General features: G+C 39.6%; 2 protein-coding genes and 1 long non-coding RNA gene across 8 annotated transcripts; 1 reads left to right on the top strand and 2 right to left on the bottom strand.

Annotated features, from left to right (window-relative positions):
* Nucleotides 1-13,899: 13,899 nt before the first annotated feature.
* LOC116992784 lies at nucleotides 13,900-18,291 on the bottom strand. The gene is made up of 3 exons (XR_004417107.1): nucleotides 17,893-18,291; nucleotides 16,394-16,517; nucleotides 13,900-14,412 (listed from the first exon to the last, which is right to left on the bottom strand). It is a non-coding gene; the product is annotated as an uncharacterized LOC116992784 (long non-coding RNA).
* Nucleotides 18,292-19,320: 1,029 nt separating this feature from the next.
* Nucleotides 19,321-21,108, top strand: KLHL34 (kelch like family member 34). Its single transcript, XM_033053448.1, has one exon. It carries the CDS (start codon nucleotides 19,321-19,323, stop codon nucleotides 21,106-21,108), a length of 1,788 nt encoding a protein of 595 aa, XP_032909339.1.
* A 2,227-nt stretch (nucleotides 21,109-23,335) lies between these two features.
* CNKSR2 (connector enhancer of kinase suppressor of Ras 2) lies at nucleotides 23,336-232,227 on the bottom strand. 6 transcript variants are annotated; one of them, XM_033053293.2, is made up of 22 exons: nucleotides 231,937-232,227; nucleotides 196,411-196,574; nucleotides 183,475-183,677; nucleotides 172,346-172,433; nucleotides 157,147-157,188; nucleotides 147,237-147,356; nucleotides 140,620-140,679; nucleotides 135,955-136,023; nucleotides 120,258-120,404; nucleotides 109,390-109,523; nucleotides 105,444-105,655; nucleotides 101,518-101,607; nucleotides 98,770-98,984; nucleotides 80,955-81,003; nucleotides 79,927-80,099; nucleotides 77,752-77,825; nucleotides 75,279-75,350; nucleotides 69,642-69,709; nucleotides 64,999-65,099; nucleotides 62,694-63,231; nucleotides 28,077-28,273; nucleotides 23,336-25,112 (listed from the first exon to the last, which is right to left on the bottom strand). In XM_033053293.2, exons 1-22 carry the CDS (start codon nucleotides 231,998-232,000, stop codon nucleotides 24,897-24,899), a joined length of 3,096 nt encoding a protein of 1,031 aa, XP_032909184.1. In that variant the 5' UTR covers nucleotides 232,001-232,227; the 3' UTR covers nucleotides 23,336-24,896. The 6 variants fall into 6 exon arrangements, with proteins under 6 accessions (XP_032909184.1, XP_032909185.1, XP_032909180.1 ...); XM_033053294.2 differs by lacking the exon at nucleotides 120,258-120,404; XM_033053289.2 differs by lacking the exons at nucleotides 23,336-25,112; nucleotides 28,077-28,273 and adding an exon at nucleotides 37,252-40,168 and having other exon boundaries at nucleotides 231,937-232,225.
* Nucleotides 232,228-254,686: the final 22,459 nt, after the last annotated feature.

Genomic DNA, 254,686 nt, shown 5'->3' with positions numbered 1-254,686 from the left:
TCATCCTTACATGCTCTGGTTTCCCTTAATGCATTTCTTGGAGGTGAACATCCCTGAAGGACAGGTTGAAATGGAAATGTCAAGAGATGGAATGAATCAGGAGCACCTTTCATTTACATCCCAGTGAGATTAACATGTCTGTTCAATCGAAAATGAACAATTTTCCCCAACACTGCATTATCAGTCACTGATATTGGACTGCATTGTTCCTACCAGTCTGGAGATGATAAAAAGGAGAAAACACAAAATCCCTTGATCCAAAAGCATGCTGAAGGTGAGATGAGTCAGGGCCTTGGCTTTTGTTTTCTTTACTCACTAAAAATACTAATTTCAGAGAACTGGAGAAAGGTAAAACTTCATTTCACCCCCTCCTTTTATAGTTAGGAAACTTCACAGTGGAAATTCCAGGGGATGGAGAGAGTTGGGGCCACATCCCAGTCTTCACACCTGAATGTGTAGCTGAAGGATAAAATCCCATCCCTGACAGAGAAGTGTGGTTCTTTTACCAGATTTTGAATCCTTGCTTCCAAATGGAGGGGTACCACCAGGGGTAACTGAAACATCTTCAGAGTGGAGAGGAACCAGTCAGAGACAAAGAACACTTTTTTCTGGGCTTTGTTTTTATTTTACATGAAAACTTTTACATTCCCTTGAGACTGACAGCTAATGGGGAGTGGGGATCAGTGAGAACCCCCAGTTAAGTCTTAGGAGTACAAGAAATCCCTAATAAAACATGAAATTAACAACCAAGTACTGGGAAAAAAAGGAGGCTGTGAAGATTCTGTGTTTCAGCTAGCAAACAGTTTAATACTGGTCTGAACCATCCTGAGCTAGTGAGGTTGTCTTTCATCTGAGCCATATTAAAGGATCTGACTGTAGGGGACACACAGGACAATGAAAGATGCCCCAAACAACTCTGCAGCCTAACACTTCTGGTATGGGAAACACTGTCCACCAGATGTTAGATTTTGGCACGAATTTAGGGAAGGATTGAGGTCTTACAAAGAAATACACAATAACAGACCGTGCTAAAATCATGCCCATTTCCTGTGGTCACATGGGAGTCTTTGTGGCTATGAGCCAAACTCACCAACAGATGAGCATTAAGAGCTCCCTAATGACCACCCCTGGAGAGGGGCAGTGGAATGGCTGCACCAAAGCAAACAGCTGGATTTCAGTGTCATCCCTGTGCCCTGGTCTCTACAGTGCTGGGTGAGAGTAAATCAAAGGGACAGTACTGCCCCTGTGTCACCAACACTGGGCATGAAAGGTTGGGGGGAGAACTTCCTTTGTTAACTCCCTACCTGCTCTGCACTGTTTCTTTTCTTTTTTTTGTCCTAATTGCAAAAAAAGAGATTTTTTTCATCTGAGATAAATTGCTCAACAGCGTTGGGGCAACATGTTCTCTTAGAAGAAAACAGAAATAAGCATCATGCAGTGCCCACAGAAAAAGGGTTTAGTCTAATGAGACAGCAGGTCCCCAACACATTTGGGAAAAGGGTTTTAATCACTGGCCAGTGAACAAAATCACACTCCAAGGATTTTTCTGATTATTACACATTTATAACACATTTAGTTTAGAGGCAAAGATAGAGGTAAAATAATAATAATAACTGCTGTTACCTAAAAATTTTGGGGAGTTTGAATGAATCCAGTTAAAAGATTATATGGCTTCTGCATTTCTGAGGCAAATAGTGCTATTTGTTTTAAAACTCTGGAGGCTTTGATTTATGCATTAATTTGAATTATAGAACTAAAATAGTAGTTTTGTCTTTTCTGTGATGGTGTAAGCTAGTAATAAAAGCATGTAATTAAAAAAAAAAAGCAGTAAAAGCAAGGCCCCACTGTACTGCTTTACATACTGTATCAGTAAAATATCTGTAATTACATGCAATTGTGTTTATGGATGTGAGTTCCCCAAATCAAGGCCTGGAGGCACAGTTCACTGACTTCAATGGCATCTCACCAGGACCATGCTCAGTGTACTCACAAGGGTGATAAAGAAGGTCCATTTATTTATTTCTTCATTTATGCAGTCTGTAAATTATTTATGAGAAGGCATGAAAAAAATCTGGCACTTTGGCCATTTTTTTTTTCTAAAAAATTGATGTTGAGAGAAGAGAATCACAGAAGATGGTCCGAGGAAAATAGTTGTATCTTTTCTTTAGCTTTAGGGGCAAAATATTGAAACAATTTTCTTTTGCCCTTGTGACTAAGTCCCAGTTTCTCTAATGTGTGCATATTTAATTTGAATGAGTTTTTGCTGATTAAATAATGCATTTGGAAGAAAGATCCTATTTTGGTATATGGGCTGCCAAGTACTATTGCTGCATGAATAAATACAAAGAAAACTTCCCCTAAAGCCAGTTTTTCAGTCCTCAAAAAATACTGCAACCCCAAGATAAAATATTCTGTAGAGACAAAAAACTGAGGGTTGGACATAAGATCAGTCAAACCTGGTAAAATCCAGTTTTCCCATGTCTTTGAAAGAAGTTCAAAGCCATTTATAAAATAAGCACACCTATCCATACATTATATTTACTTCCCAGTGCACTACTTTGCAGTAATCTATGAGGAGGGTGCTTTCAAAGCTTCCTCCAGGAGACTGACTGCAAGTGCAGGTAAAGTGAGAGGGCTCTGGCCCTGATACCAACCGTGGGCTTCTTAAGCTCTGGTGGAAGCTAAATCTTGTCTGGTAACTACAGTAATTTCACAATTATAAGCCGCACCATTTTCACTAAAATTTTGGTCAGAACCCGAAGTGCGGCTTATAATCAGGTGCAGCTTATATATGGACAAAGAATGAAAAGTTGCTGTTTTAGTTTGGAGGACAGGTGTCTGCTGAGAAAGGCAGGAGCCTCTCTTTGAAATGGAGAATGTAAATCCCCTCCCTCCAAATTATTATCATTTTGAAATCAAGGGGCTTTCAGGCAAAGATATGGGAATTAGGAATAACAGTTCTTTACTAGGGAAATTAAAATAGAAATACAGTACTACAAAGAAACAAACTCCAAACCCTGACAAAGTCAGAGTACAACCTGACACCCTGTCAGGCAGGGTGTTGGCAGCAGTCCCATTCCATGGTGGCTGCATCCTCCTGCAGTGACAGATGTGATTCAGTTGAAGCAGTGCTCCTGCAGAAGGTGCAGTTTCCCTCCGGAGGTCCAGTGGTGATGTGGAGAAATCCGGTTTTCCTCTGGAGTCCAGAGAAAAGGGGCTCTGTCCTCTGGAGAAAGGAGCTACCTTAGTGTCCCAAAACCTCTGTTTTTATCTTGGTAAGAAATGTTGGGCTCTTCCCCCTGGCTGGAGCAACTTCCAATGGGATGCAGTAATTTTATCAGTCCCACAGTGGGACTCAATGGCCATGAGCAGAAAATGACTCGCTGGAGGAAGGATGGGTTGTGAAAAGATAAAGAACAATGTCCTGCCTGGTTTCAATGGATGGCCCATTAGCAGAATATCTGCCATTGAGATAAGGATCACTGCCCCCACCCTCAACAGATGGTGATAGAACAGATACCTTTTATCACACTCTGTATTGTAACCCAAGACAGTTGCTGACACCCGGACGTGCAGCTTATAATCAGGTGTGCCTTATAATAGTGAAATTACTGCAATTAAATTTGATTCTGTCTGGATTGCATACTGTGGAAAGTGATTTAATCCTTTGCTGTATCTTTAGCGAAACTGGAATTAAATTCGTCTTTCTTATGATGCTGCTTCCATAGTGAATGTTTTTTGCAGGTACTGCAATAGATTCTGTTGAGACTAATCTTCATCTGATACGGTGATTCTTCATTTCCATCCAATGCTTTCCTAGCTCAGTAATTGCAGGGTCCATAACACATCTCTCTTCCAACAGGAGACTGACAATCCAAGCCCTGGCATGAGCAGAAACGCAGAAGTCAGCGTGCAGCTGAACTGAACATTGTGATGATGCAGTACATTATCTTCTGTCCTTAACTCATAGGTGTTCACCATGTGAGGCACATTTGGACCCAAGGGGCAGGATTCACACATTGTTTTGGGCATGAGGAGGATCCACATGAGTAGATGTCAGGGGTTGACATTTGCCAGCTTCCAGGCTGCCCACTCACTCTCCTCTGGAGCACCTCCTGCCCCTCCTGCACTGACTTTAGAATCTGCAGAGCTGTTCCTCTCACATGTTCTCAGTCCTCTGGCTGAAGATTACAACTGTGCCACAGTTTCTATTGATTTCTTCTTAAATGTGTTATCACAGAGGTGTTACCACCATCTCTAATTCATTTTGCCAGTGGCCCTTCAGGTTTGGAGCCACCAGGGATTGGCTCTGCCAGACACAGTGGAAGCTTCCAGCAGCTTCTCACAGGAGCCATCTCTGTGTCCTCCCTGCTACCAAAAGCCAGGCCATGCAAACCCAATACAGTAAATCAACTCATCAAATGCAAGTGAATGGTGCCAGTGGGATGAACTCATAGAAAATGAGATGTGGAAGGTGGGGCTGAGAGGCAGAAGACAGACTAGGTGTGGGTTTCTGCTTTGAGAAATAGGTTGGGAAGAAGAGTGATTTCAGGTCTCCCATAAGGCAGATGAAATATTCTTACAAGCGGCTGGGAAAAATTTCACAATGTCACAAAAGACTGGCCCTTTTTCTCATGGGGGCTTTCAACTTTCCAGTTGTCTGCTGGAAATACACCACAGCAGAGAGGAAGAGTCCAGGAGGTTCCTGGAATATGCAGAAGATGAGCTGACAAAGCTGGTGACTGAGCTACCCAGGAGATGCCCTCATGGATCTGTTGCTTGTGGACAGAGGACTCGTGGGTGATGTGATGGTTGGAGGGTGTCTCAGGCAAAGCCATTGAGAAACAATAAAATTTTTTGATTCTTGGAGAAGGAGGGGGACCAGAACTGTCACCAAGGGGTCACAAGGGGTAACCAAGGGCTCAGTTTGGGGGTTGTTTCATATCTTTATCAACTCAGTCATTTTGCAGATGACATCAAGCTGGGTGGGAGTGTTGATCTGCTGGAGGAGAGAAAGTTTCTACAGAGGGATCTGGACAGGTTGGATTGATGGGCTGAGGCCAATTGTATGAGGTTTCAGTAAGGGGAATTGCCAGTTCTTTCAACAACCCAAAGCAACACTCCAGACTTGGAGAAAAAATGGATGGAAAGCTGTGCAGTGTAAAAGGGTCAGTCTGGGAGGGCTGGTCAACAGCTGGAAATGAACCAGCATCCATCCAGGGGGCCAAGAAGGCCAATGGCACCTGGCCTGTGTCAGCAATAGTGTGCAGCAGGACCAGGGCAGTGACTGTCCCCTGCACTTGGCACTGGTGAGTAAAGTGTTAATCCTGTGTCCAGTTCTGGGCCCCTCACTACAAGGTGGACATGGGGAGGCTGAAGCAAGTCCAGAGAAGTGGACACTGTTCAGCGGTGAAATCCGCAGTGCTGGGTTAAAGGTTGGGCTTGGTGATCCTGTCTTTTCCAAATTAAATTAGTTTGGTTTGGAACAGACAGGATCCCCAAACTAGAATCTATGATTCTGAAATCCCTGCTGCCATACCACTTCTTTCTTCCCAAATTTTCGAACAGACAGCTCAGCAGGTTCACCCGGGCAGGTCCAGCAGGTTGGTGAAAGATTTGTGCTGGACTGAACCATGAGAGAGAAATGCTTAGAGGAGGCCAAAGACTTGAGGAAAAATGGTAAGGCCCTTTGGCCAGTTGTTGTTACTAAACTTAGGAAAACCATCTTTCTCCTTGCTTCCCCCCAACAGTCCCTGTGTGTGCTGAGGTGCTGATTTGGGAACGCTGCTGAGCAATAGAAGAAACAGCAGGGTTTGAATAAATAGGGCTCTACTTCTCAGTGTTGCTGCTTGCTGTCACCATTGCTGACAAGTCTGGCCCTGGCCTGGTGACTTAGAATTATATAAGGGTCAGGAGAATATATCCAGATTTGTGTTTCCCTACAGAAACTAGGTAAAAAGCACAAATACTTCCACGTCTTATGGCACAGACAGCTAGCAAATGCACAAACACAGAATAAAATAAAGCAAATAAAGTCCTGTGCCCTGTGAAGCACACAGTGTCCTCCTCCTCCTCCCTCTTTCCATGACAGACAGGTGTCACTGGAGCTGGGGTATGGCTCAGCAGCCCTCTGGCCTGCACAATGTTCTGGGCGCTTCTCACACACTGCCTGCATGCACATCCGCTCGCTCATCCTCTGGTTTTGTTGCTGAAGGTTATCGAGGGTCAATGAAGGCCTCCAATGCCACTTTCTATGGCCAACTTAGATCTCTCAGATAATCTCCTGTGAGGTCACCCACCTCTTCTAAATGTCATGCACGCATGTGATCTGAAGGCCTTCACAGTCTGTCCTCATGCCTGAATGACATCCCAGTGACTCAGCCACTAACACCTCTGAATGAGGCCACCCCTTAATTCCCTGCTATGGTTGGTTCTCCAATAAAATGTTACTGAGCATCCTCACCCTAAGAGGAGGCAGTGTGAGGGGTAGGATGTCTGCAGAGACTGGGAAAATGACACTGGACGGCACCACATAGTTGAGAAAACTCGTTTGACATTGAGTTTATATAGTCATGACTCAAAGGGGACATGTGGCTCTTCCCTAGCCCTTGAAAGGAGAGGAACGTGCTCTACCTATGAAACACATCCAGCAAGGCAGCTGAAATCAGCTTTGTTCTGCCCTAAATCCAAAGTCGTCAGCTGCAGGTGTAAGTGGGGCTCTGCTGGTGTGCACCATGGATTTATCACCAGCCTCCACCGGGAAAGAGCCCCAGCAGACCATGAGCTCTGGAGGAGCCTGATTCACAAAGACTTGAGGTGGGACCACAGCCCCCAAACCCCTTCCTGATGGGGTGGAGCCAGGCCAGGGAGGCTCCTCTCCTTCCCTCCAGCAATTCCCAGGTCTGCTAGCCTGGTCTCTCCTGGGATTGCACCCATCTCGCCTGCTTGGCTGAGGCTTCCTGCCCTGCTGTCCTTCAGGGAGCTCCTCACAGCTGTGGGGGAAAAGCCCTGTGCCCAGGATTTCTACTCCTTCCCCACAAAGCTGGGACTATCTCATCCCTCTGTGAGCTTCTGTAGTGTGACTGTGTTGTCCTCTGTGAAGTCATTCTGCCCTGCTGGAGCAGCAAGTGAGCCAGCACACTGGGGAAGGGATTTTGCACTGCAGGGTTTCAGGAAACACAATGTGGAGGCATAATTCCTCCAGAATTTGTGCTGTTGTATCCCAGCAGTCTCACTGGTGTTGCATTGTCTGGCAAACCTTTACCAAACCTTTACCTTTTCCAGTTCTTCAAGGGGGTCTCTCTTCTGCACCTCTTTCAACTTGGCATGGTACAGCATTAATCAGATAGAAGAATGCTGTTAGTCTTGCTTATTGGAGGTTTAGTGATATTTTGCACACCTTGCTCCTTCTCTTCAAGAAAAGAGAGAAGAAAGTGACATCTGGAAATGCAAATTACTAATATCCAGAAGAAAAATATTTCTCCTCTACCAATCTCAAAAAAAAACCCCAAAAACAACCCCTGTTTTATTTGTCTTTATATCATGTAGGAGAAAAGACAAGAAAAAACACCTCTGACATCAGTGGTGGTGAAGTTCATTTCCACAGTACTGCATTCAGTTGTCAAAAATGCATTTTTTATGGCTCTGTCTCAGCAGAAGTTCTCAAGCCATGACACCTCTGGGGAGCAGTTTTATAAAGAGCAGTGGTGTTGGGCACTGACCATCCAATGGCTCTTCCTGTGAAGAGGCAGTGCTTTCAGGCACACACTTTGCATGCCCTTTGTCCTGTACATTTTCATCTTGCGGACATGCTTAGTAAATTTTGCAAACAGCAATTATGATGTCTCCAAAGCATCACACACCAGCATGCATCCCAGGCTTTCTCCTATTTAAAGCTTTTGTTTTTCAGTAAAGCGTCTCTATTTAGAAAATCGCTTGTGTGAATCACCAAGGCCTGAGGACTTTGTGACTGAACACTTATTAGAAGCAGAAGATCTTTAAGTACAGCCCTCAGAGGGATTCAAAATGCCATCTAACCCATCTCCTTGCCTCCAGGCAGATTTGTGAGGAATATATTCTTTACAGCACCCTTTAAAGATGATGTCTTGCATGGTGGCCACCTCACAACCTCCCTAGGCAACTTGTCCTAGCCTTTTTACTGCTAGAAACTGTTTCCTAATTTGAAGCTGTTATTATTGGCCTGCATATATAAAACATGTATCTGTGATATTGCATGTTATGCCTCTGCAGGAAACATACAACACTCAGTAGAGCTTTTATGACAAACATATCAGTTTCCATCCCAGAGGTGAGAAAGCAAACCCTGTATTTCCCAAGACATGATTGACCTACATGCAAGAGGGAACCTTGGTCTCTTGTGATTTTTCTAGGTCAGATGACAAAAATAATGAGTCTTAAAGGAAAGTGAGCTGGCTCTTGCTGAACCCAAGCAAGAAGGATTGCACTCAGATCTAGTGGTTCCCCCTCCTGGGAGGCTCCATCTTCTCTAATGCCACTAGAGAACAGACCAAAACCAAAACAAGGAATAAAAGGAAGAGGATAGATGACTAAAGTTTAAAAGTCAAACCCCAAACTGCTTCTCAACGCAGCAGGTGTAGCTCAGAACACATTTTATTATCTCCACAAATGAGGAGACCAAATGAGTATGCAGTGATTGGTATAATTAGAAATTATGCCATTCAAAAGTAAAGAGTCAGCATGAAAAGCATCAAGGCACAAAGTTGAATTATAGCTTCCCCAGCAATTCTCCTGGTTGGAATTTGTGGTCATGATGAGATGAAAGGTAGGTATAAGAAATACTGATAGAGATCATTTCATGTCTCAATAGTCTTAGGAAGTTGAGACTAGTAGCTGAGTTGAAGCTTTTCTGGAGCTACATTTCCCACATATAGTTGTGTGGGGGACATAAAAGGACTAAAGTTGTTGTGGAAAACATGAACCTTTTTTAAATTTTTAATACAAACTTCTGCCACTGATAACAATCACAAGAAAATCCTTTTCTCTTCCCTCCATCCACATTTTTAAAATGAGAAAGTAATTCTAATTTCCTGACATACCATTAGCATCCAACACATCAAACCCATCCAAAAGGATAAGCAGAATGAAGATGTCTATTTTCATCCCTGAACACATAAGCTTTTAAAAATAACGTGCTGAAATGGGCCAAGGGGAGAAGAACTTTACCCTCCATCCTTGCACATACGTCCCATAGTGATGCCTGCTTTTATGGCAGTGCAGGCTGCCACAGGAAGCCAAGGTTAAATAGTTTAAGGCTGAATAGCCTGGCTCCCCTTGGAGCTAGCATTTGTGACCTTTAGAAGACTGTGCAAACCAGAAGCTGGTAAATATTTGTTTCTAAGAGAAACCCAAACAATTAAGAACAATAAGATTTATTGACTGCAGTGACTTACAGCAGTGGCCTCGTGGGAGGGCAGTTTCCAGCACTTTCTGAGTGTTTCAAAAGTGCCCACTGCACACAGCACTGTCCTGAACAAAGTGACATTTTGGTGTCACCTGGGTAGCAGAGCCACTGCATTTTAGTAAGCAGGAAGGACATTGTCATGAGGAGCAATGGCCACTAGGATTGTTTAGCTGTCTGGCAGGACCTTGGCCTCTAACTGCTCTTTCTGCCTTTGAAAGTGACCTAATACTTTTGTTTCTGATGTTTTAGCTATACCTATTTATCCTCTTGTTAGTCTTTTTAGTTGTGAATTTCAGTACATGAGAAACCACAAATGGCCTATAGGAACTGAAGTTCTCTGCAGTACTTTTTTTCTGGACTTATGGCAATCTGTTGCAATTCCAAAAACTGTAGAAATGCAGTATTTCCTTCAGTAACTCCTTCCTGAAAATATGAGGAAAATCAGGGCAATGCCTGATCTGACTAGCAGGGAAAATTTTTTTTTAAATCTACCTTTTTTTATCATTTAATTAAACATTTCCAGAAGTTGATGGAGTAGGAAAAAATATTGCTCCTGAAGTAACCCAGGTGAAATCAGCAGGAGCACCCACATAACACTGTGTCTGAGGACTCTACTCCCTAAAGCATCAGTGAAGGCTGCAGAATGGGGACATCCTAGCTGAGATTTTTGCTGCCCTTCCCCATCCTTACTCACCAGGGTCTGCTCACTCCATACAAGCCTCTGATAATCTCTACCCAGCAAGAGTTAACCCATTAAAAATGAAGTGCTGTAGGCAGAAACTCAGCAGACTCTTCTACAGCAGATAAGGGGCTCAGTTGTAAAGGGTATGATCTTTAAAATGACCTTTATTCTAACAGGACCATTGGGAGTTGATTATACCCTGCATATCAGGTGAGAAAGCCACCATGTAAGGTTGAAAAATAAAGCTGAGACAGCCTCCCAAGCTTCTCTGTGCTAAGAAAGTTGTGTTTCTGCTTGTTCCAGAGCTGATGGGAAAATTTCTATTGGCTTTGAAGGAAACAAAACCAGTCTCTGTTTCCATATAACGCTGTAAACTTTGGACTGAAAAATACTTATTCGACCACAAAGTTCATTTGAAGAAAATTGCAAAATATAGCTCCCTACAGAAGATCTGTTAGACTTCTAACAGCAATTTTATATCATCAAAGGGAAATAAACCTGCTTGGGGAAAAACAGGCAGGTGATTTGTATGGTGACTGCTTTCAAATTCTGTTTATAATTTCAACTTGCAGCCTCTAAACCACAGCCAGGAGTAGTAGAAATATCAGGGTGTGCAGTTTGTGTGCACAGACTGTTTATTTTACATGCACAGCTGGTGTGTGTCAGAAGTGAGTGGATATGGCTATTTCAAGGTAGGTCCTGAACTTGAGTGTTTTCTTTATAGACAGTGTAATCTTCAAACCTTGGAAATTATGTTAGGGGGCTGATGTTGGGAAGTATGGAACAATTTATTTATTACAATCCATTTTTTTAGAAGTTTTGACTTAGCTGGTATAAAGAAATGCTATACCAGCAGTGCACAGTATCTGCCTGCATAATGATGGGCTAAAAGTCTGCCTCCAGTCTAGTCTGTGAAGGTAATAATTTGACTTTTGGTGTTTTTTTGTTTTTGGTTTGGCTTGGCTTGGTTTTTTTGCCAGGACTGTAGGCAGATTCATATGTTACTGTGAGCTAAATGAAGGCACAGGCAGATAGATTATCTACTGCTCTACATATATAAACCTAATTACTTTTTGAAATGAGGTTTCCTCTGACCACATTTGTCATTTTCACAGTGCAAATTCAGGAAATTCTCTTTGTGGTAACTTGCTTGTTGGACCATAGTCCAGCAAAGAGGAAGACTGGAAGAAGATGGAAGGTAAGGAAACCACAGTTGCACTCTTTCAGGATGGTCAGGTTGACCTAAACTACTGTATTGCTGTCCTTGAAGGATGTCCAGAGAATATTAATTATGTAATCACTTGTAATTTTTTAAAAATTGAGGCATACACATTTTTTTTTAATTATCTTCCTCCTTTCATTGCCAGGATATCCAATTGACACAATTGTGTGGCAGTTCCATTTAACCACATTTCTCACTGAACTTCAGCTCTCATTAGCTCAGGTCTCATCCTCCCCTTGGACATGACTCTGTTGGGATCAGAGGAGGTTCCTTGACACCAGCACTGCTTTCTTAAATGGAGGAGGAAGGTGCAACTGTAGTGGGTTTTTTGTGTGTGAGGACTAAGAATTTTCTGGTGGAACCTGGCATCCTGCTGAACTGTATTCCCCCCTGTCACCCCCAAAGCCACTGTCTCTTTACTGCAGGAGGAGTTTGCCAGTCCAGCCCAGCCCACACCTGCGGCTGAGCTGCATTCCTGAGCTTGCCCCAGGTGCACTGCTGGGTGCCTGGGCAAGGCTGGAGTGGTGCATCCAAGGGCTGCTCACTTAGAGTGTCAGACAAGTCCCACGGTCCTGCTGAGAGACTGAGAGATACCACCTGCTCTGGAGAGATGGGCCAATGGACAGGTAAGGTTTTGCAGTATTGGGAAGGTGATTTGTTTTTAGACATTTCAAAGTTTGTGTTTCCCCCCAAAGAATTTCAGGTCTATCTGTCTTCTTCACTTGCTTTTTCTTCACTTATCTACAGTTTCCTTTCTTTTGTGTGGCAGAAGAGCTAATTTAGACCAATGACTTTCTTACTTCAGGCAAAATGCAAAGGTCCCCTGAAAACTCTGCTATTGTACCAGGAGGATGCTGCTGCACTGTCGTGCCAGGTGACACTGCTGGGGCTCAGGCCATGAGTGGTCACTCCCTTCAAGAGTCACTTATGTCAATCCTTATCCTAGACAGATGAGACCTGGCGGAATATAAAACAACCTTTCAAGCTGTTTTGGGCATGCTATGCATTTTTTCTGTGCAGGCAAACCTTTGCACTGCCATGACAGAGTCAATATTTGCATGGTTCCTGTCATAAGAACTCTAAACTAAAATTAATAAAGGTGATCTCATAGTACATTAGTTCTTGGAGAGTGCCTCGGAGATGAGGGGTTTGGCTCACTGCTGTCCACAGTTTATGTTCATGCCCAGTTGGCATCCAGATCATACCAGGGAAAGAAGGGAGATAACTGAAATCCTGCATGGTCTGCTAGGACTCTGGCCTGGGGAAGAAAATTTGGCATACACAGTTTCTGTAACTACCCTAGGAATTTCTTTCAGGAGTGGAATTTAGAGACTATGTTGGTGGGGAGGGAGCTGACTCTCTCCCTGTTTGGTAATCAGGGCCTCCAGTACCTTATGCCACTATGGAGTGGCTCTGAGATCAGCCTGACAATTGATCAGAGAGGCTTGCTAGTCACACACCAGTCAGTAACTCATGAAGATTAGGGGAAAAATGACACACATTCCATCAAAGCCTTTGTCACACTCCAGTATGGCTTTATTCAGTCAGGAGTCATTGAGTGGAAAAAGCCCTCTAGACACCTGGTGGTTTGTCATCCATCCTTCATCCTTTGGCATGTGCAATTAACTCCAGCTGCACTTCACCCATAGGTGCTCTCCCACTCTCAAACCTGAGAGCTTGTGAGTAAGTGAAAAAGGATCAGCATGTGCATGTGCAATCCTTTCAGTCCCGAGGATAAACCTGAGTCTTACATGGCATGGAGGGACCAGGTCCCAGTCACCAGGGAATGTGGTGCTGCTGACAGTGATCACAACAATGGCAGCAGTGTACAGCCTCTAGGAACACTTGTAGTGAACAGCTGAGTGTAGACATTGGGATCTCATTATCCCATGCAGTAACAGCAGCTGATTGCACTGTAACCTTTACTTTGCTCACCAACAGTCCATGTCTTGGAGAGCATTTGCTGGAATGTGAATTATGAAATTGAAGAGGATGGTAGAGCTGAATCCTTACAGCTTATGTGAAAAGCACCTTGGTTTCAGAGACATGCAGCTGTACTTCAGCACTGCAGCTTTACTTCATCTCTGTGGTGTCTCAATACAGGGAAATGTCATTCTTCTCTTCTGTGGTCTCAGCACTGGTTGTTCCTTCATCTCTATCCCTATGAAAACTCATCCTCGCTCTGAGTAAATGCATTCAAAGAGCCCTGAACCGTGGGAGGCTAGTCCCCATTTCCTTACCTTTTCTCAGACTGGGGTGTGTACCCCAGTCCCAGGGGTTTGTGCTGGACACCCATGCCCTGTGCAGACCAGGTCAGGTGCAGGGGCAGCGCTGGGAGCTGCTGGGTGAGTGTGTCCAGCCAGGGCAGGAGGGACAGCCCAGCTCTCCTGCCAGCAGTGCCACACAGCCCAAAGCTGCAGCTGTTGCCACATGTACCCGAGCCAATTAAGGTTGGGAACCCAGTTCAACCAGTCCCAAAGTCTTTGGGTGGCAGGAATGCCACATGAGGGTCAGAAATGTTCCTTTTATAGCAGGGGGGCTTCCATACTTGCAGAAGGGACCCATGAGTAGAGCAGCTTCAGCTCGGGCTGTCCATACCCATACTGTGCACAGTCAGCAGCCAGAGATGTCTGTGAGCATCCCTGAGCTGGATGCAGAGGGAAGATGCCCCCAGGCAGGGGCTGCAGGTCCCTCTCTGCCCCAACTACAGCACAAGCAGCACTGCTTGCCCAGGGTGAAAGCCAGGGCTCAGTGCAGAGCATCTCTGGTGCCACCTGGCCACCACAGGAACAGATGAACCCTGAGCAGCGCCCCACTCTCAGCTGTGAGATGCTGTGAAAGCTATTAGTGCATCTGCTCTGAAATGGGCTCATTAAAATACACATTCTCCTTCATTATCCTGTGGCTGCAGTGCCTGACTCATCCCACTGCAGTTGCTCTGGAATGGGAACCCAAGTTAAACATTTTCCAATTTGTTTTTTATTCACCAGGGAAGCTCATGTCTAACCCACTGAGATGGCAGTGGAAGCTGGAACAACATCTGTCTTCATGGGAGGCAAACGAAACCTGAAAAAACAGGGAGAGGAAATTAATGAGGCACTGTCTGATTAAAAGTCTGTTATTTCATGCTGCCTTGCACAATTTGACACGAGATTCTTTCTTGCACAGGTGCAGTTAGTGCTGGAGTAACCCAACTGGGACATGGCCACTCCCAGCCCAGGTGTGCCAGTGGTATTTCCTCCTTTCCTCCTCCTTTCCCCCAGACCCACAGAAGAGTCCCACAGAGATCTTGCAGCAAGCTTTGGCTGGGTCCCTGCTCTGGCTCCGGACCACACTAAACCTCCCTTCTCCTCAGAGGCACTCAAAGTTTGTGCTGCCAGCACTGTGCCCAGACACAGAGCTCTCTGAGGTGGCACAAGGCTGGGAACAGGGTGCTGAGGGTTTGCAGAACCTCTCTGACAGCTGGGGCAGGCTCTGCCTTGTGCTGCCTTCCTGCTCCCCCAGCTCACAGGGACAGGGTCCTGTGGGCACCACTCTCACAGTGCTTAAAGCCACAGGCAACCCAGCCTCCCCCTGCCTAAATGGAAACCTCACAGCCTAAACCCAGCCCGTGCAAGCTGGGGACCTCCTCTTTTGCTTTTATACACAGACATGATCTCACCACACATTGCTTTTAGCTACAAGAAAATTCCTCCCTCTTACTGTTTTGCTCTTAAGGACTGCTTTGCTGGGCTAAGCATCCTTTGCTTTAAATAGATGTGCTGACCCAAATACTACTGTGAATGATTATTCAAGGATGAACAGACTGTAGTGCAAAGATTTTTACAAGACAAATCAATACAGTCTTTCTGATTAGCACTTCTAGGAAACCTGTATGGCTATACTCATTACTTGGCTCATTTTGCTGTTATTTGTTCATGTGGTACATTATCAAGCATCTGAAATATTTACTCCATTGTCCACTGGAATGCACTGATTTCATTTGGAACAAAAAAAGCCTGGTAATCCTCTGCAGTGGATTTTTGTAATGAGTATTTTACAGTAAGCCACTTGTTAGTAATGAGGCTAATATCACTTGTACAAGTCTTTATAATTTTTACTCTTAAAAAATAATTTGCAAAATTTAAAATGGTAATTCCATTGTTTACTGGCCAACATCGACCAATGGCCTCCTTGCAATATTAAACTGAACATGGCATTGCAACTTGGGCCATTTTTCAATTTTGTACAGGAAAAAAAACTTCTGCATGTGTAGAAGCCAACATCTTTCATAGCACACATCTGAATGGTTTTTTCATTTCAGATTGCCTACTGTAGTAGAGCAATCACTTCAACATAAAATATACTGAAAACCTGAAATCTAAATCTAATTTAGTGTCTAAATGATGCACATGATTAGAAATGTATTATCTATTCCCAACAAATCAGCATCATTGAAGCACTAATATTTCCCTAATTTTAAGCACCATCTAGTGAGTCAAACATTAGATCTGATCTTCCAAATTACACCTGAGGAAAATAAGATCCTGGTTTGACTGCATCCCACTCAGTGCTAGGTCTCGTGCTGAGATTTGTAAGTTAGCTGTTTAGTCACTGTCTGTTCTCTTACTAATGGACATTAAATATTCTTCCAAAGGTGCTGGAGACCTGAGCTGCTGCATGAAGATAATTTGTTTGTTGACAAAGGAGGGTCTTGGCTGAGCAGGCTCCCTAGTTAGACAAGGCTAACTGCCTGGAAGTGAAGCAGGGAAAAACCTCATTTTGGTAATGACTTTTTTTTTTTTTCCCACTCCAGAGCAGGGGACTGGAAAGAATGTAGTTTTATTTCAATTATGAGCCAAAAAAAAAAAAAAAAAAACAAAAAAACTCCAGGCAAATAAACAGCTTTATAAGGATCATGATTCTTACTACTCCTATTAACTGGCTTGCCATGAAGATGAAGTAGGTCTGAGAGGGAATAGCACAGCAAATCTGCATACAATTATAGGACCTGCTTACCTGGCACTGGTGTTAGATCAGTTCAGTTAAAGCAGTGCCAGCAACTGACCTGTATAAACAGCCACCTACGGATGGAATTCATTTGGAAAGCAAGGGGTGCACAACCTCTTGGGTTCACATGGAATCACTCAGGGCACAGGCAGGGGGGCTCAGACTGGGCCTCCTTTGGCCTCCTGAAATGACAGAAATGATAGAAGTGACAGTGGCTGGAGCTGTGCTGGTGCTGTGCACGTGCCAGCCAGACTGGAGCAGGACTGGGCAGTGCCTGGGCTGGCCTTGCTGGGGTGAGGAGAGGGCACACTGCCTTTGACTGGGAGTGCATCACTGGGAGGCAGGAGTGCCATGTGGGGGTCAGGAATATTCCCTGGCTGCTGCTGGCAGCACCCTCAGTTGGCCAAGCCACGCATTTGACCTCTCTCTGGTACATCTGGATCTGGGGGAAGCAGGATTTATTTATGTGTGCTGGGTCCCATTCAGCAGTGCCCTGGGGCTGGTGGCAGCCCAGCCCAGTTCTGTGCACAGGGTGTCTCTCCTGGTGCTGCAGCCCCAGCCCAGCCAGGCTGAGCTCTGCTGTGCTCTGTCTGCTCGGGAGGTCACACAGGGAGGGAGGCTGGCCTGGCCCACAGACACCACCTCTCTGCTGCTCTGTTCTTGGCTTTTCCCCGTTTCTCCCTGTGCATCACTTCTGGCTGTGTCAGAGCAGTTGTGGCAGCACAGGCTAAGGGCTGCTGGAGGACAAGGACTGCAGGTGAGGAGGTGATGCCAGGAGATTCATGTGCCAGAACTGCTGCAAGAACTCTCCTCAGACTCAGCCCAGGTGCAGCAGGCACAGCTCCTGTGCTCTCCTGTCTCACACCTCAGGCTCCCAGGGAAATTGTGATGGACAGTGCCCAGCTGCTATTTCAGAACAGGGGAGGTTTGTCTGCACCTCGTGGTACAGAAGTCTGGTACCTGATGGGGTTAAACTGGGAAAGCAGTGTCTCTTGGAGTGGGAGCATTTATGGCCTGGTCCCTCGTCACCAGCACTCATGAGTGCTGAGAGGTGACAGAGGTACCTGGCCTTTGGTCTCTACTTCCAAAAAGTATCAGAACTGAACCTTGGAATCAACTGCACAACTTTATTAACGCATGAAATACCTCAGAGTTGTCCCAACTTGGATGTAAGCAAAACCTCTAGGAAAAAGAAACAAACATCCCTTTTCTCCATCATCCCTACTGCCCATACTTGTGTTGCTAGCAAAGAGCAAGATCTTTTAGCAAGATTGATTTATAGTCTATAATGTCCTGATAGAAATGGATTCACCAGGAAATCAATTTTCAGAGCTACACAGCAACAAAAAAATGATGTTTTTGGAGTCCTTCCCCACAAATAGAGCAGAGCAGGTGTAGGTATCAGCCTGTTTAGCAAGACAGTTTAAGCTCACTGGAACAGTCACACAGCATGCAGAGTCCATATTAGGATCCAGTCAGCTCCAAACACTGCTCAGCTACAGGGGCAAGCCAGAATTTCATGACATCACATAAACAAATACAATAAAAAGGCTTTACCTTGGGCTTAAGCAAAAAGTGAAATTTTCCAGTCCTGTAGGATCCTTCTCTGCTCCCAAGTCTGCTGGCTCACAGTGCAGCAAAATGATCAGGCATTTATCAACCCTGGCAAGGTCTGCAAGTCCTGAGGGTTTGCTTTGAAAGAAAGGTATCAGAAGGAGATTCCTGAACACCTCCACCCAGAGTTATGCAGGGAAGAAAAAGAAGAAATAAAAACAAGCTTTAAGAGGTCAGAATGGGTAGCCTTGCCAGAGCTGCTATTTCTGGTAGAAATTAGACCCTGAAGTGCCCAGGTGAAAATCAGGGATAATCCCTGTATAAGTGCTTCTAATTGGGACAACCTGAAAGTGAGAAAGTTGGGCAAGACAGCTCTGGCCCATCCCTGGGGGCTCAGGGTTTGTTCCCAGCTGGTAACTGAGAGCACAATTATGCAAAGCCTCCTCTATAAACAGAATTTGGTTTATTATGGCTGAACTGGGGGAATCTATTTTTGTCGCCACTTTGTGCGAATGTGTTACCCTTGTGATTTCCAGCCAGGTCATTCCAAGTCAGCTGCTTTGGCTGTGGCTGTCACTGGAAGCTCCTGTCTGCCCATCCCTGGCCCCGTTTCTCTCTGGTTGGCTCCCAGGCGAGGGGGACGAGGGATGAGCCTGTGGCTATTCTGGTAGCTGTGAGCTATGGAGGTGTCACGTGAAGCAAAGAGCCAGAAATGCATGTCAAATCGAACCAGTGACTAATCATGGTATTTTGGTTGTCTTAGTGGCTGCCGGGGAAAGATTTATGGGCTCAGAAAATCTTCCCGTAATAATCCCTGGGCGCTGATTTGATCTGCAGCTGAAGCTTCCCAAGACTGTGCGGAAGGAGGACAGAAAGGGGGCTGCTGTCCCAGGGTGGTGACGTGCAAACTGACTGGAGTTCAAACTGCAAACCAGAGGAGAAAAGTCAGCGCTCTCTCCTCACCTGTGTCCGTCAGAGCCACGCACTGGCAGCCAGAGGGGATCCCTTGGATCTGCCTGTGGAGCGAGGAGGGCTGGGGGCGACGGCGGAGCAGACACGAAGGGCCATTTACTGGGATTGTCATCTAGCTCCCTCATCTGTCACCTGATGGGCAGCCAAGCAAGTGCTCGCCACAACTGTGGACTCTTCATCCTTGTGCAACTTGTGGAGGCAAGAAAAGTAAGCATCCTACAGCTGATATGACAATAACTATTTGTTCTATAAAGGAATGAATTGAATTCACTACAAATCTACTAACTGTCCCCCTATGCCAGGCAAGAGACTGACTTGGTTTTTTCGGGTTGGGCTTTTCTCTAACAGCTGGAGGTCTGCTGGGTATTCAAGCAATGGCTGTTGAGTAAGGCAGCTGTTTCAATATCTAATTCCATTTTAGCACTAATAGCTCAAGGGGAAAGCATTGCATTGTCTGCCATGAGCTACTTCCTGTCCTACTGCAAAGCACACTGCACCGCCGTGCTCGCCCAATACCAGAGCCTGAGATCAGAGGGCTTTCTCTGTGACATTTTGCTGAAAGTGAAAGAAAACGAGTTTCCTGCACACAAGTCCTTGTTGGCATGCTCCAGCGACTACTTCCGAGCCATGTTCAAAAGCTATACCCAAGAGTCTAAAGCCAGTGTCATTCACCTACAAGTTGTCTCACCCACCGGGCTCCAGCACATCCTGGATTTCATTTACACATCCTTGCTGCCCCTTTCCTTTGAAAGCCTGGAGGATACCTTGGAAGCTGCAAGCTACTTACAAGTGACTGATGCTATCGGCTTGTGCAATCAGTACTTAGTTAACAATCTTGCCTTGGAAAACTGCTGCTTCTCTGCCAACGTGGCCAGGAAGTTCTACCTGCCAGATGCCCTAGCAGCCACAGAAAAATACATTATCAAAAATATCTGGAAGCTGCTGGACTTGGATTTGCCAGGACTTCTCGAGCTGAACTTCAGGTCTTTGCTAGCCGTGATTCAATCACCAGATCTCCCCATGGTGGAAGAATGCCGCCTGTTGAATCTTGTTCTGCTGTGGTTGAAGCACGATAAATCCAGGCTGGATCATGCAAGCAGCCTTTTAGAGCACATAAGATATGGTCTCATCCCAGTGGAAGAGCTGAGAAAAACCTACACTCAGTCAGAAGTGTCCCTCTCACCAGGTATTAAGTGCTCGATCATAAAAGCAATAAATTATCACACATCTGTATTCAAACAGCCTGTCCTGCAGGATAAGTCCACCACACTGAGGAACCAGAAAACTCGGATTATTCTGCTGGGGGGAGGCACAGCAAGCGAGGGGCTCATCACCGACGTGGTGGCCTTCGATGTTTACAATCACAAATGGAGAACCCTCACACAGCTGCAGGACAGAGTGCAGAACCACAGTGTGTGTGTGGTGGGGAACTTCCTCTACGTCCTGGGTGGGGAAATACAAAGTGGTGCCCCGGGAGATGCTAAAATTGGACAGACCTTATTGGTTACAAACAAGGTCCATCGGTATGATCCAAGATTTAACACATGGACCCAAATCACAGGCATGCTGGAAAAGAGATGCCAGTTTTCTTGCTGTGTCCTAGGCAAGGATATCTTTGCCATTGGTGGAAGGGGCGAGGACGGATCGCTGCATTCATCTGTGGAAGTCTATGACATCAGCAGGGATAGATGGACGAAGGCCAGGGAATTGCCATGCAGGATACATGGCCATGCCAGTGCTGTTTGCAAGAACACCATATACATCTCTGGGGGCAAGTACTCGGCCCCAGCCAGCACAAGCAATGACGTTTATTCTCTGAGCTCACTTGAAGGGCAGTGGGTGAAACGTGCCCCAATGAGCATTGCTCGGTTTGGGCATCAGATGGCAACAATCAGGGGATCCATATTCACCTTTCTGGGACTGTATGAACCTTTCTCTGAAATAGAAAGGTATGACCCCGATCAAAACCAATGGACTCGGTTAAGACCACTGGTCTACGATCGATTCTCCTACGGCCTGGCAGTGGTAGAGGAAACAGCTCTTCTTATTGGGGGGAAGAAATGGCAAAACTCGCTGGAGGTGTCCACGCAAGACGTGGTTGGCTATGACATTGACAATGATGGCTGGGAAGAGATCTGCAAGGCCCCTCTGCCGTGGTGTGGGCTGCAGTGCGCCGTGCTCCAGCTCTCTGAGGTGCCCGAAGAGCAGGACAGTGACAGCCAGCACAAGAAGCTGCCCAGTTGCTGAGCTGCCATGCTGGGAACAGCCCTGCCAGGAGATGAACTGCCATGCTGGGAACAGCCATGCCAGGAGATGGACTGCCGTGCTGGGAACAGCCCTGCCAGGAGATCAACTGCCATGCTGGGAACAGCCATGCCAGGAGATGGACTGCCATGCTGGGAACAGCCATGCCAGGAGATGGACTGCCATGCTGGGAACAGCTATGCCAGGAGGTGAGCTGCCATGCTGGGAACAGCCATGCCAGGAGATCAACTGCCATGCTGGGAACAGCCCTGCCAGGAGATGGACTGCCATGCTGGGAACAGCCATGCCAGGAGATGAGCTGCCGTGCTGGGAACAGCCATCCCAGGAGATGAGCCAGCAGGGCAGACCTGGAGAAAAAGGAAATTTCACTGGCACTGAATGTGAGAGTGGAAGTTTTGCTTGGATAAGCCAAATACTTGGTGGAAACAGGCAAGAAAATCTGGCTCCAGCACAGGAAACACATCTAGGATTTATAAAGCTGGAAGCTGATCTCACTGAGCAAGGATGTAGGAAGTAGCACTTTTAGAGTGAGAACTGTAATCCTTGACTTTTGGATAATACCTAGATAGCAATTAGTAGGTGTTGCAAGTTGGATTTTTCAAATATTAAAAAATTTAATCCATCTTTTCTGCTTTCTTAATCAGAGGTAATTCTCCCAGCTGGTAAGTGCTACTGAGTTTTTATGCTATGGCTAAGCAAAAGGAAAGAGAGCTGTATAAAGACTAGAAAATTCATGCCTAGAAGAATTAGTAGCAAGTATTGCCAAGGAAAAGGTATTATTTGATATACTAGGCAAGAATGTCTTAGCTAACCAGCATGAAATTACTGCACAGAAGACATGGACTTTTCACTCCATAGACTCAGCTACAGCTGAAAGTTAAAACAGTGTTGGTTTGATAGAAGGCATTTCTCTCTCATGGCCTTTGTTGTCGAACACTTCCAGATGTTTGTTTTAAAGATGCACACTACTGGTGGTGCACATTTCTTTTGTATCCAGACCCTGTGTTAGCTTAGATGAATGGGCACCCTTATATTTAGCCTCCAAGCAGCTTCTTACAGGAGTGACAAGCTGTTCCTGATGCCTTGGCATTTACCTTGGCACCATTCCCTGTTTTATCACACCTTTTCATATGGGTAAAACGCTTTGGTGCTGTTGAATTGCTACATGAGAGAACCCTGCAGTCAACAAAGGCTTACTTCCATCAAAGAGTGCAAAAGGAAGGGAGGTAATTGAAGGTTTTCAGAAGTCTTTACTCAGTGCCTGCCTACATACAAATCAGCAATAGTGTCACTCCCTGTTGGCCAGTGTTTAAGTCATGCAGGGGTACTTTAAGATATATGGATATGTGAAATGCAGACAAAATGGTCAGATGCCACAGAATCAATCTGGTATGGTAAAGTGAATCTTGAGCCATAAATGTTCATTTAAAAGCTAAATTTATTGTACTTTATTTTACAGTGTTCCCTTTCTAGGCTGAAGTTAATACAATAAAAATATATATAGAAGAACATTTAATAGTCTTAAAAGAAGGCAGCACAATGGAGAGGACACATGTTCTTTGTCACTAGACTAGCTTAAAAAACTGTAATGTTTAATTTTCACCTTTAAAGCAATCAAGCTAACTTTACTAATGTAAAGTGCAGGCAGAATGGCTGTTGCATAGCAACAGATCTAAGTCTTCTGAACTGCCTTGGTTTTGACAAGGAATCAACTACACAGTGTGCATATACATCCATCAGATATAAAGAGTTTTTCATATGAATATATTTACTTTTGGTCCAGTAAAACAATAGCAAGAGAATCTAAATGCTTGGAACAATAGCACAATCCATTTCAAGTCAAGCATTTTTAAAGAGAAATTTACAAAAACCTCACAAATTTAATATACAAGTCAGTACCCATGCAGTAAATAAATGTCCAGTTTATACAAACAATATTCCTCTAATAGTACAAATCTTACACTGGATCCAGAATTCTATACAAACGTTAGTACATGATTTGTCATCCATACAACTTGAATATAGGATTACTGAAAATGGGCTACAGAAAGGCCACTCTTCTGTACAGTTGTGCAAAATCTGCAGAACATTTGCAATCCAAATGCAATAACAAGATAGAAAATGAGGGGTAGAAAGAGGAAAAGAAAGAAAAAGAGAAAGGGAAATGAGAGAAAAAGGGGAGAAAGAAAGAAAGAGAGAGAGAGAAATAAAGAAGGAAGAAAGAAAGAGAAAGAAAGAGAGAGAGAAAGAAAGAAAGGAAGGAATAAGGAGAGAAAATAAATCTGTCCATTCTTTCCTTCATCCCTTCATGGATATAACTGCCAGGCAATATCAGAGTTCATAAAGTTTAAAGTACATTCACTGAGCTGTACAGGCAATAGTCTCAAGCTGGTTAAGAGTACAACTCACTAAAGTATAAAGGAGGCTTTTCCTTTCCACATGAGCATTATTAAATCATGTCATGAGTCCTAACTTACCAGCAAAATGCTGAAGAGGAGCAGAAATATTTTGTCATGCTCTTGACATTTTCCAAAACCAAGCCCATAAAAAGTAAATAAATGATTTAATAATTCCCTCCCACTATTATTTCAGGCATGTGCCTAACTCTAAGGAGCTATTTCCCTTCATATTCACGGGGTTGTCTTCAGCAGATAACAAATATTATGGAAGTTTAAAACATTTTAATTGGCTTGTGAACTCAGCAGAACCCAGAGACATCCCTTCCCCTTCAAAAGCAAACCAGAGGCTTTTTTACTCCTCAGTTATTTTTCAGGTTCTGTGCTCAGCTCTGCTCTCATCACACATTATCCCTGCATACAATACAGCCAAACTTCACAGCTCAGAAAACACATAGGAAACGACTTGAAAAATCCTATTCACTCCTTTTCTATTGTGGGAATCTTCAAAGCATCTCAGATTTGAAGCATTTCACTGGAAACCTTTTCCACTGTTGCTTTTCTAGACTAAAGAAAAGCTGCTACCAAGGTAAAGGCTACATTTTCTCTTTTGCAAAATCTGCACATTATACTGATATCTTCAGTGCAAAAGCATCATCAATCACAGTACCATGACTAATTTTTTTTTTAATCAACCTAATGTGATTAAGAGACAACACACAATTTGCTCTTAATTACAATACAAGCCAGCATCCCTTTCCTCTGGTGGTAAACCTTAGCAACAGGCTTTAAAAAAGCACAATGAAATAAGACCTAACCTTTTGACACTTAAATTCACATTAGTCATTTTTTTGTCTGCCGATTTTCACCCTTTTATGTGTTTGACAAAACTAAAACACAACCACTGCATTAAACTTTTTCCCTGTTATTTAAGAAAACTTATCGAGTTTCTCATGAAATATAAAAATTGGTTTTCTCTCACCACCAAAATAGTACCTGCACTCCAGAAATGCAATGCAATACTGGAATTATATAATATAAAATATCATTGTAAAACTGACCTTTGATAACAAAAGCTTCAGCATGTGGAACTTCCCGCATGAAGGCCAAAGTCTTCCAAAAATGCTTTTAAATCCTTTTCTTCAATAGCTAAAGATCATGTTTTTTAATTCACAGAAGGTAAACACAAGCAGAGCATTGGTAGCATACAAAATATACAAATCCTCATTAAAGTATCGTTGATCATTGAAGGTTTCACACAGCTGAGTAACATTAAAATATAATTTACTAGAGCTCTCACATATTGATATAAAAACTACTTTATGCACTTAAGTAAAGGGCTGGAGTGTAGCAAATGGACAGAAAGAGAGACTTTCATACATGTGTTTCTATGTAAGAGTGAGTGTGTGCTAACGAGGCTAGAAGTGCTTCAACCTCAGACGAGCCACTGACAGAGTCCCTCCGGGGGCTGCTTTCATAGATGTTCATGAAGAGATCAAGGTACATTTGTTTCCATTCTTGAAAGTCTCTAGACGTCAAAGCTGGATTATCCAGAACTTTATCTATAATGGCTACTTCTCCTTCCCTGGCCTGTGAGAGAAAAGGAACAAGCAAAGAGTTAATGCAAGTGATGGGTCACCGGCAAAATCAAGAAGGAGACAATGGGGGGTACAAACTCAAGCCTCAGAGCCCTTGAAAGCACAGGGACTATCTGCTCTATGAGCACTCACAAAAGAGCCCTTTCTACACGGTGTCACAGATTCCCCTGTGGCACCTGGGCTTCCCTCGCCTTGTCCAGAGCCCTCAGTAAGAGTCCCTATTCCCCCACCTGCCCTCTTGCTCAGCCCCAGAAAAAGCAAGCCCTATACTATTAGCTGCTTGCATTTCTCAGGATGGATTTCACACAACAAAGTGCCATCTGTTTGCTCTTGATCAGCACCAGAGATGCTGCGTGGGTGTGGGGACACAGACACACACACGGCCTCTTCAGCAGGCTTGGCATGGGGACACCTGGGCATGGGGACACCTGAGCTCTGCACTGCAAAGCCTTCTGCAAGGAGTCCCATGGCAATGACAACTCATCTTCACTACAGATCAGCTGCATGCATGGGCTGGCTGGCTGCTACCTCTCCTACCACCAGTGTGGCAAGAAGGCAGAAAAGGGAAAATGTAACGTAGCTGCTGGTACCTCCTCATGCCATCGAGGCAGGGAAGTGCCTGTACCATAACCCCTCCCTGGAGATTGGTTCATGGAGCTGAGGGTCACAGTAAGCCTCAGATGTACCCACAGCCACTCATGGTTTTGAAGGTGGCAGAGGCTGGATGCCACAGCCATAATCCTTGGAAGCACAGCTAACACACGGGATTGCAGCACTGCTCCTCAGCACCACCAGCAAGCTCCTGCGAGATGGGTTTCACACTCACGGCTAACTCACATTTTCCATGGCCATAGTATGGGTATGCTAAATCCTTCTCAGTAGCATGGCAAGGGGAAAAATCAAGCTGTGTATGATGGGACACACCAGAAGGGTCAGAGTTATCATCCATAGGCAGTGCTTTCATTGCTGTGCAAACAATAGCAAATAAACACTATCTGCTAGAATACTCATTTCCAGAAAGAGAGGGCAAGCTGAGAATAAGCTATGGAAAAGAAACCATGGGAATTCCTGATCACCAGATCTCTGCTTGAGCTACCATAACTTACTTCTCACAGAATGTGGCTGGTCCCTGCACTACCAGCCAGGCAGTTCATACTCAATGACAGGATAATCATTTTGTGTTTTCACAGGAAAGAGAGCACAGGGATCTTTCATTAATGACTTAGAAGATAGGACACCAAGAGCTAGAAGCAGTTCGGGGGACTGTCTCTGGATATTGTTGTGTAGGATAAAATTCAAGGAGAGTTCAGAATATCAGTGCCAACAGGCCAGAGCAATTGGCTGCATTCAGGAAGGAGAAATCAAAGGCACTGATAAAAAGAAGACTAATTGATTAGGTAATAGCAGTAGCTACTGGTTGCTAACAGTTGCCAATAGCGTGGCAGAGGTGGAGCTCTGTAATGCAGCCAGTCACAAGGTACCATGATGTCCCTGCAAACCAAGCACGTCTCTACATGCTGCTCCATGACAAAACAGTTATTTGTCTTTGCTCCTTGCTGCCATTGCATTTTCCATTACTGGTCTCATGTACATACATTTACACCAATCACAGGCCAAACAAGAGTGCTGACAGGCTTAGAAAATATGGCTCACGGACAGAGAACCAAAAAATTGTGTTTGCTTGGTCCAAAGGAAAGACGTTCCAGAGAAGCACAAAAACAGGCACCTGCTGGATCAAGCAGCTGTGCTGTTTTTGGACTTCCCTGAAGGAAAGCAATTTCATTTGCAGGAAGCCATTGGTATAAAATATCTCAGGTATCAATAACCACTAACAAGAGACAATTCAGCATGGCAGCAGGCTGCTGATGCTGAACCACACCTGTGGGGTGTGACCCCACTGTGGTACAAAACCACAACTTGGCGTGAACATCCTGCCACCCTGATGTGTGTGAGAGCACTGTGATTTTGTTCCAGTTTCTCATGCTTGCAGAAGTCATGGACAGCTGTGAATGTTGCCCTTTTTTGCCACCCTTCAATTCTGCAAAGACTTGCATACCAAGATAATAATGCAGGTTGCCTTCAAGAAGATGATACAGTACAGGAAGTTCAGCACATGTAGGATTTTTTTTTCCAGGATGGGAGCCCCACAACATGAAAATAATATTGTTTAAATGCTTCTCTAGGTGATAGAAAACTAAATTAATTAATGTTGATAAAGCCCTCTTTGATGAAAGCTGTTACAAAATGCACTGTACAATTATCTGGTGACCTAAAATGTGGTAATTTAATATAGTTAACAGGGTCCCTGAGGAAATACAGCATATTGTTTGCTGAAATCTCTATCAGGACAGAACTGAAACTGCTGCATCAAACAAAGGAAGCCAACAAGGAGGCTAAATGAGCTGTGGTACGTTTAAATTACCATTAAAATTTTCAAATCTATCATTAACACTACTTATTTAATCAATCTTACTGATTAAAGATAATGATCCTATCAGTTTACACAGAAAGCAAGCACACAATTTCCTCCTGGACCAGCTCATCAATTAGAAAACAATCAAGTGTTGCAAGAGATACTGCTCCCTTCTGAAGGCTGGCTTTGCTTGACTTTAGACTTTGGCAATTACAAAATGAATGTGTTTTGGTAAATCAAAATGTTCAGGGACAAAAAAAGGGATTAAGGTTTCCTCCAATAATTTGGTGTCAACTTCAATTAAATTAGCTAGAGGAGGAGTAGCTGATTGAAATTTAATACAAGAAAATAATCAAAACTGATCCCTTCACTTTGACTGCTCTCCCAGGCAAATTTTTCTCTGCTTTTCAAGCAGTGCTCCCCCAAGTCTCCCTTGTTTGCACACTGGCTCAGCCTGGACTCCAGCTGCACACAAAAATCTCTGATTACAACACAGCCCCATCCAACCCTGGGGCAGGATTTTCTCTCCCTGTTTTATCTCACCTTTAAAGTGCTTTTCAGAATTCGCAGCTGGTGCAGTTTCTCATTGACTACTGGATCGCTACATCTCTTTATAAAAGATTTCTTATATTCCAGCTTAGTGGAAATCCGGTGTTCTCCTAAAGGAGACAGGCTGGCCTGCTCCAAGGCTCTGTACAAATCTTGCAAGGAGTCTGCTGTTTTTTCCTCTATAGTTTCAACTGTAATGAGACAAAGGGGAAAACAAAAAAAGGAGGAAAAAATAGAGAAAGCACAGTGTATCATTAATGTGATTGCATGAAGACCTATCAAAAACCTTTGCAAAATGCTTTAACAGATTTAACTAGACCATAAAGAGAATATTTCACACTTCCTAAGTTCCACAAAAGAGTGCTGTTCCTTCTTGCTATTGCCTTCAGAAGAAAGGGAGAAAAACTTTCAAGAATGTAAATCTTGACATGCAGAGGAAGAGGGAAAAAAGAGAAACAGTGCAAGATGCAGTAATATCAGAGTGACTTACTACCAGAAATCAGATTTCTGGTATTGCAGTTACATAGTTCTGGTGACTTCCTGGTTACAAGGAGAGGAAGCCCTGGAAGCATCCTGCTACGGAACCCATCAGGGATCACATCTGGGACTGAAAGCGCTGATGGCAGCACTCAAGAATGATGGTGGCCCTGGAATGACATGTCCTTTTCCCTCCTAGGAAAGTCCACTTATTTTTGTCTCTTATTTTTGATACTCAGCTGTACTTCAATAGTCAGCAATGCTGTCACTTATGCTAGTCTGTTACTTTACTATTATCTAAAGGTTTAGCAGCTGACTAGAGACTTAATATAAGAGCACAACCATGGCAGCATGGCAAATGAAAAATTAGCTGTTTGCACTCTAGTTTGGTTTTAAAAAACTAATATTTATTATATATTGTATCAAAATACATAAATATGACAAGTATTTATTTATTATAGGTTGAAAATATTTGTTCTAACTAGTAATGAAAGCATTTAAAAAGAAAAAAATAAAAAATATAAAGGTTTTGTTTCTTTAAAAACAAAACCAAGCAAAAGCTGGGGATGAAGTGTTACTCTGATATGAGCATTTGAAATGCTTCATTTAGAAAACATCAAACCACTTCAACCTTTCACACAATGTTTCCCAGAGGAAACTCTTTGGACTCCCTACAAGCTTTGCAAGCACCAGTGCAGTCAGGATCAGCAGCGTGGGGATCAGGATTAGGCAGGGCAGCGCTTGGGACAGTGCTAGCTGTGTCCCTTAGCTCTGTCCCTGCTGTCCCTTGCACACTGACACACACACACACACACGTTCCTGCAGCAGCCAGACACTGCCTGTGGTTGCTTGCAGAGCCCTTGGGATCCCCCAGCCAGTCTGGGTTTCCCAGTGGTGCCTGTTTTCCTGGTTCAAGGTGCCTGTGTCCTCAAGAGCCTTTCCTAGAAGCTCTTGTAGGAAGGCTGCTTGGTGCCAAGCATTAGCTTTACCCTGTGACTGACCCTGCTCCAAGACAGTCACTTCCACTGGCTCAAAGTTTACCACATTTAAAGTAGCCTTAAGAAAAGAACCTCAGTGTCCTCAGTGATTAGAGGGATTTTTATCAGTCACCAAGAGAGAAGACAGTTTGTGTTTAGAAGTGACATTTTTAGTCCATCAAGAGCTACCTGAGGCCACATCCCATCTGAGCCCATACTATGCAGTAGGGCAGCAGCTCTCCTCAGGCTCAGGCAAGAACTCCAGAAACACAAATCTCCTCACCCCATCACAAAAAGTGTTTGCATTTGTACAGACCTTTCTACCATACAAGAATTTTACAATTGGCAACTAATCTAGCTTCATCTCTCCTCAGTTTATTCCTTTGCCCTTTTAGAGGACAGCTGTTTTTACAGCACACTTTTAAATTTTTTTTAAAGAGACATGCAAGTGAAGAAGGGTTGGAGACTTTATCAATGGAAGTATTTTGAGTCTGCATAGAGCTCCCTAAATCATCCCATCCTGTGCTACCCTGCTTGGTGAGCTGGGTTCATCACTTCAATGGTGGCCAGGACTGAAATAAAAATTAGATGCTTTTCTCTTTCTTGTAATTTTCTTTCTTATTAAAACATCTAATGGGCTAAAAGACAAAACTTTCAGTAGCTGAATAATTACAATGGTTAAAATATTTTGTGGTCTTGATTTTATACTTTCTTAAGAAGCCTATGCAGCAATGAGATCAGAAGTTTGGGATCTCTGTCAGTTCCTGTTGCTGAATGCTGATGCCCACCAGTCTGACAGCTGTGGAAGGGGGTGATTTGCTAAGGGACAAAGGGAAAGCTCCCTCCTGGTCTGACACAGGAGTATTTGACACCTGTTTCTCTCTCTCTCTCTATCTCTCTTTCCTCCTCATCTCTTGCTATGCAAGACAAAAGGGATCTTCCCTCAGGTATCTCTTCCCCAGCAGCATTGCCAAGGTTGCACTGAGGGGATCAGGACAGGGATGGCTTGCTGAAGAAGCAGGCCAGCACTTCGACTCCACACCATCTACGTTTACTTTGCCAGAGTGATCTAGAGCCTGGATTGGCAACCAGCCACCACATCCAGGCTTGCCCATGGCTTCCTAACACACAGAAACTCCCCACCAAAGCAAAATACAGCATTTGAGTTCAACCTAAGGCTCAATACTGAATGACAAGTGCCTCTAATGAACCTGGACAGCAGCATGGCCTCTGTGAGTACAAACCCTGTGCCAGGGGGCTTGTCCTGCCCTCCCCCCCACACTGCTGGCCTGGGATCTGCATGGCTGGTGCTCCTCAGGGCTCATCCCCTGGGACAGCACCCACTGCTCAGTCTGACACCAGACTGCTACCCTGAATGGGAACAGCTCTGGGACTGCCCAGGAGAGGCACAGCACTGTGGGGCAGCACTCAGGCTGGGTTGGGCAGCACAACACTGACAGAAGCTCCCGGGAACACATCAGCCTTCACCTCCACATGGCTGGGGCTGCCTCCCCCACACCCTGCCACTGACTCGGTGATGTCACCAGGAGCAGCACGACAAAAAGGGGACAGGATTTCCCAAAGAGGAAAGATGAGGGAAGAAAAACAAGTCCCTTAAATGCCTTGCTGCTGCTGAGGCTGGGAAAGCTCTAAAGAGGGCAAGGTGCCTTGTTCACCCATGGTGGGGGAGAGGGCAGTGGGCGTCACACAAACACATCCCAAGCCCTTAATATTTTCCAGAGAAATGCTGAAGGTGGTGCTGCTGCTCTCAATGGCTCTCAGTAGGCGGGAATGAGATTACACACACATCTCCCCTCCCTCAGCCTTCTGCTAGAGCCTTTGATTGATTTCCTGTAGGTGTTGGTGAAACCCTTGGCACCATAAAGCATCTGAGGTATTCTGTTAGATACAGAGCTGAGCTTAACACATATTTTCTTTTTTAAAGTTGGTGGATTTGTATGCAAGTCATGCTGTTACAACATGGCTGTCTCGTTAAGGAAGAATAAAACCTCTGGTAATGCTTTGTTTAAGTAGAAAATGTGGTCTAATAGGATTTGCAGGTGACCTCAGACCAGCAGCCAACACAAGTTGTTTTTCACACTCATTCAGCTGCAGAATTGCAGGGTGCATCTTTCCTGTTTCTCTGAATGCCCTGCCAGATTGCAGTTTCCACATACTGCTGAAAAGCAGGATCTCTTCTCTGAAGCTGTAATTTTGTCCCCTGCCCCACACAAGCCTGAAAAACTCTATAACTCAGGAGCAGAAATAAAACTGCACAAACTGCAACACATGGGATCTAAATCTGGTGAGAACCCTATCTTCCAAATGCAAGAATATATAGGCACTGAATTTTGTAACAAAGAAGCTCCTTCTGTCTTGAAGTGATTGCAAAGCTATTTGCATTCAATACTGGAGATATTGAATTCATCTGTCTAGTAAATGTTGTGTTAATATTTTTCACTATTCTGCTTTCCATAGGAAGTTTCTGAACTTTATGTACTTTGTCCTCAGTTCTTAGAATGCAGTAAATATATGTCACTACTTTTACATTTTCTCAGGAGAGAGAGAGATGAAGATTGCAGCTGAGTAGGTGAAACTCCAACAGGTCAGAACTGTTTGGGTTCTTGGCATTCAGGAAAAATTGGTGGGATTTCCTATACTGTGTTGTCTCTCGTTGAAAAGAGCATGCACCAAGCTCTGTGATGTACTTAGTGTAATCACCTCCTGGCTCTGTTAGGCAATTCATCCTTCCATTATTTCCCCTCTTATAAACCCAGATCATAAGAGCATAAGGTACTTATGTGAAAAGTGACCAGAGAGAAAGTTACCATTGGTATTTGCACGGATCAAGAGATGATTGGTCTGTGTAAACTGATGATTCAGGAAGATGGTACTGAATTAGAGCCCTGTAGAAGGTCACCACTGCAGCCCAGCTGGCTAACACATTGCTCTCTGGACACAGAGAATCTCTAGGCACACACTTCTCATAAATCTGCTCTAAATATATGGAATAACCTCCAGCAGTTTTTAGTGGAGGTCCCTGAACTTCTGTGATTCACCTTTCTGCTAAAACTCAAGCTGCCAAAATCTTGCATGGTTTTTGTCTTTCAGGGAGGTACCAGAGGAGCCCATGATTTCATGAGGGGCTATGAGTGAACAGAATTGCCTATGTAAGGACAGTTAATAAATTTTGTCACCTACCCTGCTGACAAGGCCATAATTTTCAAGGATCAAAGCTCTTCACGGGGACCCTCTGGTCTTTGCCAGTGCCTCCAGACACCTCCCAGGCTCAACCCCGTTGCCTTTAGACTTCTTTTCATTCTGACTGATGGGCACCACTGCCACCCTGATGGAATTCTCCACTTTCCCACTATCCCCTTTTCTGTTTGCCACCTTTATTGCTTAGTGACGCATTTTCCTTCACTGTGCAACTCCTCTCACATACACCCACTCCTCTCCCTGCAATCAGCCCTGCATTTGAACAGAAGTACCACCCTCTGCAAATCCCCAGAAAGCCAAGCTGCTGCCAAGTCTGTGATAGGAAGTGAACAAGGCACAGTCAGACTGAAATCTTCAGGCTCCACTGAAATTTAAACTCCCATTTTCACTCCTTTTGGTGAGCTCACTCCCTCTGTCAGAATCAGCTAACCTCAGCTTTCTCAGAGTATTAAGGAGGCAATTTTGTTAGAATACATCACTAATTACATTATTACATATTACAGCTGCCACGTTATTTTCTCCCTCCAAATCCCAAAGATTTGCTTACAATTTGAGAGTTACACCTTTTTGCTTCACCTTTTGTGCAGGGGACTCATTTACCTCAAGTGTCCCAGAGACTTTCTGTGAGTGACAGTAAATGCAGTAAATACTCCCCCAAAACAAGAAGCCTCCCAGGCCTCTGGGTGCTTTTTTTCTCCTTTGCCTTCCTGACCCTGTTGTGTCTATGCTGGGAACAGACACCCTGGTCTGCCACAGGCTAACTAATAACTGATATAATCCCTAGCAAAAAGCATTTGTAATCTTCTATGGCACAGCAGGATCTCTCTGCCATGTCCAACAACAGGGGCTATCAAACCCTGCCAGGGTTTCACTGACAGGGAGGTAGAGCAGCACACAGATCCCTGCTCAGGCTGTGCCAACAGCACACAGGGGCTGCGGCCACAGCGTGAAACAGCCTGGCTGGGCTTGTAAACCCCAGCAAACAGCAGAGAGACTGAAGGCATCTCCCCACATACAAGGTGAAAAAGCAGAAGGATGAAAGGAGAGTGGAGGTGGATTCTAGCAGTGTTGCAGTGGAAAGGAGAAAAGAAATCCTCTGAAGAAGCAGTTGGTTTCTCAGCGAGAGGCCTAAATCCATCTTTGCTGCTGTTCAGGTTAATCATTAAGAGTCCAAACTGCCCAAGAATGAGACATACCCAAATGCTTCTAATACAAAAATTCAGAAATTAATAATTTTAACACTATTTAGATGTCTGTCTGGCAGACTAAGTTATGTATTTCCTTTCTCCCATCACCTACAAGCTACAAGGAAAAAAAGTGGTGAAATCAATGTAAGGCTTAAAGGAGATGGTGTCTGCATAGCTGTGGTTGTGCATGACCTCACTCCTGCACAGGTATGGGGACAGCCACAATGACATGGAAAGTCAGCTCCTGGTAGGAAAATGTTACAAGTCACATCCATAATTACTGAGAAAAGGAAGAAGCAACACAGTGTTTAAGCCTGGCAAGGTACAGCTGGCAGGAGGTGAAATAAAGTGCAGGTCTACAGGGAAACAGCTGCTAATAATCTGCTCTGGGTAAGATAGAAGCAGATTTCCCTGTTAAAGTAGACACCTGTGTTATGTCCTATGCCACTTCAAAATCAAGGCCTGACTGGATATGTGAACACACACACACACACACAGATTTATATATATATGTCTATACACACACACACATGAGTATTTTAATGTTTTCTACAAGTGAAGGAAAGTTTAAGCAAGCTGGATTAAAACTAAATTAAAAGCAAAACAGGGGCTTCCTGTGCAATACCCAGTCTTTGCAACCCTTGTCTCTAATATTTCTTCCCTTTCCCTGTGTTCTTCTGATTCATGTAATTCTCTGTCCTTTCTGTCCCTGTGTTTGTGAAAATGCAGGATTTTCCCAGAAGTCTTGAATCAAGGAAGGGAGAAGCACTGTTTAAAAACAAGCGTTGATCCATGTGTTGAGTGAAATATTAGTAGCTGGAGGATCATTAAATTTTATATTTATTGCATTTATTATTTTGTATTTATTCAATACATGTATTAAATCTGGATTTTACACCATCATTTCCTCTAAAGTGGAAGTATTTTTGGGTTACTGGGATAGTTGTACACAGTTTCTATTCTCTCCTATTACATAAACCTGCAGATAAAGAAAAGATACTCCCTAGAGAGGGTGCTCACTGACAGCACCAACACCAGAGTTCAGCACTTGCTGGAGTTTCACACCCAATGGTAAGAGCCTGCTTCTCCTCTCACATGCATGAGCATGAATTGGGTTTCTTGAAATAAAGTGAGCTGTGCAGGCAAGTGGAAGACTCATCTCCCAAACAACAGATTTCTGAAGGTATTTCAGGCACTTTCCACTACAGTCAAGTTCACTATCAGAATCAGGTAGGTACCATCTTTTAAAAGATCTAGCCCTAGCCTCTGTAAGGCCTGACAGATGCCAAGGCTTTACTTTTTTGTGAACTACTCATGGCACTAGCAGGTTTCCTTTTGGGTCAGCAGACCCCTGTGAATCCCTTCCCTGCTGCAGTCCCCTTTCTGGGGATGTGTGCTGCCTGCACCCTGCCGTGGCTCTGCAGCTCCAGCGCCCGGCTGGCTGCAGTGTCAGCTGGCAGGATGGAGCACGTTCACCTGTTCCACCTCCAGCTTCCACGGGACACTTGAGCTGGTCTTGCTCTGAGCCTCACACACACCTCAGCCTCATCTCTTCAGCCTTCCATGCAACTGGAACTGCTCACTAAACATAGCTGACACTAAACTGAGCATAAGGAGAAACCCTCGATGCCTCTCCCTGCAGATCTGAGCTGACAGTAACATTCAGCCATTCCTGACATCCACTGGGCAGGGAAGTACAGGTGTCAGTGAATGGGTTACTGTGTTGGTGAGAAGGGGACACACAGAGGGAATAATCAGCTTTTTCTGCCGTGCTGCCTCTTGACAGCTCTTGCACACCTCAAATGAACATCTGTAGCTCCCTCTTTGCTCACAATCCTGCTGTTTCATGAGGTTATATTGGTGGGCTGTGATTTCAGAGAAGACATAAGAAAGAAGTCACTCCAAAGCTTCCCAAAGTCACGAAATTCAGATCAGTGGCAGAACTTTTCTGGAGCAGGGTTATAGTTGCCTCCTTTCTTGGTTTTGTATATAGTGCTCTACTCGTTAAGCTGCCTATGCTGCTTTTAGTGACTCTGGGAGAATTTTACACAATGAAATAGGATGTCCTAACATTTTTCTGTGCCACACACCAATATAAGTGCTGTTTAATTTTACCACAAGCTATCAATGCTGAAGTGAAATAAACAGGCCAATCACATTTTGATGGAACACCTCCCCTTGGGCCCTGGGAAAAAAACAATAGAAAATTTGTATTTATGAGGAAAGCCAGGAGCTGGGGCAAACTGGGCAAAATTGCTAGACACGTGGGGATTCTGTAACTTTTAAAAAGGATGAGGAATTCCCGACAAATAATAACTCCCAAGTAAGCAGAAGCAGTTACTCCTGGAGGAAAACACTGTTTTTACAAACCTAAGCTGTTGCAGCACTCAGAGCTGTGAAAGGTTAAGTGACAAACGATACGGACCCAGCGACGTTACTCACCAGTCAGAATCGAGCCACAGTCACGCTCGCACAACAGCAGTGCCTGTCAAGGTTTATGAGATTGATACCTGAAAGCAAGCCTGAACAGATGGGGGACATGTTCCTGGTGAGCAACACCCACCCAGAAAACAGCCAGGCTACATCCCAAGCTGCTAATTTGTATGAAAATGTAGCACCGAGAGTGAAATTTTCCAAAACACATCGGTAAGGAATTGCAATCCTGCTTTCAGCACGGGAGAAACATCAGTGTGGGCAGGGCCAGGTTAATTGAATCTCTGCCTCAGTTACCTCTGTAACTCACTGTGGTCTGCACCTCTGAGGCACTTCTGAAAGGGGCCTGAAATACTTCCCAAAATGTTATCCCAGAAGATGTCATATTTATTCAAATATTCAGATTTATTATTGGATTCATAACTGCACATTATGATAGCTGCACTGATTAGATTCCAACCTAATTAAGCTGCACCCTGATTTACATCTTATTTATGCAGGGCACAACACTGCCAAGTATTGGGCACCCCCCATCAGCTGCTGAATGCCCATATCCCCCCATGGTCTGTAAGCACCACACAGAGGTCAAAGTACCTTTCAGAACAAAAGCTATTGCTGTGAGGAGTGAAACACAATAATTCCACGTGGCTTTTCTAGCCATCACTCATGCCAACAGATGTCAGAATGAACTTGCAAACGCGTATGAACCTCAGTGAACAGTGCTCTCAAAAGTGGCATGAGAGTGGTCACAGCAGAAAGGTCCATTCCTCCATTCCCCACCCACTGAGCAGAATGTGTTTGCCACAAAAGGAACAAGAGAAAGGAACTGAACAGCAGCCCTGACAGACGATGGTTATGCAAAAGCAAGACAGAAAATTTGCTGGCTTATTTCCTTTATTAAGCCCAAAATAACACCTTTAAAAAATCCTGACTTAATGAATAAATCAAATGCCTTCATTAAAGAAACATTTACTGCCATTTTCTATACTTTATTTTAAGGCATACAGAAAAATATTTAACAAATGTGTATGCAATTAAATGCCAGGGACTGCTAATTACAGCCCTTCTGAATGCCTCTGCAAAACAAAGATACTCAATACAATATGTTAGAAAGGGTGGGGAAAAGAAAGAGAGGAAGCTGAAGACAATCTAATAGGCATTAGTGCAGATAAATGCTGGCCTTTGGCTACGAGCAGCAAATAAGCCATCAGTGTAACCCCAAATGGCAGCCAAAGGACATTTTAAGAGTCACATCCTTGCTTCTGCTTCTCTAATTCATTTCCAAAACATTTCACCTCTAACTAATTATGGAATTTAATGACAATGTAAAGGACTGGCTGGGGTTGCAGGCCATTCCAGCACGGCTTTAATCACATATCCTTCAGGTTGCAGAATCTTTATGTACTTAGCAGTGATTTATCATTCCTGGCAGAGGCAGGTACTTCAAAGGCAACCTCATATAAAAAATAAATTCTGCCTTTGCCAAGCATTGGAAAGAGCACTGAATTAAATTTTAAAATCAATTCCTACAGACAAACTCAGTGGGTTTGTCTATCTGGCCAACAGGCAAAAATTTATGACAGTACAGTTTTGTAATCAATAATAGCAATACAGTGCATGTTTCTGATTAGAAAAAAATTAAAGATGCCAAAACAACATTGCTAAATATCTAGGCTGTTTTGTGACAGTCCCATTGAGCAAAAACATAAAACATGCATTTTGATGAATTTCCAACTAGTTTATGTCATACTATATTTTTTATTTTTCAAAAAAGAATATTAAAACTATTGTAAGCTTTGTCACCTGCTGTAAGGCAGAATGATGTAATTTTATTCACTGCACATTTCCTGTTTGTGAGGCAAAAAAGCATAATTTAATTCTTTATAAAAGGGAAATATATATATAACTATATATATATATAATTTTATTGGTATTAACATAATGCAATACCATACATTGAGCAAACAGAAAGAAAACATTTCAAAATACATTTTTTAAAAGTATCTCCCCGTAAGATAGTATGAAATATCAAGTAATTAGCATTAACATTATTACAATACACCCTTAGCCAAATATATTAAGGAAAATCCACATTCTAATCACAGAGATAGAGGCAAACATCAACCCATAGGGGACTCAGAACATAATGATAAATACAATATCTGAATCTACTTCGAGTGACATCCAGACAAATACTGGCCCCAAAACAGCCCTCTGGAGTCTGGGTGTTACACAGAGAATACTTTGTGCCTGCTTGGCCAGGCAGCATCACTCACATGTTTTAGTCCTAGAAGATAAAGAGGAACCGAAGACTTTAACTGCAGAGTCTAATAAATCTCAGCGTGAGGTATCTTCTCCATCATTATCCAAACGAGTGCCAGTGTACCCTTTGGGAATTCATTACAAACCATTGGATAAATGCAAGTCTCTGAAAGGTCTGTACATACCTCCACTTGACAGAATACACTTAGTTTAGCATGACACAGTAAGGAAACTTCCTTCGCTAATGTGAAGCACGCTTAAATGACACGACTCTGTCTGGTTGGCCTGAATGGGTTCACTGGAGTTCAGTACAAGCAATGGGAAATTACAGTTACCATGGCTGAATCCCTCTTTAATTCCTCGAGGTGTGCAGAACAAAACTGAGTGACATCAAAGCCCTTCCCCTGCCAAGACCCTCTTCCCCTTCCGTTCTCCCGTGCGGGGGGCAGTATTTTCTGCAAATGTGCTCCGTGTAGACTGGATCTGACTTTGTGCCTAGTCCCATTGTGGAAAGGGTGCATTCTTCAAAAGACTGGCCATGCCCTTTGACACCTTCCTGGAGGCCTCATATTCAGGCATGTGGTTGTCTATGATTTAACAGGTCTGTTTTCTGTTATAAACATCAAAGTTATTCAAGAAGAACTGACTTTCTGAACGGAGGCCATTAGGTTGCTTGCAAGAGGCTGAAGTTGAGTCTCCGTCGTGCCAATTCTCTAATGATAAGTTTATCAACCTTTGAGTCCAATCGGTTCAGTGCCAAGAGATGTGGTTCCCATTTGACATGGAGAGGTGCTATCAACTCTCGCAGTGTATTAGCCTAATATGATAAAGCAGTGATACAATATGTTGAAAGATCGGTGATGTGCCATTATTTCCATATCATATTAGTAAATTAGAAATACTATCATGCAAACAAGAGCAAATAGCAAATCTGGCATACAGTAGCAGCACTACAGAGCCTTTCTAATCTGCATGCAGCTATGCTCGTGAGGACAGAGACATGGCACTGTTCTGCTATTACACCTCACTCCATTAAAATATCCATCCCTGATGCAAAAGAGGTATTTAGGGCAGAAAGTTATATATTCTCTTTTTGTAGATATGTTTTTAAAAAGAACAGAACAAAGACCAATAAAAAAACCCCCAAACAACCCACAAATAAAACAAGAGAACAATACACATCCTAACCAACTTGGTTGGTTTTCTCCATGTTGAAGACACATTAGCTCATTTGGAAGCACTGGGAAAGGGTCACATGAATGAGGAGAATGGAAGCAAAGAATGTGCCCCAAATCCACCAAACGTGCTACAAACACAGAAAAATATCCTGGTGGCAACTTATGCGTGAACTAGAAAAAGAGGTGGCACAACACAATCTGGCTCCTCTCGTTCTCCTAGCTGACAGTCCAGCGTTGTGCAATGTTGGGTGAAGGATAAGATACAGAGCTAGGAGATCGTGTGATTTTGCAACCACACTGACATTACACACTTCCATAAGCTAGGGCTTGAGAACTCGAGAATCTTTGTGGACCTGTGTTAGCAAAGAAAAGAGAAAGAGAGAGGTGGAATAAACAGCATACAGCTAAATTGTTTACTTAGAGTTTCTGTGTGGATATGCAGTCTCTGCACAGGCAGTTTCAAAAGCCTGGCTGCTCTCAGTGCATTCCCTGTTCTATTGCCTACTACACTAAACTGTAATAAAAATTGAAACTCCATGGATCTTTACATTCATTGTCATTTAAAATCCCAGATATGAAAAGCTGGGGGATGTTTTGTTGTTAAAAAGAAAAAAACAAACCGCTTTAAGAAAGAGTTCAACTGTGCATAATGTAAAGACATACGAACTCATTCCAATTTAACTGGTGAGATTTGTTTAACCTCGTTAAAGAGATTTTTTTTTTCCAAAAGACAGGATGGGAAGGAAGGAAAATATAAAGTATTGCCATTTTTATTCTTGAACATATCACAAAATGTCTGGAAAGCAGACAAGAAATGTTGTCTCAGGGACAGAAAACACAAGGTAGAAAGAATCCCAGATGGAAACATTGGTGCCATTTACTCCATACACGGCAGTAATTGGAAAACGAGTTTCAGAGAGGCAGAGGGTGAGCAATGCTACACAGAACTCAAACCCAGTTCAGCCTCTTCTCTGTTCCTGATATTTCCTGGGACTCTGTGCGTCAACAAGGAGAGGAGGAAGAAGAAGTGTGAGGAAAACAGTTTATATAACTAAATTCTAAGTATAGCAGTCAAGAGAAACTTTTACATAACCTATTGTTTAAAATAAAAAACATTTCATTTCACAACCAAAACGAAAAAAACCCATTCCCAACCCCCAAAACCAAACACCAAACCCCTGACAAACAAAAGGCCAAACCAGCACATTTCACGACTCATGGGGTTGAGGAAAGGGAGACTTTGTAGAGTACAAAGGGGAATATTTTTCAGATTTCATCCCGTTTTATACTACAAACAGCTGTAGCATTGAAAATAAGAGTCTTGGATTGATTTGGAAAAAGGCACTAAGTGAAAGAGGATACTGCTGCCTTGTAGGTGCCACTTCTGCAGCTCCAGGAGATCCTGTCATCTTACGGCTGTTGTTCATACAACTCATTCACTAAGAATTCAGAAAGTTTGTTTCAAAGGTCAGTCTTTGGCAAAAGAAAGTTCCCTTTTTGTGAAACAAGGTGGCTGTGAAATAAAGGAGGGTTACTGAGTTAAGGCAAGGGCATTGTCTGGCAGATGTCTATACCCAGCTCTTCCTCATGCCCAGCTGAGTCTGGCTGGGACTCGTCCTCTGTCTGTGGAAGAACTGTGCTGCCTTCAATACATGGTGGGACAGGACTTGTGTTATGTACATAAAATTCAACTAAATTTTTAACTAAAAAACTATTTCTGAAATAAACCTGCTAGTAGGACACACTTTTGCAAAGACTATTCAGTAATATTGCTAAGGTTTGATTACTGTATAAACTATATAAATGATCAAATACTGGTAATTTTTCACTATCCCAGTTTGTATTAGTCACTGTGCATGAGGAGCCTTTCATTAACCTCTTAAGGTAAGTGGTAGCATATGCTGTCCTATTTATCTTAATATCATCATCAGGCACTAGGGGGCTTTTTGAAATAGATTTTCAATATCACTTACTGATAGTAACTAAGTGTTTAGAAAATCTGTTTTTTAGTAGTAAAATTATTTTTCCTTATCCTTACAAACCCCACATTATTCTTTCTGTATCACTAACATTAGTAAAATAATTTATATAAAAAAAACTCCAGCATAGGGTTTTGTCTCTAGATAAGGGTTTTAAAATTTGTTTTAAAGGAGAACAAATACAAATAACAAAGAACGAGTAACGTGCTTTTGGACGGATACTTATTGACACTACAACTTACAAAACTCATGAGACTTGCAAACATTTTGAAAAATAAACTGCCATTCACATACAAAAATGAATGTGACCCTGTGAATACAGCAAAGTGAACTTAGTGAATTTATCAACCAAATTATGTCTGCATTATGAGAAGAGTTTTATGGCAAATGACCTCCCCAGAGTGGTTACAGACACAAAACTGTCTGCTGTAAATCTCTGCCTATTTCTTCAGCTGATGTGGTCATGTGGGATGTGAGGAATCTTGTATCTGAGCAAACCTGCAGCAGCAGGAGGTACTTTACCCATCTAAAGTGGTAGAGACAGAATGCACCTGGGCTGGGATCAACCCACCAAGCAGGAGCAAAGGGATGCTCTGCACGCTTTTCTAGGCCAGGTGTCAAAAGCCAATAAAAATGTAAGCAAAGGGAAGCAGAAATTTCTCATAAGAGAAATATTTTAGAGTCAGAATCAATAAGGTCTCAAAATGGCTCTCACACAAGAAGTCCTATGTAAGGAAAGGGGCACAGAAGGTGATACAACTCTTTCTCTTTGAGACTGATTAATAAATAAATTTTTAAGGAACATCAGCAGTCACTAATGAGAAGGTATAAAGTTAGGGTTTTCACTTTGATGTGTTTTTTCATAATAAAAAGCACAAGATTTTACCAGTGCCACTTAAGAGTACATTTTGTTATCAATCTTCACATTATATATTTTGCCTAAACAGACTACAAGATACCTGGTTATCAAATGTTATGTTTATGACAACTTTTCTTTTCAAAGAAGGGTTAGGTTGAATAATAGCAGGTTAATAAACATTTTTAAATACATACTTAAGTTTTAGAAAATTTCAGACTTCTCATCTATAGTTACCATCAGTAAACCTGTATCTGCCTTTGGAAGATCTACCCTTTCCTTAGTTTTTATCCTATTTTGTGTGCATATTTCTACATCTGTCTACACATTCAGGAGAGAAGAACTTTGACTAGAAGCCCTTACCTACTATCTAGTCCCATAATAGCATATCTAGTTACACATTTTCCCCTAAAGATAAATACTTTGCATGAGTGATCAGGCTCTGAACGAGAACGAATGTAAAGAACGACAGGGAAGAGAAAACCTTCCCCATGTGCCACACACTGTGTGTGACCTGGCTGCTTCTGCTAGAAATCCAGTGGCAGATACATCTTCCTCCTTACTAGGGAAGTGGCTCAAGGCTCTCTGACACAGAGTCCTGGGGAGGACCACTGGCAGATCTGCAAACTGTCTATTGCTCAATGGTGGGAAGCTCCCACCATCTCCAGGTCTCAGATGCCATTGCAGAGATGAAAAGGAGCTGGGAGAGAGCCTGGCAGTGAGACTGCTTGAGGAAGGAGGGTTTGGTGACACATCTGATATGACACATTGGTGTGTCCCAACACTGTACTCCAAAGCAGCACCTCCACACATTATCCTGTGGGAAGGCAGTTAGGTATGGAAGCAATAGCAGGACTCACTCAGCACTCTTCTGGAGACTTCAGTAAAGGGCACTGAATCAAACAATTATAATACAGGAGTGTGCTATTTGCAAATAGCAAGTTTCAGCTTTTCCAACATCACAATATAAACTTCAGTGTCCATGTCCTGACTGAGGAATGCCAAGAGCACAGATGTTCTGTGGGGAACACCAAGGTGAGGAACAGGCACAGGGAGGACAGATGTTGGTGTCAGCCCATGAACAACCCCCAGTGCCTGCTCCTCTGCCAGTGCTGCACTCGCTCCCATGAGAGCAGGGCAGTGGAAATTACAGAGCTCTGAGTGGCAGGCATTTTTCCTCCCACTTAGCACAGGATTTCTAAACTGCAAATGTAACCCAGCTCTCCTATGCACTTCATGTACTACAGCTACAGCTAAACAACCCTCTGTCTACCCAGTACTAAAGAAATAAATAAACTAAAATGCAACACATTAAATTGCCAAATGACTAACTCTTACTATATTATTACAGTGTATTATATTATATTATTCCTAATTCTGCCCCTATTTTGTCTCTCCATATTAGATATATCTCATGGTTATTCTTATGCTGTTCAGATATCTCTCCAATATCTGCAAAACTCTCTCCTTCAGCTCATTACCAGGGTCTTACTGGAGTGACACAGGGAAGTTGACAGCTTCAAGATGGAGCAGTTTGAGTGTGGTTATGTCAGAAAATAATGTTATTTTCCCAGAGTAGCTAATTTTGTAACCATTGCAAAATAATACAAAGAGCTGCTCCCAGACAAAGGAAGCCCTCTAAGTTGGGACATAAACAGTGAGACACAGTTGAATAACCATGTTCAAGAAAAAAAAGAAAGAGCAGCTGGCCGAACTTTTCATAGTTTTATATACATTTAGAGTGCGTAGGCTGTAATCACAACTTTAGCATCCCACAGGGTAGTTTATGAATTCTGATAATGATATTAAAATTTCTGCATATTGGCACTCAAATTGCTGGATTACAGGGAGACTTAAGTTACACAAGCCTATGGGACAAGCTTCACCCAGGAGAAGTCTATGTTACAACCCAGAGACAAGCATATGAGGCACATATCTAATGGTGAGATTCCTTTCAATACGATTCTTAGTACTACTGTAAGCTAAAATCAGCCAGGCTCTGATTGCAATGGCATATAAAGCTCAGTTTAATCAACCAAATCTCCTGCATTGTTTATTTTGAGAACTACTTGAAAAGCCATGTCTTTTTTCCCTGATCATAAAGCAGGAACTGTAGTTCCAGTCTATCACCCCATGAAAGAGTTAATGTACAACACAAAAATGGGAGCTGTGTTTCCCAACCAATGTTTTGGACATCAACCCTGAAAAAAAGTAGTGTAATAATTTTTTGCATTGTTATCAACAAATTTAATAAGGAGTATTTAAGGAGATTTGGTCTTATTATTGTGACAAACTATTCTCCTTATTACTTTTTAAATTACTTTTTCAAGCAGTGTATTTCTGGAAATTTTTTTACATTAACTTACTCAGGGCTTTAAAATCAGTCAAATACCCATGGCATTAATTATAGCATACCAAATTTAAATTTACTCAAACAATTTTTTAACTTCAAGCACTAGAAGTCTCTTTGGTAAGAGAAGGCTTACAGCTCATCATCAAGTAACATAATTGCTTTTTCTGGTGGTGCATTCCTTACTGAAAACAAAAACACCAATACACTGACAAAATCCCTGGTGTGACTAAATAACATCCAGCCAGACTGTCATGTTCCCACTGCCAGGAAACATCCAAGGGCAGATAGAGATGCTGCCCCTGCCACAGCTGAAACAACCTGGGATCCCTTCTCTGACTGGGTCAAGAAAGAGCCACAGATCACCTGAACACTGTAAGTTACTGATATGATACCATGTGGTTAAGGTAAAATGAACAGACTGAGAAAAAAGTGTTATCTTCTTTGTGCCACATTCAGCTGAGGTCTTCCAGCAGCTTTTGCTAAAACTTCCAATGGAAATGATGTCAAAACATACTCAGATGGGGAAAACTGGGGGGCAGATTATTATTGTTGTTATATTAATACTGAGCACGTTGAGATATTTTAACTTAATTTGGAGCTCACTGGAGGGACACACACACAAAACATGGACTCCACTATGACTCTTGTGGCAAGGGCAACAAGTGAAATGTTGGCACCCCTCCTGGCTAGTTGTGCTATGTTTAACAAATATTCCCTTTTCCTCTCCTCATGTTCTAGCATGTGTTTCATCTGTCAATCCAACTTGCCTTGACTGTTCCCAGGCAAGTATTACCATTCTGCTCCAACTCTATTTTTGACTCAGCCAGGTCTTTTTCAGGTTTGAGGAGGACCATATTTAGCAACAAAAGTCCCATCAGACCTGAAACCCTCCCTCACAACAACAACCTGAAATATACTGCACAAAACTAGCATATAAATAAATTGCTTTTAGAAGCCTTGCCTTTAGTTAGTTTGGCTCCCATAAAAATAAGACAGGAATCACCTTTCTTATTCTAAACCAATGATTGAGCTGCTTTCTTGGTTATTTATGGTATTTATAAAAGTCCATCAGACCAACATCAGACCTTCTTGTTTTCCTGAAGGAAATTCCTTTACCTATTTCAGAGTATAAAATGAAGAATTACTGATTAAATGTTTCACACCTGTTGGATGCTGAAGGCATGTACTTTCATCTCATAAATATAATTATTTTATGAGAATAATTATCTCTATATAAAAAACTGGCACTGAAAGATTTTATGCAAGGTACTCTTCTGACAAGCCAAACATTGCTATGTTGTTTGTTAAGAATTGCTTGCATATTTTTAATGTGCAAGAGCTGTTTTCAGAGGGGATCCAATTTTTTCATAAAAAGTGTATCTTAAACCTGTCATATTCTAAACAATGCTATCACTAGTGTAATAAAAGAAAATCAGGTTTGCACAGGGATTTCATTACACTAAAACTTCCTGTTACAGGAGTCAAATGCTGAAAACATCAGAAGCTCCTGACTGTATTTTAACTGTAAAGATAGCAACAAATGGCAAATTTTACATTATTTCAAATCTCGAACATGCTAGACTGGATGAGATATAGCATGGATAGTATCTCTTGAAGCCTGCTAAGACAGTATTTCTCTATGCCCTTTAGTGGGGGAAAACTAGCAAACTAATCAAGGGAATATCTTGTCATATCACCTTATGTGTTTAAGCTCCTGGTTAAATATTCTTTCCAAAAACCACAAGGCTGCCATTCATGAAAATGCATGGCAAAAGGGATTTATCAGAATGAAGGATGCCCTGCCGGGGTTTCATGATGCTGTGATGCCCAGCCATGCAGGAGTCCTTAGCCCTCCTTCCCAGCCCTTTCTGAAATTCAGGCATCCACCAAAGACTCTCTTGGCAAGAGGACATGGTGCACCCAGTGGTTTTCAAAGAAAGATCCTGATAAATTTCTTGGTGAACTGGTGATAATCAGTAAGGAGGTACATCTACAGTCCCATCAATTCCTCCTCTTCCACCAGTTCCTCCAGCAATTCAGGAGGTTTTTACCCTCAATGACCTTTGTACAAAGGTACAAAGACATCAGTATGAAAATTGTTTCTCTTTAGCCTCTTCCTTCCTAATTCATCCTCAAGCATCTCCAAAACATACAAACTGCCCCTGCCACACACTGTGTAGCTGCCATACTTCTGTATGATGCATTGTTTCACAGAAAAAAAAATTCCTGTACTCAATATATTACAGCATCAATATATGATTCAAGCCCAGTTCTCTTCTCCTGCACATCTGACCCCTTCCTAGTGTGGAAGGGCAGAGCCTGGGGGAGACCTGCTGTCCTCCTGGAGTGATGGAGCAGTGCACACCAGGGACCAATCTCCCCATTCCTAAAGTCAAGCTCCTCTACTGGCAGAAACCACTGGAGTTGTGTTGGAGATGGGAATTTCTCAAAGCCTTTTGAGTTGTTAAAAGTGCTTTTCTTTTCAGGAGAATGAAAACAGGATGTCTGCAGCTTTCAGCTGGAAATGAGAGTGCCATTATCTCAGAACGTGCATGACTATTTGCTGGCTTCTGCTACCTCATCCAGGTCTTTTGATCACAAGGGAAAAATACCTTTAGTTTCCTCAAAGTTAACAATATGCAGGAAAAGAGAAGTCTTATGAAAGTGAGGGCAGCTGTTCCCCAAAGGGCTGCCCCAGCTCTGGGGGCAGCAGGGGAACAGCTGGTGTGAGATGGTGGCTGATCAGGCTGAGGCAAGGAAGAGGACTTGGAGAAAGGTGGGTGCTGGGTGGGAGGGAGCACCCACTGCAGCTCCTCCCCTGACACCTGGCCCTGGCATTGCTGCAGCAATCCTGGGAGATGGGAACACATTTCAGACATAACTAGTTTTACAAGAAACCTCTTGATCTGGGTGATGATGTGAAGGGCTCAGCCTGCTCCACTGGCAGCCTCCAGCACCCCAGAGCTGCTGAGCACTCAGCCCTTGGTCAGCCAACAGTGGCAGAAAGGGCACTGAGAGGCTCCAAGAGAAAACCCCTCACTATCACTATAACTGGTGACTGCTGTATGCAAGGGAATCCAAATGGACCAAAACACCCTGAGATGCTGGGGGAAGGGTTACCTGTAAAAACAGCCACCTTTTGAAAATGGCAGGTAAGAGTGTCCTTCTCTCAGGGGATAGTAAGCCAAAGGATGCTTGTAAGGAGGAGTTTCTGCTGTCCAGACCAGTCACATGCATGAGCAAGGTTGCCCTGGACAAGCTGTAACATGACCCAGAGCTGCTATGCAGGGATTATGCAGCAATTTGCTATGCCCTCCTGCTTTGGTATGCTTAAGTGCTTTCCACCAAAATACCACCAATAAACAAAGAAAATACTATCATCTCCACAGCCTGAAAAACACTATCATGGAGCTGAGCTCTGTTCTTATCCTGTAGCAGCAACTTCCCTCCTATCCATTTCTCAAGCTGCTAAGCTATTGTCCTCTGCTTTTTTCTTCAGAAGCTACATTGTCTTTTTTACTTTCCTCTCCTCTGCAGTCTAGTACATGAGAAAGCATTACATGTCTCCTTTCATGCATCACCAACATCAAAACCAAACCTTTTTCTTTTTTCCCTATCAGGCAGAAACATCTTATACCAAACAGCTCCCTTTAATTCTCTTCTTGGATTGCACTCGTTAAAATTGTCAAATCAGCTTCTACAAAAACAGAGAACTAGGGAGGTTGGATTCTACCTACATATAAATCCAGGAAGTAGTGTAGATAAAGCAGAAACATAAAAAAAAAAACTTCTTTGTGACATGTCACCTCAAAAAGCAGTACTGAAAAAGGCAGAAAAGGCCTGATAGGATTATTGTTATACAAAAGGTTTTTCCTCCAAGGAATGCGTGTGTAGGGCTAATCAAGACTTCTTCCCTCTAAACATGGGGGATGGAACAGAAACCTGTATAATTTTAAGGACATAAATGCAGAGAAAAGGTTGATAATGGCCTCTTCAAGTAACAGAAACATCTGAAAGTTTGTGTGCTAGGTTTAAAACCAACTAGAAGAAATGCTTGTCCTTCTAGCCTGGAGTTAAAATGTGCAACTCCTTATTGCCACATGACAGAACTCAAAGTACACCTGAGTTCCAAATCCGTAAAACTATTTTGTGGAAGAATGATCCATCAAGGGTTACAAGCAAGATACCTTTAACTCTCCCTAGAAATATGGTTTTAGGCATGGTTCAAGGCAGGCTAACCAGGTTAGCTAGGATATGGGACTCACCTCTCTCTGGTACAATCACTTGTTCTTGCAGGTGACTTTTAAAAAACCTAACTCAGAGTCTGAGATCTGATACAGAACTAGACAAATCAACATTTCAGACAATTTTTGCTAAGCTCACATATGCTGTGCAGAATGGAAATGTTAGATTGCAAGATTAAACAGTAAAAATAACAGGCTCAGTGAATTTTTAATTTTGCAAGGATTTTTTTTTCAGAAGAATGTAGACAAACCTCTTAAAGAAGTTGTGTATCTAGTGTCACTAAGTGCATTAATTTTCTACTATAATGCCAGGTCTTGTCATCAGTACAACTGGCTATTCCAAAGAGTTACAGAGTAGCCAAAAAGTTCAGTGTATATTATATGATATATCTATTCAACACTTCTGTGGAAAAATAAGAATTTTTACACTTTCTATGAAAAAGTACATGAGAAGGTAGAAACAGGCAAGAATTTATCTGTTCTGGTTGTGTATCTGGTAACAAAATAGCTGGTGATGAAAAAGTGTTGGTGACCATGATTTCCACACTTCTTTGTAAACTACAAAATACAGCAAGAGCATAGTCAGCTTAAGCTGAAGATGTTTAAAACAACCCCTTAGCAGTTGTAAGTTCTGCCACTTACTGTGCAGAAACCTTGGAGGGATTTCAGAAATGGAAATCCACAGTTAGCAGTCTAAGTGCAGAGAACAATCTCCACTGCTCAACTCGGAACTACCATAACCACTGGCCTTGGAAGAAGGAAGCAGATGTTAGGAAAACCCAGGAGGACCAGAGATGAAGATTTGGCTGTATACTTTTGGTCATTAATAACTAAAGATGAGCAACACCAGACTAGAGAAATGCAAAACGTACAAAGACAAAATAAAGAAACAGCCTAATGAATTTGTCTTTAAAAACATTTACTCTATTTCTATACAGTAAAACTGAGTAAGTCATCTGAAGAAAAAGTCTAAGCTAGTACTTTCAGAAGACAAGAGCTATGGGGTCAAAAACAACTGTTGCCCCAAACAATTACATTGATATTACAGGGTTTTCAGCTTAATAATGAGGTTGTGCCAGAGTCCTCTCCTTGGAAGACAACTTGGGCTGAGAAATATTTCAATGCACTGGCATGATCAATGCACAGAACATGGTTCCAGCATAAAATCCATCCACATGGCTCACCTTGGCTCAAAATGCTAAAATAAATAAAGGCTAAACTAGCATAGGTGCATTTAAAGTAAGAGAATGTTACAGTGCATGCTCTAAGAGAAATGTGACACTGTGGAAACAAAATACTTTTAAAACAGTTTTTTCTAACTGGGGAAAGGTTTATAACACCATCATCCTCATTTGTGGCACAGAGAATTAGAGGCGGATGGGATTTTAATTTCAAAAACCAATCACAACTTAATTAAACTCGTTCCATAGCTTATCCTCACCATAACAGATTTATGCCCTATTTCTAGTCTTCTTCTTTTTTTCTTCCACCTCACCCCACTCAATTTTGCAATCTCCTCCCCAGCTACCCTGATGTTTCCAATTCCCAAGTACTACAGATAGACTGCACAAACTGTTTCTTTTGTTTTTCAAGAAAAGGGGTAAATTAAGCCTCCACCACCTTGGGGGTGTGTGCTTTCCTTTGTTCACTGGGTTACTCTCAGCAACCTCCTACTCCCCATCATTCCAAGGAGCACTGATACTCAAAAATGCACACAGCCTTCTGACAGCCTTGGCAGCAAAGCCAAATCCATGCAGAATATAAAACCTTGCCCCTCCATGTCTGTTTTCCTCCAAGAAGAAACTACAGGGCATGGCTACTGGCTGCTCAGGGCCATCCACCCATACCCTCATCCTTCCACATTCAACCGCCACTAAATTTTAGGAATAATGAAATCCATAAAGATCCAAGTGCTATTTTCAAATCTGAATAGTCTAATTTTTATTTCAAGTGACTTTTATACTATAAATCCCATAGTCTTGTTTAGCCACAGCACACACAAGCTTAGGAAAATTGCCTTTTGGGATGGGACAGGCCAAGAAGAAGGCGGCTGACACAGTTCTGAGTTGCATTAACTATAAAAGCCATTTCCAAACTGTGAGTCTTCAAGGCAATCATTTTTTTAACTTTATGAAAACACTCATACTTCCTTCCTTCTAACAACAGTTCAGAAATAATTGTACCAAAAATTTCAGCCATCCTTTAAACAAGTATTCCCAGGAAAGCTAACACACATCTTTTTTTCCCTCTTCTTTTACTATGGAGACATTTTACAGATATTTTATAGACTGTGCAAGGCTTTCATAAAATGAATTTTCTCAGCTTCTTAGAGTTTGCATAGACACAAGGATAGCCTGTTTATGCTGTAAGATTCATGACAACCACTAAAGGATGTCCTAATCTGCTGGCAGAATTTGTGAACTCAATGTGAAAACAAAAAGTAAGCAGAGAACTTGGAAACTATTGATTTATTAATCTGCAATGCACTAACGTCTAAAGTGAATTTGTGTTTCTTGGGTCTTTTTTTAAATTTTATTTTTATTCCACAGTCTCATCATTTCATAAACCATGTTAAATTTTCAGTGTCTTGGTATAAAAATTTTTTGTATGGTTAAATTAGTCTAGTTCATTAGTAACTATTTCTAGGTCCTAAAATAATCACATGAAACTTTTGAGGATACCTGAAGAAACAGGACATTAAATACCAAGAACATACAGTGGCACTGAAGAAGGTAAGCAGAACAATGTTTAAAAAAAATAATTTAGTCTTGGATAGTTTTAGTTTGGAGTGTAAAATATAAATGGAATTTTCCCCAGGCTCTTTACACAGCCGGAAGTAAATAAATAAAAATACCCTCTTCCGTCTTCTAAAGCAATGGAAACCAGCAACTCCAGTCATCTTTAAAGCTATTACAATGAATTTAGAAATATAAATGTTTTGCTATAAAATTATGTACATGTACTTAGCTTGATTAAAAAAAATGTCTTGAGAATAACTTTTTTTTTTAATTATAAGTTTTAAATAAATGGCAGGATGAATTCTAGCAGGGATGGAAAAAAAAGAAGTCTCAGAATAATCAGCTTCAAGCCTTTTATAGATTCAGTATGATTTTTAGATTGGATTTCAAGTGTGCACATTAGTACAGCAAAAAAATCTCACTGCCAAGTGTAGAAGCTATTGACATACTGTTATATGAATTCTAAACCAGATTTTTTTACTACAGGCAAACACTCTCTAATTCTCTGTGTCTCATATTCACCATCTCTCAAGTATTCCATAAAGACACTTTGCACATGTAGGAAGCCCCACTAACAGGGGATTCTGGCATCACCAAGCCCCTGGGTACCATGCCAGGAGCTGTTCCTGTTCCAAGCCATCCCTTCTCACTCGAAATCTGAGCTCCTTTTAACCTGGAACTAAAAGCACAAGGATCCCCAGCTGAGTTTTCTTACTTACTCTCATTAGTGGTGCTGGGTAAAGTGATGAGGGCAAGCTTCCTGCCCTTGCCACTGCCTGATATCTGTCCACCCTCGAATTTACAACCAGGAGAAACCTCCTAAGTGAGGCTTCCTTAATTTTGCTTCCTGCTTGAGGCCTGTAAATCATCCCATGAATAAATGAACATTTCAAAAACTAGCTGAAAGATGGTTTAAATTAAATTTTTTTGGCAGCTTCTCTCTCCATCTCTGATGGTGATAACAACTGAAATACTTTTAAAGAAACCAGTGGTGATATTTTATATTCCAACAGCCCGAAGTTTACCCCTCTGGAATCCAGAAGAGAAGAAATAATTAGCTAGTATTATTTTGTGCCAGCAGTACTCAAAACGTGAAGCCAGCAAGCAAAAATCCTACTTAAAATGCAGACATTTTTTTCATGTAACTCAGTAAGATCCTGCTTGTTTCATGCTTTGTTCATAAAATCATGGTATTTAATAGCTCCCCACTAGTACAAGGATGCTGGACTGATAACCATCACCAACAGATTCCAAGATTCACAAAGTTGGGGCACAAAAGGAGACAAAAAATATTTATCTTCCTGTTTTTGAACCATGTGTTTTAAAAACAAATCTAGGGACCTATTTTATCAATAATGAATGAGAACATGAGAACTGCAAGACTGCCTGATTACAGAGCTTTTTCTGTTTGTTTGTTAATACTGCATTATCACATTTGTTTAAAAGAAAACCAAAAGAAGATCTTACTAATTAAATACACATGGCTACTATAAACCCTAAGAATTATACACTTTTGAGGGACAGATGGAATCCCAAGTGACAAAAGAATGACCAGAAGTGCTCCCCACTTATCTCCAGGGAGCATCTTCCTTGGCTATTTAGATGCAGAAGGTCTGTGACACAGGGAACCATCTTTTCCTTCTAGAAGTTCAGCTCTCACAAGTGAACATCATCAGCCACCTTCCCAATCCCAGGTGTCCTCTGATAGCAGAAGCCAAGCCCAGATGGAGGAGACTCCAGAGGTCACTGTTAAAGGGAGGGGCTGCATGTGTGGGGCTCCCCTGAGGCTGCTCTGCATCCAGAAACTGTCCCAGATGGCATTAATAGCCTGAACAGTGCAAGAGAATAAACTTATTAAAATCCACAGGCACCAAAGTGTGAGGAAACATCTCCCAGACTGCTGGAGGACAGTCTCAGAGCTGGAATGATCTGGAGGGATGAAATCCCTTGCCAAGTTTTATATAACAATATGGTAAATGCTGTGCTAATAGACACAGAGCCAGGTAAACACCAGGTCAGTCTGAAGGGCTTTTTTTTTTTTACCTAGTCAGGTTGTTAGTTTTACAAAATGTCATATATGTTTGTTGGTTAGTTTTAGCCCAATTAATTTGACATTTTAATTGAGCTGAGGCTTTTATTAACATGAGCTACTTAATGTGGATAGGTTAGAGGGCCAGAAAAAAAACAACTACAATTAGAAAAACAACCATTAAGCAGAAAAGCATCTGGGACACTGTACAGCCCCAAGTGAATTATGAAGTACAGTATGGTTTCCAAACAGATGCTTATCACAACATAGAGCATAAAACAGCCAGAGCAGAGCAACCTTCCTGGTCTCAACCAGATACACTGCACCCAGCTTGGACATTGCCACGGCAGAAGAGATGGGAGTCAGCCTGGAAAACCCAGGGAAGCTCAGCAAGAGGAGTTAAAGGCCCAGCAAACACTAAGTATAGGAAAAACTAAACCAACCTCCACAACAACCTTTCAGCTCAGAAGGGCTGCTGTAATGGAGCAGTGTTTGCTGTGCCATAAGGGAATGGAAATGCTGGGCTTAAATTGCAGAGGGAACAATTCAATAACCATAAGGAAAAAAAAATAAAATTAGTCCTTCTCAAAACAGAAAAGAGGAACAGCACTGTCTGGAGGGAATGAAAAATGCCCACCACAGGGGTGTTTAGGATTTGGAAAGTACAGCAGCTCCAGATTCAGATGACAGAGCTACAATGGATAATCTTCCAAATCATTTCCAACTCCCTGGCTCTGAGACAGGCACATCACACAGCTTTGCCAGGGTCTCTGCAGGGACCAAGATTTTAACCTATATACACTGCCCTCCTGCACTAGAAAGGTTTAGGAAACCAGTAAGGAGATTGAGATGCCAAAAAAAAAAGCATCTAGTGCCATTTTAGCTGTCCAGGGGTATCCAAGGAAGCTGCATGGGGCTGGCAGGTCAGACACCAGATCTGTGACCCTCTGGAGCAGCAGCTAGTGACTGCAAGGAAGGGCAGCCAGAAAGCCAGGCTAGCATGTTAGGACAATTCACAAAAAATCGTCCTACAATGTTGATTGCACAGACCTCCATGAAAATACTCATCTTAAATCCAAAAATTCTGAGGACTTCTTCTAAAAATAGATTAAACTGAACTGCTTTGTAACAAATGTGGCTCTTCTAGGGTTTTCTGTCCAGCAAAAAGAATTTTGGCAGGACGCTGACTGTAGCACTGAAGTCTTTAATATTCCATCCTACTTCTCATGATGAACATTAATTAAACAGGAATGTGTGTTTACATGGTGAGCCTCCAGACATCCAGCATGGTAGTAGTTTAATAAAATTAAATCCTTCCCATGTCCTTTCAAGCACTACTGACTCGAGCTCATGCTTGTTTTAATGACTGCCTGGAAAGAACATGAGAGCCACACACAACAGATGGCACCACCTGGAAATGTAATGACTACATTCTGAAAAGACTCCTCTGCTCCCCTAGTCCTACTGGTACTATGCCATCATCTTCTGACTCAATTTGACATTGATTATAGAATGAGCTTCATCTTCTTTAGCTTTAGAAATTTAAAATTGTACATTTCAAAAGAACATTCTCATGTAGGTAGCTAATTTTTTTTTGTAGATTTCTGTTTCCTTTGCATTTAGAAACCTTCAGCAGCCAAGTCCCTGCTTTATCTCAAAGAGGAACTATCCCAGTTCTGCAAAAATCCCAGTAAGAAATGGCTTTGTCACGGAAAAATTCCAATTACATTCCAGTAGTCAAATCTAAGAATGTCTTTAAAACAACTTTTAGTAGGCTTCAGTGAGAAAGTTTATATGATCTATGATTTAAAAATGACATGTTTTTCATGTTTGAAATCAAAATGAATGTAAGTTTAAATTCTAGGACAGGAAAACCCTCTTTTCAATGAAAAATTATGAGTTAATGAAAAGAAAAAAGATGGATTTCCTTTTCATCCATAAAATAATTTCAAAAAAGCTACATATCTTCATCTCAGAATTTTGACTATAGCTTCAGAATTGAAAGCACATTTAGAATTGAGGGAGTGGAAACAGCAAGTACAAAAAAAGGCTTTTTTAATATTGTTAGCAAAACTTTTCAGACCAACGAACTGGGAAGGAACAGCAGTGGGGTAAACAGAGAGCCCTAGAGGACTTGGACTGTCTTCTCTCTGCTGCTTTTGAAGTGTTTTACCATTCATGAGTGACCTTTTCCCAAGGAGAGCCTCTCTGCAGCCAGACTCAGACAGGCCAGCAGCAGAGACAGAGCTTGCTGACACCATGAAGTGGAAAAATCAAACATAAAGTAGACTGGTTACACAACACCTGGCAAGAGAATTAATGCAGAATATAAAAAGTCCCACCAGAAATATATTCTCACATGAATAAATTCCTTGTTTCACCATCCAGCCCGAAGGGGTCTCTGGTAGGGAGCAGCACAGCTCCATTGACAGTCCCCAACTTAGTAACTGAATTGAGGAAACTTGGCAAGAAAAGTAATTTGGAAGAATGGCCATGTAAGAAATTCTCTTGTGAACTTCTTTTGCATATAAAAAGACAATTTAATCCATATATTTCAGGCAGAAGCAGATGACCTTTATTGGCAATGACACCCAAAGCTATTAAAACCAAAAGAAAAGCAGGAATTCATCTCTCCTTTGCATTTTTAGCAGCACGGGCAATGGAAATCAAATAAAATTTTAAATGTGGCAACAAGATATTTGTGGGCAAAATGCATCTTTATGTATAAACACTAACAAGCATAAAGTTAAAACTATTCTTATTTTTGTTGACAGCCCATATTGCTTTCTGAATTGCTACTCAGTAAATAATGCAATACTTGGCTTTTAAACACTGCAGGCAATTTTTTCTCCTTGAACTGAAATTTAAAATTAGGATATAGAGATTTTGTATCCCATCATTTTTGTTTACAATACAAACTCACTTCTGCAGTGGAGTTGCTTTTGCATATGAGAATTGAAAAAGCTTTATTTAATGCATTTTAAATTTTAATTAAAGAACATGCTCAGAAATGAACACACATACTCCCAGTTGTTTATCTAAGGTAGTCATATTTTTGAACATAATTAGGCAGCATTTTTAGGTACGCTCAATCTGAGCTAACAGCAAAAACAGTGCCTTGGAGGCAACAGGACAAGCAGACAAGGCATAAAATGCTGCTGGTTTTCAGCCTACAGGAGGGCAAACACCCAGTCAGGTGCCATGGGAAGGCTCAAATGGGAATTTGGAATGAAAAATCAGATCACAAAAACAAAGCTCAGTAAAAGCAGACGTTTCATTAACCTGCTCCAGTGTCTGAGCATGCATGGGCTGTGTTCCCCAGAAGGATGTCAGGCAAAAAAAACAACAACCCCCCAACCTGGTAAAAGCTCTTGATTGCACTAGACTGATAGTGGATGCAGTGAGTTTCAATAACACCCTTCTTAGCAACCCAGAAGGTGCTGCACTTTGTACTATTCACCAGTTTCATATGGAATACTGCTAATGTGAAACATTACCTCAGTTTCTTATAGCTCTGCTTATTTAACACATTCCTGGGCACTAATCCCAGAGGGGAAGATACAGTATCCTAACACTTCCTCCCTTGCCTCTCAGTGATCATAAAACTAGGTGGTCAGACAGGACATCACTAATGATGTCCTCTCTAGAAAGAGGCTGTAAGAAAAACAAACTGCTCTATTAATTTCAGCCACACATCCTCATCAACCCAGTGTGTGCAGTCCAGGCATTTGTCCTGACTCCCACCTTTCACTGCTGCCTAAAACCTGCCAAAGTGAAGACACTCTACCTAAAATGCAGAGAAGCAAAACCTCGAAGTGTACACAGGGTACCACTTCATAACAGTGTTTAATTAGCAAACATTGATCCTTCTGAGACATACCATTTGCACAGTGCATTACAGCCCCCTCATTAAAAAGAGGGAAGCCTCCCCAGACCTCTATTTTAGAATCTGAAATACCTGACCTTATTCAGAGTTTATTTTTCACTAACACTAACTCCTTCTTGAAGGCAAATGCTGCCTAGGATGTCCCATGGATACACCTTGGGCACAGGGAATGATACTAGCATGAGTTACCAGTCATGGGAGTCCTTAGCTCCTCTGTTCTATTTTGTAAAAGCACTGCCACCTTGAATTTCATTTCTGCAACAGGAAAGTCACAACCTGAGAGGAATTGTTCTCAATTTCCTGTATTCTCTTGCTGGTTTCTAGTTTTTTATAGGGAAAAAAAAGAAGAAAAGCTCTCACCCTTGGTACCTCAACACAGTCATTTGATACCTCCTTCAGTGACCAGCCCTCCCTGACATAAAGGTGAGCTTTCCTGACACCCTTCACAGGGACTGGACATCTCTCTGAGCTGCAAAATGCTAACATTAGCTCCTGCTCTGGCCTTTGACAAGTGTTTTCAGTAGTTTAGGGTCAAAAGGCAAGTTTCAGAGACTGGAGCATTGAGGCTATTGTGTTCCTCTGAGGCAGCATTCACAAGACTGTGTGGCACTAAGAATGGGAAGCCAGGAGATGCTGCAAACCTCCACAAGAGCTTGTGGTGATGGAGCAAAATGCCAGGGAATACCTGTGAGTTTGCCCAGCACTGTGAAATCTTTTAAAGGTGACACAAGTCACATGAGGATGATTGTAGCATCTTGTAAACACTCTGGAGGGTGAAACCAATGCAGCAAACAAGCAGCTCCCAGCCATTAATTGGCCCAGAATGGCAGCCATTAATTTATCAAAATTTATATAAAACTTCATTACAGTTGTCTAAAATTACAGGTACTCCAAAATTACAGTGATGGGGTAGCAACAAGAAAATCCTTGAACACATGTCAGGAAGAACTATAGTACTTAAGAATTCAGAAAAAGGACAGAAAAGCTGCAGACCAAAGAGGCAAGAAACAACACAGAAGGAAATGAGGTTTAACACTGCAAAGACAACCTACGTAATTTCTTCCTGCTGCAAATGCCTTTTCAAACTGAAACACAGACATCAATACTTTTCTATCCATGTTCCCTGCACAGTGGAAACTCCCTTGCACACTGTGGCAGGTCCCAGGTGTGAATTCCCTGGAAAGTGTGCCAGTATTGCCCCAGCCAGTCCTGCAGCACATGGAGGCAGCAGCAGAGCTCCTGTCACATTACAGCACCGGAGACTCCCACAGACACTGCTGTTCTCCAAAGATTTTTTCACGGAGGATGCAAAAAAGGTGCAGGTTTTTCTGCAACTGAGTTGATGGGATCAACAGCCAGCTACACTCTGCAGAGAGCTAGTTATGTATTTCTTTTAGATGCTGAAACCCCGGTAACGCACAAACCAGAAAAGTCTTTGAAAATGAAGCAACCGCCACCAAAGATAATTTCAAAAAATAAAGGAAAAAATGAAACAAGCTTTCCTGGGACAAAACCTGGAAGTAGTCTCTCTAGAAGCATTCTTTGCATTAAGTAGCAAAATTTGCCAAAACACAGAGTGCAGACAGAGGTGGGGCCAGAGGGGAAGGGGGTGATGGCACCATGATACGCTGCTGTCTCCTTCTATTACCTCCCACTAGCAGAAAACAAACCTGAAAAGGCCCAGCTTTCCCTTCACAACTGAATCACAGAAATGCAAACACTGTGCCACAGCCTCCAACCTGCTCTGTGTGTGCAGGCTGCCACTGAACAGCACAGCAAGGGGCACGTTTGGTGCCACAGGTCTGAACGTGGTTTGCCATTTGCATAGTCAGGAGAAAACACATGCTCAAATATCCTTTAAGAGAATCCTCTTTGATTACAAAGCAAGAGACATTACAAGATGATGTCAGTATGGAACATCTAAATGATTTACACAAAAGTCATTTGGAAATAAAACAACCCATTAAGGAATAGCAGTGCCAGGTTAATGTGATAGGACAAAAAGAAGCAACTGAACACACAACAAAGTTAGGTCCTGATGGATAAACATAGGAAAGGACAACTCATATTTTCAATTTACCATATATACCTAGGTATTGTAGCAGAGTTGATACATAGAACTATTTGCAGAGTCAGTAAAGTCTTGCAATATCTATTTAAGACATAAAGTGGTGACTGCCAGAGAATATGTTTAGTTGCTGCAAATCAGCATAGCTTTAATAAAAACTATAGAACTATGTTCAATTATAGTAGCTGGGGACAGTATCTGAAAAAAGTGTGGAGCTCCTGATTTGTGGTGCAGTTATTTGAAAACAATTCTGCAACAGAAGTTGGAAGAAACAGGACTGTGTTTAACTATTTAATTTAAATTCATGTGGTTTTAAAAGTGAGAATGTAAAAACAGAAAGCTGAGAAAACAAACTTTTGGCAATGACATCTGGCAACAGCAAAGGAGCTGCATTCTTGTCCCGCACAAATAGCAATAAGAATGATTAAGCTTTAAAACACACACATGTACACACAAAAACACACATGATCATCCAAGAGCCCAGAACTATGCCAGGATCACAACTGTGTAAGACAAATAAATATATTTAAAAGATTCTGATACCACATGAGGGAACATTCATTGTGAGGTTAAAACATTTCTGAAAGAGAGAGGATTTCCTTTCTCCAGCCAGTTGCAATATTTCATTTTCCCAGAGCAATGGAAGTGAAGAAGGCAGTGAGGTAGCACACAGGTCACCCATCCTGTTAGTGACTTAGCAGATGTAAGCAAATCTCTCAACTCAGAAATTGGATTTTAAGAACATCACTTGCAGGAAATCCTCCTGCCTTTTACTGTTAAGCGCATGGAAAAAGTCAGCATTGCAAACAGAACATTGCAGTCATACCAACAAGCAATTCAACACTTAAACTTTTCAACAGACAAGACAGTATTTTACTTCTGGTTTTATAATGCCAAGGTCAACAACTCATCATGAGCACTTGACTTGTCTAGGTGGTCATCAGTGTCTGAAAAATAATCTTCTATTAAAGCCTCAACCAAGGAAACCTCCTCACTCAAATAGAAATATGTGGGAGACATATTTTTCAAGGGAGACCACTTGAAAAATAACATCTTTGTTCTCCTTTTCTGGAAGTTAGTAGAGAAGGATGGAGAAAAGCCCAAGTCCATTAAACCAAACACTAGCTTTTTACTAGCAATTAGCATGCCATAAAATGCTACAATCAGGTACACAAAATCATTGAAACTGAGATTTACAACACCTAAAACCTTAGGTATCTGTAAGTAGTGCCCAAACAGCACAGCAAAGCCAGTGGAAAGTCTCCTTGACCCTTTCTATTTTCAGTAAGGACTTTAAAAAAATATATTTTCATATTGCTATCAGTAAAAACCCATTTGAAAACCAAAACTGAAGACTAAAAATAAGACAAAATGTTCTGCATGGTTGATGAAATTTTTTAACCCTGTTAATTACACAACTTCATTTCATACTCAGTAAGAATCTAATACTACCCTAATAAATATATCAGTTTTTTGCAAAGTGTCATGCATTAACACAACTAAAATAGTGCCCTTTTAAGCTTTTAATGCCATCAAAATTAATATTAGTTTTCTCAAAGCAGCAGAAGAAAGTAAAGAACTGGAGATGTTCTGAAGGTAATGCCTAAAGCATACAGGCAATGGAAAACTTTTCCAAGTATACTAAAAAACATCCCCATGAATTTTAATGTTCAACAAAGGTGCTAACTTTAATGAATGAACTTAGGCAGGTAATCATACCAAGCTTTCATTACCCTTTCCTCTCTCTTAAAACATTTTTGTACTTCTTTACTGCAGTGAAAAAGCTGAATTTGAAGGAACAGATAGCAGAGACCCTTGGAGAGCTTCAAGGGCTATCCTGCCTTCTTTGCCACTTCAGGTAACTTAATTGCAGTGTAACACCACAAATCATGAGTGCAGGCTTCCCTGACTGACCCTACAACCTGGGTGTGGACTCAACTTTGCAGCACATGCGGAGAAGCTCCACAAATGACAGTGAAGGACAGAGCATGAAACAGACACAAAAATGTGTTTACATGATTCGGGAAGGGCAAGGACCTTCTCTAATCCCTGGTTATTTGGATTATATTTGATAAGTAGCACTAATCTCTATGGAGTTTATGTGCCATGTAACTGATAGTTACTCAGCATTATGGGTTTTTTTAAGCCTCGCTGGTCACAGTTGTTCTCTATAGTTTTGTTTGTTTGAAATGCTTTTAAAATTTCTTTCTTTATAAATCACAATGAGAGGAACTGGGGGAAATACCTTCTCTTTTACAACTTCTTACAGGTGTTGGGATGTCTTGTGACCTGCCTGCCTGGATACTACACAATCACAGCCTGACTCTGCACTCCAGGATTTACCAAGAGGCTCAGATGGGGTTGGTTGGAAATCTTGCTAAGTATGTTCCTGAAACACTCCTTTGTCAGTGGAGGAGGATACTGTGCAAGTGTAAGCATGAAGAAAGCACGGAAGCAAAATCCATTTAAACTAAGAATTACTAGTAGAAGGTGATTGGTGACCAGCCTACAGGGAAATGTCTGGTGATGGTGAGAAGTCATGCAGCACTCTGGTTATTAGGTCTCACACATAAGGCAGACCAAAGAGGTGTGCAACAAAGGGGACCTGGTAAAACATGGGGGATGCTGAAAGACCGTTGGGGATTTTTGATAGGAAAAAGGAAAAACAACCTCTACATTACACAAACAGGACACTTGAAAAGTCACAGAAATATCCCATACTTACTTTTATCTTCCTGGTTTTCTTCTGCTGCTTTGCCTTCCTCTTCCTCCTCCTCCTCAACCTCCTTCTGCTGTGCTTCTTCGTGGTGGTCGGCAGCACCGACCGAGAGGCTCTGGCAGCAGTGGTTGAAGCCACTGTCCCGGGGCAGGGTGAAACTTCGGGGCTTGCCCCCATTCCCGTTCAGCGCTTGCATCCGCTCCCCCTCCACCAGGGGGAAGGGGCCGTAGTGGTCTTGCAGGTGGCACTTCTGGGTGGGCAAGGTCGACTGCCGCCGGTGCTCGGGGGACACCACGGCCACCTCGGAGAACACGGAGTCCTCCAGCGGCAGCGTCTGCAGGTAGTGCAGTCCCGAGCTGGTGAGTGGAGTCTCGATGAGGTCCTGCCAGGAGCGCCGCTGGCTCGCTGTCTTGCGCACCGGGGACTCGGTGGCGCTCCCGGCCACCTCCGCGCGGAACTCCTCGTGCGACGACTGCGACTGCGACGTCTCCGTGGACGACAGGCGGCTGTGCTTGGGCTCCACGTAGGGGCTTGTGCAGCTCATCTGCAATGCCAACAATGAGCAGCCTTCACATCAATGCACACTGAGACCCACTGCTAATAATAAATAACCTGTCCCTCTGCAGCATCAGCAATTGTCAGCTGGTCCATTACTGAGCTGCAAACTTAACTAATTAACCTGTCCTGATCCTAATTTTAATGAATGCCCATGTCTGTGTATGTCACACCTGCAGGTCAGATACTGATAGTTATTCATAATAATGTGATAATAGATAAAAGAGTCGTGTTAATCATAAAAGTATTGGGGTTGATATAAACCAAAATACAAAAGCACGAAGGTCTGAAGTGAACCATGGACACTTGATAGAGGAAAATGTGATTAAATCATTTGGTTTTAAGACCCCCTGTTATGAACATTATGCTTTCTAAATAATTTTTATCTACTACCAGTTTGTAAAATCAGACTTTCAAATAGTCCAATAGATTTTGCAAAATCAGACTTCCTGCCTTTGTTTTATCAATGACTGCCTATGTACAAAGACCAGAACTTCCCAATTTCTGCTGGTTTTATCTACCAAGACCAGATGATTATCTACGAGACTGACTCCCAGAGACTTTCACATGGATGTTTATTTCGGCGACCACTGCTTGCCTGGCAAAATTATGACAGTAAAAAACCAAAAATTATTGATTACAATGAGAGACCATGGTATAAGAAGGGGCTGCAAACCAAGGTTCGACGGAGCATGGAGTGGCAGTGACCCCTCATGCCTCCCCAGTGCTGCTTTGCTCTGTCTGTATAAAATAAAACAATCTAAATTTGGCTGAATATTGAGACTTTATGTTTCTTATTTATAACAATAAGTATCTTTACTATGACACTAAATCAAAATCAATAAAATACACAAAGAAAATTTGTTGAAAACTTTGCAAAATGTGGCACTATGGAAGACTTAGAGATGTACCTGATTCATTCAAAATCTTAAAAATATTATCCAAATGCCTGTTGTTATCCTATCTTGCTTTTCTTTGGAATCATGCTTGCAGTGCTTCACTACTGTCATTCAAAGATATATAATTCTGTAAAATAAAGTACTACCTCCAAATTAAACATCATGAATGCTGTCTTTCCCCTAAATTTCCCAGATGGTCCATCCAAAACCAAATCCAAGTTAGATGCATTAGTTAACACTGATGCAGAAATGAAAGTTAAAATTTACAGTGGGAAGTAAGTTAGAGGTCTATAATATAGTTTTATATCAACAACTGCTTCAAGAAAAAAGAAAAGAAAACCCAAATCCCCCTTTTTTCTAGTTTGTATTTCTCGATGAGAGAAACCTAGTTTTTACAATTATAGAACACCTGGTATCGTTGTTTGCAATACAGAACATTTTTATGTTGGCATTTCTCTGGAAATTCAAGTGTAATTTGTTACTGTAAAGCTTCACAGCACAACTGCTGGAGCCTTAGAGAAGAGCCTGTGTTGTTCCTGAGGTAATAACATTTTCTCAGCAAGTTAAGAGGGTGGTGAGGGATTGCATGGATGAGTAGCTGTCCATCACGAATGAAGAACATAAAGAAAGAATTCTGTAACTGCAGCAAGTGGGATTATAAATCCTCATTCTCTACAAACCAGTGGAAACAGCAATGATGGCCATTGAAGTCTGCTTGACAAATGCCTTAAATCAAGCACTGACTCAAAAAACACAGAGTTGAGCACCATCCTGGGTGCATGCCTGTGCGCCTGGGCAGGAGAGAGGCAGAGGTGGCACTCTGGGCACACATTTGGGGACAGCTGCAGGTGACTCACCGAAGGTGGCCGTGGGTACGTGTCGTACGGGGGTGGGGGGCTGTCCTGCTTCGGTGTTGATGGAGTGTCAGCTTCCTCCTTGTCACTCTCGCTCCAGTAATCTACAATTTACATAAGGATCAGGTCAAAAATTCCCAACACATTTCCATTTTGTATCAGAGAATTGCTTTCACAAAAGCAACTGCAAATTCCTCCTTTGGTATTCTTGGCAGTGAAATACCAGAATGCTGATGCTGTCAGCGTTAGCTGCTGCAACTTGGAATTGTCTTAATCTGAAGAGGGAAAATTCTAAACATTATGGGGTATGCTAAACCAAATGTCCCATTACAGAGCTATTGGACAACAACCTGAAAATGAGCCACAAATTTAACTCTTGTGCACACCTTATAAAGGCAACAGGCATATAGAATACTCTTAATACAAGTATCAGACTTTCAAATATTCATACAGCCACAAAAATAATTATGACTGGATATGATTGTATTGGCTGAAAAATACTGAAATATTTTTTGAACAGAAATGATTAAAAATATAGCTTTGCTCAAGTGTTGTTGACTGCAAATAACATCAACAAATGTATTCAACCAATTGGCAAATCAAACAGGTAGGGGTTATTGCACACATGCATAATCAGTGCTACTTTTCTACCCATTTTCTTCATTATATTCTACCAGTTAGACATGTTTTTAAATTCAATTTCTAATAACAAACAACTGTATTTAAGGCAAAACGGAAAAACTTTATGTCACATATCTGCTTCATAAAACAGCTGCTGCCCTGTTACCCATGCAAGAACATAAAGGTGATATGCTAAGAAAAAATATGACAATGACATTTAAGAACAGAGTTCAAAAACAAGGATGAGAAAGTATAAAGGACATAGATTTTGTGAGCTAAGTTTAATGGGCTACAGCATTTCATTTTTGCAAGAAATCAAGTCTTGGCCAAGCTTATTCCAAAGGGGAAAACACATAGAAGAATATACCACATGGGAATTTATATTTATTCTGTTACAAACAAAGCAAAACAGCATCTAACTAAAAGGACACTGAACCTTAATATTCCTTACAAAAAAACCCTATACATAACTCAGTTCAAGACAGACAACTCTTAACATTTTTGCAGGTTGTAAGACTTATGCAAACATTTCTGCTGTCACTTTGTTTCAGACTGTATTACCTTCCAGTATTTGGGTAAATCATTGTACAACAGGACACTACAGCTCAGATTACTCACAGATCAATCACAGGCAATTTTCACTTCACCTCAAGTGCTCAAAGAAGCGCATCATTTACAACTCTCTCTTTAATAAATAAGGAAAAAAAGACTGATTGCTGCTTCTCAAATGATCTAAACTAAAATTTCAAGCTGGTACAACACGCAATTTTATCTTTAATTTTTTTTTGGTTATGATTACTGTATCGTATGATCAATGATCTACTTATTTAATCTTATTCAATACTTAAAACATAAACTCACCTTTAAATGATATCATCTTGAAAAAGAAATCTCTATAGTTTGGTATTTTTTTAGATTTTAGTATTGGTGTGGACAGCCTTATTTATCTATTTAATTTTTCCACACAATAGCAATTCAATTTTTACTCTGAGCCTTTTGATTTGCTTCCTGCAAACTTACAGCTGAGACATTATCTTTAAATAGTATAATAAATAAGTTGCATAAATAAGGATTTTATGACTACAAAATATATATTAAAAAAAATCCTAACAGTTATGTCTCTAGACATCTGCAAATAATTAATTTCTGGTGAATGAAAGACTAAATCAGTGAAAAATTTTTTTCTAAATAAATCCTAGTTTTGAGAAAACTTGTTTTCAGCAAGTTAAAACACTTGAAAATATTGGCATGTAGGCATGTTTATTCCTACTGCAGCAAAGCCTAATGGTGCAATGTGTGGTGAGAGACCTGTCAGAACTGCATTGTTCAGTGACATTTCTGCAGACTTGGAGCTCAACTTATCTTATTCTGAAAGCAAAATTCAGCAGCGTCAGTGCGGGTTCCAATTTTAGCTGAAAATATGAAGGTGTTCTTGCTGTCAAATCCACATACAAGCAAACACTGTACGATGATGCTTTTGCACACCTTATCTCAGACAGTGAATTCTGTTGGCAGCCTATGGCTTGCCTTAAAAATTTCTGCAGTAGCAGGGGTCCATTTTCAGAAAAAATGTATGAAAAATGGCCTCCCACAAATTTTTATAAATGCTCTGCTTTTGGCAACTGACTCATTAGAGTCCATATAAAACACGTATGATGCTATGAAACAGTTGCTGTATTTCTCTTTGTAGATTTGTCCAATTCAGTGATAGACAAGCTCTACACATCAGGCATATCTTGAAAGTTTTCTCAATGACTAATAGTCTTTATATTATATATAAACCAACACTGCCATGCCATTTCCTGAATAAATACACTCTATTTACATAAACTAGGGAATTTTTCTCTCTGATTTATATGACTGGAAAGTATATAACTTCTCCATCCAAGGAAGTCCCTTGATGTATTGCTAACATGCATTGTATTTCATATGAAAAGTTGAAGGTATTGTTACAAAACTGTTCTGTACAGAACGTAACATTTTATTCAGCAGTACACCCACAATTTGGTGATTCGTGCATCTCTGAAGCTCTTGAAATATATTTATGCACTTTACATTCAGAACCATTCAAGTCTTAATTGAGACAGATTTGACAAATCCTGTTGAATTGTTTCAGAGGTATTATAAAGCTTTGCTGCAAAGGGCTGAACTGCACCGAAATAAAAGACCTTTTGTCAAATTAAATATGCAGATGACAAGTGGTAGTCACTGAGTACAGAAAATTCCAGCTTCACAGTTTCTATAACTGCAAAAATGCTTGAAGTGATAGAGAGGTATTACTTTGCTAACTTGATGCATCTGCTAATTAGGGACACTACTGAGCTGTGTAACAGCCCTTGTGCTGGGAGCCAAGGAAAATCACCAAAGGCATTAAAACTGTACAGCAGTGAGGGGGGAATGTGATACTGCTTCCCACACTAAGCAACACCAAGAGGGTACGGTTCTACCTACCTGCCTATAACAACTCAACATGAGTGAATGGTGTTAGAGTGGTAATAGAGAACTCTCAGTGCCTGGGACACAGTTTGCATAGTCAGTGGGGTTTCACTATTTTCAATAGGAAGACATTTTAATAATAAGCTACATGAGGCCTGAATGGACATCATCTCATGTCTAGCTGGATCATCTGCCATTCTTAGTAGCAAAAATATTTCTCCACGTCCATCGGGATTTTGAAAGGTGTATCATGTGTGTAATTGTGCACTTGGACAGCATTAGCATAACATACACCTTTTCACATACTGTTCCTCGTGGCATTGTAATTCTAGAGCCAACCTACTGTCAATAAAAATTGCAATTTGGCTTTGAATACTAAAACTAAAAGGATTAAAGGATACTAAAACTTTGAGGATTTCCTCAAAGACTCTGAGATTCAGAGTTTGTTCATAGCCTCTTCAAGCAGTGACAACAGATGGTACACAGGTTCTTTCAAGCAGGTTACTGTAGTGCTGCTTAGGAAATAAGGATTCCCAAAGTGATTTCCAGGTCTGGTGAGGCACATGACTAAAGAAAAGTGAGCATGGTGCTGCTACCCTGGGCTGTGTGAATGCAGAGGGCCTGGTGTCAAAAATGACATGGTATTTTTGGGCCAAACAGCAAAATCTTTCTGACGAAGGTTTCAGAGCCACAGAATTAAAAACTGAGGTTTTGACTGGGGGGGAAGTAGGCAGACAGGCATCTGGATAAGCTCTGGATTGTCACAACCATGACAATTTTCTGGTGCCTGCTGCTGGGTACATATGTTAAAAAGAGCATAAATTCAGAAGCTATCTGCTTGCCAAAGCAGATACTTGGATAGTGCACATTCTGTGCACCCATGTCACTGGCAATTCTAAGGAACAACCTCCAAAACATAATTGGACTGACCCTTTACTTTTTCTGTCTGCAAACACAATTTCTACTGCAACAGTTCAAAGCAAAGTACTACATCATTTTATATATGCTGCTTTTTAGACTCATGAAATATTAGGCATAAAAAATAAACATAAATTCTGTAACCCTACAAATCCAAGTGAAATGCCAACTGGGCTGCAATATAGTAAAACCACTGGAAATCACAAAATTTAAGCAGCCTTAAAATTAGTCCTTAGAGTAAATCCAATTATCTCAACAGGCTTTAGAAAAATGGTTTTGTTCCCATGACCAATTTCATGCACTTCTGCCCTGTGCGAATTCAAACACCAAATGCAATGTTTAAAATATTTTTTTTAGCCTCCAGATTCTTAAGTTTCTTCTGATAAGGAACACAGATTCCTTTGTGCCACATAGTGGAGCTTACTGGTATATCTGCTTTCTTAGCTATCTTTTGCAGCCTTCTCAGAAATAATCCAGTGTCTGCAGATCAGAGTCTGAAGGAGTTAAACAGAACCTTGACAGGGAAGAAATTCTCTAAAGCAATAACAGCGATACCCATATGAGATTTGCTTTCAGATGATGAGAATGAGGCCTGATACACAGCAGGGAAAAGAGAAGAGATGAACTTGTGATAAGAGCTGACAGAAGAAACCAAAATAACAACACATTACCTTGCTCTTGTTTGATCCTCTCCCTTTCTGCATAGCCAGCAGCAAGCATGTTAATTCTGTTGAGCCATCTGAAATAATATTAAAAAAAGCAGTGATACCAATCCAGCCTCTTAATTTTTGCATGCATTTCTAGCAAAAACAAAGCTAGAAGCATCTGAAGGAGATTAAGGACAATGTTATTTTTCATATCAGACAGCTGTTCTCTTTGATACTCTTATTCAGGGAGTCTCCAAAGATCTATGATTTTGCTGTTGAACAAACTGTCTTCACAGCAAGGATTTTATTTCAAATGGAAAACCATGAATGATGTCAAACATCCAAACATCTGTAAAATAAAGGATTTAGAGATAATCAAAGAGCTGTTAAGTCTGCTGCTCACAGATATGCCATCACACAAATACTCCTGCTGTTCTGATTTCTTAGGAATAAATACCACTTTTCAGAGATTTAAGCAATATTTTAAGGTCTGAATTGGCAACTTAGCAGAGGAACAGAGCAGAAAACAGCAGTAAAAAGAACAGGTTCACTCCCAAACAGACATTGTGGTTTAATTATGCCATTATGTTTTAGAGCTTACCTACAGTGCCATGTACAAAGAAGGAGGCATATAAGAATTCCCTTTTGTGTTTGTGCCAGAGAAGTGCAGGGAGAAAGATAGCTGCTTCAATGCAATTCACATCTAAGGCTTTAATTTAGCCTTGAAAAAGTGCTTCCATAAACTGCACAAATTAAAAAAAAAAAACAAACCAACCCAAACAAAACCATACAAAAACCCCCAGCACCCAAACACAAACAAAACCCAAAAACCCAAACCAAAAAGCAAACGAGGTATTACTGCTCTCTTCTAGTAGGGCTGTCATTGCCAAGCATACACTGAACTGTCTGTAGCAGGGCAGTTTCAACCTGTGCTCTTCCCCCATGGGGCTCTCAGTGTATTCCTTAGCCAAATGCTTACACTGAATCAGGTCCTTCATCACGGCAATCTCCCGTGTTGTCCATTCCATGGTAAACCTGGAATTACTTGCTCCAGTCATCCCATAGTCAGGATTTGACAGCCTGGTTTGCCAACCTACTGGCTTGCAATATAACTGCTAGGGTATACAGAAAGACAACTCCAGTCAGGTTTGCGTTTTCTTCAGGAATGGGAAACCCTCATTTCAGAAACCTGTGCCTGATGGGTTTTGTTTGCATACTGCATGCACAGAAACAGGATGTTTGTCTCAGCAGAGGACACACCTTTGTAATGACTCCTGCATGCCTGTCTACAAGACACTGCAGTGCAGGGCAAGCATCAAATCATAAAGTACAGTTGCTTTCCTAGAAATTAACTTCTGTCATTATGGAGTCAGAGAACTACAGAATGCATTAGCCTGGAAGGATCTTAACAATCTTCTAGTTAAAAATCCCCCTGGCATGGGCAGGGACACTTTCCACTGCCACTGTCCTTCCATGAACAGTGACCACATTTTTGAACTGTAAACTATGTTTTTAAATCATTGCACATTGGGAAGAAAGCTAGAGATTCAGTCCTAAAATGACTGCAGAATACTTCACATTACCACACAATCAAAATTTCTGCCAGAAGAATAGGGAAGCTGAAGAAGACACTAAAATTTGAGTTGTAATTGTTAGGAAGTGCCATGCACTTGTGAAAACAAGCAGCACAAAGGAACAGAAATCCAACAAACTTCATCTCAGACAATGATTTTACATCTTCAAAGCCAAAAGATGACCCACTTCAAAGCTATCTTTTAGGCTCACTTTCTTGATATGTGAAGACCTCCTTTGGGGAAAAAGCTCAGCTGCCAGCTGAGCCAGCTCAAATCAGAGGCACAGAGGCAGAGACCTCACCCAAAGCACTCCCTGCTTGCAGAGGGACGAGCAGACAGTGGGGATGGTGCTTTGCTTGCCTCTCACCTATTCAGGATTTCATGTTCCCAGTTCAGCTCTTGGTTTACCACCCTCACCTGCACTGCCAGCAGGGAACAGCCACCCATGAGCCCCATTAGGTAGGGCTGATGATCACCAATCATTAGACAATACAGCTATAAAGGTTCTCTTGTCCTTCATTCTGTCCTAAACATGGGATAGCATTTCCAGGTAAATGTGTTTATTAGTGTGGTAACCAATTAAATTAATGAACACTTAAAACTGACAGTCAAGAGATGCTGCTTACAGATGCAGATGGATGACTGTTTCTAGAAAAGTATAATCTAATGAGAGCCCAGGAAATGTGTACCATTCTCCCACTCTTGAGAGAGAGAGAGAGCAGACTGACTTCACCTTTAATGAATTTCTGCAGGTCATGATCTGTGTTGAGGTTTGGACTATGCAGTGCCTGTGGGGTGAATTAGAAGGTACTGATGTGGTTGTAAACTGTGAAAAACCACAGCTTTTGAGCAGTTTGCCAGTTTGGAAACTAAATGAATGGTATTGACTTCGGCATATTTTCTGATATGTGACTGCTAAATCTTCTTCACATATGGTTGGAGAATTAATATTATTTTAATGAAGCATGGTCAGAGTTCCGTTTCATTGAAGTTAGAATTGTATGAGAAATCCAACAAACTGGACTTGTATCAAAAGGGAAATGTAAAGACCTCCTGCAGAATGGAAGATGAGTAATACAAGCCTGGATTACAATGCACTGGGGACAAAAGTTACAGTCATACAGCTATACAAATGTTTCCTAATATGCATATTAATAGATACAAAGCCCTAGGACGTGGGAAGATTTATATCTTTCTTCCCTTCAGTGTGTGTGTCCTGACAAGCACTGTAACCTTTGGAGGGCAAGAGGCCAAGAAAATATGGCTTCTTTATAGCAAATGCAGCTTCAATTTTCTTCTGAGAATTATAATATCTGTTTTCTAGGTATGACAAGGAATACAGTGTCACTGTAGTAGTCATTCAGGCTTCCTAGTTTTTTTCTTTTTAAGAACAGCACATACATTTCTTGTCAGTATTTAATTACAGCAGTTTTATGACATAGAACAGGATTAAAACCCCCTGACTCTCTGCAGACCTGCAATTTCTTTAAGGAAGAATTCACAGTATTCTCACATCTCAAGAAGATGTAATACTTTTAGTCAAAGCAGGGTGTCAAATTTTCATTTATCATAAAACCCAAGGCTATAGGATGAACTTGCTGTATGGGAATACAGATACCTTAGAATGTCTGTGAGTACCTGAATGCAGTTTAACCAGAGTGATGAAAATATGAATTTCCAAGCAACAGATTTCCATGACCATACCATACACTAAACACTAGAAAATAGTACTTTGCACCTATAAAGGATAGTCTGTCCTTCTTCTCACATGGAAAAAGCATGCTAATAGGTAAAAAGAACATTTTGCTGGCATGACTATATGGACTAAACCAGACACCACAGCAATAAAAGTTCAGTGATTATAGCTCTCCAGACTCCTTACCAGCACAATGGTGTGGCACAGTCATAAAAGTAGTAAGAAAATTTAAACAGTGACAGAGTTACCTGAGATTAAAATACCCATTTTATATGAGTAGATACACACAAACAAAAACTCCATAGCTGGCAAATTTTTTTTAATAGAAACTACTGAATCATTTAATACAAGGGATGAAGGAATTGAACCATTCTGAACTTTCAGTCATTCTATGTATTAGCAGTTTTCTACTGTTGTTTCTTATGCTTCAAGTATAAATAAAACTGAAATGACTGCCTGATACATAACTACAATCTATGTCAGAAACATAATGAAGAAAGAATATAAAATGATCAAAAGAGTATTAATTTGACTTCATAATTTCATTCTGTGTTTTACTTCAGCTAGGCATTGAACTACTTTACGATAGGAATTATTTTATTATCCCCGCATTTGAAAGACTTTTTTTCAGTCCCTTTTTTCCAATCTATTAAGTTGATTGATATTTGCCAAAGTGAAATAATAAAATTCTTGGGTGAGACTCTGATGGCAATTTAAATATAAGAGTTTCAAGTAATTCCACAGACCTTGACAGAGTTTGAATTTACATGTGTATAACTCAGATCAAAATTCTGTCAAGCTAATTCTAAAGGAATTAATAAACACTAATTTCAAAATATGATGAAAAGACTATCTGTAGCAGGAAGACAAATATATTTTAATTCCTGGGTTTTACAGTGCACAATATATTTTTAAAATATTGCTACGTATTTGCTGCTGCTTTCTCATTACTGAACAAATACAGAAATTTCTATCCTTAAAAAGAAGGTGCCTTGTTATACTGAGTGAGGACCTACTGACAGAAATTATTTAGCTACTGCTGTTGTTCAGGATATCTTGTATATAGACCATGTCATTATTCTCTTTGCTGTGCAGCAGACTGCCTTTTGAGTGACTGGCTTGACAGAATTATCAAGAAAAGGCAAGCCTAAAATTTCACAAACAAATAAAAAGGTTTTAAGTTTTCTAACTGAGAGGAGACTTTTGAAATGAGCCTCAGTCATGCACACTTCTGAAAAAATGTTAACAGGCAGCTATTTCTAAATCAAGGCAAGCGCAGTACAGTGTTTGCATGCTTTTCCAGCCAAATATTATCAATAATGAACTGGCAGTACCCTGAAGGTGCTCTGCCAGGTAGTTGAATCTAGTACACACAGGAGAGATTAAACCTGATTATAGGACTTACTAAGTTTTATTGATTCAGTTTTAGCTCCTTTTTCCTCTGCTTTAAAAACAACTTTGGTCACAAGGATATCAACAGACATTATGTAAGATAGAACAATTCCCAGGTTGCAATAACAGATTTTTGTTTGTGTCCTCTGTCATTTGATGAAAATGGCATATTATTTTGAACTGAATTAATTTCAGTTTATATTGTGAAAACAAATGAAATAAACCCCCTAATATTTGAATAAACATGGGATTCATGTTCTAATTTACCATTCAAATGAATTAAGAGGAATTGTGTTTATTTTGTGCTGAAGTCTCAATCATTTTTCTAAAAATTGCACAAGTGGCCAAGAATAGATACAGTAAAATTCAATACTCAAAGAAGTAAGACTTAGGTCCTTTTTCTTTTTCCAAGTGTTGAAATTTTCCTTATTAAATCCAATACAATCAAAATTTCACTTTGAAATTCATGGAAGTAGAGAGAATCTGCAAAATTCATTACTTGTAACTCCCACTCCTTTTTCAAGACTGGCATTAAAAAAATAGTGACTGCTTTAAATCTATCTCCAACTTCTTATTCCCTCCAGGGCAAGAAACAGAAGGACTCCCAGAGGAAGCATTATATGTATTTGGGAGCATGTAAGGCAGCAGAGCTGGAGATACCTCACCTTTGCAAGTGCCACACAGTCAATTCCAGAAACCTGGAATTCTGAAATTGTGTTTGGATATTGTTTCACACACTGTATTTATTTTTTTTAGAAACATGGAACCATGTTTCTAAAGATTTCAAACCTTTGTATCAAAAAAGAGATAATTTTTGCATGAACTGAATAATTAACATATGAAGCCAGTCAGAAACAATGTTACTCTGCACCTATTTTCTCAGCAATTAAACTTATCATTTTAAACTGACAAGTAATATATTATACCTGTGTTATTTAGTACCTTCAAGAACTGTCACATTTAAGGAATGAGTCCTTGAACTTTGCTAGATTTCCTTACCTGTTCATATCATCTAGATGTTCAGCAGCAAAATAAAAACTTTTGATCTTAGGATGGCAGGCTTTGAATGCACTGTAGAGGAAAAACATAATTAAGAAATGTAATGGCACAACTCTTTTTTTGTAAGATCACATGGTCACCAAGGAATGAGATGAATGCACATTTCTGAGTTGTTCCATGCCCCCAAACAGTATATGAACATACAACTTTTAGGATTGTGCCAGGTTTCACCAAGTAAAGTGCTCTTCAGCTACCCTTCTAAATAATCCTTGATTCATATATGCATAAATAATTGTTCAACCATCACCTGCAGTGTACTATTTGTGGATGAAGTTCATCAGTTAAGGTAAAATTTAATGTATCAGGTAATTTTGCTGGCATACATACAGCTGCCAATTTTTTCTGAACAGAAAACTGACTAAACAATTAATTCAATACAACAGCAAAATTCTCAGTCCTTGTGATTTCTCATGTCCCAATGACTTTGACATTACCTTTAGTTCTAATGACTGCATTTCAAGCAGGAAAATGTGATGTGCTGATTGACTTCTGAAAAGCTGTCATAAATCAACAGTGTGTTCATGAGGTCCTAAGCAATGGGCAATTACATCTCATTTTTCCTTTACACCAAAGTAATCAACATGACTGGGCTGAGGGAATTACATAATATGAAATAAATTACTAGAAAGAATATTTTAACTATGTTGGACAAAGATTTATGGTGAAGTACCTGAAGACCCAGCAAAAGCATTTAAAATAATGAATAATTTACAGTAGAGAAGAGTAATTTTGAGAATAATCTGAAGGTGTCTCTTAAGAACAAAAAATTAACAGTCCCAAAGAAAAGAAGCAAAGCTGTAAACATGATACATGACAAGCACCATTTTTCAGAGATATAATGGATTTTATATACACACACACATATATGTAATATAATTCTCACTCTCTAATCAATTGTGTCTCAAAAAATGGCAATGACGTTCTTCATGCTTATCATGCTTGCAATTTTCAGTATACATGTCTGTGTGCACACAGATGTACACACATCTATGTTTTAGTAATCAGACAAATGAAATTGATAATAGCAAAGTTACTGCTAGAGAAGGCAACATAACATTGAGACTAAACAGATTCCTCTAACACATGACAGCATAACAGTCTTATGCAAGTCAAAGCAGATGTAGAGACATCTGCTCAGTTTAGAAATACATCATCAAGTTACTGAGACCTAAAACTGGACTTCTTAAAACTGTTACAGCATCTGTCATCTGGATTCTTAAAGGGTTTTTTCCCTTTATCTACCACTCAATCAAAGAATCTTAATAACCACATTTTATGTGCTGCTATTCAGTAGACACTAAATCAAGTAAAACCAAACCAAAACAATTTAAGCAGGGTGCAGTTCTGAAAAATGAGTTGACTTTATGCTGCTGCCCCAAAAAAAAAGAAACAAGGAAGCACTTCAGCTGTGTTGCCCAAGGACAGCGGACAACAGGCTCGAGCTAATGTATCTTTTTTTTTTTTAAATGCAAGTTTAAACTTCTGCCTTTTGAAACCACCTTGAAGTGTAGAGTTCATCCTAAAGAGATATATAGATCAACTGATACAAGGTTGGTGCTTTCTATAGAACTGTAGCTACTACAAATCATACCATTTTACATTTGAAAATGTTTTGCACAAATTTCAGCAATTCCAGTCCTGTTTAAAAAACTGTACAAATCATTAGAAGGCGAGGCAAAAAATTTTTGAACAATAATGACTTGAAAAATATCTCTGTGGGAGCATGCACCTGTCACATTGCTACATAAGCTTGAATTTATCTAAATAATTAATGGATTTGTGCAATGGCACAAATCTGGATAGCAGCATAAACAGGTGAGAAGAAATGTTCTTTGAGACCTTTAGGTCATATAACAAAAATACAACAAATCCCTGTCACTCTCTTTTTTTTCACTCTGCCTCAGGACTGAAATAATACCTTGGCAAACTTTGAGATGATGCTCACTAATTTGGAGTTACATTAAATATTGATGCCTGGGCATGAACTTGGGGACTTTCTTATTTGAATGATCTCTGTATAATGCTTAAAGCTCTTTATTGACTATAAGGCACATAAACACTCTCCAACTCCCAACAAACAAATAAAAAAATAGCAACCCCAAAAAGAAAGGAAAAAAAAAAAGAAAGGAAAACTAGAAAATAAAGGGACAGAAGCAGCCAAGCAGTCTTCTTGCTCATAATTCATTTTGGTCTAGTTAAGCACTGTGGTTCATGGTAAAGTGAAAAAATAGCCTTCTTTGGGCAAGATGGCACACACAACAAAAAAATTAATTTGCTTTTTTTCATATGAGCTTATTCTGGGACACAACCTCATGACAATTGTAACCAAGTCCATTATCTCCCTGTTTTAGAGAAAACCTTGTCCTTTGCACTTTATTTACTGTACCGCTGCATTATTTTTAAGCATGCTTACTATTTCTTGCGGCATTCACTGGCTCTGTCAATTTTAAATTCAGGTAGACTGATGAATCCTTCTGCTTTTTCATCCTGCAAAGATAGTTCCAGATATTACTGTAGCTAAAATGTCAGTAAAAAAGCCCCACCATGCTGAAAACTTTCAAATATTTTCACTTGCCTGCTTCTTACAAAAGGAATACTAATGTCTGCTCTGCTCTGGCAAACCTTGCACAGAACTCACCGAGACTTTTGCAGAAGTAGCAAGACAGATCCCTTGGTGAAAAATGCAATTTTAAATACCCAGTTTTCCGAAACAATTTCACAGCTGAACCAACATGTGAAAATATACAAAATGACCAAATGTATTCAGTCAATTAGTTATTGTAATTAGTTAATTTTTGAGGAAAATGGACTAATTAGTAAGGAGAAATGCAGCCTAGTGGAAAAAACAGAGAAAAAAAGCAATTTCAATGGGTGTTGTTTATCATTTTTATGTATCACAGCTAAGAGACATGATAGCTCTTCAGCTACTTTCATCTCTCTACAACATTCAGAATATATCTGACCTTCCTCCCCTCTCTTCTGAAGATTTTACACAGTTTTTTTTATCAGCTACACAATTCTCCCTTGACTTTTCACAGTTTGAAAGCATTATTTATATTAAGCTACTATTACATCAATAACACAGATTCCCTTATTTAACTGCTCATAACTTTGCATGCAAAATTAATACAGGATCATAGAAATTAAACTGGAAAACACACAAAGCTATGTGAAGGAATTAGATGACTATTCCTCTTTTCCTAAGAGTTTAAATGGCTATTTACACCACATATGCAGTCCATATGCCTTCTTAAAAATAAGTAAAAGGCACAAATCGTCATATAAAACTGGAGCCATTATGTGGAAGGTACAGGGTTGTAACTGGTTCTGCATTAGCAGATATTTTAAAATAAAAAAAGACATGGTTTCAAATAATCTAGCTATTTCTTTTTTGAATGGTTGCCTAGAGAAATAGAGTTTTGGCAAGAGCAGTGTTGGCTTGTCTGTCCACCTGCCACTGAGGCACCCCCTACCAGCCTTTGAGTCTACTGGTGATGACAGATGCTGTACTGAGGGAGCTGAGGTCTCAAAAATAACCAGAACTCAGAAAATCTCGGGGAAATTTGGGATAGGGTGGGAGATGGAGGTTCTGAGAGCACTGCCCTCCTCATGGGGAAGGATGGCACAACTCTGAGGTTCCAGCTGCTCCTTGGACCCCGCTGCTGACCACTAACTGCACTTGTAGGCATCAATTACTGCCCTGATGAAAACCTTGTGGTAGCCAACGGAGAGAGAATGCAGAGGAGGGAGGGTTACTGCTCTGAAGCTGAGATCAAGGCACAAATGGAATGAGTCTGATAAAACAGGCTTCAAGAACTCAGGCCATGGAACAACTTGTTTTCTGTTTACTCAGGGAGAACTTGGGGATTACTTTGAAAAGGTACAAATGCTTGCTGTGATTAAAAGAACAAGTCCAGGGCAGAGTGCATGCAGATGTTAACAATGGTTTTATCTCGGCATATTTACTAATGAGTCTAATAGGATTAAAAATCAAGGTATCCTAACACTGGTAAAAAGCTTTGCAGCTAAAGCTGATATAATAAATGTGTACCAATGCAGAAAATGTTGCATAATCAAAGCTGTACACAATTCAGCTGGGATGCTCCTGCGGTTTTAAGTTCAGCATATATGAACACTGAAATCTTATCAAAAGCTACAAAGAAAAAACAACAGAAGAACAGAATTGAGAAAACAGAGCTATCTTCCTTAATTGCCTAGCAGAGATAAACAAGGAACACCAGGCAGCACAACATTAAAGTTTACAGTTCCATGACTAAGCTTGAATGACAGGATTAAGTAATTACCTTTTCGCTTTCAAGGGTTCGAGGATAAATTTTTTCTAAACTGGTGTCATGAGGACACAGAAAACTGTGTTATTTCTCCATGTACTAAAACATGCATTGCAAAAAACAAATATCTCAAAACCTTCATTGTAATTTTTTCAGCCAGTTAATATTAATTTTGGCATGATTATTTGTGTGAATAAAGTTATTAACATATATAAGCACTGAAAGAATTGTTTCCCCACTAGATCCTGACTACAGCACTACACAAAGTATTCACTGAGACCATGAGTGTAGATGGTTACCTCTTCATTGATATACCAATACAGAGATGTATCCTTCAGGACAAACCAGTACTTTTTCCATTTTTGGGAGAAATAACTCTTGGCATCTTTCTTTTTCCAAAGCCAGCCTTCACAGTCCCCTCGACCAAGATCTTTACATGAGATCCGTCTTTTGCTTTTACCAGGAATAGGAGCTGAAAATGACAACAAGGTGATGTGAAAGCATTTGATTTGTCCACTAAATCAACAAGACACCTAGCCAGAAAGCACTCTATATCTGTTTAAGAAAATTAATTGAAAGTTTCAACCTCAAATTGCCATGAAAAAATATTACAAGCATTCTATTTTGACTACAAAGCAAAGCTTATGCACACCACCATAAGTTAAAAGCCAAAGCAAACCAAACCAAACCATGTTCAGCATCTCAGAGCTCATATTCTATGGATAAGATCAAAATAAAAAAAGCAACACAGAAAGGGAAGACAGAAGAAAGGCAAGATATTTAAAAATAAGATAAATGATTATATATAATTTTCAACAGATTAATATTTCACATTAGAATAAAGCATACAACATATAAATTCATATACTTTCAACTTGGTTACCAAATACAACTATTTAAGTACTTCACAGGTGTTCACAAACCTCTCTTTGCAGCTCTTTTGAAACTGAACAGTTCCTAAGGCCTTTGTACTTCAAAATCAAAGGAGGAAAATTTACTATGATATAAATTACCTGAGAGCGTAGGTAATGAGCAAGTGCTGCAGTGAGGCATTACCTGAACACAGCTGGAAAAACCAACCCTGGCCCCAAAGAGGCTAGAGTCTAAGTATTCAAAAAAAAAAAAGATAAAAGCAGATACATGAAGATAGAGGAGCATTAGGAAACTATGAGACATCAGTAATGGACTAATACATTCTCCACATGATCAACTGAACTGAACATTTAATTGGAGCTAACAAGTTAGAGCTCCTCACATACTGCAATACCACACAATTAATCTTGGCAATTCCCTTCCTACCCATATATGAAAACAAAGTTATTTTTACCTTTGTTCTTCTTTTTACTTTTCTGTTGTAGAGAAGACTGCTGAAATGTCTACAAGAAAATCAAAATGGAAGAAATTAATATACAATGTTTATATTCAACCACATACTTCTAATAAGAGAAATGTTACATGAAGTCATATCAGGTAACACCAGCCAAGAGACTTCTAGGCCTAAGAAAAAGGTAATTTTGGTTCATCTGTCCATAAGGCTGTAAAGCAAAAGCACGCTGTGAAACATCTCAAAACAAATCAACAGTTAGATTGCCAAACCAACTGTAGTTTCTGTCCAAAACGGTCACTTTCCTCTTGTTGTGTTAGTAAAAAAGGAATTTATCTCTCTGGGCTACACAGCCCATGTATTTCTAATTTATATACTAAATTCTTGACATCTATATGTAAATATGCAACATAACACACTGCCTAATGCATCAGACCATCAGACAATTTTCTCAGAACCAGGCCTTCTGAAAGACACCAGTAAATTCTGTTAAATCACAACTGGAGAAAAGTCTCCCAAATAATCGGGACTAGTGGAACTAGTCTGAACCTTTTCACCAGGTTTTGAGTGGAAACATTTGTCCCCAGCTGATCCATTCCCACAAACTAACCCACTCCCTTGACAAAGACACAGGATGGAAACTGCTCCTTTATTTAAGATCTTAGCCTATTAATAATATCAATAAATATTAATACACTTTATAACCATTTCTGTTTAAAAACTTGGACTCAGATAAGCACAATCCACAGTGAACTAAAAAGAAAAAAAAAAAATCATGAATTAATTAGCCAAAATTTAAAGATGTGATTTCACTTGTTTTGAATTTTAGTTTTCTAGGAAGGCAGACAAATGTATCGCTATTAAAACTAAGAAAAGGCTACATTAGCGTGTCTGAGTATTAAAACTTGCTATTTCAGCTTGCCAGGAATCAATACAGAAATCAGTACTTTCGTACCACTTCGTAAAAATATATAAGTAAAAGCACTGACAGTTCTGAAATCCCACATCCCGTTCCTAGTGGGTAAGACAAACCCTCAGCCTAGTTTACAGGACTAGGTTCAATTCAAAGAGCAGCTTTGGTTTTGCACACAGCACTTAGTGCTATGGCTTAATTGACAAAACATCGTTTGGTCAAATGTTGGACTTGATAATCTTGGAGTTCTTTCCCAACCTTAATGACTCCATTCTAATTTTCTCCCCCCTGCTTCCCACACCCATGAGCTCACGTGCAGCAGACTCAGCTTCAAAGGGATCTCTTGCCTCACAGCTGAGAGATTTTGATGCAGCAAAAACTAACATGCCCATGGGGAAAAATTACCAGCAAGACAATAATTAAGTGTAATTAAAAAATTTAACTGACTTGCTAGATGTGCTGATCCCTTAGAGACAAAAACTACACCACTATATTGCTACCTCAGAGGGTCAAAGTAAGTCTCCACTGGGAAGTAAAAAAGGATCCCACTTTTTTTCATTCCCTGGCTCTTGTCCTTTTTCTTCTGCTACTGGTACCAATTAAATCAGCACCACCTCTCAACAAACCACAACAGCAACACCATCCCAGTTACATCACATGAAGTATTTCAACCTTCGAGAGACTAAAAGAGATCTTAATGACCCAGGAATTACAGAGTGGCTGAGCTGAAGTGTGTAAATAACTCCCTCTGAAAATCTTACTTAATTCAAAGTGGATGAAAAAAACACACACACATGCAAATCCAAAACTTCAGTGCTTCTCAGTTCACAACTCAGACAATTTCATTCTGCTGTTTGACTTCTCTGCACTATTATTTTCACAGTGTCAAAACAGAAAAGGAAAATCTCTGCTCCATTTTCTCCCAAATGATTCGGAAAGCAGGTGAGAACAATATGAAAAGCCTTCTCTTTAGATGTTTTGTCTGTAAATTGAACCTTCAAACCTCAGTTCACACCTCTTAACTTCTGAGTCAGTTTTTGGGAAGAAAGGGTAATGAAGGGGTATCTGTTTTTAACAGGAAGAAAGTGTGTAATTTACATGTCTAACCATTTTCCCATACATTATGTTATATTGCAAAATAGAAAGGTTTTATTAAATTCAGTTATTATGCTAAATTAGCTCACTGAATTAAATAATAATTAAGGGCAAATTCTACAACTGAGTGAAGTTCCTGGGAACTATTTCAACTGCAGTGATTTTAACTACCACTTTAGATTATTTTACATAGACTTCAAGTTAGTTGACCCTTTGCAGAAAACAACGCCATCTTTTCCTCTTAACTCAGAAAAGGTATATGCAATATAAAATAGGTAATTAGAAAATAACACAACAAAACCAAAAAACTGAGGATGAAATCTAAAAATGCTTCTTTTGCTGCTTCTTCAGGAACTCATTGAATGCAATCTACGGCTTCTAACCAGTTTTAAGGTAAGGTTTAGTGCCATTTTCTCAGTGCTGTCAGGAGGTCATGTCCTTCCTCCTGATCAGAGCAAGATTTGCTTTGAACCAACAGTGGATCCTGTTCTGCTGGATAATCTCTAGCACAGACAAACTATCTCCAAAGAGGTAAATTCCAGAGCTTCTTCAAGCAACCAATCCTCATGTTGGCCACCATGATGTTTTTCCTTTTACAGCTTAATTCTGTGATAAGGAAAACACACAGAAATAATATAACTACTATTTCTAAATTACATGAACCCAAAACCATGGATTTACACCAAAGCAAGAAGTTTAGTACCAGTGCAAACTTGCTATAAGATACTGTTTAATCACTTGCCCACAAAGACAGATTCAATGTATGTTCACTGCATTTTGATTCTGATACACCTTGAGCCTTGAGCAATTGCTCTCATAAACATGTTGTCCCAGTTTCCAAGAATCCATCTCTTCTACTAATTCTGACAGCAAGCATGAAATTAAATAGAAAGCAGTGTTCCATATTAAAGTTGTTAGTAACTCAAAACAATGAGTAAAATGGGAACAAGATGGACACCAAAAAGATTAGATAGATGAGTACTCTAAGACAAGAGGCAACTGGCACTCCTGAAGAAAATTTGAAACTGTTTAATCATATTCTGAATTATATACTTTCCAGTCATCCAAAATACAACTACAAAAATTTTCCATTACCCAAAAGCAAGGAGTTACTTGATGTTTAACATACATCAAAACCCCTTTGAATACACTGAGACTCAGTGAGTTTTTTAGGCACAATGATTTTCTCCTGTAATACGTGATCTTTCAGCTTGTTCTATTTAATAATACACCTCAACTAAGCCCTTTGACAAATGCATCTCTAAGGAGAATATAAAAGAAACATTTAACTTATGTATATATGTCTGCCTTTCCTATTAGCAGCCTCAAAGGACATGTATCTTAAGAGGAATAAAACACCTTTTATTAAAGGGATTTTTCTATGATTTTGGTTTGATGTTTTGGGTTTTGTGGGGCTTTTTGGTGTTGTTTTTTTTTTTTTTGTCTGTTTAGTTTTTCTTACAAAGGTTCTAGTATGCTTCTAGCCCTACTTTTCTAAGGTCTGAGCTGCAAATTCCAAGAGCCAATGGAGATTTCATTGCGCAGGGAAGAGCCAGAACAGCTCCTCTCTTCCTGCAACTGTTCATTACCAGATTTCCTGTGTGGGTTGTATTTAGTTTAACAGTCTTCAAATTGATTGACAGAGTTCCAAAAGGCCAGCAGACTGCACACCTGTAAAGAGCAACCTGCCCCAGGGCAAGCCTTTAAGGATTATAGCACAGCAATGCAGCTACAGAGTAAAAATCTTGCAGGTGGAGGCTCATACCAACCAAAGAGATCCATTGGCCTGTAATTGTACTTGCTCTTTGGCAAGAAAATAATCCTGTATAGGTGGTGTAATCAGTACTATCTTCATGCACAAAACCCCACATCAGCATCTTCAGATGTATAACACAATATTTTCAAGAAATGAGACTATCATGTTTTTGTCTCAATCTCAAAGTTATCCAGATTTCCCTTCTAGGAGACAGTATTTATTATTGGTTAGTCCTGTGACTGGTCTATTTTGCTCTGAAGGGAAACAAGATTGAAAGTTAACCATTAATGTTCAAAAGCCTGACAATGCATTTATTATTAACTTAATTAGTAGTAATCTCATAGCTCTCTATTTGGAAAAATGTATTTAAATGAAAGCATGAAATTAAATTTCAATTAATTTATTTGTTTCATGCCAAGTAGAAAATTTATTAAACTGATCTTTCAATACTAATTTTAAATTGGAGTGAAACTGCTATGAGAAGAGGACAATGTTTGTTGAAATAGTTACAATGGAAGTTAGAAAACTTCTATTCCATTTGATAGCTCAAAAAAGAATAGAAAACAAATAGACTGTTTATCAAAATGATACATTTGAGAAGAACTGTTATTTTGACAAACTTCAATAGTCTGAGGAAGATGTCTAAAGATTTGAAGTCAAGCTGTTCCTTAGAGCTTCTCTAAGATGTAATATAAATTAGATAGGTGTGAGCAATAGAACGTTACATCCATGTCCAAAAATAAATATATTCTAATAGTTATATAGACTTCTTTGTGGTTACAGAATCTGTAGGTCTACCCAAAAAACACCACAATTGAAAATTCTCTGAAGGAATAGATTGGCCATAGCAACTAGTACTAAATTGGACAGCTCCTAGAAGTCTCATTCAAGGGTTTTTTTGTTTCTCCACTATTCTTCAAAGATTTTCACTCACTCATTTTAAAAAAAGCTAGAATAAAGAACCAGGTTATGGAAAAAATAATATCCAATTCTTCTACCAAAATCTGAGCTCAGTATGACTGGAAGGGAAAAGGGCACATATCTTTATACCTTTATTTGGAGTTCGAGTCAAATCCAATTTTTCTCAAGCTGCAAGTTTAGACACTCAGGAACTGTTTACAGGCAGGCATTTTCCCTCTGTCACTGTAAGAGAGCCTTCTCTAGTTTCAGCAGGGTAGCTTGTAACACATCTGATTACTGGAACTTTCTGCTACAGATGGAAAAGCCAGTATCTGGGAACAAAATGAAAGCTGGTTCTGCCAATTATATCATTGATCTCTCACTTTGAGAGATAGTTCTCAGCACTTAGAGAACACTGGCAATGTTCTATTTTCACAGCTATGATATACCACGTACATATTCCTCTGCATTTGGTGTGTTGAGATCCAACATTTCAGAGCAAAAAAGACTGAAAAGGAGGAAAACACAAACCTATTGAGGTACATCTCGCTCTACATCACTATTAACATCTCGTGCTTAAGGGTACTCGCAACACAGGATTTTGCCAAAATCTTTTTTTGTTTATCATCTTGTTTAGTCTTCATTAAGAGCTTATAGCAGACAGAACTAATTATTTTCATGGATGTCTGTGGAAAATAAATTTTCAAGGACTGTGTTACAAAGACATGATGAGGGAAGACCTCTGTCAGATCAGAAAGTCTGAAACCTCCTGACAACCAGCAGCAGATTTTCATTCTTGCATTTTGTTAATGAGCACAAGGAGAAAGAAACAGTATGTATGTGCCTTAAGAGATTTTAACTGAAAAAAGGCAGGCTGAGATCTTGAAGTTGCCAGCTTTTTATCTGCCTCTGACGTGAGCAATGGCTATGTGAGCTGTGCAGGAGGGTCTCCTTATCACACAGTCTACAAGGGTTGATAATATCAAATATGTCTATTCTTTTCATCCAACTGCTCCTATGTCTGCTTATCCAAGAAGAATAGGCTAGCTAAGGGCAGAACTACAATTGTGTGAAATAGCAAGCACAGTTTTTCTGCTCAGGGATTCTTATTCATTCTCCCATTTCTAAATGTTTGCTTATCATTTGAGGTGGGGCTCTGTGGCAGAAGTTACAGTAGCTGGATACAACATAGCAGTTGCAGAAGCTAGTGCAAATATTTTGTGCAAAGTTGTTACATAATGAATGCAAAAATAAAATGTTTTTTTAAATCTTCAGGCTATTTGGAAAAATAATATACAGTGGTGCTGCTTTCCACCACCAGGGAAAGATTTTCCTACTTAGCCATTAAGCCACAGGGCTCTTTAACTAAAATACCATAGCAGTAAAACTCCTGGACAACATTAACTTTAAATGAGAGGTCTCATATTCCCCCAGTCTTTTTGACTGACATAACAAGGACTGCAGCAATGTCACAGTTGCCTGAAGCAAATGAGAATAAAAAGTTAAACCAGACAAGTGCTGCTCATTAGAATAATTTATTCTGAGATCATTCCTCTGCTCTACATCTACTTTGAAACATGTAATTTTGGTACCTCCCACACTACTTTTTATTGGCAGTAAGAAATCTAGGAGAGAAAGGGAGGATTCAAAAACTCTATGTATCCTTTAATGGCAAAAGTCCAAGATGCATCAGTTGTTCCATCACTGTGTGTTTCAAGTGCACCCATGTAAGAAGGAAAACAGAAAGTAACCTATCACCTGTTGCAAAACAGTATTTAACCCTGTATTTTGATTTCTGCTCCCCATCACTTTCCAGTTTAACCTCTTACTGAGGAGAATGGACCAGTCAGAAAAACTACAAAACAACTGAGGCAGGAAGTCAGCCCTGGAGATATTTTTTCAGCCTTGTTACTCAAAGCAGACTCAAGTCAGGGCTGTGACCAGTTGGGTTTTAGTGTGTCCAAGATGGAGACTCCATAAACTCCATGGGCAACCTGTTCCAGGTAAACCCTCTTCACAGTAAACATATCTTCTTCTTATGTTTATATGGAATTCCCTGTATTCCAATTTTCGTCCACAGTCTTTTGTCCTTTCACAGTTGTCTGAGACAAGTCACCCCAAAAGCATTTCAGAAGCCTCGTGGATACTTGTGCCCTGCTGCTATGCCCCTCCAGCAGATACCAAATTTTGCAATTTTCTCCAGGAAAAATCTTGGTTGGCTTAGAAAATTTATGTGTTATTCATAGGGAAGGCAGATTTTCCTTGTATGCTTATCTAAACATTAAAACAAGAAGACCATCCAAGCAGATTTAAGAAACTTATTCTTGATTTATTACTGGATTAGAGAGCTGGTTCAGTGGCTCAACATGGAGCCAATCTTGGACATTCTCAAAAGAAAAACTGCTGTACAACAGAAGTCACCCCCAGGGCATTAACAACATCTTACACCAAGCCCATGGTCTTTGAAGAGGAAAAAATCATTAGTCTAGAATTAAAGTCCCTTGCCCCCTTACAACACCTTGGTGCTTGCTTATGGCAACGAGCACATACACCTCCTCCTGAAGGAGAGAGCAACACTTCTGATTGTGCCCCTCAGCATGATCTCTTTCATACTGCACTCTGTGTGACAGAAAAAAGTGCAGAGGATGTAGGTGCTCTGAGAAAAGAGATTTGTGCTTTAAGGAAGATTCCAACTTATTCTCTGTTAGCACTTGGACATAATATGCTTTGGTGAAAGAAACAGGAAACTCCTTCTGGTTTTCAACAGAGGGGAAGTTTTCAGGGGGGAAAAAAAGGAAAGAGTTTCTGTACATCAGGAATTATACATTCTGTTAAAATTCATACCAAATACTTCCACTGCCCTTATGAATTAAGGCAAAAAAAGAACAGTTCATTCCAGGATAAAAGTCTCATTACTTGCTGGAATTCAGTTAAATTTCCTCTAAGCATAAGATGAAGTAGCCCTTTGCAGAAGGTGGGGAAAGATAACATTAGGTCTTTTTAATTCTGAGCTGGCCATGGTAACCTTATGGGTACAAACCAGCTTACAAGAAGTTTTACACATCATTCTAAAGACAGAATTCTGTAGTGTTGGAAATACTATCTACTTAGGTTAATCTGAAAGCAAAGGGATAAGTGGACAAAAAGCAGTTATTGCTTCATGAAAAATACCAGGTTGCTTTTTCCTCCCCAGCACAGTAGCAGAGATGGATTGGCTGACTCAGGGATCAGGTGCTAAGCAACAAGCACTTGTCTCCAGTGAAACAGAAACACCTAATAAAGCAGCTTCAGTTCAGGAGCTGCAGTCTGCAAAGAGCCATTTTCCTCCCAGGTGGAACCACACAATCTCCCACATTGTGTGCTAGCAACAGGCTCAAGGGGCCACCACTGTGTAAGTGGGGCAGAGGAATGGGGCAGAGACTCCTGTGGAGTCAAAACCACTACTTGGAAAAAATCCCTTATTCAGAAACAATGGAGCTCTTTGTCAAAGCATTTTGATAAAATGGCACTCTGAAACAGGCATATGTGCTCCATTAATTCAAACACTTCCATCACTCAGTACAAGTTTTTTAGAATGCCAAATTTCATGACACATGCCAACCAGTGTCCTTGGTTAAATGCTTTCATGGTCCTGGTATCTCCCCTTCCCTTGTGCAGAAAGGAGAACAGACAAGACCCAGGAAAGAAGTCAGGCCCTAGATTGAAGTTCTCCTAGATGTGATACTCCCCATCATAATGCAGTGGTAACTCATGCTAAGTCCCCTCTGTGCAATACCTGACAATTCTCTGCTAAAATGTGCTGCCCTTAATCTCTTCTTTATCAGAGGGGAATAACTGAGGGACTAAATCACTTATTCTACAATAATAAAAAATAAAACTGTGCTATTGTGATTGTACCAGCTACAGGTAATGTAGCTCACTGATGTACAAACAATGCTAATACCTACAAAGGCAGTAGTTCTCTATCAGCTAATAAAAGCAGGATACAATTAGGAATGATTCTACGAAACAAAAAACAGAAAAAACCAGAATGGGGATGTGAAAGGTAATTAGGAAATGTTCTTAGCTGAGAGATTTATTAGTGTACAGATCTACATCTCTAGACCATATAAAATTACACTTTCAGACCATTATGTTCTATGCAGTAAGGAATAAATCTAGACTGGAAGAGCTAGACTAGATGACCTTTACAGTAACTCTCTCATTTTTAAAGAATTCCCCAGCTTTGTCATGGAAAGAAATTACGACAGGTAATTTTTTTCCCCTCATGGTCACAATGCAAAAGAAGGTAATAGAGAAAGTTTAAACAAAAAATTTCCACAAAAGACTCCCACTGTGCTTCATGATGGTCCATAAACCAATCTTACCTCATCTCTAGAGGATTTTGCTTTGCTGCAATAATTAACTCTGAATTTTAGTAAAGATCAGACAGTATATAGAATTAGATGTAGAATATTCCATATTCAATACCTTCAAATTTCATTTGGGCAACCACTTCCCCAAAAAGAGCAAATTAATGGTATTACCTATTTCTTTCAAAGAGAAACAATACAGAAGTGAAAATATTCTCCAATCTGTGACAGGAATACTATACCTCAAGAACAATGCAGACATTATTCCATATAATTAAAAGAACTTAGCACTCCCTCCTAAGGAGAGTATTACTGTTCAACAAAATATATGTTTAAACAGAACTCAAATATAAAAGCTGCATATGCACATCTACTCTCTCCAGTCTTGAGTTCAAAGGACTGAGAGTCTAGAACTGAGAAATGTGGGATTACTGAGGCACATTCCCAAGATGATTTTAGCTAAGCAGCAATGAAACAACAGGAACTATGCCTTAAATCCAGGCAAGCTGCTATCCTCTCAGCTACTGCCAAAATACCTGGCTTGCTGTTCATCTCCAACTTTTCTGCCATGGGGACAGACAAGCAGTGCTGCAGGTTGACTGACAGTTCATCCAGTCTCCATCTCAGGAGGTGATCAACATCCAGCTGGGCAAAACCCTGAGGAGCCTTGTCTGACCTCAGAGCTAGTCCTGCTTTGAGCCAAAGACCAGAGCACAGAACCTCCTGAGGTTTCTCCCAGACTGAATTATCCTATTATCCTATGCAGTTTATGCTGGTTTCTGAGGCATCTGGGTTTTGTTTTTCTGTAGTAAATTCATTAGATGTCTTTCTCTTGCTGGCATCTTTCCTCCCCTCTGTCCAACATTTTACCTGGAATTGTGACAACTGGCTACCCAGTCACCCAGTTTATCACCTTTTACTGGTCCCATCATTACTAACAGCAATTCATACCATATTTGAATGTGGAATTTAATACAGATTTGAATAGGATTAAGTGAAAGAGATTAACTGCAATAGCAGTGGACTAGACTCAGGAGACCACTCTATTCCTCTATGTTGATTGCACTAGTCTAAAAATAATATAAAGCCATATTCCATTAGCAATGAATTTACATGCTGTTTCTCTCTTGCTTTTTCTCTCAAAAATGTAGATTTATTTTGAACTAAATTTTTACCAAACTCAGACAGAATAGCAAAAATGACCTTTGACCCAATAATCTTATGGCTATGCCAATCATTTTCCAATTGTTACAAGAAAGGCATATTTTGCTTACTGGAGAACTGCTTTACTGCATTGTTTGTTTTATATGCTAGACAGTTCACTTATGACCTAGATGAAGCTCCTACACATTTTAACAACATGAATACTATTTTATCCCTTATTTTGTGTCTGCTACATTTGTGAAATGCTGCATTCAAATGAAAGGGTACATACAATATTGTTTAGATGGTTTCTTTTGGGTGTGTAGAAGCTGACCAAGTCCTGGAACCACAATTCCAACTTTAGAATGTGAGACATGCTGCTCTCTTGTCTGAATCAGACATACAAACCCACAAGTATCCAGCTGAAAGAAACCCCACATATGCCAATGTGTAGGCATTCAGAGCTGCCCATGGCCAACGTGGCTGTGAGACATGATGGTGTTCCAGATTCATGAAGGCAATAGATAAAAATGTCCCATTATGTTCATTTGCCTTATCCTACTTTTCCCTTACTTAATTTTTAAGCGTTGTTTTTCTAAATGTCTCTCAGAGCCAAGGGCTATCTATACCTGAACCATAGCAGATTAGGCTGATGAGAAATGGCTACAAGCTCACAATGCCTTCATAGCACAACTGCATTTGCTTCTCTGCATTGCATTATATGAAACTTTTTACTAGTACTTTTGCCTTTGAATAGACTTTGAGGCTTTTAAAATAACTCCAAATCAGATTATTCTATAACATTGTAAGCCTCTTCAGCTCAGTTTCTACTGCAATGCAGTGAGTTTCTTCAATTTCCACACATGTGGACCTAGTTACCATCACAGCCTTATTTCCTCATTACATCCTCACTGATGGAAAAGGCAGAAAAGAGTTAAAGTCCTACAACAGGCCAAACAACCCCCTAAGGCTACAAAAACTAAGCTGGGATGTGACCAGTATAACCTAGAGAAGAAAGATGTCTTAAATGTCTTAAATGCTCCAGTCACCTCCAGAGAGGGATATCCAGGTGCTTGGCTTTGACCATCCAAGCTCTGCTGGAGCTTCACGAACATATAAGTACTTGAGAAGAAACTCAGGTACCACAGCAGCTCAGAGTGTTGGACTTTACTGAGGCACCCAGGAGCCCACTCACAGTCCAGCCTGAGACAGCTGTTTTTGAGAAGCCTAGACATCATGAGAAATTACAGTTTTTTCACTTGTGAAATTTCAACAGCATATGTGCTACTTTTGGTTAAGGTCTGTGTTTTCCTACCTTTATAGTAGAAGCTAGCGTTGTGCAATTATATTTAGTCTGTAAAGAACTAACTTGTAACTAAGCAGTGAAGAAATGTCTTATTGTGGTAATTAGAAACTAAAATTTTTTGTAACTATTTCCAAAACTGTAGATTATATTTATTTAATTTCTGGACATTTACTTGCAATCCAGTGCAGTTTCTAAGCCAAGAATATAAAAATGCCAATGGATTTTAACTGGAACACAACTATAATTTTTTTTACATTACATAATTTTTACACTTTCAAAAAAGAGTAAGATTTCTTTTGCTGATCATTAAAGCACATAAATCTGTAATCTATCTTCAAGTTTCAGTATTATTTTAATACATATTTTTAAATGGAGATGGAAGACCACAGCAAAGAAGTAATACTAATTCAAATATCAACAAAAATTATGGGGATACTACTGGAAAATATTTTTTCACTATGCACTTAGACAGACTGAACGTTGACACCAGCTGCTAGATTTTTTATTCTATAACAATTACATGTCTAACTATAGACTATTGTGAAAATAGGGAGGAAAAAAAGGGAGCCCTGTTATTTAAATACTGCCATAGTTGGACTTGAGACATTTCTAAGAAGAAAATGTACCAACTCCATCTGTTATAATGGTACAATGACATTCAAAATTCCAGACTCCTACTTAAAATCTGTGCAACTGCTTTTAAATTTTTTTCTGTAAAATTTTTTTTATTTACAAATACCCATAACAAAAAAATTCACCAAAAAAATTCTTTAAATACTGTGATATTTACAATTATAGGAACCTGTTAATTCTTCAGTGGGGTAGTTTTGTTAGGGCTGTTTTTTTGGTAAATCATTCTGCAATATTTAATGTTTTTTAGATGCCATTTTTATAAAGAAAATTTTTCTGACAAATTGATGAGTAGCTTGCATGCAAGTTTATTAGGAAACTAATATGCACATGTTCTGCACTTTAAAAAATGCTAGTTATTGGGTACTATGATTAAAGGGTTTTATAAAAACATACTTAATTTAAGAATTTACATAAAAAAACTATGTAGTTTAAGTTTTTTCACTTTTTACTTCCTTTCAGCCTTTCTGCAGATAGGAAGAGGGAAAGTAAAGGAAAATCAGCCACTTTTACAGAGTTGGACTTAAAGCTTTGAAAATAATGAGTTTTCTGGTATATTCTTCTCTGTAATGACAACATCTAAATATATAAATTTTGAATTCAACTTTTTAAAAAGCATTTTCCTGTATTTTTTTTTCTGAAGGAGTTTGTAGGAGGCAACAAACACCTGGAAATAAGCATAACTTAAGCAGAAGTTATTTTGGCTAAATGTTACTGCCTCTTTTCCAATTTATATTATTAGCTAAAACCAGACTTTTGCAATAGGTCCATAAACAAATCTTCACTTGAAGTACTTCTAACAAGAGTTAGCAGCCACACTGCTGCCCCACCAGCTGTGCTGAGAAAAGCCAAGGAGCTGAACTGGTACGGGCACCTTGGGAGGACTGGAGAGAGGAACAGCTGGAAGTAACCCTGGTCAGACCCCTGGTCCTGGCTGCCTCCCTGGCAGAGCAGAAAGGAGAGTGCCTGGCCCTCTGTGGGTGCTCACTGCATCAAGTATTGCTGTTAATTATGTGATTAAGTCATCAGGCTGCATTTCAACCACATGGATGGTTATACATTGCTTAAGAGGAAAAAAAAGAAGTTGCCAAAGCTGCACCGACTTAATTCAATTTGCAGCACAACTCCAGCTGATAGCTTTTATTTCATTTCTCCCTTATTAAAAGTAGAACTGGAACATTAAAGATAATGCATGTGTACATATCTACACATGTAAATTCAGCAAAACCCAATGGTACAAAACCTTGATTTATCTCCTCAACCCTGTTTCAGATGCATGAACTTTAAGGGGCAGATTTTGCTACTAAACGTACCTTATTTTCAAATGCAAATAAAATAATTAAGAAAACTTCTCTAGTTAGTGAAACAATTTAAGACAGTCTGGTTATCACAGCAAGGTGAGAAGCTGTTATTTTTCTGTCACTTTTCCTATAACAAGCAAGTCACTATGTATTGCTAAGAACACACGAACAAGTGAGCGTACACTGTAAAAGGCAGAGGGATAATGGGAGGCAGGAAGGGAGAAGAAACAAGATCAATAATATAAGTTTATTTGTGTAGGTTACAGCCTATTATATATAGTAGGGAATTATTCAAGAAAAAGCAATTTTGTTTACTACTACAAACAATAGCCTTAACATTTTCTTCACTTTGCTGCTTCTAGGCTAAGGAAAAGTTGTATTGATCCAGTTAGCAGCAAATTATTATGAACGTGATGTTGATCTTCTTTTGACCCATGACTCTATTTCCCTCCTAAATAACCACATTATTTTCCTTCAACAAAAAGCACAACACACCAAGAAAATTCCTACACAGAAAACATAACAAACTTGAGAAATTACAGTATGTCAGAGCTTTCATCTCTTGTGCCCCAAAAGTTCAAGACAATTTTAACTGTGCTGTTTTCTACCTACAGAAATGGATCACACTGAACACCTGCTTGCACATTAGATTAGCAACAGCTGAAGCAGTTTGCCTCAGCTTAATAAAAACATTAACACTCTGTGTTGTTTTCTTTTACAATACTGAGGAAGAAAAATAGAATGCAGGAACAACAACTTGCCTAGAAATCAACATAACACTGAAAACAATTTCTAGGATGGGAAAAAAAACAAAGCAGTACAGAAAATTTGTATATGAGGATTCAGAAACACCAGAAGAGGACACAAGAGATGTTTAGTTCACAGACAACACAAATTAGTTTTTGTTTTGCTATGGTATCAGTTATCACATTGGTTACATTCAGTGGACACAAGCCAACCCTGTTCACTTTTCAAAGCTGCAACTGAAATGCACCCTTGATCAGAGAGTTTTTGATTGCAATGGCAGGTCAGCAATACAAACAAAACTGTTTAAAGCAGTGATTTTATGCAAGTTTAGTATCCTGACAGTCAGAAAAATGCTAGACTGCCACAATCTTGTGATCACTTTAGAATATAACAGTTTGAATCTGCTGGCATTTTACAGAATGGCTTTTAGCAAATAAACAACAACCAGGAACTTCTACATCACCATGGTAATATTTTAAACACCGTCCACTTTGTTTACAGCACAAAAAGTAATACAATTTCTGCTGTGGTAATTTAATTCAGCAGTGTAGTTTTTTATCAAAGATTTTTCTTTTCTGTAGAGCAATACATAAAAGCAGCAGAAGGAGTTGAAGTCAGCATAATTGTAAAAGCTGCTTTTGTGCAGAAAAGCTTCACAGTAAAATGGTAATCAATCTGCTCACATCAGTGGCTGTAATATTGAAAAGGAAAGAGGCCTGGAATTTTAAGATCCATCATTAACTAGTGGGATGCATTTTAGTCCAAAATTATTTAACATTTATGTCAAAGGAGTCAAGAAAGAATGAAAACATCACTGAATAAAGGTAACACAGAATCAAAGACTAGTGAAGAACACAAAACTTGACTGCTGAGTGAGCAGCATGACTTTTACTCCAGAGAATTCAGTAAAAGGGAAAAGAAAATAGAAATTAAAAAAAAAAAAATTAAATGTGCGTGCTTTCACAGAATACACACATCAAAAATGTAATTCCAGAACAAGGAGACCTCGTGCCAGATCTTACTCCTTTGTTATGGACTTGGGAATCATGGGGGCCCAGTTTGAGGGTCCAGAGCCCTTATTCTCACATATTTCATATTTAGGGTTGCTTCAGAGACATGGATTATTCAGCAAGCATACCCAAGAAATCACATGTTTCAACCTGACCAACCATATACAGAATGCAAGATAAAAGCTTTTAGATTGGGAATATTAGTCTTGCAGATAAGTGATTTGAAATAATATAATTATAGAAGAAATAAAAAATAAAACCAAGTAACGAATATACTCTCATTCCAAGGCTATGCTTAAAAGCAGCAATCAGTCCTTTAAGCATTTAAATAGAGAAGTAGTGAATAGGAAAGGTTATGTAACCTTTCCATGCAGCTCCTGGGAATTTACACGCTGTTCTGGCATATATACTTCAGGAAGGATGCTTGAGATAGTTTAGAATTAGATATGAAGATTTAAAAATATTGTGAGAATGAGGCAAGGATTTGAAAACACAATCTTTGAAGAAAAACCTAAGATGCTCATTCTAAGTCTTGCAAGCAAGAGGAGTCTACAAAATTATTTAGATTATAACCTGTAAAATTCTAAATTGAGAGATAAATTTGGTTACAAAAGATGTTTAAAGCCAGAGGATAAAGGCACATTTATAACTGTGGTTGGATAGAGAAGCCAGGTAAACACAGGCCAATTGGTGAATACTCTTAACAACAAGAGCAATCAGGGATTGGAGCTACTTAACAAGCCTGGTGGAGTGTTCTTTAGCACTGGGACCTTACCCAAACAACTGAGGCACTACAGTTCAAATTCAGCTAAAGCCACATGGTAGAAGCTGCTCTTTACTTTAGGAAAACCTATTGACTTGTGGTATAACCAGCACACAGTCACAGTATTCTCTCTTTCCTTGATATTCTAGCATGGTGAAAACCTTGGCTTCTGAAAAAAACGAAGCTAAACCAAACAAAAACCTCCAGCTCTTTCACTACCATCAGAGCAGTTCCTTTGCACTAAACTCACGTGCATTTGGAGGCTTCCATTTAACAAATAACCTGAAATCTTTAGGAAAAACTAGGTAGCTGCTGATTATAAAAAAACCACATTGTAATAGGACAGCCACTTTTTTAGTGGTCTTTAAGATGCTATTTGAGTATAAAGTCTGCTTTCATTGTCTGATTTGTTATCTACAGCTTAACAGAATTTTACTGCAAACAGATAAGAGTTCCTTGTGTGTTATCTGTACTCTCTCATTCTTCGTCTTCTCACTGCAGTGTTTATTTAATATTGGAAGGAAAGTTCTGCCCAATTTATTATAAAACCTTTGACTCTGCTATGTGGCAAAAGATCTATACACCAGAGTATTCAGGTGTCATCACCACTAAATAGAAACTCTGGTACTGCATGATTGCAGCCAGCTTCCAGAGGCACATCAGCAACATTCCGCTGCTTCAGAAGGCTGTAAATGCTTTGTGAAGGGCTCCTTTCCATTTCCCCTGGGACAAATCAATAGTCCAAGATACCTTTTTCTGTTTACTTCATGCATTTTATTCCATAGCCAGTTAGCAGATCAATACTGATTTGTATTCTAAAGAATGAGTAACCTTTATTTATTTTTATAACGGAATAAGTTCCAACTAAACTTTGAAGCAGATGTTGAAGATTTAATGGCATTTTAGAGAGAGATCCTTTAATGGTAATGATGCACAGGAAGGATTAGTTGATACTGGTGGAATTTGGGATAGCAACATTTCAAGTATTTTGTGGATGGATATCCAAAGCAAATGAAAAATGCTTGTTGACAACTCTATGCTTGCTGTTGCTCATTAACTTCCAAACCAGAGCTTTGAGAATCTTCCAGTTCCTGTGTACATAATTTATTTTTGTACAGAATTTGGAAACTAGACTTCTTAAGTGATAGAGAGAACCAAAGAAAAAGAAATTATATACCTTAAAAGCTTTTTTCACTGCATAGTGTCAGGAATTTAACATGTATTGAGAAAGAAATGTCAGTGAGAGAAGAGTATTCTCTCGATACATGGAAAGTGCTATGGGGTGAATGTCTTATTACATCTAAAATATGTTGAGATCTTCTAACTCCATTTTTGGACACACTTAAAAATGAGCAAGTTACTGCAATTTTCCTTTTGCATCCTATTCAGCAGAACTGCTGCCTTCACATTTAAACTTCCATTTCTAAAGGCTGTATGTTAAAAACAGTTATATGCATTAGAGCTCCTCTTACCTCAAAAGAGAAACAAACAACTCCCACAAACAACTCCTGCCATTATCAGACCTTCCAAATACCTGTAGTAAAGGAGCTGTCTGACAACACAGCATATTGCAGTGATAGAGATGCTGGGAAGAAGGTTTCTAGCCAGTCAGGAAACTGCTGCTGCTTTCCTTTCCATCAGCAGCAAGTCATGGCAGAGATACCACACTACATTTCAAAAGTGCCATCTTCTAATAAAGGAAATAAAATGCTGTCCATCTTGCATCTTAGCAGAAAAATGAAGAATTCTAAAGTATTTCTTTGAGACCTAGTTATTGTCTGAAGAATATCAATCAGTGCAACAGCAGCAGTCCAGAGAAGGTTTGAACACCACTATAAAACCAAGACTGTCTCTCACCACAAGCACAGAACAATGACTTTTGTTAATGTTGTTTTTACTCACGTGGTACAAAGCAGTTTCTGGTCCAGGTGTGCCCATGACTTCTTGTCTCAATGACTCCATTTGTAAACTAGGCAACAGCGAGTAATGACTTGGACTACTACTCTTGTCTCCCTTCTTTTTGGACTTTTTCCCAGTATCCTTTTTGCTATTTCTTTGAAACATGTAGTCTTCTTGACCTATTTTCTCATTGCTCATATAGCGAAGCAATGAATTTTCTGTGGAAAGAAAAGTAACGCAAAACATCATTGTGAACTGTTGCATGTATGCAAATCCTGCTTCCAAAACATGCAATATTCTTGCTAAGATCTACAGTCAATTTAACTCTTCAGTACTATTCCATTAACAAAACTCATATTTCTTCTTTGGTTCAGATATAATAAGAAAGCAAACTTTTGGCAGGGAAAAAAAACTCTTAGAATTTTCTGGTATATTTTAAATAAAGGGAACAAAACATAAAATAAGCACATCAATAATTTTTCTCTTGGAGTTTTAAAAAAAAAAAGAGCAATGATGGACTTATGATAATTTTTAGGGTTTTGCCACTTTTTTACCAGGAATCCTAATGAATACAAAGGTCAGTGGTACCACACATTTTAAATAATTTGCTCTGAACATTCATTGGAGATCATTCACCATATCATACATGCCTTCCCTGAAAACTCTTCCAGCCTGTACCAATTTATAGCTGAGACATCCTGACCCAGAAGCAAAGTGTGCCAAGTTAGGAAACCTCAGCAGATTTCCTTTTCACAAAGTTGTCTGTCTTTCCTTGCATTAATGTGAGCTTCTACTATCCACAACCTCCTGTGGCAAGAGGCTCTTCAGCTTGAACATGAACTGTACCAGCTCATTTTCTTTTTATCCAGCATCCAAGAGAGATATTTGATCTCTTTGCTCTTGTTTCAGATTAAACACTGACAAACCTATCCCTTTACTTCATTCCACACAAGCTTTTATAAACCTTTATTATGTTCTGCTTAAGTTCCCCAAACTGTTAATAGCCAGCCTGCTTAACTGACCCCAGCTTAGAAGTCAATTCATACATATGATTAATTTTTGTTGTCTCCAAAACCTTCTTGAATTCAACTGCATTTTTCTTAAGAGATCAAGAGACTGGAATTGCACACACACATGTTGCATGAGCAACAACTGACACGGTAGCATAAGAATAGTTCTAAATTTGGTCTTGTATTCTTTTCCTAATAATTCCTAAGTGTTTCCTTTTTTGATCTCTACTGAATATTTAGTTAATATTTTACAGAAATAGCTATCATTACTGTAACATCTTGTTCCTGGCTGATAACAGCAATCTCAGAAGTCACAATTTCGTATAAGGAGTTACGTATCCAAGCCTCACAGCCCAACATTTTGAAGAACTTATCCTCTTTGATTTTGAAGTAAATCCCATGCTGCTCTAGAATGTTTTCCAACCAACTTCCTCAATCCTAAAATAGACTCTGCAAAAATTTATGCATATACAATAAAGAAAATACTGAAACCGGTTCACAAACATATATAGCTAAGCAAGCAGTAAAATTACGGTAGTTTCACGAATACAAGCCGCACGGATTATAAGCCGCACCCCCGGTGCCTCGACAATGTTGCTGTCTTTGTCAATAGATAAGCCGCACCCCGAATATTAGCCGCACTTTCGTTCGTCGCGAGAATCCGTGCGCAGCTTTCACAAATTGGCCAATTAGTAAGAGGATCGCGGCATAGCGGGCTTTACTGGCTCGGGGCGGGGCCAGGCAGGCTCGGCCCGCTCATGGTTGCCGACGGGGCCGGGTGGCCCAGTTCAGCGCCACGGCTCGGCGGGGCTGGCCGGGTGGTGCTGCCGCCGCCGCCGGGCTCGCTGGCCCCCCTCTCCCGTCAGCACCGCCCCGCTGCCGCGTTCGCTCGCCCGGCTGGCAGGGCTGCCGCCGCCGGGCTCGCCGTCCGCCCCGCTGCCGCTTTCGCTCGCCCCGCGCCGCGCCTCGCGAGCGCCGCGCCCGCCCCGCGCCCGCCCCGCGGCGCTTTCGCGGCTCGCGGTGGCGCTTTCGCGGCTCGCGGTTCGCGGCTCGCGGTTCGCGGCTCGCGGCTCGCGGCGGCGCTTTCGCGGCTTGCGGCTCGCGGCTCGCGGCTCGCGGCGGCGCTTTCGCGGCTCGCGGTTCACGGCTCGCGGCGGCGCTTTCGCGAGCGCCGCTTTCGCTCGCCCCGCCGGCAGGGCTGCCGCCACCGCCACCACGCTCGCCGGCCGCCCCCTCCCGTCTGCACCGCCGCCGCGTTTCCTCGCCCTGGCCGGCACTGCAGGCCCCCGCACCGCCGGGCTCCCCCACGCTGCTGGCCCCGATTATGCTGGGCTTCCCCCGCTGCCAGGCAGCCCCACCCGCCGGCCTTCCTGCTTCTGCCATGCTCCCCTGCACTGCTAGCCCCAGTTCTCCCGGGCTCCCCCGCCCTGCTGGCTCAGGCTCTGCCGCCCGCCCCCGACACTGCTGGCCCCGCCTCTGCCAGGCTTTCCCACCTCAGCCGGGGCCGGCCGGGCTCCAGCTTGGCTTGGGGCTGCCACGGGCTCTCACTTCCGTGTTGGCAGCTTTTAGAATTTTGTTAATAGATTAGCCGCCCCGGAATATTAGCCGCACTTCCGGGTTTCCACCAAAATTTTGGTCAAATTGGTGCGGCTTGTATTCGTGAAATTACTGTATGTTGAAATGTATAGCTTAAAGCAAGAAAAAATCCATAATGCCTTGTATGTGTGTTCAGATTACTTACCTCTCCTAGTGTCTCTTTTTATTTTATTGGGGTCTTCATAATCTCCCACCCAGTTATATTCTACTGGCATAGAAATAGGCCTCAGCTTCCCTGGAAACAGAGGAAAAAATTGAGACCTGCACCATAAGGAGGCATTAACCCAACATCCCTTAGAAGAAAGAACAAATTATGTGCCAAGCTGCTATTCTACAGGGCTGCTTACAAAAGAGGATCCAGCACTGCCTCTAAACAAGAGGCTAAGACAGGAGTTCTGTTTTCTTTAATAGAAAAGAAGCAGCTAAGTATTTAATGGATTTGTTTAAAGTTTAGAATTTATTGCCCTACACAGTCACTGGAGTGATGTCTGACACTGACAAATGCATTCAAAGTACTTCAGTTTTCACTGAGCAGTATCTATTTTTTATTCTGGAAGCCCCTGGGCACACATATGGGAAAACCGTTTTAAAGCACATGTGAGTTGTTGGTAACAGAAACTTGTGCATATCACTGAAGTACCTTCACAAATAGCACATTTGCTGTTGGGCTTACAAGATCCATCAGTGACTATGTAAGAAAGAAAGAAAACCTCTACATGCAATTTCTTTTCTAGCATTTAATCCACAGAAAGTAAAGTACATGATCATTGCTAAATTCACTTTGACTTCAGACAGCAAAAAGAATACTGAAGACTGTCCTATCTTTTAAATTTTGATTGGAACTATGATTTCTGTTTAATGATTGCACATATATAGTCAGACATCAGTGAAATGAGTGTGCTATGAAACTTAGTGGGGCCACTTAGAGTGGTCTGAATTCTTTAGCAAGTTAAATAGTGTCCTGAAACAAAGCATAGGTAAATAATGCATTAAAACGAAACAGAGAAGCATAGCACATTGGCATATTATCTGACAGACTGAAAACAAAATGTTTTCCCAACAAGATCAGCCCTTGCTCTTTTTAAAATCAATCTACCAGTCACAAACACAAAGAAGTGAGTAAATGGTTTGATTTGAAAAGTAGCAAAGCTAAAAGCAAAATCTTCAAAAGCTTGTAAATTATTTTAGTAGAAAATCCCTAAATAAAAGTCTTACTACACATTTTTGAGGTTAAATCCATGATACACTGAAAAAAAAAGACATGTTTGTAATGAAAACAAATATTCCAACATGTCCCTATCCCTGCTGAAGTATTGTGTCCATGGAAAACACACCAACACCATGCAGGCAGCATAATAGTAAAACTTTTTATCATCTTTTAAAATAAATTGACAAAAAAGTTGTATGTTCTGTATAGACCACTAAATCAAGTCACAAATACATCACTACTCAGGAAAATCACATATATTTTAAACTTTTCACTTATCATTCATTTTACTATTTAGGGACACATATTTAAGTCTGATTGAAGCTGGTGAGACTTAGTTTTCACAAAGTCATTTCCTGAGAGGGGACGTATTTGGCTCACGTTTACTTGATCATAAACAGCTCTCAACAGTTTCTTTTTCTAGAATTAAAACCTTTTCTTTGTAAGGCTGAACACACAATATCTTAATACTAGGAACTGAACACTTAATAAAATATAAAAGCCACAAAATTGATTGTTAAAATACAATTGTTATCAAAAGTAACAACTAATTTTCTGTAAAACCTTCAGCTATTAAAAGTACCTGCTCTTGTATCTGGCATAAAAACTGCAATGATCAAATTTGTTTATTTTCCTAAACCCAAGTTTCATTTGTTTCTTACCTCTGCTAACAACCTATGGATTTTAATCCCTATGGATTCCCTAATCTCTTTTCCATCAGGAGGACACTAGGAAAATTTTAATTTTGCCTGTAAACAGAAGCTTTCCAAGGCCAATTAGCAGCAACTATAGCAGAGCTTGAAGCCAGTAAGAGCATGAAAGAAATATCTTTGTTAACATTGTCAAAAAATGTCAAAAGATTCCAATAAAGGAATTACAGAAGGCCTTATTAACCTCTCATGAAGGAGGACTGAGAAAATTTTTGTACAAAAATTGACACACCACAAAATTAATGGCTAGTACATGTTGAAAACAATTATTTCTCTAGGCCTGGGAACTCTCTTTGACTTTCTTTAATGGGTGACCATAAGCCAGAATAGTGTTATTGTAATTTTCCAGATTTCTATGAAACCCTAAGGGCATGCCTACCCCGAACCTTATGTTAACAAATTCTATGGGGGAAACTTTACAATTTAATGCTGAAATTGTAGTATTTTTAGAAAATACACTTAAATGAAAATGGACTTGACAATGTGAATTCATTAAAAAAGTGAGATCAAAAGTGAAAGACTGCAAACCAAATGTGTTAAATAATGACTGATTTTCAGTGGAGTCTTTGATCCATGTCTTTATGACCCTTTCTGCTAAGTGAAAAAAAAGGCTAAAAAAGCTGTCCTATAACAAAATAATGGATTCAGCAGTCCATGAAGAAGAAATGTGTTCTTCACTCTCAACCACCAGTATTAGAATTTAATATCTGAAACAGTGAGTACATCTCTGTTAATGAACCTGACTACAGCCACCAATTGTAATATTTGAAATACTGGAGTAATAAAATTGATATATCCATTTTCAAACCTTAGCAGTTATTTTTCATAGAATGGGCATGGTTAGAAAACACTTGAAAACACTTTGAAATCAAGAGGATACTGAGTATTTTTCAGTAGGATGGTACTTGAGAAGAAAGGGTGCATTTTGTGAAAATGCAACCTTTTATGTTGTGCAAGCATATCGCTCCAGGTCCTGAGGATACTTTACACAGCTCAAGTTCAATTTATATCAAGGTTTCCAGGTGATTTTTGGGGCTTGGCTGCATGATGTACTAAATCTATGCTTCCTCATAAATTATATCTTCTTTCTTCACAAAGGGATATGATGACAGGATTGCTAAAACAACTCTAACATATGCCTTGTGCTCACTTTAAAAGCTGAAGTAACACAGCAGGCAGGTTGAAAAAATATTCAAGTGTGTGCTCAACTAATTCTGTAGCATCAAAATACCTTTTTTAAACATGAGATTTCCTTTTAATTTTCTTCTGTAGCATAAGAATTCCATGTCTGTACAATTTTATACTTGCCAACAGAAAACCAGTTCTCCCAGTCCAAAGCTGAAACAAGTCACCATTCTAGCTAAAGGAAGAGTTCCAACAATTTCAAGGGTAAAATAAGCTGAAGTACAAGGGTTTGAGCATCAAAACTCTGACCAGAAATTGTTTCTGAATTCTCATACTAAATAAGCCAAAATCCAAGATGTGGATGTACCACAAATACATGTGTGTGTTTATATGCAAAATTCCTTCTTAAACAATCTATGATCTCAAATAAAGAGGAACTGCTATATGTAAAAAGCCATGACTTGTAATATAGGAAGTTACAGGAGGTTAATACAATATTACCAAAGCAAAGACCACTGTCATCAGTCATACTTTAATTCTGGGACTAAAGAAAAATTAGAGAATTAGAGAGCAGTGCAGCATGTCATCTCTTGGTAAATCTGAAGGGGTTTAATTATTATTATACCTAGGAAAATTTTTCCAAAGCTGAATTCCAGTTTGTTCGAGTCTCACCCTTATAATGAGAGAAAATTTCCATTCTGTATTTTTAGTAAAAAAACATGAGCTTCTGGTATATGCCTTCTTCAATAAAATGATACTGAAACATATTCTGGAAAACTATGCTGATAGCACAAACAGAACTTATATTCAGAAAACCCATCAATTTTAACTGGACTTACCTATCATAGTAAATATTTTTCTTTCCTATAACAGAATAAGCTCTTAGGCTGAAATTGGACTAAAGTAGTATTGAATTCTCAGCAAAACCAATGGCCACCAGAAATATTTTCATGGTTAAAAACAAAAGCAGATGCATGAAAATCCTAAAATCAACAAATGGTGATTATCGTTATGAGATCAGTGCTGTACCATATGTTGGTGTGCTCTCTCTCCTTCCAGGACCACTTGTTCTTCCTTTCTCATACTCATAGCAGTACAAAACTGCATCTTCTTCAACCACATTAAAGCGTTTCCGATATTCCTGGTCCAGAAATGAGTTTGGAGATTCAGATCCTGTATGAACTGGTTTGCCCACTATATGTCTGCCAACATCGTCGCAGGGGAGATTTCCCTTTTCATCCCTTCAGTTAAAAAGAGAAAATTTTAATATATTGAGATAAGACACTGATTTTTTTTTTAATACTGTGAATATTGCAACATGGGCCTATGCCAGTATTTCATACACTGAACAGATGAAATCCACCCCACATCAGGATCACACAGCATATATGCATATGTATGCATTTATATGCCAGTTACCTCACAAGTTCTTGTTTGTTCAGTTCTTTACTGATTTATCCATCTCATTGATTTCTCTTGAAAATAATTATAGAAATAAAATTGATGTGCAGTTACTCTTTATTTTTCTTGTTTTTTTCTGGACTCTACCTAGCATTTTGTGATTTAGGGCAGAGGAATAATGTTGGCCTTACATTTTTATACTTGCATTTTTAAATACATCAGAAACTTTCAAGACATGGCTACATGGCAAGCATCAGCAAACTCAATCTGATGCTTTACACTTTATCCCAGATCCAGAAAACCCAGGCACAGAAGACACAGACACCTGGCATAGTTTTGCACAATCATTTCAGGTCTAGAAGTTGTATAGGTACATCCATGCAGTTTCACGTAGAGTGTGTAGCATCTGCTTATCAGCTGCCACTTTGAGTCAGATCCCCAGATCTTTCTGCTTTCCTGCACCCCTGCCTCACTCTTTGAAAATGGAAACTACTCAAAGGCACCAAATAAGAGAGCAAGCTGTGCTGGATTAGGAGCCTTTTCTTGTACATGATGAACCAGGGCTCATCTAGTAAACATGCTGCTAGAACTTCTGGAGATGGCTGCAAAAGACCTGATCAGACAGCCATTTCTGGGCAGCAAAATGCAGCTAGTCAAGAGAGAAGTAGGTACTTAAGAGGTTATCAAGAGACAAGCTGGGCCATATGCTCTTGTTGGAGTCTTTCAGCAACTGTGAACTTCCATGTGAGTTCCCAGCTGGCCAGAATGCTGACCCCCACTTCACCTTGAGACTCCATCTGAGGACCAAGAAGCCTCCCCATGGGACCCAGGCAGCCATGAAGGATGAGAAAAAGCCATCCTGCTTTGGTGTGACAGTGCAGTATCACAAACTCCCATTGATCACTCACTACATTCACTTTGGCAAGCTGCTTTCTCAGAGCAGGGATGGTGTTGGCTTAGTTGGGAAGCTGGTGCAGCCCCAACAGGGCTGTGGGCTCTCCTCCAGTCAGAGAGCCTTTCTATGGTGGCAGAGCTGGGGACCCCAGGAGGTAACATGATGGAGACTGACATAAAGCAGACAGATGCCAATTGGTGCTGCAACCACCATCAGGGGCTGGCAAAAGGACGGCAGCACAGCCTGACCTAGGGGGATCTTTACTGCAGCATGGAGTTAAGTACAGAGCCCTTGTACAGCAAACACCCTTGTCAGCAAAAACCCTTTGTCAAGCCCTCTAGAGATGAGGGCTCCAGTTCTCATCCCCAAAGGTACTTGATAAATATGAGCATGTACTAACATACAACCAGCACATGGAAAATGTTGGTCCCTTTTGTCATGCCATTCATGCCAGGAGCTCAGCAGCTCTACTGTCTGTGGGTATCATCACCAAGGCTTTGGGTTTTACAATTTACAAAATATAAAGTCTTTTACTCTATTCCAGTAACAAAAGGAGGCTTATTTGTTTTTTCCCTTTGGAATGGCAACAACAAACCGAGAAACAGATGTTGAGCACTTTGATAATATCCAAAATACACATATGATTTAATATAGTTAATCATGGGCAAAAAACCTGATGAAATGCCCAGACAAATTACTCAGAAACATTGCACTCTATATGACAGATGAAATAAAGAACAGTCCATTTGGATTAAGCTGATGAAAAAATTCAAATGTACAAAGCTTAATCTCTCTACAAGATTACAGCTTGTACTAATATGCATTATATGATTTATTCCGAATTGGTCCGAACTACTGCATTATCACCTTAATTTAAGAGATGTTATTAAAAACAATCAAAATTCATTTGGAAGATCTCAATTTCTAGAGCAGAACTCAAAAACTGAAGAATAGTGAACGTTCACCAAAAATACTTTAAAAATGAGGATACACTTCTTATCAAATAAAAGTATTTTTGTCATGGTAAACATAAAATCAGTACAAGGGTATAAGACAGTATAGTTTCAGGAGCACTAGGTCTTTACCATATGACTACTGCATTCAAAGAGGAACCCAAGACTATGTTTTGGTTGGGTTTTTCTTCCCCCCAGCATTTTTATGTTAATGGATTAGAATTAAATACTTGGTTCTTTCCTGTAAATTTTCTGAAAAATATTTATGGGAGTATAACAAAGTACTGTCACCAGAGAGCTAAAATATATATTCAATTCCTGTGCACAATTCAAGTGTTATGACTGAGAATGTTCTTGTTAAATTAAAAGAAAAAAACAGTTCTAGTAAACTACAGTAAGTGTAAATTCAATTGGGTTATACAAGTCATATGTGAAATTCTTTTTTTTTCCTCTGAAAAATAGAAACCAAGCCAGGTACAGATGAAGCAAGGATAAGGAAGGAAGACACAGCTTAAGGTTTCACAAAAGGCTTCTGACATCCTCATGAAGTCAAAATCATACTTCTGCCCTGGAAGGTTTTTCATATCTCTGAAATGAAGAGTAAGAATTTATCATAGAATCTTAACACTTTCTCCTCAGTAGGCAATTTAACTTATCATATACCTTACTCTTGGACAAGCCCCTGGAAAGTCCTGCCAGTATCAGGTCATATGTCTTATTAACTGGCTAGAGGAGGTGCTGATAAGAAAGTGTAAGGAAAACTCTGCTACAAGAAACTCAGGTACAAGAAAGAACATGCTGCCCTTATAACTTTTCTAAGAAAGCTAACTAAAAGAAAAGCAAGAATTAATTTAAAAATGTGTTAACTGGACATATGATAACCTGTGCCTAAGATTATGGAAGCTTTAGGAGTTCTGATTCCTCTTAAATACAATCCTAGACTTCTGGGTAGCCACTCTTTGTACCATTTGTAGGCCATAATTCTCCCAGAGTTTCAGGAAAAGAACATCTGTGTAAATTACAGAATTATACTGAATGATTTGTGTAAATCATGTACTGAATCATGTGTGTAACAGTACGCTAATGAATCTGCAAGGAGGATCTGCAAGGAGGATCTGCTGCTTTTCTGGCTCAGCAAGTCCAGAGAGCAGGGAGAGATGAAAATGCCTGTTCCAGGTGGCAGGTCAGAGCAGCAGCTATATTGACAAGGAACAGCACGGTCACTGCACAGTCTAGCACAATGGCCACACTAAAACACAAACCTAAAATCTGCTCTAACGCTATCTTATCTGAAAAAGAAAACTATAGCAGGACTAAGCAGTGCTGTTGCTGAAAAGTTTCTTGCATTTAACTTAGATTCCCTTGCTGCATCATAATTATTGGGCAAGGGAACAAATACAAGCTCCTTTCTGAGTCACAGATTCAGGGTTTCAGGTAACTTTTGCTCTTCTGAATGAGGATGAGACTGTTGCAATCAAGTGATTATCCATATTTAAGAAAACAGGATACTGAACCTTCTTTTCTAAAGGCTACTGTCCATTTTGCAGACAAGATACTGATTCAGAACATTCTGGGACGTGTACCCTTAATAACCTGTTGACCTGCAAAATACAGTATTAATACAGTATAATCTGCAGGGCAGACTAATAAATAGGTAAGAATAGAATGGTCAGTTACTTCACAAACATTTTAATATCAAATTGTACTGTGAAATGGTCTTTTTTACCTTGGAACATAAGGTTCTGTTGGAGGAGGGGGTATGTAGAGATCCTGAAGGGCAGAGCTGTCTCTTTTGGTAGGTGTGCTGATAGTGCTGGATGGAGTAGCCACACTGCTTGTAGGGCTTCTAGGAATAAGAGGCTGGTTGAAAAGAGAGAGACAAATAATCAGAATTACCCTTATATATTATACATTTTTATTTGTAAAAGCCAAAACCAGAATATAGTTCAGAAAGCTAAAGAGATAGCAGTTCTAATGATTTATGTGCTTTTAAACTGACTAAAAAAACACTCATGCTAAAACAGATCTACAAATGGACATGTATTGTGCTCATAAAATTGATGCCTCTGATTACATCTTTTTCCCTTTAGCACAGTAAGTTTATTGCCAATCCCCATAAAATTAGTGATCACTAGAGTTAGTGATGAAATCTTAATGAGTAAATAACATACAGAAACCAGTTAATTCCTTAATTAAACTAACATTGTAAAGAAAAAGTCTAGTGTTTACAGCAAAAGGTGCACAAGTAGGCATTAAATTGAATGTCAAGTCCTCCCATCTGCTCTACAGCTTAAGAATTAACTGTAAAAGCTTCAGTTTATGCCTGCAGATGCTGTTAAATAAGGTACTACATCCTCAGAGCACACGTGCTATGAGAGAATCAACGGGAGATTATTCTTCTTCACTCCCCTGGGCACTCTCCTCACAAAATAACATTTACTCACAGGTAAATAAACTGTACCCTCCTTGCAAAATAATCATGCATTCTAGCTATCATTCCAGTCCAGATAGGATCCTTCATCTTAATCACATTTTCTCACAAGATTTTTTAAGTCTCTACACAGATGCAGCAAAATCAAATGAGAAGAAAAGCTTGATTGTTGTAGTCTACTTAATAACAAGTCTGCCTAAAAACAAAAGCCTTGTGTGGCTTGGTTTGTGTGATAGCTAAACTCAGGCAGAAGAAAAAGAAACAGCAGAACAGCAAGTACAAGAATATCTTTGTACTCACTAAAAAGAATGTAATATTAAAATATACTGAGTTTTGCTTTGAAAGAGTTTTTTCTCCTCCATCTTTTTGGAAGTTTACTCCTTAAAGAAAGAAGTGCTGGGATTGAAGAGAGTTCACTATACCTACAATTTCTGACCTTAGTAACTACTTGAAGACACAAACATTTCACTTTGTGTTGATGGCAGAGAGGCTCTAAATGTGGACTGAATGGGTGCACAGAAAGATCCTTCTCCCAGAACTATTACCAATACTTCATGACAGACCAAAAGGGTATTCCTGTGCAGAATAATCAGTTCTCACTCATTTTCTAGATATTAATCTTGACACTGTAGTAGAAAACCCAAGTTTAAAGCAGAAACATTGCCAGAATGCTGGTCTTTCCTCAGCTCCTGATAAGTGATACAAATCTACGCCTACCAAGCCAAGGTCCCACCCCTGCATTACTTTTTTACAAACTGTATACAGGAACAAAGAATATCTCATAGGGAACCTCATCCCTTAGCCAGTTACTGCCTTGTTTTAGGAACAGAACTGTGTTAGGTGCTATGTAGCTCTAATATAATAAAATGCATGCAAATGCATGCTTAAAATTTGCTTGTTAAAACTTTGCAAGTCCACCTTTAGAGCAACAACTATAAACCAAAATAAGTTTTCCGGTTATGAATGTTCAAAATCTGTCTCCTATAAACAATGATACTGTTTAACTCTTTTGTTGCTCACTAAAGTGAGTATTCTACAGCCAGGCCAAAGAAAGAATGCCAGTATTTACAGGAAGGAAGGGAGAAAGACACACACAAAAAACCAGACAGGTAAAAGACTTTACAACCACTAAAAACAAGACAAGTCTTTAAAAATAAGTATAAAATTGGTGGCAAAAACAGGTCAAAAAAACAACCCAAAACAATAAAAACACTCTAAACATCCCTTCCTCCTCCTTTCAGAGAAACAGAAATCTTATCCTTTAAATTTTCATCTGTGACACTGTAACCATAGATGTTTTAGAACCACTGACTAATACATCAGTGTTTGTTACTTTTCTGATACCTAGCACTTCTATAACAATAACACTTTGTGGCTTGCTGAGTAGCCTGTTGAATTGTAAACCAAGAGGATTTTGTGACCTAGATCCTGTTTACACTTGTTAAGCCCAATCTGTTTGCTCATGGCTCATACCAGCAGAAGCACTGAGGAGGTCAAACTGAGTAGATGGGTTTGCTCTTCTCCATTTAGAGGAAGAAGACAAGCCTTTACTTTACCTGCATGAAAAGGGAGGTAAGAGGAAAAGGGGACTTAGAGACTGTGGCAGTCAATATGAGTTTATAGTTTATGCTACTTAGGGAAAATGATGTTCAAACATAAGAGTGTTCTGGACTTACAAGAATTTGATATGCTTCTGGTGATCCTGCTGGCAGGCTAGAAGACAAAGGGAACAAATTTCCCTTGTATTACAGCCTAGAATATCTGGTTGCAACTATTTAAATTTTAATTATATTGCCCTGACTTCTGAGGAATCTGTTTGGTATAACACACAGCCCTGACATACAAGTCAGTTTGTCCTCCAGGCAATTTGCTGGTTGATCCTGGAAATCAGTTTGGGTTTATACATCTTTGACAAATGCATATTTTGGTTTATCTTTTAGCAAAGGAAGGTGGTCAAACCAGGAAGAAATAGTACTCAGTCTAACACAGAAAGCCACAAGCTATCCAACTTACTGAAGGCCAGTGGTCAGACACTGTCAGAGGTGCAGACACAGTGAAACTGTGGACACTGAATGCCTGTGGTTCCTCACAGAACAGCAAAGCAAATTCACCTTCCAAGGGCACCTGGAGCCCCCAGGGGGACAGAAATCATAATCCAACCCAATCCAGGTGGAGGTACAATCCTGTAGAATTGTTCCAATACATACTAGGATGTCTCAGAAAAATTTTCCATATTTCTTTTGCACTGTCAAACTCAACTCTCTGCTTATTTCCACAGAAACAGAAAAGTCATCTAACTAGAAAAAAAGGGAAATTCTAATTTAAAAATACCCCTTTTTAAAAAAAAATTTAAACAGTATTTATCATGACTACACCAGTAAATCAGTAGCAAGAACTTTTTCCATGGTAAAACCATTTAAATGGTCTCTCCTGGTAGTAGCTCAACACACTGAGAGCCTTGCTGTAACTACCACCTTGTGCTGTAAAGTTCAGCTTTAATTTTTATATACAGAATGAAGAACTCTTCAGACCCCTCTGGCTGAAAATAACATGGCCTAGAGGTATGGTACATCTACATAGCATTTTGCATTGAAATTTAGAGACCTCAACTGTCCAAGTAACCAGCTCATGTTAGTTTCTACTTCAATGGCAGTCACTCAGTAGGCACGTAGGATACAAAACCACATGCAACTCCAAGCAACTATTTCTCAACTGGTTCCCTTGGAGATCAGTGGTACCACTGATTTAATTCTCTTCCAAGGAGTAAAGATTCTCCTGCTGCAGTTCCTTTTGGCAGGCTGGCCAGAGCAAGTGGGACTGCTGAAACAGCAATGAAACTAAAAGATTTTAGGTCTAAAGAGTTGAATACTTGACCCATGGGAAAAGCCTGACAGAGAAAGTTTGGAAGTTACATATTAAAATTGGAACAACCTAAAAAATGTCCCACAAATGACCCAGCATCAATCTTAATACATGACAGACACAAAATCTGCAATTCAATGTATTTTGGAGTACTATTTCTCAAACATTTTGAATGCACTAGCCTCCCTCAGGTTCATTAGTCTTTACAGAGCCCTTCCTAAACTGTTGCTTGGCTGCAGAACAGGGAACCAACCATCTGTATTCACAGCAGCTTGGTTTCTCTAACATCAGAAAAAGGAAATCCCTGTAAGTACTGACTGACAGCACACAAGTACCCTCTCTTCAGGAGCTGCTCTGTCCTTGCTTGGCTCTGCCCTGTGGTCCCCACCTCCCTCTGGCCTGCAGGACCCATTGCTGCTTTTTGCACCCACAGCCCTAAAGAAACTGAGAGGGTGTCCCAGTGAGTCAGCATATTCCTTTTGATTTCTCTAGCTAAACAATGAGTGTAATCAATATTTAATAGACACAATCTAAAATTCTTTTTAATGCTTTTTAAAACTCTTTGAACCTTTCATTAACTCCCTTGGAAGCTGCAATATAAGTTTGAGAAACATTGCTCCAGAAAGACATACAATTTTTAAAAATATAAGCAACACTAATACAAAATTTTAAATTACAGCATACAGTATTTGCATTAACAAGCAGATTTTACTGTCAATATATTTTTCATATTGGATCAAAGTTGCAAGATACATTCAACAAGATGTTTCCAATAAAATAAACTTTTTATAGAACAATCATGACATGAAATAATAGATACTGTAACTAATTCAGAGTTCATTATAACAGAGCTACAAAGAATGCCCAGTTCCCATGCAGTTAAAAGACAACTAAGTAATTTAAAAGCAAACAAGTTAGAATTTTATTCAAATTTAATAATTAAAAAGTGTAGGATCATTAGCTCTAGTCATAAATGATGAAAACAGTATATAGCATTGTGACTAGATGAATGAAGGAAGCAATATAATCAAGTAGAAAAATATACTGAATAAAAATAATAAAAGTAGCATTTTCTTTGAAATGAAGGACTTGTTATTATTGCAGATGCTTCTTAGGAAAATGAAAAGCTGAATATATCACAGTGGAAATATGATGCATATCTAATCCAAAACAAACTCTGTTAAAAAAACTACAGATACAGAGCTGCTGGCGCTTTTAAACCAGTACAATTTAATCAAATACACAACAGTACAGTGAACTATAAAGACATACAAAAGATGACATTTAAAAAGGCTTTGTGAAGGAGGGGTCAGAAGGTTTTTTTCCAAGTCAACACACACGATGTGGCTGGCAGCTGGACCTGCCCCTGTCCCGCTGCCATGAGGAAAAGCCTTCTCACTGACACCAGCAGGGGCATTCCAAACTCACCGAAGGATGGCATGTGCTGCTCTAGCACTCCTTTTCTGTACTGAAAAAAAACTGGATGAAGAGTCTTCCACACTGTAATGAAGTCTTCTTTGGAGTAATTAACAAAGCATTTTTCCAGAAGGCAAAGCAGGATTTTGCAGCTAGGTTCTTGCTAATGTGCTGACAGTGACATACAGAAAATTTCATATGCTCTGAGAATCTTCTCTATTGAACTTTCCACCCTTATTTAAACAGCACTTGAAGGGGCCTTCCTTTGCAACCTCCCCAAAACAACACAAAGCGGACAGGAGAAATAAAACAGACAATCTAGAGCAGAGGAAATTTATTTCAGTTAGGTTTTGAACCAGACAAAAATTTGGAGAGGTCAAAAATAAAGTCACCTCTATGTCAAAGAAGGAAAATAAAAAAATTAAGATTAAAATTAATTGGTTTGTTCTTCATATTCAATAGCAGTCAGAAACAGAAATGTTGCAAACTGCAATACCATTCTAGGTTCTCACACAATGGATCAGACTATCAAAAAAAACCCAACTGAAAGGCAAATTTCGCAAGGTTTGTCTTGCAGGCATACCATCTTAATATTTATGGTACAATATCATATTAATAAGTACAGTAATTTCACGACTATAAGGCGCACCCTTTTGACTAAAATTTTCCCTGGAACCCGGAAGTGCGCCTTATAGTCCGATGCGCCTTATCTGATCTACAAAGTTCAAAAAAATTGCCTACCCGGAAGTGCGAGCTGCGAGCCACGGGGGGAGCCGGCAGGGCCATGGCTGCCAGGTGGAGGTGGGGCGGAGCAGGGGCGGGCACGCCCCGGCCCTGTGGAGGCGGAGCCGCCCCTCCAGAGGCACGCCCCGGCCCTGTGGAGGCGGAGCCGCCCCTACACAGGCACGCCCCAGCCCCGTGCAGGCGGAGCCGTCCCTCCAGAGGTACACCCCGGCCCCGTGCAGGCGGGATGGCCCCTCTAGAAGCACCCGCCGGCCCCGTGGAGGTGGAGCCGCCCCTCCACAGGCACCCCCCGGCCCCGTCGAGGCGGAGCCGCCCCTCCACAGGCACCCACCGGCCCCGTGGAGGCGGAGCCGTCCCTCCAGAGGCACCCCCCGGCCCCGTGCAAGCGGGACGGCCCCTCTAGAGGCACCCCCCGGCCCCGTGCAAATGGGACGGCCCCTCCACAAGCACCCGCCGGCCCCGTGGAGGTGGAGCCGCCCCTCCACAGGCACCCTCCAGCCCCGTGGAGGCGGAGCCGCCCCTCCACAGGCACACCCCGGCCCCGTGGAGGCGGAGCCGCCCCTCCACAGGCACCCACCGGCCCTGTGGAGGCGGAGCCGCCCCTCCACAGGCACCCCCCGGCCCCGTGCAAGCGGGACGGCCCCTCCAGAGACACGCCCGGGCCCCGTGCAGGCGAAGCCGCGCGTCCAGAGGCACCCCCCGGCCCCGTGCAGGCGGAGCCGCCCCTCCACAGGCACCCACCGGCCCCGGAGAGGCAGCACGGAGGGGCGGCGGCCATAGCCCGGCCCCGGAGAGGCAGCACGGAGGGGTGGCGGCCATGCCCCGGCCCCGCCGGATGCAGGCGGGCCTGGGGCCCCGCGGCACCGCCCCTGCCAGGTACAGGCGGGCCCGGGGGCCAATGACTGCCGGGTTGAGGCGGGGCCTCGGCCAGAAACCGCGCGGAGGGAGCTGGGGGCGGAGCCTCGCTGCAAAAAAAAAGTGCGCCCTATAGTCCGGTGCGCCTTATCTGATCTACAAAGTTGCGAATTTTGCCAACTCCCGGCGGGTGCGCCTTATAGTCCGGTGCGCCTTATGGTCGTGAAATTACTGTACTTTCAATTTTGCAAAAGGCAACCACTAAACTCCCCCCCAAGGCCACAGCTGACTAATTCAACTGTTGCAAAAGCAATAACAAAAAACACAGGCTGAAAAATCCCTTGGCTTCACAAATTTGGACATGATTCTAAAATGCATCATGGGAGAACCTTGATTAACAGTAAGAGGTTGGATACTGATGGATATTAAAACAGACAATCAACTCACTAATAAAACACTAAAAAAAAACCCCAACCAACCAAACAGTACTTTCTTTAATCAGGACACGAGGGGAAAAAAAAAAAAGAGGTTTTTTTTATTTCTGTACTGATTGACCTTAGAGCTGGAATTAATGCACTTGTAAATACAAACTCATTATGTAATGGTGCATAGGATAGCCAAAGGCTAATTGTATTATTTTACTGTACATCAAGCCATTCAATTTCAATTTCAGGACTGCTACACCAGATGCATAATTCTTCTTTCTCTCCTCAACCTTTCCAATTTATTCCAAGGATAAGAACGTTTATGAAAAGAATAAATATAAGTGTTTCTGCAAAAAAGGAAAAAAAAAACCTCACAAAGAATTAATCAATAATTATGTAGCCTGCATTTAACTCCTAATTCATGGCAAGACTCCAATGCCAAGGTAAGGCTGTTCAAAGTAAACAGCTGAAAATTCTAAGAAGCATTTATGCCAATTAAAAACCACTTAATATCTGAACGATCTAAACTCATTTTCCGCACTTGGAGACTGTGAATGTTTGGCTGGCATATGGTTGATCTAGATCACTAACAGTGGGCAGCAAGCTCTTCAACATTTCACTCTCAGTGTATAATTTAACTCCTAGCACAGCCTGTCACCGACACACAAACCAGCTCGATACACTGGTGGTACCTGCACACTGCCTGAGCTGGGCCACTCACTGAACACTTTTCCAGCTCACAGACAAATTTATTATCTCTCCATTAAGTCTAGTTTGTCATGTAGCCACAAATGGCAAACTTCATGTTCTTAAACACAATTACAGACTGAACAAGCTGAATGCAATTTACCAATAATGCCACATGGTTCACTTTAAGCTAAAATTAAGTTTCGAAGGTTGTCGATTTAAAAATCACAATGTAAATTTTAATGTAAATGAGTCTCCCAATTTAATACACTGACATATTTACCTTCTAAACTTATGGCATCAGCTGTTAAACATATTGATTGGTGAGACACCTACAAAAAAATCAAGTGTGATTTTGTGTCATCCTCCTTACATTAGGGCAAACTTCCACCTTCCCACCTCACTCATCACAATATGATTAGTTTGTGACACCACATATTTCCTGTGTTCACTCTATTTGCAGAAACAAAAAGACCACAGCAGTCTTTTTGCTAATCCTATTTCCCATTTTACCAGAACTTCATCCCCATATCTCACTCTATAATTTCTGGAATATTTTGCACTTTAACAGAATTATTACTGGGTCATGATTTCCTGGGTCACAAATTTGTGTCTGCTGAATAATGCATATAGTTCAATTAACTCTGGGATGACAGCACAGTTCTCAAATATTTCAAGATATCCTGATATGGGAAAACAAGTTACCATAACCTCCCCTGCTTGTGAAGTTGGTGTTAAACACTGCGTTCCTTTATGGGTTTTTTTGGTACTTGCTATCACTTTCCTCCCTCTCCTCTCACATTACATCCCAAGACTTATTAAAGAATAGCCTCTCTATGTGAATCAGGAACATAAGAAATTTCAGACCAGCCATAGCCTCAAATTGCAATTGTTACACTTAGAGTTTTTAATGAAGATTTTTTTCAGACAATTAGTTAAATAAACATAATTTCTTCATATTTTTGCAGCTATAAAATTACACTTCACTTGGACCTCTTCTGATGCTTGTTATTGATAAAATATACAGTCCTGATTTCACACTTAGGTTACATTTAAACTTTAATATCAACTGACTTTAACATCTGTTCAACTCTTTTCTGAATAAATCACCAACAGAAATTTCCACATTATGCATCTTCTGAAGTTTGCACTTCACCCTGGAGCTTTGTCCACACTCCACCTACTTAAGAAAACTGTTGTTTCTCACACTAAAATTATAAATTACAACAGACACACATATGCCCACTGCACACATAAGCACTGAATGAGGTTCTGGTCTTATCCTGGTGTCATGTCTGATAAAATCAGAATATCATCATCATGACAACAAAATTATATCTGCAATGGTTAACAGTATCTCTATTTGTGCTCATATTAGCCTTGAAAATGTCCAGATTTTTCATGCTAACAGCAAAAACCAACCCTCTCACTGCCGATACTTCCATTGCCCCCCATCCCCAAATGTGTCAGATTACAGAAAATGACTATCCAGGGTCAGTGTCATCCCGTACAGATAATCTGCATTCAAGCTAGCTGTTCAGATTCCCTTTGTCATGAAATGCAGAGAAAGAGGCATGTGCAGGGGCAAATTCACTGGATGCTAAGGTAGATCAGTCAAAATTAGGCTAAAATGAATGAATCAGTAATTATTAATGCATGTCTGCTGGCCAGAGAGTGTAAATGAGAAACCTGAATGACATGTAGATATTTACATAGCAGATCTAAAGTTAGATCAGTTGAGTAACACCCAAGCACCTGAGAGAAACTTTTGATGTGGGGTCTGCAACTTAATTTTCTGGCAATAAATGATAAAGTGAAGCAAAATGCAGCATTTAGGAGCATGGCCCAATTCATTCAAAGAAATACCAAACTCACCCAAACTCAGGATTTAGACTGAAAACATTTCACCCCATTTAAAGCAATGATGTGTACTTTACATTTGCATTTATATTCTCACTAAAGTTAAGGAAAAATTGCAGCCTTCAAGTTTAGACATTCATGCACTCATTTCATGCATCGAGATTTGCAATTTTATTTTCAGATGCTAATTTCTGGTTGAAAGTTTTTGTCACATATGTACTCAGCTCTTTATATCTGAAAGGCCAAAATATCTCAATCATTTAAGAACTTAGTTTCAAAGACTATGATGCATTTCACCATTATAATACATACTTATACACACACACATATATACACACACACATATGAAAGAAGTTCTTCATGGCATTAGCTTTTTAATGTATCTCCTAACATTTCAAATAGCATAAGACCACAGATAATGGTAGTGGCATTTCCATATCCAATTTTCCTTTTGTCCAAACTTTGCAGAGGTCTTTTCTCTTTCATATGTACTTAATTTTTAATTAGAATTTTTAGTGTGGTAATAGAAATGTCCCAAAGAATGCACTCTTTATGCAAACAAAATAAATTTCTAAACAGCATTCTGTCTGAACTGAATGGAAAAATGGATTATTTGTTGCTTCCATCAGTGAGTTACATGCCTTCATCAGTCTGCACGTAACTTTTATTTCCTAGAGTAATCCATCACAGTGACATTTTATCCTAGAGTTAAACATGAAAGCTTTAATGAAACCATTCCACAGCTTTCAGCACATTGCAGGCTTACTAAAACTAAGTGCCCAGCCAGACATCCTGTGCTATGCCTTCTTATGTGCAAGTCTTCAATCTCAAGGACAACTTTGACCCAAGTACAGCTTTATTTACATGAGGAAATTTTGATGGTCAAGTGCTTTATTGAATACAATCACCTTATAAATTTTCCTGTAACTCCATCAGTAATCAAACTGAGAACTCAAACATTTTTGTCCCCTCTTTTTCAAGGTTATACTGTACTGAGATCTTCACAAGAAATCAAACTAAAATTTATCAGTTTGTGAAGTATGTTTGCCTCCTCTTAGCCAGAAAAAAATTAACTGAGGCTACTTTTCTCCATTATAGAACTGAGATGATTACTTCTTAACTTTGAAAAGTTCTAACAGGTTTAATTTCAATTAAGCCTATGAGAACAAATCATAGAGAAATAATTTCAGAAACAACTTTTCAAAGTATACAAGAGTAAATCTATATGCTGCTGAGGATGAAGCACAATAAAGCATCATTGAGATAATCTGTAGCTAAAATGATGGTGTATGACTAATGATTAAGCTTCATTACCTGCAGAGCAAGGGGCTTCCATCTCATATTTTTCAGTAAAGCTGGTGCTGAGGTAAGCATGCTCTGAGGTCGCTTTTTCAAAGTTAAGATAACACCACTCGGATCCTCTCGTAGTGCATTCACCAAATTTTTCAACTGCCACCCCACCTGGTAACCAGTAAAATCATTACAATAAAATTGAGGTACATTATTCAATATGTAATGTTCCCTTTTTAAATAAGATTAGTAAATAACATAAAGGAGTGTATATATATATATCATAAAGGAGATTAACTCTAGAAATGTCAAAACTTAATTATTGCATAAAAATAACAAACTAAAATAATTATTATAATGCATTAAGATTTATATGCATAATTTCAGGTTTTAGAATTAATAAACTACTGTTACTTCACTGCAAATGCACAATTAAATCTCAAGGTGTTTTCAAAATTAGCTCTGGTACATAGAGACTAGAAAGTTAAAAAGCCCTGGCTTTTGCATTGACAGTTCATTTCAAAAGTGAGCATTTTGTACTTCTTGGTTTCTGTTCAAAGTCCACTAACCACACGTAGTCATCCAGTACGACTCCTAGCAGTTTATGCAAGTACAAACCAGTTCAGGAAAACCTACTCTTCCCACTGCTATTAAAACTAAGTCAGAATCACAAGGCCTTTTTTAAAATAGTGTTTCTTTCATGATCATTTTAGAAACAAATACAGTAAATCAATGGCAGAAATGTAGTCCAGTCACTATTATTAGCCAAAAATAAAACTTTTCAAATTGAATTACAGAACTTTGAAATATTCCAAAATTAAAACCTTGATTAAAATGGAAAGCAACAAGTTTCTATTTATAAATACAAGACAGAACCTTCTGAATAATTTATTCTGCATTTTTGAAAAAAAAGTACTTCAAATACTAAAACATCTTAAGTCATGACAATGGTTTTAAGTCTGAATAAGGCCTGATTACAAGGTACCTATTGTGAAATTCTTTAGGATAATAAAAGTATGCTTTTTCAAGTTTGGGATCTAGACTGGCAATACATATAATCAAGGATGTCTTCAAAATCTTGGCCTCTAGACTCAGAAAGCGATTATTTCTGTAAATTTGACTGCTCTTCTACCTCTCTTTGCTCTGCCCCCCACCCGCCCCACTAAACAAACAAGTGAATTTTCCTAATTTGTAAATGATCACAGTTATATTTTCCTTCTTTCACAATTTGTACAAGAACACTGTCACAGCTGAGAAAAGGAAAAACAAAAATCTAGAACTTTGAAGTATTAAGGTTACTTGATATCACATCAATACATTTGAAGCATCAAACTGGCAGTATGAACAAAGAGCACAGATGTTCCTTATCACCGGTATGGTGCAATATGTCACAAACACGTGTTGCCTATGCTTAAGTAAGATCACCACCTGTATGTTGTTGCCATTTATTTTGTACCTTAGCCCCTATTACACCAAGCCTCACTTTGGTTAGTATCACTTATTTTAAGAACTGCTTCTCTCAAACAAGCACTCACCCTCTACTTGAGCCAACACTAATGTTACCAACAACCCTGAATCACAGACATGGCTCAAATCCCATCACCCTTTTTTCAGCTCCTGAGAACCTACCTGTCCTGTTTCCACCACAGCAAAGCCCATTATTTCAGGATGCACTTCTACAGTAAGATTATTGGATGCAAAGAAAAAGAGAATGGATAATATGCATCTTTATAGAATATTTTTCAGCTTTCATAGAAGACTTCCAAACATGCTGAAATTCTTGAGTCACCTGAATTAGGCATATGGCTGTCATATTTTGAATAAAATGAAACATTAAATTAACCAATTCCATCTCAATGCCCACATCCCACTGAAGTTTCCACTGTGTTTCAACAGCATTTAAACAAAATATCTTCAAGCCCAAGCTTTGTGTATAAAGATGTTACAATTTTATAAAAAAACCTTGCTATTTACAATACTGTTTTCTTACTTCAAGAGACTTCTGCCACTTGCTTAGAAGCAATGTATTCCCCATAGTTACATAATGTCACTGTGGGCATATGCAAGGTTTGATTTGCTATCCAAAGGAGGGAATTATTGACCTACAGTTCATGTAAGCTATCTCTGTACCTAAGGTACTGCACACTGTAATTCCCAAATGCAAGCAATGAAGAGCAGAATCCTTCTGCTGAACAAAGCAGCACAGGGAGCCTTGAGGAGAACATGATTTAACCTCAGTTATGGAGTCAGGATGTAAAATTCTTCCCATTTCAGTTGGTAGGACATTGCATGTGAAAACTGTACTTTAAAGCCATCTGTTTCTCACTGAAATAGCTAGAGGAATATAAATAAAACTGGGACTTTTCAGTTATGCTAGCATTTAAAAAATTATTTTAAATGCACTTTTGTACTTTGCAGAGATAAATTATCTCGTGTATTTGAAATACGCCTTACATTGCAATAAATGGGAGATTATCTAGTCTCTTTATAAGAGTTAGGGGGATTAAAGAAAAAAAATCACTTCAAAGCACTAAATCTGATGTATTTAACTTAGAAGCTCATGAATAAAAACAATTTAACTTAATTTTTCACAGTGAAATTCTGAGTTTACTATAAATTTCAAATGAACTTCATCATCTGCTTTTATCTAGTTCCCTGACAAAAATTTTCTGGCTGTTCAGACAGGCCTTGATGGCTTGTCACAATCTGAAAAAAAAGGACTAAATTGGCCTAAGAGAAACAAGTCACATAAGAGGCAGTCAACAATAAATTGAAGGAAATTGATGTCCACATAGGAGGCCATGTTTTTCATGTTTTTCAGTTCCAACATAGTTCAGATCCTCTCAAAATTCATTTTGACACAGACAAAAAAAATTTATTTGAGAATGTCAGGATAGAAATAGGAAAAAGCAGGGACTATATATGGGACTGAAAATAGGTCTTCAGACATCCACTTCAGTTACATACAACCTACCCCTTAAGAGCAATTTAGTTTTATTCTCTCTAACATCTCCTTTCTCATCACCACAGTTAAAAATTTGCAACTTCGAATCAAGTTCTTTGGGCAGAATTTCCAAAGTTCCTATCATAACCTTTATCCTGCCCATGTACTGCAAAAAAGGACAGTAACAAGTAAGTTTCAATGCTGGTTTGAAAATTCAAAATATATGTAAGAGGACTGTATCAGCAGACAACTTTACTTACAGTAAAAAAATCACCTGAGCAATTAATTTCTAAAATAATGTATTATGCTGACCAGGTGGCCATTTTTAAGAGCCAAGGAAGTTACTGTTGCTTGCTTTAAATAAATTTACCTTGTTAAACTAGTGCCACCTAGAAGCAGCAGTCAGGAGAGGTGTCTTTGATGGTAGCCTGAGCCCAGCGCTGGCTTTGCCTGCCCATGCCTGAATCCCTGCAGCTGCCTGAGCAGCTCACGGCCACTGCAGGGAGGGACCAGGGCAGCACCTGGTGCTCTGAGGGGTCCTGGTGAGCTGGTTTTGCCAACATTGCAGACTCCTCCAGCAGGTAAGGGAGGGACAGAAGGAGTAACCCACATCTAAGGAGTGGTGGCCCAAGGCCAGACCAACAGCGCTGCTGGGGTGGCACGGGCGGGGGCACTGCGCTCCCAAAAGGGACAGAACAGACACAGACCTGCACACGGGGTCAGCACCAGCATCAGGCCACCTGCACATCTCCCATTCCCTCCACCACTACACGCCCAGAGGCTGTGGCCAGGCTGGGAAGCCTCACCAGTGCTCCAGAGTCGATCAGGGACACCCAGGTTGCTTCAGCAGAGCAAGATTGGCACATCCTCCATCCCGCACAGCCCTGGCACATCCTCCTCATCTCCTTGCCAAGCACCCACTAACCTAAATTGCAGGAATCTTTAGCAAAGGGTGCTGTGAAAGTTCCCCATCCACTACCTTAAAAAAGAAGATGCTTTTGAAAATCTCTATGTTTCTTTGGCTTTCAACAAGTGCATCTGGATGACAATATTACAACAGCCTCAAATTAAACTTTTATTTTGAATTCCTGTTCTAAATTGTCAAAAATTTAACTTTTAAATAATAAAATGTTGTTCCCAAACACTTACTTTTCTTCACCAGATAAATCTATTGCCCCCCATTATGATAAGCTTAGAAGACTGGCAATAATCTTGCTTTTTCTGAAAGCAAGCATGACCATTCATTGAATCTTTTTTTCACACAGCTGCATTCATGACAGTATTCCCATACTCCTGTGCTCATTCATGAGTACTGCTGTATATTTTGATCCAGAAAGGAGATCTGTAAAGTATTAAGGTGCAGGCACCTCAAATACAATTGAATGGCCCTCCACCCACTACTTTTAGGATGCTATGAAATAACCTACAGTCTGAAAAATCTAGGATTTGTATCCCCAGAGAACAGCTACAAAGCAGTGTGATTTAAAAGCAGTGTGCAAACCCAATACACAGTGAAACTACATCATTGAGATGGTAGAACAACAGTCAGATGGTAAACAACAGAATTCATATTTTTACAGGCATCATTCTATTCTAAGGGTGACCAGAGTCCCATGAAAGTTAATGAAAGCTTTCTGCATCCATGAAAAAAAAACACGCTGTGTTTTTTTTTCCCCATTACTTTAATTATTTCCCAACTTGCAGATTTTGAAAAGGTGAAAGTAGTAATATCCTTACACTTTTGAAGGAAAAATAACACCTTCCTGCTAAATACAATCTGCTAAGCCATTTCCTAACTATTTGACTATGCAAAATCCACCCAAAAGTCTAATTTTAAAAAGTTGGTGGATTGGGAAGATAACCAAAATTCTTTTTCTTGCAATGTCACCTGTAATTAGTTGCATACACCCAGAGTACTTTGACTTATCAACATTTCAGGTTTCAAGCTTTTACTAATTTTTCAGCTAATACCTGAACAATTTCTAGGAGGGAAAGTGTATTTACCTTAAGAAAAAAAGCCCCTAAGGAGTTTTTTCCATATTGAACACCATCTTGCATTTCATGAAAAACAATAGTGCATAAGAAAAAAAAGCCCCAACACTGCACTTCAAACAACTATCAAACATAGCATGTTATTAAGCCATTCAGAATCTGACAAGAAATTTAACCGTGTCCTGCTGCTAAATTAATGATTGATTTCCATGAACACTGGCCAGAAACAAGGACAGTCAGCTGCTAGCCCCATGAAACACATGTTAGTAGCAAATATCTTCTTCCCTTCTGCAGCTGCAGGTGCCTGAAAAGGCAAAAAAATAATGGAAAGCCATAGGTCTTCAGCCTCCAGAAAATGTAACTGGTGAGGAAACCACAAAAGGATGTTTACAGCATGGACTACCACAGAGATGAAAGCTGTATCTGTGTGCAGTAGGGGAAGCAGTGTCAGGAGAGCAGTAGGTGCCTTTTCAGGGATTTATCCAGGTTCTTAAGCCAGCAAGATAATAGCATCCACACTTGCATAATGGTTTCTCCCAAAGAGGAGAGGTTAATAATACTGTGATTGCATAGGCTGTAATTCTAATTGAAGAGTATCTTGGCTGTATTATTTAAATCAATGCAATTTTAATTCAACGTTAAAAGTCAGATCTGTGCATCCTTAGAATGTCTCTGATCACACTGCACTTTATCATTGCCCAAAGTCACAACACCACAGTTTGTATGTAAAGTACATTGAAAAAAACCCACATCTTTTACTTGAATAATTCCTGATATTTCTCTAAAACTTTTGCTTACTTCCACCAAACCATGAAATCAGTGATTTTTAAATTAATTTTTGCCTATGTACACTAAAGATCACAATTAAGAGACTTCCCCAACAATAAACCAAGTTAGGAACCAAATTGAGAGTTAAGTGCAGAAATCACTACCTCTCATTAAGCTGCCCTAAACACATTTCCTTGTCAGAAAATGTATCTGACCCAGAGCTTAACTTCTGCGAGGTACAGCAAAGTACCATAATTCAACAAACTTGACAATATTAGTAACATGACTACAGAGCACCTCAGTATAGGAGGCAACCATCTGTATTACCCATGGGGGAATTAAAACTTAATTTATCCAGGAACAACGAATCAGTACTGTATTGAAGCTTGGACACTGTTTAATAGCAATGCTTACCTTTCATTTTGTACTGATACAATCAACCTTCAGCTCAGAGCTACCCCACTGTTTTGCTTTTGAGTCATTGCTAGCACAACATCCTAGAACAAATAAATGAGCATATTTGTTGGAAGAGCAAAGACTCCAACTTTATGAGTTTGATTATATATTTTATAGACATAAAGGTCAGTTACTAAGTACAATTTCTGAAGAAGAAGGGTCTCATTTCCCCCTTTGGCTTTAAAAAATGGGGTTGATTCCAGTCCAGTTATATTTGGTGTACCTCTGAAATTCAAAGCATTTCCCTTCACTTGTGTACCTGCAGTGACTGGCTGGCTGTAGTGTGGTGTCCCTTCAACTAGGAGAACAGATAACCCAAAAAGACAACTGCAGGCAAGTTTGAAGGCTTTCACTCAACCCTCCATCTAGTTTCCAAACATGGATCTCAGCATTATTTATCCTCAGAGGGACTAAACTCAGTCTTTCAAACACTATGATGGTGTCTCAAGCACCAAGACATGCGTAACTTCCATGGGGGTAAAGTACTGTGCTGATGGGACTATGCAAACACAAACCCCAGTCACACAACAGGCAAGAAACCATTAGGTCCTTGCACAGGGATAAAGGAAATGAGGGCTCTGCTCCCAATTTCCAGCGATCACTCCTTTGTGTAATATACATGCAATACAAACTAACACACGCTGCAGAGAGTAGGGTCTGAGAGCCACGTGGTGATGAGCAGGCTACCCTTTCCTTCACAAAGGACACAGAAATTAAACTCTTATGAACAAAGGTGCTGCCACCAGAGTCCTTCCTTGGCCTCATCTTCAAGAGCTTCCAGGGAATATATGGAGAGCCCAGGTGTCTAGTCATTTCAGAAGGGCTTCTGGCAAAGGACAGCACCTTCCCAGCCTAAGAAGAGACATTTCAGCATCCTTGGGTGGCCTCGGGTGAGTGCTGATAAATATCTAAGCAGGAACAGACAGCTGGTAGCATGAGCTGAAGGCTCAGGCAGGATTTAGGCAGACTGGGTCACACCCTGGTTTCTCACAGATTAAGCTGCAGTATGAATGTGGATAGCCTCCCCCTTCCTCAGGACAGAGTCAAGTTCTCCACGTTTCATGTGGCGACCCTGCAGCATTAACCCCCAGCCACAGCTGCCTTACAAGAATTCATTTTTGTGGCCCTGTGCTTCATCTCACAATGGGAATTTGACTTATGTGTGTGTGCATTGCAGAATCTCATATTTAAATTCCCCAAATGCTTGTCTTGAAATTAAAATAATAAATATATGTAAAATTACATGCATATGCATTTTTTTTTAGCATTTTAGTATGACTCCAGTGAGTCAGTAATTCCAAAAGTCTTTGACCCCTGCCCAGCTTTTCAGTGTAAAAATAAACTATTTGAGATCTCCAGCTGCCCTGCAGCTAAACAGTGCTGTTACCCTTGAAGCAGATGTTTCTTGAGACTGATTTCATATAGTGAGAATAAATGAAGATGTGTGCAAAGAAATTAATTGTAAAAAAAAAATAAAAATTACCAAGCAAACAAAAAAAATTCCAAATCCAAAATAAGCCTGCAAGTGAGCTGCAAATTTATGCAGCATCTCTTAGCTAAAGGAAGGACAGAGATATGGAATTAAAAGAAATTGTCATAAAAAAGCAGAAATTATTTAGTCATGACAGAGCTTTTCTTTTTTTTCCATCTTATTTATATTAAAATACTCAGGCATAGACTATGTACTCTGTTCAAGCTATTGAGTTGTTTTAATCCAGTACTGAGTTTTTTTTAAAATAAAAATTTACATATTCAAAATAACTCTACTCAAATCACAGAATTTCCCTTGCCTTAATTTTTCCTCCCATGTGACACAGAATGAACTTGCTTTTCTTACTGTTTTGATCTATTTTTACAACTATCACTGTCTTACCCTTCCTCACAATTACGACCTAATTTCATCAGAATAAGACAACAGATTATGCAACAGAAGATCAGGCTGGAACCTGAAGATCAGCTGTGTCATGTACACAGCTGCTCCCTGCACAAAACACAGAAGTATTCAAAATTATTTCAACCTAACTCATATGTGGTCCAGGCTGTGCACAACTGTAATGTCAGTTGTGTTAATATGCACAACACTGAAGACATCCTTCCTTAAGTTTTCATCATCTTTTCTACAGTGTACTTCAATTTTCAGCAACCTCAGTTAAAAGGTTAAAATTATAAGCTGTAGAATAATATCTGCCTTCCTTTCCAAATACACATACCTGAACATACACTAACAGTAACCCTTTTTAACCTGTTCTTATGACACAAAAGGAGTTATATAATCTGTGTTCTGTTCTACAGGCATCAAAAAAGTTAACAATAGAAAACTCTAATTCCACTTAATATCTGCTACATTAGAAATATACTCTAATTATATATTCTGAAATAACCACTTTAACTGCAGAATTTACAATATTCTCACTATAGAGAACATACTGTTAAAATTTTAACTGCCTACAAATACAAACTGTACCAAGATTTGTAGCCAGTAGCAACTACTGAGAATATGGAAATAGTTTTTATCAGGAAGATATACAAAAACATTTTGGCAGCATATTGTCTTTCGATATTTATGTTGAAAACATTAATACCATTTACAGCACCACTTAGCAGGTTTTTTTCCTATGGAAATCCCACCATGTGGGGGAAAAAAAGCAAAACAGAAAAAACCCTCTAAAAAATAAAACCATTAAAATACATCATCTTTCAGTGTGTTCTGTGCAGATGAATTTATCAATTAGGCACAAAAATACTACATAGAATAGTGCATCAGTTTTTAGCAAACACATCCTCAGGTGTACAGTCCTAAGTAAAGTTTGCATAAAAATACTAGACTTGAACATGAACTCAGAAACACAGCTATTGTCGGCAATGACACTATGAAGGCCCACCAGCCACACTCAGAAAAAGTCACCTGGTGTCTGCTGAGGATTTCTTATTACAATTACACTGCTTTCAGAAGATACTTTAGTGCCTGAAAGTCAGCCCAGGTGAGTATTCCCAAAAGGCAGCTGTACAGAGCAGTCTATGTCCTCAATTACAAAAGAACTTCTTTCCCCCAAAGAAAAATAATTTAGAACTCAATATGAATGTTGTCTGCTGAATGTTGTTCCTGTATGTTCACAAGTAAAGTACCAGGGCTCAATAGCAGTAGAGTTGTCCATTCTGGGGTACAGGCAGGACAGAATAAAAAAATCTGGTTTTGAGTGAGCTGTAAGACATAGCACATGGCATTTAGTGAGCAAGACCACAGTCAGCTGGCAGGGAACACTTTGAGACATACAGGATATGGGCACTGAAGCCATGATGAGCATCTCTTGTTGCACCAACTTCTTCTTGAAAGAACTTCCTGAAAGGACTCGTACAACATTTCAGTGCTTGACTGTTCACAGCTCCATCAGTTCCATACCAATCCCATAGTTGAGGTCTAGCATGCCCAGCACACATTCTAGTGCAATGAAGTGCAGCAGAGGGTCAGGATCAGGCGCTCTGGAGCACAGAACCAAGAGCGCAGTGAATGTGGGATGCCATGGCCAGGCTACAGGATCAAATATGCCACTCACAAAGCCAGAGGCAGTAAGGAGCACTTCCCATAATCATTTGAGATTCACAAATTGCACTGACAGTGTTCCCTTTTCATTCTTGGGCACAGTCAACCAGGTTTAATGCTTTCAGTTAAGACAAACAGGTTGACTTTAAATTAAAGTAGAAAAACTGATATAGTTTAGTTCTGTTATCATTTAGGGGGCAGGCAGCTGCTGAATGGAGCAGAAACTCCACTGGAATGTGACACAGATGTGCCTAAATGTAAAAATTTAATAAGGAAAATTATTTAAAGTTTGGAAGAAACGTGAAGCAGCATTGGCTGGCCAAAGCTTATACTGGGCTAACACAGATGGGACAATGACTTGTCTGTTATCTGTTCTGTCCTGCCAGCCATGGAAGTGTAACTGGATGCCCACACTGGAACAGCACCCTATTTGCATTAGAATGAGCCTGTGCTCATCAAAGTGGTGTGTGTTCCACACATCAACTCCCAATAATCCCCAGTGATCAAGTGGAAAGAGATTCCATGGACAAGAGCATCCAGAATTTGTTCCCATGGGGAAAGGAAAGATCGTGTTTTCTCACACATTTAATTTCTGCAATACCACACTTCCCTGACATATGCAACATAAAATAATATATTTGTGGGTAACTGCACATCTGTGTAAAAAAGATAACATAAATAACACCATATAGCCTCATCACAAATCCCATGGTAAAGGGAAACTGAAAAAAATATTTTTTCCTTTGAGGGGATCATGACAATTTTGTTCCTTTCTCAGTACGACACAATACTTACAGATATTGCAAAAACAGGATAGGGAATTATATTGAAATATTCAGAGGGTGGCTGAAGGACAGACTATAATTGCCAAAAAGTATGGATCCCTTATCCTGGCAAACTACAAAGAGTTCAGGACAGAGCCTTACAGGACTAGGTTACTTCCATAAAGACATCCATGAACATTTCTGGATAGCCTTAAAAAGATTTTAAATGTAAATCTCACCTACCATTAAAACTAAATATCTGTATTAACATTTACCAAACTTTTATAAACAGAGAAAGCCAAAGGATTAAGAAAGGATTGAAGGCATGATTTGGGAGCTGTTTTTCTATCTCCTTCTCCATAAAAGCATATGCATAACAGCAACAGAAGGAAACTGAACAAAAAGCCCATTTCCCTTGAACTTTTATGATCTTGATGCACTGTTTTTTGTTTAAGTCAAGTATCATAAGAAAATAAAAATAATGTTTTAAATAAAGTTGTTGATGGAAGTTGTGTAAGGTGTCAAACATCTTATGCTAAAAGCTTGGACTGACCCAGTTGTCCCCTCCCTTGCACTATCCCAGCCCACTTCCCCACTAAGCCTCTTTAGAGATACTGCCTCCTTAAAAGTCAAGTTAACAAGGCCTTAAGTGAAATACCTGCATTCACAAAAGCCTAGCTGCATCTGAAACAGCGGAGAAAAAGCAAATAAATATTTTCAGCATAGTTTTTCTACTTAGAAGTGCTTGATTTGTTTGGTTTTCCCCCCCAAAGTAAGAAGTCATCTACTACAGACTCCATTTCAGATGTGTTCACTCCAGAGATTCACATGCACCCCAAGTTCAGTATTTCCTATGAGCTGGAATTTACCATCTCCTAACAAAGCCTAAGACATTCTGTAGAAGTTGAACTCCTCTCACTAATTGTATAGTAAAACTTAAAAATCTGTTCTTTCATTTTCCTAAAGATTTAAGTTAGGATGAGTATCTAGAAAGGCATCATATTCATAAGTGTATACCCTTCCATCAAAGCAAGGTATCATCTTGTAAATATATCTGTCATGTTTCAGTGGAATTCTTAACTAAATCTCCTTTAAGTTTTTGTACTGTAAATATAAAAAGAGTTCCTGTATGTCAATTATGTGGACTTGGCTTGGCACACTGGAATTTCCACAGCAAGAAATCTGCTGTATAAAAGCTGTGTCTTCTACTACAAGATGCTGTAAAAAACAATTCCAACTTTTAGGTGTTAAATACACTAAACCTACTAGTTTCTACATGCAACAGATTGATAATTGACCATAGTCACCTTTTTTTTCCCCATCATCATTTTACCTAAGTTCTGATGTGTTTTAGTCAACAAGCACAAATTTCGGGAATCCACAAGTCTATCACGACATATTAAACGTGCATTCAATCTACAAATTACATACTTGTATTCAAGTATGATATGTATTCATTGCACATATACAATGTGCCAAATATGCCTCCAAACCAAAGAAACTATTATACAAGAACAGACTGTTAATCAAGAATCCCACACCATCCTGAGTCTGTACATCCCAGTTTTCTATTTGGAGTATTTTCTCTACTGTTTTATCACTGATGCAACCAGGAAGAGTACTGTGGAGAGAACAAATTCATTTAAGCAGTAATACAGTGTCCTGCACTTCTAGTTGGTTAAAAAAAGGAGTATCTTGAGCCAAAACAGGCTCTTGAATTATATATGGGCAGAAACATGAATACTGCGGTACAGTGCAAATTCTGAAATATCAAATGAGGAAGGTGTTTTTTACTTGTTTGTTGGCATTGGAAATATTTTGGACATATCGGCTTTTAGAGAAGATTAAGGATGGAATTTGCAGGGAAGTTTAGGAGAAGACATTGTCTAAATCCTTTGACTCTTTGAATAGTAATAGAAGAGTCACAGAATCACAGAATCGTTTGGGTTAAAGGGACCCTAAAGATCACCTAGTGTCAGACCCCCTGCCATGGGCAGAGGCATCCCTACAAAGCCCTGTCCAACCTGGTCTTGAACATTTCCAGTGATGGGGCATCTACAGCTTCTCTGGATAACCTTTTCCAGTCCTTTACAAGCCTCCCAGCAAAGAATTTCTTCCTAACACCTAATCTAAACTTGCCCTCTTTCACTTGAAAGCTCTTCCCCTTGGCCTATCAATAAAAGTTCCAGCTCCTTGCAGTCCCCCTTTAGTTACTGGAAGGTGCTACAAAATCTTCACAAACCCTTTTCTTCTCTGGGCTAAACAATCACAACTCCCTCAGCCTGTTCTCCAAGGAGGGGTGTTGCAGCCCGGGGATCATCTTTGTGATCGCCTCTAGACTTGGTCCAGCAGGTCTATCACCTCCTCATGTTGGAGGGAATTATTAATTACAGAGCTATGGAAGACTAGATCTGTCCTGTAAGACAAAATTGACACAGAAGATTCACATAATTAATCACTATTCAAAGGACAATTTTCTGAACATTAACTTCTCATTGACTTTAGGCCTATTTTTTTTTTTTTAATTTAGAAGATTAAAACAGTCCAAACATCTTGCCAGCAACAAGTGGAATAATCCTGTTAGGCATGTATTCTATCGCATAGCAAACAATCAAAATAATTACTTGAAATTCTTTGATTTCACTGTCAAATGAAATACTACAAAGATTAAGCATCACCACAAGCAGAGGATGTCCACAGACAATTTAAAACTATTTGGTACCAAGTATTAGGACATGCATAATGAAAATCAGTATAAATCACTTAACCATTCTCCTATTTTCTCACACTGCTTATTTGAAAGCCAGTGGGTTTTCTGAAAAAGCAGCCTTTTCGTAGTTATTAAAATGTGATTCTTGTAAAAACTATTATCTAACAAGTTGTATTTTTAAACCAATTGTATGGAACTTTACTTCCTCATATTTGTACTTACTCTTTGAAATATAAAGTACAAAAGACAGACATTAACTTCAACTTGACAGATAAATACAGTGAAATAATTGAAGAAAAATTTTTTAAAAAGAGCTTTAACTCTAAAAGAATTTAAAGTTAAGATTTTTTTTTTTCGCATTTTGAGTCTTCATCTACAAGACTTGACCTTAATAACAGTACATGTGAATAACACTTCCCTACAGCTTTAGAACTAGATATTTTTTAAAAATTAGGTATTTAAAAACTTTAGTTATTTCTGTGGTCAATACTAGTGATGTAAGTATGATAAGTTGCATATGATATGTACGATATGTAAATATGATATGTATGGGAAGTTACAGGGAGCAAGTTGTCCTGTATTTGCTGCTGGTGAGTAGTATATCGTGTGGAAAAAAATCAATTAACAGTAAAAATGAAATGTAGTATCTTCAGAATTATTTATCTCCTAAGCAACAGTCACTCTAAGGAATAGTACCTCTTTCCAGAAAAACAGATTCCTAGAACTGGACAGTAAATTCCTCATGACAGGGGCTGGAGTACAAAAAGATTTACTTATACTCTTGTCAAATTCTGTAGAATCTATAGAAAAAATCAACTATTTGGGCTTTATAAATTGAAGAGTGAATGTAGAGCACTCTTGCAAAGGTAACATGGGAGATACTACCACATTTCTAAGAAAATCCTAATTGACTTTCACTGTGGAAAATTAACACTAGAACACCAGAAAATTACTTGTATACATTGTATACAGTATCAATGATGACAACTATTTCAATTATATTATTGATACAACAAAGAAAAGCATAAGTAAATGTGTGGTTTAGTCTATTACTGTACATACATATTCACCAATTTAAACTAAGTTTGTCTTAGCTCTCCATGGTCCTTTTCCCTAGAAATACAATTACTTTTTTCTGTGCCTCTGAAAATGCTTCACTAATGCAAAAGCCAAGACACCCAAATCCTACATTAAATATGCCATCCACATAGCTAACAAAGCTCATTTTAAGGCCAGTCAAAACTTTACTGTTAGCACTAGAGTTAAGAATCTGAACATTCCATCAAATAAATGCAGTATAGATGTGCTAAGAAAACTAGAATAAATACCTAGCCAACTGGAAATTTTTAAGCTGACAAGGTAACTTTACAGCACCATCAGAAATTTTTGGGAAAACTAGCTAGCTAGTACTGAATGTTTAATGATGTGCTTCTTCAGGTGTGTATACATTTTAATAGCCAAAGTAATAATGCTCGAAAATATTTTTCAAATTAAGTTGATGTCATAAGCTCCCTCAGTGCAGTAAAACAGAGAAGTTAGTCATCAACTGTACATGAAAATTAATCATGGTATACAACAGATTTATCAAATTACATTGCATAGCTCAAAAGATAGTTTCTCATCTGTTAAGGTCCACATAGTACAGTATATTTGATTTCAAACTTAACTGGAGGGTATAGAGAAATATTACCCTAATCTCTGCAGAGGAGCTGACGTGATGTACAGTGGCCTAAAGCTGGAAGTGGAGCCCTGGTGGAATGACAGAACACAGCTTCTAACAAATAGCTGCTGCACTAATTCCATATATTGACTTCCACTGCTCTCAAGAAACTTCATACTTTGGAAAAAGAACAGCTGCTTTCTATACTGCAAGCCTGCCTTTTCTCTTTCAAAGCCCTACCTTAGAAAAGGTAAATTAATTTTAACAGTTCACTAATCCTAAATAAAATCACCAGGCACTAACATATATCTGGTACCACAAAGGGCAATTTGCGTGGCATTAGTTTTCTTGACTATCATATCTGAAAGGTTTGTTAAATTTTAAGTTTCCAAGTTTAAAACCTGTCTTTAAATTAAGTTAATAGGTACCCCATGGGAATTTCACATGCTTGTCTTCTCAAAAACCACACTCTACAGTTTCCAGTATGTTTGGAAGGCAGTAAGTCTTCCAGCTTCCAGGAAGCATTCATGATCTTAAACCCACAAAGCTACAAGATTTCCAACTCCTTGCATCCCTTCAACACAATACGTCCATTACATTTAAACCTACTGTTTATTAACAGTGCATGGGCAAGCAGAAAACAACCTAACAGATCCCCCAAGCCACAGATATTTAGCCTAACTTGGTATCTCCTGTAATACTCAGATGATCAGGGTTTAGCATAAGACTTCAGAACTATGTGGTTTCAAAAGAGAAAAGGAAAACTTAGATGTTAGAAGATATAATGATTTATAACAACACATTTTTCTACACAATTCTTCTCTACACATGCTAATGTGCCCCGACACCTCTATCTCCAATTGACACAGAACATAGTTATACATACCACAGTTTGGTGGTTAACTTGAATCACTTCATCCCCAGCATGGATTTTCTTGCACCGATCTGCAGGTGACTGAATTTAAAATAAAAGAGATGATCAAGAATACAGGTCTTACAGGTCATCATCTCTCTGATTGCTAAGCTATGTAAATCAGGTCAGATTGATAGACATTCTACTGTGAAATAAAGAATTAAAGAAATATTTAATAAATCAGTTTGTTCTTGATGGAGAAAAATGATATGCACTATTCTACACAACAAAATCACATGTTAATAAAGGTTTGAATATTTATGATAACTGAGTCCTAAGGAGTTCTTTTGAATTTCATCCTGACAAAAAAATGCTTTAATCTGCTGGACATCTCCTAAGTCTTGAAAGCTGATCTTTGGCTGACTTTTGAACCTACCAAGACTAACTGGCCATAAACAAATAATAAACAAATTTCATAAAATTGTCTTTTTATTCTACAACATTTCAAAATGTTGCAGAGAGCTTTAGTAAATTACTGTTCTGCAAAGAGCACACTGTTCTGCAAAGAAGAGAAGACTGGGTTAGGTCCAACCCAGGTAGAGCAAGTAAGTTAATGGTAACTTTGGTTTTGGAATGTTATTAGGATGAAAGAAATGGAACCATCATCAAAATCCTACAGTGATCACATTTTCAAAAAAAGTGAAGTAGTTTTGTACTTTGCTTTTGTCTCAAAAAAATCCCAAAATTACAACTCAGTAACAACAAAAAAAACCCTAAAAATGCCTCTTTCATAAAGTGAAAGCCCCACAATTTTTCCCTTCTTCTCTCTTTACAGTAGACCAACTGTTTTCTGAGTGGAATACCTCTAAGTTTAAAGAACTCCATTTTTCAGAACCACACTTTAATTTTTCTCACAATACTGTGGCTGCCAGAAGGCACTTAAAAGACTCCACAGCATAAGGTAAGACCAACAGTTTGAAAAAAAGAGCCCAAAGGAAACATGCTGCTCAGGAGATTTAAAAAAAAAAAAAACCTGCTACAAATTTTATGTTAAGGAGTGAAATTAATTTAACTTTCAGCTGAGGGAACAGGTCATCTAAAGAAAATGCTCCAGGCCCAAAATGTGGAGTTTTTGTAATAATCTTTGTACTATATCCCCATTCAAAACATGTCCCAAAGCTAAGCCATGACTTTTCTAGCTCAATTGCACATAATTCATGGCCTAAGTTAAGGGCAGTGAACAAATGAAAAATATCCAAAAGAAGGGTCACTCATGACTCAGTTCTAGCAGACATTGCACAGAACATCCTAAATCAAACTGGGCTCTTAAGAATGTCATTTTACTTATATAAATAACACCAGCCTTGACATTTTGGTGCTATTTAAGCAATAAAGGTATTGGTCGAGTAACTTGGGGAAAAATTTTATCACTGGTGATTATGTCCCAATAATCTGTCTTCTGTCTGCCATTTCACTACTCACTCATTCATACCTCTAAAATCTTTATAATCCTCCTATGTAATACAGCTCTTTTAGCTCAGGTGTAGTTACACCTAAGACTTTTAAAATGCAAATGCAAGTGAATTCTGTGTCATTACCCTTGAACTCTTCAGGACTTTATTATGATACATCCTTTGCTTTACAGTGTCTTCAGCATCTGCAGCTCAAATCTTGACAATACAGGTCAAGTTTGCCAAGTCATTAAAACATGGTCTGAAAATCTTCAAACTGGAATTGTCTAATGTCAAAAAAAGCCTCATTGCAATTATGCCTCAAACACAAGGGGAGGTAAAATCATTTATAAAGGTATGTCAAGGCTGTGCTCTTATGAAGGAGTTTTAACTCCTATTCCTTATTGCTTTTTCCTCCCCAGTAAAAAACAGACCTTGCTGTAAAATAGTATCTTTTATCATGGCTATTTGAGGAAAACAGAGGAGAATCAATAAGTCTTTTTTAGATGTATATGTTGATCATTAAGCACAGAATCCACTCACAAAGTCCTACTAGATGGAACAATGTGTGACACACCACAACTGTATCTTCATTAGCTGGTGATTTAGTTCAACAGGGAGTTGAAGAGATGGAAGCACCTGTTAGTGAGGCTCACACATCAATAACTAAAAGCGTTTCCAAATCTGCTTAGATTTATTCTTTAGAATAGATTTAGTTTTGTCCTTTAGACTAAACATTGTCTTTTTTACTATTCCCCTTGTATACCCACACTGTCTGAAAGTCCAGTTTAGAGCCCCTGAAGCACAATTGTTGCATGCCCATAGTGGAGATTTTGGCACTATTTCTTCTGAAAATCTCTTCCCTGTGACCTAAGGGCACCATGCAAAGCCAATCAGATCACAGTAAGTGGTGACTCTGGGAGCACCCCCTTCAAAGCCATATTCCTGCTGGAGATGCACTGCATGCCATTACTTTAGAAAAATGGTCTTTTTTATTTGAAAACCAAAGGAAAAAACGGTCTTATTTGAAGGACACATTTGGTTTGCTAATTAAAAGAATCTCTCCAACATGGTTTAGATGGGCTACTCAATAAGAAACCTACAATCTTCTGTTGGAGGAAAACGCCCCTTAGATTGTTACTTCCAAACAAAAGACAGAAGACATGAACTGGAAAGTTCAGCTTGCTCTAACACTACGCAACTTAGCTGCTTTGATCTGCAGGGCTTGCGTCTTGGGGGCAGATGACTCCTAATGCCAAACAGCAACATTCAAACTCTAGTGGGCTTTGCAGTTGGGTATCAAGCACCACAAAGGCCAGACAGTAAAAGCAGAACTGTCATTACAAAACTACTCTCTTACATTAATGTGGAGAGCACTACCATAGTACTGCGTTTAATACAGACACATGTTCTTCTCCAGGATCTTCCTGACAGAAAATTCTGTCACTGTCTCACTTGGAAGAGAAGACTTGAAAATTAAAAGGACACAAAATTTTATTTAAATGCAGGAGAATTTGGATTCTTGTTTCCTAGAAGACCTGCAAAGACTAACATGTTAAGGTCAGCAGGTCAGATCAGTGCACCATCATGATCTTATTCTGGCCATGCTGCTTAGACCTTTCTCCTCCCATCTACCAAAATCAAAAGTGTGTGTGTGTGTGTGTGCATGTGTGTGTTAAAGAAAGCAGCTAGAAATTGTGTTCTTAAAAGCAGGAGATACTCTTCTTTCTCTAAAGCACTACTACCTTTCACAATTGCTTTAGCACACAGCAGCTTTTCCCTTGACAACAGAGAGCAGTTTCTTGGTCTGCTGTGAGCACCTCCAGGGTGTCAGAGTGAGGGAAAGAGTCAGTAACAACAGCAGAAGAGTCATCATGACTGAAGCTTCCTGACATAGTTTAAATTCTATTCATGAATCACAAAAGATAAGAGTTTTGAGGGAATGCATTAGGATTTTATTTTTATCTTTGCCCCGGGGAAATTAATTCCATTAGCGAGTTATGGAAAGAAATTATTCCTTCTTTGAGAGATTCAACTGTAACAATTGCTCTCTTTATTTCCTATATTTTCTAGATTAAACTCAACTGTAGTTCCATTTGGTTTGTTTAGTTTTGCTAATTTCACTAATGATGTCCGTAGCTGTAGGCCTGACTCTCTAGAATTTTTATTTTCCTTGGAATTCCTTACTTTTTTTTTTAAATTCCAAGATGGGTGGCATTCACACAAATTCTACAACAGGTATTATCTATTGGTTATGACCCATGCATATTCTGCCCACAGCAGAAAACAGAAAGGAAAAAGGCTATCAGATTGCAGCTCCTATGAAAGGATGAAAATAATATTTCTGTTTTATTAAGATGTTAACAGGACCTCACTGCAGATCAAATGCAGCAGCTGTAAATGTCATGTAGGTAGTTTGCACTTCCCACAGAATGACACAGTAGCATGATAAAACAAACATTTCTGACAGCTTCATTTTAAGAAAATGCCATCAGAATCTTTGAAAGGAATTGCCTAAACCATTATGGAACAGTTCAGTGTTGTTTAGTGATTGTTCCACATTAATTGAAGACTAGATAGAAGCCTTTTCCCCCAAAATTATAATTTTTCTCAACTCCTAACAGACAGCCAGTTCCCTAAATATAGTGTACAAGGGAAAGAGGTTGTATTTCAAAGGCTTTTGAAAAGCAGTCTGTTATGTTTTACTTGCTCTTTAATGCCTTCAGTGAGAATTAGCACACTGGTAATAAATGTTCCTTTCCATAGGCATTACTTAGAAGTTCATGCAGAAATACATGGTGTTTTGTCAATGTGAAGGGATGTCCATTTCCATGCACTCATTTATTAAAAGATGAAGCTTGATAGATGGAAAATATAAAAGCTGTTTGTCTAATACTGCAGCAAACTTCAGCATTAACAGCCCAAATAGAATATAGACATTTAACTTTTATTCACAGAGCAAAGTAACTCCAAGACAGCTGCTTCCTGTCTTGATCAACCAGAGCATTTTAGGTGTCTTGCAAGACCAAATCAAGACTGATTCTCTTGGTCTTAACTGGGAACAACTCTTTCAATTCTGAGGTAAACAAGCACAAGCATCTCTGCTGTCCAACATGCCATTGGTCCTTAACAGCCAACCAGCACAAGTTTGCAAGCAAAATGTAGTTTATAGCAAAGGGAAAGCATTAACCACAGGTAAGGTCAGAAAGGCTTCCAGGCCTGAACATACAGTATTAACAATACTTACATTTTCTGTTGTTCCAGTAATTACATGAAGACCATCATATGTTGACTTAATGTACATACCCTAAGAAAAAGACATCATGGGAAAGAATTTTTAAAGTGTTTCACAAACCATCACCATCCAAACAAAACTTGCATATTTCTTTAATGAATTCTCTCTTTTCTTTTTGCTTTCTTTAAGATTTGTGGACTTTAATGCATGCCATGAGGAATTTGTCTCCACATAAGAAAGTGCTTCTTTATACACTTCAAGAACAGCCCAAATCACTTTGGCCCTAATTAGCAATAGAAAACTAAAATATTTACCACAGTTATGTCCATAAATACTCCCCAGGTTTTTTAATACACTTCTTCAACTACAAATAGAACAATGCCTTACAAAAAGCCCCAGAATTACAAATTGCCTTAGTATGATCAATATGTCTATTTTACTTTGAAAACTACATTGAGTTTTAAAACATCTGGAGTCTTCAGTAGGCAATGCTGCAAACACAACTTCCAAACTGCTAACCAGTGTTTGAATTAACCAGTGCTTGAAACTGTGCCTGCAAAATGGCTCTAAGACCTTCTCATAGCTTCCTTCATCCCAATGAACACTTCAGCTACAAAACTCAATGATGAAAAATTCAACATCAACTTTGTCAGCTACCCCACTTCTTTCAAAAAAATATGGAAAAGGAGGGATAGTTTATAAACAGACAGAAGTCCTGCATGGGCAGTCCAAGACAATGTCTCAAATATGCCTTTTCAACAAGTCTTAATTCAAAGAATTTAACAGCATCCACTATGACACAGAGAAGGAAAAAAGAGAGATTACTGGCATATGCTGAACATTCAATAATTTCTGAGGAATCTCCTTTCCTTCAACCACCTTATAGAAAGCAGGTAAACATCCTCTCCATAACCTACTTTTTCTCTTTTTAATCAGAATGCCACAGAGAAGTCTGTTCCTAGCTTAGGCGCCCAGTGCACTCACTAGTGAGTAAGTATGGCAAAAAGGCAAAGAAGACATATCAAGTTGGACTAATCTATGCTGGGACCACAACTGGCAGACATTTTGGTAGCAGATATGAGAAAGTACACCTAAATTAACAAACTGGATAATATCCCCAGTAAAACAGGCCAGGGACTTCCTGAATTTCTCTGGATAGAGGCTCAAAAGCGAACTCCTATTTTGTTCTGCATAATTACATAGTGTTAATCGCATCAGTCCCCATTATCACATTCACTACTACAGCTAGAAGGAAAAAAATCCAGAACCTACTTATTGCTACATATGACTTATTGTCAGAACCCTCCTGACATCATCCTTCAACTTCCAGCTCCACTATGTACCTTCAGCCATTTGTCCATTGATTGGCTCCATCACACAGTTTTTGCTTAACTCAAATACAGAATGGCTTTTCCATACATTTATCCTCACAACACCCCTGTGAGGTAGGGAAACACTAATCATATACACACATCTTAACACTAATATACAGATATCTTACAGAAAGTATAATGAGCCACACAAGAGGCTGATATATGTTGGTGTCTGTTCCTTGGTACACACACCTACCCTCAAACCACCTCTAACTGGGGCCTCAATCCCTCTCAGGATCCCCATCTAAGTCACTGGGACACACACACTGCAACACTGCAAGAACTAAAATCACAGTGACCATGGTGACAGGAACTTTGAGTCAGGTTCCCAAACAGAGAATTTTCTGAAGAAAGTCACATCTTTATTTTTATTCACAGTGAGTTACTGCTTTTCAACCTTAAACATCAGGGTGAAAGCCAAGGAAAAGTCTCACACTTAATGGTAACATGGTGTTTAGTTTTGTGCAAAGCATTGTTCCAAAGGACAGTGAGTTCATCCAAGTGTGCCACCATTCCAGAGGACGTTCACATCCAATCTAGTATTTTCAATAAATTTAAAAGACTTTGAAAAATGCAAAAGAGGAGAAAGAACTTTTGCAGAATGTTCTTTAAAGGCTGGGATGAAGATTTTGCACACATTAGGAAAGAGTGAAGAAGGAAGCTGAAATATATCCACCCTAACTTGTATTTATTCCACATGTGCAAAATTAATAAATGTTATATTAGTACCATGTCACATTAATTTTACAAGAGACAACATAATTCTTGAAATAAAACAGCTTTTAAATGAGGAGAGGTAACATTTTGCAACAAAAAATGAGCCCTTTTCACCCACGTTTTTCCACTCCTTGTTTTAAGTGAATAATATACAGGAAATGGTACAAAGAAGAAAAGATTTCTGGCTTACAATTGTTTGATCTGGAATGGAAATTTGAATACTACAGACATTTAAAAGTTTTCCCCTCTCTGCCTCCTTGTGGCTGCACAATATCAACAGTACTTTTAGCAATCAAGAATACATGGGGAGTTCAGTGTGTGCTCTGTCCATTTGCACTGAAAGAAATTGGTAGATACAGTCTCATGTATTCAAAGATTAGTTCCTAAAAATTTACACCATCAGTTACACCAGATAAAAGGAAAGAATTCAGTTTATATGACTAAAATAATCATAAGCTAACTAATCTAGTAATCAGAAATAAATGTATGTCTAGATTAAAAAAATGAGTAACTCATGCTTAATTACATGAGAGATTGTCCTGATCAGTTAGGGGTAGAGTTCTAATTTCAAACCAATCATTACAATTTATCTTAGTGATTAAGTTAAGGGTTAGAAAAGAGACCTTTTGTGTTTTTTCTTTTTTTTCTCCTTTATTTTTGTTCATATTTTTTTCAGAAATGAAAACAGATTGTGATACATTTCTTATATTTTTTATGTATATAAAATACAACATATTTTTTGACATTTTATGCAATGCTGGATGGAAAAGGAAAGAAGATACTAATTTAATTTTATCAGACATGTAACTGAATTTTTACTTCCACTCCATTTTCATGAAACCCTCTGAAGTTGCACATGCCTCTTTAACCCCAAACAGCTCTCAGAATGCTGTTCATAACTCTTTTCCATGTTCATAACTCTTTTCCAGCTCTTCCAGTATTTCAAACTAAAAGATTCAGGACAAACATCAGCAATACTAGTACACTGGAATCCTAGAAAGGGAGTAAGCAGTGCACTTTAATCAGCTGCCACATCCTGCTGTATCTATGACTTGTACTTTATGAGCGATTTTTTACATGACAAGCTTCTTTTGTGTTTGCTTCAGCAGGCAAAAAGAAACTCCCGAACAAGCACTCATGTTTTGATGAGTTTACTTTGGCATTTCTGAACCCTTGAAATCATATCCCAGTCACTTACCTGACTAGGATTAAAATGATTATATGAACAGGAAGCAACTGAAATTCAAGATTAAACTTTGCTATAGCTGTCTAAACTTCTGTTCTATACTAAAAATAAAGTGGAGAGTGACTGTTGCAGAAAAACTACCCAAGAAAAACTTGATTTTCTCCTTTTTGTCTAAATACACTCACTGCTTTCAGTCAAGCAGCAACATTTTTAAGTCAGTTTCATGGTAAAACATACTACCTAAGCTAGTCAGTTTTGTCTCTTTGTATATCAGTAATGTAAAAACATACAAAATTAAATTCTGCTTACTGATACAGATGAAACAACTTACAAGTCCTTAAAGAAAAAAGAAAGGATTACACATGGGAGCATGTTGGTGATTGCAAAGTTGACCACAATAATCAATTTGAAGGCTTTTTAAATAACTTTCTACCATGACAATTCTTTTCACCCTTACTGCACAGCCACTGCAGGCTATATCTCTTCCCTCAGCAGCACTCACCGGAGAACACATGAATGCAGCCAGTCATAAGAGACAAGGATAGAGGGAGAACAAAAAAGGAAAAAAAAAACAAACAAAACCAATACCAAATCCCACCCAGAACATTGCTTTACCCAGTACACAAGAGGTTCTCCCCATCACACTCTCACAGCATTTTCTGCTTGACAGGTTTAGCTGCTTGAAAGATTATTTAGCCATAAGTGTTTTACTAGTTTTAGTATCTGTAAGACATGGTAACACATTTACTTGTTTCTTCTGCATTCAGGTATTAGTCTGAAAATTTATATTTACCTCTGAAAAATACTTACGTTTCTACAGGAAAAGACCAAACATAGTGAAGGAACTATTTTTGCTGATTAAAGTATCCTGATCATGCCAATCTTCTTTAACTTGTAAAAACTTCAAGCATTTTCTTAATCCCATAATATATTTACCATGAGTTTAGGGAAATGGCATTGTTTTCCAACCTTTAAAATTCCTTCTCATCTCCTTTCCTTTTTCTTTTCCAGATTTACTTTAGCTTCTCAGCTATTGAATTTGAGATGGTAGATATTCTGTTTGTGATAGCTGACAAAAAAAAAATCTTCCCAGTTAGCAGGCATCTTGTCTTTTTTCTTCTGCCTGAAGTACTTCCATTTTTATAGAACATTTTATTTAGTAATTGGTTAAGCCAGCGCAGAACTGTCACGTGTGTCAAAAATCTACAGGAAAGTTGACAATAAACTATTTTTCCACCTCCATCATTGCACAAATCCTGGAAGAAGGTCCAGAAATGATTGAGCTTCACATTTATCCAAGCGTTTCTGATGTGCAGAGATTATTCACAACTCCAGGCTCCACCATCAATTCTTAAACTGACACCCTCAGCACTCAGTGTGTACTGATGTGCATTCACTGTGTCTTAATTCAAAGGTAATAGTTTAAAAACCAAACAAACAAAAGCCCAAGAACCCAAAAGCATATAAAGTACCAAAAACCACATGACAAAGGGGATCAGTTGGCAGGACTGGCGCTGTTACAAAGAGAAGGGGATGATTTTCACTCTCCCAGCACGAATCCACCATCCTTGGTGCCTGCTCTGGAGAGCTCACAATCTACAGGAGAACGCACAATGCTGAGGCAACACAATAGTGGCACGCAGGCAAGGATGAGGGGAAAAAAATTACTGTGTCAAAATGGCATTGTATCCTTCTAAGGCTTGTATACTGAATAGTTGCTATTTTCCTTTTTTCAAAAAATACGTATCATTATTTTTATGACAATGACATCAACACCCTGCTAAATTGGTTCACAAATATATAAAAAGAAAAAGCCCTGCCTTGAAGAGCTTCAAGTTTAAACAGACAAGACAGACAGAGGGTGTAAAACAGACACACAGAGAGGGAAAGAGATTCTCTCATCAGCTACCCAGCAGGAACAAACCCATGAAACACATTCTTATTTACAAAAGTACCATTCAACATTTCTCAGTCTCTGGGAGTTCACACCAACTTACACAAAGACTTAAATGAAGGGAAAAAAACCAAAACAAAACAGTCACAACACAGAAAGAAAAAAAAATCAAGTTCAGATAAAAATGGACAGCACTCATAAAAGGTGATCAAGGGAAAGAGGGAAGAAGATTTTCTCATTACAATAGAAGAAAGGGTTTCAAAAGGTTAACTGCAGTGAGGTGGTGGAAGAGTTAAAATTTCAAGGGAAAGGGAAGGAAAGAGAGGAAGGAGAGAGTCCATGAGAAGCTGAAATCCTGAAGGACAAGATTAGAATGGATTTAGAGATAAAAAAGAAAGGTAGAAGAGGAAGGGAAAACTAAAGACTAAAACAACAACTAAAACAAAGGATGGGGCCATATGTACTCATTCAAGTGTTTAGGGTTTTTCTCATATTTTAATTGCAATTTTCCAAAGAATGGAAAATTAATTTAGTGTACAATTGCTCTAAATAACTTGGCATACCAACTTTGCCAACAAAAACAAATCAACCCAAAACCCAGCAACAATCAACCCGCAAACCAAAATATTCTCCAAAACTACAACATCCAGGCAACTTCAAAAACCTGCTGCAAAGAGTACAGCAGTCCTCCTTCAAGACTATTCAAGAATATGGAATAAGCTTGGGCAGAAGTTGCAAAAGTTAATTCTTTAGACAAAAAAATGTTTAACTGTATTCTGAAAACCTTCTTTTCTACCTCCAAAAATTATGGGACCAGATATTATTAATGATGCAAAGCCATAGATCTGGAATTGTTACCAGAGTTGGTTTTTTTCATGCAGCAGGTGTTGGATACTTGAGTAAATGAGAGATCAGTGGTCAGCTCTTGAACAACAAACACAGGATGGCTGCATTAAGAGCTTTTACAAGCACCTGATTAAGAATGCAGACTTCTTGCAGTAAAATTCGATGAGTTACTTATCAGCAGTGCTGTGAAGCCCTGGAATAACTTATAAAATAGCTTTATATCCCTGAGATACTATGAAACATTTTCCAGAATCTGACAGGTTTTGTGCATAAGCCCACGCAAACTTCTTGGTTGAGTTGATCTTAGTAATTTACGTCCCTTCAGACTTCAATATCCTAGAACAATCTAAACCATTTTTCAGAAGCTGATATAAATGGCAAGAACTTCTTACTCATTCCTCCCTGTTCACTGAACTCTGCATACTTCAGTCAGCTTTACAAAATACTTCTCAGCTGCATGAGAAACCACACTAACATGAGGAATCAAACTGTTTCCAAGCTTTAAAACAGAAAAGGCTAAAATGTCCTATTTGTTTTCACATACACAACTTATTTTTTGAAAAGTCACTTTCTCATCCTGGATGATGAGTTTGATTAACTGCGTACTTCTTACCAGCCCTTCACTTGGCTTGATGTTTGTAAGCTGGATCACTTCAAGATGGGCAGACTGGGAAACCAGTGGATCAGAAGAGAGTGAGATAATGTGATCACAAACACCAGAGAGAGTTTTACACTAGAAAAGAAAAAAAGAAAAGAAAATGTCACAATAAGCATACCATTGCTAACTATTTGAATGTCAATATACAGTTTAAATCACCATATTTTTCAAGCACACACAAGGCAGAGGGGGAAAGGCCTCAGGCAGCAATACAGTACAAAACATTATCTGTGATGATGCTGAACTAATAGCACCAGACCACGGAAGAACTGGAGACAAATACAGTAATTTCACGATTACAAGCCGCACGGACTATAAGCCGCATCTCCGGGTGTTGGCAAACATTTCGTTCCTTGTCCATACACAAGCTGCACCCAATTATAAGCCACTCTGTTGTTCGCAGCGAGGACCCGCGTGCAACAAAGTTGCCAAATAGTAAGAGAATCGTGGCATGGCAGGGTTTACTGGCTCAGCTCGGGCCATGAGGGCTTGGGGCTGCCGACGTGGTCAGGTGGCCCAGCTCGGTGGGGCCGCTCGGGGCCGGTTGCCGCTGCTGCTGGGCTTGCTCGCCCCGGCCCGGCGCTGCCCCGTGGTGGCAGAGGGGGCACAGAGCCCGTCGGCACCCGCGGTGGCGGCAGGCGGGGACGGAGCCCCCCCGCTCCCGCAGTAGCGAAGGCAGGAGGGGAAGGAGAACCCCTGCTCCCGCCACGGCGGCGGCAGGAGCCCCCCGCTTATCCCACGGGCCACGGGGATGGCAGCACGGAGCCCCCTGCCTCTCCCCCGCCTGAAGGAGGGAGCTCCCCCGCCTCCCTCCCTCCCCGGCGCTGCCAGCGCTGAGCTGGCCCCATCCACCACACAACACAGTAACCAATTTGTAACAATCGCGAAATCCTGGGTTTTACTGGCAGGTGCTCAGCTCGGCACTCTGGCTGGCACTTCCGGGGTTGTAAATATCAGAAAATTTTTCAGAAAATTTTTCACATATTAGCTGCTCCTGAGTGTAAGCCGCATTTCCGGGGTGGGAGCAAAATTTCAGTCAAAATGGTGAGGCTTGTATTCATGAAATTACTGTACTTTTGTACCTGAGCAGAGACAAAGAGAGGTTCCCATGCACTCTCAGGGATAAATGCCCTGCTCAGGCACACAGACAATGTGTGGTGAGCTCCAACCCTCACCCTAACCACATCTTTTGCTATGACAATTAAGTGCCTCATAGCCCACTAATTTCCACTGAATGTGCAGCTGTTCAGCACAGATGAAAATCAGGTTCTTAAGGATGACAGGTAACTCCCATTAACACTGAAGTTGATTCTATACTAATAAAACATGCTAATTGTCTTTGGACTGCATTTCTTATACTCTACAGCTGCCAAACATGATTTATTATTGCAGACATGACCATTAAAATAAATCACCACTTCACAATGGGATAACTCTTAAACTAGTTATTGTTGGCAGCCTCTGCAGCAAGACAGAAAAAAATTTCTAAAAAGGCTGAGACTGTGAAATTGGTACTGTTTTATCTCCTGATCTCTCATTCCCTGAACAAACTTCTCAGAAGCAGGAAAGCTGTGAGGCTTTGCTATCATTCTCTGTAAGAAAGTGATTTTTGAGAGTCTCAGTGTTTTCCAGAAAGTCCCCTGTCAGGAACTTTAAATGATTTCTCTGTTCAGGTTTCCCACACATCTTTTGTCAGTGAATTCAGGGATTAGGACATTCTTCTGGTTCCAAAATTGTGGGCATCTCCAAAAGCAATTAAGAACCAGCTTAACTACTCTGAAATTCAAAAGATGAAAACTAATCAGTCTCCTCAAATAACTGAAACACAACTTCACACAATTGTTGCACCAATCAATCTTCCAAGATTCCAAAGTATAGCTCTTACAGTAAAAAAATCTGCAACAATGCCATGAAAAAGTAATGTAAAACTGGATATAATCTCCTGCCTAATCACCATTTCAATTCCAAATGGTAAACTACAAGTATCTTATGTAAAAAAAGAAAATTTTAAAAAGAGATTAAAAGCAAAAAACGAAACAAAATCCCCCAAAAAAACCAAACAAAAAACCAACCAAAAAAAAAAAATGCCCAAAACCCACAAACAACCACAAAAAACCAAAACCAGCCAATGACAATGACATCTTAATCCTATTACAATACACTTTTCTCCTCTTTAAAGTATTTACAAACAGTTGAAAACTTAGGTTTGTATACAGATTGCTTATTTTATTGAGCAATAATGTTTCAGGGTGAATAAGCAAATCAGAATCAAATGGAAAATATAACAAAATTTAAATTACCAACATGATCTTCTTCCAGAAAAAATATAACATTCAAGCACAGCCACATACATCACCCTTCTACTTTTTCATGATGCAGAATCATTACTGAACAAAGGACACCAAGAAATATATAAAATGAGGTTAAGAACTGTTTGTGCGTTACCTGAAGCACAAAAAAGTGAAAAAGAGAACTTTATTGAAATGTAAACTTCTTTAATGGCTTTTGGACACATGAAAATTGCTTTGAGCTGACATTTTAGAAAGATAAAATTATATAAAATTACATAACAAAAATGAAAGCTCAGATTTCTGTTTATTTGTGATTTTAAATACAGTGTTGGCATGTTACTTCTGTTTCTGTCTTGGAACTGCACTGACAATAATTGAAAAATAGCTTTAAAAAATTACAGAGCATTCAATTATTTGTGCAAGCTGAAGAGACCCACATTATAAATTATTCTCTGCAGATGAAAATGTAGTTTTTCGTATCTCTTTAGACTTGTATTCACCCACCTATTCTTCCTATTAATCTCCTCTAAATCCATATGTATGGGGTTCTTAGCAATTTGAGAGAAACTTCTGTTTGTAGTGAATTATTTTTTTTTCTCTAATTTTCAACTGCTGCAGTGTAGAGAGATGCCAAAACACACAGATATGGAATATTCTTACCACCTACGACAAGGTATGACTTTTCACAGATGTGGCTCTTCATTGTAAAACATTCCCAGTTGCATTGACAGATGATGGGGAAAGGACAAGTTGGGCAAGTCCAGCATGGCATGGAGCAGAAGCCCAAGCTGAGATGCACTGAACAGCCCCTTGGAGCAGCTGCACCTCTGCTTCCCCATGAGAGGAGTACAGACATTCTACAGAATTCCAGTATCGTTACACTGGTTGCAATCCTAAAACAAGGTGGTATGAATATTCCCCAAGAGAAGCTCTGGGAATATTGGGTGCCAAAATCACCAAGATCCTAGGACAAAAAATCTGCAATATGCTTCAATGCATTTCTAAAAGACTACTGTCCTTTGGGTTTCACAGCTTTCTTAGATATTCCCATTGCAATCCAACAGCACATTATCCCTATAAACTACTATACACCAAAATACTTTCATTAAATATTCCTTGGTTAAAAAGTTGAACTGTAATTAGGAGCAGGTATCTATTTGGCTTAAGTCAAAGACAAATTTTCATGAACTCTGAACTTGTCCAGAGAGTCAGGACAGCAAGGAGCACACACTTACACAGCACATATTTTCTGCCCACTGCAAAGGCAGGGTACACGGGCCCTGACTGGAAACATGGCCACAGGCTGACACTGGCAAAAGAAGGCATTTTGCCTTGCCTTTACTCTCAGGAATATCTCATTCACAGTTTGTGTTGACAATATGCTAATCTGCATAAATCAGTGAACAAACAAACATTCTGTTCACCAGGAGCATGTTTCCTCCCGATTAGGCATCCGTATGGAAAAAGACCTTGAACCTATTCAGCAGATCAGGGCATTCCAAAGAAAAGATGTTGCCACATGGTAAAGTACTCAAACATTGCACTTCTACTCATTTTGTTCCTAACAATTTATGAACGCATCATTTCTCAGCAGAATTATTCAGGACAATCTGTATCGTAGACATGTATTTCTGTTCCACTTAAATCAGATGGTAGTCACCTTTGCTCTCAAATTGTCACTGCCTTTGGATGCTTTGTAGAACTACACTTCTGGTTATGAAAACATTGTTAACAAGATCAGGATCCTTTATCCTTTTTAAGTGTTGACTGCCTGCTGCAATGCAGTATTTGTTACAGTAAGACATACAGGAAGCTGAGGATCCAATTGCTCCCACAAAAATCAGCAGGCATTAAAAATCCCCAGCCTTTTTCAAGCTGCATTCAGCTCCCAGTGTGCAAGGTATCTACACACAGGGAAAGGATTTGTCCAGGCCAAAAAAAAGAGCAAGTTACAAAAGATTAACTGAGAGAAACTAGCACATAATTACATTTTCTCCTTTTGTCACATGGTCCCTGTTCTCACTATAAGCCTTAAAGCAATGATTTCAGTTCTCTTTTGCAGTAACTCATCACTGCACTTCAGTAATAAATTCTCCTCTCTATTCAAGTGACACACTTGTAATTGCAGACTGAAGCTACAGCACAGTCTTTCTGTGCAAAGCTGAATGATTCAAAGGAGAAGAAAAAAATATCACCACACAGCACCACGTTGTTTGGTAGAAATTCAAAGGCAAATATTATGTTTCCCTCAGTAGGCAACTTCTTTATGCCTCAGAGCATGAAGAATGACAAATAATACTTAGTTTCTACCTATATTTTTGGACTGTAAGGTACCAATTTCTAACAGCTTTTTCACAATTGCTCCTTCTTTCAGCCAGGGGGATGGGGACCAAAAGGTGACTGAATTAGATTTGCATCTGTTCCGATTCTCTGTGGTTACTTCAGTTTGAGCTGGGAAAATATCTGTGTTCTGCAACAGAGTGAATTATCTATGGACACAGCTTCAGGGGCCTTTCCTCAACCTGTCAATTCATTGTCTGCTCAACTCAGGCAGCTCTAGGCTCACCAAGCATTTCTGGCCAAGCAAACTGACTTAGGTCCCTGTCCTTCATTTTATCCAGGCTAGTGACCAACTTTAAAATCTATCTTGCCAAGTACTTGCAATACTGAAACACCCCAGCTTAAACATGTTCCCAGGACTGAGGACAAGAAAAGCAGCAGCCTCCCTCATCAGCACCCTCCCCTATGGCATCTGAGTGAGGAACAGGATACCAGTAGGACACGTGGACTTTCAAGACTAATAATAAGAAAAAATGTCTGGATAATGTCAAGCTTAGTCTGTTAGTTTAGTTAGTTACAGCTGTCCAAGACGAATGAAGTCTAATTAATTCAATTAAGCCAAACCAAATGATTGTTAACCAAATAATTTTAGTCCAAAACAATTGTTATATTATACAGAATATATCAGTAACTACAGCAGTCCTAAAATCAAGCAGCCTGAACATGCACTGGTGCATATGTGAAGCTTAAACAGTGAACTAAATTAGCTTTTGGCTGCAAAAAGAGAAGTTTCTATTAAACTGAAGCTTGTTCAGTTCCATTTACAGGGTATAGACTCTTGAAAGGCAGAAGGTGGTTACTTTTCCTTTTTTTTAAGACTATAAAAATGATACCTTTGACAATGTATTTTTAGTCCATTATACTTCTGTAACAAATATTCAAAGACAGTGGGCAGGAGCAAATTATCATCACTGTGATTTCAACAAAGTTCTTAGGAAAAGAGAACATTCTGATCCACTGCTTGTTTTCTCTCTTTGAACTTAGTAACTCTTTCTAAATTTACATAGCTCATTTGCTTTTGAAAAAATGGCTGAATATTAGCTTCTCTCTGCAGATCACTTTCTACAGTTTTCCAACTCAAAAAAAATGTATTTTCTGTATGCAGGAAGTGCAGCTTTAAGAAAAAACTCCTGAAGAAAAAAGTCTTTTTCTTATGGTATTTAGCTAAAAAAAGTTAAAAGAAAAATTATTAAAATTTTTCAGTTAAAACCTATTATTAATCTGACTGAAGCCTGGCTTCTACTTTCTATAATTAGTTCTTCTAGCTTTGCTCTCCCTTTAATACTCTACTGCTTCACATGGATTAATCTGAACTGGGTATTTCCATCAAATGCAGCCTTGAACAGCTGGATGGAATCAATGAATTATTCTTCAAGTATTTTAAAGCTCCAGTCAGAATTTTGCAATGATTAACATATAATTCCCCAAATAAGCAGATATAAACTGATAGCCTTTTACGTTGAGCAGTTTTCCAAACACTTTATCATCTTAAGTTAAATCAATATAAAGATTCTAAATATGAACTAGCAAGAGCATACTAATTTTCAATTTTGAAGCCAGCACCACACCTATGGCTTATCCTTTCCTGTTTAGGCCCTGTGTTCTTCTGAATTTAGTTCTTCTAAATTAGTATTTTATACTGCCATCTAATTCTGTTGTTATTATTTTCTAGTGCTGTTTCCTTTCTGTTTATATCAAGAAATTATTTGTAGTATTATTTAACTATTTATTTATTACTTTGCTTACTTAGTTAAAGCTACCCTGGAAAAAAACATACCGAGAAATGAAGCAGCAGAAATACAAAGCTTTTCTCTTTATTCATTAATATTTCAGAATTTTAATGAGCAAAACCCAACACATTATTCCTGTGTGTTTTTATGCTTCTTATTCCACAGAAGCCAAGTGTTTCTATAAGTAAAATCACTGGAAAAAACCCCAAAACTTTAAGAAATGTAGGTGTCTTCAAGACAATTTTTTCAACACTCCTATAATTCTAGGACAAAAAATTATAGAAAAGACATTTTTTCCCCAGACACAATTTGAAACTCCGTTTAGAAGAAATAAACAAGCTCAAGTAGGTAATTTCATCTTAAAACTTCAGAATTTTTCAATCAGACCTTTTTCCTTTAGATACATTTTATGTGTTTACTTGAATAACACAGATTAGTTTACTGCCTAACCTAATACCATAAGTGACAATCAAAATGCTTTTTTAAAGCATTTGAAACTCAGATTGCTCAGGGCAAACAAAAATATTTCTTCCTTGAATATAAACTGAAGCTATAGAGTTGTCTCCACAAAATATCACTTCTTAAAACGAAAATCCTGAAGAGCTAACATGTGAATACATTAACTGACATTGAAACATGCTATCTGTGGACAAGGTGATTCAGAAATCTCCACATGTACACCCACACTGTCACTTCTGAAGAAAAGAGGGCATTCATTTGCTTTTTAAAAAAAAAAATTAGTGCTGTTACAATACGAGTACATGAACTATCTTTTTGCCTTACCTAATTAAAGCAAACCAATCAGTCATTTATTTGAGGATCTTACCTACTTCAGCGTGCTTTAAGGAAGCCATAAAGACTCACTGATTGTTAACTCTGGAGGCTTCCTTGTATGCATTTCAACAGTGGAAGGATGGTCTCACATCCCAGCTGTGCCCACACATTCTCTCGCTTCCCAATTTGGCACAAAGCAGGCGCACTCCAGGAGAAACAGGGCAGCATCCCCGCAGGAGATCTGTGCCTACAGAGCTCCAGCCCTTGAACAACAGCATGAGCCAAAAAAACAAACCCTTTTTCATTCCATGAACAAAGGAGATGTTCAACCCAGAACACAAAAATCTACCACTTTGATCCAACAGTTTGCTCCTAAGGTGGGCCACACAAGAGTACACAATTGTCCTTTAAGTCATGTATTTTTTTCTACTTCTGTAGTTGTAGTTCTATTTCACTTCTGTAAGAAAAATCTCTTAAAATTTGACTTCCATTTTTTGTAAGAACAACACCTTGCAATAAGGATTTCCTTACACTAATGGTATGAAATGCTAATTGACCATTAGTCATTTCCTTTCACTTTTTTGAGAAACTTGTTTCCTTGTGTCATGAAGACAAAGTGATACATGAAATTACGTGGGATGAGCCCACAGGTTTGAATTCAACTTCTTGTCTAAGTCAGCTCAGCAAACACAGGTCTGTGTCAGTATCTGGTCATTTGAAGGTAGCTGGTTGGGATGCTGGTCAAACATCACTTCAGATGGGAAATGGCCTCTGAAAATGGACTTGGAATAGTATGATCTCGAAATTTAAAAAAAATAATTTGCCTTCTCTCCTACAATACCAGTGCACATGTCCTCTCAACCTTTCCCAATTCTACCAGTATTTCTTACTCAAGGTTCCTTCTATGCCTTTCCCATAATTTACTGCTATTCTTTTTGTAATAGAGAATCTTATTTTTATTGTTGGATTGCTCTCTTCAGATTGTCTAATCGGCTAAACCCACAACACCTTTTTCTGTCTTCCAAGAAAAAGGGTTAGAGGGAAACATGGCTGTTTCCAATCTCAACTCTATCATCAACATTTTAACCTGCACATATAAAACTGAAAATACGATCTCAAATGCCATCATTCAATCGTTTAGTCACAGATTTACCCATTTCACCAATTTGGTCAGTCTTTCCCCATAAAATCCCACTGATCAGTGGCTATGCAACATGGTCAGAAATTATCCAAGTTACATGTAATACATACAGTCGTGTTTAATCCATGTTGGATCATTTTTAACCCACAGCTTCACTAAGATATTCAACACTGTGCTCATGTTTCCTTTCAAGTTTGAGCAGTGATCACAGAAGGCACACTTATACCTATGCCCTCCTGTGACCACAATGAAGTTACTGCAGACTAAAGAAATAAACCTACAGGAGTCTGAATGATGTAAGATAACTTTTGAAACCTCTATTGATTTTGTGCGCACATGTATCTTAAATTAATCCCTCTCAGTTTCTTCAAAATTGCCTGTTGATGACTGTATAAAGTGATGCTTCCTCTGTTATAAACTCTGGCAGCTTCCTTTACAATCCTTTCTGCCAGTTTGTACAAGGTATATAGTGTACACAGATTTCAAAACTCTCAGCTGTTACAGCAACAAGCACGCTTTGAAAACCAGGCTATATACACAGATTTCAAACTCATAGCACTTCGACTTTCGCCAAGATTATGTAATAAAAACCTTCATTACTTAAATACTTGCAGAGGTCGACCTAGCATAGGTGACAATGTTAGCCTCGCTAAATTTGCTAATTCTTTATGTCTCACACCTGGAAAAATGTCAGTGAAACTTGAAAATACAAGGAGACATTTTATTCCTCATCACTGTGAAACCAAAGTATCAAAAGCTTACAGAATTCAGCCTGCCAAGCATTTCATACAGATAAACTATAAATAAAATAAATAACAAAAAGAAGTATTTCAACATTTACTGGGAAGCTCACCTAAAGAAATACAGTATTTTCTGGCTTAAGCTCTGGTAATAAGAACAGTAAGATATCAAAATCTACCTGAATGTGAAATAAATTAAACTAATTCATTACTCACCCTTAAAGAGATTAACTTCACTTTAACTTTTAGAAACAAGCTGTGGGTTAACTTAATACTCACTAAAGCTCAGCCACAACATGAAACACTATTTAATACTCAAAATTTGGGTGTAGCTCTTAGACAAGGCTTACTCAAGCTTTTAATCTCTATGCACCAGCTTTTCAAACTCATCATGTTTTCTGATCACTTTCATCTGCTACACTTACCATAAATACAACTAAAGATTCTCGGAAGAGACTACTGTATGTATGCTGAGAATTCAAAAGGAAACATTGCAATAATTTTCCTATCATTAGGTATCTCCAGGCTCCTATGAGGAATAAAGCTGCATAAATTGAGCTATATCACTAACAGAAACACAAATAATTTCATAGAAGCCTAGCAACCATCTCTCTTGCAAAAATCATCCTTCTTCTAATCATGGTTTACAAATAACAGATAGGCCTGAGCCAGACACAAACCCTTTCAAATCTTCTGACCTACTCACAAGTAGTTCCATAAATTCATTCAGTTATACCCAGTCTAGTTAGTTATCAAATTGGCACAGCCCACAAAAAGCACAAAATACACAGCTCTAAATTCTACGTGGTCTATACAAACTTTGGATTTCCAATAACAAATAGTACTCACCACATGAAGAATTTTATTCTCTGTTTCATATACTGTGCAATCCTGAAAAAGTAAAACAGAAAAAGCAGGTTAAATTGGTACAATCATATTCCCTTCCTTGACTTATCTTTAAAAGAATTGAATTGAAAAGTTTTTAGGATGAAACAAAGTATTTCAAAGACTTAGACAGAATGGAAAGAAAGTACGAAGCTACCACTGAAAGGAAAGGAAGTAATGGTAAATGTTTATATCTCTTCTCTAGTTCTAATTGCTTCCTTCCTTGGGACAGACAACACTCCCTCCACTTTACATGCCTTTGGCAGTACCAGTTAGTCACATCTCTACCACACAAGTGCCTTCCACCAGCCATCCATGAGCATGGACAAGAATGCCCTGCTTCTAACGCTGACACTGGAAAACAGACATACCAGCAATAGTATTAGGTGACCCAAATGATAATTCTTGCTGAGCTGAAGTGACATTTTTGCACAATACTGAAAAACAGAAGGAAACCCTTGGTGGAGGGGGAAGAGAAGGTGACTGTAACACACTCCTGAACAGAAGGGAGAGAGACAGCAGATACAAAGCACAGAGGAACTGAGGTGCACACAGCCTGCTGGGACTGCTGTACATTCTCATTACCTCGTGCAGCATGTGAGGTAGCTTCCATATGCAAGACCAACACATGGGAGGCTGGGACTGTAGAAGTTTTTCTGACAGAATCTCAATGGATATAAGGAAATGGAATTACCAAGGCAGAGAGCACATGAAGTACAACCAATACTGGTGAAAGAACCACTCAAATTCATTCAGGTACTGTAACTTTGCAGTAATTAGTGTAAGCTCTGTTTAGTACAGATGCTTCATATCCACATGAAAGATGTGACTAAATTTTCATGTTCAAAGTCTCGTTTTAGAATCAATTTAAACCTACTTTTTTATATGCAACTGTTTCTTAAGAAAAGAAAAAAAAAGAAAAAAAAAGAGAACTTTTAATCCATGAAACACTTCAAGTGTTACTCAGGCAAGAAAAGTCAATGTGTTCTTAAGCTTTTTATAAAGCCACCTATGCAGAAGTAGCAGGTTGATTGGGAAGCATTTTCCTAATAACAGCTGTTGGCATTCAGGAAACATTTGCCAGTAAGCATAGCCGGAAAGAAAATCTAACACATTTAATTATATGCAGACATCAATTAAGTATTTGCAATCCTAGTAGCAAAACACACATTTCATTGTTGTATGTGGGAGGGCATGTAACATTTTCAATCTGGATACATCTATTTTCTGCATGGTAACTTATGAATCATTTTGCAAAAATAGCAGGAAGAGATTGCAACATTTACATTAAAGAAAAAAGTGCTCTTAAGCAGACATTGACTTCATTGGTAATAGGAAGAACACCCAGTTTTAAGAGGATACTGTTTGAGAAGTCTCACTACTAAGGGAAGAAGGATTCTGGCTTTTCAAATGCTGTACGGGTTTATTATAAACAAGAAAGCAGTGAATAACAGAAATACTGCCAAATCCTTGAACTGAAACTCCCCCATGATCATGAAGGAAGCTAAAGAAATGTGCTTTTTTCTGACAAACCACAATTATATATATAAAAAAATAAAATAATTCTGAATCCAAAAAAGATAGTAAAACAAGTAGAAAACTTCTCAGGCATCCCGTCTATAAATAGATTCACCCTGAATTTCCCTCCTCAACACACAATTCCCTACGGATTGGGTAGAAGAATTGCAAAACAAGTTCATCACATAGCAACAGCAGATTGTTGATACTACACCTTCACATTTGGGCAAGAGAAAAATTAACAGTTCAGTAAACTATAAAAGACAGAAAGACTGGAGGACACCAGATGCAACACTTAGGTAAAAAAACAATTCCAACACATACTTTTTCTATACATGAAGGACATCCAACCAAACATAATTCAAGCATGAACTCTGGGAAACATGCAGGAATGTCAAGAACTATGAGGGCAGCCCAGAGCAGCCCTGAAGTCTAAGATTCAAAGAAACCTAGTTAAAGGTCACCAAGCTGATCCCTGCAGTCATCCCTAGAGATGAGGGCTCAGACTGCTTCTGAATGACCCCAGGAGCAAAAACCTCATGCCACTTCCTGTCAAAGGGAACAGTTTACTTCCCCTTTGCTGCCTTGTGCTTTATTCAGCAAGGGCTGAAGACAACTGTGCCCACCACGAACACCTCCCAGGTGGAATGGCAGGGTTACTGCTTATTACTGGGGGCCTTTACCATTTACAGTTATTGCTTTTTCATACCCATTTCATTTCACCTAAAAGAGCCTAAAGCAGTTGAGAACTATAAAAATTCTCTAACTATGCAATTAGAAATAAATTTTTATTCTTAGCAGCATACCACCCACACCTGGAGAATGTCTTTTGCTTCCATAGGAGCCTATGTCTTACTCCTGAAAGGTTTTCTTTAATATCTGTTCAACTGGGGTATCAAAACATTGCAATTAAGGTAAGAAACAGATCATATGCATGTTTAACACCAACTTTTTTTTCTACATTAAAAAAGCAAGAACACACACAAAAATCTACAACCAAACTTTACTCCTACACAAGCTAAAAATTTGCTATTCACTTAGTTAAACCAATAGTGTGATTATCCATGAACTGAAATACAGTTACAGCAAAGAGGAGATCTATTACTTCTATTCTCTGAACTTTGCACATATATTCAGTGCTATACTATAACTAAAGCTAGGCTATGTGGTCTTCTAACCAACCAAACAGAACTGCAGCTGAAAACCTGTAAGGTTATCTCCTAATTGTGGATTATTTTCTAAAACAATAATAACACACATTGTTAATAAAGCAACAAAAGCTGTGTTAATTTACATTTCCTGAAGATGTAATCAAATACTGGCCATTAGTAGTCTAAGGGGAAAAATGGCAGAGTATCCACAAGAAAAAAGAGAGAAATAAAAAGGAAATACAATGGAACAATGCTATGACTAGTATCAGATCTTCATAGTCACTCTTTCCAACTCTGCCTCAGGCATAAAAATGGCAAAAGGGACTTTGTCATCTAGCTGGAACTAGGCTAAAATCCCATAAAAGAGAGGAACAAAACCTCCAAAACTGTAAGAAAAAAAAATAAATAAAAAAAACAATAAGGGAGGAAGACAAGAGCAGCAAGAACAAACCACACAAATCAAGGAGAGGATTCTTCTGCATTTTCCATCTCAGTATGATTTCAAAACCTAATTTTAGGACTAGCAAGACCTACACTACACTGTAACTGAGAGGCATTGCTTATTTCTTCCAGAAGTTCTAACCTTCATAACCAAAACTTCACACGGTCTCAACAAAAACAATTTTAAGCTATATCTGCACAGAACCTATCATCACGTCATAAGGAATAATTGCTAAGGACATTTAAAGTAAACCCACTGAATCAGACAGCACTGACTGGTGACAACACTGTAAAATGTAAATGCACATCTCACCCATCCCACACTAGACATTGCTGGAACAAATCAGACATTAGAAAACATATATAAAATACTAATATCTGTGGACTTTTGTTTCCAAAAGCAGTGTTTACAATGCTTTATTTTTCCTTTTTTTCCACCCTTCTATCCTTAGTATTACCACCTTCTTTTTAAACATATATCTTGGTATCTCGTAGAAGGGGAAAATGGGATCAGCTAATTACACTAGTACTTTTCTTACTCTTTGTTTTCTTTGCACCCACATTAAGTTTCAACTCAACTCAAAATGTGAAGAACTGAAATACAGACAACATGCCAACTCACACTACTGCTCCCAAGTCCCACAGATAATAAATGCTCATGCAGGTCTCCAGTACTTTAACTGTAGGATAAATATTCTGCAGAAAATTTTTCTATTTTTGCATCCATATGATTTAGTTTACAAGTCCAAGTTGGCAACCTGTCAAATTACCTACTGCAATTACCTGTCAAAAACCTCTCTCAGGACACTTGCAGTCTGTAATCTTAAAACTTCCAATCATTATTACCACTACCACAACTATTATTATTATTCATGGTTTTGCCATGTATTTCAGGCAGCTAATGCACTGCACTCTTCTTGGCAGTCTTAAGTTCCTGTCAACTCCATAATTTCAAAATAAAATTATGCTAGTTCAGAAAATAAAATATATACATAGAAATAGTTTATGGGTACAAAAAGGGAGAAATGCAGAAATACATGAATTGAATCTTTCACCAACATTTCAGCATTTCTAGTAATCCTTAGATCAGAGTACCCAAGAGATGGTATGGACTCCTTTCATTACATTTTCGTGTTCAGCAGAATGCCTTAGTTGCTCATGTATATGCAGTCATTCTAACTTATTTTTTTCCTACAAGGTAGGGCAAATTCCTAGGCAGAACTGATACAGAAGCGGACTACATGATTTTTAAGAACAAACCCCAAATGTCACAATTGTCAGGTAACACATTAACCCAAAAATGTCCTTTGTACATTTATATGATAGTAGCATTGCCTAAAAAAGCAGTCTGTCTGATCGATTCAACTGCAGAAAGGTGTGAAGAGTAAGAGTTTGCCATGAAATCTTTAATTCTCATTCATCAGTTTTGATGATGGTTGTAGTGGAGCTTCTTCATATATTTTTCTGTGCAGCCCAACTGACTTTACAGGAATATACAAGCCAATATACCTGTGTATGTGAATATTGTGCTGTTTTTTCCAATATGTTGCAGATAAAATTGTAGGTAATCGTGTTAGGAATGCCATTTTTAAAGTGGTAGTAAAATTACCTGAAAAATGCATGAGAAATCCCACTCATCTTCCGTCTCTAGCTTTAAGAGGGCTAGATTTTATATACAGCTTAAAAACATGTCTGATAGACCTGTTGTCATTGTTGTTTTTCAAGTCATGCAAAATATTCTAAGCCATGCAACTCCAGTTTTCTATTTGTAGCAAAAGTTATGAATTACATGATTGCTTAAAAGAGGGTTCAGATTCATGAGTTGCCAAACCTTTGGCATAAAACTCTCTTGAGCAATGTAGCCATTTGTTGGAATTAAGCCAAACCATCCTTAAATCCCTTTGCTTCTCAAATTGATTAAGACTGTAACTGAATATTTTAATAGCAGTGTAAGTCAAAGGGATGATCTGTTGGTCTTGCTACTTAGCAACAATAAAAAATAATTAACTTGAGAATGCCCAGATCATAACTTCCAGTCCCTTCAGTCTCAGTACTGCAAAACAAGTTGCTTTGGTTTTAAGAGCCACTAGGTCTTGTGTCACTAGGTCTAGGGAATTTATGCCATTGGCTCTAGAAGGGCTCATTTGGTTTGAATTTTGCCCAATTCTGTTCTAGCAAGAGAGCCACAACACTGAGGTTTGATGGAGTCATCACTGAAAGTTCTCAACAATAATGATGACAAAGTCTAAAGCTTGGCCAACACTTGAAGGTGGCAGAAGTTTTATAACCTTTGGTGTACATTCATTCATTATTATCCTTTATCACCTTTCTCAAAGACACTGGTACATAGTTTCCAAGCAGGTACAAAGGTGAGATAAGTTGAATTCATTTAGCCTTTCACTAATTAGAAAATATATGGGAAATATATCTAATACAGCTGATGGCAGGAATAAACAATGATAGCTTTGAAATTAGACTTGAATGATACCCTAGAATGGTTTGGGCTGGAAGGGACCTTCAAGATCATCCAGTTCCTATACCACTGCCATGAGCAGGGATGCCACCCACTAGACCAGGTTGCTCAGAGCCCCATTTAGCGTGGGCTTGAACACTCCCAGAGATGGGGCATCCACAGCTTCTCTGGAAAACCTGTGCCAGTGCCTCATCACCCTCACACTAAAGAATTTCTTCCCAATATCTGATCTAAAACTGCTCTCTTTCAGTTTAAAGCTATTTTCCCTTGTTCTGTCACTACATGCCCTTATAAAAAGTCCCTCCAGCTCCTTTGTAGCCTCCTTTAGGCACTGGAAGGCTGCTTATAAGGTGTCCCTGGAACATTCTCTTCTCCAGGTTGAACAACCCTAACTCACTTGGCCTGTCTTCATAGCAGAATCAGTCCAGCCCTCTGATCATCTTTGTGATGATCATCTTTGAGTTGTTCCAACAGATCCACATCCTTCAGACATGGGGGCCCCAGAGCTGGATGGAGCACTGCAGGTGGGGTCTCGCAAGAACAGAGTACAGTGGGGTAGTCACCTCCCTCAACCTGCTTTTGAAGCAGCCCTGGAGATGGCTGGCTATGACAAAATGCTGTGTTCTGTAGAGCATGATGATTAGGAAACTGAGGAATATTGTGGAACCCTGCTTAGGTTGTGATTTACAGGTATGTCTGGGTCATTACTGGAATAACAGAATACAAATTGGCAGATACACAGCTCTGTTCAACCCCGTCCTCCAACCCCCTTTAAAAGTACAAGGAACAAAAAATTTAAATGCCCCAAAAGCTACAGAAGCTGGTAAGCAGGTAACATTCTCCTCTGGCAACATGCTAAGAAGTAAGAGCATGACACAGCAGCTTCCCAATGTGCTTTACCACATCTTATATTTTAAAAGATCTAGCAGGTCTTTGGATACAAAAGGCATGGGCCTTGGGGACACTGAAAATTACAAATGTTTGGAACAGAGAGTGGGGGAAAAGAAATACCTTTCTTCTGTCTCTTAGCTAACTAAAATGCAATAGCAAACTCCTCTAAGCTATACAACAGTGCTTGCACAGGTAACGTTGGCTCCCACCACACAAAATTAATTTTTAAAATTACACAGACACTGTTAAAATCTACACTGTATTTCTAAGTAACCATTTCAAAATATGCTATTTCCATGACTTTCTTTCCACTGGGCTGCTCAAAAAGTCTCCCATTATAGCTGTTTCAACTGTGACAGTCCCAGGGAGCTCTATCCTCAACTCTCCCCTTTTCTGCAACCTCTTCCCTATTGCTCAGCAGCCTCCTAAAATCACGCTGCTTTAATTACCATCTCTGTGCGGATGAGTCACAGATCTCTCAGCCCTTCTGTTCACATTCGCAGTTCAGAATCTCCTTCTGGATATTTGCCACCAGCCCTAACACAGGATCCTGAAGAGCTGAAATCACGTTTCTTCCCAAACACTCCCTGTTCCCCCTTTCTTTCCCTATCTCTGTCAACAGCTCCACCACCTTATGTCCCACAAGCTCACAACCTGGGTGCCATTTTCAACTCCTCTTCGCTTCCCACACAAATCCTGTCGATTTTATTCCCACTGCCATTCAGAAATATTTGCTTTCTTCCCCACTTATGCTACAGTTATTCAATTCCTGCCATTTCTTGCCACTGGGTCTATAGCATCCTCATTCTACTGTAATTAATTCCCTTCCCCTCCACACTGAAACCAGAACTCATGTGAACCTGCAGAACCCACTCGGTCCTTGCCCATTGAAACATGAGTAAGAACTGGAAGAGGTGGGAGAAAGCAGAATGGTGAGCAGGCATCATGGTGAAAGAAAGAAAAAATTCTCTACTGAGAAAATACAATGCAAGCTACTAAATAAATGCTATAAAAAAGAACACTTCATATGCAACCTACACACATGCTTCTAGAAGTCTAGAGCCTTTCTCTGAAAATGCAATAAACCTGCAGTACTTTAAGTTCATAACCCTTGTGTACAAACTAACAGCAATTACCCAGATTACTGAGTATACAGAATTGCTTTAATTTTATTTCAACAATCTGTGTGGAGTGGCACCTATCACCATAGTAACAGAATACTTCATGTAGAAATTTAATACAACTTACATAAATCACCCACAGACCAAGGAACTACTGGGAAAAATTGCTTGCTGGATTAAGAGAGATGCAATAGGTACACTAAGCTCTTCTATCTTTCCGAAGTAATTTTCCATTTCCAATTATTTCTCCCTTCTGTAAAAGACATCTTGTTGCTTTGCTTGGGGATCTGATCACATAATAATTCTTGCTTTGCATGCAGAGAGTTACACCTTTTCTTGTTTCTAAAATGAGCCAGTACACCATTCAGTCAGAAAGCAGAGCCAGTATTTCAGCACCAACTAAAATCACTGATACTTGCTCAGATATCCTGCAGAATCCAAGTGTTTACATGATCTAAGTCAAATTTCAGCTGCTCAGATGGTTTCTCTACTTGATGACATTCTCAGCAAACAAAAAAAAAAATCCACTGAAACTATCAACAAATAAGAGATTGGAATTGAGGAAAAATTGTCCATCCAAAAGAAAAAAAAAAGTCAAAATACCTCTAAATAAGCCTCATGCACTGAAAACTATTGTATTATTGGCAAGCAAAATAGAGTTTGTAGCACAATGCATTGTGCAGTTCATAAGTTTTTAATGTCACTTCCAAGACAATTTAGAGGTAAATAAGTTCGTAATTTTTCAGTTCTGCTTTTCCTCTAGTACTGTTATGGTAAATAATTCTGGTTTTAGAAATACAACTGCAGCAAAAAATTTAATGTTTTATATTTGCCTAGGTGGCTATTTTGCCAATAACAAAAATTAAATTAATTGAACTGAAAACAAGTAGTAATATTTAGGTAGACAGCATTCCAGAGTCAGCTACGACTTGGATGTTTCATATTGGATCATCTGTAATGTATGTATTTGTAACGGATTTAAGCAAACCAAACACACTGAAATAAGATATATGCTACAATGATTTATGCTTAAGGTTCTCGCTAGCTACTTAGCAACACATGGAAACTCACTGTACTGAACTGGAATTTTACTTCACTGTATCTGGTTACAGAGACTGCCCTGCCTCTGGGAAGGGAGATCAGTTTCCAAAGTAAAAGAAATGTAGAGTCTCAGGCTTCATACCTACTGATATGACCAACACAATACATCATCATTAATGATGAAATCTACCATTTATAAAGAATTACACAGTAAGTGTGGCATATCCTCTGTGTGCTTCTATTCAGATGGAGACTGTGATGCCACTCAGTGAGCATGGACAGAGTGCCCACAGCAGTATAATAAAAAAAGCTTTTGCTTAAAGGAAACATGAGATAAAAAACCACATTTTTCTCTCCTGTCTACACTTTATCGCAGTTTTCACCAACTTTCTGCCACTTTCTGCACGTGGTTCCATAGTCCGACTCCTTCACTGTCACCTTGACTCACTCAAGTTCCGTTTCTTGAAAAAATTTAGCAGCTGCACCAGTTTACCAACATATGCCCAGTCAAATAGAATACTCTTTTTTCACAAAGTATTTTGCTTTGTGTTTCACTTTTCGCCCATGTTCAGAGACTGTCAATCATTAATCTGGAAGAAAAGTAAGCAAACAAAAAAAAGTCTCAAAATAATAAAACAAGCCAATACCAAGTCATTTTTGCTGTCTGGTCACTAAGTTTTTTGATACTAAGGAACCTTGAGTATTTTGGTGGTTTTCGGTTTTGTCTTTTTTTCCTCCCATCCCCTAGGAAAAGAAATTACTTTCCCTGAGAATGGAAAACAAGTTTGCCTTTACAGGGTGGCAGCTTCATGAGCTACTTTGAAAATGTCACATCACAGACATATACACAGCAGTACACAACTTAAGGAAGAAAACCCCACACCTGCTTACAGCACCTATCTCAATGACAACTAATGAGTCACCAAATTAGTTCTAGTAGAGGTTCATCCCAACAGACTATTATTGAAGTTTTAGTCTTTCAGCTATTCCATGCCTAAATCATTTCAAAAAGCACTTCAAAACTTCATCAAAAGAGAATATATACACAAGTAAGGCATTTCAAAGGCAAAAATTGTATAATCAAATAGCAGAAACAAACTACCAGAATCAGAAAAAGGCATCAATGCAAAGTATCTCAGGCACTTCCTACATTACATTAAATTACAACTGAAATTTTCCATAAATGTATGCTTTAAGAGAAATAAGCTACTCTACTATGTAAAAGAGAAAAACATTGGTAAAGATCATAAATTGAAACTATTTTGATATAGCATCTTTTAGACAAACAACAGTTTCATACTTCCCACAATCCTTTAGTTTCTATTTTTGACTATATATACATTATATGCATTATACACTGACTTTTAACAGTGAAGAGAACAATTGCACAGATCACAATGTATACTGAATCACCATTGCTGAGAGCCGTTTGAAACCTGCACAACAGAAAATCTTGCATAAGAGCAGCACTTGAAGGATACAAGGTGAGTCTGAATTCCTTACAGCATTACTCACAATGAGTTATAATACTCTCATATGAAGATCCTTTTGATTTCATACACATACGCTGATATTGTGTGTAAATTGTTTTCAAGGGGAGCTGTTAAGTTATAACTTTTCCCCACATCTGTCTAGCTACTTGTACACTTACCCCTTACTTGAACACTTATCAAAAAAGGGGCATTTTGTATTAACAGTGTGCTATGCATGTATTTAAAAAACTTCTAGAATGCAGTCTCCTCATTAAGTATTTTTAGCTAAAAAACAGGGGGAAGGAAGGGATTATTACTAGAGCAGGCTAACAAAGCTTTTTCTGCAATTGGTAATAAAGTTGGGGTGGAAAGAATAATACAAAAATGTAAATAAAAAACTTTAAAATTTAATATGCAACTATCTCCAGCAAACACATCCTGCTTTGAAAATCCCTACAATCTAGAGGCACAAAGCAGCTTTAATGATGATCCAATCAAAGCTTCACACCACTGAACTATTAAAACCATTTTATTAGCTAGATTCCTGAGGTAATTAGCAATTTGGTATGACCTGAAATTTTAAAAATTTAAGCTATATTTAGTGAGTCCTTAAAGTCCTTAATAATTAGGACTTAAAAACAAAAGTGAGGAATTGTGATAGAAAGGATTACAGTAATTTCACGATTACAAGCCGCATTTCCGGGGTGTCGGCAACATTTCGTTTTTCCGCCATAAATAAGCCGCACCAGATTGTAAACTGCACATTCATTCGCAGCAAGGATCCGCGTGGAACTTTCACAAAGTTGCCCTTTAGTAACAGAATCGCGGGATTGCGGGGTTTACTGGCTCGGATCGGGGCCGTGCAGGCTCGGATCGGTCCTGCTTTTCTCCTGCTGGGGCCGTGAGGGCTCGGATCGGCTCAGGGTCGTGTGGGCTCATACTTCCGGGTTAGTAAATTTCTGAACTTCATCAACATATTAGCCGCACTTGATTAGAAGCCGCTCTTCGGGTTCGGACCAAAATTTTAGTCAAAATGGTGCGGTTTGTAATTGTGAAATTACTGTAGATGAGAGAGAATTTGTAAAACTGGTACTCAGGATATTAATTATTCTTCATTCATGAATTTGATATTGTCCTCAAGAAATGAAAAGTACCACTTTATGTTACTGCATTTGGATTCTGAGTCAGAGCAGGCGAGCTAAGAAGGTAAATTTCCATTTTGTCCTTTAATTGGAAAACAAGCCTGAACTTATATTTCTTAGTGCAACTTAACATTTAAAACATTCCTCTTTTGAGTTTACAGCCATGTGGTTACAAAACTCACAATGGCATAAAAAATAGCACATTGCCCAAGAAATAATTTGTGACCCTTTTCAACATATTTTATCTGAAAAACAGCCATGGCTAAAATCCCAACAGAAATATGCCCAGGGATGAGGAGAGTGTCCATTGGGCAAGGGACATATGGATACTTTCATTTTTGTATCTAAATGCCTTTAAATGGGAAAAAAGTTTCAAATCTCTCAGCTAAAGCAGTGCACAGAGAACTTCTGTATGCTCTATAGCACCGTTTTTAAAACCACAGGTGCCCATAAAGTCCAGACATTGCATTTATGTAGGATTATCTCTTTGCTCTCTTCCATCCTGGCTGCCACCTCTCAAACTGCATCATCCAAAATCTGAGGTTACCTCCAAAAGATGCTGTGAGACAGCTGGTGTCAGAAGTGTGCTCTGTGACAACAATGCAAGACAGATCCATGTCAGCCAAGTGCCTGCTCTCCATCTCCACCCTGGTTACACAACACTGTTTCCACAACAGCTCTTCAAAGAGGTCTTTAGGCAAAGAATTAAATGCAGTGACGCTTTTCTAAAGGAGTATTTACAGGCCTACAACTATGCTTCTACTGGAGTATACTCATGAGCAAATCCCACAAGACACTAAAGCTGCAAGATAAACATCACTGGTTTTAAAACTAAATAAACACTGCAAATCATTGTGAAAGCTGATTAAGGAAAGTAAAAAAAATGTGATGAAGGCCACTAATGATCACTATTAAAGAGCAGTAAAAGAAATAGAGTGTTCAGCAGCAAAGTTTTCTTTAACCATCTGGTAACTTACAAAGTCAATATAAAATAAGACTTTGCAGATATTCCCAAGATTTCCAGGATTTCAATTCTAAAGAAGGTTCCTTTAGTGAAACCTTAATGAATTCCTGAGAATAAGAGCATTGAGAATGATAATAAAAGCTATCTACAGATTGCCTAAGAAAGCAAGAAATCTTCTGTTCCTTAAAGTTACCAGTGTAGCTACTGCTACTTTTCTAAACCAAAATGAGCTATACTCGAAAGGAGCAGTTCTTGGCACCCCCTGAAGCTGAATAACCCAACTATGTAAGTCAACAGCAAGACTTTCATGAACACCATCAAGACTTTCTGTCATGTTCTTCCTGATACACATTTGTGACTGGAACAATTCTGTCAACACAAATCTGAATTCATGAATGAACCAAATGGGAACAAAGTACAACCCGAAATAATCACACACACATCAACCTGTTCACCCATAGCCCTTTAATATCTATCCTGCACCATCAAGAAAGAACAGACCTTTTCTATGCATAGCAGAGGAAACAGTACAGATAATGCTCAGCCTTCAATTTCTACAAAGGCAGATACACATAGGACAGAGAGTACAAGGAAATGGTAGCAAAAATCACAACAGTCTCATGGATTTGTTTGTTTTTTAAATCCTTTTTTTCCTCCGGTTTTTGTGCAAGAAAAGAGTTTATTATAAAAATTAATAAGAATGTAAGCCTTGAATCAGAGAAGCCATCAGCAAGGAGGACAGTATTAAGAGTCAAAATCCAGAGGAAGAGGTTATGAAACAATACGCTAAAATCCTAAGGGGGCAGAAAAAAATACCTAAGCCAAAATAAAGCAGCTGCATAGAAGCAGATGATTAGTGCAGGTTACAGTAATAACTTGCAGTGGTCTGAAGGACCTGCTCTCACTGGCAAATATCCACAGCACACTGGCCTGTCAGGCCTTGGACAATGTACAACACACATAGAAAACTTAATAGTTAAAATAGAGTATGTGTCTTTCCACATTTTATTCCAAAATCTGTCTCTAACTCCAACTCTTCTAATTATTTTATAGGTCGAAACATGGACACTCAATAGGTTTTCTTAGACTTCATCCTTATAAGAGCAATACTATCACTTTGCTTCATTATCCATTCAGGTCTGATAATGAGGGGGACACAACGCAATATCATTTAATTCTATGAAGATACACGATACCCCAATTAGCTCCAAAATGTGCAAAATAATTAAAACAAGACATCTTAAGTTTAGTGCTTTTTGTTCTTCATCATGACTAAAGAACAGTTTTTTTGGTTTTGGTTAATAATCTGAACATTGACTGTAACTTAATGGAAAAAAAATCCTGACAGAGCTCAGATACTGAAGTTCGATTTTTAAATTTTACGAAAGTCTTTAAAAAGTTCAAAGGTATTAAAAAATGTACAGACTTTTTATAAATAATATATAAATGTATACTATTATATAAACCTTTAAGCATGATAAGAAGCTGTTCACTGTTGTTAAAAAGAAAAACTGCAACACTGCCTTCTGTAGATTTTTCACAAAAAAATAAGCTACTAAGGTACTATAAAATACTTTGTATACAAAAGAAAACAAGATTGAGACAGAAAAAACACTTGATGAGGTGATATTGAAAGATTTAATTTACAGCCCTAAGAAAGCACAATAAGATTTCTCAGTGTGTTCAGTGAACATATTAAAAAAACAGCAGCTAAGACATTTTGAAATGCTACATTGGAATGCATTTAAGTAGAGCTCAAACCACATGTGTTTGAGACTACTAATGGAATTTTTCATTATTGTTCTTCTGAATACAGCCCAATTCAATTTCAGTACATGCTTAAATTTAGGCACGTAAATGCTCCTTTTGATTTCAAAGTATGGATTCATGAACTGCTTTCTGATTGCAGAATTATGTTGTTTTTGGAGAAGGTAAAAATGCTGTTCTCTGAAGGTATTAAATAGTAACATTTATTCTCATTCACACTGAAAACTATACATAAGAGAAATATGAATGGTGAATTATCAACGTTGTGGCTAGGGATGAATTCTTAAGATTAATTTATATTGACCTAATTCCTGGGAAATACTGCTGTGGTTGCCACTTTACCATCTTTCTCATTAACAGGGGATGCATGAAAATTGATCATCACTATCCAGTGACACACAGTTACTGTGGAAAATGACCAGTCCGGACAGCTGGGTCAGTTTAGTTTTTCTTAGTTTGGAGTGGTGCCTGTGAAAACCAGAAAAAGTCTCAGTGCTCCTACCTAGCCCACTCTCTCACTTTTTCTCCACTCTACCTTCTCAAGCACAAACAATCCCTCAAACTTCTTGGCAGCAAAGAGACTTTACAGTTCAGCAGAATAACAGACAAACACAGAGACAGACCTAACCCACACACAGGAGGGTGGGGAAGGCTCTCTTCCCCAGTGAAGCTCATTAAGCAAGTGCTTCTCCGTAACTACTTCTGGATTTCTTGAAGGCAGGATGTACAAAAATGTAATCTAAATATTCTAACCCCCCACTTTCCTAAAGTTTATATCATCTAGGCACATGTTTCAAGAGAAAATACGAACTTTAGGGAAGAGAGGATTACTAAAGTCCAATATACACAGATTTTTTGAACCAGAGAGATAATTAAAATTTAAAGATAAAATATAAGAAATTAAATATACATATTATCAAGTAGTTATCTAATTTTCTAGTGATTATATTATACTAGAGAATCCAAGATAAATATTACTGCTGAGATATACAGAGCCACATACACAGCACAACACAAACTAGTCCAGAAAATATTATTTTTAAAAAACATTTACTAAATACTAGTATTCCCTTATTTTTGTTGGACAATGATATAGTCAGGGTTAAACAATATGGTGGGGAAAACAGTAATAGCCATTTACAGTTCAGGAAAAAACAAGCTGCTAAGCAGACTGTCTCATACCTGTTGTACTATTGTTGTTAGTTCCAGACAGAGTTGTATGACATTATTTCTTGTTACTGAGTAATCTGTGACAGCAGCAAAAGGTGATCTAAAAATAAAAGAAAAAAAAAGAAAAAAGTTGAATAGCACTAGCATATATCCAATTGCAGTTTTTAAGTTCCTCATTCAGAAAATCCATTTATAAAAGCATTATTTCTAACAGTTTACTTCTGGACTGCCTGTACTCCCTCAGAAGCCCAGCTGGCCTTCTGCATTGGGAATTGGTTTGGGAATACCCTTATAAAGACAGCCAGAAGCACTACTTCCTCCTGTGATATGAATGGTGTCCAGATGTAAATGAGATCAGAGAAGCTTTTGACTGATTCACTGGGATTCTTGGGATCTAATATTGATCTAATATCTGTTCTTGATCTAATATCTGGTGGAAGTAGTAGAGGGACTCTGAATAAGCAGAATCTTTATCTAGAGGGGGAAACAACATTTAAAGCCAGAGATGCATCAATGTTGAGAAGTGGCTGCAAAGCCTACACTGGAAGCACAACTCGACCTGCCCACACACTATGCTACAGTCAGAACTGCTAAGTGAAATGAACAGTGTAATCCAGTATTCACAGACCTTATCTACATGTGTCCTACACTTTAAAAACTTCACATTAGGATGTTTAAAATGCTTGCCTACCTGGGAGCTTGTTTGCTTTCTAGAAGCACTGCTAAAATGTATTTGGTTAGTGAAGCTGGCAGTCATCTGATTTATGTACTACAAGCCTCTCAATCTATAAACATATATATGACCTATATTCTTTATTCAAGAAATAGCCAAACACTAGGCAGGACTGTTATTCTTTCTAAGAGGAGTCGAGAGCTTGACTTTATAAGTGTTGCAAATGAGGATTTTATGGGTATTATTAGCATCACAAAGATGGCATTTGTCCCTAATATACCTGCTTCAAACATTTAAAACAAACGAAAAACAGATGGTAGTGTGGTTGTCTTTAAATTAGGTTGGGTGACTAATCCCCTCCCCAGCTGACTTCTTTCATCACTTCACACACAGCTGCATATACCTTGAAGAGTTTTACAGCACTGCTTGGTATTATGCCTTCCTTATTTAAGCCTAAAAACATTTCCAGTACAACGAATTTTGCTATAAGCAAGTTCAAGTGATAGCTGCAAATACTCTGGTTCTATTGGTACTAACAAGTTTCTAAATTACAGTAATTCTAAACACAGAATTACTGAAATTTTAGTGCAAGCAGATGTGGAATTGTCCATTAATAACCCCATGTGAACTCCCCTATCTCTGATGGTTTCATGGTTTCTTTCTTCTCCAGGGCTAGCAATGCAGCCCTGATAGTTCATAAGACAGAATTAAGTCTGAGGCGCATAATTAAGTTTACCAGCTTTAATTTTATATAATACATCACAAAATGACATCACTTTCTGCCTTTACTTTCCAGAGAGAAAAGCAGTACAGTTCATTTAAGATGAAAGTTCAGACATTTGAAGTTAAGGTAAGCTCCAAAAGATGTCTTATGTAAGTAACTGGACATAAACATACACTCAAAATTCAGAGTCCAAGTTTTCTGCAGCATATGACAACCATACAGTATTGTACCAACACACTAGAGCAGGCCAACCCACCAGCACAGCCAGAGATTATTTCTGAAGTTTAGGAGACATATGAGGATATTAAATAATGAAAGGTAACTGAACTGCTTGGTTATGAACCATAACTGAGTTCAAGAAATATTTGGACAATGTTTTCAGGCACATGGTGTCATTCTTGGGGTGTCCTGTACAGGGCAGGTGTTGGACTCGTGATTGTGACAGGTCCCTTCTAACTCAAGGTATTCTGTGATTCTGTGGTAATTGTGTTTAAAGAAGTACATTAGTCAAGATGTACGAAACCACTGATTTTTCCTTCCATAATTGTAACTGTTGAGGTTCTGAAATCTACCTGAAACCTTGATTTAGAAAGTCGTGTTCCTTTAGGAACTTACTTTTATTGAAGATGAATGAAATCAAACCAACAAATGGTATTATTTTACTTTAAGTATGGGTGCTAATACAATTTGATCCTGAAATTACACAACTGGAATCTATTTGACATTTCACAGCCTCCAGCACTTTTTTTCTAAACAAAAATCACACAGTAGGCTTTGGCTTCTAATACCACATCATCTTCCCTCATGCTTTTGTAATTTAGTTTGGTTTCACGGTTCATGAGGAAAATAATGGTATTTTTTACCATCATTACCCTTAGTGAAGATCATTAGAAATGCCCCAAATAAAGTTTGTTGACTTTAAAGAACAGGCAAAGGGCCTGAGACATTACTCATTTTAGTTACATTTAAGTTATCACAATTGAAGACTTATGGGCATGTCAAGAGGGCAGCAAGGGTGTCAGCAGGAGGGAGAAGACTACAAGACTACTACAAATCAACAACTAAGATGTGAAATTTTGAGAAGTGCTTCACAACTTAGAAAGATAAGGGAAAGACAGGTCCATGCTTTATATAAACTCTGCTCCTGCAGAAAATCTAAGGGATCTTCCAATTGCCTCCTCCGCAGGTCTCTGTAGCTATTAAACCAAATTCCTTGTATCAACTCCTGCAGATGCCTCTTTGGGGTATTGCTGCAAACTGGACCAGGAAAATTGCAATTCCCTTTCCTCTCCCTTCCCAGTTCAGACCACATCCCTGGAGGCAATATGCATGAACAATTACACAGCCACTGCTACATAAGCAGCTGGATAAATGGTAAGGGTCTCTAAATATTTGCCTACGAAGGAAATGCATTTTGGTATTCCATCTGAAGCCTCAACTTCAGTAGGCAAAGTCCAGCAAGACTTAGTGTCAGCAGTTTCAATCAAAGCAGCAGCAGATCATGGTAGGATCACTGACTGGATTTCACATGAGACACAATGTAAAACACCAATCTGACCAAAAAAAATCTCTTCATTGGTAATATACCCATTGTTTATAATTTTAATACAGCACAGTATTATTGACTGTGGATAGATGAATCACCTTGTATAAGTGCAAATAAAACCTACATATACTGTAACTTCAGGTGGCTGCTAAAACTTTCCTCCTCAAGACATGCACTAAGTATAAGAAATTCCCTGTTTAATTAGGTAACTCACCACTTCAAAAAAATGCCTTGGCTTGGCAGAGTCACTTCTATCACCTTGCAATTTCTAGGCTTTTCTTTCAAAGTCCCATTTTTCACAGTCCCTTGGACCTCCAGGTCTGAGGTACCTCATACATCTCAATTTTCAACACAAGTACTGTCCAATCCAATGTTCTTACAGTTAAACAAGAACTAAAGAACTGCCTAGGACTGGGGACAAATGTTGCCCCCATTCCTGCCAACATTGATCTCAATGTCTCATTGTCTCACCTCTCACAGTCATTTATTTCCAAGATTATTTCCAATACACATTTCCCTCTTAATGGAAATTTTTTTACTGTTTCTTTCTTCAAAATTGTGATTTGCTTTGCAACACCCACATGAAAACACCTTTGTAGCTCCACAGCATAGCTATCTGACCATATGCCCTTTCCACTCATTTCCTCTTCCAAACCTCTGCTGTTTCCCCTTTTCATTATTTGTCTAAGCCTTCCATACCTGATGTCTTAAGGAAAATAAATTTACACAATCACATGAATGCTTTTGCAAATACAGGCAGGGTGGTTTTACCTTTAGTCTCACATTTTCTCCATCCTTCTCCTTTCCAACTTTAAGCCATTAGTCATTTTCTAACCACTTCAACAAATGAGGGGGTAATAGGTTTCAAGGACAATTAAGTTCATAGATGCTTTGTGATCACGAATACAGCTGGAAAAGTGGGAACTTCTAAATTTTTCCACTATGCAAACCCAAACCCACATTGTGAACCTTTACCTTACGAGACACAAAGGCAAGACGAAGAGATTCAAAACACCTCATCCACAGGGAAAGAACATTGGTGCTTTTTTTTAAACACTAAAGTCAACTTCAATGCCCTGATCTATAGGATGTAAGGTTTTCCTAAGAAAAGGCATGAAAAAGCTACTGGTTCTTTTCACACAAGTGTTTGACATAAATAATCTAACACCTCTGAAATGTGAATTTGTTTATACACCTGTAACATAGGCTGCAACAACATGCATGTGTGTACGCTTCTATGAATTGAGACCTAATTAGCATTCTTAGAAGTATCAGCATCTTTCAGAATGAAAAAAAAATTATATTACCAAGCATTCATTCATTAAACCACCCTGAAGGACTGGTAGAAAAAACAGCCATATTAACATAGCATAGCTAATTCCATCACAGAATTAAGAAACAATACAATGCAACAGCTATTAATAGTCACAACTACTGATTGCACATGAAGAAAAAATCCTTCAAAAACAATTTAAAATTTGTGAAGGAGATGCATACCCTCAGTACTTCTACATTATCAACTTTTTTGTCCTCATATGCTTTAGCCTCCTTATCTGTCTTCTTCATATAACATTAAGGGAAAATAATATATAGAAATAACAATTTCATTTGAAAAAGTTGCAATTTGGACAAATACAGACTGCTGTTAGCAAAAGCATAACCCAAACCAAGAATTAATCACATTTCACCACTAGTTGTCATACTGAGATATTTCATAACAATAGACATTATGAGCAGTTTTAAACCAATATCGTACTTATTTTAGCACCCTAAGAAGGAAAAACATCCTCAGAGCCTTTTGATTAAACATAATAGTCCAAAATCTTTCAAAGAGATAGGCAACCAAAACAAATATAACCAACCAAATATAACTCAGTCTTCAAAGGCAACACATTAAGGTCAAATAAAAATCTGAATGCACAATACTGTTGTATTTACACTGTGCCTAAGCCATCTAAGATTCATAGTTTTAGGCTTTCATGAAACAAATATTTCATTTGTATTTCTAATGGAACTGCTTTATGTAAAATCAGGGAAGAATGCAGTAAAATTCACACTGGATAAAGGAATTCTTTAAATGAGTGCTCTATTAAACATTTACAGCTGTTCCAGGAGCACAATACATTTAAGTACCATAGCATTCTGAGGCAGCACTTGCAGGTTTGGTATACCATTCAAACTACCAAAAAGGGAAATGCATAAAGGAAACAAGATTCAAAGGTTTTAGACTAAAGCCCAGTTGACAGATAGTGCAAGACTGGTGTGTTGAGTAAAGAATTGCTAAATTCTTTTGTTTCTTTTTGCTTGGGTTTTCATTTGTTTACTCCCACCAAGTAATAACCAAGCACAGCTAACAGGACTGCATGAAGTCTCTTGTAAAGGGGGACTCTAAACCAGTAACAATTCCTTTGTAAGAAGTTATGGGCTTATAAACAATAGACCTCTTTACCTAAAACTACAAAACAGTCACACCATAAACATCACCAGGGCTCATTCACCAAAAACAATGAGACAAAGAAACCCAGCTGAACACATTCAACCTACAGTGGAAGGAAATGTACGCATTAAGTATGTCACCATGGTGAAAAGAAGGACATCCATTTTGGAGTGGGGAATGTGTTCTACTACAATGCTTTCATGCAATGCAGACTTTAAGAGTGTACTAAACCTGAACACCTAGAATTGTTCAGTCATAAACCAAGAGCATTTAAATCATTGCAGGCTGCGCTTCTCTGACACACCAAAGCATCACCAAAAAAGCCCATGGTGTAAGGCTTGAAGATCCTGTTTTGCTGTCAGCCACTGAAGTATTCAAGTGTTCAGGGACAGATTTTGCCCTTATTTAATAGGATTTATGTATAGATACAGCTGCTTTGCAGAATTGTAGCAATTTATGCCCATGCTGAAATAATTTGCCCACCTGACGTTTAGAATTTATAGGATGACACCCCACTACTCTGTGAATGACCCTAAAAGCAGACTCAACTTGCCAAAAAGCCTTTTTACTGTGAAATTCTACGTTTTGTTATTTCTGCCAGCAATTTTACCATAGATTTTACATAACCAACACCAACACTTTCTATTTGCAGTTAGGTTTTTTGTTCAACTCCTTTTTTCATTTTGTTCATGTACCATTTGTCCAGACAGCAGTGGTAAGTTAATCAGACTGATGCACATTTGTCAGCCTGCTAGCTTTTCTCTGACCACAGCACTGAAAGTCTTGAATGCAGAAATCGATCTCCACCAAATCTCTTTGTTCCTCCTACTTAGACTGCAGCAGTTTAAGTTCTTTACTTCCAAAAAGGGAATAGTGCTAGTGAGAAAAACAAGAGCTACAGAAGAGTTGCTGTGAAAGACACATGAATCTCTGCCCACACAGATGGCTGAGTCAAACAGTACACTAAAAAAAAAAATCCAGTGGTGCTTGACAAATCCTAATTCACGACCATTAAAATTTGTGACACAACAACAGACGCAAAATGTTGTAGTAGTTATCTCATGGGAAATTGACTGTATTTTCTTAAATTCTTGAAGATAAAAAAGCTACCACATTACCTTAGTGTCTCTTCAATGAGGACTCATGCAAAGCCCTGAAAACAACCAATCCTTCCTCACTCCTACTAAGTCTGTGTTTATAGTTTATATAGATATTAGTCCTATTAAGATCCAAAATATTCTAATGATGCACAAGATAGATGGTACAAGCAGTCCTTGCTTCAGATAACATGGCCCAAACACTAGACTAGACAGGAAGAAGCCCAGAAGCACAACTAAGAATGATTTTATTGCTTAGTGCAATCTGCAGGAAATACAGATTTCCAGGGATTTTGGTTGTAAAGACAATGATGCGTGGTGGAGGTGAATAAAAAGAACATATCAGACCAGGACCAATGTGGAACATGACATCACCACAAGCTTGTGCTGGCAGAGCAAGAAGAGAAATGGGAAGAGACAGAGCTCATGAAGCTGCCATCAAATGTTACCTCAGCTCAGGTGTGCTAAGGATCCTTCCACAAATAGCAATACAGTTCTTCCCAGTCAAGACTACAGTAATGAGCTGTACCTGTTAAATCCAGCTATCCCATGAAAGAAAAACCTATGACCTATAGTGGGACTTGAAGAGGAACAATGAGGTGCTTAAAGGATTTGTAAAATCCTTTTGTTCCTAAGGCTACCTTCACTTTGTAACAGCTTCTGACTCATTAGGAGACAACACTCAAAGCTGTGCCAGCCCCAAAGAAGACACAACCTTCTGTCTGCCTGTTTAGTGGTCTGCTGAGATCTGGGAGAAAGCGTATTGGATGAACCTGAGGACTCTTCATTCAGGACTCATCATGCTTTCAGTACTGCAACCAGGACTGAGCTGGGAGCACAGTACCAAGACCTGGCTGTGTCCTAACCAGAGAGAAAGATATTTATAAGCACTGGTAAGTGTTCTGAACTTGGGGCTCAGAAGAATTTTCTGGGATCCCTATGGTATCATTGCTTTTCAGTTTATGCTTGCCTCTAGACAACAACTGGGATGTTTTCACTGGTGTCATTGAAGATGAAAGTAATATGGTAAAATCCTAACAAAATTTTGTTACAGATGGAAAAAAGTAGCTTCAGTTCTCAAAATCATTAAGGTGCTCATGTTGCTTTTAGATCGTGAAAGCCATGGATGGATAATGTATACATAATTCAGAAGTTGCAGAGGCAGTGAAAACCAACACATCCACACATAAAGCAACATTTTACAAAGTTTTTTCCAGGTAAACGTGTGCTCTAAGAATGAAATCTTAACCAGGATTTACAGAAATAAATATGCCTAAATTAAATTCCAATTAAATGTGCAGATACTACTGGACATACTGGTGCACAGAAAAATATACTTTTATGAGGTTAGAAACAGCTTTATGCCACAAAATTGCCACACATTCATAGTGGAAATCCACACTAAGTGCATTAAAAAGTAATCCTAATTTAGTTATACAATTTTAAATATTCCTCACGTAGTGAATCAGCCTTAGAAAAAGCAGAATAATTTCCAGGATTCTGACACATCAGAGAAGAAGGAGAATATAGAAAGGTGATATATATTACTATTCCAAAGAATACAACTTTCGTGAATTGCAGGAGTAAAGACTGAACAGAATGCCAGTGATTTATCTGGAAGTCTAGAAGACCTGACTGACTGTAATTCCTAAGAAGTATCACAGGAGAAATCTCAATGCCAAGTTGCTTTGAACATCAGGAAAGTAGTTTGTTGCTATAGCATGAAGTGTGGGTTTCCATCTGTCTAAACTACATTAAGCATCAGGTAGAAATACATCCTCTTTTCACAGAAGACTCATATTTTTTCAAGAAGGTACCAATCTCGTCAGGAAATTTGCTTGGAAGAATTTTAAGGAGAAAGTATAAAACAAAAGGTTATTAAGCTATAAAGTCTCCTGAATGAGGATACATTTTGTGGGCTGAGAAAGTAACAGGAAGTTAAAATTACACTCAAACATATCAGTGTGATGACAGTTTCACTACAGTGTGTTATTCGAGAATTATTTCATGCTCCTCAAAATCATCAGACAACTTCTTTTGAAAATAGAATTCTCTATTAAGTTTTCCAGCCCATAAATGAAACTAAACCAAAAGACCTTTAAAGCCTGGCAATAAAAACTACCCTAATTTTCAGTAAAACTCAATTTCTGACATACATCTGGAAATAGGGCTGCTCCAAGGCAAAGACCTGGAACAAAGAGTGTCCTTGTACCACTGCAAGAGTACAATGAAACTAACTCAGCAAATCACAACTCTCACACTCCTTTATATAATTGTGCCAGGCCAAACAAGATCTTTAGTGTCCCACAGAACATCATAAACAGAGCATTCACTACAGCAACAAGTGAAGTACAGCCTGTACATTCCCTATGTACACCATTCCCTATGTATAAAATCCACATCACTGCATGTCTGTGCAAGCTGGAGCTGCTGCTATCTGCTTTTCCCAGGCATGACCTCAAAAACCATAGGCTGCATAGAGGCAGCCTAGCAGGGCTGTTACAATGGGGCGGACAACCCTAAGAGTCTAATGCTCTCCCCTCTCATAACCCAGAGACAGAACTAATACTAGAAAACAACCAAAAACTAAGATTTGGGGTCAAGATTTGATAGCAACAGGTGTGCAGAACAAAATTAAATCCATGTTCCTTACTTTAACTGATCAATTTTTAAAATCTTTCTATCTCCCCCTAGTGGCCCCAATACTTTCTTAGAAAGTATACAAGAAGCAGAATCCTATTGATCTCCAGATGTTCCCACTTTCTGAGAAAAATGTAGTTATTGGCCTACCTGCATCCTCATTTGGGGTCCTCACAAATAAAGAAGAGCAAACTTTACTAAAATGACCAGACACTCATAAATCAGAAAAGTCTTAAAATGTTTCAGAAAAACATTTCTTAGAACCAGGTGTTTAGATCTTCAAAAGGACTTTCCTGGAAATCTGGTCCTGGTCCTACATTTCCTAGAAATCTGAAGCCTTTTTTGGACACTCAAGACAGCATTGCTGAAAGTGTGATACTACCATAATTGCCCTCATTTTTAACTTCTTGGAATTCCTGGGTCTGACCAGCTGTCATTTCATTTCAGCTAAATGCAGAAATACATGCAGTGCACAATACTACAGTGACACACCAGTCCTGAGATGTAGATGTTTCCTAACATTAATAACTACCTTTTTCCAGAACTTCAATTATTAAATTCATATTAAGTTGCAAAAAAATCCATTGTTCTTCAACGTGTTAAATATGTGTGTGTATATATATGAAATTTGCTTTCAAATAACAGACTATTAAAAAAAGAACTCAAAACTCCATCAAACAACCAAGTAAAACCCAAAATGAACTTTGACTTAGTAACAGTCTTTAATCATGACTACAGTTCCAATGAGAAACCAAACAAGATTATTTCTAAATAGAAATAAGTGGCAAAATTTGACCCATCTAAGCAAAAGAATGTTTTTCTACTGTTCTTTCTTTTTTAGAGCCCAGTATAATATGTTGCTCTTTGCAGAGAGAAAAAGTGAAGCCTACAGGTATTCCAAGTACTAACAGGTTAGAGACAGAACTAAGAATATATTCCTGATTTTTCAAGTCTCAATACTAAACTCTTTCCATGAGATTGCACTACTTCTCTACACACCTAATGTTAAATATCTAAAAAGAAATTTAGGAGCCAACTTTAGGTACTCTGGGTTTCAAACCTGGGGAAAGGCTAGAGAGGGAGTAGAAAACAAGAAATGGTAGCTGCAATCTCCTGAACAGAACAAGGAGCTTTCAGTCCAGCTTAAGAAGTGGAAAAATTCAGACCTCACCTAAATCATTCATATGGAAATAATTTATGGGAGACAAGCCATTTTCCTCAGAAAAATTAAACACAAAACACACAAATAATTCTGTTAAATTGGAAAGTTACACAAAGACCATACTCTGAACAAAACTTCAGCTGCTGGAAACAAAATAAGATACCCCTTTAAATCAAGATAAGGATTTTATTTTCTCTGATGAAAATCCACTGTGATGCATTATGCAAAGACATACAGATAGACTAATTTCTACCACTTTAAGAATTTCAATGATCACCTTAAATACCTGCATGTTACTCGTGTTATAATTAGAAAAAGTCACTACAAATGTAGTAAAGGGGAGCACTTTAGTCCTGGTCCCACATACTTCCTTGGTAACAGAGGTAAAAGTATAGAACAGCACCTCTAGAAAATCAGAGGTATTTCACTGCTATTTAAAAAAACCTAAAACACAACATGCATGTTTCTTCACATCCACACTCTGGAATTATATGCTGACACCCATGTAATGGAAAGTACGATCAGTTTTGTGAATTTGATAGTATCAAAGTGATTGAATCTGATGTATGCAGGATAAATTGCTGCTTTATATTAGTAAAAAATACATATATAACCTAATGATGTCATCCTGTTGCTTTACTGTATATACTGCAGGGTCACAGTGCATTTGGAGGTATTGTATTGACAAGCTCATCTGAATTGCATGCTGACATAAGAAAAAAAAAAGAATCAGTACAAACAACCCCTCAGAACATGTGAGTGAATTCTCCCTGCATTCAGTGGGTATGTTAACTTTTATAAAGAAGCTGGAGCTTGTTCATGTGTATGACCTAGTTAACATGAGACATTTAGGAGATTTTACCTGTCCAACCAAGCCAGAAGACTTTTAGCTGCTCCAATGAGATCCACTACTGATGTCAGAAAATCATTCGGTAATTTGCGACTCGTCCTTCCATCATAGTGACCACTCCTCCTCCTCCCAGTAATGAAGTTCTGCAGATTTTTGGCAGATGCATTCAGTTTGTGAGAAAGGGTCTTCAGATTTTCTGTTTCTAAACCATAGTTCTGCATTGAAAAAAAAAAAAAAAAAAAAGTTAGCTTCACAGATGAACAGAAAGAACCAAGAACAGCAAGACTGATCTTCTACTTCAAAACTTAACCATTCCTAATAATTAAGGCAGAAATACACCCACTCAGTAGTTTTTAAATGTATAGAATGTTCTGTTTCTGAAGTGCATAAAAAGAGAACAAAAGAAGAGCAAAATTATGAGTGATCCCTTAGCTTGTTCTAAGCGTACTGGGAAAAACATCAAAGAAAAAACCTGGTCTGGAAAATTGTTTTTCAAAGCAGTGCATCACTGTCAGTAGATCATCAGAATGGTGTGGGTTGGAAGGGACATTCAAGATCACAGGTGGACACTTTTCACTAGAGCAGGTTTCTCAGAGCCCCCTCCAACCCAGCCTTGATCAAAGGGTTCTCTGTGTACATCTGATAATTAGGGATCAGTACCCCATGTCCCTACTAGCAGAAGTATGCAGCATGGAAATGGTGTGACACTGAATTGGTTTTGCTGGCTTCACAGATCTAAGTTAATTAGCATAATTCTATTCTTTCTTAGCAGGAAAGGACCACCACAATCACAGACCAGGGAACACAGTGCTGCCCACAGTGCTGCCTCAACCTCTATTCCACTCATTTAAAGTCAAATTTTAAACTTTGTTTCCATTTAAGAGTCAATCTCTTAAATTACGTTTCTTAGCTCGGCAGTAGAGACAGAAACAATTATGCAGAAATATTAACAAACAATATCAACAAACAGTAGCTGGAAACCCTTCAAAAGTACAAATGTTACCAAAACAGCACTCGAGAATGCCCTGATTTAGTGTTCAATTACAATACAATATAGTACCATCAGTGATTTGTCATTTCTATGAAAGATTTGTTTTCCTCACACACACAAAGAGTGATAGAGCTATTACAAAAAAGACTAATTTTCCTTTGCAAAAGAATAAGCAATTGCACAGACTTGAGCTTAGTACTCCTCTTAGAGAACTATGGAATTTTGAAGGCTCTCTCTTTAGCCACATCATGGGGTGATAGCACGGGGTGCTGACAACTTGCTCAGTTGACAATGGAATGTCACTGGTTACAGAACAAGGACCATTTCCTACCACCAATGATGAAGTAGAGTGCATAAAGCCCCTCAGATGCACACAAAAAAAATCTACTTCTAATGACACTCTGTGACCTCCCCGCTCTCCTCCCATGCTGATCTTTCGACAAGAAGAGACAGGAAAAGAGATACACTCATCAATGCCAATTACAGACTGCTGAAGATGATTTACCTTAGTCTCTTTTCTATAGGAATTGGGGGAGCAGGGCACAAGGTGTTGATTATTTACAGCAGTTGTGGTGCTCCCAATCCAAACCATCACTAAATGAATTTAATCCTCTTGTACTACATAGGGACTGCAGGAACATTAACACTGAAGCCACTCCCAGTGAGCCCCCATCCCTCCCACAGCATCCATTCTCACACCAATGGGGGACTCATGATGGAAAAGAGAGACTACAGTACACAACTCATCTGCCATCTCCCTGTGTGCTTGTGAACAGAACACACTTTGTGAGGAGCTGCTCAGCCAACAACCATCCTCCTGCAGCAGAGAATGCACTTTGGAACTCAGCTTATGGGGGCACTGACCTTATACTAAGGTTGCACTTTATAACCCATTACTGGAACTTCTGTGAACATCCCTATCTTGGGTAAGGAAGGCTTTGCAGGCATTTCTCAGCTATAGAGACGCTGGCCCCTGCCACTACATTCAGTCCCAATTAGACAAATTGTATATTTGGGCAGTGACTTTTCCACCATGTAAATATTCAAGAGCAATTACAGCATTAGGTTATAAATAAAAAATTACAAAATGAAAACAATTAATTGGGATTGAAAAGTAAAAGGTATTTTATTTTGCAGCTAAATGGCTCATAACTAATAACATATTAAATCAGTCCAAAGTATAGAGATAAACATCAGAAATGAAGATATCTGTTTTTTTCTGCAGCTTTCTGTGGTTGGTCTGAGTGAGGGAGCACAATGGGGACTGAGGAATGGGTAGGATTAAGTTTGAAAAAGGTAACAGGTTTGTTCTTACTTCATCCTGCTTCTTGAGCATCCAACTCATTTTGGCAAAATTAATAGGGGAAGAAACAAATGAAACATATTCTGGATGCATGATAAGTCACTGTCTGGGGTTACAACACAGGGTGTGATAAAAGGTATCTATTCTATCACCATCTGTTGAGGGTGGGGGCAGTGATCCTTATCTCAACAGCAGATATTCTGCTAATGGGCCATCCATTGAAACCAGGCAGGGCATTGTTCTTTATCTTTTCACAACCCATCCTTCCTCCAGCCAGTCATTTTCTGCTAATGGCCATTGAGTCCCACTGTGGGACTGATAAAATTACTGCATCCCATTGGGAGTTGCTCCAGACAGGGGGAAGAGCCCAACATTTCTTACCAAGATAAAAACAGAGGTTTTGGGACACTAAGGTAGCCCCTTTCTCCACTGGACTCCAGAGGAAAACCGGATTTCTCCACATCCCCACTGGGCCTCCAGAGGGAAACTGCACCTTGTACAGGAGCACTGCTCCAACTGAATCACATCTGTCACTGCAGGAGGATGCAGCCACCATTTAATGGGACTGCTACCAACACCCTGCCTGACAGGGTATCAGGTTGTACTCTGACTTTGTCAGGGTTTGGAGTTTGTTTCTTTGTAGTGCTGTATTTCTATTTTAATTTCCCTAGTAAAGAACTGTTATTCCTAATTCCCATATCTTTGCCTGAGAGTCCCTTGATTTCAAAATTATAATAATTTGGAGGGAGGGGGGTTTACATTCTCCATTTCAAAGAGAGGCTCCTACCTTTCTTAGCAGACACCTGTCCTCCAAACTAAGACAGTCACCAAAAGTGTCTTATAGACCAGCCAAAGCAAAGCCCACCACAAGCGGGCCCAAACAACATCGCACCCACAGCCCCAAATGTGGGGGGTACAAGCACAGGCTGCAGGCCCGGCACAGGCCTCCTCACAGGGCTGCCTTCTTTCTGATGCACTCAAACACTGAATTTCTCCATTCAGCTGGCTGATCCTAAGGAGCTGAGTCTGATTATCCAAATATAAAACTAAGGTGGGCGAGGTGGGGAAGAAACAAGCCCAGGCACCTTCTTGTCACCCCAGCCATGCCCCACGCAGGGCCCACAGCCGGGGGAGACCATGCCGAGGTGGGGCTGGATCCCAATGGTCCTCAACAACCCCAGATTACTTCAACTCTCCCTCTCTTCTGTCACCTCCTCTTTGTCACCTTGTCTGTACTTCATCTGCTGGGACAGGCAGGTGCTGCTTCCCAGCCTGTGCAGACGTTCCGTGCCCAACCCCAGCGGGAGCCCTGGCAGGCAGTGCACAGACCTCCAGTACCAGCAGAAAGTAAAGCTCCAGAAGAAAAGAAAATCTGCAGCATTGAACACTGCAGACCAAACAAAATAACACTCACGGTTTTTTCTATAATAGGAAAATAGGCAGCATTTATGTATACACTTCTTTAGAAAATCAGCTATAAAAGCTTATGGCTTTCTCTTATTATCTAAGTGATGGCCACCTACAGCCACATTCTTTTTCAGAGGCCTTTTTTCACCATCAGATATGAGGGAAAAGCAGAGGGAGTGCTAACAGATTCAAAGCCTATTTTCACACGTATTCATCAAATATGTGTGTGTGTGTGTGTTTGTGTCCTTTAAAATAACACACACAGCCTAAACCACATGTAAATTCAGTCTAACATGAAGATGGAACTGACTTTGGCAAAGCCTCGACCTGTAATATCATACAGATAAAGCCAGAGACAGAAAATACAGAGATAAATTTCAGGCAAAATATATTTTGGGCAGCTGTGTTTATTGAAGGCTTTAAGTAGAAGGATCCTAAAGCAGTAGCCAAGCTAACAAAAACCTCACTTTGTTTATCACTAATATTTCTGGCCCACATTAAAAGCGACCAGAGCTGTGTGTTCTAATACTGGGAAAAAGCTTGCTTAAATAAAAACTGCCAAGTTTAATCATACTTTATACTCAATAATACACTATTAACAATACGGTTTTCTTAGAAATACACTGCGTCTATTTTCAAGCACTGTAAGAAGATAATTGCAGGCAAAGGAGACAGTTCTTTGTTTTCCCCTAGTCTGCATTTAGCCAGCACTAACTTGAGTTGTGCTTTCATTAGCAAAAGTATATTCACAGTCACTGAAAGCAGCACAAAGAAATCTCTGCATGCCTGCAGAGATTACGAGAAATTACAAAAGCCAAGGCATCCCATTCCTCAATGAGAGGCCACAGAGTGTCTTCAGAGATACCCTGCCCAAACAGAAACAGCTCTTAATGGAGTCTCTTCTGGCAATCATAAAACAAGAACTTGATGAAGCTGAACTACACAGAGTAATAGCTTGTCAGCAGGTGTTTGAACTAAAGGTGGTGGGAACTATTAATAGACACCTTACCTGCTAATTACTTTCTGTGGCTTCACATGACGGTGTGAATGAGGAATTGTAGCTCTTTTCTTCACATGCTGACAAGCAACTGCTCTAATCACCACTAAAGAGTTTTGCTGGGTTTTTTTGTGAGAAGAGCCAGCCTGGTACCCCTGCCAGCCCATCCTTGCAACAGCACCCCAAGGGTAGGAAGAGAGTTCACTAACCAAATGTGGAAGTAAAGTAAAATTTTCTTTAACTAGCTTGATCAATGTTTAGTAGTTGTGTTCCCTGCTTCCCTCAATTATTTAATAAAAAATAAAAAATTTAGACCTCATCTCTTTCCTGTGCTAAATTCACTCGATTCTTGCTGGCAGGGCAAGTGCATCTGACACTGTGAGCACAGGTTGAAAAGTGTTCCTAATGCATACAGTACTATCTCTGCTGGCTTAGACAGACTGTCTAGAAGATGCCAGGACTTTAGGGTATTTTTATACTGCCCATTGCAAGTGCAAGGCCATCTCAGCTAAATAAGCCAAGCTCATATCTAAACACAATACAATGTGCAACACAGACATAACCACAGTTCCATTAACAAATTCAGAAATCCCTTAGAACAGCTGTCTCAATCACAACTTTTATGCAACCATGAATAGCTCTACATTTCCAAGCACAAACGCTGTATCAAGTTCAGTGACATTGTTTTACTCTTACAAACACCCCAAGACAGGGAAATGAGCATATGGCCTCTCTAAATCACTGTGTCTTCTCTTCAGCCCAGAAAGCTGAAAACCTTGTGGAACAAAAGGCATGAAAATCATACTGCTGGAAACCATGTGGAGCAAAAGGTATGCAGAAACCAGTGTTGACTTCTACTGAAGAGACACAAGATGGGAATTGAAGATGCTGCTCTAACACTAGTGCTTCTGGGCAAGAAGAAAATAAAAGCAGCATCTTCACCAGACAGCATAGCAGATAGCAATGGTTACATCAAATAATTTCTGCTGCTCCTCTGTAGAAGGCAACCATGACTGTATAAACTGAAGAAGGTGAAGGTTTATTTTAATTTGGTTAATATGTTTGTAACACACACAAACATCTTAAAGAAGAAATGGCAACATTTTAAAAGACAAATTTTATAGTCTAGATAGCTGCACTGAGTAGTAAATTCTGTGTTAAGAAGTGCAACTTCTCAATTACATCTGATATATCTCAGTAATAAGGATAACTATCACAAGGATGAAATAAGTTTTCTCTCTAATGCAATAAAAAGTCATTTTCCACTTATTCACAGGATGAATACAGGAGTTTTATGCAAGAATAGCATATGCTGCTAAGAAATGGACTTAAAACCACCTCAGGTGAGTTTAATTCTTCTCCTCCTATCTTTCAGTGCTTTCATCTTCCACGCTTAATTCTTGAGTATATTTTCTGTATGTATTATTTATTTGCTTTTAAACAAGCAACTTGGTAACAGTAAAGTTCATAGGGTCCTCATTTCTTCAAAAGCCTGAGGAAGATTTTAAATGAATAATCAAAACAGCATCACACAGATACCACAGCACATGGCAGCCATTTCGAAACCACAACCACACCTGGTAAAATTTGTGGTGGACAAAAATTCACAAATAAAAGTTCTAAACTATACCTTCAAAGTTGATTTTTAAAATTAACAAAATGGATCTGAACCTCATTCTCCAAAACATTTGGCTGAACACATCCCACAAAGTATGAGGCAGATAGCTTACCAACCCAAAGCTGCCAGCAACTGATATCACAGCTTGTCATATGGAAGGTGCCTTATGTAACTTTATACCTCATCAGATCTGCCTACAACATATATTTCTAACGGTCCTTCCTCCAGCGTCTCCAAATGCCAACATTAAGGTTATCTCTCCCTCAAATAGCACTGACATATGGGGTAATTTAGAAGTGCACAACACATGATCCTAACACATCTGTTTCATAAACACAGAATAAGTAGATAAGGACAGAAACCCCAGATAGCTCAAATGACACTTACTCACTGCAATTATTAAACACAAACTGATTAAAAGGCAAATGGTTTCAAAGAGTGTAAATATTTGGCCTAAATGTTTATAGTCAGAAAAACACTCAGGTGCATAATATATCCAGCCTTGCAGAACCCAGGAAAGATTCACAGCCATTATCACTATCTCCTTTCTTGAAAAATGCCCTTCTTTTTCTACATCCCAATCAAGCAACACATCAAAAAGCCAAGCCCTGGCCATGCTTTGTAGCACTAACAGAGCAATTATATAAACTATTCTTCTTTCTCTTATTCAATCAACACACTCTGAAAGACCAAGTGCTCATTACTTTTTTGGTTTTTTTACTTTCTCATGTAATTAGTCCTAGCCTGCCAAATGCACTTATTTCTCCATAATTTGAACTACCAGTTCCATATCCAGTTACAGGCATTTCCAAAAGTCTTAAACAGCTAATTAGCAGTTTAAAGTAATTTTTTGAAAAAGGAAATAAGTATTGTTATGAACACACTACCTTTTAAAAACATTTTACATTATTAACAGCTCTTTTTATCCAGTCTGCTTTTAACTGGGTGGTTACAGCTTTATAAATGTCCCTCCCAAACCAAGCCACACTATGACTTTATGAACCAGGTTATGTATTTCATACTTGCCCAAACCTCCATGCAGTCCAAAGGGAGAAAAAAACACTATTAAAAAGTATCTAGGATCCATAACTGATTCTTGAAGCTGGTGGGAAGAAGGATACTGCCCTTGGCACACCATGGCGTCTACTACAGTTCTGTGTAAAAGATTTGCTAACACATTTTCAATGTGATCTATAAGAGCTATCAGAAACTCTTTATCTCCTTAGCTTTATTGATCTGGTGATGGACTTCAGGATTTCCTGCACTGCAGTTAGGTTAACTCAGGCTGAGGACAGGGAGGCACATGATATGTGATATATGATATATATGCAGAATTTTAACTTGAAAGGGGCAATAGTGAAAAGGGTAAGTAATTTTTCTGTTATGAACATTTAGAATACTAACAGTAAATTCCACCTTCAGTACATATAAATCTCCATTTTGAAAGTAAGCCTTCCTCATTTAGCACCATAATGATTAAGTCTAAAATTCACTGTTACTGACAAAACAGTTTTAAGATCTGACTAGTGATAAGTGCAAAGGAAAGTGTTTCTGTTAGAGAAATGGCAGGAAGATGAAATTAAGATAAAAGACATAATTCTTAAGAGGAATAAAATCATTCATGGGTAAAGTAGGTCTATTTTTTACATTCATTTGCATATAAATGTTTTGTGTTAGTGGTAAATTATAAGTAATTTCATGCTGTTAGTGCACACCAATGTTTTCTCTGCCAAATAATAATGCTATTTCATTTGCTGCAATCTTCTACCTTTAGAGATTCAAATATAGTGTGCAATAAATTCCTGTGCAGCCATAGCAGATTTAACTAAGTAGCATGAAACTAGCACTGAAACCAGTATGCTCTATAAAGCAAAATCTGTTTTATTTTTTAACCAAACTCTATTCTACACAAATGAAGATTCCCTGAAGAATTATTTTGCAAATTCACAGGGACTTCATTAAGTTCTTTGTTAATGAAAAACTTCAAAGCATCCAAAAATTATTTTTGAAGCTTTTCTAATATTCTTATAACAGCACGTCTCCTACTTTAGGATCTCTGTTTAAAAAATATTTGCAAAATCAAATTAAACTAATTTAATCTTCATGCAAACAAAATAAACAAGATATTTAGGTGAAACAAAAAAAAGTAATCTCCATCTGGCATCTCATTTACGAAGGCATTGTGGTCAACTAGATCATTTTCTTAAAGATGAAGAAGCCATGTTTGGCTGTGCAGTCTTCAGTCTGTATTCCCTAGGCAGCATGTAGTGTTTTCTGCGAAAAAATGGTCATACCCAGTTTTGGTAAATGAAACTCCCATCTTCTGACAAACAGATGATGGAAAAAGAATTACAGTAATTTCACGATTATAAACCGCACCCAATTATAAAGCCACACTTTCATTCGTAGCGAAGATCCGCGCGCAACAAAGTAATGAATTAGTAACCGAATCACAAGTTTACTGGCTTGGCTCGGGGCTGGGTGGGCTCGGCCCCGCTCGGAGCTGCCAATGGGGCTGGGTGCCCAGCTCGGTGCTGCTGCCCGGTGCCGGCAAGAGCCCGCTCCTCCTGCCGCGCAACAGAGTAACCAATTTGTAACAATCGCGCGATCGCGGGTTTCACTGGCAGGTGCTCAATTCGCGAGCTCACACTTCCGGGTTGGGAAATTTCCGGACTTTGTTCATATATTGGATGCACCAGAGTATAAACTGCACGTCTGGGTTGGGACCAAAATTTTAGTCAAAATGGTGCAGTTTATAATCATGAAATTACTGTGATTTGTTCCTTATTATGCATTTCTCTTTTCGTAAGCATCATCTCCTTTTTTCCTCAGTTTACTTTTATTGGCATTGTTCATTCACGTTCAGTTTTTAAAGAAACCCTCTAACAAACAATGCTCATCACATTTTGTGCGTGGATGAAGTCTGCTACATTGTTGTTTGTATAATGATTAAATGAAAAACAGTGTTAGACTAGCTTCACCCTCACACACATACTGAAAAGGATCACGTTGAGGCTAAGATCCTAATGGCAATTGTTACAACTGATGAACAGCTCTGTATTTTATTACCTGGTAAGAGTGGAGAAACATGGCACACAACTCAATAGTTTCTCCTCTATTTCTAGAGCTGGACATGTAGTTCCTTAGTCTATCACTTTCAACCAGTTTTGAGATGTCAATTATTTTGAGTGATTTTGTTAGTATGAATAAAAATGTCCATCCACATCAAGTAAAAATTTACCTGTTGACACCATCAGTGTGATTGCATGTCCCAATTTAAACAGAAAGATGAGAACAGGATATTTGTCTTGCTGGAAATAAAGTAATGCTGCCAGCATACATCCATCATGGTGGATTTTCAAGGTTTCTCATCTTGAAAAATACGTGACAAACTCTTAGCAGCAACAAAATACCATCACAGACCTCACTACTTATTTCTTCTAAGCACAGAGAACATTTCCTTTATTGTGCCTTTTCTAACATATGGATTTTGTAAAACACAAAGCTGCACCAAGGTATGATAATCTATTGAACATGCTCTCACCTTCACAGTCTGAAGGAGAGAGGGAAGAGACAAACTACATTAGCTGGACTGCCTGCCCTCTCCCAACAGCACTATCAGCTCCAGCAATGGTATGCAGGATGTACATCCCCACCATCACCAGCAAGCATGACCTGTAACAGCAGTAGCAGCTGGGCAAAAACTTTATTCCTCCTTCCCTGAAGCACCACAGGAAAAGAAAACCTGTGAATTTCACCCCTGGATGCTCGTTCTGCTGTCAAGAGCACAGTATGGCAGGCTGGCACCCAAGAGAGACTCTACTGAAGATGGAAAGCACAGGCCACCATTTGTCCTCCGATCAGCTCACAAACAGTGGAGGATCCATTTGTTTCAAGTGCTGATGACAGGAGGCAAATAACGTGAGCGACCATAGCCAGCCACCCACCCACCTTCTGTCAAAAACCCATAAAGAACATCCTTTAGATAGTGTTCTCAATCATAACTGGCTCCCAACTATTGCTGTGGCAGTCTGTGTGTTTGGCACAATTCAACAGCCCCCACTCATGAGTTCCTGCACTCTCCACACCAGTCAGATCTGCTTGCTTGTTCAAGCTCTCCACCTTCCCTTGGTAAGAAATTGTAGCCCTGTGAACTACAGGCACACAACACAAGCAGCTGGTTTGCTGTTTGCCACATCCACAGCTGCCAGGGAACTGCAAGTAGTTTACCTCCAAAAAATACAGGGAAGGGGTGGCAGGAATAACATACATCAGCAATCAGAAGCTTTCCTGAGTGACAGCAACTCTGTTTTGGAAAACTCTCCCCTGTAGAGTGGGAACAGAGATGAACAGTGGGAGGGGTTCTGTCCCCGTAGTTGTCCTCAATACCAAAAACTGTTTAGGTGGTTACTCACTAATTCAGAGAGAAATGGGGGAGAAGCAGAAGCAATCCTTTTGTTTTTTTAAAAACTACTTTTAAATCAATCAGAGGTTAAGCTTGCAAGGTATAATTAACTTTGCTATTCACAGCCCATCATGCCACCCATCATCTCCAGCAAACAAAGAGATGTTAACCCATCTGGATCATGTATTTGTAACTCATGCTAAGCTCTATCATGAAACCTCTGTTAAACTCCACTGAAAAACAAAAATCAGAAAATTTAAAATAAGCAAATTGCGTAACCCCTATCTGAATTAGCAGTTATCCTACATTGGAGAGTCATAGGCTTAATGTTCTCCTAAACAATATAGCTAATATTAAAGTCAAATCAGAAGAAAAGGTAAACCCTACCCAGGATAGACACTCATGGATGCAATACAAAAAGAAAAGCCTGTAAGTATAGGATCAGTGCAGCCAAATGGATTGCCTCTGAATTAAATTTTCTAAGAGGTTTATCTGATTGGTGAACAATAAATTCAAATTAAGTCCACTAAAATCAATATAACAATAACATTTTGTATCCCTGAGGAGCCATCGGGAGCCAATTGTGAGACTGCAAAAACCTCATCTTAAATTAGAAGCTGCGATCTGAACTCATGCCACTGTGTTTTAGCAATTTTCTTTAAGACAAACTCAGTAAAGCAGACAATACTGTATGTGCAACAAGAACCAGGAAGGGAGAGACTTGCTGCATGCATTTAAGATGCAGTGTTAGCCTTTGCTAGAAATTCCTTATTTTATATTCAACTTAGTTCCATACACTTTTGCCTAAGATAAAGGAGAAACAAAGACAAGTTGTGTTTGTTTGTCTGAAGATTATATCTGTAATTACTATCAAGGAAAAAAGAAATTTCAGCTAATAAACAAGGTTTTTTTCTGTAAAAGTAATTTATTTTTCAAAGACCCACAATCTGCTTCTCTGTGTGACTGGGAAGAACAGTTATTGGTGTTCCCCCTAACTTAGACTTTATCTTTCTCAGTTAACTAAAGTATTTACTTTGTTTTCTTTTGTAATGTCTGATAAGAAAAGTACTTTGTGAATAACTCTCTTTACATCCCTTTCTATATCAATAGCATTTTTTAAGATTCCAACTTCCTTATTCAAAAAACAAATTGATGAGTTAACTTATTGCACTGACTCACATCGCAATGTGACTAGAAACTGTAGAGAAGATAATCTGTGTTTAAAATCAAATGTTTTCCTATATGAAAAAGCTTTCTCCTTTTTTTAAACTTTTTTGGGTATGTTTTATTTTTTTCACTCTCCTTTTCATTATACTTCACAATATCCCAAAAATGCAACAACAGGGTATTCAGAAAAGCTGCTGCATATGGAGAACTGACAAGCCCTTCTGAAGAGCCTTTCAGCCTACCGTCTTTGATTGCCTCTCCCAGGATTCAGCTTTCTTAAAAGCTCCTTCTGAGGCTTGAAAAATAGTATGTACTAAAAACCCACAAAACACCACCTTAGGCAGTGAAGTACATCTTAACAGAGCTATTTACAATCCCTTCGACAGTGGAGAATGCAGTGTGCCCAATCTACCACTAATCTTTACAGACACACACACAAGAAGTTCATAAAGGAGGGTGAAGTCAGCACCACACCCCTCACTGAGCAGCTAATCCTAGTTATGCACGACATGACCTGACTGAACAGACCATTACCAAAATCCTTCATGTGCTCCATCAAAAATTTATGTTATTTATACATAAGATAATTATTTCAGTATTTAATCCTTTCTACCATGAAATACAAGCAGCTCTGTTTCATCAGGCTCAAAAAATCATCTAAAACATAATTTGCATGAAAGGACCAGTGAAGAATGACATGGTTAATACCAGAACATTTTGTTTGTAAAGAGCAGCCAACACTCAATTACTCCATTCACATATATAACTATTTTACATTCCAAACCAAGCACAGTCTAGTTCCGCTGTTATTTCAGATAAACTTTATTCTACAAAGACAGATATGCAAGCCCTAAATCTCTAATACCAGTTTATTTAACAAACACCGTCCTTATCAATAGATTTTTCCCTTTATCTTGCCCTTGGTTTAAAATGCTAAACTGTTCATTAGAAAACATTAGAAATCAAGAGTTTCCTGAGGTGCTTAGATAAGTCTTTAGGATTAACAATCTGAGTACAGAAAGTACTGTTCACCCCTCCCCACTTGCCCCAAGAAGTTTACCAGTGCACAGAGCAAGTCTACTGCTTCCAAGATAAGCTCCTGGTGGCCAATTCTTGTGACTCCAAGATCTTCCAGCTCCTGATGAGTAATTCGTAATAGCTGGTCACCACTAATCTTCTCTCTCTCAAAGTTCTTTATATATTGCTGCAGGCAATCATCAAGACCTGCAACGAAAGGACAGAAGGAGAAGACAAAAGTTAGCAACATTTTGTACCCTACTAGGAAGCAAAACTGACCAAAAATTAAGCCAGCAGAGGATTCTTGTTCTATCTTTAAGAGAAGTATTTTGACATTATAAAAACTTTGTTACCCAGAAACCTCAAGATTTGAAGAGCTATGCCAGCCATGGCTCTTTTTAACCTGTGGACAATACCAAATGCTCCTGAAGCCTGAACAAAGCCCTGAATTCTTAAGGTTTACTGGGCTATGAATGTCAATCTGGCAGCCCCAATAACAGGTATGTTAGGGATGCCTCCATCACATCTGGAAGGGGAGAGTTGGAAAGGGACAATAGAACACAGAGACAAACACAAAGGGGCAGTGCCACACCACAGCATCTCTCACACTCCAAGGTCACCCATTGCTGAGTCACCTGAACGTTCACAGATCATGCCAGCCTCTAAAACAATCTGCAAAGAGCTCTAGTGAACAAGAAAGGGAGAAGCACTGCAAATGCAAAAACTGGGCCCCAACTGCGGCAGCAGATCCAGCTCAATGTGCCACAAAGAGAACCTCCAAGGAGTGACAGTACACAAATCAGCCTGAAAAGCTACTCAAATCAAGACCTGGGTGCACTTCTCAGAGCACAGTAATCAGGGAGCAGAAACAGGCCCATTGTGCCAAAAAACATGCTAGAAGGTCCTGCAGCACATTTGCTTAGGACATGGCTGAATGCAGGGTACAGGTCCTGCTTTGGGGGGGCATCCAAGTTCCACCTTCTCAGTTTGATTGTGAGTCAATGACAGGCACCTGGCCACACATTTTCACCTGGAGCAAAGAGCATGGCAGAATGGGAGAGAATCCATCAGGCATCTCTAGCCCATTGATCTTTGCCCAAGACAGCCAGCTAGTAGGGAAGCTCTGCAGTATGTGCACTCATGTACCAAGGGGATAAGTAAGACTCTTGGGTATTTGGTGGTCAATTTAACATTTCTGTCTGGATACTTTTCAATGTGTCAACATGACTGCTACCAAGCAATAGGACTTGACAAAGCTCTGAATGCATTAATTTTACCAATTCTTGAGAGATACAACTTTTCTGAAAAATGTCTTCAAACAATCCCTAATAGTGAAAAGACATCTGCTCACTAGACTGGAAGAAAGCAAGACCATTCTTACTTGCTAATCAAAATGTCTGAAAAATCTGAAGATAAATGGAAGATAAAAGATTGATCTGACTGCTGAACCCCAGTCACCTTGTAAGAGCACCGGTATACAACATAGAGTTCTCTGAAACTGGTTTTGTTGCATTTTTGGCTCTCATTCGTGCCTTTCAGAGTATAGCCACACCTCAGAAGAGACTCACATGAGGAACATATTGGTGCTGCAGGCAGGGATGCCTCAGTACCAGGCCAGCCCATTGTTCCTGGCTCAGCCCTTGGCCAAGAGTCACCCACACTCTGTCCCTGCTACATCAGCACAATACCCATAGGGCTTTAACCTCTAGAATGTACACCCTGAAACTAAACCACACAAACACACTGCAAAAGAAGCACTCCAGTCTCAGGACAAAGTCCCCAGTACCAGCAGACTTCAACCATGTCCTTCCAGAGCCTGCTGCCTGATTTTCTTCCTCCAAAACAAAGCCACTTAAAGGTTGAGGTTAAGCAAGTACTTGAAGCTACTGCCTTCATTTCATTGCCCTTTTAATCAAATAGCTGCTCAAGCCATTCTTCAGGAAAGAAACTTTAAAAGGGCAGGAGAGGCCTCCTCCATAGGCAGCTGCTCAGATCAGCTCAGCTAAGGTGCACCAAATTTGTGGGGTTGATCTCTGTACAGACCATCCTCTTAAGGGCTAGACTCGATGATCCCTGTGGGCCCCTTCCACCTCAGAATATTCTGTGATTTTGTGACAGGGTGAAAATTGAGCTGTCAGAGAAGACGACCAGCCTGGCTGAACAGAGAGCTTTGACTGGAACTCAGGAAAAAAGGAGAGTTTATGACCTTTTGCAGAAGGGGTAGGAAACTCAGGAGGACTACAGGGATGTCATGAGGTTATACAGGGAGAAAATCAGAAAAACCAAAGCCCAGCTAGAACTTAATAGGGCCAGTGCCATAAAAGAAAAAAGTGTTTCTATAAATACATTAGCAATTAAAGGAGAGCCACAGAGAATCTTCAGCTTTTATTGGATATGGGGGGAAACACAATGGTGAAGAATGAAGAAAAGACTACGGTACTTAATGTCTTCTTTGCCTCAGCCTTGAATAACAAGACCAGTTGTTCTCCAGGGGCCTAGCCCCCTGAGCTAGAAGACAGGGATGGGGAACAGAATGAAGCCTCCATAATCCAATGGGAAATGGTCAGTGACATATTACATTACTTACACGCACAAAAGTCTGTGGGGCTGGATAGGATCTACACAAGGGTACTGAGAGAGCTGGTAGAAGTGCTCACTGAGCCACTTTCCACCAAATACCAGCAGTCCTGGCTAACTGGAGAGGTCCCAGTTGACTGCAGCTCAGCAAATTTGATGTCCATCTCCAAGAAGTTCTGCAAGGAAGATCTGGGCAACCACAGACCTTTCAGTCTGAACTCATGCCAAGAATGGTCATGGCGCAGCTCTTCTTGAGTGCAACAACACAGCACATCCAGGACAACTGGGAGATCAGGCCCAGCCAGCATGGATTTAGAAAAGGCAGGTTCTGCTTGACCAATCTGAGCTCCTTCTGTGACAGGGTGACCCCCTTAGTAAGTGAGGGAAAAGCTGTGGTGTTGTCTACATAGACTTCAGTAGTCTTTGACATCATTTCCCACACCATTTTCCTGGCAAAACTGGCTACCAGGGCTTAGATGGGTGTACTCTTGGCTGGGTGTAAAACTGGCTGGATGAGTGGGCTCTGGAAGTAATTGTGATGTTCCTTGGGTTTCATCAGTAAAATCTTTACTGATGATCTGGATGAGGGGCTCAATGCACTTCTGCTCTTCCTGAACTTAAGACCCACCCAGACTGCTGAACGATAATAACATTATAATAATTAACATCATTAGGCAGCAAAAATGAATTACCACTTAGGGCACTAGCCACACAAATCCAGAATAAGACATGACAAAGGCACTCTATAAACAGTCACTGACAGATAATTCTACATAAAGGCATTAGTCTTCCTCCTCCTGCTACCTAAGTATTTTTGTCATTCAGTTGTAATCTAGGTGGAGGCATGTACCTCTCACAGGGTAAGAAAAAAGTTTAAGAGAACAAAAATATTACTGACAATTGTTTGACTCATCAATTTCATAAAAACTACAGCCAGGAAACAACAAAGTAATTTAACCATATACTGGATGACGTTTTCAGAATAGCTTGCCACAAATACATCTCCTTATTCCCTAAACGTCCTTTTAAAGTAATTTATTTCTATCATTATATTTCTAAATTAAAGAACAGTTCTTTTTTTAAACAAAACTGTGCACAGATGATGATGATGATAATGTTGACAACAATAATAATAATAATAATAATAATACAAAAAGGCCAGCATTCCTTTCCCACACCTTTTGCCCCCAAAGCTACAACACATCCAGACAGCCACTGCTGCCTTCAAATCAACAGGAGGGGAACTGCAGGGAACGAGCGTTCCCAGCTGATGATGCCATTAACTTGGGACAGGACGAGACATACCAAAAAACATCAGGTGCCTGGAGAGAAAGCTAAATGAAAATAACAACTTCATTAGAGTACTGTCTTCTCCTAATTTCCTGCAAGTCCAAAATCCACCCAACCTCAATGAAGTTAGCAATTTTTCCAGCTGCCAAGGGCTGCTCTGCTCCCTCCCCAGTGTCATATTAGAGGATGTCACCCAACCCCCATAACACAGCAATTCCAGCAAATAACTCCATTTGATGCACTACTCCCTGTTCCTGGCCACGGGTGAGATTAAGGTTGTAGAGTATCCAGCACTCCTGGATGTTTCAGTCCAAAAACCAGGTTCATGATTATGTTCTGGATGTGTAAGGCCCCAGGGTATGTCAAAAGCAAGTTTTGTGATGTCAGTACACAAGTAAAAGTCTTATATTCAACAACTGTACTCCTCACTCAAAATAACTGCAAGAATTTCGAGTATATGTAAAGGCACAGGTGTTTTAGTAGCAAGAGAGGTAAAGTATGACACTCATCCTCTTGAACTGTATTATGATAATCGTCTTCCTTCTAAACCTACTCTGTAAAGGAAACTATATACTATAACCTTCCTTTTTTTTTTCCTTGAAAGATTCCTGGTCTTGAGTTCCAGCAAAACTTAAAACTCCAATGATGCTAACTACTCAGGAAGGACTCTTCTGCCCCACATGCTTTCCACCTGAATTATCAACCATGGAGTCTGGCAATGCTGTCCAGATCCCATTATCCACTCATTACCTGGCCCCTCTTGATTCACACCTACAAGAACACCTAAGATGTTAATACATTGTCCATCTTTGTTAGCCAAGGTGTTATGGACACAGATGGACCATTCTGGGCATTGACAGAAAAGGAACAACTCTATACTTAAGCCTCAAGCAAGCTCTACCTCACCTGTGGGATTAAATACATTAAAACCAGCAAGAAAGTTAAAAAAGCTCCTCCAGAAGAAACTGTGCAAAAGTATCAATACTTAAAACATTAAAAAAAAAACAAAACTTCTCTAGACAAGTTTCTCTTGCAAGTAGAACATACTGGAGCTGTTTATTTTCCCCAACTTTGTCATTGAGTTCTACCTTGCACAGGCCTATTTAGAGATTATCAAATCATTAATAATTTTTAACAGTTCACAGATGCGAGAAATCAGATTTCTACATAGCTAATTCCTTATATTACAACAGCATCATAGAAACTGATTATGAAGGGCTTAATTTCATTTTTTTACTGATATGATTTTCTGGAACAAGACTGCAAGATCCACCACAACCCTCCAGAGAAATCTTCTATGGTCATAGTCTCCTAACTAATAACTTCATTCTAAGGTATTGTCTTATTTTGACGAGTGTACCAGGTCATCTTTTGAAACAAACTAACCAACAAACTGCTGTGCAACTCTGTGCCACATCTGTGGTAACTGAAACTCAAGTAAGTCTCTCCATAAAATATATTCTGAGGTTCTGATCTCAGTCTGCTCCTCCTCTGCAAGCAGTTCAATCTATTCTCTCACCTCTAAGAGACAAAAAATATTAAATAGGCTTTTTCTATGGCTAGATCTGAATTAAAAATCAGCTGCTCAAATACAGTTCTAAAAACACAGGCAACTAAGTAGAATACTCTTCCCCAAATTGCCAGTAAAAGAATTTTTCTTCAAGGTTGGGAAACTACAGTGGAAATAACAGAACTTCTGTCCTTCGGCCACCTTTTCAGTTTGGGTTAAGGAAAAGATGATGAACATTACAGGTTTAACTATCATACCTGAAGCTTTGACAAGGCAGTATATTTTTCTACTCCCCAGGTATATCAGAGGATGCAAACTGTAAACTTCCCTGAGCAAGTCCTTATTCTGTAAAGCACTTACTGAAAAGCAGTAACATACAAACAATACATGGAATAAATTTGCATGGGAAGAAAAGGCACACAGATGTAGTTAAAAAAAAAAAAAAAGGAAAAAAAGGTCTAGGGCTTTTCTTTTTTCTTTAAATATAAGATATAAGGCAAACAAATTTATCTTCCAATCTGAACAGGAGTACCTGAACTCCATCAGCTTTCATACCTTAACAAATACAAATGCAAGCAACAGACTGTAGCACAGAACTTACCAAGCCATGAAAAAGAAAGGTAAGCTAGAATTTAATATAAACTGAGTGTGCATATATGTAGCACTATCTAATGCCTTTCCATATTGCAAACTACTATTTACAACACATTTTACTTAAGTTTACTTAAAGTAGCCTGATGGAAGTGACCTCTCAAAAGCTGAAGTTGTTTTATCCCTGCTCACCATTAATTATGCATTAAATTTAAATCAAGCATTCTTAAGGACTGACCAAACACCTTTGAGACTGCACGTCAGTCTACGTTATGGTTCAAACTTGAAAGTTCAGCTGAGCTCCTGGTAAGTTAAAACATTTTGCTATGACATATGCATTTGCACCTAGGCTTTACTAATCCAGGGCTGACAGGCTATTAGTCTATTCACTTTAATTGCTCAAAAATACAAGCTTTAGTTATGCCCAAAAGCAAAGCAAGCACAAAACTGTTCCCTCTCTTTTACCTCCACCAAGAGAGCTGTTCCTGGGCACAGACACTGCTGGCAGGTCACAGCAGGCAATTATCCCCACTCACATTTTCTCCCCAGAACAAGACCAGGAAAGGCCAGTTTCCCCCCAGTCTGTACATGGGAGATTGGAATTTGGGAACTCTCCATGACCCTCAGTGCTCATGTCACCATAGGAACCAGGGCAAGCCAAGCCAGCCCCTTCCCCACCTGAGAGACAAAGATAATTTTCCTCTGCCCACGGAAGGGATGCTCACTGCTTCAGGGTCTCCAGCACCTCCTGGGCTTCATATGTAACAAACAGATGTCACAGTTATTAGTGCCAGAAGATGGTGCAAATAACAGAACATTTTAAGTGCCATGGATGGCAAATGCCTACTGTGAACAAGATAGCTGCAAAAAAGTAATGCCCCATCCCAGAGGAGCACTGTAGGAAGGATGTTCAATGAACCACCAGAAGCAGCTTTCAGCACAGATTGGAAAAACATTATGATACATTTGAAACTGGAAAAAAAACCCCAACACATTAACTGAAGGCAGATTAAGGAATGGGTATTACATTAATGAAAAAAAGAATTGCCAAATGCCTGGATTACAGTAGTATTTGCAAAAGAGCTAGACAATCACTTTCTGCAGTTTATCTGTAATTTCAGGTGAAAGCCCTCTAACTGCAAAACATATCTGTCCTTTAGTTTATAGAATTATTCTGTCTCTCATTCCATTCTCCCCCTCTCTATGACACAGAGGAGTAAAATAAAATTCCAAAAGCATTAAAGAGAAATATTAAAAATTACAAGAACATCCAAATAATTATTCCATCAAGCATTACATGTATTCATAGAATATAGTATAAGATAATATGTTTTCTATGTGCAGTTTAGTTTAGATGTATTTTTAACTAGAAATTTTCAAATGTTTAGTCAGAACATTAATGGAAAGGTATTGCTAACTAAAAACTATTTTAGATAATGAAAGAGAAACACAATTTAAAAACTCATTTTATATCCACTGGGTATATACTACTACATCCACAAAAGAATGTTATGTTTGTAAAATGAAGAATGCAAAAGAGATGTGAACATGAAAAGCAGCAACATAATTCAAATTCAGCCTCTCTCGACTTGTTCTTCTCCTTTGCCAGGAGAAGGACCTGTGGTTGGCCAAAGGAAAGCCACAAGCAAACAAGATGGCAATTACACTGGGCAAGAACCTGGGAGTCAAAGAGTGCATTTGTGATAGCAACGGATCAAATGGAGATCAAAGATGTATTGTCTCAAGTCACTATGAATCCTGCAATTAAAAATTAAATCCTGCTCAAGGAATCCAGCTCTGAAATCTGCTATTTCTGTGCCTATAGATACACTCTTGCACTCTTATGAGACCTGGATATATTAAGTGTATGACCACATTGGCAATACAGAGCAATTTTTTTCATCAGAAAATTGTAGAAATAGCAAGACTGTGTGGATCCCATATGGCTAAACGAAAGCTCTACTTTACAAAGAACTTCACACTGACCAATTTTAAAAGTATTTATTGAAAAAAGAAAACTAAAGGAGGAGACAAAAGAAATCAAAAATGTACACCCAGAACTAGTTACAAGCATGACTTAAAGATACACAAGACCAAACTCGCTGCTGTGTCCAATAGGGCTTATTTTAATAAAATCAGTTAGACTACTTATAATCAGTGTTTATTATGGCAAGTTAGACTTGTTAATTACAAGAGTAGTATCCACAGCATTTTGTTTAGCTCTTCATAAATGTAATCATTCATATTTCCCTGTGTACTTTTTGCTTCCATTATGCCCATCAGAATAGCAAAGCTAGATCTTTACACAACCACATACTAGTTTTGCAAAGTATTTAAAATCTTAAAACATGGATAACACTGCAACAACCAGTGTCAAGCTTTATTTCTATGAAATTCAAGGATTAGTATCCCTGATTATCAATATTGTTCTCAATGTAAGGGGTTGTAATTATTGTTATATTTAGGACTTTTATTATTGGATTACAATGAATACATTGTTCAGCTACAGCTGTGGCCTTTACACATGAAAAAGGCTGAAGTGTGCTGAAAAGTTTGTGTAGCTGATAATGGCAGCAGAAATCTCTTTGACAGAGGAAGGGAGAGGAGCCAAACAACCCACAGCATCATTAAATATCAGGAATCCCTCAAATGAAGCAAAATCAAAGGAACACATTCACTTATTCCTGATAAACACAACACCCAACTGCAGGGGCCTAGGACAACCCCAGGGGAGATGGGATGAGAAAGTGTGCATTCACTTTCATAGTAAAATGTACAAATTGTCAGCTTTTTAAGTTCAGGGTTAGAAGTTCAGCCTTATAGGGGAGATAAACTGGAAATATCTGATCCAAAAACAGAAGTTCTCAAAAAAGTTGTCCAAGTATTATTAAGATTATAAGACAATAAAGACTGAATTAAATACTTGCCTCAAATTTCAGAGGAAATTACATTATTTTTTCTTACTTAAGTCTATGCCCTTATGATTTTTGGAGCAGCTTTGACAACAGGAATGTACCATCAAAGCTTTGCAAAAAGCAAGAGGCAAAAGTGACATCGGTACTTTACATGTAATAATATATTTTTATGATCCAGGCTTATGATTTTTAAGAATCCAGTCAGTCTAGTCTTATTTGGGGTCCCACAATGCTAGAGACTGAACAAAGTAACAGACAAGGAGACATGGCCCTGACCCAAGAAGCTCAATTTCTTTTCCCAAGAAATTCATGCTGGCAAGCTAATAAAGCCAAATCCCTCAACAGCTACTTTTATTTCTACCCTGTTTCACATTGCAGTTTTCATACTCTCATAATCATTCTCCCCATTTTTCACATGTACTCTAGTTTGCAGAGTACCTCAGGAAAGGGAAACCTCCTTGGGTCCAATCAATGTTTAACTTCTTCCTCAAAGTACCACGTTTCTGCTCCAATTACCACAAGTAAACTAGAATACACTGCAACTATCTTAGCTCATAGGAATTCTTTCAACCACCACTATAAAATCAGGGATCTAAATACCATTAACTAACACCCATTTGATTTGTGTTTCATTACCTGTTAAAATTTCAAATGCTACCATTTTTATTCTCTAAAATGATTCCTTGTACAACAGCTGTCTTAAACACTACCGCTGCAGGGATTTGATGCTTCCTAAAAATTTGCTACCACACATCCAGCTACAAGGAGCAACTTTATCACTCATACAATACAAGGCAACATATGAATGAGCACAACAGTGCCTTCTGACTTTAGAGTTTCTAGAGGCTAGGACAAAGCAACTTTATAAGATTAAAACACAGCTAATCCCCAAACACACAATATTCTGGTGCCAGCACACGAAGAGGCTGCACCACTGGTTTACACGGGAAAAGCAACTGCCCATCTAATAACAGCTTTATTACTTCTCCAACACATCTCTCTAGCAAGCACTGAGCACTAAGACATTAAAATAGGCTGAAATGAGGACCACCAGACTCAAGTACACCACCACCATAGCAGTGCCAGAGTTGGAGAGGACCAAAGCAAACCAGCTCTGCATCTGCCCCAGCCCTGGGCTACAGCTGCACATCCCTGAGCACAACTGCACTAATGTGCAGCACCCGCCCCCAAACAATTCTGCACCAAGTAGAAAGGACAAACTATCAAATTCCCCAACATTACTGTAAGCATTGAAATGCAACCACCATATTCCCTAAGGATGGCAGGCTTTGTCTAAATAGGTGTGGTACTGGCTTCTCACAATTAGAACAGTTTAGAAGGGGCTAAGTCTGAAACACTCCCGCAGGACTTAAGATATGAAAGTCTTAATTTTCCATAGCTTTTCAGTGTCTCCCATGATTATTTGCAGCTGTGCTTCACACCATACAACTATAGAAAGTGCAAAGCCATCCAATGTGCAAGCACAGACCAGGCAGGACAGGAGGGAAAGTTTCTTCTAACTCTGAATGAACTCCCTCCCATTCCTTTTTCCTTCTCGCAACGCCCATGCAATTCCCAGGGTTGAAGCTCTTTAGATTGAGTCTGCACAACTCAGCACAGTGTGAGACTTGGGATGGTTTTAGAGCTGTGGGCAGAAAAAGCTGTGCATCCCCCTGCACATGACAAAGAAACATCTGTAACTTAAAACACTGGTCAAATACTTCAACATGTGTAGGAGTGTCTTGAAGAAGAAAGGGAAAGCTATACTTCTAATATTCATCCCTTCACATACAATGTCTCAATAACTATCCCACACCTCTGGAAAATATAAATTAATCATGTATTAAAGAGAAAAATGACTAAAATATGTTAGACAGTCAAAAGATGTTTATGTAAGCAGACCCCTGACATTAGCCAAGTAAGTAAATAAGTACTGGTTGTTCCTTCAAATGCCTTCCCATGTTTGCATTTTTACAGCATGCTCTGGAGCAGCCACCTGAAACACACTGCTGTTACACTAAGGGCTCTCCTCTTCTTCCTCCCCCACACAGGCTAATACATGCTATTATGCAAAATAGTCAGACAACCCCTCCACTCTTTATTAGAGTTTTTTACCATGAAAATCAGCTTTGCTGCCAAGAATTTATTATGCCAGAAGGCATCCTTTTGGCACAAGCCAGAACGCTGTGTCCCCAAAGAAATAATACAACAGTTGTTAAAGCTTTCCTTTACCTCTGTTACACTGTCTCCCACCCACTGGAGAAATCTGCTAATGGTTCAAATAAGGCTTCAAGATTTATTTGGTGATGTCCTCACAAAGGGGCTGTGGTTTTGATACAGCCCAGCAGCATGGTTAAAAGCAAACCAATTTATTTTGCAACAGGAGCAATTCTGTAGTTTTGCTACACTTACATTGAACCTCTCTCTGGAGTAACAGGGGACAAGATGCTAGGTTTGGTTGGGATTGCTTATATAATGACTTCATCCATGCTTCAAATGACTCTTCCTCCCCTTACATTTGATTCTCCTTCTGTGACCAGCAAAATCATCCAGTGTTCACTGGCTCTATCAGCCACCTCGCAGGGAGGATTCCAGAATTAAGAGAGCCCTAATGACATCAACCATAATTAGACAGAATATGTTCAAATTACTTTACAAACAGCCCTGTAAGTACAGCTTTATTACATTCTGATATGCACAGATCCACACCATGTTAAGAAGTAAAAACATTTTGGTTTTAAGCTTCTTGGCTAACACAATCTGCTTCAAACTATATCCAAAGCAGAGAGCTTTACATAAGAGAATAGGCAAAGATAACTTTACATGCATGCTCTTCCCCACTCTTCCTCTTGCTCATTAAAAGTGAAGAACACATTCCATCATGTAAAATCTACAACATGGACTGCAAGTTTGTGAAGTGGAAGTGCAAACCACACAACTGCATAATGGAAAAAATATCTCTGTTAGGTTTTTATTTTCTTTAGCAATATACTTTCCAAAATAATGTTGTCAGTTTTGCCGAGGTTGTAAATACACACAAATAAAAATTTAAAAAAATATGTTGAAGTGACAAGGTAAACTACACTTCAGTTAGTTTCTCATTTTACATAATCAGTTGCTTGTACAATTTATCCATATGAGCAAAATCTGTAACTAGGAATTAGACCCTTCAAAGACTGAATTAATCTACAGTGACATATTAGTCTCTTTCAAGTCTTGTCAATGTTATATCCCCAGGAAAGAGGAAGGAACATTTGCATGGAAAGTAACATGTGCACACACAAAAATAAATATTTATTTTTAACTATTAACTGCATAGCACTAAATTAATGATATAAAACCCACCCCTAAACTTCCTTCCCAAAGACAGGATTGGGTACGTCATTAAGTAATAGTATTACACACTAAATACATTTGTGTAAAATGCTGCCATTTAGTGTTACGAACATTTTATAATGCACATACATACACACACATTTATTTCACCAATTCAGAGGCCTAATGCTAGGAAATCCTATGAATAACCTGAAATTCCCACATTTTCCACTCTTGCAGGCAACACCGACAACTGTCTGTAGGGAGGTGGAAGATGCACACCATACTGTCTCTCCCAAGAAATTCATGTGGAAAGGGGCCAGGAATACCACAGAAAACATGCAGCCACTGAGAGCCCCACTTGTATAGACGCTCCAGAAGGCAGCACAAGGTACAGTGATGTTCTCCTGCACTGCCCCTAGCTGTACTGACAAACAGCCTTGCCCCAAGGCACGTGGAAGGCATGGGAAACAAGCAAAGCTGAGGTTCAACTGCAGCTCTAGTACAAGGTGAAATTTTACTAGTGACACAATTTTGATGTTGTGTTTCCTTTCTGTGATCTCCATCCTCTATTCTGCAATAACCCTGGCTGGTAGAACTAAATACTTGTATCAGTCAGCATGGGATAAAGTGCACCGATTATGGATATTCCTGCCCATTTCCACAAGACATCAGCAGGAGGTTTATGCTAAGTGCTGTTTAGCATTTCCTGTGCTAGCTGGATACAGCCAACTGCAGCATGCTTTCTGGTCTTGCTCCATTATCTCCTACCCATTTAAGCACTATTTATATTGAAAAGTGATATGGAAAAAGTATAAAAATCCTATGTATTTTGTTAGCACTTCATTCATACCTAATCAAAGGCCAGGAAAATAAAAAGAAAAAAAAACTCAAAGAAAAAAAAACAAAAAAGGTAAAAAAACCACTTTGCATTTTCACTCTGCTCTGGTTAATAAGACTGTTTACATGTATTGATTTTTCTACTGTATGAGACATTCCTTACTGCATATTTATCCTTTAACATATACATGAAACAGAAGGTTGGACAGATATCATTTCAAGTACTTGTAAAACATGAATGAATTAATAATTATTATTTTTATATTAGTTCTGGCTGACTTTGCATGCCCTCCTACTTGTTGCTAACAGCTGAAAGAAATGACTCCCTGTTACCACAAACTCCTCTGGGCTCACTGAAAACATTCTGAGTGAGACTTAGACTGGGTTGTTTTTTTTTAAAAAAAAAAAGAGAGGACACCTTTATTTTCAAGTATGAAACATATATTTTGTGTTTCTTTAAGGCATGAAGCACAAAATTTCACCACCATTTCCAAATCCCAACCATGTATCTATCAGCTGTATTCTGATCTTCCACTGTATCAAATGCATCCTAGTGCTTGTTTTACTTCATCCCCCCATTAAGAAACAGTAATACCTTAAAACATTCAGTTCTTTTAGAGTTTCTTTCCTAACTTAAACTATTTCAGAAATAACAGGACTTTTAATAATAAAGCATGCATGAAGTTAAGCTCTGGTAGAGAGGAAATGACAATTCTAATGCCTATATAGATAAGGTGCAATTCCTCTCATGACAGTTTCTGCTCTGATGAAGTTCCCTTCAGAGCTGGTTCTCTGCATAATAACCAATTTCAGAACTGTAATAGGTAGACAAGTAGAACATTGAAAGAATATCTGACGCTTTATATTAATAGCTTGCTATCAAAATTTCAACAAGTTATTGGTATAGTTTTGAAAAGAAAAATATAGGACATGCAGATTTTTGGTCCATTACTTTTTAACAAGCAAGTGAACCCCAAACATTAGGGTGAAAACTATGGGCAGAAGGACACTCTGGAGACTTTTGACTGGAGTGGTTTTTCAACACACTGCTCCATCACCTCAGGCAGCCTTTCCTGCAGCCAATTAACAGGACTCATCCCTGAAGATCACTGCCTTTTAACTGGTTGTCATGTTTTCAGCTGAAACTGCAGCATTCTCATCTGCAGCCCACTGCCACAAAAAAATACTATGGTTTCTGCACAGCAATAAGAAAATAGTTGGCAACACCTGAGCACCAGTGATGCAATCTTTAATAAATAAAAAACTAACTCTCCTTTAAATATCTTGCCACAATATTGTGCTCATAAGACTACGTGGCCAACTTGTGGTTACCATCAGACAAGGAAATCTTAGCCACATGTAAGATTTTTGCAAGAACCCTAAGCATCATCTTCAGCAGATGGGTACAGAGATCCTCTACAGATTCCTATTTGGAGAATCCATCTTACCACTGAGCTAGAGGTTGCATAAAAACCAGGGAAGCTCTACCTGTATCAGCATCATTCTCATTTATTCCTTTCCCAGCACCATCACCAGCAAAAATTCTCCTCAGCGCATATGTTATCCTCCCAGCCCAACCACTCCCTCTCTTCCTCAGCTCCTCCTTGTAATCTTTGCACCTAAACAGGAATGGAAAAACCATTTTATCCAAGCACTGTTTTTTCATCCTTCTCTCTCCCTCCATAGCTCCAAGGTCAGCATCTCCTGCAGCATGCAGCTTTCCTAAGTGGCAAGAGCTGTACAGCAGACTGACAAGAGCCTCAAAGATTTAGCTGCTGCTGAGAGCTGCTGCTGGCATTAGCAAAGCCATCCAGAAGGGCATTACTAGTTTCACCTCACTAATGTCACTTAGAAAATCCATGACTAGCAATAGAGGTATCAAAGACATCTTCCAAATTCCAAGGTGCCAATGTTGTGGTGTGCTAGAACCAGAGAAAATTGTGTTTGCTCTACATAAAAATTCAGACTGTGAGCAGCCATTAGGGATCCTCCCTCCTTGTCAGGAGAATTGCACCTCTACCATTTGCAGACAGAATTATATAAGCCAGTCTTTGGCAGGCAGAGCAGTGCTTTGACCTCCAAGAATTCAACAGGAGATGCTGTTAATGAAATAATTTTAACCCACACCATTCAGGTAGGGAGTGATTTCCTAACATGCGTCTCACAAAATCTGAGCACCACATTACTGCTGGGACCATCTTCTGTGATACAACTTGACACTTCAGTCATATGTTAAGCTCTGAAGCATCTGTTTCATAATAAACTGTTATATGCTTGCCAAGAACTGAAGCACTGTGTTTTTGGATGAGTACTACTAAGTTGCAAGACATAATTTAATACTCATCTGACATTGATGGTGACCCAACATTTAATGGAGCTTAATGCTCTTCTGATGCCACTGATTAAATTATTGCTCAGTAGTCCAGTTTCATCATCTACAATTTGCAAGGAAGCAAGACAGATATACAGGCACTGTCTCCTCTCACATCAGTGAATCAGTTTACTGGCAAGGAAAGGTTCCCTAATTGAAGTTAAAGGTAAGTACACTATAGTGCACCATTCGTCAGTCAGTACAGACTTTTGTTCAGATGCTTTAAGCCAATTATATTATTATGAAAAAGTGAAGCATGAAGCATTCCCAAGCACAAGGGGAAAATATGGGTAAAAGCCTTGACCCAGCATGTGCAATGACTTCATAACGTCCTGAGCACTGTCCAGGAAACTCATTCCTCTGGCCAACAGGAGTTTCTATTCATTTTCTCCTCACTAGGTTGTTAAACAGTTTGGTCACTGCTTAGGCACAGCTGTGCAAACAATCTTTCAGTGTTTGGCCTGATGCTATTGAATTCCATCCCAAAATGTTTCTCCTCTTCTTTCTGTGCACAGGATGAGGAAGGCTAGCTTGGACACAGAGGATTAGAGGCTTTCACAGCCCAACTTAAATCATTAGATCCTAAAATTGTTGAGTATTGAAAGAATTTTACCAAGTAAATGAACAAGCTTAAATGCATGTCTAAGACAGCTGGTAGCAATTGCACTTTCTAAATCCTCTCAAAGTCTATTCCCATCTTGAGGAAAACAAACACTCTGTGAATGCTTAAACATTTTAAAACAATTAAAAGCAATTTTAAAAAAGCAATGTTTTTAAAATGCCTTGGATGAGAACAGCTAGAAATAGTTTACGAGGGTACAGGCATAAAAAACAACAAATGCTTTTTTTAGCTTCCCAGAAAGTAAACCTTTCATCCCAGATAAAACAGAGGTCCTTGCCAGTACAAAAGTAGTTTTACAGGACTATTCATTATTACATTATTTTCACAGCTACTGGCAACCCAGAAACATACCACCCTCAATAAAGTAACTAAGGAACAACTACATACAAATTGAATGGTAGATGCTAGCACAAATGCAGTACTAAAGCTGCAGAAATAAAAAGTCAAAATCAGAAAATCCCCAGAGTAAGCTTTTAAAGGTATACATACCACAGCTACACTTTAGTTCTCAAATATGGGCCTCATTCCTGAGACATCCATGATTTTAACTTCGAGACAGTGAATACCCCCACCAAAATTAAAGCAGGTCACACTCACATTTTGTGTAAGTGTGAGCTTGCACATCTTCTTAGGTGATGAAGCTTTAGTTCTAACAGAAAGTTGTGGAGGTACTCATGTCCTAATAATTTAATTGATATTACTGAAGGAATATATAGATCAGACTAAGTATATCCTTTACAATCTCTCTCAGATAATTAAGTCATTACCTTAGACTATTGTGAAAATCTCAAAAGCATCAGCATTTGGAGATATTTTTAAAAAGCTTTCCTATTAAACATACATAACTAAACAGGGTAAAATTATAGAATATATTCCAAAATCTGATACAGCTTTATACAACCACAAGGCCTACTGACTTTTTCCTTCATTTTAGTTTTAATACTGGCAAAATAATTAAATTTGAACTTTTTATTAATTTGGTCTTCAAGAATTTTCCATGTTATAGAATGGAAAAACAGAATGTATTAGAATAGAATACATATAAAATGTATTAGAAAAAAAATAAATCTGGAAGTCTTTTGAACATTAGCAGCTGACAATCAAATTTCAAGGATTTCATCTCATCTCTTCATAGAATCTCAAATCCTATCATAACTGTCTCCAGCCCAAAGCTGCACTGCAATCTCAAGAATCAAGGTTCCAGATGTCTTCTTGTGAAGTGTTTGTAACATCTTATGGCTTCTGACACCTTCAGATGCTTTGCCAAGCATAAGTGTATTTTTAGGTTTCTACAAGCTCTGCAGTATATACAATCCTCCTTCCCTTTTGTAAAGAAATGTTTTCTGTATTGTCAAGCCCACAGAAGTATTTTTAGTTCTAGTAATAATTGACCCTTTCTTGTTTGAGCTTACTCTCCAGTTTGACCATCCCCACTTCTTACTAAGGTTGCACTTCAGCCAGACCTGCAAGGAGGTTGTTTTTCCTATCTCTGTATAAAGGAAGCTAAGCTTTAGAGAGAAGGAGATGATTTTCTTCTGTACATCTAGTCCTTGTGACTCAGCATCCTCTAAATGCCAACAGAAAAATATACCCCACTAGTATGCTGGGAAAAATGCAACAAGGGGTTATTTTCCACGGTCAGGTCTCACAGAAGATTTTACCATTCAGCATTTATAGGAAAAAATGTCTATTTTTCCTGCATCTCAGCTCTTCCCAAGACCTTTGACTGCAGCAGTTATCACATCACCTGCAGTCCACTCACTCTTTCTCCATGGGTGGTTGAGGCAAAGAGAAAAAAGGAAGTCTCAGCCCAGTCCCAAGTCGCCAGTGCAAGCAGGAACACCCACAGGAGTCAGGTCACTCTCATCCCCAAATTCCCTGTACAAACCCACTGCTCTTCCTCCCCTGTCCATGCCTTGCAGCTTGGATACCTTGAGTCCCTCACTGCATCTGCTCCATCAGGGGCAGACTTCAGTGTGACCATGCCCTGCCTCTACCCAAACCCCACCTGATCTCTGCTCAGAGCTCCCCAGGCTGAACAGCCACCCACCCCCTGCAACCAGGGGAGGAGCTGTAGGAAGCCACAGCCCCATCTTCTCACTTCCACTCAGCTTTTCAGCTGCTTCCCCCACTGCCCTTGGGATGGGATGCCAGGGGATGTCTTGCCACACACCACTAGGTACAGAGCTGGCTGCATGCTCCTAAAATGCACAGCTGGCAGAAGTCATCACAGCAGCATGAATTCATTGTGAAGACATCTCCTGACACAGCTTGGGACAGGTCTTGGCTATTTAGAAGAGCAAAGGGAAGGACAGTGAAGTTTCCGTGGCATTCCCTTCGGAGTTCCCTGGAACATACTATTAAAAATAGATGGTTTTTTTTTTTATCTTTCACATATTCTGTACTTCTAGAACACAAGTCGTTATATGAAAATTATTTTGATTAAATGCTGATTCTGTGCAAAGAAACAGACCTCAATTTAAGAAATAGGTCCTATAATTATGGACCCCTGAAAGAACTAGCTATTTTATTTTGCTGGAATCTTTTGAATATCAAGTTGAAAACATTATAAAAGACTATGCTTCAGTATTTTGAGAATTTCTGAGGCTTATAAATTTCCCTTTAATCTATAATTAAGAGAGCTCCTTTTTAAACTTAGAAGTCTATTCCAAATAGCTTTTTTAAGAGCTAACTAATACTAGGGAACAGAAAAGCAATTCAATGAATGCATCACTGCTACAGAAAACTGCTGTATCACACTTATATTTCATTAAATAGCAGACTTTGAAAGATGAGAAATCAGCAGTTTCAATCATGACTAAATGTTCTACCTTTGCACCACACATTAGAAATGCCCAAACATATGGAGGCAGTAAAAGGGAATCTTCTCAGTTCCAACATGACATGTAGAATTATTATGCTACTATTTCAAGAGCTCAAAAACATTACTTAAGGGAGAAGAAAATGTAGTTTCCTCAGGGCAGTAATCTCAATGACTGAAATTGCTGCATCCCAAGTAAAATTGCTAAAGTACAATTTTTTCACTTAATTACAATTTTTTTTAAAGCATTTCACCAGTGACTACTGCTAACAAGAAAAGACATGGTGATTAAACGTTTCATGTTCTTTAATAGCTAATCTGAAGTGCTAATGAGTGTTCAAAACACAACAGAACTGTCAATTGTTACAGAGCTTCTCACTGCATTGGAGCAATGAATAAACTTGACTCCTTGGCTTGAGTCAGAACACTGCAGACCTGGTGGCTGAAGCACTGGTGACACAGAGTGGCTCCTTCAGGACTCTCTTCCACCTGTCTTACCAGGTGTCTCAGCTCACACCTACCTGCTGGAAAAGCTCTCACTTCCCCCTGCTCTGCACAGTCCAAGGGTAGTCACCAATTTCAGAACTATAACAAAACCACAATATCAGCACCACCACCACCCCCCGCCGCCTTCCACAGATCAACCACCCTGAAAAATTCTCTTTAACTGTGAGACTTCATCACTGTCTTTCTTTGCACACAGGCCTGTCTCACATGCCCAGCCATTTCCCCCTGGTGAGCACATCAATAACCCAGGAATGCTGTAGGGAGGATCAGGGTGGTGACAAGAGATTCCCCCTGGTCCACTGGTGGCTCAGCACCAGAGCCACCTCCAGCAGTGACCCTGCTACCCTCACCTTGCTCCCCCATCAGCAGCTCAGTGCTCACACCAGTAATGCTAAAGAGAGACCTAGAAGGACCTTCTTTTAATCCTCTACTGACACTATGAAAGCCTCTCCACCTGCTCTTCCCTGCAATTCACCTTTGGCCTATGGTAAATGCCATAAGCATTTGGCATCATATTTTACCATTAGGAAATATAACAAGAAAATTGGTGTATCCTTTATACAAGGCAGGTTGCATTGGTTACTTTGAGTTTTCTGTAATTCCTATGTCATGATGCTTTTCCTACCAGTCTTGATATCTTAATATCATATTTTGTTTTACGCAAACTCAGAAATAGAAACAGTTTAGCCTCAAACTGTAAGATAATATCATTTCAAATTTTCCTTGAGAAATGCCCATTAAATACCCACAAATACCCATTAAAACATTCCTTTAAAAAACATCTCAAATACTGGAGCAAATAACAGCTAGAGCTCACCACAATGTCAGCATTTACCATCATTATTAATAGTGAGTACTCTTGAGGACCTCAGCTGATATTTTGAGCTTCTTTTAACACATGAACATACTGTACAGACTCACAAAATTATCTGGTACACTTACTTCTCTTTAGAGCACTTTCAAAAATCCTTGAAATCCTATTACAGCCCAACTACAATCAGTGACTTACTGGGCAGTGTGCACAGAAGCCCCACCTGTCCTTGGAATAAACAGGATGCAGATTCAGCCTATAGCCAGTGCAACACCATGTACCAGTATTTTGTCACAGCTCTGATATTTCTCATAAAGCTTCAAGGAACTTCTGAACTAGGTTTTGGTGGTATATTTTTTATTTTCCATCAACACAAATTTGTTCTCCAGGGTCTTGCTAATAAACATAACAGTGCTGTGCAAGATCAAACCAGACCTATATGTTATGCCAGGCATGAATTTTATACTAAAGTGTTTCCTGTTGCTTAAAATGATCAGATAATCCATATAAAACAAAAAAATTTGCAGTACTTTTTTTTTTTCTGTCTTTTCATATATTACCTCTCTTATATATGACAAGCTAAGTTATACAGGGCCTACATTTTACAGAGTCCAAGAAGAGAAGCACCCATTCAGCTGGTTTCTGGCACCAGGCCTCTTCCAACATACTGGGTTATAAATTACAAAGTCTCTTCTCTCCTATACTCAGTCAGAATAATGGTGAACTAGATGGCAAAATATAATGGCTTCTACTTCTCAGCCAGAAGTATGAGCAATTACCACTGGGTGACCAGATCTCTTCCTCCAAATAACCTACATAATTACTTATTTTACCTTGTCTGGTGCCATTCTTGCTGCAATATCCTCTTTACTCAGGGATGAAGAGAGGTGCTTACTTAAGCCCACCCCTCACTTTTGGGTAAATGGGAGTGGTCGGTCTTCATTTTTAAGACTCCTGTACTTACAAAAAGAATCCAACTTGTTCAGTCAAGAATAAACTGAATAGAAACCTTATCTGTGAAATTTTAAGCCACTAATAATGACTTTTGTATTTTTCAGTGTGCTACAGAATCTGCATCATCATCACCACCAAATACTTTTTCAAGGCACTGCTGGACAGCAGGGACAATGAGGTTGCTAATCCTCCATCCACCCCATAGCTTTGGGTAAAAAATAGGTGGAAAAGTATGTTTGTTTGCTTTTTTTTTAGGAGGTGGCTCAGTCCCAGGTGGGGGAAGCTCCTCAGACCTCAGTCTCAAATCAGGGATGACAGGCAGCACAGCAGTCCTCGAGTCCCACCTGCGCACACAGAGATTCAGGTGGAAAAAATGAGAGCTCTGCAATGAGGATACCACTGAACAAACACACAAGGCCTTCAAGTAATTTGAAAGGTATCACCCACCACTGAGTGCCTAAGAAAGCAGAGACAATCCTGTCTCTTTTTCTCTCTTTTTCCTTTTAAAAATGTTGCTAGAAAAGGATTATGGCATTGTAACCATTTCTTTATTTACAACACATTCCCAAGCTTCATGTATCAAGCTAAAGGTCACTCAACTTAGTCTCCACATAAGGCAGAGGCATTCACACAGGCAGAACAAACTGTATCTTATAAAGCTAAACAAGACTGAAAATGTTTTCTGTGTTCATGATTAACAAAACTTTGTGTTTACCAGTATTTAAAATGCCTTATTATTTCTAAGTTATAGAAGTCCGAGACAGCAGCATCCTACAAAACTAATATCAACAAGAAATGAATCTGTCAAAGTGCAAACAATTTCTGCCTAATAAACAGGATACATGGCAAGTAATATAACAGTGGTTTTAATTAGCTTGGGCTTATAAAGCTGCTACAAGACAAATTTCTTTCATTAAAAAAAGCAGACAGTCAGTTAGAAATGCTTCAGTGCACCAAAACTGAAGGTGACATAAGACACTGAACCTTCTCCCTCCCCTGTGACAAGAGTCAGAGCAGTATCACCCAAGTAGCAGGTGATGAGCAGCCCCTTCTCCTGCTACTGCCATACTGTAACTCCCCAGAAATGCCAGCAATAAATGGAGTCCAGCAGCACAGAGAAAAAAAAAAATCAGCAGTAAAAAAAAATTCTGTAATTTTGTTCAGACACTTGGAATAAGAGTTTCATGCAAAATTAACTGTAGGATACTCTAAGTCCCTCCAGTATTGAGCACCAATGTTTTGTGCATTGGATAAAAATGGTAGCATGGTACCCACAGCATATTAGGTATACATTATTTTATAATGTAAAAAAAAGTGACTAAGATATGTGTGTATGCATAGCAGACGTTTTTTCTCCTCTCCACTTAATGGACTCTGCTTTCCACATCATACAATTACATTCCAACATAAGGTTCCCATTTTCCCCCCTGCTCCAGGCTGGAGATGCACCCCAAAGAAGGACTGTGCCAGCTGCTCCTCTTCCCAAAAGCACTAGGGGCAACATCAAAAACAACTGCAGAAAGCCCACTGCATGTATTATTAGAAGAAAACCCAGTGTGCCCAGGCCCAAGGAGAGAGACTCGGGCACTTGAAGACAGAAATTAGATGTCTAAATTTAAAATCACAGAGATGATTGCAGGCAGTTTTGTCTGATCAAATTAGGATGGAGACAGACACATCCCTGCCTGAGGATGCTGTTGTTGCTAATGCCACCCTGGGCACACCAGCCAGGATGCTCAAGGCATTTAGGAGCACAGGGAACCTTAAGCTGTCAGCCCTTGCACCTACAATTATTAAAAGATTCTGGGTAAAATTAAGAACAAAATACTTAGTCCTGGAAGCAAAGCTGGGAATCCAAGACATATCCATGCAGCGAAATGGAGATTCACTGGACAGAAGTTTCTTATTTCTCAAAGTGGTTTTGTGAACAGAGATTACAAGATACTGCATGAATGCTGGATTGTTCCCCTTCAATTCAAAACAAGCCATTGTTCTGGGATGGGAAACTGGTTTCTGAAAAGACAAACATCCCTTCTTGCTCGTTTCATTAAACTGGTAAAAGAAAATTTAATTCAAATTAAGAAAACTCATATTCAAACGGATCCACTGGAGAAAAACAATTGATATTTATGTGCTGTTGCCACTTTGCACTCATTACAGGGGCTAATGTTTTGCAATACACATCTTTTAAACCTTCCTAAGCTTATTATTTACTATCTCCTGACAAGCATGACTTCATTTCACGAGCTGGCACACATCCCATTGTGAGAATCTAATCTTTAATAACATATCCTAATTAAATATGCACATTTAATGCAAAAACCAATAGCTAAAATTCAGAACAAAACAAGAAACATTCATTTGACTAAACAAAGCAATTGGATTAGAGTGCACAGAGCAAATTCAAATATTAAGTCACATATGTCACAACAAAAAGTCATTAAGGGAAGGGGAAAAAAAAGGGTAAAAAAAATCCCCAAAAAACCAATCAGGCAGACAATTCTTTATACCTGACCGTATCTGACCTCTCTGAATTCCTAGCTGGCTTACTCCCCATCTGTCATATGATAATAACTTTAAAAGAAGCACATTTAAGAACTCATCAAAAGTTCAAGCCCATTGTTCTTAGCACGCTTGATTCCACTCAAGAAGGGTGTGTTCTGCAGTAGCTACATGGATTTATTCTTCTTGACACTCATGGCATAATTTCATCACTAAACTATTTATTATTTTGAGCAGTTCCACAGTGACAAAAAAATCCTAAAATAGTGAGCATCAAAGAAACAAAAACCAAATTTTTAAAACTTCCTCTTGAGATTTAAATTCAAAATCACACCACCAAAAAGCTAATTCTATATATTTGCCCATTTCTGCTTTACTGTAATCTGGAAGCCACTTTTCTTCTACTGAATACAGTCCTAATATTTGACATTACTGAGATATTTTAAACTCAAAAACTTTTGAGTTACAAGTTTGTGATCTGCTATAACACTTTCAAAGACTATTAAAAGAAAATTAGATACATTTGTAATTTTATGAACAATTTTACCATTAATTGAGACTAAACCACAACACACATCAATCTTTGCCTTCAGAGGACTCATTTTCAAGTTTGATTTAGTAAGATTTATCAAAACAGTATCCTGCATGAAACTCCTCCTAGTATTTGAGAGCACCAAACAAGAGGATAAAGGCTTAGGGTTTACAATTTTAGTTCTTAGGATAAATACAAGTCAATTACCTGCATCACATTACTACACAAACAAGGGAAAGTCAACTGAAATGACAATATTACAATTTCTAGGTCTTATTTAATCATGTCTGACTTCGTACATGCACAGATCAAGAGTTATAAGACTTTCCTTTTCCCTTTGAATCTAAAATGTCACCATTCCCACCATGGACTACAATACACCATCAAAAGAAAAACAAATATTTTTTAAAGTAAAGGTCTTAAAAATATTTTTTAATAATGGACTGGGCAGCAAAGTTTGTATTCAGCTTTACCTTCTCTTGAACTAGAAAACAAACTTTAATTAATTTTTGGGTTTTTGAAGGGACCTGTCACATATTGAAGTTCTATTTTCAGTTATTCTATTACACAGAGCACTCGTTCCTCTGAAGAGAAATTCGCTCAGATCTGCAGAGGTGAAAAACATTCAGGACATGCCATTCTGCAGGCTCTAGCCTCTGTCCCACAGTCACAGCAGGTAGCCACCTACAGCACATCACTGCACCTCCCTTTGGAAGGCAAGGGTGTCAGGAACACCCATGAAACCCTACAGCCTGGTAACAGAGGCAGCCACCAGAGGCAGGCATTAATTGCCCAGACTGTTTACTTTTCTCATTCATAGCTCATTAGCAGTTTGTAATTGGATAGCTCAGCACAACTTACAGTGAGCTGAGCAACAACAGGGAAGATGCAACAGAGAAACTAGATGATACCCAAATAAATAACAGGAAAGGGGATTCACTGTCCAAGATAGATCAACCAAAATATTGGTGAGCTCCTTGTAAACTAACTTCATAGAATTTTAGTAACTGAAAAGAAACTACTGTTAGACCTCTGCAACAGATTTAATCTTTTGTTCATCTAACAAATACTACCCAGTACATGGGATTTTCACAGAAAAGTGATTTTTGTCTTGTTTTGGCTTTTCTCAAGACATTGGACTGGTAAACAGTCAAGACCATTTTCAAATACTGACATTTCCATAAAGGAGATGGGGGCCAAGAAAATGGTGCCAGACTGTTTTCTATGGTGCACAGCAACAGGACAAGAAGCAATGCCCATAAACTAAAGCACAGGAAGTTCCACCTTAACATGAGGAAAAACTTCTTTACATTGAGGGTGTCAGAGCACTGGAACAGCTGCCCAGGGAGGCTGTGGAGTCTCCCTCTCTGGAGCCATCCAAAACTAGCTGGACACATTCCCACATCAACTGCTCCAGGTCACCCTGCCTTGGCACGGGGGTTGGACAGGATTATCTCCAGAGGTCCCTCCCAGCCCAACAATTCTATGATTCTGTGAGATGCCTACCACTTCTTCATTGCCACTACTCCTCAGCTGTCTTATTCAAGCCAAGGTAGTTATCAGGAACACCAAAACAAATTTACAAAAAAAAAACCCCACAACAACAACAACAAACATATCCAAAAAAGTCCTATCAAACCAACAATAAAATATGGTAATCACAGGAAATACTGAAGCTTCATGATTACATATTCATCATTATACTTTTTATAGTTGCAAACAGTAGCTTTACCATAACTCATTAGGCATTCAAATGCTTTCTCAGTAATGAAGTTTGTTAAAACACTCATAATTAAAACAGTCCTTTGAAGGCTATGAACTATCCAGTCCTTTTAAAAAATGAGTTTACTTGCTCTCGAGGAGTCCTGTCATAGACCTGTCTTATTTTTCTAATGGTAATCTGTCCCATGTCCTTCAAATGTCCAGCTTGACATTTACATGGAACTTTTTAATGCGCAATGTTTACACTTCCAGGCTGAATCTCTCTGTCAAATCCACATGCAGAGCATGACAAATTATTCACACTACACTGTGCTTTTGGACTCAGTTATCAGGACTCCAGAAATAGGCTTTTGACCCCAGACTGCATGAAACAGCTCAGATCTGGACAGTTTAAAACATACAATGAAATAATGACTGAAACAACCAAAACAACATCTGCTTTTGTAGTCCAGTACCCAACAGTGAAACTACAGACTTCTGGTATTTTCAAGAGGACTTTTGGGGGACAATACTCAACATTATATCAAAAACATTAAAAGAAATTCAAGAAATACTAAGCCTCCACATTCTAGGTTAAGCTAGCATATACTTTTATTTGAAAATATTTGAAGACTGCAACATTTGAAATAATGAACACCTCTTGAAAAGCAGTAAGGACCATTTTGCCATCTGCATTTACAGAAAATTTTGGAAACAAATGGACTGCCAAAATAAAAACACACTAATATATTTGGTTTGAGTTCTTTTCACATTAGCTCTAATAAAATAAAGTCTATCAAAAGAGCCATTTTTGATCTCTGAAGAGAAATGGAGACAAAGGACACATAGTTCTATCCATGATAATAAGGCATAAATAAACAAAACAGCCAGAAGTCAGCAAATGCTGACACCAAAGATACTTTTTGGATATCTCACGTAAAAGTCTCCTGTCACACTTCACTGCAAGAAGAAAATTACTTTTTCTGGTGTTTAAAAGGTGTACACAAAGCAGGACAAGTGCAGGTTCACAACTGTTGAGTGTACGCAACCTAAGCTGGTTTTTTTAGAGCAACTTCTGCTTTGTGTTCAACAGATCCCTCTACTGATTTTTCTTCAAACAGAAAAATCTGAAACAAAACACGGACAAGAACAGCACTGCACCTTGCAAATAAAACTACCAACTATACAAAAGTAACCAACAAAACTACAAAGCAATTAAAGAAAGGCAGGTGCATGTCAGTAATGGATATCGATGAAGGGAATCCAGTTACAAAGATTTTAATTATTAACATGGAATTTAATTAGCATGCTGCAGCTAACTCTCCCACTATTATGAAGCAAGCCTGCAGCAACCACACCTGGTCAAGATTTCAGGTTGGCATCTCACTAAAATGACTAAGTCCTCTTGTCATTCCCATGAAGGGTTTCAGTGTTGACTCAGAGGGAAGAATGCCATCTAGTGAATTACTCAGACAACACTGGCACATCCCACCTGGCTTCAATATGCAGAGGAACGATTTCTTCACCTTCTTATTGATGTGAAGATTATCAGGAGAGAAAGAAGAAGAAAAGAGGGAAAAAATACTTATTTAAAAATAGGTCATTTATAGCTGTAGCCACTGGCAACTGGTGGATCTGACCAAACTAAAAATATATTCTACACTTTAACAAATCCAGTAATGTTATCAACCTCTTTACAGCTGACTATCATTCCCTGTGGGAGGAAAGAGCCCTTCAGAGGTGAACCTGCCAACTGCTCAGCTCTATACATGGGTATGCTCATCCTTCCAAATACAAGAGGCCAAGGAGAAGTCCCAGCATTACCCACGCTTGTGGACAACCTTAGCTGCCACCCCAACACTCCTCTAGACTATTTTGGCCAGCTCACCCAGAAAGGTCTCATTCCACCAGTGCTACCAGACCAAGTGGCACGGGCATGGCCCCATCAGCAATATCTGAAGCTCTGTGAAAATGTCTCAGGCAGCTCTGCTGCACACCCTCTGACCACCCACATCCCACCAGTAAAACCCCAGCAGAGGAGTCACCACAGCATTCACAAAGCACAGCTCACCAAATATAGACCCTGTCCCACTTAAATCAATGGATGCTTGAGGCTGATGCGAGTCCTAAACCATTTATTTTAAAAGTTACTTGAACCTTCAATTTAAAGGCTCAAATAATTCTCATCAACATTTTTCCCCTCTTCTTCACATAAAAGAAAAAGGTATCAATACAAAAGTACAGCACTTTGCATCTGACTATGTTAAAATAGTACACTTCAGCTGAATACAGTTTAATTAAGGCTTACTCTGGTGCACTCCAATATTAATTGTTTACTTGGAAATTCCCACCATATGGTACTGTAGCAGATGTTAATCATGTAAGGCCAAACACTTTGAAATTACTGTTCTAGCCACTTCATCTGAGGTACCAAGTGCCCTAAATTTCTACTTAAAGGATAAGCTGGAAATGCCAAACATCCTACAAGATGACATCCACAGCTATTTTCTTCAAGATAATATAATCTGGCAGTTAAGTAGCACAAAATGGAGCAGATTTTTAAGCCTCCAGTACTACAAAATTACTTACTATAGACAGTGCTGGACTCCCTTTGCATAAGAAAAATGCTTGCATTGAAAACCTCAAGGAAAAATTTATTTTGTCTCCCAGATATCTGCTAAACCCCATAAACAGGGAGGGCAAAAATGTGTATACAAGTGTATGTGCAATAAGCATTCCAGATCTTGGCTGCCCCAGACCCATGGATCTGTGTCTTGTAGCCCTTCATCCTTCAGCTGCAGGAAAGGAAGATCATGAGGAGCAGCAGATGCTTGCTCTTGGATAGTCAGCTATTTTAAACTGAAGAGGAACTGCCCTGCTAAGTCTGTCTCAAAACAAGAAATTAACAGTGCTCTAAGCAGGTTCGTGTGGCAATAGATTTCTTATAATATGAGTCTAATATTGGGCTCCTGAAATTTTTCTTCTCAAAAAATGTAATTCACCTCCATTTCCTTGCTTCATCTTTTCACAGAAAGCAAATGCATTTGAAAAGCTGGAGGAGATCAATGAAGAAAATGTGGCCTTTCAGAATTTCCAGACAGAGTTTTTTAACAAGGTATTTGGGAACTCTTATGCTTAAGCATTTGTCTTGGTAACTATTCAGCTTCTAAACTGAAGGTTTAAAGTATTCATTAAGTAAATAATTTAAGCAGTAAGTGTGAAAGCACAGTTTTGCTTTATTTGGATCGAAAAATCTGAAGTTGTTATCCTGAAGAAAGTAAGTGCTTGCTAAAGGTGATCCTCAGTGCAGTTGTGATTTAATGAGGATATTGTAACTTCTTGGGGAAAAAAAAGCAGTTACACAGTATAGAAGCCTTAAGGAATTAGCTCTTTCTCCTTGTTGCATACCTTTGAATACAAGCCTATACATGGAGAAACTTCTCAGGAAACAGCTTCTCCTTATTCCTCTGGAAAAGGGTAACAAATATTACTACTTGACTCTGGGAAATACAGCACAATCAAAAGCTACAGCAACTTAACTGAGATTAAATGGTTATCTACACTTCTGCAGATCAGAGAGAAAGGCTAGACCATTTGTCAATTTGGGGTTTAGAAGATAAAACTGCCTAGGTTATTATTGTTGGAGTGCTTAGAGACAACTACTTGCAAAGATGCTAAAAATATATCTTTATATACATTTCAATCCTCTCATCTGAAAAGTTACCTGGTTTATATTGCTGCCTTGCAAAATTCTTGACGCCCATTAACTAGAAAAGGCATTTGTAAATTTCTTGGTTTAATACTGCATTGTGCAAATAAATTTGAATAAGATCAAAACACAGAGCTTCACCGAACTGTTGCAAAAAACCACTCGAGAAAACATATTGTGAGACCATATTTAAACTAACAGATGTTTCAGAAATAGAACAATATGTTCAAACAAAATAAAGGTGTTAAATGGGCAGTGCTAAAAGAACTTCACAACTAAGCACATCAATTTCATGAGCAACTGAGATGACCTCATCTAGGAAAGCTCCCTCCTAAAAACATCATAAATTTAGAAATGAATTCTGATGTTATGCTTAAAATTTGGCTGCATGAATTATTTGCAGAGTGGCTGCTTATGTAACATCGCCTTTGCTATGGCAACACCCGGCTGTTAGGCTTTGACACATCCCAGTTGCAATTGCAGTTTCATTTTCTGCTGATAAACAATGGCAGGAGAGGCTTTCTAATCACAAAGATGCTCTAAAACGCATCACTGTGACTGATGTGGCAGCCACTGATACTGCTAAAACTCCTAATGTCAGAAGGGCAAGCAAAAAGTGAGACATCCACAGGAAAAATAAACAAACTAGAGAGAGAGATCTTCCAGCACTGCTTTCAGTACAGTTTTAAAGCTGAAGTCCTTAAAACTAAAGTTTGGAATAGCGCAGTTTGACTCTTGACTACCTGCCTTTGTAAACTTCCCTCTCCAAAAAGTCCCCTACTTGGTCTGACTAAAATTCTTGTTACTTTCTTACAGAGTAACTATATATAAATTAAAGAGGTTGTGTGCTCATCAAAATTAAACTCTAGCTATGGCTTTATTTAATATTTTTCTACAGCTTTTTTTACTAGGCATTACAGTAAAAGTCATAAATCCATTTAATCGCATCACTTCAAAGCTAGTGGAGTACCACATGTACCCTCCAATACTGTAAAATTTTAGTTTGCTTTACCTTGGAGAAAGAAAATAGTGGTTTAATGCTGACAAATCGTAAAACGCCTGATGTATTCCACATATGGCACTTAGCAATGACTATTAAGTTGATGACTATTCTGACACTCATCAGTCACCTACACACACTTGACAAGGAATTGAAGTTTCAGAATCCAAGTGTTTGTCATACTCTCATCCAGCTTTTTTTTTTTCCCTGAGACAACTCGGCCTTTTCCACATTACCTTTTCCATATTATTTCTAATAGTCACAATTTTTGAGGGCCCTGCCAAAACCAATGTGAAGGCAAGTAGCATATGAAAGAACCTTTAACTTAGTAGACCACTAGAAGAAAAACTAACACTATGTAGAAAATTGAAAGCCCTAAATAAGGCACATACATTTGTGGAAGCACACCCCCTCTTTACCGTGAAGTAGGTGCTCACATGCCTCGGTAGCACTGTAGCCCATCCTACACTCCAGAAAAAGCTCCCCCCTAAACTCAGTCCATGTCAGTTTTTAGGGAAACCCATGGCAAAAACCCAGGTCAGTCTGATAGTGACCCTGAACACAGGATTCACCTTTACTTTTTTTTTTAAGGTCTAAACTGATTTGCTAGATCCCAGTGCTGTGAGAGAATTTGTGACTTCACTGATGAGCTTCCCTGTTGCTCAGTAATGGCTCAGGAACTGCAGCAGAACCTGGGTGCTGCCACAGCGGTGCCAGGGCTCTGCACAAGCACGAACAGGAGTAGGAGGATCCCCATGGCAATACTTTTTAAAATCATCATTAAGTACTGAAGTGTTTTGTGTCAGAGCATTCCCACAAACTGTTGCATTTTCTTGATACCACGTAATTCCTGCTACACCAAGTGGAGCACAGTTGTTGGCAGGCCATGATGACTCTGCAAACACACGCCACTGAAAATGGATATGAACTGCAGCACACAAAGAGCGTTCAGAAACAGTTCCCAAACCCATGCAATATTCAGTCACACAGATGGGAACTTCTGCACTCTGCTTTCACTTTGCTAGCACATTCACATTTCTGCTTCTCACCCCCCAATCCTTCTAAATATCTTCATCCTTCTAAACCCTGGTAGAGTAGACTTTATAGAGGCATAAAGCCCTTACTCCTTAGCATTAGAGGCCTTTAAAGGCAGCCCCATGCCTTAGATGTCAGCTTCTTGAGTACAACTACCATTACAACAGTTTAAGCTGTACGAGTTTTGTACAAGCCCTATGAGCTGTCATTCAAGCCAGCAAAACATAAATATTTAATAAATATTTATTGTTAGATAAAGTAATACTGATTTTTTTTCAGGTGGACTGCCTTTTGGATTTTGCCATTGAGAGATTGGTATTGAAATAAAATTAGAATATTGTTAAAAGCAGCAAGCCCTTATCAAAATACAGCAATCATCAATAACCTCAGACTAAAGAAGTTAGATTAGAAGACTCAGTTAAAAACATCCTGATGTTTGGTAAGTAACTGAGTGTCTTTAAGTGTTCTCAGAGCCTCAGAAATCTAAAATACATCTGGCATGTTCCCCTCCTGAGTGAGGGAAGGCCATGACGTTCGACAACGCTTGCCTATGTAACGTGTCAACGTCTTGAGACACGGCAGTGGAATCCACACGAGTCTTCCAGAGGAGAGGCAGAGGAGGTGGCTGATACACTTTCATCTCACTGATCCATAGAGGACCTTAAAAATTAGTGCTAAATATGTGAAAAAGCACAATAATGCATGCTGTGAATCAATTCAAACAGTCATTTTATCCTCCATGTACAATATGCCATCCTGTGGGAGACATGAGCTAATCCTTCCATGCTTTTTCCAGCTCTGTGACAGTTACTCTTCTGCATTCACTTTAAACCCCAGAAAATTCATATGCTGACATAGGCCCCCCTCACTTTGTCCCTTTCATTTGCAAAGTTTTAACTGGTACTTCAGTCTACAACTTCTTATTCACACATTCTTATTCTTCTTAAACACATTTTCACAGTCAAAATGTAGATAGTTACTTATTTGTACAGCCAATTCCAAGTAAAACTCTGTAGCTCAGCACCAGTAGCATTAGACCATTACAGGGATCCACAGACAACATGTATGTCAAGGAATAAAAAACTGACAAGATACTGGAGAAACTGCATTTATTCCATGAATACCCAGTCTTGAGCCTGTTCCCTACACCAGCTTCCAGCCCAGAGCTGGGCACTTTTATCTAACCCCTTTGAGTTGAAATACTTTCCCCATGTTCATTTCTCACATCTTATAATTTCAGGCCCAATGCTTTATCACTACTCTGAGCAAAATGCCACTGAGGTAATGGTTCTTTTGCCTAAATAAAGAATTCCAGATGAGGCCTTTTACTACAAATGTTCAGGTCATATCAACAAGAGCATCACAAAAACACTGAGAGCAATAAAATCTAAAGTGTTTCATTTCCCTTTACTTTCAGATAACTGTAAACGATGTTGAACAGTAGGATTTTCCTTTTTCAGGAAAGATTTTGCTTTGAACATCAAAATTTATTTGGAGGAATTCTCTTTACAGAGCTGCTCTGAGCAGGCATATGACATAGCAGGGCACTTACTTCAAGGAAGAGGTTAAAACCAGGTTCAACATTTATAATTCTGTAAAATAACCTCCAGTAAATCAGCAAAATATTCTCACATCTTGAAGTTTAATGTCATTTATGCAAGCCATACTTGACTGCCACTAACACAAAGACCACTACTGCACTCCTCCCAAACTTCTCATGACAGACACATTCATGTTTTACTCATCAAACTGCCTTGGGTACCTCTTAAAGCTATTTTGGCATCTTTCAGAAACACAATTTGCTAGAAACAATGCACTTAAAGCATTAGAAGAGCGTTTTTCCATATGGATTTCAAGACCAATGTTTGCAACACTACACATTGTAAGTAAGGAAAAAAGTTGTTGCAGCAAAGACTGCTTGCCCTTATCCACTTCCATCCTTTCTCCAAGCTCAGCAAGGTGTGACCCATCAGGCAGGAGCAAACCTGCCCCCAGCTACTGGTCATACTTGTTTCCAGGCTCAACTTTTGGAACTGGAGTGGCTACCTAGGTGGTTTTCCTCCAAGAGTGCTAGTCACAGGCAGGTGCTTTATCTCCTTGCACCACCTAAGTGAAGGTTCACATGCTACACAGAATACAAAATGTAGAAATGGAAGCACTGAAGCAACATATATGGGTTCGCTCCATAAAAATGCAAGTCCTCCAGAGAAGCAATCAAACATTCTGGCCAAAAAATAACAGGGTAAACACTAAAAAGTAGGTTTTGTATTCCTGAAAGTGGCCACGACTGCAATAACTGCTTTTGTTTGGTAAAGTTTACCTTATTATTTCTAAAATATCTACAGCTCTGAGTGTTAGTCACAGGTTTCTAACTACAATCTCTTATCCAGCAGCACAATTTCTAATGCTACCATTTAGCCTGCTCTTTTCAAATTACAGATTTTATAATAACGTAATACAAAAGCAGAGTATGCAATGCACTTCACCTGTCATTTATGAAGAGTATTTGATCTATTAAATTTTTTAGGTGTTTTAAAAATGCATTATCTGCAAATTCATTATTTTTATGCATTCCCCAAATTATGGGGAAGGTATCTCAGACGCTGATTAGAAAAAAGTCCTACACAATCTTTTTATTTTAAAGTAGAAATGTTGGAAGCTAAGTTGCTGTGAAAGTCATTTTGAAGCTGGAAACGGTTTGCTTTTAATAGTGATCATCTGTAGTTCCTTCAAGTTTTTTATTAATATTTACTAATTTCTCAGGACATGAAATATGACATCATTCTTTTTGATTATTATTCTATAGAAGGAGAATGCTTCCGAAAGTGCAAAACTATGTACGCTACTAAATACAATTATAACTCGCCAGCTAAAAATGCCAGGATTGAATAACAGAAAACATATGCTATATGCCTGAAATTTTAAGGATGATGAAACTGTCACATTGGTAGCACACAGCATGTTCTAAAGAACTCCCACAATGTAGCAGTTGTTCAAAACTTGTATCCGTCCGGTCATTCTATCTTTATAAAAAGATACATAACACTGCATGGTGATTTATTCAAAACACAGCTGCAGACTAACTTAAAGGTAACACAGAGAAAAACCACGCATACACACAAAAACCACTCAACAAAATACCTCTTCACATTACAGCATTAAGGCCATGTGAGAATGGCATGCACACAGAATAAAAGAAAAGCGTTTCCAAAAGCTCCACATTTTATTGCCATCGGAGTTTATTTGAGGGAAGCACAGGCGAGGGAGCGGCAGGAGCGGAGCAGCGGAACAACCGCGCTCAGCGCAGAGCGCAGACTGTCCGTGCTCCCTTCAATCAGGGCGCTCCAAGAGAAGCCTCGGGAAGCGGACGGCGAGCGCCTGGTGCGCGGAGCGCCCGGCCCGGCCGGAGGAGGCCCTGGCCCGGCACGGCGGCCCCGGCAGCGGGGGAGCCCCGAGGGCGCGGACCGAGCCCGGCCCCGCCGAGCGCCCCCGGCCCCGCCTCGCCGGGAGGTGCGGCCGCGTCCCCCCGGCCCCCGGCCCCCGGCACGGGCGAGCGCCGCGCGTTCCGATGAACTTTGGTTCGCGAGCAGCCGGACACGCTCCCCGCGTCCCTCCGCTGCTGGGGGCGGCTCCACCGCCACACGGCGGTCGCCGCCCGGGAGCGCCCCGGGCTCCCGCGGGCACAGCCTCGCCTCCGCCCCCCGACCCAGCTCCACGGGCAGCCGGGGATCGCCAGCCGCCGCCCCCGCTCTGAGCCCGGGGCAGGGGGGCAGCGCGGCCCCCGGCCCCAGCGACGCGGCCCCGACGGCCTCCCTTCCTTTCCCTTCCCTTCCCAGCCCAGCCACAGCGCGGGGGCAGCCGGCGCTGCCGGGAGGCGGGATCCCGGCGCGGGGGAAGCCGCGGAGCTCCCCGCACCTGCGGGGCCGGGGTGATGGGAGAGGGCACAGCTCCGGCACCGCTCCTCACCTTTCATCCAGTCGACGACCTGGCTCGGTGACCACTTGCTGACGGGCTCCATGATGAGGGCCATGGGGGCTCGGGGGCGCGGGGCTCGGGCGGCCGCCGCTCTCCGGGCTCGGGGCGAGGCTGCGCGGGGCGGGGGGAGCGCGCTGCCCGGAATCCCGGCGGCGGGAGGAGAGAGCCGCTATATCCCCGCTTGCCTCCGCTCCGCTCGCTCGCCGCCTCTGTGCCTCTCTGGGGATTTCAGTTCATGTTGCCGGCTCGGCGGGGAGGGGGAGGAGGAAGGGGGAGGAGGGGGCGGCACGCTCCGACGCCTCCCGCCCCCGCGGACCCGCGGGCAGCGGCGGCGGCTCCCGGCCCCGCCGAGAGGTCGGTCCTGGGCGGCGGCGAGCGGGGCACGGGCTCGGCTCTGCCCGCTCTGCTGCCCGGCGGATCCCGCGGCTCTCCGCGGCCGCGGCTGCCGCGCCGGTGTCTTTTTCTCCTGGCGGAAATGACGAGGCGGCTCCTGCCACCCGAAAATATCTCCAAGTGAAATGGGAAGCGACACCCGACGGCCGCCCGGGGCGGGAGGAGGGAGGGGGAGCCGGGATGACTCGCAAGGTGCCGCCGCCGGCGGGAGGGGGTCTGGGGCGGCGGCAGCGCCGAGCACCTGCTCCCGGCGGGCCGGCAGCGGGGGAGCCTGCGGGGGAGCGCAGCCAGCGGCACCGAGCTGGCGCTTGGGCTGTGGGTTTGTTGGATTTTATTTTCCCTGAATTCAGCATCGCTGCGTGGGCGGGAAAAGTAATTTTTTTTTTTTTTGAGAGAGAGAGTGGAGCCCGGCTGTAGAACGGCAGTGACGGACGGTGTCGCCGGGCGCCCCGAGGGAGCCGAGCCAGCCGCACCGATGGGGTGCCGGGGTTTGCCGCGGTGTGCGGGCGGGCAGGGCAGGGAGAGGAGAGGAGCTGCACCTCGTTGCTTGCCCGCCTCACGCCGAGGGTGCTGTAATGGGGCAGAAGGGACCGAGAGGGGGTAGGACCCTGGCGAACACAGCACCGAGAGCACCGCAGGTGTGCCCTTCTGCCCTCCCTGCCCTGCGGGTTGCACCGCGAGCGTATGGAGGCTGCAGGTGTGAAAATCCACCATCCCTGCAGCTGGTCATCCTTGCTGGAGCTGTTCATTTTCTCCTCATTCTGTCTCCCCACGCTGCATCATCCTGGAAATTACCCCAAAAAGTGCAGTTCCCATGGGCCCTGTGGCATAGTGTCCTTTGGTAGGAACCCCTCCCAAGTGCAGAACGATTCCTCCTAGGATGGCTCTGGCACCTTTTTCTGGCACCCTTCCTAGGAGCCTCTGCTCTGAGTAGGTGGCATCTCCCTCTGGAGCTCCAGGCAGAGGATAGTGCTAAAGGTTATTTTCCTGCTGGTAAGTTGGCCAGTGTGCGGCTTTGCCTGCATTTGAATTCACCCTGCTTCTCCTGCCAAGGCTGAGGCAGTGACCATCGAGATGTTCCCTCTGACAATGTTGGCTGCTGAATGCCAACTGCTGATACTGACATTTAATATCTGTATGTGAGGAGAAAAGAGGATTCCCTCAGCCCTGAAGTGGTTATAGCGAAGGAATCGATTCCTTTGTGCTGTCTGGGCAGTGCCAGAAGCTTTCCCACTTTGATATGCGAGGCTGAAGTAGCAGTGATGAGGGGCAGTAAAGCACCCATAGGGTTGGTAACACCTCTCCCTGGAGACCCAGGATGAGTTTCCCCACCAGTGGCAGGTAGACTTGGCCCTCACTGTAAAGGTTGTACTTATTTATCTTTGAGAAGAATCTTCTTTTTACTGATAACTGGGACTTGCACACTGTAATTTTCCTCGAATTTAGCTCTAGACTCGTGTCTCCTGTGTCACATTTCTGCCAGCACGCTGAGGCCGTCTGCTTCTAAAGAGGTTGTGTTACTTAAAGCCACAGAAACAATAAACTCACTTGCAAACTAAGGCAGACTTTTTCCTCGTGAAAGGTTTGAAAGGTATGCAGGATCCTTATGTACTTACTGAGTTATTGTTGTTTGAAAGAGCATGTCATAATTTTAATTAGAAACCAGTAGTTTGAAAGGTTTAAAAATATAAATATGCAAGATCAGACTGAAGCCTGGCATGTAATTTATAATGTCATCATGTAATTCTCATTGGGCTGAAAAGTTCTTTGTAGGTGAGGACAGGGGTAGTAGGTTCTCAGTACATATGTATGTAGTCCTATAGTTCATAATTATGCATGCCCTGGGATTCCTATAGCTTGCCAGCGTAATTTGTAGCTACAGCAAGTTTTTCAGTAAAGCATCTGTGACCCACGACTGTCCCCATGGTCAGTATTTATTACTTTTAAAGCCCCTTTATGGAGGTTTTATCAAATTATGGGGTGGTGGAAGGGAGTTCACTCTTCCATTTCACTAAACAGATGAAGTGCTGAGCATGGAATCAAATTGCCTTTATTGTTCTTCTCACAAAGCATAGCCTTATCATAAATACTGGGGTAAATCCTATTGTTTAACTTAGATCTTGTTTCAGTTTCACTGAAGAGTGTTGGCTTGGCTATGGTGGGGAGTACTTGGCTCAGAGTAATGATAAAATTATCCATCCATGGTATTTAACTTGGTGACCTATTACAGCAATGAATTCTATAGTCAGGACATGTGCTACATAAAAGTATTTTTTTAATTTGCTCTAAATTTATTGCTGCCTGATTTTATTATTGTTCTCTCTTTCTAGGGTAAGAAGGAGAGCTGAATGACTTTTTATGCTGACCTTCTAAAACTAAAGTGTTTCAACCAAAATGCCTTAACCAACATCTTTTGACTGTTTTCATCTTTCAGTTTAGTGGCCTTCATCTTGCTATCACACTTGTATGAATCAGGATTTTTACGTAAAGCACATAGGACAGTTTCTTGCAGAGACACTGGGCTACAGAATTATGTCTTAAGTTATCTTGTAGAATTACTCTGATCCATATAGTACATAAAAATTTACTATGTTTAAAAAATACACCTAAATATATATATTCTTATTAGGAAGGCATTTATTAGGTAGTAAATGTAAAAGTAAGTACACAATAAAATTCAATATTGAAAGAAAAATAAAAAGGACAGGAGTAAGTTTAAAATTGAACTGTAAGTCTGAAGTGAGAAGTATAAAACTACATATATGCTTATATATCTATTCTCTGAGCAGCCATGGATATGGATGGACAGCTTCAGCTTAAGATGAGTTGGAGCACACACACCTCCTCGATCAGCACCTTGGACTGCAAGCTCACAGAAGATACTGCTTTTCTGTCATGGTACATTATCAAAAAAACAACCTCCCTAGAGCTCAGCTGGCAATCATAGTGGCTACAGCAATACAGATTGAAAATAATACCAGTAAATATTTCAAGTCTGTCTAATAATGTACTTTTTGTGCACATTTAATCAATAGGACAACTGAAGTAGAGCACTGCTCATCCTGAATAATGGTGGCAGCTAGATCCAGGTTCTGACAATAGTACACTGAATAGTCTTTTGTTTTATGTATATAAAGCCTGACTCCACAGTGGGTATCAGTGATGAGTTACAAGCACAAGTCTAGATTCCTCAGAAACTTCGTGGACTTTTTGCTATGGTATATGTGAAAGCATGCAAGATGTTCAGAAATGACAGTTTGAAATCTTGCCCTGAAGTTAGGGAAACTAATTTAGCTCTCAAAAGATGTTGTTTCTGGTGCTGGATATTAAAGCTGTTTCTTAGGTGGGAGATGAAAACAAGTGGAGGCAAATTAACAGTAACTAAAGCTGCGGTCTAATAAAAACAGTTGGAGCAAAATAAAAAGAAGGCAAAAGCAAGCAAAGTGGGAAAAAAAAAGCTAATACTTCTTTCACGTTAATAAAGATTGTTTGTCTTTTGATAGGAAATAAATTCCTGATTTTTACAAATGAGGCTTTATTTGATAAGAATCAAGTTTTTCCACTGGTACTAGGTCATGCTGCAAATATCTGCTTTGGATGCCATATCTGCATTCTAAGGAGTATTTTATTCCACAGCTTGCAGCAAGTTTCTCTTCTCCTTAGGGGGAGGGATGCTGTGTGTCCTCTATTCCCAGAGCCTTTTTGCTTTCAGAGTGGTGCCTGAACTGATGCCTCAGCAGGGCAGGGATTGATGCCCCTGCCAAGAGGCAATCTTCCAAGGGGAAGGGGAAGACTTAGGGGGAGGGAAATAGCAAATAGCCTTGGTTCCATGGGCAAAAGCAAAGGAGGAAGAGGGAGGTTCATGATCAGAGGCACAGTAAGGTAGAAAGCTTCTGAGAAGGGTAGACATGGGGCAGATAAGAAAGTTTATAGGAGCAAAGGGGCTTAGATATGGGTGCAGACCCAAGCTGATTTAGGCTGGGGTCTAAACCTGAGCAGTTGTCCCTGGCAGTGGAGCATGGAGAGGTGGGAAGGTGTGGGGGTGGGAAGGAGGCCCATCCTAGCTGAGAAAAGCAGGTGGCTCTCTTGCCTGTGCCTCAGGGGTCTGCATGGCCCACTGCCCCCTGGCAACTGGCCACTGCTTGCTCCGTGGCCATGGGCAACCTCTCCCTATGCAGCAATGAGCCTCCAATGACTTAGAGCCTACACTGAGATCTTGCTGTTCCCTCATTTCTTACCACCCATCTTTTTCAACATGCTTGAAAGCACAAGTCTTTTAAAGTGTTTCAAATGCAAACATCCCGGCCTTAAAGTATAGACCTTACATCCCTGGTAGTTTAATTTGACAAGAATGGCAGGGGGATGTTGTTGGGCAATTGATAGTATTTTGTATAATCAGAAATAGAAATCATAATCCCCCAAAGATGTTTAATAATTTAAAGTATTCAGAACTCAATTAAGGCTATTAAGAGATTAGGAATTAGATTAAAGGTGGCTAAAGGGTAAAAATTCAAGGACTTCAAACACCTTTTGTAATACAAAGGCTTTTAAAAAATGAAAAGGCTGAGAATTTCCCCAGGAAATTCCTATCATTTTAATTAGGTTTCTTCATTTAAAACAAAAAAAGAAACCACACAATTTGAGTCCTACTTCCTCTCTCAAGCAGTGGACTCAATTAATTGCCTGCTGAGACCTCCTCCTTTCCCAGGTTTGGGGGACATGCAAAGGTTTAATAGGTTTTTACTTCCAGGAGGGACCACCCCAATCATGTGACATGTTCTCCTGTATTGATGCCTGCCAAAGAAATTCTCCCAACCTTTTCTGTGGAATTATCTTTCCTCTGATCATGTTTTCTCTGGCCCAAACTGTGTCCATTTTTCATTTCCTTCCATATATATAGTCAAGTCGCTGGTTCCTTTTGTCACTGAAAAGAAGAGGAATCCCTGAAAACGTGGAAGGCTCTTGTCTTTCTGCATCTCATGGTTTTTCCCAGCTGGTGCTGCTTTTACAACAAAGGGAAAGATGGGAAAGAGTGATGCTGCCATGAGGAAAGTGCAACCCAGTGACAGAGGGGCAACAGATATGTCCCTGCAGATGCAGAGGGTTTTTCAGGAGCACTGGTCATCGAGTTGGAGCTGTGTGGGGAGCTGCTATCTCAAAAGAACAGTTTTTGATCCTTTATGAAAATAAATACACATAAGTTGTGCTCTGTGGGCCTTCTCATTTTCTGTTTTTCAGGCACGAGCCCTGTTTGTTCATCAGCTTGGCTAAGGCTCCACCTCTATTGCTGCCACACAAATGCCCTGCCCCAAACAATAAGAAACCCAAGGGAAGTGTGCTTATGTGCTAAAATCATATAGAAAAATATTATAAAAGAAAACAGCAACTAATTATTAACATCAGGTTCCTACTCAGATTCCCACATTATTAGCATCACAAATGTAAAATGGCTGCCAACAAGATTCAGCTTGGAAATCTCATTAGAAGGAAATGTCACAGTTTATTCTGGGTGATAAATGCTATTTTATTGCTTTTGGAATGGTTGGCTGGTTTGGCTAAATGCAATGGGTGGCTCCCCTTGAGGTGTATATTTCTTCTGATGAATTCATATTGTCTGAAGAATAATAAATATCTGATAATTTTCTAAGCAATCCTGAAAATATTTAATGTTGCCAAAGAATGCAGTCATCTAAATTGCACGCTGAAGTACAGAAGAAAAAGAATAATGATATGGTAATACAAAAAGGGTAAAATCATAATGAGGAGGGACATTTGTCAGTATACTTAGAAAAGCACAATCTGTCTCCCTGGTAATTTGGTGGAGTACAGAAAGTATTACATGCCATATTACAAGTATTACATTTTATTTCTGACTTCAAGAATCGTTACCATATGTTCAAAGTCAGACATGACCTCTTAAATATAGCATGTTCTTTGTTCGTGCTGTGCGGGCTTCATCCTGCCTGGACAGTGTTTATTCTGAAAAAATTAAAGAGACTATAAATCTTCCAGTGCCAGAAGACTTCATATCCAGCTTTTGTGGATGAACTGGACAGCAATAATTTGGCTTCTACTGACCAAACTTGGGAAACTTGACAGGTCTGCTTTATTTCTCATACCTAACAACTTTCTCTAAAAACTATTTATATGGAAATTGTCCTGAATTTCAAGAAGTATTTATTTCTTTTGAATCCATTTTACAGGAAAAGGAAAAAACCCACATATTTTCAAATATTCCTGGTGTGCAGCAGCTTATTGACGTTACAATTAAATATGCCCTGATGTGCCCTGACAAGGCTTTGATTAGAAGTTGAGATTTAATGCACGCAGCTTTGTGTTTACAGATAGAGAAATTTATGACCTAAGGTCCTTTTCTATGAGTTGTCCTTCCTGGACTCCACATTCTCCCTGGAGGTCTGTTTGGACTGTACATAGACCTAAAGGTTCATCCATATGGTGTCATATTGAAATCAAAGGGAATTTCGAGAGTCTAATGGCCAAATCACGAGAATGCCTGTGGATCAATTTTTACCAGAGTGCATGTTAGACTAAAATACCCCACAGTGTCCATATATCACATCATTACTATGGTTTGGACTTTTCTATACCATCACCTTCTTATTGGTTTCTTTGTACTGCTGTTTACAGCCAGATCTGGTTAGATCATAAGAAACAATGATAAGGTAAAGGACTACTGTTATTGTCAAAGGGAAGAACAAGGAATATTTCTGCAACCTTTTCTAGTGTTAAAGAACTGTAATAATGAAGGAAAAATATCAGTATAGAAAGGAATGAGGGGTCAAGAAGAGGAGATGGCATTATGAAAAGAGTGACAGGGAATACACTGCACGAAGCAATACAATAATTGAAAGAAAATATTACAAGAAATTCAAGAAGCATAAGAGGAAATGAAAGTATATATAAGTATGGATCAATCTATAGGTATAGGAAGAATTAAGGGTAGGGAGGATTAGAAAGAGTGAGAAAGGGTGAAATCAGAAGATATGGCAGAGTATTAAACTGGGAGGAATAATGAGAAAATGTGAATATCATCAATGTTAAGAAGTTCAACACATGGACAGATTTTAGAAAAGAAACTATTTTTAAAAGGCAGGTAGATTGGGCAGGGTGTATTTGAAATACCCAAAGTGACTCAGTAGGAATTCAGCCAAGGATAAGTAGTTAGCACTAATTAATCAGAGAAGAAAGCAAGCTCCTCCCAAAACATGCCCAAGTGCTCAACAAAAGCTTTTTGTTTTTATTTTTCTTGTTCCTTGTTGTACTAGAGCTAATGAACTGAGCTCTCCTGGATTAATAGTGCCTGACTCATTCTCTAGCACTGGTCTCAGCTGCTACAGAGTGGCTTATGTCCGTGGCATTAAATAGCCTTTACCTGTTAAACCAAGTGTTGCACGTAGCCGCATACTTTGAATGGTTCCTGGCCACGTTAACACCCCAAGAGAGCTTGGGACTTGTCTGGGAGGTGTTAGCTGTGCTGGGCAACATTTGAGCAGTTTGGTAGCACATGCATTCTTATGCCTGGAAATATGTAGGATCTAGATAGATTTTCTCCTAGGGAATTAAGGATGAAACCTGCATTCATACCACAGGCTCTGGCATTGCTTTCCATGTCTCTGTTCATGCTCTCTTCTACTGACTTGACAGCAGCATCCAGTAGGAGAAGCCTGGGCTGGACAGGAGGCTGAACCATCTCCATTTGGTCTTGCAATCCCTGTACTTTGGCAATCAAAGATCAAGGATGTCATGGAGGTGTCATAAATCCCAAAGGAGAGCCCTGGGGGGCTCTGGAGGTGACCTGGGAAGGTAATCTAAACTCAGTCTCACAACAGTTTAGAATCAACTGGAAGTATCACATCTTACTTTCCCACAACCAGCCCCTCCGTACCTGTGTTTGAAAAAGCAGTAGGATGAGGACAAATGGTCAATAGTACACTACAAATGAAACCATTTACTCTAATTTCTTAGCTCTCTCTATCTTCAGAGCCTCAAAACCCCAAGAGAAATTTGTCCATCCTCCTACCCAGACAGTCTGATGGTAATCACGGTTCTGCCCCAGTCCTGAGATCTCCAGAAGCTTTTATTTCTGTAATTGTCAAAGGATGAGCAGTGGGAAGTCAGGACACAGGAGTCACAGATTGAAAACTTTGGCAGAGCTCTCAACTGCTCAGAGAAAATGCACACCATGATCTCGTTTCAGATTCCTTTAACCACCTCAATTAAAAAAACTCTATTAATCCCAGTGGCACCCAGGTATCACACCTGTATAATCTTATCTTCCAAGGCATTTCCACTGTGCTCTTCTCCTTAGTATTCTGAGCGTTTTAGAGAATTAAATGAGTCTACCATATAACTTAATTAATATAGATTTTTGGTTCTCTCCTTGCTCAACATGGGAAGGAGGAAAAGGCACATAATTCATCTAGTTTAATTACTATTATTAAAGTTATTACAGTGGGAAAGCAATGACAGAGAGGACTCCTGCATTTTAGCCAGAGAGCATTGATAATTGTGAGACTTCTGATCTCTCAAAGGAATGAATCCCACAGAAAACTCTCCTCTCATGAACAACACAGAGAACATGGCACCAGCATTTGTTCAAGTAGCCTTTCAGCAGAGGTGCATATTAACATTTGCACTGCTGCAGCATATATGGTTTCATATCCAAAATGGAACTGCATCCAATTTCAGGTCTGCGTCTGTGCACAGGGTGTGTATCCGAGTTTGCAAAATGCATTGAGCTGATGTGAATTCCTACTGTGCAAATGTGTCCATATGGCTTTTTAGAAATAAGTCATTTTGCAAATAATCTGGAATGAGTCTGTTGGGACTGATGAAGGTCAGGTTAGAGTGCAGACACCACAATGATTTATTTGCTCACTTTCATTCTCATTGCTGGTCAGCTGCTATCTCTTGAACCAGCCTGAATTTCACATTTTCCTCTCCAAAGCTGAGGTTATTTCTCAGCTGACTGGATTACATCTGTCCACTCTGGAAGTCAGCAATGTTCAGAACCAAGTCAGCATATGGCAGCCATGGACTGGGTCTCTTACCATCACCAGATGAAAAGTATTGTTCTATCAGTTTGACTAATGGAAAACCAATAGAAATAGAAAAGCCCACGATTATTCCACAGCTAAAAACCAAAGCCCTTATGTGAAGTCAACATTTTGGGACTATGTGCAGTCTACCTTCATGGCCACCTGACCAGATCTGGTCATTTGGCATGGGTGACATGCTGTGCCTACCGGTGACACAAGGAGGGACAAAAGCCTTCATAGTCTGTGCTTTCCCACTAAACCCCATTGGTTTGTATCTGCAGCTACTTGGACCCAGCCTGCAGCTGTAGCAGGGTAGCAGTTACACTCAGGTGTCAAACAGAAGAGAAAAGCTGCATGTGTAATTTCACAGGCAAGGTCTATAGGGAAGGAAGTACAACTGCTTCTCCAGCCTTCAGAGATAATTTTAGGATGACTCGAATGGCCATTATGACCTAAATGACCATGATGTGTCTTTGTTTTCATGAGAGACTTTTGGCAGCCAGCACCAGTTATTTGCCAAACAAGAGCACACACAGCCTAAAATGTGTTCTTTGTTCACAGTTCATACTGAAAGGTACTCCCTGCTGACAATGCTAGTAATGAATCTAACATGAACTCATGTGGTGTATTCAAAAAATTACCAACTGCCCATTTTTTCCTTTCAGTCCAGGAGAGAGAAAGTACCAGCACAATAGGGGAAAATGTTGAGCAGGTTTTACATCTGACACTTCCTCCTGCACTCTACAGAAAATTGCCATCACTATCTCCAGTAATCACAGATTAAATTATCCACAAATTTATAAAGCAACATAAATGTATCCCAATTTCCATGGCACCTGTCTAAGTGTTAGTAGAAGAAATCTTTCTTATAGCTGCTAATAATCATGGAGAAAGGGTTACACAGTAATCATTTACTGAAGAAGCACATAAGTCAGTATGGGAAAGATAGTCTTGCTGGTTAATATGCATTTACTTGAAGGATATAAAAGTCTTAGGAATGAATTTTATTTGGGGCACTTTATGTGGGCTTGCATACTATACTGTAAATGTAATTACTATGCAAATGCACTCAGTAACTATGGAAGAAATTTAGGGTATAGCTGGTGGCACCAATCTTGGTTTGTGATTATAGAACCTATTTGACCAACTGATCCAATGTTACTGTGAGAAACTAGAACTGATGTTGTCTTTTAACTTGGGGACAGATTTTCAAACAACATGTGATAAAATGTATTTCCTGTATTTCCTTTTTTTTTTTTTTTCAGCACAATTGCATGTATAATTTCAAGGCATTAGATATGATTAACTAATTCTGACTCCTGTGACCATTATCCCATTATCCCAGACCTGTTCTAACCACTTTGACAGTTCTCTTTGGTTCATCCTAAATCATACACATGGCTTTTGTGGTGAAGAGCCGAGGAGAAAATTGATTGGAACTGGTGGAGAGTGGTGCTGAGGGCCTCCCCACTACAGTATGTGATACAGCTGCCAATTCAAAAGAGTGGGCAAGTTTCCTCTGCTTCAGCTTCCTGTCTTTCTTGTTTTCTAAGAGATCCTTTTCTGCTGCTCTGTTAATCTCTGACCAGCAATGCAGGCCGGCTTCCAAAGCCTTTTGTATTAGTGCTCATTCTAGTGGGTCCAATTTTCCTCTGAGTTAAACCCAATTAACTCCAGAATAACTCCATTAACTTCAAAGCACCAAGCAAGTGAGTATTAAGTGTATGGAAGAGAATTCAGTGTATTGACTCGAGTAGCACTGCTTTCCCCTGAACACCCCGGCACGTAAGGAGAGAGCAGGAACCTTGCTGTTCATCACTGCCTATTAATGTCAACTATCTGGAGGTTTGTTTTAGCCTCACCTTTGTGACAAGCTTGTCAAAGAGAAGAGTAATGATGTTTTCAAAAGTTGTATCATATTGTTTTCAAAAGTTGTATCATATTTCTACTTTGTTATTTTTTCATCATGGCGTTTCTGCCCACAAAAAGATAGATACTTCTAGGATAAATTGCTCTGTTCTGTCAGTCTTTCTAAAGTAACAACTGCAACAGAAATTACATATAAAAAACATGTGCAAGTGCTGTCATATAACCAAAGACTGCATATTACTCTATTCTTTTGTTTTCAGAAAAAAGAAAAGAAAGAGAGCACTTGCAGTGAGAAAACACTGGAGTTTTTGGAAAGTTAGTTTTCCACTAATATTAATCCAGTGTGTGCACTGCTCACAGTTTGAATAAAGCTTAAAAATATCTCAAGCTATCCTTTATATATGAAAAGTCAAGTGTGTTATAACTTGTAGTCAAGTGACTACTTAGAGGAGCTCAAAGCATCAGACAAAACTATACCAGAGTGTAAAACAGGATTGTATACTTTTGCAGTCAATTAAAGTTACTCATAGTACACAAGAGTTAAAAGTTGCATAAAATTATCATTTTTCAATCATGTATTCAATAGGAATTTGGTACTAAAGGAAAGTTAATCTTCCAACATTCTATGTTGGGGAAAGATTGACCAGTAAATAAATATTGCTGTATTCCAGAAGCATTTTTTCACCACTACATATCCAAATTTATGCACCTAATCTTTTGATGTGACATTTGAATGCATGTAGTTTATGGTTTTGCCTTAGAACTCGTTTAACTGTTTCCAGTCTATATTGCTTTGTAATATTCCTATGGGCAATTCCATTTATTTACATCAACTCTCAAGAAGTGCATGGATATCTTAAGCAAGCTGAGATTTTGTTTTCCTTCCCACACTCACGTACTTGGGATTGGCCTTTTAAAAGCTTTTCCACTCTGTTTGTCCTGGTGCTTGACAAAACCACTTATCACTGCTTTCATATTTATATGGCATCTCTCACTCAGGGGCCTCAAGCAGTATGAGTATTAAAACAAGCAAATGTGTAACATTCATCTGAAATATTTGTATTCCTCTCCTTGTGTAGGTTGAAAATCTGGCACACAAAGGCTAAGCAATCTATGGGGCTGGCACAGCTGGCAGTCCAAGAGTCATGGCTCATAGCCTCATAGCTTCAAGGCTCTTTTTCCCTTTTGGACATTTCCGAAATAAAGCCCATAACTCTCAGAGATGTTCCCAAAAGACTGTCCCATAGCACTCCTGGCATTTTTAGCTCACACGGTTTGGTACAGTGAGAAACTCAACAAAATGCTGGTGTCCACAGCAGGATGCCCTGACATAGTGCTGGACAGAGAGGGAGGGGAGAGGCTGCTGCCCCTGGAATGCCAAATATATCAGTTACAGTAGGCAGCAAGTATACATTAAGTAGCTAGTAAGTATGTTTTCAAATAATCTTCAGGTTTTTAAGTTTTCCAGATCATCAGAAGTGTAAAGAAATCTAAAAATACTAAAGCAAAATAGGCAACACTTCTCAACTCTCTCTTTTAAAATATTTAGAATCATGCTAAATATTTTTAACTCTTGTTGCTTTGTCTCAGCTGCCTCCTCTTTTTTACATATTTGCCTTTTCTCATAGGCTCTTGGTTATAGTGTTCCAAAAGTGTGTGCATGCTTTCTTGCATAAGTTCCCTGTATATTTGCTCTCCTTAGAAGTTGAATTTGAGGTCACCCACAAAATCTTGGCATAGTTTAAGATGTTTTATTTGTTCATATTAAATAATCTAAACTTACTAGGAGATGCAAGTTTTAGTATTAAAATTTAGGGTATCATTTAGCAAAAGATAAATCACTCTGGGATTTTATTGACATAATTCTTATATTCCATAATTCCTGATGTAATTATAATATTCTGCATTTTTCTCAGAATATTTTCTCCAGACCTTCCAAAAAATCAAATTTTCTCATCCGAGATCTATTTTCATGGGGAACCTAGAGTCCAGTTACAGAGTTATGAAGATGTATATAGCAACAGTATCCATGGAGCTTGGACTTTTTCATCCAAAGGAGGTAGGATTGGATTTTTTCTCCTCTAGACTACACAGAAAATGCAAAACTTCCTTGAAAAACAATGAAAATAAGGAGCTTTCTATAAATCAGAGTCATAAAGAGGTACAGATTGTATCATTCACTTTTAAATTATTTTCTAAGCTGTCACTCATAGACACACTGAAATCATTGCTGTACAAATGGGCTGCTTACATCCAAAACAGACTGGCATCACTGGTGGTGACACTGAATATTGTCTCTACCCCTGCTGTTCACATCTTCTCCAACCACATACTCTCACACGGGGCATCAGCTTCACAGTGCCTGGGTCAGGCAGGGCAGACAGGCTGCGATGGCCTGAGCTGAGCCACAGGGTGGATGCCTGCATAAACAGCTGTTGGTAATGGTCTGTGAACAGGCTCTTCCTGGGCAATTCGAATTAGCATCCATATAGCAACAGGGAGGTGGCATGGCTGTGGCCTTGGAAGTGGTTTGTGTGATGCCACAGGTGGGAACCACATCTGATGTCAGTCTGCACCAAAATAGATCAAGGCAGTATTGCCTTCATGCTCCATAGAGCAAGACCTGCAATGAGTGAATTATTTAGTGGTGATGCACATCTTCTGAATATTCTTGCCCTATTTAGGAGCACACAAATGAAATAGTTGTTATGAGAAGTTTCTTGTCATCCTGGACATCAAACACATGCCAGACAGTTTGGGCAAAAGTCTGGTACCTCAGCCGTGAATCAGCTTGTGTTTATTGCTGTTCTGGTTTTCTTTTTTGTTTTTTCTTTTTACTACGTCCCATGTTTTTAAATGGTAAGAAATACGATGCAATGCTAAACATTAAAGTTAAATCAGCAACAATATATCATCTGAATGTTGAAGGACATTTTGCAGGTGAGGTACAAAAGAACAGCTTGTAGCTTTTCTTCCTGAGGAATTTGGGAGAGGTGAGGACCAGAAAGCAGCATCCTTACTAAAGCTTGACAGCAACTTTAGTCTGCCACAGTCTTCTTGGATCTACCAATTGCCATTCTTACACCTCTTTCATATAAGAGAAAGAAGGGGCTCCAGTGCCCCTGGGACAAATTCAGAAAAAGAGCATAGAAAAGGGCCAGATTTCTTTGAGGATTTTCTATTTGTTCACTTTCTGTGTCCCTTTGGGAGTTTAACTTCTTAAAACACTTGCAAACATGGGCAAAAGTGCCCATTAGAAGGGCCCCACGTGGCAAAGCGCAGCTGGTGTGGAGCATGTTGCTATGCCTGCTTAAACACTTCATATGGAAGTAGGAACAATAACTTGTTTAACAGCAAGTTTGGGTGGGGAGGCTTGGGAAAGTTATGGATAATCAAGTGGTAAAGTTAACAGGCATAAGTTCAAGCACGTTAAACTCCTGGGACATGTGTTTTCACTCAGAATAAAGAGGCTGGAGTTTGCAGCAATTGAAACAGAATTAAGCTACAGAAAATGAAAGCAATTTTATTCCTCTGTGAGAGCACCCATATGGCGTCTATCAACCTGCAGGTTAGGCAAACTCACATTCCACCTTTATTTGATTAACTTTCCTGCATACCTTCATAATAGGCTTGGTCTACAATTTTTGTTAGTTCAGGATGCTTAAACTCTGATATTTTACAAATACCATTCCTTGTTAGTGAACTAATATGGCTAACTGCAATTGCACTAAAATTGCTGTAATAGTTGCTTAATAAATACACAAGATAAGTAATTCTACCTTAAAAAAAAAAAAAGACATACTGTACTAGGACTACCTCTGCAACAGAAATGAGCTTTTGTTTGTTGATGAATAAGAAACTTTTTTTTTTCTCCAAAGCATAGTGGCTCCATCAGGTACATCTATCCTCTCAGATAACAATTCCTCACTTCATTTTCAGGTTCTGTCGTCTAACAGTCCATGTTAGTCCAATTCCAGTCCAATTTGGCATGAATCTTCCCAAATTCCCCCAAACAAGAAGTGTGCATACTTCTAAGGATGCTTGGCACCAGGGCACCCTCCAGGACAGCACTGAGGGACAGATTTGGCTGCCTCTGCCTCAGACAGCATCTGTCAGCAGGCAGTGTGAGGTGTTGGTGGGGATAGGTCCAACACACTATATAGATTTTATATTTTCTTTGGACTAAATCTAACATCAGGAATAAATTAAATGTGCTCCTATAGGCCAAATGCCATGCTCTCTATGTCTCTTCTCTCTCTTCTTTTTAAAATTAGAAACCAACTTCTGGTTTCATTTCTTCTGATTGAAGGTACAGCTACAGTCATGTTTCTGTCACAGCTGAAGTGAGTTTATCAATTGTCCCAATTTACTGTGCCTTCCCTCCAATGGAATTTAGGTATTTTAATCAAAAAAAAAAAAGATTCTTATACATCAGATACGCCAGAAGACTCCAGTGGCACAACAAATGTTATCCAGCTGCAGGTGAATTTACAGCCCAGGGACCAGACCAGAGATGCTCTGAGCTAATGAAACTCCCTGTGTACACTTCTATATATAAACTTTGAATTTGGTACCAGATATTGTACCTTTTGAAACCCTTGGCTGTCTGCTGCTCAAGTCATTCTGCAGTCACGACTGGATGTGAAGAGGAGCTGTGTGGCCCCAAGGTGCTCATGGCACTTGGATTTGCAGTGTCTATCATTGGTCACACTGAAGGCCAAGGGCTACCCCTGATTACACTGGTTTTGAAGGGCAGCAACAGCAAGGAGAGAAACAAAATACACTTCTGGGAAAGGCAAATGCAGCACTAAAATGTGATGTGTGTGTTTGTTGTGTTTGTCTGTGTATGTGTGAGAGCAGCCTGGGCTAGCGGAAGGTGTCCCTGCCTGTGGCAGAGGGGTTGGAATGATGATCTACAAGGTCCCTTCTAACCCAAGCATTCCATGATTCTGTGATGTTTCTGAGTGCCTGTGCCTGCTGGGATCACCTGCTCCACCTGGGGAGCTGCAGCTGTCAGTCTGCTCCTGCCCCTTGTGCACAAACACAACCTGGAGATTTCTTCCTCCATTTCCTGCTGCACCAGCCTTTCCTCTGGAGGGAGGATGGGAGCCATAACCTGCAAGGCTGATGCAGTGGCTGTCAAAGGGACACCATCCTTCCCCTCAGGAACAAATGTGTCATCCCTGAGATTTTCCATCTGGCAGGGAAGCAGCAGTCCCAAGGTTACTCCCGAGCTCAGCTCCCCTTTCCTGAATTAATTGATAAAATGAACTTCCCAGCCAAAAATTTTGTTTTCCCACTAAGTTAAGCTTAGTGTTGCATTTAAAGATGATTTTATGGCATTTATCTTAGTGATGGATATCTTGTGTCTGATGCAAGAGACTTCATAATAAATTTGTCAAAAATTAATGTTCTGCTAATAAAGTGTTATTAGAACAACTGTTTGGGAAGGTTTGAGTCTCTTCTATGCTTACTTTAATACAATTAATTCAGGGGTTTAGAACATGAAAGCATTCATATGTTCATTTAAAAACAAAAAGGCAAGTGAAAAAAAAATAAAAAGTTTTAATTTCTGAGGTCATTATCTGATTTCAGTCTAAAATTTAAAACTGAATAAATACAAAATACAAAATGTTCCAATTGACAGCAATCATCAATCTGGAGTCACACCTAGCACATGATATTGTTTTATGGCCCTCCAGCCAGGTACAGGCAAGAACTGATAAACACTGTGTTCCTCCACTACAGTCTCTGGAGGAATACATCTTGCTTAACCTTAAGTAAGCAAACTTTAGACATCTCAGTCTGAGCTGGTTACCTTCAAAGCCCAATTAAGAGAAGCAGGCATTTCTAGAGGATGATTTGTCTTAAAGATCTTAGAGGAAGAGGAATTGCCCTCTGGAAATAGCTGTGTCTCTCAACAGACTATAAAATGATCCAGTAGTGAATAATTCAGACCCAGACATTTAATTTCTCAAAAAATCTAAGCTGGAGTAAATGAAGCCCATACTCTATATGCACAAACCTAGAGGCTAATGTGACAAAGCAACAAAAGCAATCCTGGGCATGTGAGTGCTTGAGCAGAAATTAGAAGAGCACTGCATGAAGCCACATACTTTGGCATGAAGCCTTCTAAAACTGGTCATCTAAAATTGGTCATCTTGAGGACAACAGGAGAACATTCCTTGGATGTGTGAGGTGTACCCAATTTGAAAACATCATCCATACTCCCTTCAGTCTTGGTTTACAGACCTACATCTTTACATGATGCAACTTGACTGAAATAGGCCAGCAATCTTCCTGATATATTTCATATAGGAACTAAAATATTATGTTTATGGGCAAAAATATAAAGTATCCTCATATATGTGCACTCAAATATACACATTTTAACCTGAAGTTTAATTAAAAGTTACTCACACAACCTAAAGGAAATTAATAAGATGTATAGGTATCCAAACCTAATTGATTTTTTCTATTGTAGTAAATCACTTCCAGGCATTCCAGTTAGTCATAACTAATAATGTTACTTTTTCTTAAGAACAGGTGCATGTCATGATGTGCCTCTTGTTGGTGTTTTTTGTTTATTTGGGGTTTTTTTTTGTTGGTTGGGGGTTTTGGGTTTTTTGGGACAATTTTTGTTTGGTTGGGGTTTTTTTTCTTTTTCTTTTATAACTAGCATCATCTGATCTAATGCATCTGCATGTGTCTCTGAACCACAACTGGACAATCCCAGAGACAACAGCTCCAGATTACTTTGTGCTACCATAATGTCTTCATGGGATGTGTCCATGCTTTCACTTCCAGCTGTGCACAAGGCAAAGTAGTGATGTCCTAACAGCAGACTCAAGATTGGCTGTGATCTCCTTCCTCTTGCACTTCTTTGGGTGAAGAGTTTGCTTTTGGGTGAAATTCCCTTTGGGTGAGACCTCAAGTACAAATGAGCGAGTGGCAGAATTCCCACTGACTTCAGATGGAGCAAGATTTTGCCCTCAAAGTTAGTGTTGCTATGGTGCCAGACCTCAGGTTTTCAAGGAAGCCACAGAAACAGAGCCTGAAAGGAGGACTCTGCTTTTCCTATGCAATTGAAAAACAAAACCAGCTGATGCCACCTGAAAATCTGACTTCTTATATCCTTTCATTTCGGCACATGCCAATGAATCTTCAGTTGATGCTGTGTTAAGCCAAAAGTTTTGAGAGTATTTAGTCTGTCATATTAAACCCCTGAGGAAGAGATTCTGTTGCAGTACTGTTAACAAGTAATATTTTTATGACTTTGATCTAGTGAAGCTACTTATTATGTTCAATATCTTGTTTTATGGACAAGGCAGAAACAACTTATATTTGAAGACACAAATTTATTGTCAGTATAATTGAAACCTTAGGAGTCTAATCCAAAAGTCATTACTACTCCAAATGACAGGGAAAAAAAAGACAATGTGTATGCAGAAAAGGTTGCAACTGCAATAATAATACTAAACAATACTAAACACACAGCTAAAACTGCAACTTCTTAGTTTCTACCCCTTCTCTCTGGTGAAATGCTCCCTCTTCCCCAGCCCTTTCAGGCCTGTGGGTGGCTGCTTTTGCTCAGGTATTGGAGTTGGCAAGATTATGGATTGTTGTTGGCATCTGTAGTTCTTCACCAGGAGGATTTTGAGGTTTGTGTTGATAGCTTCTTTTTTCTCACTCTAGGATCTATTTGGGTGCACCTTTGCTCTTTTGAAATGATCTGTACATCAGATCTGAATTTGCTAAGGACAGAGCAGAGCCATATACTACATATCTACATATACTAGATACTTTTTTTTTATTCTGCTTGCTGCCCCAGAATCAGTTTTGTCCAGCCCCAGGTCTGCATTTCTTGATCTGACACTGGTGAGTTGTTTATAGCTCTGGGGTCTCCAGAGCCAAACCTGTGCCCCATCTCCTGTCACCCAGTGCTGGTGCTCCCCTACATCACACGTGGGATCTGCCCGTCCCAGAGCCACTGCCATCTCACCAAAGTGGAATTTCTCCTTCTGTGTCCCTGCTGAGCAGTCACAAAACCGCAGCAGCACCATACAGCAATAAGCAAAACAAACCAAAATAGCCACAGGCACCTGGTCAGAAGGAAAACTGCAGCTGCAGCTAAAGCAAGTTTAAGTGAAGCTGAGGACAGGTCAGACAGAGCAAGCTGGACAGGCTTCAGTGCTGAGGCTTGGCAAAACTGGCACAAAACTGATGGCCAGACCCTGGCCACAGCAATGCTGTGCTGCAGGTCAGTGTGGGCACAGTCTGGGTCCTGCTGTTGAAGCAGGCTGCTAACTCCCCATACTGAATGAAGTGCATGAAAACAAAATCTATGGAAGAAATCAATTTCCAGCACATCTTGGAAAGAAAAGGTTTTAGCACTACAGAGGCAAGAAGAAAGTTCTTCAATGTCCTCATAAGTCTCAGGAGGGTTGTGCTGTTTATATCACATTTATGGAAAGGTGTTGAGCATATTTGTTGGAAGGATTTAATTACTTTCAGGATAGGAGTTAAGACTGAAATATCCCCTCTAATATCTGTGTACTAATCTTTGAAAGTTCTCATGCAGAAGGCTTCTTCAAAGTACCTTCCTGCCTGATGCACCACAGCTATATTTATTTCTATATTCTAAATACTGTAAATATAGGTGATGTTAAAAAGACAAACTCTGTTTTTGTGTGGCTTTTCTCAGGCTTCTTTTGCTTGCATCTTCAGACTTCTCCCTGAAGAATTACTTTGGTTATTTATGCTGCTCCGTTCACTAAGAATAAAGCTTTATTTTTATACTGATCTAAAATTGACTGGGCTCATAAAATACTTCACACTGATTTGTGTTTGTGGTGGAGGCAGTTCTTCATGCTTTTTAATGTATGTCTAACACAGGCCTTTTATATTATTAAAAATCTTATTTAAGGAGTAGGGGCAGAGCCCATTTCTTTGCTGAGGATGCTCAGCTGAGGCACTCAGAGTTCATTAGGTCAGTGGGGGCCAGCTCTACTAATTGATGTTTGTGTTTGGGTCTTCTGCTTCCTCTGGAGCTGAGGCAGGGGAGGAAAGGTTTTGCAGCATAAATGTTCCAACACTCACTTGGGGATGAGACCCTGCTCGAGGCCAGATTAAAAACCAAGCACAAATCACTTCAGACCCCTGGGTATATCTGAGTTTAGGGCTTTGGGTTTGACCAGAACCCAAAGGGAATATCTGACCAGAACCCCTGTGTGTATCTGCCCCAGGGCTCTGGGGTGGCAGGGATGTCCCTTCAGGCAGGATGTGCTGGATGAGCTGGAGGGGTTTGAGCCTGGGTGGGTGCCCCAGCTCACAGCCCTGCTCTGCAGGGCAGCCACAGTGACACCATCCCTGAGCCTCACCCAGGGGCTGCCCAGGAAAAGGTCCAGAGGTGGAACCCCGGCTGGGCAGGAGCTGCAGGATCACGGAGCTGCTCTGCAATGTTTAATTCACGTCTCAATCTCAGCTCAGGTCCCTGGAGCCTTCTGGGGATGCAGTCATGAAGTGTGGCAATTCAGTGAGTGCTATGTATGTGTGAAAGCTAAAATTGTTTCAAGTGTAAGCTGAAAGGTCTGACCTCTTGATTAAGAATATTTTGAAAAGATTGCAGTATCAGCGTTCTGTGGGGAAATACCACTTCTAGAAAAATCAGGAGGATATTTTTATAATGCTTGACATTTTTATGTTGAAATAATGGCAAATTCTTGTGTTGCCTTATTCTCCCCACCTCACCACCCCAGATGAAAATGGGAGTGAAAAGTAGGACTCTTTAAATAAATAAAAACAACATTTTAAATCTTAAAATATATAATTTTTCTATCACTAACAGGAATATACTAAAAACCAAAAATAGCAGCTAACTTTTCTTCTGGTGAGAAGTTAACTTTTTTCCCAGAGGGAAATAAGGAAATGTCTTCCTCCTCATCCCCCACTTTTAATTTTGATCTTTTCACTTACTTCAGTGACACAGAAAACAAGAAGTGTGAGAAAAAGAAAAAAAAAATAAGAAAAAGATTTGTAGAATGAAACACTGACTGTACATTTTTGCTAATATTGAAATTTTGCTTAAATATGATATATAGTATTTAAAATATTTTATTTCTTTGAACTCTCAAGTTATAATGGCTTCTACAAAACAAACTGATTAAAGTTTTTGTATTTAAGTGTTCATCACAGAAAATTTACTTTTCTGGAAATGGCCAAATTTTAGAGTACCCACATTTCCCAATATTTCCAGATGAAACAATGCATATTGTTGCCACATTTTGAATACTGACCTTTTTGAAAACTATCCTAAACTAAACAGCAGCAACATTTGAATGTATTTTTTAATGTCATATTGCCTAAACATGAGAGGAAGCCTTTCAATAAGAGACTGAAGCCCATCTCATGAGGACAAAGCACATAACACATTTTTGGTAGAAAGCAGAACACCCATTTACCAATTAAATAATGGTACTGTCAGTACAGCCCTAAATTTTAAAATGTGGGAAACATTTTCTTGGGCTGACATTACAAGAGGAATCTCCTGTATATATCAAGCTTCATCAGGTTTACATGTTTGTCATATCTCCCACAGCTGTATATTTTGTCTTTACCTGTCTCCTTTCCATTCTGCTCCCACCATCCCCTGGCCCCTCCCCATCAGATTTCAGACTCTCACAGATTCTGTCTGGGAAAGTGAAGTTGCTACTGGTTGATACAAGGCACACTGCTACTCTGCCTGTCCATATAATGGTGAGGTTTACCCATGTGGACAAAACATAAACTGATCTATGCATAGCAGATCTGGGGCATTTGTGGTTAGTGGTGTTATTTGTACGCTTGTGGAAGGGACACATACTCGAAGTAGTACAGCCTGGGGGTTTTTCTTTAATGTTCTTTTACTTCTTGCACTGCCTAATTTTCCACAAACATTATTTACTTTACTTTGGTGTATTTTGAGAGAAATCAGCTCCCATAAAACTTTTAGATGAGCATTTTCTAACTTCTTGTTTAGAGCATTATTCTTGGTTTCTTAAAAAGAATCGTCATTATTCTTGTTACATACAGACAAACCACATAGGCTTCATTTGCCCTTTTCATCTTTTACAGGTTAACTGAATGATTAAGGAGGTCACTGAAGTGGGTATTGGAGAAGAGGAAGGCCAGGAAGTCACATCAGAGCCACTGAGGTCACTTGGTTTAATGATTAACAAAGAATACAGTCCAAACAAATTTTTATTCTACAAAGTATTTCGATTTTCATGCAAATGTATAATTACAGAAATGACCCAGCTTGTTTATCCCAGAGAACATCTGTTCTGGTTTTCTGGAGGCATTTAGTTAGGCATCCTACTATCAAAAGCAATTTGTAGCTGGTATATTGACCTGACCAGCCTGATAATTAGGCTGGGCATTCT

This window comes from Catharus ustulatus, chromosome 2 (genome assembly GCF_009819885.2).
Source record: "Catharus ustulatus isolate bCatUst1 chromosome 2, bCatUst1.pri.v2, whole genome shotgun sequence".
NCBI lineage: Eukaryota > Metazoa > Chordata > Aves > Passeriformes > Turdidae > Catharus > Catharus ustulatus.
Note: the sequence above shows the minus strand (reverse complement) of the source record. Positions and strands in the feature narration are given on the sequence as shown.

Coding starts and splice junctions, on each gene's coding strand:
- KLHL34 (XM_033053448.1), top strand. CDS start 19,321: ATGAGCTACTTCCTGTCCTACTGCAAAGCACACTGCACCGCCGTGCTC.
- CNKSR2 (XM_033053293.2), bottom strand. CDS start 232,000: ATGGCCCTCATCATGGAGCCCGTCAGCAAGTGGTCACCGAGCCAGGTC. Junction 101,608..105,443: donor AGAGAGCACACCAACATATG/GTACAGCACTGA, acceptor CTCTGTTTCCAG/GGAAGCTGAGGCCTATTTCT. Junction 63,232..64,998: donor CGTACCCACGGCCACCTTCG/GTGAGTCACCTG, acceptor TTGGCATTGCAG/ATGAGCTGCACAAGCCCCTA.